We start from the raw sequence: 251,755 nt of genomic DNA, 5'->3' as shown, positions 1-251,755 counted from the left end.
TAATTCAAGTCGGTATCAGATGTTTATATAGTAATTTTAACATGCAGAGAAACTGGTGGACCTAAAACTTTCAAAAGGAAGAGCACAGTTTCAGATCATCAAACAAATTGAAATATTAGACAAAGATAACACAAGTAAACACAAAATGCAGTTTTTAAATAAAGGTTTTTATTATTAAGGGAAAAAAAAATCCAAACCTACATGGCCCTGTATGAAAAAGTGATTGCCCCCCCTGTTAAAACATAAATCAACTGTGGTTTATCACATCTTTGGAAAGCTGAGTTCAATTTCTCTAGCCACACCCAGGGCTGATTACTGCCACACCTGAAATCAAGAAATCACTTAAATAGGACCTGCCTGACAAAGTGAAGTAGACCAAAAGATCCTCAAAAGTTAGACATCATGCTGTGATCCAAAGAAATTCAGGAACGAATGAGAAACAGAGTAATTGAGATTTATCAATCTGGAAAAGGTCATAAAGCCATTTCTAAAGCTTTGGGACTCCAGCGAACCACAGTGAGAGCCATTATCCACAAATGGCAAAAACATGGAACAGTAGAGAACCTTCCCAGGCATGGACGGCCGACCAAAATTACCCCAAGAGCACAGCGACGACTCATCCAAGAGGTCACAAAAAACCCCACAACAACATCCAAAGAACTGCAGGCTTTACTTGCCTCAGTTAAGGTCAGTGTTCATGACTCCACCATAAGAAAGAGACTGGGCAAAAATGGCCTGCATGGCAGAGTTCCAAGACGAAAACCACTGCTGAGCAAAAAGAACATAAAGGCTTGTCTCAGTTTTGCCAGAAAACATCTTGATGATCCCCAAGACTTTTGGGAAAATACTCTGTGGACTGATGAGACAAAAGTTGAACTTTTTGGAAGGTGTGTGTCCCATTACATCTGGCGTAAAAGTAACACAGCATTTCAGAAAAGGAACATCATACCAACAGTAAAATATGGTGGTGGTAGTGTGATGGTCTGGGGCTGTTTTGCTGCTTCAGGACCTGGAAGACTTGCTGTGGTAAATGAAACCATGAATTCTGCTGTCTACCAAAAAATCCTGAAGGAGAACGTCCGGCCATCTGTTCCTGACCTCAAGCTGAAGCACACTTGGGTTCTGCAGCAGGACAATGATCCAAAATACACCAGCAAGTCCACCTCTGAATGACTTAAGAAAAACAAAATCAAGACTTTGGAGTGGCATAGTTAAATTCCTGACCTGAATCCAATTGAGATGTTGTGGCATGACCTTAAAAAAGCGGTTAAAGCTCAAACACCCTCCAATGTGGCTGAATTACAACAATTCTGCAAAGGTGAGTGGGCCAAAATTCCTCCACAGCGCTGTAAAAGACTCATTGCCAGTTATTGCAAACGCTTGATTGCAGTTGTTGCTGCTAAGGGTGGCCCAACCAATTATTAGGTTTAGGGGCAATCACTTTTTCACAAAGGGCCATGTAGGTTTGGATTTTTTTTCCCTTAATAATAAAAACCTTCATTAAAAAACTGCATTTTGTGTTTACTTTTGTTATCTTTGTCTTATATTTCAATTTGTTTGATGATCTGAAACATTTCAGTGTGACAAACATGCAAAAGAATAAGAAATCAGGAAGGGGGCAAACACTTTTTTACACCACTGTAGATTTACTTTAGATCCTATTAAAAAAAATGGAGAAGGAAAGTTAATCCAAAATATAGTATTTTTGTGATTATTGACATTTGTAATTATTACTTAGTGTGCACATTAATAATGCATAATGGGTCCTCAGCATGATTAATGTATGCATTTTGAATGAGTTTGCCAAACTAATAAAGGCTCCACAAAAGCATTCTCATAAACTACAGAAATCATCCCCCCATCACTTACTATTGCTGAAATTACTACTATTGCTGAAAAGTCTTTATTCCAGGAAAAACCTGCAATGAAAAATCTCTGTAGATTTGTGAAAACATGTGTATTGAGTGTGAAAGAAATTGTTACCAAATTTGTGTATCCTGAAAAAAATATTTTGGGACAATAAACTGCTAGTAGTCTTATGTCTTTTGTCCGTCTAGTCTTATGTCTTAGTTTATCATTATAAAACATTCTCTACAAAAAAGCACAAATTCAGGGTTATGACATTTTGAATTTAAGAACCTCTCAAAGCTAGCACAAGCTTACAACAGCTAGAGCTAAGAAAATGATTCAGTAATTGTAGGCAACCCAAGATTTCACTAACATGCTTGGCAGATCTTAATAAAAACTCTGCATAAGGCAGTTCTCTGTAGCTGTCTAGCTCTTGACAGACCCTTATAAGACCCTTTTCATAACTGCAATAATAATAATCATCCAACAAATGTGCTGATACTAAGACCTGCCCAGTACTTCAGTCCTTTTCATGTATACTGTGTGTATACTTCATGTATTGTATAACAAGTGCAATAAAACTTAGATGTGCTTTATTGCTTATTTATTTCTAATCTCACATTGTAATTTTAAATCACACCAGTTGGCAAATAAAAGAGGAGGAAATGGTTGATACATAGTGGCTTTAAAAATGAATATATTTACACATTAAAAAGACAAATTTACACATTTGTGATAACTTCAATTGTGATTTCTGTTTAAGGGCATCTTTAAATTCCCTTACTATCTGGTGGTCCAATGCCTGGCATAACTATTTTAAATTCAATTATTGGAATGCTATGTGCATGGAGTTTGCATATTCTCTCTGTGTTTGTGTGGGTAGTTCCACAGTCCAAAGACATACAGTACTGATAGGTAAATTGGCTCCTTGGAAAATTGGCCCTAGTGTGAGTGTCTCTGTGCCCAGTGGAGTACTAGAGTCCCATCCAGGGTGTACCCTACCTTGCACTTGTTGCTTGCTGGGATACGCTTCAGCTTCCCTACAACCCTGTACTGGATAAAGCAGTTAGAACATGTATGGGTGGATGTATAATTGTAAAAAAAAAGTTGCAGTTCAAATACAATATGGAAGACATTCTCTATAAAATTTCAGATGGGTAGCTGCGTCAGCATACGTAGGCTGCAACATAACAAGTAATAGGTTTATTTTATGGTGAAAAAAAGAAGAAAGAAAACACGTTTTGGCCGTGGAGCCCTGCAGCCTTCTTCTTCAATCACACCTGAAGAAGGCCCCACTTTTTTTCCGCATGGAATAAACCTATTACTTGTTCCTCTATAAAATTTGTTTAGTTAACAAATATAAATATTTTCAAACATTACTGAAGTCTGTATATGTGATACGATACCTTTTCAAATTTTGTTTTGCGGATTTGTTATTTACTACTTAGGTCAACTAACATAGTACATAGTCTTATACAACCTATATGTCTTATTATGTCTGTAACAAAACATACTGTATAATTCAATTTGAAAGGAACAAGTAAAGGTCTATTCCATGATGAAAAGAGAGGAACAGAAACACAACATTCCTGCTGTAGAGCCTTTGGGTGTGCACTTTTCAATATTTATGTATTTGCTTTGCATAAGATAGTCAGTCATAACAGTAGTCAGTAGGAAGTTTGACAGTCTAACCTTTATACATATTCTTACAGTCTGAGGTAGATAACAATCAAGTTATCAAGGAATCTAGATAAAGTATGTAACATATGGCAGTGTAAACAGTTTTCAGCTTCAAAGCAGAGGATGTTTGCTAGTAAAGTTAAACTTAATTAATCAATCAACAGTCCAGAATCACAGTATATAAGAAGGGGAAGCACACTATGTTAAAGGGGGGAAAAAAGGTCAGATAATAATAATAATAATAATAATAATAATAATAACAATAATAACAATAATAGTAAGAATAAACTTTATTTTCTAGAGCGCCTTTAAAGGTGGCTTCTTAAAGCACTTTACAGAATGACAACAACAATAAATAAAAAGAATACACAAGATAAAACATAATTACAATATACAGAGAAGAAGAAATGAAAAACTGGTGAGAGGAGTGGCAAGCAAACACGCCAGCGTTCCCTCTTGGCTGGAACTGGAAAAACATGACAACAAGAAAGGGGGACAAGAGCAGATAGAACTTGAAGCTTGTGTCAGGCAAGGATCCCTAATTCATGATCATCTGAAAAAAGTATTTTGAATCTTGCTATTCTGTAGATTTTAGAGAACATGGAGTTCCTGATTGAAGAATCCCTCTGTTTAAAATTGCCTCTCCTGCTTAGTATGTGCTGTATGTAATAGTATGTAAAAGGGAAATAGCCTCACATTTATTTTGTGGCAGACCACACAAGAGAGTGATTTAATCATAGGTTGTATTTATTGTATGTCTTCCTTGATCTCTGTAGGCATTATTTAAGAGTCAAATACTTGGTAGCTCCATGGGGTTTTCTGGGTGGACTAGATATAGGACTGTGAAACGCCTTGTCTGTATATGTGTAAATAATCTAACTTGTGTGTTGTATGTTAATGTTATGTGTAGTGTTTGTCACTCTCATTGTTAGAACATATTTGTTAAATCAAGTGTGCCTGGATCACTCTTTTCACCTAAGCTGTGCCAGAGAACAAAAAATTAATGTGTCTCTAACTGTACTAGCTGCTCAGGTATATTCATAGCAGAAATCTTTACAAGTTGGGGATTACAAACATTAATTTTATTATTGATTAATCAATTTAGTTAATTCCTGATTTTCATTATTTTCATAAAACCCATTTGTAACAATATGTAGCTTGAAAGATGGGTTGAATCTTTAAACATCCTTTGAATTGCCCGTTTATTTAAAAAGAATGCAACTCAATTTTAAGGAAACTTCTTTGATTAATTCTTCAGTTTTAAAACTTATTGACACAGTTATAAAGTATTATGACATGCTAGTTAAAACTTATTTTAAGAAAATTCAGCTTTTTGTAATGCTCCCTTTCAAAGGCCAAAAGACAACTCTTGTGGTTACATTAAGATTTAAAAACATTAAATTTTCGCACATATACACATAAAATACTGGTATTAAAATGCAAAATATTCACTACGTCCCTCCGGACAGGCTGAGATAGCAAATTGTAGGTGCTGATATCCTTAATTAAAAGTACATGATCTATTAGAGTGCTATCAACTGTAAACTTCCTTATGTATACATTCACATGATTACCGAAAATAGAAAGTACTGTATCTTGGAAATAAAGGCAGCTGGAAAATTACTGTCAACAGCCCCAGTCAGCACAAAAGTAACACTAACAGATGAAGTCAGTTTGGTTTGCCTATGCTATTGTAGGGTGGACTGAGTGACTTGGGAACAAAAGCAGCACAAACACTACTTTTAATGGTACAAACCAGCACAAATGGAACACTAATAAATGGGATGGGTTTCATTCTTTGTGCTGTTTGTAGGAGAAGGCAACTTCAATGAGCTCCATTCACAGGAGACTCAAACTCTGTTTTATTTTTCTACTGTACATGTTTATTTGCTTTTAAATACTGTGTGATCTCTATGATTTTAAGGTCACTACAGTATGTGTGTAATGTATTTTTGTTACTTAAATTAGCATTAAGACAAAATATAGATTATTTTAATGTATATGCAAACCTGAAATAACACATCACATCCACAACAGGCATTCAAAATAAACTATTTTATATATCCACATATCCAACTAAATAATTTTGCTAAGCCTTCTTTTTATTTCTAATATAAACGTAATATTTAACATACTGTGATACATAAAATTAATAGAAATGTCAAAATCGCATATAACGAAATGTTATTTTTGGAAGAAGATTATCCGCAAGGAGTTGAGCATTGGCCAGGAATCAAACCCAGGTATTTCACATGTCAGCCAAGAATTTGTCCACTGAACAACCAGTGCCTCACACTGAAGTGGTTACTGTAGAGGACCATATGTCATTCTTTGAGTCATTCAAAACTATTGACCTCTTTTTTGTTTGTTTCTTTATGTATTTATTTGCTTTTACACATGATATGTTTTTAAAGCTAGTACAGTATGTATATTTTACAATCAAAACCTAAAATTAAAGTTTTCTAATTACTATTTATATACAGTTACTATTAATTAAGTATACTGTATTTAATAAATAAATATTATTTGTGATACTGTACAGGAAAGCACTAACGGGTAATACATATTTAATTTTTATTATTAAAATAAGATTTTAATAATATTTTTGAAGGATTCACTGCTTCACCTGGGCATTTTACAGAGTACAGTCTTGCATTAGATTGTTTGAAAAAAATGAAAAGGAATTGAGTGGTAACTTTTGGTGTACCGTGGTATGTTCTTTGCTGTATCCTGTACAGCACCCTGAGCATTCTGAGCTGCTGCATCTGTACCTTTTTCTCAGGGTGTGTATGTAATCATCCATGTCACAAAAACTAGAACTCTGATCTCTATGATCATGTAAGTAAACCCAAGCACTAAAGCCAGAAATACCTGTCCCATTGTTAACTATCTATCTGTAACACCTCTAAAAATTATTGTGCCCATGACTTCTTTCTAATGCTAGCTAAGAATGATATTCTGTATTTTCTTTGTACAGTGGGAGGTTCACAGTGATTTTTAATATACAAAGTTATCCCATGAATCCAAATTGTTGCATTAAAGTGGAACTCCTAATGAATTTCAGTAAAGCACAAACCTTTTTGCTTGCAGTTTTACGACTATTGCAAAATCTCTGAAACAACATTATGTAAGGGACCCTCAATATGCAAACCTCACCAGGAAAAAAATAAGTAAAATGAATGGATGGCCTTTAAAGGAAAATAAAGATTGTAAGGTGTGTTAAAAAAATTCACATATACATTTATCCTCTTTTTATTATTATTAATTTTTGTAATTCCAATTTGGAATCATCAATTGTATGTCTTGGCTCGTAGGGAACCTACTCACATGGGTAGATTTAACTAATTCAGACAAGCTTCTCTGTACTATCCACCCACTAGCCATCCAAACATTCATGCTATAAGCATTACAGTGACTTAAAATAGGTTCAGGTTAATTGAAAGTAAGAAATGTCCTTAACAGACAACCCTGTAAGACAACAAAGGAACAAGTAATAGGTTTATAAGAAAGAAAACACGTTTTGGCCCCTGTAAGATAGCAGATAGTCTTTGTAATTGTCAACCCACTGAGGCTAAGCATGTGTTAGCCTGGCCAGTACCAGGAGAGGAGACCTCCTGGGAAAGCTAAGGATGTTGCTGGAAGAGGTTTTAGTGGGACCAATAAGGAATGCTCACCCTGCAGTCTGTGTGTGTTCCAATGCTCCTTTTTTATACTTTTTTTATACGTGGTCATTAAAATCACTGGGAGTTTCTTAAAAAAAGTAGGGGTTTAGACCCAGTGTCTTGGCCAAATTTTCCCTTGGCCTTTACCAATCATGGCCTCTTAATAATGCCCATCTATGAAATGGCATCATAACTTCATTCTTATTTCAAATGATAGCTGATGTGTGGTGACCATACTGACACACTATAGTTGCCATTGCATCATCCAGGTAGGTGCCACACATTGGTAGTGATGGAAGGGAGTCTCCATTACCTGTTAAGCACTTTTGCTGGAGTGTCCAGAAAGTGCAATATAAGTGTAAGGAATTAATATAATCTTCACTTACTGTAAAATAACTGCATTCATGTCAGTATTAGATGGTTTTTAGCTGGTGCCATAGTTTGGAATCAAACCCAGAGCACAAGAGGCAATAGCTAATCTCCATGTCACTGTCACCTTACACTAGCAATGTTCCAACTATTCATATACTGTAGTGCCATAATAACCCATTAAATCATTAGGTTCAAGTTCTCGCATACAATTTAGCACTGAAGTATAAGCACTTAAGAATAATATGTTATTGATTTTAAGTAATTACGTTTACCCTGAGCTTTCTCTCAGGGTCTTGTTTTTTTCTGGTTAGTGACTTGACCCAGGATTGAACATGTGCCATTTGGGTCACAGAGTTCCACTTCCCCTGGAAAGGTATATCTTTACTAGTTGACCTATTCAGAAGCCCTGACACTTTGATCTCAAAAACAGCTGAACTGTAAGCAGCTAATCATTAGCAGATTTCTATTCACAGAAACTTTCTTGTAATATCCATTAATAGTGATTATTTGAAATAACAAATAGCTTTCTGACATTTCATGCTTCAGAATGTAGCTTTGGCACTTGGTTACTTTAACTATAAAGTTTCAAAAAAGCATCTGAACCTCTTTGTAAAATTACCTTCCAAATTGTATTTCTTACAAAAATGCAGGTACCACAAATTCAGTGCCTACTTTTCATCTTTTCATGTACATATCTCATACAGAGATACTGTAAAGTGTCCCAAAGAAACATTCAGGTAGCTTTAATGAAGTCAGTGTCAAAGTATGGTAAACAACTTTTAACCATTTCCTACTTATTATTTTATATCTCTCTTTTTTAGAGTCAGATGTGGCAGACTTTGATGGCAGAAGTTCCCTCCTATATCGATTCAGTCAGAAATCCATGAGCACAGTGAAGGATGTCATCTCTTTGAAATTCAAAAGTCTTCATGGTGATGGGGTGTTGGTGCATGGAGAAGGGCAAAGGGGAGACTACATAACACTTGAGCTGCATAGGGGAAAACTTGCTCTTCATCTAAATCTGGGTAAAAATGCATGCATTCTCTATTTGAAGTGTGTATGTGAGTGCATAAAGAGATGTGTCTGGTGATAACAGCAAAGTAAAAAAATATATAGAACAGTTTGCGTGTGGCATGGGCTAACCTTATCATATGGACATGATGTATTTGAAGAAGCTGTAGATAAATTAATTTTGATTATATGAGTGAACAAATAAATACATGACAAGTGGGATTTGGTTGTAACTAGCCTCTAACCTGTGTTTCTCCTCCCTCTGCAGATGATGCCAAGCTGCATTCAAGTAGTGGCCACATGTCTGTTACTTTGGGTAGCCTGCTAGATGACCAGCACTGGCATTCTGTCCTGATTGAGCGCTTTAACAAGCAGGTTAACTTCACTGTTGACAAACACACCCAGCACTTCCGCACCAAGGGGGATAGTGACTCACTGGATGTTGATTATGAGGTGTGTTGCCCCATTATCCAGGATCACAGCTGGTTTACTCCCCTCATGTGTCTTCAGTAAGAGAACCTGCTGTGGAGCAGCAGATTGTGCACAGGGGGAGGCCAGTGGCAGCAGCAGGTGGATAAGCTATTAGTGGTTATTTAAAAGATTGACTCAGGATCAACTGTTAACTTTTCAGTCTTCATTTCTTGGAGAGGAAAGCTTAGAGCGTGAATCAGAGAAAAATCATTAATTGTAGTTCAGAGCCCAACATCAGCAGTAAAATATCTGTTTTTTAAAAATATAAATAAACATTTGTCTTTCTCAGACTTTATGTGATTCAAGATGCATTGTGAGAGAAAGGTTTGTAAACATTGTAGAAGCTGCAAAAGATTTTCAAAAACACAAAATTTAGGACTGGGCAAACACCTGGCTGACACTATAGCATTTAAAGTAAATACGTGCAGAGTAGTGCATGCATGTAGTAAATGCATGAACCTCATGAGATGGAAAAACCTTGAAGAAGATAGCTATGAAAAAGATTTAGGTAGTTACTGTATGTTGACACATCATTCTGCAGATAATGTTGGGAAGCAATAATATGTTGAATAAAATGTTATGATATAATTTCAAATGTTTTCCATCCATCATCAGAAATCTACTTATCCTTGTAAGGGCCACAGCAAACAGATCTTACCTCAAAGACATACAGAACATGGCGGACTGAGATTACATCCACTGTGGTACTATGCACCTCAATGGAATGCTATTTCATATCAGAGCCTTTGAAATGGACAATTTAAAATATCAATCAAATCTAGTTTAATCAATCAATCTTCAGTAGGCAAAAAGAAACTAGGGTGTCCAGCATAAACAACGAGAGGAAGAAAACTCCACCCAGGCCATATAAGATCTGAATTCCCATCAAGGGATGTTATAAAACACATTAGTGAGGCTGCATTTAGAATAATGTGTATTGCTTTTGTCAGCACATCCAAAAATATAACTGCTCTGGAATTTGTCTATATAGGAGAGACTACTGTAGATCTATTCCTGGATTTAATGGAATGTTCTACACAAACTAGTTACATGAATTCAATTATTTTATTGTTACAAGAATTGCAAGAGGACACGGTTAAACTATTTAGAATTTTTGTGGGTATTTACAAATTCAAATTTCTTCAAGAAACCAACTTATACTAGGGGAAAATAAAGGGAAATTTATGTTTTCACTGTAAGATGGAAAACAAGAGGCATTTCATTATACAAAGCACTGTATAATAAAACTTTTATAATAACTTTTCTCATGAGCTTATTACCATAGCATGTCTCTGGAAATGGTACCTAAGGCATGTCAAATATGATTTCAACATTGATAGTGATATCATATGTTTGTGTTATCTGGGTAGCCAATCTTGTAATTGTAAAGGCATTATGTAGGATTCAGTAGTTTAGTGAAACTCTAATAAGATGTAATAAAAAGTGTAATTTGTAATCTCCAAGAAAAAACCTCCTAAGAGAGAGTGTGAGCTTGCTTTATAACCCTAATTGAGTTTCTAAATGATCTTACACCTGAACAATGTCTGTATGTGGTCACCATTATAAGCATTGTTTTTTTAAACAAATTAAACTATTCTTTAACAGCACAGTTAGCTGTTTCCCAAATTGACCAGAGAAAATCACAAGAACAATAAAGAGCTAGCAGTGCATAAATATAACCATTCCCATAGCTGCCAGAATCCCATGTAGGTGCATAAAAAGGCAATAAATTTTGCCAAACTAGAAGCAAAAAAGGGGTCAGTCATTGTCTGTATGGACTCTGGTAATTTCCCAGAGGCATGTATGACTTTTATAGAGATTTACTTACAAATATACAATTGACCAAAATATATTCAATTAAAAATGTGAAATGAGTTTTAATGAGACAGAAGACCAACTGTAGATGTAAACTAAGATAAATATAATCTAATGTAAGTTGTACATGTGCATATCAAAAATAGCACTGTCACAACAGTTGGGATATTTATTTTTAAAACAATATTCTGCACATTTTCAATGTTATAATCATTAATAAATTATGCTGACAAAAAAGGGACCTTGCTTAGATATGCAGTTATTAAACAAGTGTAAAATGGGCAATGATGTAATGAATTAGATTGTTTTTGTTTAAGATAGTGTTTAATTTAGGGCAGCACAGTGGAGCAGTTGTTAGCATTGCTGCCTTGCAGCACTTGGATACTGGATTAAATTCTGGACCTTGGGTGCTATTTGTGTGATGTTTGTATGTCTTTCCTGTGTTTGCATAGTTGGTGTTCTGGTTTTCTCCTTTTTCTATAAAAAGACATACTGGTAGGTTAATAGGTTTCTGGGAAAACTGGTCTGGTGTGAGTGTGTGTACCTGTGCGTGCCCTGTGATGGACTGGCATTCCATCCAGGGTGTACAGATGCAGCCACAACCCCGTACCGCACGCATCTATGCACGAACCGCCGCGCCGTACCGCGTGATTATGTATGTGATTGGCTGGCCAAAATGATTGACAGGGGTACTCGTGGTGCATTGGTCGGTAGTGAAAAGATTTAATCATTTAATCTGATTTAATCATTTAATCGCCAGCAGCCACATCACCCTGCAACTCACAGCTGGTAACCCACTGAAGCTAAACATGTGTGAGCCTGGTCAGTATCTGGATGGGAGACCTCTTGGGAAAAACTCAGGTTGCTGCTGGAAGAGGTGTTAGTGGGGCCAGCAGGGGGCGCTTATCCTATGGTCTGTGTGGGTCCTAATGCCCCAGTATAGTGACAGGGACACTATACTGTAAACAGGTGCTGTCCTTTGGATGAGATGTAGAACTAAAGCCCTGACTCACCGTGGTCATTAAAAATCCCAGGGCGTTTCTCAAAAGGGTAGGGGTGTAACCCTGGCGTCCAGGCCAAATTTCCCATTGGTCCTTACCAATCATGGCCATAAAAAGAATAGGAGCACAACACATCTGAAGGTCAAAAAATGATATTAATTTAGGAACATAAACATATTATGTAAACTGTATATTGCTGGTATTGGTATTTTAAAGAATAAATACACACCAGTATTCCATTTCTCCCTAAACATTTTTAGCATCAAAGTCTTACATGTGGTTATTTTCGGAAACGTTTTTACCTGCTCCTTCTGACCATGTTACTGTACGTTTATATTGAAAGAAGTGATAGTTTTAAGCTTTTCTGCGAATACGCTAGATATCGGAGTAAACAAAAGCATACTTTTAGATTTAGATTAATAGGGAATATAATATGGAATCACATATCTAAAGAAATTAATAACGATATAATTATACAGATGTAGCCATTCAAAACAAGCAGGGTACACTGCAGTATAACGCTGCGGTATTTGTCATACCGCAAATTACCATATGCAAATTAGATAATGTTTCCATATGAAAGGATTCATATGAAAGGCAGTGGACTCACCGTCCTGAGGCGTATGTGTGTGGCAGATCTGTGATGTGGTTGAGTGTGAATTGTGGTAAGCCTCTGATTGGGGAAAAAAGACCTGCTGATCTGTTCTAAATACCAGAAAGAAAACAGAATATGATTTTTTCTATTCGAAACATGTATTTTAAACATTTAATTAAGAAGTAAAAACCTTACAGCATACAATTCATACATTTCTAAGCTGATCAGGAGGAAGAAAAATCACTGTGTTTTGCACATAAAAAGTGGTTATTAACTATTGAAACCTGTTTTTATAGCTTTTAAAGTAGTGCAATGTCTAAGCAAGAACACATCATTATATCTTATATATGAAAAATATATAATATATTTTATATATGAAAAAGTGTGTGTGTGTGTCTCTCTGTACTCAGCTGTACTGAAAAATAAAGCATCGGTTTTCATTCAACGAGTGCCTGAGTCACTGTTTCCATCCTATATAATAATGCCACAATATTATAAATGCCCCAGTTAGGCTGGGCAATCGCATTTTTTAATTTTAAAAAAATGAGATGTAATGATGTGTTCCAGCTTAACTTAGAAATTGCATGACTTTAAAAGTGATAAAAACAGGTTTCGATAGTGAATTACTTTTTGTGCACGAAAAACAGGTGATTATTCTTCCTCATCATCAGATCTTTCTTGGAAAACTATCTTACCCACTGCAATCCGGGAACAGAAGGGTTAAAAAGAAAGTCAGACGGGCAGGGGGGAGGGTGAGTTGTGTACCTGTCCTGTATAAAGAGGTGCATTTACACCTGTGGAAAGTGTTCCAATTTTAATGCGATACGGAAGACATTATTAATAAAAAATGATCTTGTATGGTCTGTAAACTGAATATTAATAAAGGAGACACGTTGTGTATTGTCTCTTTTTACACTTGGAAAAACATTCCAATGTCAATACGACACTGAAGATATTATTAATAACCATTAAATCCGAAGGTAGAACTAAAGGGATCCACAAGGTACAGGTTCCTGCTACTGTAGCTATTCAGAGGGAAAGACGGTGACATCACAGTGCAGGTGAGCAGACACACCCTCTAAAGTCAGGCATATGTGTTAAATATATTTAGATCTTTGAATTAATATCGTTATTGATTTATCTAGCCTCACAACATTGTCCAATAATACTCTTCTTGTGTCTAATGTTCAGTTAAGCAGGATTTCAGCTACAGACCATAAAAAACAGGATTTACTTTTTTCACATATTGATGATAATGATATCAGTAGCAGTTTGAAACTATTCATTGTTATTAATAAAAGCCTTAGATTATAACATGTTGTGATATCTAGAAATATAAAAAAGAGTGTCCATAATATTGCTATTTTGCTATTGCTATTTTAATTTTTCAAAGAAATGTTTGTTTGTTAAAAGAAAACTCATGGCAATAGCTGGATTTGAACACCTGTTTGTGTTACAGTAAATAAATATAATTATATCATTCTTAATTTCTTTATATATGCGATTCCATATTATATTCCCTATAAATCAAATTCTAAAAGTACGCTTTGTTTACTCCGATAACGAGCGTATTCGCAGAAACAATTAAAACGATCCCCTTTCACAAAGTATATAAACATACAGTAATATGGTCAGAACGAGCACGTAAAAATGTTTCCGAAATAACCACATGTAAGACTTTGATGCTTAAAATGTTTAGGGAGAAATTACATACTATGTGTATTTTTTTCTTTAAACTACCAATACCAGCAATATACAGTTTACATAATATGTTTATGTTCCTAAATTAATGGACCATTAATACTTTGAGTTTACAGCTTGTCAAGGTCCATTCATTATTAATACTATTGTATCTTCGGTGAAAGACTATGATGCAAAAGTTATTACTCTGCATAGTTCAATCTTGCTTTCAGACAATATACCAACTTTTTAATGTATGATGATTAACATGCTGTAATACACAGTTTAAATTTAAAACTCAAATGCTGTACATGACAGGTTAAGCTTTATTAGCTCCTCCTGGCGGTTTTAGAAGGTGATTCCGGATACTATTAACATGATCTAATTTGCATACAGTAAATTGCCGTATGACGCAAATTGACGCGTTTGGATTGGACACGCCCACTGCATTGTAGCACAGCGTACCCCGCTCATTTTGGCTGCATCTTTACCTTGCCTTGTGCCCATTGCTGTCCAAAATAGGCACCATCCCCTACAACCATGAATTGGATGAATTGGTTAGAAAACGGATGGATGGAAGACTGTCTAAAATGTTCTATTTCTTGTATGAATTTAAGCTTAATATTGTAACGCATATGGCCACCATTGCAGGTTGTGAGAGCCACCTTACCAGCGCGGTGACGTCACCGCCCTTCCCTGTGAATAGCAGGGACCGCAGCTGCCGGGCTAAGGGAGATTTCTCTTTGGCTCAAGTGGCTGGGTCCCTGTTGAGGGACGCTGGGGGCCTGGGTTCGAGTCCCTGATGGTGGGGGGCCGACCTGAGGCGGCCGTGGCAGGGGCTTCCATGTGAACCCTGCAGCGTTACAATATGATAATATTACCTCAGATTCTCAGATGAGGTCTCTCATAATCCCTCAGATTCATTCTTCACTTACCTATTTCATCATTGTCTTTAGTCCAGTATGTGAAAAAGAAGGTAAATTTAATTTGCTTATTCTATGTATTCACTCTCATTATTTTAAATATCAACATTTTTATTTGTGCATTGGTTATTTGGATTTGTTTTGCATCTTCACCAGATTGTTGTCTCTTTCACTACATTATGTTGGATTATAGCCCATGACTCACCTCTGATTTAAATGGAGGATTACCTGTCCATCAGGGGGACTTTGGAATAGAATTTATGAGTTTCAAATTGGCATTAATTGCACAGGAATTAATGTAACAATTGCATTGTTTCTCAGTCTTTTTCATCCCACAGCCCACTGTCCCTACCTCCCGGCCCCCATCCTCCTTTCCCCTATGCATATATGATGATGATGTTATCCGTGGCCATCTCTCACCACGCTTTCCGGTCTTGGACCTTCCCTTTCAGCTGTTCTAATGCATATATAACAAATATTAAAAATAATATAAGCAAATTGTATTTCAGTGTTTAAGCTCAGTTTGACTCATGATGCATAGTCTTCTTGTCCTGGCAGAAAGACAGTGAAACATATAGTTCTTGTTCTTCTCATGTTCCAAACCTCTCTTGGATTGGTCTCTTTTTTTTTCTTCACAACATGTGATTCCAATATTTAGAAGCCTTAGAATTTGGCCTTTGTTTCATGAATTCATTGAACATGCAATTTGATGCTTTAGTTTCTCCACATAATATACATACACTATTATTTTTTAGGAACAAGTAAAGGTTTATTCCATGCTGAAAAGAGAAGAAAAGAAACACAATGTTATGGAGCCTTCTTCGGCATGGAATAAACTTTTACTTGTTCCTTTGCAGCCTATGCAGGCTGACGCAGCTACCTACTTGAATTATTATTTTTATTGTTACATTCCACATCCCTTCTCTAGAGAGCACTCCTACTCCTTTCTGTTATGATTAGTTTTTATTATTTTCTGGTGCCTAACGTCTCTGCAGTTCCTGGCTCAATATTGGAAGATGGACGCCACAGGGCTTGCCTATTCCCCAGACTCGCGGGTAGCCCAAGGGCAGGCCTTCCTTATTCCTGACCATCTGGGTCCGGGGCTCAGAGCACCTGGTCTTTTAGTTCTAGTTCCTGTTTTGGATCCCATTCCGGATTTTAATCCTGTTTTCATCATCTCAGAGTAAATCACTGGTTTGCACATTTATGTATTGCTTGTTTTCCTAACTTTTTGACCTCCGTGGACTTTTTGTCAAGTGTTTTAATCACAATTAAACATCAGTTTTATTTTACTTTGAAACTACACATTTCTGAAAAAATATATACATATGAAAAATATTGGTATTCTCAAACACTTTGTGATATGTTAATGTTAACAGATCTGGACATCTATTAAAGACAATATATTTGCTATGGAATATGTGTTACACTAGTAATATTACCTCTGTACTGTAATGAAAACCCTCATCACATTGCAGTTTTGTTGCAACTTAAAAAGGTGTAGAGGTACCATCTAAGATTTTTAGAAAACCTTGAAGTTATGGTCAATGATTCTTGTGATTATATTCTCTCTTTGTGGCAAACACTTATTTTAAAATGACTCTACTGTATATTATATTGTAAAACACCATTTAAATTACAGGTATTTATATAGAGTATTTTACTGCATTATAGATGCACCATCATTTTAAATTACATGATTTGTGTGGATATGCAATTTGAGCAACAAAAGGGATTTTATTTTATGCCTTTAATAAATATCCTGAGCACATTCTGAATAAAACAAATTTGGTACCTTGAATCAGTTAAGACAATAATGCAATGCATCATATATACATACATTTTGCACAAATGTATTTTGATACAATGTGTAACCACAAACCTGATTCTGCATAGAAATAAGAGTGTACTTACTTTTTTATACAAATATATTGAATGTTGGCTGATTTTTAAATAAATATTGACAGTGCCTAATTATTGTGTTATTTGTAAAATAAGATTAATTATATCAACTATTAAGGCTCAGGGAGGACTAGGTGAAGGTCAAATATATAGAAATATGTTAAACCATAAAATCATAAGGGAGTGTACTTACTTTTTCACCACACTCTGTATACAAACGCAAGTAATTAAACGTTTGATTATTAGCTGGTATCTCAAAATGGCGAATCTCATTTAGCTGTTCACATATAGAATTAAATATTTCTCAAAAATGATTCAAGTGACTGAAAACTGAAAAGTGACATTTTATGTTTTAATTTTAACTATTTTCATTTACTTTTTGTCTTCAAAGTAGTCTTTTTGATATTAACATTTGAAAGCTTATGATGTAGAGATTTAATTTAATCTTTAATACCGAAGTGAAAGCAAATACAAAACATACATTTCTCTACTGCAACTGCTACAGCTACAAAACTGAAAATGGTAGCAATTTGACAGTTTAAAGGTTACTTTTTTATTTTTAATCTAAATTTGGTACAAAAGGCTAATAGTGTGGGTGTCAAATGCAGGAAAAAAAGCATTATATTTTGCCTAATTCTAGTATCTGAAACCTTGTTCCATCCATTTCAGGAATATGTTTGTGAAGAAATGTTTCAGTCTTTAACTGCTGTAATGTTAAGTGAAAGTACACTTTCAAACAGCATTACCTTGCTTTTCCTTGGAATATACAAAATAATGTTAAATTTTTGCATCTCTGGCCAGCTGATCCCTCTCAGAGAATTTGTTAGAAAATACAGGTTATCAAAGTCATACGGATTTTATATAAAAGTAATATCATCATCTTCTAATTAGGTTTCATTTGTTTGTTTGTTTGTTTGTTTTTTCCCACAAAGCTCAGTTTTGGAGGAATCCCACTTCCTGGCAAACCAGGGACTTTCCTGAGGAAGAATTTCCATGGTTGTATCGAAAACCTATACTATAATGGAGTGAACATAATCGACCTAGCCAAGAGGCGAAAACCTCAGATCTATACTGTGGTATGTATTTTAATCACACTGCTTGTTTTGGAAACAGAAAACAAAACAAAAGAAAGATATGAAAAGAATAAAAAATGTGTTATGAGTTGTTGAGATAGATAGCTGTGTCAGCATGCATAGGCTGCAAAAGAAGTACAGTAATAGGTTTATTCCATGCTGAAAAGAGAAGAAAGACCTTCTTTGGTTGTGGAGGCTCCACAGCTGAAACATTGTGTTTTCTTTCTTCTCTTTTCAGCATGAAATAAACCTATTACTTGTTCCAACAATGTGCTATGTCTTATTGTTGTTTACATAAATGTTTTGTGTTTAGTTCATCCCCCCAATTTAGTCTCTACCCCTGAATTGGCATTGACAACTTCATATCTTATCAGACCCTCACCTGGCTCAAATATCCAAGTGCATATTTTCATATGAAGAAATATATAATGTAGAAATTTCTATAATGTAGCATTGAGAAGAAAACAAGATAATTTTGTTTATCTATAATAGTGTTTATGGCCCAAGAGGAAGGGCAAGATTGATCAAATTATTAGTTGATAATTCCAGGGACAGAATTGGAATCTACCCTTTTCTTCAATTAGAAACATCAGTCTAAAAAAATCATTTTTTGTACTGCTGCCTTCCATAAAAGTATAATACAATTCGTAAGAATTCAAAGTACATTGTAATAGGTGAGTTATACTACCAAAGTGTCTGTCCAGGCTATTATTATGCTATGTATTAGCGTTGAATGCCAATGTTTAAAAGTATTCTTTAGGATCTTTGATTACTAACTGAATATGGTTTATTTTTCTAAACAAACAAAAATAATAGAGATCCTTAAGGGTGTCAAAGGAAATATATCAGAGTTATATAGAGAGAAAGAGTATAACAGTACAGTAAGCCATGGATGTATACTGTGTATGGAAAGGTTTTAATTACACTAGTAGTAATATTGTTACAAAAACAGAAAGTCAGAAATAGACTAAGTGGATAAGTCAATAATTAGATAATAATAATAACCCCCAACTTATAAAGATGTTGCCAAGAATATACCCAAGTGGTTGCTATAATTAGAGGCACATAGGTTTTTTGGTCATTGGCAGAGCTTTGGTGAAAAAAAGTTATAATTCAGGCACAGTGGGTTAAACAAATGCTTATTGACAATGACAGTACACACATGATACAACACACAGCATAAACATACAACACACAAGCTACTCTTTTTAAAAATTTACACACAAGGAGGCCCAGAGGCCTTTGTTCTAACCACCCAGAAAAACCACTGACTGCGACCAAGCATACCACCTACAAAGGCCAAATAAAGAGAGTTACCTTCTAAACTGAAAATATGTTCTACAGTTAAATCTATCACTCTGTAAACCTGGGTGCCACAAAATGAATGGGGATCTATCTCTCTATTCTAAAAAACGCACTAACCAGGATAGGGTGTTTTTAACCCCTACACAGGAAATCAGAGTTCCAAACAACAACAGAACAGAAGTTTCTCCTAACAATGTTCAAATACTTTGCTCCAATTTAGTCTCTCTGGATAATCTGGACAAGGAGCTCTCCTGCCCTCCTCTGTCTCTTTCTTCTTCCTACCTGCCTGTTTTATGCTCTGTTCCTGGAGTGTTGATTGATATTTAATCATTTACCCAGAACTTAATTAACAAAGGTAAACCAAGGTCAACTTTACAATTGCTTTTATCACTGAATCTCTCACACAAGTCAGGTGTTACTGGTTGTATTTAGATTCTTGATAACAATCTATTACTTAAACCATTACTTTATGACACTTACAAAAAACATGTGAGTAATAGCATTAAAAAAAAATTTAAACAAAACATCAAACAGCCAGACATGGAACAGTACAGTATGAAAGAATTTAACATCTTATATTTTTTTCTCGTTTAATAGTAGAATTTAAAATCTTCTGCTGTCCTCAGTAAAATTGCCAAACTAGTAAATAGTATCTAATGATTTGTTTATAGTAATTGTGTTCTAAATTGTGAATGCCAAAAAGGACCACAAAACAAAGAAAAGCTCTTTTCTCAAATTAAAACTGTCTGTTCATGGGCTCTGTTAAATTGTAGCAACTAAATGTTCCATATGAGGATAGATAATAAATATTTCTTTACAGATTCAGCCATTCAAAATGTGCAGGGGATACTGCATTAGTTTGCACTTCAGGGGCTGCGGGGTACTGCAGTTTTTTTAAATAGGGTTGCACTACTTTGTAAAACCCCCAGGTGGAGCAGTGAAAGCTGGATATATAAAAAAGAGCTTATTATTATACGTGATGTGCCTCTTTCAGGTTTACATTCACATACAGAAAATCCAAAGGTAAATTTTGGTATCTGAAAATAAAAACAGTAGTATAACGTAATATATACCTAATGGACACACAGAAGTTGGTAGTGGTAGCTAAATGTAAACAACAGTATTCAACCTTCTTCATAAATATTTTATGCATCAAAGTCTTCACCTGGAGAATTACTTTTGTTTTGTTTCTTAAATAGCTGAAGATATAAAAATAGTCCACTATTATAGCTTGTTGTGAAAACGATGTGCCTCTTTCAGGTTTGCATCCGCATTAATAACATCTATATTTTGTCTTAATTCAAATTTCCGCACTGTAAAATTTAACTTTAAATTTGGATTAAGAAAAAATATTTCACACATACTGTACTATAGTGGCTTTTAAACCATATGGTCTAATACTGTATATACAGTATATTTATACAGTATACAAACTCACTGCTGCACATTGCAATGTGCGCTACTGTTTCCGTATATCTGTGGACCTGACTTCATGGAATTCACATGTGTGGAACAGCGGAAGGTGAGACCCAGCGCGGGTGGGGGGAAGGTATTTTGATTATACTATGAATGAGTCCCTGAGGCATGTTGTCCAAGTTTCAGAATTATAAACCTTTGATGAGTTTGCACGAGACAAAGAGGTTACTTTTCAGAAGTCATGTATTGGGCAAATTAGGTGAATTTGACAAACAGCTAATGTTGCTTAAAGAATTTAAAATCTATCTGATTGTACTGTAGCTCTCACATAATTTAGCAGAAAGTCATCTTGCTCATACAAGCAACCCTGTTAGCGTTTGTGTTAGCACACTGCACACTTTTGAATGGATTTTTATCACCTTTATCACCTTTGTCTTTCTGGGGCATGGGAGTTGAATGCCTTCCTCAGTTTAAAATCTGATAGATTCCCAGTAAACCGAGAGACTAAGACCGGCTATTGATAAAACATCTGCCTTGTGACATTTCTCAAACTGCTCCAAAGTTGGATGCAGAGTAAAATGCTTTAAACCAAATGCCACGATGATCACTGCAATTACCCATAAAAAATATCTAACAACAATAATAATAAGTAATATGATTGACAACCCCAAGTGCAGCATGTGTGAACCAAGGAAAAAATATTGGCTCCACAAAACAAATCAAAGAACCTGAACAAGCTCCCAAATATGCTACATCCCCACTATAGTTATAGCAAGGTGAAAGTGTGAAGCTGATTATTAAAACATTTTTTAAAGAAAATCAAGAAAAAGAAACAATGACATGTTGCTGCCTAATTTAGACATTACATGACTTTAAAATATTAAAATGTAAATAGTACAACCTCAAATGTATTCACCATTGTATTAACAGTTACAACATTTCAAACTCATGTAAAACACGAACCCACAGTACCTGATCTAAATTTAAGGTCTGCTTCTTTCATGGTTATGTTATGCGAAATGTTTTTGTTAAACTTCGAGATCCTGATTGATTTGACTTTATATTTGTCCCATTAAGCTGAAAGAAAAAAAAGAAGACATTCTGTAGTTAATCTTTTTGAAATTCAATTCATTATATTATTTCTTAATTATTATTATTGTTAATAATTAATATTATATTATTTATTATAAAACCACCAACATCGACAAAGGTGCAGCTGCTGTTCATAACCTCTCATTAATTTAAAATACGCTGAACTCTGCCACAGGTACTCCTTTGAGTTTTTAACACCTTCATCACTTTTGTCTGTCTGGGGGAATGGGGACCCAAGTACCCTGCTATAAGAACACAAATGTGAATTGAACATTTAAATTCTGTGATATATACAGTTAATACCCTGATACAACCAGCTAAATACATATATCTATATCAATAAAATAATATTGGTATTTTGTCGCTCATAAACTTATTGGTAGCCAATTATTCAAAAATTAAGAAGCTTCATATTTCGGAAACATCATGATTGGTAAACAAGGAAGTGAATTGTGTTACAGTTATAATCAGGAGAAAAAAGGTTTATTTGTTATTTATTTGTGGCTGCTGCAGTTGAACCCTTCGCAATGGCTGGATAGTTAATGTATTTAGGTATTTCTCTGCAAGCTAATTGAAAACAACACACAGCTCGAAGCCCAGTGGGTGCAGCAGCAGCATTGTCTATTTTGCAATAGACAATGAAACGATCATAGTTTGTAATGTAGGGCACTGTGACTGAGGTACACTTTGATACAGTACAAATAAATGTATTTCCCACAACCTGGACTGTAGTGACAATATTCTGCTGTATGCATGTGGCACGTCTTTGTTCAAGATTTAAAACTACAGTATGGAAAAAAGAGTCCATAACAGGACATTTGATTGCTGATTGCCTTATGTTAAAGCATGACAAATAAGGACATGAGGGCATGCTTCTGAAAATTCCATCATCATCCCCGAGGCAAAACTGTTTATTCTACATAACAAACACAGAGGGGTGTAACACTCCTAGCCTTTGTGACAAATAAAATGTTTGTTAAAGAAGTGCGGAGCTGCATTACATAAATTGGCTGAAATGGAATATCTAAAAGTTATTTCCAAGCTGATAAGAAAAGACTCAATGCGTCTCTTCTATAACACTTCAGCTTTATCAAAGTTCATTTATTATTAATATTATTAATAATATCTTCCGTTTCAACATTAAAATTGGAATGTTTTTACAAGTGTAAATCCACCAGTCTATTTTCTAACTGCTTTATCCAGGACAGGTAGCAGGCTCACCTTTACTATTTGGTTACATTTTCTACAATTTTGACAGACTTCAGAATGCTTCAACTGATGCTTAAAAATGTAACAATGTGTACTGTGGTGAAAGAGCTATTGAGCACAAAACATCTTTCCGCCTATGAAAACATTTGCATATGTACTTTATTCTTATCTGTGAAATACAGAGAGAGTTTCAAAAATTAAAGAGAGTCTTTAATTGTCCCACTTGAATGAATAAGGTATTTTGAATTGACTTGATTTAAACTGGTTGAACTGGTTTTTACACCCACTGTTGACAGTATCCACGTTTGCCATTCATGTTGTTAATATAACTTTGAACATGTTGTGATATTTAGAAATACCCCAAAAAAATTCAATATAGTGTGTCCATAATATTTACTATTTTATTTTTTAAAAGCAATGTTTATCTGTTAAAGGAAAACTTGTGCCCCAAGCAGGAATGGAACTAGGGCTTCCAGAATGCGAGGCAGGCACCAAAGCCATTGTACCAAAGTGCCTCTCAGAAACTTAAGCTATAGCTGAAAAGGACAGGCAAAATGTTTCCAAAACTAATCACTAGTGAATGAGTCAAATCGATGCAGATATTTACAAAGAAAGTGGACTTCGGTAATACTTTGAGCTATATACTGGTAAATATTTAATATTTAGATCCTTAAACTAATATCGCTATTAATTTCTTACTTAATAGGGAATATAATATGGATTCCATATTATATTCCCTATTAAGCGTATTCTAAAAAAGGTGTTTTTTACTGCGATATCAAGCGCAAGTATTCATAGAAAAGGTTAAAACAGTGTAGCTTTTTATAAAAAAGTATCTTGTAAAAAAGTATATTGTAAGTGCAGTTCAGTCTATTGTTCAGGTCAGTTCAGTTCAGTTTATTGTCATATGCACAGGTGCAATGAAATGCATATTTGCATGTATGCTCCAATACAAAGACATTAGGGAAACATAAACAAAGAACAGCGGCATCAACAACAAAAAGTTAAATAACATACATCTTAGAAAAAAAACATCAGTGTGAACCAGTGGTAGGGGTAGAGTTCAGTAATCCGACAGCTTGTGGGAAGAAACTCTCTCTTTAATCTGGATGTACGTGCCTTTATGCTTCTATATCGCTTACCAGAGGGAAGGGGGAAGGAAAATGTGAAACCAGGATGACTGATATCCTTAGCAATACTTTCAGCCTTCCTGAGACAGTATCACGGATGTTGGAAGGGACAAACCATGGAGAGGCAGGAGAGCGAAAAAAGACCCTATGCGAGGCAGCAGAACGGGGAGTTAGCCCAGGCTCGACAGTGCAAAGAGTTCTGGAGTGCCGTAAAGAATCCTATGCCCTCAGGCCACGGACGGAGCGGCAACCTGTTGTTAAGCGGGTCTCAGGACATCCCAACGTCAATGCCAAGCGAGGCAGAATAAGTGACCCGGAAATATATAGCCCAAGGAAAGAGGGAAACTGGAAGGACAGTAAAGCAGGAAACTAGGGACAGGACAGAGTAGGAGCGCCCTCTGGCTGCAGAGGGCATGACAGACAGTGAGTTGTAAAAATGTCAGAAATAGAGGGAAGCTGTACTCCAATGATGGACTGGGCCGACCTAATCATTCCCTATAACGCCTTTGGTTGGACAATAAGCTGCTGCCAAACCACACTGTAATAGCACATGTGAGCAGACTCTCAATAGCACACCTTTAAAATGTGGTACAGACAGTTGAAGATAGACTAATTTTTTTCAACTGTCTGAGGAAGGACAGGTGCTGTTGTGCCTTATTTGTATCTCCAGTTCCATGCTGGGACTACGTTAAATCATTAGCAATGAAGGTACCCAGGAACTTGAAGCTGCTAACCATCTCAACAGCCACCATGTTGATGTGAAGAGGGGTGTGTTCCCCACCCTGCTCTCTAAAATCAATGACCAGCTCTTTGATTTTGTTGACATTGAGGGAGAGATTATTGTCAAAGCACCACTCTACCAGGTTCCTAACCTCATCCCTGTAGGCTCTCTCCTCATTAGCAGTGATTTGGCCAGTGATGGTAGTGTCATCAACATATTTGTAGATGGGGTTGGAGTTGTGTCTGGCCACACAATCGTGGGTAAACAAGCAGAACAGCAGGGGGCTAAGCACATAGCTCTGAGGGGCACCTATAATGATGGTCAGCGTGGAAGAAATTTTTCCATCTACCCTCATAGTCTGTGGTCTCCAAATCCATAATCCACCTGCATAGAGTGGTGTTGATGCCCTGGTCATTAAGCTTCCTGACTAGTCTGGAAGGAACTATTTTGTTAAATGTGGAGCTTTAATCAATGAATAGCATTCTGACGTATGCGTCTTTATCATCCAAATGAGCCAGGGCAGTGTGAAGAGGTAGGGAAACAGCATTGTCAGTGGACCTGTTGTATGTAAACTGCAGGGGGTCTAAGTACTCAAGTACCATTGTGGTGTAAACTACCACTATCATACAGTTTGTATAATATATTTAGATTCCCAAATTAATATCAATCATGACGTTCACTCCTGTTATTTTTATGCTCAGCTACCACTACCACCCTTTAGTCATAAAATTCCATATTAAGCAGATGTAAACATGCACAGTACAAAGATTAAATGAAGAAATAGTTCACCACAAACAACTAATTCACCACAAAGTGCCACCTGACAATCTTTTTGGCAAACGAATCATGCACTGCAGTAGCCTGTAACTCAATTCCCACGGTATGGGGTTTTACTGTGCATTTTGAATGGCTACATATGTACATCTCTATATATTGTATAACTATATAATCTATTGAGAACAAATTCTGATTTACAATGACAACTTGCCCAATATGCATATGCCAATGCTATACAGAAAGATTAAAGTAAATTCAGCAAGAGAAAAAGAAAGAATTGCAGGAGAACAATAAAACATAAAAAAGCAATAACAAAAGAGAAGTTTTATTCAAATAACTGTAAACAACATCAGAAAACCTGGATAGTTTAATCTTATTATTTAGATTCCAAACATTGTTAGTGACAAATAAAATGAGTGGCACCCAAAGTTCATATTTGTTCTTCAAAGGTTCAGTTTAATTAATGTATTACATTTTAAATTGTAGTATGATACCAAGACCTGCAATACATTATTTAATTATTAGGACAGGTGTTTTTCCAAATAAAGAGCTAATAGTTGATACCAGAAATCCTGCTGAATTGTTTTATAACCAATCTGCAAACTGGCCTTTATAGATGATTGATGGATTCTGAGTATAAAATAGTGTCAGTGACATAGGAATGTTTTCTAATATCTACAATATTATTAATACAGATTGAGGAAAATATGGGGGGCAAGATGGAAAAGATTAGGTTAGAAAGTTTGTGAAAAGTGAAATAAATCTCACAGATGTTACCCACTGTTCACAGTTTTGTAAATAATTATGAATTAATATAAGGGGTTTCATATCGAGATAAATACGTTTCAACTTTTTCAGAAGGACTGAATGGTATGGTATCAAAGCCTTAGATAAGTCTATAAAGATATTTGCACAAGTCTCATTTTTATTGAGCCATTATAATGTTATTAAGAACTTTCAAGTCTTATTAATAACCAAAATGAAAAAAACAGATACATATTTGATAAAATATAGTTATTGCTGGGCATCCAGAGTGGCTAAATTAAAGAATCTTGCCTGAGTGCAGGCTGATTCAGATGTCATGGTTCAAGACTAGGTCATGTCACTAGCGAGCTTAAGTATCATTCAAGCTTAACGATCATTAAGTTTGCAGACGATACAACAGTCATCAGCCTGATCACAGATGGTGAAGAGTCTGCATACAGGGAGGAAGTTGAAACACTTGCAGCATGGTGCCAGGAGAACAACCTCTTTCTGAACATCAGTAAGACTAAGGAGATGATTGTGGATTATCGGAAACACCAGGGAAGAGATCACACACCTATCTATATCAATGGGACATCAGTGGAGAGGGTCAGCAGTTTTAAGTTCCTGGGAGCTAACATCACAGAGGACTTAACCAAGTCTCACCACACCAACATCGTGGTCAAAAAAGCATGGCAGCGCCTATTCTTTGTCTGCAGGCTAAAGACGTTTGGCATGCCATCACATATCGAGGCCAACTTCTGTAAGTGCACTATTGAGAGTATCTTGACTGGTTGCATCACTGCCTGGTATTGAAACTGCTCCGCCTGGGATCGCAAAGTACTGCAGAGGGTGGTGAAGTCAGCGCAGCTCACTTCCGGCTGTGAGCAAACAAACATTCAGGATATCTACTCAGATCTTAAGAAGTCTAGGTTCATTCTCAAGGACCCCAGTCATCCCAGTCACAAATTTTTTTCTCTCCTACTGTCCTGTAAACGGTACCGAAGCATTTGTTCAAAGTCCAACAGATTATGGAACACCTTCTACCTCCAAGCAATAAGACTGCTAAATAGCCAACCTCCAGCTCCAGCGGGAAATCACCTGGCTTCATGGACATACTGTTTTCACTGTACTGTGCATACTGCACTACTTGAACATAATATATTGTATACACCATGGACACATAGCAGCTCTATTTATATTGAGTTTTGTCTGTCTGTGTTTATTTAATTTCTATTACATTATTATCTATTATTATGTAACCTAATTTTTTGTAACCTTAATTTTGAGATTCCCACCCCCCGGTGAGCTCATAGAAAAGACATTTCATTGCCAGCAACTACTGCTGCATGCTGTATTGTTGTGCATTTGATAATAAACTTTGATTGATTTGATTGATTGAGCTGTGACCAGGTGAGTCAAGTGACAGTGCATAGTTAGCTCTACTTAGTGTTTGGGAACAGTTGATCAGCACAGACTCTCAGGTTGCCGTGTTGTTGGTGAGGGATGAGTCTTTCCTCCAATCGTAATTGAACCACCAATAGTAGTTTTACTGCCTGTGACATGTTAAAATATGTTGCTCAAAGGTGGTCATGCTGGAAGAGTCTAGCTATCATTAGTTTGATTTGATTGATTGAGCTGTGACCAGGTGAGTCAAGTGACAGTGCATAGTTAGCTCTACTTAGTGTTTGGGAACAGTTGATCAGCACAGACTCTCAGGTTGCCGTGTTGTTGGTGAGGGATGAGTCTTTCCTCCAATCGTAATTGAACCACCAATAGTAGTTTTACTGCCTGTGACATGTTAAAATATGTTGCTCAAAGGTGGTCATGCTGGAAGAGTCTAGCCACATCTCCTGTGTCAGATGTGGGTTTCATAACAATGAGCTGAGACATTAAAAACCTAACTGGCAATTCCAAACCTGGATCAGAGATGCCAACAGTTTAATCTTACAATTACAGATTGCCTCTATCTGTGGATATAACAAAAATAATTGAAGTGTTTACATTTCTGTATTTAAATATATTATATTTAAAAAGTGGTAAACTGAATCAGTAAAACTGAATTTTCCATTATCTTAAAAAAGCAAGATCCTTTTTTCCACAGGGTAAGTGAAAGGGGACCAATTATTTATAGCTCTCCTTTCATCTCTACTAGCAAGACAATGGCAGTACTTTGCTCTTGAATACAGATTTTATTCACCATATGTGAGAAATTATTTTTTAAGGTTTGTCAAAATTGACACAAATAATGAAATGTTTCAGAATCTCAGCAACAAAAAAAACATAGACTTTGTCATAAGGGATACCATTGCTTCCATGTCTGTAAGATTACAAAGAACTGTTGAGAGGTAAAGAACAGGAGTATCATCGGTGTGCTAAGGATAGAGGAGACAATAGGAGACTATTGTTTTATTTTGTTGTTTGGAAAGTACAGTCACAATATGCAAGAGAAATAAAATACAACCTGCATGGGAAACCAGGATATATAGTAGGTTTGTACCTATTACATTGCTGTACAGTATGTGAAGCAGGAAAGCTTAGAAGTCATGAAGGTCAAAGTTCTGAAATGAAATAAATAATTTGATAAATAATCCTCACACCTGAAGAAGGCTCCACTGCCGAAACGTTGTGTTTTCTTCTTTCTTTTTTCCAGGATGGAATAAACCTATTGTTCCTTTGCAGCCTACGCATGCTAACGCAGCTAGCCACCTGAACTACTACATAAATAATTTGTGCTCCCTTCCTAGTTTTCAAAGCCTGGATTTAATGGATAAATAGGGCCACACTTGGTTTAATACCTAAATGGAAGGGATAAAGACAAGAACTCATTTTAAGTTAAGGCAAAATCTCTTTTCCTACCACTTCAGTCTTTAGAGAATTTTAACCGAGTTGCCACCAGATTCATTTTACAATTACAGATTGCCTCTGTCTGTTTTTATGGATGGGTTCTCAAGAGCCTTTTTGTGCTCAATTAGTGGAAGCTAGTGAAGTAGAAAGTCTCTCACCAGAATCATTTCTCTCTGTGCTGAAAACAAGAATATCTCTTATAGACAGGAACATGCTGTAACAAAAACCTAAGAGGATATTGGGGTTAGATACTGCTAAGTGAGATTATGTTGTCTGCTAACTCCCTCTTAGTTTAGGACCCTATAGTTAGATGATTAAAAAATCTAGACTTTATGGTGTACATTTATTTTACTGTAGTGATTTAAAAATATTTTTCTAAATAATGTGATGTATAAAACTCCAGGGATAATTTATATGTATTAAGATTATTTTAATGTTTTGTTTGATTCTTCATATTTGGCAAGAATGGTTGATAATTTTGTGGTCCATAAATAGGGGAAAAGACATAATTGTAGTCTCCAAATACTTTAACGTATCTATAATTAAATGGGACTATATAATGCAATACAATAATATATAAGTCTTGTAAAATAAATTAATTACTCTCAAAGTAATTTAAAATATTTAGCAAGGTTTCATGTTGAAATAAGTTGAACATAATAAGAATCTAAAAGTAAGAATAAGAATTTTCTCTTGCCACTTTAAAGTCCTTTTCTTTGAGAAATTTTGTTTATGACAGCAATACAATTTGTATGCTTCAGAACGACCAGTTCTAGCACAGGAAGGAAATATTGCAGAGATAACAGATTCTCTGGGCATATGTTGTATATAGGAGTCACATGCAGCTTTAATCTTTCTTATAAGCCACCATGTGAAAGGCATATGGTATCTCCTGGAAAGAGGCTACACATAATATTTTAATGTTTCTTTGCCTGTTAGATTACCTGACCCACAGCACACTAAATAGATTGGATAATGGCTATTGGCAGAAGACTTCATTATTGAGCTTATCAGGCATGATATGGGCTCTGAGCAGGCTCTTAACTCAAGATTACCCCATCATAATGTACCCTGTGAAATATGACAGAAGAAGCTGGAAAGAGAAAATGATGGCTGTGTAGCGTACACAGAGGCTTATTTAAGACAGAATGATTTATTTTTGATATTTACAGATCTGCCAATTTTGAATTTTGTTGTCATGCTTGCTTTCATGTTGTACTGTATGTTTCCAGTTGTAGACACTAGCAGGATATAGTAGTGGCAGCATATATTTTTTTCTTTCCAGACCCCCCCACATATCAGCAACTACCCAATCTTGTTCACAGCTCCCTAAACTGCCCACAGCAACCATCCATACCAGACATTTTCCCCTGTAACAGAGTCTGCTGTATCACGTTCAAATATATATCCATTACAAACTGTCCAAACTGATTGTTCCCCATTACACCTCTAATGGCCACAATCTTTCTGATTGTGGAGTGTTGTATAGAATGCTTGAATCATTCTTGATGACTGTGAAGCAAGGACATGTACAAGTCATTCTCACATCCTTTCTGATTGTAGTAAAATATGAAAAACAGTGACCATTTTGTAGCTACCATAGTGTATTGCATCTAAGTCATGTCTATAATTGTACAGATGGCCTTTATGAATACAGTTGACATTCTGTGCTTGTCTGCTGTCTTCCAATTGTACTCTAAGCAATGTAGAGCTTGACACTTCCTAGCTTCTCTTTTGTAAAAGTGTAAATGCCAGGAGGGAGCCTTGTAGATCTGGCATACTGATTTCAGGCTGACTTTTACAGTATAGGTTCAGACGTACACAATTCAGACCAATATACATGCAGATTCTTAGTGGTCAAATAAAGTCTTTTTCAGAGTAGAATGGGCAAAGTTGCATGTCTATAAGATGGCACATTGTTTAAAAAATACTTTCAGAACAATACTGTAGTAGTTGGTTCCTTTTTAAAATTCATGCTTTGGTCTCCAAAGTACATTGTAGGGTTTTTGTACTTTTTAACAAGTTCACTTTAAATGATTTATAATTGCATATGTAAAGCACTCAAGCCTTCTATCACAGCTATAACCATATCATATCTATAATAATTTACTGTACTCTCAAAACATGCCTTTTGTTCCTGACTAGATGGCAGTACAGCATTAACTTCTTTGTATACTATGTCATGATTCAGTGCAATAATGGGCTAAACCCAAATGAAAGAAAAGAAGAAAAACCTGGTATTTGTTTATTCTTATCTGCTACCCTTCCTGTTTGTTGGACCTTGGGTAACAATTTAGACAAATGTGTCTGCTCAATTCAGAAAACAAGCAACAGCATAGCATTGTATTGCATAAATAGGTTGTTGTATTGTGATGAAGATTTTAAGTGTGTTAAATCTGAAACAAGTTAGATTTGCCTACTTTCCTGCAATCTGTTTCATAATTATTTTTTCTCTTTTTTTCATGATTAATAATTAATAATTTTTTTCACTCCCTTTTTGGTTTCCCAATTTTTCTTTTCTTGGAATTTTATTTTTTACTTTTTCCTTAGACAGTCTTTTAAAAACTGACCAGATTCCAGCCTGCATCATTTCTTACTGAATCTCCTGATCCTGAAATCTATCATCTTAAACTGTGCACTGAAAATTGCACTTGGGCTTTGATCAACCATCATGCTGCTGCACAGTTTATGACCAACTGCAGCATAACAAATACAACATAAGCCCAGAGAATCTGTTACCTTTATACTATTTTTCTTCACTGTGCATTAATTATTTTGATAATGAAAATAGAGTTTAGCACACAGTTAAAATGTCACTGGAATTACATCCAAAAGGTAAAAATGATCATGAGTAATGTAACATTATCGAATGCTACTATATGTACTGGGAGAAGGGAAAGATAACCATTTAAAAGGGGGGAGTGCCAGGTGTAGTTCATTTAGTGCTACAACAGTAAAAAAAAACACCATGGATTATCCATAACAAAAAAGTAAATGGGTAGACAATAAAAGGGAAAAGGCTGACATACTGTACTAAACAAGTATTTCCCTGAAGTATTCACTAAGAAAAAAAGTCAACATCAGGCAGTTAAGGACAAAGTTCTATATATAATATTAGTTTAGAATAAGGAGAAGTATTTTGGGTACTAGAAGCACTCAGTAATAATAAATATCCAGGGCCTGATAGTAGCTTATCAATCGTACTCAAGGAAATGTTGAAATCTGGAGACAGAGCCCCAGATTAAGGGCAATGCATTGCTTTAGCAACCACAGCTGTCTTGGCTACGTAAGGACAAGTTGCTGCTGTAAGGGCTTTAAAGGGCCTGTTAGGGCCCTGGAGGGACAAGCAGACCCCCGCAAGGGGAGAACCATCCAGTGACAGTCCTGGAGGGGTTGTGAAGAGTATGTTTGAGGCTGCGTTTTTCTTTCATTTATTTTTTTTTTTCTCCTGTCCCACCATGTATCTCCCACTGGCACAGGTTGAGTTCTTTTTCTTTTTGGCCTTAATTTCTTCAGACTGGACCCCATTAGATAGGGTAAAGTCCAGTTGATACCACTGTCCCAAGCTGTTCTTTTTCCCCAGGCAGGACCCTGCAAAATTGGGACAGTCCAGCCTGGATGCTAATGTGCAAAGTGGGCATTTTTTCCTTTTGGTTATTCCCATTTTGTATATATAATATTAGTTTAGAATAAGGAGAAGTATTTTGGGTACTAGAAGCACTCAGTAATAATAAATATCCAGGGCCTGATAGTAGCTTATCAATTGTACTCAAGGAAATGTTGAAATCTGGAGACAGAGCCCCAGATTAAGGGCAATGCATTGCTTTAGCAACCACAGCTGTCTTGGCTAAGTAAGGACAAGTTGCTGCTGTAAGGGCTTTAAAGGGCCTGTTAGGGCCCTGGAGGGACAAGCAGACCCCCGCAAGGGGAAAACCATCCAGTGACAGTCCTGGAGGGGTTGTGAAGAGTATGTTTGAGGCTGCGTTTTTCTTTCATTTATTATTTTTTTTCTCCTGTCCCACCATGTATCTCCCACTGGGACAGGTTGAGTTCTTTTTCTTTTTGGCCTTAATTTCTTCAGACTGGACCCCATTAGATAGGGTAAAGTCCAGTTGATACCACTGTCCCAAGCTGTTCTTTTTCCCCAGGCAGGACCCTGCAAAATTGGGACAGTCCAGCCTGGATGCTAATGTGCAAAGTGGGCATTTTTTCCTTTTGGTTATTCCCATTTTGTCTTTTGGGGGGGGGGTTCACTAGCCTCACACCGGTGCCTCCGCCCTCTTAGATGGGGTGTCGACTCATACCAGTGTTAACCATGGCTCCTACCACTCCCACATTGTTACACCAGGGATTAGAGAATTGGTAATGTGGTACCCATTTATAAAAAATATGTGAAAACTGAACATTTACATTTAAGGTAATGGTAAATATGATAAGAACTAGAGGATCACCTATATAGTAAAAAACATTCTAGGAAATAGTCGTTGTCAATGTTTATATACATTAACAAAGATGTGTTTTAAAAAATGACTTTCACAACAACTTCAGTATATAAACATCTTACATGAATAAAGGTCAATCTTTTGATCTGGGACTTTAACCCACTAGTGAGAAGGGAACTTGGGACACATTCCCCCATTTACATCAATTCTTATGAGGAATTTGTTTTTTATTTAGTTGTTTTGGAATTACACAGGATTTTTCACGAAAGCATTCTGTCTGTTAATTGAGAAACTGTTGTGTCAAAATCTCATTCTCTTATTCTCATTTTCATAGGATGATAACAACAAAATGTTCAGCTTTTAGCCTCAGGTACCAGGGTTTAATTTTAATTTGTATATTAATTGTAAAATAACTTGTAGTTTCTGTGTCCTAAATGTTAATGTTGTTATGTGCTGGTATAGTGTTTATGCTAGATTAACAGAGATAGAGAAGGCCAGAAAATAGTAAAACAGTAGAAAATGTAAGATATATTGTGTAAACAGAACATAACTCAAAGAGATTTTTTTACTTTGTTGTTCCCAGGGTAATGTGACTTTCTCCTGCTCGGACCCTCATTTGATTGCTACAACATTCCTTAGTTCTACAAACAGTTACTTGTTGCTACCAGCTGATTCATTAGGTGATGGCCTTTCTGTGCGCTTCCAGTTCCGCACCTGGAACAAAGATGGTCTCCTTTTGTACACAAAGCTTTCACAGGAGACAGAAAGCTTACTGCTCTTCCTCATTAATGGCAAACTGAGGCTCACTTATCAGAAATCCATGCTTCACAAGGCAGAAATCTCCACTGGTAAATAAAAAAACTAGTAATATAATCTTTTACTCTGCAGTATAATAAGATTATTTTAGTGTATTAAATAAAACCCCGTAAAATTAATGTTTAATTTTGTGACTTAACTACAAAAGTCGTTTACATGATTGTGTCGCATAGCTCTTAAGATCTAATTTTCATTCCATGCTGTTTTTTTGTGTAATTTGCATACTCCCCCTTTTTCTCCAGGTGCCCTAGTTTATTTCCACCTCATAAAGGCATACAAGATAGGTTAATTGGTGTCTTCAAATTGTTTCTTTGTTCTTATGTATATCTGCGTTGCCCTGCATTGTATTCGCTTCATGTACTACTGAGAGTTTAGCCTTTTACTCTGTGTAGAAAAAGTGGCTTTCTATTAAATGATGGATGGAAACACTTTAATGTTTAAGTTTAGTAATATCACAGTTATCTTAGATCTGCTTAATTCTCTAGTGTTCTCAAACTAGAATTTCAGAGATATGAAATTCATATTTATAATATGGGCAAATTTATAATTTAAACCTAGTGATGAGGTTTTGTTTAAGTTTAAAATCTCCAATGTTTGAAGACAGAAAATGAACATTTTCCTACTTGCATCATGACAGAACTAATGTCTTTGTTATTGGACCTGTCATAGATATACCCCACCTTTAATCCAAGCTTTTACTGTAGCTTTTTCATGTTACTGTACAAAGCATAATAAATGTTTCTAAATGATCTCTTTCCTGAAATGTATAATGACCCAGATTCTGTTTTGTTTTGTAGGTCATAGTCTTAATGATGGGCTCTGGCACACAGTGAGTCTCAGCACTAGGGGACTTCAAATATCTTTGGCTCTTGACAATGAGCCCTCGTCTATGATGGAAGTCAATGCCCAGATTGACTCTGGAGACAACTACTTCTTTGGAGGTAAGAATTCTTTAAGTACCATCCATATCTGTAATCGTAATTCCCCCCTGGCTTTTCACGGAACATTTTTTGACTGTCAGTTTTGAAATACAGGATCTATAAATGGTGTACTTAGACTTGTTTATATTAAATCTTGAGAATTTAAATCTTGAGCCAGAATTCTTAAATATACTAAATAATGAAATTCCAATTTTACCTCTCTTAAAAGTGATTGATTGCTATATGAATGGATGTCATTACAGAATTTATAGAGGAGCAATAAAGATGTATTAATATAGTTGTTTTGATTCCCTTTTGAGGATATTTATCGGTGTAAGGAATATACTGGATAGAGTGGCTGTGGGTGTAAGTAGAGAAATGCTACCATGGATATTTTATGACAAAGTATATGTGAAAAAAGCATAAAAATTGAGCACTTGAGTGGAAATGCAGAATCTGGCAAATAACTAATCTAATCTTTAAAATGACATATTTTTTGTAAAAAGCAAACAAACAAAATGAAATTTAAAATGGCTAAGAAAATGGGGAAATAAACATTTTTTTAAATGTGCTTTTGTTAATCTTATCTTTGGGCATACTTTTAAAAATATCTTAGAAAAATGTTTCACATTTTGATACTTGTACATTAATACAAACATACACTTTTCATATAGTTTATAGCATTGAACATAACAAAAAGATCCTATTTGTTGTAGATTTGTTGTTCTTTTGCTGTTATCACTATACCAATATTCTGTCCATATGAAACCCAATGAGCAGGACAATCAGAAAGTATCTTACATGTCGTAGAAAATGGATGGAATTTATAAAAGTCTTTAAAACTAGTTTTGCATTTCAAATCAGGAAAATTACCCAAGTATATGAAGAGTGCCAGGGCATTTTGCCTGATAGATGTCATATAAACATTGCCCTCTGGGAGAGTTCTAAATTAATCCACTTAATTTTTTACTTCATGGACATGGTGTTAAATCTGGTGTCTATATAAATTATCTTTGATTAGTAAAATATTTAAGTTTATATGTAATTCCAAGTAGGTTTACTGGTCTCTAAATTAAGCATGGCTCCTGTGTCCTGTCCAGCCTGCAGTTCTGCTGTGCTCCATGTTTCTGTTTTACTAAATTTTTTATAATGGATGATGGAATGGAAAGTCTGGACTACTTGCATTCAATTGCCAACATAGAAATAGTGAATCCTTCACCTTTAATTGTGATTTTAATACCTCTTAAATTTAAACTTTGTAGAATGGTGACCCATCAGTCTTTGTAAGTTTCAGTTTGATTTAAAATGTAAATTTGTTGTTAATGGAAACAACATTTTTTCAGAGAATATTGTTTCTTTCTTCACAGGTTGCCCTAATACCCTGAATGAACTTGGCTGTAAAAACCCAACACAGGTGTTTCAGGGCTGTATGCGTCTGATTTTCATCAACAACCAGCCAATGAATTTGCTCCACGTGCAGCAAGGACTATTGGGAAATTATAGTGACTTACGGATCGACCTCTGTGGCATCAAAGACAGGTAAAACAAGCACTTTATAGAATCAGAACTAATTCACCCCATGTTTAGTTATATGTGTGATATGGTACATGACTTATGGATACTGCCCACTTCTAAAGTCTTGACCCATACTTAGTATGTTTCTAAAGAGTAATTTTATAATGTATGGTTCCATATTGTGGTATTATTGATTTTTAAAGAAAATCAAAAACATATGTCTTTAAAATGGAATATTGAACTGAGTATTTGTGTGTAGTTTGTGTTTTTGTTCCAGTGAAATTATTTTATTAATGTAGCTTATTACTTGTCTATTTTTGAAAAAATACTTATGAATAGTAGCGTGTGGTTGTTTCAAGGTATAGTAAATTTCAGGTTTACATCCGAATTGAGAAAATCTATATTTTGTCTTAATCCAAATGTCAGCAGACAACAATTTAATGTGGAACCAAAAAAAAAAGTTTAAACTGTACTATAGAGTACACCGCCTGGAATTGAACCCGGTCTGTCAGCGTCATTCAACAGGGAACAAGCTAGATGAATTATTATACGCAATGGTTTTGTGCTTAAGGATTTCTTCATGGAAATCTTTAAATTAAATGAGGGAGGGGTGAATGATTATTTTTTACAATTTTCAGTAATTGGGGAACAGCTTATCAACATGATGGCCAAACATTTTTTTTTATTTTGAAAAACCAAATAAAAAATAAGATACAATGATGTGTTCCTGCCTAACTCAAACATTGTATGACTTTAAAAGCTGTAAAAAACAGCTTTAGATAGTTAAAAACTACTTTAAGATTTTAACTTTTTAATTTAATGCTAAAAATACTTGAATTTCATAAAAGTTGTACTGATTTAATATCTCTTCATAGTAATATTAATATGGAGTCATGTAACTAGCAGCTAAAATATCTGGGGGGGGGGCATTTTGGAAACATTTGACATTGGAATATATTTGGAAATATTATTGTCCTTATAGCGGTAATAGGCAGTGGACTGTCATGTAGTGCGCTGCACCCGGGCGGTTCAAAGCCCGATCAGGCAATTACTTTGTTTCTTACATAGAAGGATATATAAAAATAGTCCACTATTACAGCTTTTTGGCTACGGTGTGAGTGTGTGTATCTGGATGAATTAATATAAGTGATGGTTTCATGATTTAGGGAAAAGGGTTATATTTACACGTTGTGTATTGTTTCTTCTTATATTTGTAAAAACATTCCAATTTAAATGCAATACGGAATATAATATTTATAATATTGTAACAAATTCGGGTTCTTGGGCTTGTGCTCTCGCTACTCCTGTTCCGGTATTTTGATTTTCCTGCGCAAACTGTATTCGCTACAATACTATAATGAGTCCCTGAGGCATATTATTCTAATTTCAGAATTATAAAAAATAAATCTTTGTTGAGTTTGCATGAAAGATAAAAGGTACCTTGTGAGAAGTCATGTACTGCTTGCAAAGTAGCAGATTTTGACAAACAGCTAATTTTGCGTGTAGAATTTAAAATCTGTCTGTATTTTAATTTATTTAATTGAGCAGAAAATTACCTTGTTCATACATGCGGCTCTGCTAACCAGAGTTTGTGTTTAAACACCACACCCTTTTGAATGAGTTTTAATCAACTTTGTCTATTCAGAGGTGTTGGGCAGAGTGATGGAGAGTGATGGAGAATAAATGACCGCGGGGACTTTTCCTTTCCCCCTGGTGCGAGGTGATAATGCGGAAAATTGTTTTTTATTTTACTGGGAGTGTGAACATTGAGTGAGCACCATGGCACACAGTGAGATTAATACAGTGAGATTACTGAGATGGATAGGTTTAGTTAATATGTTGACAAACATCTGAATTTTTTCTTTCACGAGGCAAGATAAAATTTTATCCAGCTGTGAATCAGCTACACGACCTTACTCCCATGAAATTTGTGGGAAAGAAGTTTAGTGGGTAGCGTTACTCACAGTGTAGTGCCCATGGAGTGTTAGTTTTAATACACTGTACAGTATAACAGTATAAACCAAGTTTTTTATGTTTGTAATCGTTATTCTTGCAAGTACATTTTGTATTTAGTTTGCTTCTTTGTGTTAGCTGGTGGTCAAAAGTTTGATGTGAAAATTCTTCCACAAGGAGTGTACCCTTAAAGCGGAGGAAAAGGCACCAAACGTTTTTGGCTCAGTATGTCACTGAAGCCATTTCTCTTTGGCATTTTAGTCAGAGAGGTGGGAAGATGACACCCCTCCCTCTTCTATCTGCCTGCCTGATCTGTTCCCATTTTTAACCATTCTGTGTCCAAATATCAGTGTGTGAGAGAGAGTAGGGAGAGACAAAACAAAGTTAACCCTGGTTTAATTTTAAATTATATTTTACCTTCAATTTTTATTTTAGAAGTTTGTATTTTACTTATTTTTTGATAGTCAGATTTAACGTATGTTTGAACACAGTCTTGCTAATTAATGTTTTTACAAGTTGTGGAAGTGCAACAATTTATCACAGTGTGAATTTTAATACTAATTGTTGATTACTTATAGTTTATGCACCTGACACTTTAATTTAGATGTATATAAAAACATATTGAACTGTGACAGAACATTCTGAAATACAATCGAAAATATTCTGTGATATTTGTGTAGATTAAACTTTTCTAAAATTTATTTTTTTAATTAAAAACAATTAAAATGTATAATCTTTCCATGTTTAATGTCATAAGAAAGTACAATAAGTCCCTGCTTTGTTTAACAATGGTTTCAAATTTAAAACTAACTGGCGAGAAAGCTATGTTTAATGATAATTAAAAGATTTCAAGTTGAAAGACATGATTTCCATTCCATTCCAGTTTTAAAGGCACACACGTTCAGTGCCATAAACACTGCAAGCTGCAGAATGGTCTCCTTATCTCTGAGCTCAATGGGTGGTGCACTATTTTCTCAGCTACCTACTAATTTGTTTCACATCACAGGAAGACAGGAGAATGTGATTGTACTGTATCAGTACGAAATGTGTGTTGCCTTTACAAATTTAAAGTATTTAAAAGGTTTAATTAAAAAGTTTAAAAAAACTTACAGCTTACACTAAGATTCTAAGCTGATCGATCACAAGGAAAATCCCATTTTTCATGGATTTTATGTTTTTAATTAAACCCGTTTTTATGGGTTTTAAAATCTTGCAATGTCTGTTTTAGGCAGACACATTACTGTTTCTCATTTTTGATTTTCTTTAAAATTAAAAGAATCAGTTGCCCACCATGCCACACAATATTATGTTACATCTTTATGTTTTTGAGAGACTTCAGAAGGCTTCAACTGATGCATAAAAAATATAGCATAATGCCTTCCGGCATTATGAAGTCCCTTGCACTGGGATCCGCTTTATTCAAAATAAGGTTTCTAAAAATGCAACCAGGTACTAGATGTTGTTTAAGTAAAAGCTGTGAAATGTTTCACAATTTGCTAACTTTAAACCTGTAGGTTGCAGGCTCTGTGTCATTTGTTCACAAAGTTATTGACATCTGAAACATTGTGTCTCATAAATAGACATTTTAATAAACGAAGCTGATGAAAACTGAAAATAATATAATAAAAATAATATAAAATAATGACCAGGCACATATTTATAAGTTACCGCCCTTCCCTGTGATAGCAGGACCACAGCTACTGGGCTGTGGAGAGATCTCTCTTTAGCTCACGGGGCTGGGTCGCTGCAGAGAGACACGGAAGTCCTGGGTTCGACCCTCCAGTCGGGATGGGGCCTACCAGATGCGGCAAGGGCGCCCACCTGAGCCCCCGTTGCGTTACGATAGTTTGAATAAACCGGGTCCCACAAAAACCTAAAAATGTAACAAAATATTGTATGGAACAATGGGCAACTGATTCTTTCAATTCAAAAACAAGAAACAATAACAGTGCCTGCCTAACGTAGACATTGCGGGTCAATTGCAACGAACTGAAAGTAGCGTACTAACAGGAGTTCAACCCGTGCTTAGTACACAGCTGTGGTTTAAACTAATTTTGCCGCTGTGCTTTGTCCGCAGCACCGTACTAAACCTGTTCTCAATTGCAACGATTCAAAGTAACAGCTCCTACTCTCTACAGGTGACTAAAGTAGCAGACTAATTTAAACCACCTCTTCATATTGTTTAAGCAGCTCAGTACCGTACTTGGTGTAATGCTAGATCACATTAGAAGGCTCCTGAATGTAGTGGAAAAACAGATGCAGCCATTCAAAACGAGCGGGGTACGCTGCGGTACAACGCGGTGGGCGTGTCGCATCACAACGTGTCATAACGCATCATTTACCGTCATAACGCGTTTTGCCATATGCAAATTAGATTATGTTAATAGTATCAGGAATCACCTTATAAAACTACCAGGTGGAGCTAATAAAGCTTAACCTCTCATGTACAGCATTTAAGCTATCACCAGAAAACACCCCGTTTCGAATCCCAATCACTGCTGAGGGACAATCTTTATTCAATTAAGAATTTTAGTTGTATACTCTTAACACTTTTAAACTTAAACTGTGTATTAAAGCATTTTAATCATTATACATTAAAAAGTTGGTATATTTTATGAAAGCAAGATTGCTCAGTTGGACAAAAGTACCTTTATCATAAAAATTTAATTATGCAGAAATATACAAAAAGAGAAGAGAAGAGAGGACGTCATCTTCAAAAGGTGTTGGTTAATAGTACAATGTCTAAAACAAACTTAAAGTTCTGGCCAGTCCTGCCAACAACATGTGTAAGTTATGTAATTATAGGCATCTCACCAAAACAAAGGTGATGAGTGATCACCATACATACAGATGCAGCCATTCAAAACAAGTGGGGTATGCTGCGGTACAATAATTAATATTTTAATACTGCAGAAATATTTTATGCATCAAAGTCTTTGCCAAAGATATTACTAATAGTATTAATAATGAATGACCTTGGACAAGCTGTAAACTCAAAGTATTACCCTGGTCCACATTCTTTGTAACCAAAAAGAATGGTCCACATTCTTTTTGTAAACGTAAAGACTTTATTTTGTTATTGACAAAAAGTAACACCAAAGCATTTAGTTGATCCGATCACACATTCATTTCCAATCATACAAAGTAAGTGTTGACAATCTCCGATTCACCATGCCTTTCACATGCTCATAAAAGATATTAATTCAGGAAAATAAACATATTACTGTATGTAAACTGTACTGTATATGGCTGGTCTTGGTAGTTTAAAGAAAAAATACACAACAGTATTCAATTTCTCCCTAAACATTTTAAGCATCAAAGTCTTACATGTGGTTATTTCGGAAACGTTTTTACCTGCTCCTTCTGACCATATTACTGCACATTTATATACTTTGTGAAAATTGATTGTTTTAACCTGTTCTGAGAATATGGTCGTCATCGGCGTAAACAAAAGCATTCTTTTAGAATTTGATTAATAGGAAATATAATATGGAGTGGCGTATATAAAGAAATTAATAATGATATAATTATATTCAGGTACTGTTGCACAAACAGTAGTATAAGAGTTTCCATTGATATGTGTACTTCTGTTTCATTATTTAGCACGTGTCTGTGACGTGATAGCTATAAGTGACTGACTTATAAGGTCGGGTGTTCAAATCCAGCTATCGCCATGAGTTTTCTTTTAACAAATAAACATTTATTTGAAAAACTAAAATAGCAAATATTATGGACACTACTGTACATTGACATTTTTTATATTTCTAAATGTCACAACATGTTCGAAACAAAGTCATTTATTAATAACAACGAATAATTTCAAACTGCTACTGATATCATTACTAAATATTATCGATACTATATTGAATTTGTTGGCCTTTCTAAATATCACAAAACGTTCAAAGTGAGTTAAGTGATTACCATTTTCCATGAATACTTGCACTCATTATCGCAGTAAAAGAAAGTCATACTTTTCAGAATCTAATTATTTAAGAAATAAGGCACGAGAGGCCGTGCTACTGTATATCGTGGATATAGCCACAGTTAAAAGGTGTTGTTAGGCCTGACACGATGCAGAGGGCCGGCAACCCTTTTAACTGTGACTATATCCACGATATATCACAAGCCTCGAGTGATTTATTGCTTTTATAAAATGGTCCCCAAATATGCGATTGCTGTATAGAATTAATTTTAATTTTAAAAATGTATTTAACACGAAAATTAAACTGTTTATGGTCCTCCACCTGAGAATATAGTCCCTCATTGCTACGCAACACAGAAACACAGCCACAAGTAACTAACTAACAAGGAGAGGCTAGTCAGTATGATATGACATTAGCTAGTCAGTATGATAAAGGAATAAATTACTTGTTTTTTGTTTATTTCTTTAGCACATTTATTTGAACATTTCCATCGATCGTACAAGCACTGAAAAACTGTCCAATCGCTAGTTCGTCATGCATTTTCTTTTTAGCTGCGGGAGCGCTCCTACTGGTCCTGGTCTCAGTGCCTTCTAGGATAAAACACCAGCAATTTGTTGTCAAAATTGGGTTTCCAATAATGTCGTAGCGAACTCTCATTTTTATGTCCACTATAACAGACATAATCTCCCTTGCTTTTAACCGAGCGTTTCATAATTTCTAAGAATGAAAATTATTTAAACTATGTGACACTTATCATTCAACGAGAGCTCAAAATATCAAAAGCGCAACAAAGACAGCAGAAAAAGATACGTGTATCAGATACATGAGAATCCAAGCTTTTTTAACTACACTTTCGTATCTACGCTAAGAAGTAGTCTTTAAAATTTCTTTATTACACAGTAAAATGTCAAAATTCTGCGGTGTGCGTAAATAAGTACAACCCTTGGTATTCTGTTTTTAAAAGTCAATTCATAAATTCCCTATTGGGTTGATTAAATTAGTTAATAATGTTTAACCTTTTTATTTTAAAGAGCACAAAATTGGGAAAATTGGCTGACAGATTACTCTTATTTTTCAGATTGGATAACTTAATAAATGAGATGTGAGCATCCTATCAATTTGTTTAAGTTTGACATTGGTGTTAGGGTCCATAATTAAAAAATCTAAGTCAAAATAATAACCAAAGATCATTGTTAATGAAAAGTTACCAATATGTTGAACCATATAGTACTTATTCATAAAAATGCCACAGTGGGAATAAAAAAGAAAACATAGGTTTCTTTCTTATGACTGGCTGCACTAATATATTTGTAAATGTTGCGTATATGTTTTAATTATAAAGTTTGTAATTTATAAATGGGTAACTGGAAAGTATTGGAATGTACAATAATAGAAAGCCAATGAAAAGCATTTGCATTTGATGTTAGAAAAAGATCTCAGAGAGATCAATGAAATAACTAACAACTTTGAGAGGGAAAGGATCCATGTATCAAAATCCACAGTTAATAAAAAAGGCAGAACTACAAGGGCTACACTACAACCTCTCAAAAGCACCAAGAAAAGCTTGGAGACATTTGGAACACAGTTTCATGGAAAAATTGTAAAGATAAATTTGATCATAGTGATTAAAGTTTAATGTCTGAAGAGAGTTAGGAACTTCAGGTGTTCCAAAGTACACTACCTCATTTGTGAAGCAGGGTGTAAGTAATGTTATAATAAAAAAATATTTTATAACCTTTTACTCCGGTTCACTGTTGTCTATTGTTGTTAATGATGACAGCAGCAGAATACATTCTGAATTTTAGCAGGATGATTTTGTCTGCTTATACAGAACAAAAGACTCCCATTCTTATTTGACTCTGCTTTACCATTCAATTTTAGAGTGATGTAAATACACCCAATGTAACCAAGGATCTCATTAGGAGACAAAAGTGAAAAATCATGGACTGCCCATGTCAGTCTACTGATTTAAATCCAACTGAATATGTATTTTACAACAAGGAGTCACAGTGGCAGCAGCAAAGCATCTCAAATGATCACAGAGTTTATTGCATTGCATTGCATTGTTTGGCAACAGGATACTAACTTTCACACTCTGAAATTTGATTAATGTGAATGTATCCTATTAGTTACAGTTACTAGAAGTCACTGAGCTGAACACAAAGTATGCTTTTTGTTTTGATATGATCATTTGATTAAATTACCTAAAATAAAACATGTATTGTATGTTTTAATCTTATTGATCTAGAAAACCTAGTTGTGTTTTTTTTTTAACAGTAAAAGCAATTATAGCATGTTGTACATGCCATATGTATGATGTATTACTTGGCACTCCTGGGTGTTTCCAGCTCTAACGTTCCTCTAAGTTTAGAATATTATTTAATATTTCTTGCCACATTTTTTTCTGATGTTGCTGGTTGAATTAAATTGAATATCAATATTACTGTACGTGATCAGACAGTAAATTTGTTCAAGAATAAATGATACCTTAAGGTTGAGAGTGATTTGATATGATATAATTGACCTTGATCTACCAAGTGAATTTCACTTTTTCAAACAGTATTTTGTTTTTAGTACAATAAACCATTTATCTTAACAAAAGCATAAAGTATAAAAAAGAAAAGAACTTGAGATTCTCCGAAGAACATCATTTCACTTATGAAGCATGATCAAATCTATGTCATAACATGATCATGTATGATCACCTTTTGAAATGAAAAAGAAAATTATATATAATAGTGCATGGTTCATAAAAAGAATTGAGGACACCAGTGCATGAAGAATTGAACTCTAATGCTCTTAAATATTTATATGGGGGACTAACTACAAACAAATGTACTGAAACTGTTAAGAGATCTACACTACTATAACTCTAAGATACCCTGGAACAAATGCTTTCTTATTCACTTTTCAAAGCTCACAGGGAAATCTAGTGTCCTTGTGTTCTTTCACCAGTTGCATTTGTCTCACTTCTAGAGCAGCCAGCAACATCTAGTGCTAGAGAAATACTCTTTTAAATTATTATTAATCATTATTATTATTTTAATCACCATCTTGAAAAGTTGTTGGCTGGTCTTGCCAATGATGTTAGAATGAACACTATCCTAAATCCTCTTGATAACTGAATAAAAGAGGCCCAGGCTGACACGGTGGGGCAGTGGCTAGTATCACTGGAGCCATGGGTTCAATTCTGGACCTGAAGTTCTCTACGTTCACATGTGTATCCACTGGGTGTTCTTCTTTCCTCCAAAAGTTCTAAGACATACTGGTGATTTAGTTTGTTTCTGGGAAAATTTGCCAGATGTGAGTGTGTGTTTGACTGTGTCTGTCTGTGTGTGGCCATCAATGGCCTGGCATTCCACCTTGTGTCCTTTGCTTGCTGGGATAGTCTCTGTCTCCCCCACAACCCTGTTTAATATAAAGAGATTAGAAAGCAATTAGAAAATGGATGTCTGTACATTTGTCCTGCAGAGATGTGATCTTCTAGGAGATTTAATGTAGCTGTCACCCACCTGGGGGTGATTTGCAACAACAAAGATCTTTAAATTGAAAGTTTGCAGTAAAATGCACACACAAAATTAACCATAAGATAAAACAAACAAATACTCTTTATTTAAACAGTATTTAAAGAAATACAGTAACACTAGCCTACAAAAACACAAAAAAGGACAAAGCTGCTCTTTTGACCACTAACTAGACTTCAATCCCTTTCAGCAACCGGGCACATAAGATGCATACTGATTTAATAGAATTCAAGTCCCTTTCAAAGACTCTACTCAAGACAAGCTCTTTCTCCCAAAAGCCTATCTCTCTCTGAGAATCTCTTAAGAACTCTCCCATGTCCCTGGATTCTTCCACTGCTCATTCTTCTTCCACTGCTGCCATGCACTGCAGTGTATCTAACATCACTACACAGCCAATGGAGAAAGATGTGGAATCCTGAACTTCCTAGTTTTAATCTATCACCTCAAAAAGTGTCTTTCCACAATAGGTCAGAGTGCACAGACCTTGCCCTTAGCTCCTTGTGAAATGTAATTTAGTTTGAACAGAAACCTTCTATATTTCAACATGCCAGATGATCTCAACAAAATATTCCAACTTAATTAAAAGTACATTCCTAAATTCACATTTGCATTGATATATTCAGTATCCCACCACATCAGTAATATACTGGTTGAATTCTTCCTTCAGGAACTGTATTTAATTTAGATGTCATTTTAGAATGTTCTAAATGTATGCAAACTAATTTCCAACTAATTTCTTTTTCAGACAAGGCCTTCAATATTTGGCATTTTCATGTACTAGATACATCAGACCCTTATACATGTAGATGCATTACAGTAATGCATCTCTTGACCAGCTCTCTTGAAATTTGTGCATTCCTCTAACTCTAAAATATTTTTTCATTATGCAATAACATTGGATTTTATATTTCATGTATAATTGTCCCACATTACTTCCACAGCTGAAACTGTGTTTCTTTTCATCTCTTTTTTTAGCATTGAATAAATCTTTAATTGTTCCTTTGCATACTAATTGAGTGTTAGTGTAGCATTTTGATCATGTGGTGATTATGAGGAGTAATGGTGTTTGGAATGGATGAGATAATGCAATCTTGTGAAATCAGAATACAGGACATGCAACTCTGATGGAAGACGAGTCGGAGGGGCTGCCTGTGCCACTCCTGACTTTGTTGGTCATGAATAGAAGGATGGTGTCTTTACAATGAAGGGCCAGAGAGCCTCTGTACTGGTTGAATGAACAGAAATTTGAGTGTTTCAATAAGATAGTAATGTGGTCAATAGTGATGAGTGTGATAGTGTGAAAGGAGTAAAACTATTAACAGTGTTGTTAGAGAATAAGCTACATACAAATTACGTAATTATCAGCAGAATCAATACTCATGATAGAGGTTAGGCATGGCTATCACAGTCATACTCAGCCATCCTTTTTGTGGCTTTATCTTTAAGAGTCTGTCTGTTAATTTGTTTAAGGAGTGCAGTTATTGTTTTTGTTTCATACTTCTACTAAATTGCCACTAAAACAACAAAAAGTGCATGCTTACTCATCGGTGATTTCTAGATTAATATAATGTGAGTGTGCATGCATTTGAAAGAGAGAGGACAGAAAGCAAATTAAAACATGTATCTATTTTCCTTTTAAACTATAAGAAGAAACAGGCTATTAAATATACATTTTCAACATAGATGGATTTTCAGCAAAAAGAATAAGAATTAAAATTCCAGTCCGCTGTCCCTTCCAATAAGCATTCAACTTGGGGACAGGGTAAAATAAATGATGAAACAAAATGCCCATAGACTATAATGGAGAAGGAGTGCCCATAGTCTCTCTAGAACACAAAGAAAAATAGCTCAAATACTATAATGCCTAAATCAAATCTTGAAGCCAGAAATACCCATTTTAGAATATTTTCTAATATCCAAAATAAATGCGGCTTTACAATGAATGACAGGTATTTTTTCTGGAGTAACAGGCCACAAATACTGAAATATAGGAAAAAAACAAGTCCCAACAATTTTTTTTAAAGTCTGATCATAATATTTCTTAATCAAATCTTAAAACCAAATTATTGTTTCTAGTAAATTCCCTAATCTATAAAATAAAAGTGGAATAATAAGGAATGATATGTCTTTTTGATGGAATAGTAGACCAGGAATACTGAAATATGTGAAAAACAAACAAACTATATCATTGTGAATTAAGCTATTAAGCTTATATCTAGATACGCGAATCCATATTATATTCCCTATTAATCCAATTCTAAAAGTATGCTTTTGTTTACTCCGATAACGAGCGTATTCACAGTACAGTACAGTAATATTGTCACGCCCTCTGCAACTAGAGGGCGCTCCTTCTCTGTCCTGTCCCTAGTTTCCGGTCTGCTGTCCTTCCTGTCCATCTCTTTCCCTTGGGCTATATATTTCCGGGTCTTGCACTCTGTCCTGGCTCAGCATTGTTGTTCGGATGTCCTGAGACCCGCCTAGCACCAGGGCGCCCCACGTCCGCTCCCTGAGGGCATAGGTTTCTATACGGCATTCCTGAACTCTTTGCACTATGAGCCCGGGCCTTTTTCCCGTCTCGCCGCTACGCATATGGGTCTTTTCCGCTCTCCTGCTCCCCACGGTTGGTCCCTTTGGACGTCCGTGACAAATATAGTCAGAAGGAGCACGTAAAAACGTTCCCGAAATAACCACATGTAAGACTTTGATGCTTAAAATGTTTAGAGAAATGAAATACTGGTGTGTATTAGCAATATACAGTACAGTTTACGTAATATGTTTATGTTCCTAAATTAATATTATTTATGAGCATGTGAGGCATGGTGAATCTGAGATTTTCAAGACTTACTTTGTATGATTGGAAACTAATACGTGATCGGATCAACTAAATGCTGTGGTGTTACTTTTTGTCAATGAAAAAATAAAGTATTTTCCTTTACAAAGAATGTGGACCAGGGTAATACTTTGAGTTTACAGCTTGTCCAAGGTCATTTGTTATTAATACTATTAATGATATCTTCGGTAAAGACTTTGATGCAAAAATATTTCTGCAGAATTAAAATATTAATTATTGTACCGCAGCATACCACACTTATTTTGAATGGCTGCATCTGTATGTATGGTGATCACTCATCACCTTTGCTTTGGTGTGATGCCTATAATTATATAACTTACATATGTTGTTGGCAGGACTGGCCAGAACTTTAAGTTTGTTTAGACATTGTACTATTAACCAACTCCTTTTGACGATAACGTCCTCTCTTCTCTTCTTTTTGTACTGATTACTGCAGTTCAATCTTATTGCTATATAAATCGTTTTCTTGTTTTTTTTACACATTTTTTCAATTTCCTTGTTGAACAGTTTAAGAAAAGCTTATTTAATATAAAATAAAGTTTCCTTTTATTGTATTGATATTGTATTTGATACACCGGATTTCATTTTTTAATATTATTTTTATCTATCGTAATGCTGAAAAATACTTTAATTGTATCCTCAAAATATTCTTATCTGTCTTTGCCTTTTTGTTATAATTTTCCTTGTGCGTGGAGTTCATTCAACTCCTTTATTTTAATTGGATTCCTTTTCTTTTAAATAATTTTCTGAAATATTTTCTTTCTTCTTCTATTATCTATGTAAGAATAATAGAATAATTAAACAATGTTTTTAAAAACTGTGCACAGTGTCTGTCTTGGATCTAGCTACAAGTGAGAAGGAAGGAGAGAACCCGGATCATCCCAGTATTATTACTGAATATGCTCTGATATTCAGGATGTCAACAAAAAGATACAACTATACTAATTTAATTGATACAGTAACAATAAGATCACTAGACATGAGGTTTCCTCTGTTGCAGAGAGAAACGTGCAGATTTCTGTTATGTTTGGACTCTTTCAGCCTGGCATTTTGATTTAAATTCAAGGTCTGACTCAGACTGCAATGACTGTTATCACATGGTTGGTATTGTTCTCATATTATTAAAGATTGATTGAGAGAGGAGAGGAGTGAATGAGCAAGACATAAGCACTGTTGTGCCTTTTAATCCATGCAATCACAATTGGTTATTACATCATTAGGTGTAGTTTATCTATTCCCCTTGCAGGTTTCTCATCTGTTGATCATTCTTTGGGCAATTGACAAAGACCCCTGAGCCATGGTATTAATAAGGAGGGTGATCCTTAGTGGGAACCAGACATAGAGGAGCCATGCTTAACTGTTCTTCATTAGGGAGGTAGTGAATGGACCAGTTTATAATGTCCTGGTCTATGTTATTACTTGGGACATGCTGATTGAGGCACATTTCAGTGCATTCCTTGTGTTTTACACAGAGGCCTAAGGTCCCAGAATATTAACTGGTTAAACAAACAGAAAGATTATTAGAAATCTATAATAAATTTTAATTCTTACTGAAATAATATCCCTTATCCTTTCTCCATAAAACAAAGAATGTTATACCATAATTATAGCTATTTAGTGATGGTTCCTAGCAATTGATTTAACTTTCAATGTAAATCCTACAATTACCACCACTACTACTACTACTATTCTTCTTCATCTTCTTCAAAAACAGTAGGCTACACAGAAGGTCACAGTTTCAGGTAAAAAGAACAAAGATTTAATTCTTCATTTTATATCATAGTCTCATTTACTTTATTTACTCCACATTTCCTTATGCTTAATTTAATGTGACAACATCATACTAATTTTTCCAACAACAATGGGAAAATCATCTTTACTGTTCTTGTCACTACTTTTTCCATACTGCAGCATATACACACTGGGATATAATAAATATTGAAAATAATAGATTGACATTTATGCAAGGAAGTGATGCTGTTATTATTTGTAATTACCACTTTATGTCATTATAATCTTGTTTAACAATTAAAGATAGCCCTACCTAAATATTTAAAGATATATGAAATGCATTCATTTTAGTGGTTTAGTGGAGCAACCGTTTTTCCAATGATATTTATCCACCCTTTGTTGTATAATTTAAGGTATTAGGTCAGATTATAATTAAGCATGTATATCCTGCACAATTTAGTTTTAGTTAAGATGTCTTTGACCTGTTCTATCCAATTGATATTACACCTTACGATTTTACCTCATACTAGGTACCACAGACATAGTTAAATCCATGCACCATTTGCCTGTGCTTCATACAGTATATAATCCCAAAAGTATCCAGTTTCCATAACAACCTTCACAAATGAGGTATACAGAGCTTCATCATGTAGCATAATCATGTCCAAGTGGGTGTTTTAGTGTGTTTTTTTTACAATTAGCTGTCTGTGCTCAAATCAATGGCAAAGATAATTAGTTTAGTATCTGGCAAGTTGTCTTTTCAAATACTCTGTATAGAATTACATATGTTCTTAACTGACTTCTGTTCAAACATTAATAGAACATTTATTGTAATAATTCAGACACACGCTACACAAAACATAAACATAAAACACACAAGTTTAACTATTAATACAGTATGTACAGGCCTATGTCTAGAACGACCAGAAAAGCCCAGACTGCTACCAAATATGTGACTCTTAAATAATGTCTGCAAAGGCCAAAATAAGAGATAAGCTACCTTCTAAAGTAAGTGCAATACAACCTGCAGTTAAATCTCTCTATCTGCAAACCCCCATGCCAAAAAATAAATGGGGGCCTATTCAATCTCCCTTTTCTAAAAATGCACCAATCAAGCAGGAAAGACTGTGTTTAACTGAGGTATTCTTTACTCAGGAAATTCAGGTTTCATAAAACACAAAATAGATAGCTCTCTTTTGGAAGGTGCAAATACTTAGTTAAAATCGGGTCTTTTCATGATCTCGAACTAGGAACCCACACCTGGCATTAGGTTCAATATCCCTCTTGTCTCCTCCCTCTCTTGTGATCTGACCTTTTTTTCTTTCCTCTTTCCCCTCTCCTTGCTCTGTCTTGATCTGATTTAATATGGTGTCTTTCTGAACTGCTCATAGACACTTAATCATTTACCCAGAATTTAATTAAGGTGAGCCAAAATATTCTTTTTATGTTTTATTTACACCCAGGACAAAAATCCCTTGGTTTTAAACTCTAGGAAGTGGACATATTACCATTAGTTAATACTCATTGGGACTTGATTTTTAAGAGACACCTCCATTGTCATCTACCTCAGCCTGTAATAATAAATTGAACAAAAAAATTGAATAAACCATGAAATCTAAAATGCCAAACAGGTAAACACTGAAGCAGAAAAGACAGACAACTGTACTGATCCTGGTTTCAAGCATTCTGATTAAATATAATATAATCTAAGGACATTTGCTTACTTTGATTTTGTTTTTTTTTTGTTGGGAACATACCTTGGAGCACCCTAGAATCTGTTCTAAATTTCATATTTCCACAGATAACTGTGAAAATGGTATTACTCAGGGCCTGTTCTCAGTGCACAACAAAAATATAAACAAATATGGTTACACTTAATGATAAGACAATGAATAAACACTTTCAGTATTTTCATTGAATGTGTAATTCAACTAATATGCAATTTGATAAGAATTTGGTATTGATCTGAAGGAATCCTAGCCATAACAACAGTGCAATCAGAGAAGTGATGGGAATCAAGCAGGCCTAAAAAACAATGATTCCAGGGAAAAATGCCATTGGTTGTCAATCTTTTTTTTTCTTTGGACTGGGGCAAAAGGTTTGTCCTTTCAACTAATTTTAGTAACCCCCATCTCCAACTAACAAAGCATATGTGATAGGGACATTAGTCATACTTTACATAACCTTATGAAAACCAATGACTTTCCTAATGGTACTAATTTTTGGACCTGAGTCCAAAACACTCACCATTTTAGTCAAAACTTTTCTTCAGATTATGTTTCGTGCTTTAGTGTTAAAAATAGTGTATTAGGTTTTCTGTTTTTTTTTTCTGTTTTTGATTCTTCATACCATTATTTTTAGATGTTTACCAAATTACTGTGAGCATGGAGGCCAGTGTTCTCAATCCTGGAATACTTTCTACTGTGACTGTTCTGGAACGGGATACACAGGAGCCACCTGCCATAACTGTGAGTAGGAAAATATCTTCATATCTCTGTCTCGTCCACAGCTCCCTGTAACTATCCAACTGTAAAAAAACACACATTATAAGCATAACTTTGACACTCTTTATACTGTGGTTTGCAATAGTAAAATGAGTGACCTAAAATGTATTGGAAACACAGAACATTTAGTGTACTCACACATGCATTTTTTCACAGTCAGAGACATTATGCATTGGCCCTATAGCCTGGAACATATTTTTCCATCAGAATTACCCAAATGAGTTGTTTTCATGATCAGCAGATTGTATAAACCCAAATGTCCTAATGTGTTACCTGTAATGTGGTGCATTGTGTTATGTAATTCACCGGCCAAAACGATAGGTGGCACTTGTAATGTATTAGATATTAGTGAAATGATTACTTCATTTAATCTGTTTCTCTACTGTGCATGTTTAAATCTGCTTAATATGGAATATTAATATGGGATGTTACAACTAAAGGGACATTTTGGTAGATGAAAATAATGTACCTAATGTAATGCAAATTTCAGCATTTTCAGCAATCAGGAAATAATTTAAATTATGATTCGGAAAAATATATTTATCACTGTTCTGTAGTGGCTTTAAAGCCCAGACAGACAAAAGTGATAAAGGTGATATAAATTCAAACAAGAGGGTGCAATATAGCAGAGTTCATCACATTTGTAAATTAATGAGAGGCTATATGAACTGAAGCAGCTCCTGTATTGATGTGAATCATTTTCTGGCAACATCCCAAATGTTTCCACATGCCACATTTAGCATTCATTGCTCTACCTGTAGGTTGTACAGAGTAGTGCAGTCTTACAACAGAATACTACTGTGGTTAAGGTGTGCTTGTCATAATGTGCTGCATTATCTGGTGTGTATTCTGGATCTGTATAAAAATACAGTATATAAAAAGGTTATGGGAAACACTTTACTTTGAATGAACCATAAACATTCTAAAGCCGCAATTCCAGTATGGTGAAAAAAATGAGGTGATAAACATGAGTTCTGCCATTGTACAGTAAGTAATAGAAAAAAAACATTTTGCAAGGAATGTCAAAATTTGTTGAGTAGCCACAATCATCAGTCAGAGAAAATATGAAACGTGCCTAGTAAAAGTACTTACTCCCTTCCAATGAAGTCCTACATTGTTGAATTGGTGCAAATATTTTTTATGAAAATTAGAATTATCAAAGTGAACACTTATAGGTAAAAGAAATTAGTTTTATAGTAAGTAGAAACTGTAAATAAAAATCTAAAAAGACAAAATGTGTTAAGTACAGTGTATATAAAAAGTCTATACACCCTTATTGAAATTGCAGGTTTTTGTGATGTTAAGCCAGAAATCAAGATAAATCATGTCAGACATTTTTTCCATCTTTAATGTGACCTTGCAACCAGCAACATTCAAGAGAAAAACAAATAGATAATTATTAGGAAAAATAAATTAAATTAAAAAGCCTACAACACCGTGGTTGCATAAGTGTGCACACACCCCCAACTAAAAGTGGAAGCACTTTTTGCATTTATTACAACAGTATGTCTTTGTGAATAAGTCTTTGCAATTTTATCCCACTCTTCCTTGCAAAAAAGTTCAAGCTCCTTCAAATTAGGTCATTCCTCAGGTTTTCTATTGGATTGAGGTCTGGGCTCTTACTGGGCCATTCCAAGACTTTGATCTTCCTTTTCTGAAGCCATTCCTTGGTTGACTTGGATGTGTCCTTTGGGTTGTTATCATGTTGAAAGGTGAAATTCCTCTTCATTTTCAGCTTTCTGACAGAGGCCAGCAGGTTTTGTGCCAAAATATCTTGATATTCGGAGCTAGTCATTATCCCATCTATTTTGACTAGAGCCTCTGTCCCAGCTGAAGAGAAGCAGCCCCAAAGCATGATGCTACCACCACCATGCTTCTCAGTAGGTGTGGTGTTGAATGATGGGCTGTGTTGTCTTTGCGCCAAACATATTTTTTAGAATTAAGGCCAAAAAGTTCAAACTTTGTCTCATCAGACCATACAACATTTTCCCACTTGGTTTGGTGTGATTACACACTAAGGACATTAAGGACACCATTCCAAACACAGTGTACCCATACCAGTTCAGTTTGCCTACCGGTCCAACAGATCCACAGATAACACAATCTCCATTGCCATACACACTGCCCTATCCCATCTGGACAAAAAGAACACATACACAAGACTACTATTCATCGACTTCAGCTCAGTTTTTAACACTATCATCCCAGAGAAACTGTCAAGAAACTCAGTGCACTGGGTCTCAACACCACCCTCTGCAACTGGATTCGGGACTTTCTGACAGGCAGACCTCAGGCTGTCAGGCTTGGAAACCACACCTCCGGCACACTAACTCTGAACACTGGGGTCCTCCAGGGGTGTGTGCTTAGTCCATTGCTCTACTCCTTCTATACCCACGACTGTAAGGCCAAACACAACACCAACTCCATCATCAAGTTTGCCAATGACACCACAGTTGTAGGTCTGATCACAGACAATGATGAGAGGGTGTACAGGGAGGAGGTCAACGTGGTGTGATGACAACAACCTCACCCTCAACGTCAGCAAAACCAAGGAGCTGATCGTTGATTTCAGGAAACTGCAAACCAGACATGCCCTTATCCACATCAATGGGACTGAAGTGGAAAGGGTCAGTAACCTTAAATTCCATGGCGTCCATATCACCGAGGACCTCACATGGTCTCTCAACACCACCTGTCTGATCAAGAAAGCGCAACAGCGCCTGTACTTCCTAAGACGGTTGAAGAAGGCTAAGATATGTCCCCAGATCCTCACTAACTTTTACAAATGCACTACAGAAAGCACACTGACAGGCTGCATAACAGTGTGGTATTGCAACTGCAGTGTTGCTGACCGCAAAGCCCTACAGCGGGTGGTGAAAACTGCCCAGTCCATCACTGGGGTTGCCCTCCCATCTATCCAGGACATTTATGACAGACGGTGCTTGAGGAAAGCTCTAAGCATTATCAAAGACCCCACATACCCCAGCTACAGACTTTATGATCTGCTACCATCTGGAAAACGGGACCGGAGCATTCGGGCCCGGACTACCAGACTCAAACACAGTTTTTACCCCCGCACTATTAAACTATTAAACTCACAGCCTCTCTCACTCTCACCCATGATCTGAACCTCACAGTGCCTTCTTTCTTTCTCTCTTTCTTACCAAAAATCCAAACACACATTGAAAATCTACCTCTACCATACATGTCAAAAGCTCACTCCCCATAATTTCTATCCCTTTATTTCATTCTGTTGATGCGTATTTTTGCATATAACCTGTTACCTTTTGTTGTTTTGCACATTGTCTGTTGTTGTTTTTTGCACATTGCCTGTTGTCTCTGTCTTTCTTTTGTTATACAATTGTATTGTTGTTGTTGTTGTTGTTTTTCTTGTACTACTTATGTCTGAGAGCTAGCTAAATAGAATTTCGTTATACCATATACCTGTATATGAGTATAATGACAATAAACTTGAACTTGAACTTGAACTTGAACTTGATTAGACGGACTTGGATGTTCTTTTTTTTTCAAAAATGGCCTCCGTCTTGCCACCCTACCCCATAGCCCAGACATGTGCATAATACATGAGATTGTTGTCACATGCAAAGAATGACTATTACCTGCCAGAAATTCCTGCAGCTCCTTTAATGTTGCTGTTAGCCTCTTGGTAGCTTCCATGATATGTTTTCTCCTTGTCCTGTCATCAATTTTGGAAGGTCGTCCTGATCTTGGCAATGTCCCTGTGTTTCCACTTATCGATGACAGTCTTCACAGTGCTGCATGGTACATCCAATGCCTTTGATGTTCTTTTATACCCCTCTCCTGATCGGTACCTTTCAACAATAAGATCCTGTAAAGGAACAAGTAATAGGTTTATTCTATGCTGAAAAAAAGAATAGAGAAAACACGTTTCGGCCGTGGATCCATGGCTGAAACGTTGTGTTTTCTCTCTTCTTTTCCTTTGCAGCCTACACATGCTTACGCAGCTACCCACCTGAATAAGATCCTGTAGATGTTTGGTCACTGCCTTGCGGACCATGGCTATCCCAGTAGGATGCAACCCGAAACTTTCAAGGAAATTCTACAGAACAGCTGATTTTTATTTGGGGTTAATCAGAATCCCTTTCATTTTTGGCAGGTGTATGCTACTTACCTTTGAACATGATTTTGAATGTGATTGGTTAACTATGAACACAGCTACAGCCCCCATTATAAAAGGGTTTGCACACGTATGCAACCAGGGTGTTGTAAATTTTGTAATTTAAATTATTTTACCTAATAATTATCTATTTGTTTTTCTCTTGAATTTTGTTGGTTGTAAGGTCACAAAGATGGAAAAATGTCTGACATGATTTATTTTGATTTCTGGCTTTACATTACAAAAACCTGGAATTTCAATAAGGGTGTGTAGACTTTTCATATCCACTGTATCTATCTTGAGTGACTATTGAAAGATTTGTGTTAGTGGTCTATGAAAAACATCTCTTGTTCCAATAAGTACAATTGGTTGAACAACACTGCCCTGAAGATTTGTTTGGCATAAGGGCTAGTAATATCTGTTATACTTTTCTATGGTATTATCATTTACTTATTGATGTAAAGCTTCAGGTAACATGGACTATTAGAGCATGATTTGTGCAAGGTACTGTATTCTTAACAGAAGATTCTACCAAATGTTAATATATTTAAAAAATAAAATAAGGCACTAGTATAATCTGTTTGAAAGCACATGGAACTATCTTCCAATTCTAAAATAATTTAGAAAAATATTAATAAATAAAAAATAAGGACAAAATCAATTTCAGAATTCTTATATAAGAAATATACAGTTTGGAGTGGATGTTTTAGTCACCAGACAAGAATCCTATTAAGATACTATGGAGTAATCTGCAAACTGCAAAATACTGCATCCATCTTATTACATCTTAAGGATGCCTGCTAACAAGAATGGTTGAACATCAGCTGATAGATGGGATGAACAAAGTAGTGAAGCTACATCAGACAAGGACTGCCAGTTCTTATATACTGTATGACAACATTGGAGGTTTAAAGAATGCATAACTCAATAATTGATTTTAATACTAAATAATTTGTATTTCCATAATTGCATATATTTCTTAACAAATACATAATAGAAACATCCTAAATCCTGGCAATATTTATTTTGTAAATTGTACAATCGTTCATGTGCTGACGTGTGAATTGTTTGAATATCGAATGGAACAGTTCCTTTAAATAATTGCCTGTGCTGTCTGCTCTTTTACAGAACATACAAGCTGTAATCCATTTATAAAATTAATTATACTTTGGGAATAAAACTTTTTGGCCAATTTTTAAATTACAATTCAATGCATTTTTTTAGTGTATGCTGTAAGTATTAGCTTTAACTGGTGGTTTACAGGCAACCTAATTCATACACAAAATAATTATTTTGCATTAAAAGTATATTTGAATAAACACTAATTGTAATTTATGCCCATTTATTATTTGGTTTGTACTATTTAGAATAACCAGTGTAAACTAAAAGCAAATTATGTTTAATAGGGTTAAATTTGGTGGTTAAAATTGTTTCAGATATATGATGGAGAACAAAATCAGGAAAGGTTGTTTAATGTTAATATATAATGGTTTTCCACATTTACATTGAAGTCTACATTATGTTGTTTAGTCTTTATTGTATAAATATTTTCCCTTATGTTTTCTTCATGTAAAAATGATTATACAATAATTAATCAAATAATATTCATTGTTGTATTTTTTTATCTATTTTTTTTATTTACTCAGCCATCTATGAGCCATCATGTGAAGCCTACAGGCAAATTGGTAGCACTTCAGGCTACTTTTCCATTGACTCTGATGGAAGTGGTCCACTAGGTCCTACACTGGTGTACTGCAATATTACAGGTAAGCACTTTAATTGTTGTTAGAGATTGAAATTGCTAATGCAAGTACTAAAACTAACGTATGAAATGTTTTCATATCTTTGTATTAGCCTAAATAATATGATTGCTGTGTTTTTCTTCCAGAAATAATACACTCCTTAAAAATTAAGACTATAAGGCCAATATAAGTGACTAAATATAACAAGTTTTCTGTTTCTATGCTTTTCCGGCATTTAAACAGTTTTCAATTTGAAGTGGAAACATTAGTGTGTTTCTTCAGTTTACATTACCCTTTACTCCAAAATTGTCTATACCTGTGTTCCTAGGAACGTTCAAATTTTCAATCTTCAAATTTGTCCTCAACAACGGTGTTCTTTTTACACAGTGATAGGCTGTAATGTATGTTCATGCATTTATTTTCAAATTTAGATATAAGTGACTTTGACACAGTACATATTTTCACTCAACTACTTACAAATTCCTAAACAGATCGTTTTAACTGGACATTTAAATCAGGACTGCTTTGTTATTGTTTATTGGTGGTACAGTGGAAGAAAATAAATTTAAACCATTAATAAAATATAAAATGATGAAAAATAATAAAGTGTAGCAATTAAGTATGCTTGAGGAGAATAGATAGATGAAATCTTTTAATTTGTCACTTATTTATAATTGCTTACCTCTCAGTTTTGGGAACAGGATACAGCATGATAAAAGGAACCTCCCTCTTTGACTCACCAAACTTCACTCCACTCACAGTGTTTTTCCACTCATTCTATCCCTCAAGTACATGCGGGCCGAGGGAACACCTCAAAGTACTCACTGTAACGCAAAAGACTAAGTAAGCATGCTCATAGCAATTCCCAGAACAGAACATAACAGCAGGAGCAGTGATAATCAAGGACTCAAGAACATTTAGAACAGTTTAATAACAGCTTGAGTTGTGTCTGTATACTAACCAAGTACACTGGAGCACAAGGTGTAGCTTTATCTACTACTCCTCAGCACCCCATGGTTTTTACAATAAACTCACCTTTGTTTGGAGGTGAGATTCTCTACAGCAAATACAATCTTGAAAAAGAACAAGAGGAGGGGTTGGGAAACACTGGTGTAAAAGCACAGTAGAGCAGGATTAATGATTAAGTACAGACATTCAATAAACTGGTAGCTTCCCTTACTTAAAGTGGTAGATGAAAATAGCTAGAGAATGTATTTTTAATCGCCTTCCATTTAAGACATGGAATTGTAAAGAAATTATAAAATAAGAACTAAGGGGAAAGAGACTGAAAACTTTGCATTCAGCAGCTTCATGCTAGGTACGCTGTTATACCATAACATTATTATGTTATATCATGTGTACAATTTGTTATACAATTTTAATCATATAAGGCAAACTTGAATTAAATCCCCACATTGTAGCAAGGTTTCAGATCTCCCACTGTCATTCACTTCATGACGTGGTTGTTGTGTATCCCTTACACTCTGTGATGCAACTGCCAATGCAGAACGCACACCCAGCAGCTGTATTGACTCTTGATAACATTGGGCAGATTTCACCTCCACCAAGGACATTCATTTGAATGTTTGTCCAATCAACTTTTGATGGTAATATCTGTTTCTAATGTGGTTACCATGGGTAACGGGGAATCTGGGTTTAGTTCTTGCAGTTCTAACTGCAATGAGTACACTTTGTATACATCAACAAGGATCCAATGAAGACCAAGTATGGTTCCAGTAGCAGCAGTAATTCCAATCCAATACCATGTATTCGGATTGCTGCATTTAAAAAGAGAGTTGAACCCTGGGATAGATCTGGTGGCAATTAAATTTGCAGAACACTTTGAAGGCACCTTGTGTCTGTCTGAGGATCACTTTCCTATTATTTGGTATCATTTACTTCTTCTATCTAGTGCTACTAACCCATAATTAAAATAACGTATATTAGTTTTATTGTTTTTAAATTTGTTATGTCCTAAATGGAGAAAATGGTATTTGGCCAAATTTACATATGCATAATACACAGAATGATGGTTAAATTTAAGGGAGTTTTTATTTGAGATATGTGGTTATTGTCTTTGGGTGAGTTTTGACCAAAGAAGCATTATGACCCATAGGAGCTACCTGCAGTAAGACTGGTAGATCTCTGTCCTACACTATAGAGAAAGCATTAAGTACTCATTAAGTATGAGTTTTAGAAAAAGGATTAAGTTATCTCTTATGTTTCTCATGCATTTTTTTCCATTAACATTTTTTGCTAAGAAGACCTTTTTCTCTTACCATTTGTTCTTGTTAGTTCCTATTTTACATTTTTTTCACTCAAGTTCACCACTCGGCAGGACAGTGGCACAGTGGTTAACATTGCTGCATCACAGCACTGGGGCCTTGACATCAATTCCAAACTTGGTGCTCTCTCTGCGTTGACTTTGATGTTCTCCCCTTGTTTGCATGGTTTTCCTCAGGTTTGCTCAGGATATATGGAACATTCCACTTTCCTGTTGAAGTACATTTCTTTGTTTATTCTTTCCATGCAGTTATCCACCTAAGGCATTGGTCGCTCACAGTACTGTACTAATAATAGGCCTCAGGCTGACTACAAACTATGCTTATAAGGCCATTATACAGATGCAGCCACTCACAATGCACGGTACAACCCTGTACCGCGCAAAATTATCTACAGTTTGCCGCGTTGTACTGCAGTATATGATTGGCTGGCCAAAATGACTGACAGGGGCACTAGTGGTGCATTGGTTGCTAGTGAAATGATTTAATCATTTAATCTCTAAACAACAAATAATTTCAAACTGCTACTGTACTGCCACTGCAGTATAGCTTGTGGGAAATACAATTATTTGTCCTGCATCAAAGTTTAACTCATTCAGAGCGCCCTACATTACAAACTCCAAGCATTTCATTTTGTCTGTTGCTACCATATCAACAGCAATGTAGTTAGAAGGAACATGTAAAAATGTTTCCAAAATAACCACAAGTGAACGAGTTGAGGGATATGATAATAATAGAGAAATCATAACAATGACCCCATGTTGCTAATCATGCATACCCAACTGTACTGTGGTCCACTTTCTTTGTAAACATATTTTTTTTTTATTTGACTCATTCATGCATGATAAATTGTGAGAGAGTGATGGATGGAGACAAGATGGAGGTTCTTGTCAAAACTACATTCCCCAGAATGCAGTGGGAAACAATGTCAGTCACTGTCAGCTGATGTACTGCATTAGTAGCTTTTTCGGAGTCATTTTTTTATTCAGTTTTCATTAGATTCGCTTATTTAAATATCTATTTATGAGACACGGATGTTTCAGATGTCAATAACTTTTTGAACGTCCTGGTTCGTTCCTGATGAAGTGCTAGTTCTGAATAGTGATTCAGCTGTCCACAGTTCTGACCTGTTATGAGGCTTGCTGCTGATGCTAACTTCGGGTGGATCCTCTGGTTACTCTCTGGCAACCTCCGGTCTAGACTCTCAGAACAGAGGAAAGTTCTGGCACTCGGACACACTGGCCGTTCCATGGTTGTCCGGGCTGAGTCTCAGGATGGTCATGAGGCATGCTGGGAGAATGTCCTGCCCTTGGGAGCCTTTCTGCTCCTGGGCTGTCCTGGCCTGGAATTGTCTTGCACCCCTGGAATTCTCCTTAGAATTCTCCTAAGAAAAAGTCCTTCGGAGCTCTGTGTTGCCTGTTTTTACCTGGAGGAACTTCAGCTTGTTCATTGGCTGAAAGTTTCGTGGGCATCAGAGATCCACGTGGGTTACTCGGCCCTACCAGTCCCTGATTGGTTGATCAAGGTGAGATATGAGTGACTTACTCCTGACACTTAGGAATGTAGTCCAGATGTCCATCTGGCATCCCCTAGACAGATAGGCGCCAATGGATGACCATTGATCATGATAGCCAGGCTTAGCTAAGTGCATCTCCATTGGGGAGCTGTCCCTTATCAAAAGAAAACATCTTTAAATCAGCCTGCATGAATAGCTTCTCTGTGGCTGCACCACAGAGATGAAGAGAGAGATGGGGCCTCATTTGGGAAAGCACAGCAACACTTAATTCTGTCTTATTAACAAACATTGCCGCTACACCAGCAATCAAATGGGTGCAGTACTTTGTCCATTACCACTACAAGGACAATAAAAGTTTTTTAAAAAGAAACAGATGTCAAAATGTGTCCAAAATGTCCACTTGTGATACTTTAGCTGCTTAGTTTCATGATTTCATATTAATATAACTATCAAGTGATGCTAAATCACTACCACATTTATATTTTTACAATAAAAGCAAGTGGTGTTCTTACTATGTATTCTAAGAAAAGGATAAAACATTATAACTTTTTATGAAGTACACAATATAAGCTTGATAATGTTAAAACAAACATTTTAGAACCAGAACCCACTAAGTTACCAAGTTAAAGACTTTGATGTGTAAAATATTTATGAATAATTTAATTATTTATGATGAAGGTGGAAGGTTGTGTACTTTTGTCCAACTGAGCAATCTTGCTTTTATAAAATATACCGACTTTTTAATGTTTAATGATTAACACACTGTAATACACAGTTTAAAATTATTAAAAGTCTAAAGAGTATACAACTTAAATTCTTAATTGGAAAAAGATTGTTCCTCTGCAGTGACCAGGATGCAAAACCAGGCATTTTCTGGCAACAGCTCAAATACTTTCATGAGACATTAAGCTTTATTAGCTCCACCTTGCAGTTTTACAAGGTTTTACAAGGTGCTTCCGTATACTATTATCTTAATTCAATTAAAATGCAGTATAATGCTATATGATCCGCCACGCCTACCGAGTTTTAACGCAGCATACTCCATGCATTTTGAATGGCTGGATATGTATATGGTGCATATAAACAAACTAATGACTTATTAATTAAGACAACTTCAAATATTCACAAAATATCAGAAATATCAGGAAAATAACAAATGGCATTTGTGAGATAGAAGCACTGATATTTTATTGAGAAAACAAGACAAAATTAAATTGGTTAAGATGATTAACATTTGTCATCATCAGTGTTGATTAACAGGGGTTCTATAGTGAAAGTCAAAGGTAGTAGTATGTGGGAGCAATTGTTTGCAAGTACTGTATGTGTCACCCTTTTCCTCTCTCTCTTCCTAATATCACCTACTCTGTTCTCCTCCCCCTCCTCTTATCTCACCATTCCCGATCAAGTGTCTAATCCACCGCACCTATAGCCCAGTATACATATATATATAATTTTGTCTCTCTCTTCTTCCAAGTCTTTCTTTTTACATTTTTGCCTTCCTTGCAGGAGCTCACAGTCATTGACTTCCACTGCACCATGTGTGAGTGCATGGTATCAATCCAGGTCTACTCATTCATCCCTGCATTGTCCCTATTAATCAGGCTTAGGCTGCTACAGCGATGGGTTGCCTTCCCCTCCGTGCCTCCCACTGTCAATAGGTGTCAGTTTCAACCCTCTTAAATAGCTGATCTTGCTTCTCTTTTTTGTTTCAACCTTGAACACATTCTCACCCATTTCATGTAGTAAACTTCAGCAAATGGTAGATATCTTTGGTTTTCTGTGCTAGGCTGCCCTTCTGAGCCAATACAGCAACACTGCACACCACCATGTTCCAGTCTCAAAATAGCCAGAACTGCTAACTGCTAACCAGTAGCTCATAGATTCTGCTACTCTTACACTCACTGTTGCATTGTCACTTCTACTGCCCACCACAGTATTCTAATCTTAAATCTTGGTGTAATGATTTTTTTTTTCCTTAAAACTATATGAAACAATCAAAATACCGGTTTGTATGTTTTGCTTTATTTTATAGAGGATAAAGTGTGGACAATCATTCACCACAACAACTCAGAGCCAGCAAGAGTTCAGGGCTCCAGCCTACAGAAGCCTTACTTCATGCAGTTCAACTATAGCATGAGTGAAGAGCAGCTGGAGGCCATGGTGAGTGGGGCAGAGGAATGTCAGCAGGAAATCATCTACCGCTGTAAAACATCCCGATTACTCAACACTCGGGGTGAGTAAGGTTAACTTGGCCGATCTTGTGACTTTTCCAACCTAATAACTTCTTTACAGAATAAGTAAACATGGAAATTAATCTTTTGCTTTCCTTTTAGAATGTAACCATGTTATTTTGCTTCTGTCACTAAATGTATATCAGTAGACATTACCAGCAAAAGCTACAAGAGCAAACACTGTTGTTGTTTGATATTAAAACAAATTAAAACATTTGTGTGACAAAGGCAAGTTAAAACATTTTTCTCTGTGTTTTCCTTTCCTTTACTTTTGGGCTGTTGTTGATTTTTAATTCCTATATGAATTGATCAACGTTTTTTGGAAAAAGTTATTTTCTCCAATCTTTCTCAAACAATGCATTGTCTAGAGCGGTATGACGTGGTGGGGTGTTATTATTATTATTATTATTATTATTATTATTATTATTATTAGTGGTATTATTTCTTATCTTGACATAAGAGATTTTCAAACATATTTATTAAAATTCTGATTTATCAAATATGTATGGGGTAGGCACAGATGCAGCCATTCAAAATGCGCGGTACAAACCCGCGGTAAGGTAAACTACCCACAAGCTACTGCGGGGCACCGCGGTAAGTGATTGGCTGGCCAAAATGACCGACAGGGGCACTCGTGGTGCATTGGTTGGTAGTGAAAATATTTAATCATTTAATGTCTTTACTGTGCACATTTTAATCCGCTTAGTTTTGAATATTTATATGGAATTTTACCACTAAAGGGAAATCTTAGTAGCTGAGCATAAAAAGAAGAGGAGCATAATGCATCTGAAGGTCATAAACGATATTAATTTAGGAACATAAACATTACTGTATGTACGTAAACTGTACTGTGTATGGCTGGTCTTGGTAGTTTAAAGAAAAAATCCACACCAGTCTTCCATTTCTCCCTAAACATTTTAAGCATGAAAGTTTTATGAAATGGTACCCAAATATGCGATTGCTGTATAGAATGAATTTTAATTTTAAAAAAGTATTTAACACGAAAATTAAGCTGTTTACATCTTCCGCCTGAGAACAGTCACCTGTTTCTACCCAACGCAGAAACACAGCCACTAACTAGCAAAGAGAGGACATTAGCTAGCCAATATGATAAAGAATTAAATGATTTTTTGTTTATTTCTTTTGCACATTTATTTGAACATTTCCATCGATTGTACAAGCACTTGGAAACTGTCCAATCCCTAGTTCATCAGGCATTTTCTTTTACGCTGCAGGTCAGGTCTGTATTCTCCCGGTCTGGCGCCGGTCTGTGTCTTCTATGATATAATGCCAGCAAACTCTTGTTTTTATGTCCACTATAACAGACAATCTCCTTTGCTTTTAACCGAGCGTTTAATAATTTCCTAAAATGAAAATGATTTACTTTATTTCCCTCTCGAAATCAATAAAAGTATCTATCATCTATCTAAACTATGGGACAGAATTCTGGGGTCTCCCCATACCAGAGATTATGGTAGGGCTTCGGAATGGTGATTGGCTGACACCATCTGACACCCCTCTGATTGGAGAAAAAAAGACATGATAGTTTGCTATACATACTGTACCAGGAAGAGGATTTTTTTCTATTTGAAACGTGTATTTTAAACGTTTAGGAAGTAAAAACCTTACAGCGTACACAGATTTCTAAACTGATCAGGATTGTTATCTTTGTCTTATGCATAATAATATTCACCGCTCTGTCCAGCAAATTAATAATAAACTTTATTTTATATAGCTTTTTAAACGAATAAGTAATTAGATTGCTCATAAACCTAATCACTTATTCTACATAAACACAGCGTAATTGTTCTCTGAAAATGCTTTTCTTTTTATTTAGGCTCAGATTTCAACTATAGATCGTATTATTATAAACTTTCTTGGAAAAATGTCTTTTATGTAAACCATGTTTGCTATTAATTCATTTAGGGCTAGAATATGTTCATTGTCTTCCAATGAAAGAAGTAATCGAGTTGACATTAGAAGCTTGCCACGCTCGGACTGTTACACCAACGCATTAGCATGTTAAAGAGATTTCATTGAGGAGCCTAGCTTTCCTAACTATTAAGTACTGTTCTTCCTTGGTTTTGGAGGGGGGAGGTGTCTTTCCCTGGAAATCTCGCCCCCTTCTACTTTGAAAATACCTGTGAAACCGGTTTAATTCGTCACAGCCAGCACTCCCACAGAGAGGGGGGTTGTACTCGTTAAATTCTTAGCCGGAACACATCATTATATCTCATTTTGTATTTCTATAAAAAAATCGTTTGCCCAGCCTAACACTATTGTTGTTATTGTTTTTATCCTGTAAAGCGCTTTGAGGAGCACAGCTTTCTCACCACTTAGATTATTTTTTGTTACCATCCGTACAAAAAGCAGAAACTTCTTGTATTTTCCATACAAGTGGAAAGATTACAGATTTTAATTCTCTTTTTTCTAAACCAGGGAAAATCTGATCATGTTTCTCTATAACAATAATAAAAAAACTTTATTTTACATATCACCTTTAAAAGTGGCATCTCAAAGCAATACAGTAGATGTAAACCACAGATTACAAAGTAAATACCCAGACAAACGCAAATGTGTTTTTAATAAAATGCTTTTATTCATTTAGCAGAGAGAGAGCGTAAAACCTGGCCGTAACAGCTGTTCCTTTTTCTGATCACTCGCTCTCTGGATAAACGTCTCACCTGTCCTGTTCTTTGTTTTCCTAATTTGCTGATTATGCCTTCTGCGATCCACTCCTGCCCTCACACCTAAAGAAGACTATTTTAAATTTCTTTGCGCGGTCCATTGTGCAATTAACCCTTGTATGTGCTGTCCTTAAGGTGATATCACATAAAGGTGATATGTAAAATAATGTTTTTTTTATTATTGTTATAGAGAAACATGATCAGATTTTCCCCAGTTCAGAAAAAAAGATCTAAAGTATAGTAGTTTGTCACTAGTATACTTTTAATACAGTCTTTGCTTTGCTCTTGAGGATCCTTGTGATATTTCGAGCTCTGGTTGAATGATAAGTGTCGCAGTTTAAATCTCTCTCTCTCAATTCAATTCAAGGTGCTTTATTAGCATGACAGATGGGTACAATCAGTGTTGGGTATTTACTTTGCTTTGGGATGTCACTTTTAAAGGTGATATATAAAATCAAGGCTTTAACTTGCTTTAACTCCGCAAGTCTGAGTTCTTGTGTCTGTCCTATCCGAACCCGAAAGTTTTACAATATTTATCTTTATAGCAGGTGGTGTACAGCTTTTTAGTATAGATTACACCTTTCTAAAATGTATTTAAAAAATAAAAACGATTACAATCTAATCTTTCCACGTTTGATCCCAAGATCCCAAGAAAAATAAATCTAAACGGGGAGAAAGCTATGCTGAAAGTTTATTAAGATACTTAGAAGACAAAAATATCGATTTATGTTGCATTTGTCTGACAAAACTTGATTTAAATCAATATAAATGTTTATATTGTAACGCCTAGGTTACTATTCATTGTTATTAAAATGACTTAAAATTCCGCGACAGGGGTACCTTTAAAGCGCAGACGATGTTTGCCCAGCCTAACAGTATTGTTGTTATTGTTTTTATTCAGTAAAGCACTTTGAGGAGCCACCTTTAAAGGCGCTATATACAATAAATTATTAAATTATCATTATTATTACTATTGTTAATTTGCTGGACAGAGAGGTGAACATTATTACGCAGAAGACAAAGGTAGCGATTTACGTTGCATTGTGCATTGTGCTGCTGTAATATAGTTTAAAATAATTAAAAGTCTAAACAGTATCAGCTTTATTTATGGGTTGTAATTTAAAAAAAGTCAAAAACTGCACTCAAAATGCAATTTAGAGCTTTCTGGCAAGAGGAAACACCCAAATTAATAATGTAACATGCTACTGTTTGTGCATGAACATAGTTATACTGTTATAACTAGTTATACTGTTTAGATACACAATTCCATGTTTTTTTTTTTAATCCCTGGCGGGACCGGGCGTCCATAAGAATCAAGTAATAGGTTTCATTGCGCTTTGACAGATCGTCTTTAAATCAATTGTTGATTTAAAGTTTGACAGTAAACGTTTATATTGTAACGCATACTGTACAGCCTCCTTTTCTCTATAAACATCTAAAAGATTGTTTGCGTAGCCTAAGAGGGGGGGGTCTGCTCTCAGTGACAGCTGACAATCCTCTAAATACTGAAGTGAAAAATTAATAACGCCAATGTAAATGTCGTATTTACAATTTGTTGATAATAGAAATGATCTGTAAAGCGCTTTGAGGAGCCACCTTTAAAAGCGCTATATACACTAAAGTTCATTATTATTACTGCTGTTAATTTGCTGGACAGAGAGGTAAACATTATTACGCAGAAGACAAAGGTAGCGATTTACGTTGCATTGTGCATTGTGCTGCTGTAATATAGTCTAAAATAATTAAAAGTCTAAACAGTATTGGCTTTATTTAAGGGTTGTCATTTAAAAAAAAGTCAAAAACCGCACTCAAAATGCAATTTAGAGCTTTCTGGCAAGAGGAAACACCCAAATTAATAATGAAACATGATACTGTTTGTGCATGAACATAGTTATACTGTTATTTCTTTAGATACCCAATTCCATGGTTTTTTTTAACCCTGGCAGGTCCAGGCATCCATAAGAATCAAGTAATAGGTTTCATTGCGCTTTGACAGATCGTCTTTAAATCAATTGTTGATTTAAAATTTGACAGTAAACGTTTATATTGTAACGCATACTGTACAGCCTCCGTTTCTCTATAAAAATCTAAAAGATCGTTTGCGCAGCCTAAGAGGGGGGGGTCTGCTCTCAGTGACAGCTGACAATCCTCCAAATACTCAAGTGAAAAATTAATAACGCCAATGTAAATGCCGTATTTACAATTTGTTGATAATAGAAATGATAAGTTCTATAAAGCTTTGTGATAGTTTATCGAGGCAGCAAAAGATCAGCTACACTGGGAAGATGCGACACGGAAGATATATTATCAATAACCTTTAAAATCTGAAGGGAGATCTAAGGAAGCAGGAAGCAGAAGCAGGAACCGTTGTCAGAAGGAAAAAAGGTGACTATTCATTGTTATTAAAAAATGACTTAGATTCGAACATGTTGTGATATTTAGAAATATAAAAAGTCAATTAATTATCCATAATATTGCTATTTTATTTTTTCAAAGACATGTTTGTCTTGCGCAAGGTCGCATGATGAGTGGTGAAAAAGCCCTACTCAAACAGTATCAACGTACATTGTACAGCGTGTACTATTGTGTTTTAGTACATTAATATAATTATATAGTTATTAATTTCTTTAGATACGCGATTCCTTATTATATTCCCTATTAATCAAATTCTAAAAGTATGCTTGTTTGCTCCAGTATCGAGCATATTCGCAGAAAAGCTTAAAACTACCACTTTTTATACACACGTTATTTCACATGTTAAAGACTTCAATGCTTAAAATGTTTAGGGAGAAATGAAATACTGGTGTGTATTTTTTCTTTAAATTAAAGAGACCAGTCATTTACAATTTTTATACTGTAATACTATATGTTTATGTTCCAAAATTAATATCGTTTATGATCTTCACACACGTAATGCTCCTGTTCTTTTTATGCTCAGCTACTAAGATTTCCCTTCAGTGGTAAAATTCCATATAAATATTCAATACTTAAATGGGCACAGTAAAGACATTATATATACATATACATACTGTATACAGTACAGTTTTGCATACAGTAATATGTTTATGTTCCTAAATCAATATCTTTTATGAGCATGTTAAAGGCATGGTGAATCAGAGATTTTCAAAAATTACTGTACTTTGCATGATTGGAAACAAATGCGTGATTGGATCAACGAAATGCTGTGGTGTTACTTTAACAACGACGGTCAATGAAAAAAAAGAATGTGGACCAGGGCAATACTTTGAGTTTGCAGCTTGTCCAAGGTCATTCATTATAAACACTATTAGTAATATCTTCAGTAAAGACTTTGATGTCGACAGCTCAAACATGAGAGGTTGAGCTTTATTAGCTCCACCTTGCGGAAATTCCGGATACTATTATTTTACTTGCGGTATCATGTGGTATGATGCGGTACTATGCAAGAATTTATGGTATTAATACAGTAACTTGCGGTACACCCCGTCAAGCGCACCGCAAAATAATGCAGTATAACCCTCTTGTTTTGAATGGCAGCATCTGTATGGTTGTAAGTGAAACTGCACATTAAGCCAAGAATAGGTTCTGAGTTCTACTTTTCATCTGAAACGTAATTTGCCTTTTCTGTAAGGTGAAAATAAAAATGAGTTCTGACTCCCACATAGCTCAAGCAGAAAAAAAAATGTTTTTGTCTGAGCACAGATTGAGCTCTATCAGCCAGCTTTTGCAGAGTTAAGCCAGAATCATGTCACCATCCTGTGATGGGGATTCCCCACATGGCAACACACAAGATGGAAAAACTGACTACACACTGTACATGTGATGTTTCATTTCTTTTTTATAAAGTTTTCTTTTTTGTAAATCAATTTTTACACCACAATCCCTTCCATCAAAGAAGTTCCATCATTCCCTCATAGACAAAGTGTCACGCCCTCTGCAACCAGAGGGCGCTCCTTCTCTGTCCTGTCCCTAGTTTCCGGTCTACTGTCCTTCCTGTCCCTCTCTTTCCCTTGGGCTATATATTTCCGGGTCTTGCACTCCGTCCTCGCTCAGCATTGATGTTCGGATGTCCTGAGACCCGCCTAGCACCAGGGTGCCCCACGTCCGCTCCCCGAGGGCATAGGTTTCTATACGGCATTCCTGAACTCTTTGCACTAATGAGCCTGGGCCTTTTTCCCGTCTCGCCGCTACGCATATGGGTCTTTTTACGCTCTCCTACTCCCCATGGTTAGTCCCTTTGGACGTCCGTGACAGAATGCTGAGCCACCTTCTGACCCCGCGAGCGGCGCTTTTTTTTGTCTTGCTGCAGTTTTTTTTTCTTGTTCTCTGGGCTGTTTTTTTTTCAGTTCCTCTATTCTAATCACTGGATATCACTCCGATCTTCCGTGCCTGTGAGCGGGTCCTGTACCTGGCTTTCCTCGGGTAGATCACTCCGATATCAGTGATTGAATGTTGAGCTGGATTGCCTATTCTTATTACTGGATATCACTCCAAGCTTCTGTGTCTGGTTCTCTTGCCTGGCTCTTCCTGGTCTTGCTCTCTCCGATATCAGTGATAGAATGGTAAGCTTTCTGCCATTCCTCCATTCCTTTCGCTGGATATCACTCCGGGCATCTGTGTCTGTGAGCGGACTTCGGTCTGGCTTTCCTCAGGTTGTCCACTCCGATATCAGTGTTAGAATGTGAACATGCCCATTGCCCAGTCTGCGGTATTTTTCCCCGGGGTTTTTGTGTTTTTTTTGCCTTTTGTTTTGATTTTTTTTCTTCCTGGTTTCCCCTCCATTTTGGTCCCCCCTGCTCCCTGTGTCTCGGAACTTTGTTTTTGGTTCCTATGTTTTGTGTGGTTTGTCTCCCTGGTCTTTCCCAGGTTTTTGTCTGTTGTGTTTGTGCTTGTGTACTTTTTTTGTTTTAAGTCTCCGGAGCTCTACTCGACCCCCCCTTCTTCCACCCAATAAAGGTTTATACCCCGGAAGAGGGGGTAGCTCTCAGCCGTGGACTCCCGGAGGTTTCCTTTCAATTAAATGAGGTTTTTCCTCCCCCCAGTGCTGGGCAGCTCATTTATTTGTATGGGCGTCAGGAGCCGCCCATGAAGGGGGGGATACTGTCACGACACAAAGAGCAATAAGAAATGGAAAAAAGGCCGGAAGTACACAAATTCTGGAGATTGCAAAGAAGCAGTGAATGTTTTTAATGGTAGAAATAGTCAGCTAGGACTGTCTCTAATCTTTGCAAACAAAGCAACCCCTGCAGTCTCCCTGGCACCTGCAGGCTTTTGGTGCTCTCAATTAGGGACGTGCTAAATGTGTTAAAAAACATATATATTTTTTTAAAACAGGTGATTTTACAATTGGGTGACTATAACAAAAAATAGGTGATTCTATATCTAGAGGAAAAATAGATTTTGAGTTGAACTTTTGATAGTTTATCATAACACTTCATCAGTACTATTTACTAAATAATGAAGAAGTGCTTAGTTTTCTTAATTTACATAGGTGTTTAATATTAGTTGTAACAGGGTTCTTATAATCATAGTGTGTAGGACACCATGGAAAATTATATATTCAGTTTTCACTTTTTTTTTCTATTACACCCAGTCACAGGGTTAAATTGGTGGGTAAAATGAAAAAAAAAGCGTTCAGTTTTACAAGTCTTTATGTATAATACATTGTACAAAAATTGGAAGTAACCCTTTCATAGGCATTGTATGAACACATACTAAGTATTAACAAGTAAAGGTTTATTCCATGCTGAAAAGAGAAAAAAGGTAACAGTGTTTCGGCTGTGGAACCTTCTTCGGGGGAAAAAAAAGAATACTGCAGTAAGCATAAAAAAACGTATCACTTTATTTTGTATATGTATGTTTCGTCAATGTATAAACCTGAAATTAGGATATTGAATATATATCTTGGGTCTCATTTTGATTAATCTGTCATTTACAACTCATCTCAATACACTCAAGTGACTTAAGCACAAAACACAAAAATGATCCAATATTTCCTGTTTATGAAGAAAATGATGGCTTTCTTATTAGTCTGGACTAAGTACAGTCACTCATCCCTCTTGGGTATTCATATCAAACAGTTTCAAACCCAGCAAAACATTATATCCCTACACAATCTGTCAATAGTAGTGTGCAATCTAGGAGATCACAAGTCATAACACTTCACTAAGATTGATGAAGGCCAAGTGTGATGGTACCACCAGGAATGAGTGCTGTAATGATTGATGACAACTTGATTGTGTGGCACCAGTATTAATCAAGTCCTGGAACTTCATTTGCTACCCTTCCTGCGACTCCTTCAATAATAACATTGCAACAGGACAAAGCATGTCTTAATGCTTTTTATGTTAACAAATTTCTTAAAATATAAAAATGCCCCCTACTCACCAAACTTCAGCCAAATTAGGCATTTGTGGATGAACTGGGATTACGTGTTGCATCTAAGACTCTAAGACTAGTGAACAGCCACATCCTGTTGAATGAATTCCACAAGACAGGATCTGCAACCTGCAACAAAGCATTCATGCATCATAGATGTACTGCTTGCATTGCTTTCACTGGTGGCCACATGCACTCAGCCTTCATTGATCAACCCTGTAGGTTACAAATGTTGAAAAATACCTATTTCTGTTCAATAAAAGGTTTTTACTTCTTCTTCAAAATATGTTTCCATTTCCCTAATACCTTTATGAAATTCATGCTTTCTCCTATATATGATGAGCTACATTTTTGCTCAGTATACCATGCATTCATAACAGCTACACCTCCAGTTTTCCCAGTTTTTTTTAGGGTTCAGATTTTAATGGGCAAAAGCATCTGCCTAAATCTGAAAACATCTGCCAAAACCAAAATAATTGTATTTCAAGCTTAAGTCCTCCCGATGCCCAAAGAAAAGTTTAGTTTCTACATAATCGTATTTCAAATTATAACTAGGGAAAAATATTACATGGTCTGCCAGGTGGCCAGCAGTGTTTCAATTTTACTTTGATAGATAATGCACGCATCACATTGGGACTCTGAGGATGTGCATGTCATTGTTGCATGCATATTTTTAGGCCTTATGTTTCACCTCCTTACATGTTACCAATGTCACACAATCCCTTAATCATTCAACATGATAAATCTTGACTGTATATAGAAAAACCCACTCTGCTTTAGTCTTGGATTACCTTCATACACCTGTCTACTGCACTACTATATCAATTGTGTATTTTGGTGTGTAAATGAATAATGTGGTCACACACACAAACATCTGTGTACTGTACGTAAGTATATATTCGTGCCTGACTTGAATATCCCATGTGTCCCATAGCCTTCATGTCGATCTTTCTTTTTCAAGCTTTTATTGTTCCAGGTATGGTAAATACTTTTATTGTTCAGATTATTAATAAGTACCCAATTTTAAAGACACTTCTTAAATGTTTTATATTACTCAGAATTTTCCACAGTAATTTTCAAGGGACACCTCCACAAAAATCCAAGGAATAGATCAAAATTCTGTCATATGGTTTGTCACAAAATTATTTAAAATATTTGGTATTCAAGATATGCATATGTTGACAATACATTGAAACTGCTAAAAAAACATTTGAACAGCTTCCCTGAAACTAATTAGCCTATTTTAATAAAATTTAGTGAGTATAACAAACAGTTACTACTTTAAAAAGAAACAAACATAGCCAACATGTGACAATCAAATATTGCAGCACCTACAGTCAAATTGTGTGTTGTATAAAGTGTTGAAGTCATCATAGAGAAATAGTAGCCTGTTGTATTTGTAGATGACATCTTACAGAAGATGATTGGTTTGGCACCCATATAAGATCACAACACTGGAAACCTCATACAGTATTATTTCATATTTTATATGTTTTTCTTAAGGGCAGCAGGCCATTCCCTACAATGTTTTAAAGGAATGTAGAGAAGAGCAAACATTTTGGCTGAATCTGCTGTCCTATTACAGGAATCTTTATGTATTCTGGAAAAAAATGTGTACAGTATATGTGGCTCTTTTTTAAATTATGATAATGAGTTACTATGACTATTAACTGACTACAGGAACATTGTGTTTCAGATGGTACCCCGTTCTCGTGGTGGGTAGGCCGGACTGGTGAGAAGCACACCTACTGGGGTGGTTCGATGCCTGGTGTCCAGCAGTGCTCCTGCAGTCTTTTAGAAAACTGTATAGACATGAACTATTTCTGCAATTGTGATGCTGACAGAGAAGAATGGTAACAATGTGTCTTTTTAATTTAATTATTGCTATATATAATGTTTACTTTTTGTTCTCTATTTTGAGTGAAATGCAATTCACTGTTTAATCCAACTGAATGTGTGACATATACATCCTCCAAGAATTGTGTTAATACATCATCCTGTATAGCTATCTGATTCTGAAATAGATCCATTTGACAATCATCTATTTGACAAACAACTTCAGATACAGAATGTACCTGGACAGAGACACAGGAAAAAGACTTTAGTAATTAGATATTTTATTTTTATTATATCCATGCAGTGAGAAAAAAGACTGAAGACATTAGTGATCTATGGGATCCATATTCATAAAATGTTCTACTGTTCTTGGATGTTTTAAATCAATTTTTACTCCCCTGCCTTTAGTTGTCTGAAGTAGAATAAAGACAGAGTGTTTCATTTTAGATACTGTAACTGATCATAATAATTTTCCATAATGTCCATAACCTGAATTGTATGTAAGTTGTAAGTGACACTTTCTTATCTTTTGATTTAATATATATTGAGATGATACACCTGGACTTCCATTAGCTATGTCTGTGAGTGAGGAAAGATTAACAGGAGAGCAGAGCAGATGGGGAAGAGAGCAAGGCAGAGAATGTAGCAGCACCTAGCAGTCCATGAGGGAGAAAAAGCAAGGAATCTTTCCCTTTTTTAATAGGGTTAAAGAAATAAAAGAACAATAACAAATACTTTAAAAGTATATCATTAGAATAATTAAACAGGAAATATTTAATAAATTAAATAAACTTAAATTTATACAACACAGTAAATTTATTAGAATTGACTTTTAATTAAATTCATTTACCCTACACTGTACTTTTGAGTAATTAAACACAAATTAAAATACTCAGTAAATAATAAATAATAAAAATAACTTGTGTGCTTCCCTGACCAGATTGCAATATGAGTTCTTCATAATGTTCAGCAAACCTCATATTTCACCTTATGTGAGCAAAGCTAAGTGAGACTGGAGTGTAAAATAAAGCCAAGATGGAGATCACATTAGGCTTACTCCAAACTATACTTCCACAGAAGCAACTTCTCTGCATGATCTTTACACATGTAATTTAAACTCTCCTTAGAAAAGATTATTATGGGACCCATGGAAGGTTTTAATGTAAAGCCAATGCTAGTGCAAAGCAAGTCTTGTCCAGGGAAGAGGATGTATTAGATATTAACATTGTCAAGAAAGCTTTTTGCTTGTCAGGGAGCTCCAATCAATTTTTCTTATGTTTTTTTGCATCAAGAACTTAAGATAATTCAGTGTCATAAACTGGAAATATTATAGTTATGTTTCCTCTTATAAACCTCACCGTAGGGGACTTATTGACAGAAACTATAGCAAAATATCAAAGTCAGGTATCACAAGATTTCCTTGATGTTTTTTTTTTCAGGATTGGTGTACTCATATTAAAGATATGTTTACTGTATATCTTTATCACAAAATAATAAAGATTATTATTACAAAAATTATAAAATGTTGAAATAACATTAGAGAAAGTCACATGTATTTTGGGTAATGCATTATGTATTTTCTTAATCTAAGTGCATCCTAATCTTAGATAACTAACATCCAGGGATGGTAGTTCAGGGCTATTACTCTATTTTTCTGATTTTGCCATACTAGGTTGGCAGTGATATTATCAACACTCCAATGTCAACTATTTAGCAACTGTATTTAAAACACAGGTTTCTGATCTGTGTTTTAAAGATCCACTTACAGATGCAGCCATTCAAAATGCGCGGGCAATACAGCATTATTTTCCGGTGCGCTTTATGCAGTCTACCGCGAGTTACTGGTAAATACCGCTTGTTACCGTAAATTCTCCTATAATACTGTAAGTAAAATAATAGTATCCGAAATTTCTTCGTTAAGAAAAGCTCAACCTCTCATGTTTGAGCTGTCGCCATCAAAGTCTTTAACGAAGATATTACTAATAGTATTAATAATGAATGACCTTGGACAAGCTGTAAACTCAAAGTATTGCCCTGGTCCACATTCTTTTTTTCATTGACCGTCTTTGTAAAAGTAACACCACAGCATTTCGCAATCACGCATTTGTTTCCAATCATGCAAAGTACAGTCATTTTTGAGAATCGATTCACCATGCCTTTCACATGCTCATAAAAGAGATTGATTTAGGAACATAAACATATTACCGTATGCAAACTGTACTGTATACAGTATGCATATGTATATTTAATGTCTTAACTGTGCCCGTTTAAGTATTGAATATTTATATGGAATTTTACCACTGAAGGGAAATCTTAGTACCTGAGCATAAAAAGAATAGGAGCATACTGTAACGCGTGTGAAGGCCATAAACGATATTAATTTTGGAACTTAAACATACAGTATATGGCTGGTCTCAGTACTTTAAAGGAAACATACACACCAGTATTCCATTTCTCCCTAAACATGTTAAGCATCGAAGTCTTTAACTAACGTGATACCGGAGTCAAAAAGCATACTTTTAGAATTTGATTAAAAGGGAATATAATATGAAATCGCGTATCTAAAGATATATTTATATATATATTATATATCGATATAATTATATTCACATGCAGAGTGCTGAAAAAGCACTACAGAAACATTATCAACAGACAATGTACAGCGTGTACTATTCTTGTGTTGCGGTACATGACTATAATTATATCGTTATTAATTTCTTTAGATATGCGATTTCATATTATATTCCCTTTTAATCAAATTCTAAAAGTATGCTTGTTGACTCCGGTATCTCTTTACTTAAAGATTTCGATGCTTAAAATGTTTAGGGAGATATGGAAAACTGGTGTGTATGTTTTCTTTAAAGTACCGAGACCAGCCAAATTCTGTATGTTTAAGTTCCAAAATTAATATCGTTTATGGCCTTCACATGCGTTACAGTATGCTCCTTTTCTTTTTATGCTCAGGTACTAAGATTTCCCTTCAGTGGTAAAATTCCATATAAATATTCAATACAACAACGGGCACAGTAAAGACGTTTACTGTAAATCTTTCTACGACAGACCTACGGACCACGAGTGCCCCTGTCGGTCAACCAATCATGTACCGTGCGTCATCGTGCGTCACAATGCGCGCCGACGTAGCCAATTACCTCCGGTACGTGTGTGTACCGTGCACTTTGAATGGCTGCATATGTATGTTTTAGCATCATTCACATAATTAGTTTTCAAAATGGAATGGAGCAGTTCCCAGTTCATATTATTGGACCAAATAGTTTAAAGCTTTGGTACAACAGGAATGAGTTGTAGAAAGGTCAAGAATGTTTGTTTTCAAGTTCATAATACATAATTGCTTCTGAAAGAAAACAAGCAGTCTGCCTCTGTTTGCTGAGCACACACACTGTCAGGCGTTGGGTCTTGTTCTTTCTGTTGCTTGATTTACTTGTTTTGTCTGTAAATGTTATACTGTAGCTTACTTGGTACCGTCTCAGAACTTGCCAACTATATTCTTGTCGTTAATGACAAATTCAGTTAAAGAGCAAGTTGCATCTACTTAGAAATCCATGACCAGATATGGTCCCATTTAACTCTTTCTGTTCTTGTTTTTATTGTTGGGGTTTAGATCTCCAGAAAGCATGAGGGTCACATTTACTCACATTCCTATAGTTAGAATTATACTATACTAGGCATTAGGACACACACAGACCTCAGGGTGAGCACCCCCTATCCTTTCCTGTCCAACCTCTGTTTACTTCTCTTCCCTCTGGCTTCCCTCTGGTAGATGCAGTAGATGTGGTAGATGCCAGACAGGATGCTGTCTGGCATGCCCAACTAGACACTTTACACATACTACGCCATCTCCTTCTGGAGATGACTGGTGCCAGCCGCCCCAAAAGATTTCTGGGGGGACTGATTGCTACTGCTTCTGCTGTACGATCATTATTTTCAGCAGGTCTCTTTGGTGTGAACACTGTCACACCGATCACATTGAAGAAATATGAATCAGGGTTACAGAAAGAGATGCTTGAAATTAGTAACAAGTTATTCCAGCAGCAGCGTCTGGAAAGCGTATGGATAACATTAACCTCCATACAACACTGTTAAATCATACTTTCCACACTGTGGGCAGGATTGTTGATGTCATCAAGTGGAATTATGTTAATGTAATACAGGTCAGGATGTTGATTCTTGATCTGCTTAGGGATCTTAGTGCTGCCATTACCAGATTCCCACCTGCTTGGTCCGACTCACCTTAGTGGAAAATCTATTGAGGTCAGTTACTTTAGAGTCTGTTCAGCTACTACAGGCCACTTTGCATACAGTATAGGAAGTGCTATTCCCATATATATCAACCCCAAAGCCAAGGAAATAGGTTTTCTCTTAAAACTCCCTATCATTAGTAGCAAAGGTGTCTACAGACTTAAATCCATATTAAGTGTTGGCTTCGAGAGAGTGGACACGTATGTCACATTAACCACCCCTCCACTAATAGTTTACCTAGACAACAACCCAAGTCTGCATTTGGTTCTAAACTTTGACATTCTAAACTTTGACAGGATATTCACTAGTGGTGTCCCAGTGCGACAGGCATGAAACAGTTACCAAATTACAACCACCAGATCAAATGATTTTCTTAGTTCCTGAGGGGTCTATAGTGCACCTCAGTGGTCTGGCACTGTTTCATTTGGAATCAGATTGATATGAGACCGAGACTGAGATTGAGATTGTGGATGTCTTTCGGGATACACTGTTGAGCTGGATAACATAGTCCAAGAAACAATGAGAAGTTGATAACTTTTAGGAACCAACCAAATAAAATAATTTACAATCACACAGACTGATTCTAAATATACAACATGCATTTTGTTGATAAAACCAAAACATGCATAACAAGCAACAACATAATATAATATATATCTGTGAAATGATCTCCTGTGAACATGAATGCTGATCTTTCACTCAGGGATTACTAAAATAGGAGTTAATGACTTCAAAGTGAAAATAGGCATTGATTAATACATATTACAGTCTAGACTTTAAGTTTTGTTAGTCTCATATAATTAAAGCACATTAAAATTCTCTGACATAAGTAAATATCCATTTACTATAATGATCTAAACTATGCGTTTGTAATAGTTCTCTCGAGAATGATATGAAAAATAAAATTTAATATTCAAAGATTTGTTGTCCAGATGTCCTTGATGAGTTTAAACTTTGCATTGGTAAAAGCTGGCTAGGTTTCTGTAGCAGTTTCTATGTGCTAGGATTATATTGACGCAGGAGAGAGAAAGAGCTTTTGTTTTGCTTTGCTTAGCAGCTTATATTGGCCTCAGGCATCTCTGCCAAAGGTGCATCCTGTTGGCTTTGGTCTTTAGAACAGCCTGGACACGGTTTGTCTTCTTGAGGATCACAAGGTAGACAAAAGGGTCATTCAGTTTGTTCCTTGATCTTTTTGTTCAGAATATTCTGGATCTTGACAAAAAGAATTAGTCCAACTGTCTAATTTCTTTGATCAGGTGAAAATAACAGTGGGTTCATGAACACAAGATTTCTTCTGTTTCAGGAAGAATATCTTGGACAGAATTATGCACTTTACTGATTCATTCTCTTGGTCTGGCTTCTTGGAGAAAAGTTTAAGTCCTGACTTGATCTGTTTGCAGGCATGTGGTCATAAACATCATTTGGCCAGTTTAGAGAGAGATTTTCAAGTCAGTGAGTTAACTGGAGAAAAATTATTTGTGTTCTAGATTATATGGGGCAACATCACCAGTTGGTGATTGGCCACGATGCTATCAGGTTTGGTTCTGGTACCCACTCTACAGATCCACAATTGGTGGATCTTTCTTTTGTGTGATGGATAGTGATCTTTGACCTGAAACAGGCTGAAGCATGGCTGGTGTCCATTTGCGATATATAACATTATATTTATAGCTTGTATCTCTTTACAGTATCTTTTATCAGAAGGGCCTATTAGCCACATTCCTATGCATTTAGATAGATGTACCAGGCTGCTTGGTCAAAGCACAGAAGTCTTTAACAACACTTAATTCTACATGAAGCAATAGGCCTTGTCCCTTTAGTATTATCCTTGTTTTTATGTATCAGTTCTTCATACTCGCTATAGCTTGATAATTAATGTATTGAGCTGCCGTCTGTATCCACGCAGACTCTCATGTATTTATCCTGAATGCCTTTATGTACACATTGATTTATGCATCAATAAAAGCATTCTGTCTGTTGTGAATCCTTGTCAAGACTCCTTGTTCTGCCAATTGATTCCTAATAATCAAACAAACTCATGCAGTTTACTGTTAAAACTAACCATCGTGTCAGTAAGATCACAAAACCCCTACAGTACCAGAGATGCTTATCTCTTTATGCATTTTTACAGTTAATAATTCTCTTCTAGATTATCTTCATAATAAAGCTGAATGTACTTCCTTGCTTTATTTTCTAGGTCTATAACATTTAACTCTCTCATATTAGGATATTTTGGACTTTCTAAATGTATACTGTAGGTTGTGTAATAATTGGCTTGGAGGGCATAACGGATTGGCTTCTATACATTTCTGTTAGATGCTTATAGCAAAACGTAATGTTTGAGAGAGGCATTTTGAAGGTTACAGATGAGAATATTTCTTGGGACAGTATTAAGGACCAAATATTTAACTTCTATTCATTGAATGTGTCACTTACATTTTGTTCACAGAGTGCATTCTATTATCACGTGAAACATGTCTGCAGCTTATTATGTATGCTTTGTTCATGTGGCACTATGAGCAACATTTGACATGTTTTGGGACTTTTCCTTTACCACTTTTCTTAACATGAATATTTCCTTCTGTCACCTTGTTGTCTTGCTAGATGTTGGCTTTAATCTTGGTATGTCACAGCAGCAGAAACAGATGTTGGTACTGCCCTGGAAGGCTCTGCTTTCTTTCGTCATCATTGGATGCTATACTATCTTGACGTTATTTATATAAATTTCTCCATTGCTCAGAACCCGATGACTTGCATTACTGCTGCCAAAATCTGAGAAATACGTATTGCATTTTACTTCTGTTGTAGCTGACGTATTTTAAGGAATAGTCATTTGGAATACAGCACTTCTGATGGGTTGTACTGTAAATGACAGGGTCAAATAAGAAATACAACTATTTTTTGCTAAGTCTTTGTCACTTTTTTATTAAATCAGGGTCAGAAAGTGAAATCATGAAGAATATGAAATGTGTCAAAGCATAAATGAGACCCAAAGAAAAGTCAACATCTACAGTGTATTGTCCAAACCTGTCTAAACTTGTCTCCTCCAGTTTTGAGAAAATTACCTAAATCTTTGATTTATTTGCAGGGCCAATGACACAGGCATCCTCTCCTATAAAGATCACTTGCCTGTGAATAAAATTGTGATTGGCGACACGAGCAGAACTGGTTCAGAAGCAACTTACAGAGTTGGACCTCTCTGCTGCTATGGTGATAGTGAGTGGATTGCTGTTTTAATAGACACAAAAGAAGCATGAACAAACAATTTATTCAACATTTTTCATAATGAATACAGTTATTTTCTTTATTTATACATAGTTATTTTATTTTAGTTATTTTTAGTTATTTTCTTTATTCATTCTGCGGTTTTTTTGTACGTTCTAATTTAAAATCTCTTATTAAACCTGACATTTTAAGATCTTTCTGCTATTTTGATTCTTGTCAATAATACTTCAAAAATAATGCATTGCTGCCTTACAGCGCTAGGGCCCTAGGTTCAATAACTGTCCTGAGGTGTTATCTGTGTGTTATCTGTGTGAAGTTTCTTCTCCCTGTGTTTGCATGGGTTTCTTCCAGCTGCTCCAGTCTAAAACATACTGGTAGGTTAATTCGTTTCTGGGAAAACTGGCACATTTGTGAGATTGTGTGTTTGTGTGCCCTCTGATGGACAGGCATTGTGTCCAGGGTGTAACTTCCTAGCACATGTTGCTTGAAAGGCTGTGCCTCCCACACAACTCTGTATTGGACAAGAGTTTATTAATCCTCTCTAAATGCTAACAATAAAAAAATAAACTACTAAATATCTTCTATATATATAGCTTTCATTTGCTTTACAGCCATTCCACTCTATCACTGTTGTGAACATATAAAGATTTCTAATAAATATAATATCATTTTATTCATATTCTAAAACAGATACTTAGTTCCTTATCTTGTATATGTATATTATATATTTACAATATGTACATATAGATATTATATTTAATAGCATTGTTAAATATAATTCTATTGCAAGTTTACAGGAAATTTCTTCATTGTATTTGTTTTGTTCATTGTCAGTGACAATAAATTGGTTCATAAGTATTGACCTACAGTAAAAACTAAGTGTTTTTTATCCTTCATTCTTCCAGGAAATTTTTGGAATGCAGCCTCCTTTTATCAGGAGTCTTCTTATCTTCATTTTCCCACGTTCCATGCAGATCTCAGTGCAGACATTTCTTTCTACTTCAAAACTACAGCTGAAAATGGGGTGTTCCTCGAAAACCTAGGAATCAAAGATTTCATAAGGATTGAGCTGAGATGTAAGTTAAACAAGCTGACCACAATCTGGTTAATATGTAATAAGTTGTTATTTACACTTGTTTTTCTTGGCAACTAAATACATCTTACACTGTGTAAATATTTGTTGCTTTATGTAATTCATAAAGATTGTGCAGGGTCTTAACAACAGATGTTTCTTTAAATAAAATAATAAGAACATTCCTATACTGTGAGATTAAAAATACTAGGTATTGTATTTTTCTTGATAGGTGTTTTTTCTCATGAAACAAGGAAAGCAGAAGAGGTGAATGGAATGCATTGGCATTTATTTGTAAAATATATTGTTCACTGCTATGATTTGTAATGTTATAATGTCAGCGAGGTGAAAAACAGCCGCGTCTGACCGAGAGCTCACAGACAGGTCTCAGGCAGTGGTAAGGTGTGAAACACTGCAACAAAAAAGTGGAGCCAAAAAGAAAAAAATACACAGAAATAAACTTAACACACAGGGCTGCAGAGTGGTAGTGGCAAGGAAAAGAGAAAGTGCTGAAACACGTTAGCAAGTGCAAAAAGATTGAAAAAAGAAAACTGGCATAAAAAAACTATGAGGTAGCCAGTGCACAGTAGCTTAACGACAGAACTCTGAGTGAAGGGCGAGGGAAGTATTTAAGGAAACTGGAAGTAATAATGAAATAATAATTAAATAATAAATTAATTAGTCACCTGCTGTGAAAGTCTGCACAAGGGTGTTCTAAGAGTGCCTGGAGGTGTGCTGTCATGCGTATGTATACAGGACCAATGACCAACATTCGGGCATGACAGCTTCTAAATTACAACAGTAGTTTTCTTGAAAAACAACTTCTATTCAAAAAGAGTGAAAAAATAATTATTGCTTTTGAATTAATATATAGACATTATACAGATGTAGCCATCTAGAATGTGCATCAAAATTCACATTAGCAGTATGCCAGCTGCAGTATACAGCACTCTCTTCCGGCATACTGAATTTGGTTCTTCACTGCCCAAAGAAGACTGACAGGTGGCCCTTATAGTGTTTAGTTGTTATTGAAATGTTAGCTTCATTTAATCTTTTTTCTAAGTTTAATAATCGTGTATCATGAAAATATAACATTTTATATTTTATATAACACATAAAATGCATATAACATTTATATAACATATAAAAGAATAGCTTTGGCTGTCATTTTTTCTGAAAAGGGATTTACATGCAAAGGATGGAGCCTGGATTGAAACTATACCACTAAAGGATGTACGGTAATTTGAAGTATAGCACTGTAACATTCACGTATTGGAAGCCTACTTTTTTAAATCCACTTAATATGGAATCATGTAACTAAAGGGAAATACTAGAAGGGGAAAACAAAAATAACTGACGTATAATACCTTTTCTGAATGTTATTAATGGTATTAATTAGTGAATATAAATATATAATATTAATATAGCTGGTAGTGGTAGCTGAAAAAAAATAAGGTACAAAATAGCAATAGTAATAGTAGTATTACACTTAAACTTCAATTGCTGCGGTTATTTTGGTAAAGTTTTGACTTGCATGTTTTAACTACATTTCCCATGAGCTCTTGCTGTCTTTATTTTTGTAAATCTGTATCATGCTTATTTTAAACTAAATTTTCTATGAACACTTAGTAAGGTTCAAATTAAAAACAATAAACAACATACTGTATACTTGAACAAACATACTTTATGTACGTAATTATAAACCACCAGGGCTAGGTAGGACCTGCAGGACACAAGGAGGCAGAACCATGCATTTTTGTGTAGTTTTTTTTTACCAATCAGCCTTCTTCTCCCATGTTATTTTGGAATTATCTGTTCCTTTTTAAACTGATTATCTTCTTAATTACATATCCTCTCAGATATTAAATGATTTGTTTTCCTCACGTTTTTTGCACATTTTAGAACCCAATGATATTAATTTGAATTAATTTGAAATAATTACTGTTGTCAACTATATAATTGTCATGTCAACTGTGTTATACTCTTGCCAAATATGTCAATAATTAATGTATTTATACAATAATTAAAATTGTATTTTAATTACATTTTGTTTAGTTTGTATTACCCAAAAAGAGGAATATTATTTAATTTGCTCAAATTGATTAAAAAGTTCTTGTTAAATGCTACTTTTGTGAGAAAGATGTAGTACCAGCGTTTTTTTGTGATTTCATATTTAATAGATGTTCCTCTTTAGATAAAACACTTCAAATATAAATGGGTCAAAAGAACATCCATGATTTTGTCCCTGCTCCAAAACATTGCCAGCAGTTAAAAGCTGTTAAGGTGCATGAGATGTGTATTTATCATGCAAATCAGCCCATTGTTACGTTATGTCAATTGACAGCAGGTTAGAGAGATGCAGATACAGTCTCCTGCTTCTCTTTGTACACTGCTGACTCTGCAAGGGGAATTAAGTAGAATCTCGATGATATAGTGAACAATGTGTTGGTTTCATTTCCTTAGAGGTTTTGTTATTGTTTTTAAGTAAATGGTGCAGAAATGCAAAACAGAATTGTATAAAAATATACCAGCTTAAGAATAAGTAATAGGTTTATTCCATGCTGAAAAAAGAAGAAAGAAAACACAACATTTCAGCCATGGAGAACAATATTTACATATTTCTTTAATAAACAATATGCTGTTTTTTATATGTTTATATGTTTTCACTTTTGTGAAAGTTTTTGTTCAGTAATTTTATTAATCTAGTTTATTTTTTATGTATTTTGGACCTTTTTGTTTCAGTTCTTCTACAATCAGTTATAACATAGGTAATTTAAATTATTTGTAGTTTATATAATGTTTATATATATATATGGAGCATTGCAAAAACAGAGAAAAAACAGGAATTGACTGAGCAGATTAGTCAATCATAAAATAAATATTCTTAACCCCTAACTTGTAAGTGATTTCTCCAGAATATACCTGAGTGGTTGGTATAATTAGAAGCACATGAATTCTTTTTTCTCTGGCACAGCTTTGTTGAAAAGAATAATAACCCAGGCACATTTGGTTAAACAACATGTATGAACAATGACAATAATAATAAATTAGATTTAATATTAAATATTAATCAATTCAATACAACCTGCAGTTAAATCTCTCTTTCTGAAAACCCATAAACCAAAAAATAAATGGCAGCCTATTGTAAAAATTCAACCAAAGCAGGAAAGGCTGCCTTTTACATAAGTATTCTTGACTCAAGAAAACAAAGAATAGTAAACTTTCTCTAGAAAATTCCAAATATTATCGGGTATTGATCATGAAGTAGGAGCTCTCAACTGGTACAAGCTTCATGTTCTCTTCTTCTCCTCTGCCTCTTGTGGTCTGACCTTCTTTCTTTTCCCCTCTTTGCTTTCTCTATCTCACTTCCCTTTTTATATCTTAATCTAATTTTATATGGTGTCTTTCAGGACTGCTGATTGACACTTAATCATTTATGCAGAGGTTAATTAACTAAGGTAAACCAGAAAATTGTTTTGCCAGTTTCTCATACCCTGAAAGATTAAGTAAACATCCCATGGTATGAAACACTAGGAAGTGGGAATTTTGACTATGGTGATGCATTTCCCAATGTGTCTAGATTTAGAGACACATCCATTGTCTTACACCCCATCCTGTAACTAAAAACATTACATGTTTCTTTGCGCTTATATAAAATGAAACTCCCTACCATCAATAAGCAGCATTTGTAGTTTTTGATTTGTCTCTTGACATTAAATACATGAAGGAAGAAATTGCATTGGCAGTTCAATGGTCAAATTATCGCCTGTCATGCAGGAGGCCAAGGTTTGATTCTCAGCCAGTGCACAAGCTGCACTTTTTTAAGTGCCTTGGAGATAATAAAGACTATTTTTCATAATAATAAAAATAAAATAAATAATTAAAATCGTAATATTAAAATATTAGTATTAATATAAATAATAAATGTAGTAATAATTACACTATTAATAAAGGGAATCACCTTTAAATCCAAAATTGAAATTAGTTTGAATAATATAATAAAATGTTAAATCTAATTAAATATTAAATTAATTAAAAAAGAAAGTACGGCTATTTTACTTAAACAAAATTACCGTTTGATATATAAAAATAGTTTATTATTACTATTGTGGCTTGTTGTGAATGTGATGTGCTTATTTCAGATTTATATCCGCATTCAGATAATTTATATTTTGTCTTAATGTTAATTTCAGCAATAAGTAGTCAGCAAACAATTTGACTTTAAATTTTGATTATGAAAAATATATTTCACAAAGACCACATTCCCGATGTGCCCACACTTAAATCTCATTAATTCATATCCACAGATATGCCGAACTGATAGCATACAATTAACTGAAGGATTGCTATAAATATACTGTATATACAGTAAATACAGCATGATGACATATGTTTTTAAAGACAATAAAAAAACGTATTGGCAGCAAGAACGTCAAAAACTAAGATGCTTCATATTTCGTGTCATAATTGTTACACAAGACAGTGAAACTTGACAATATGGTACAGTTACAATTTTTATTCAATATAATTTCTCTAGTGTCCTGATTTTTATAAGCAGGACATATTTTTATAATCAAAATTTAAAGTAAAATTGTTTCCTGATTACTTAAACTGCTTAAATTTTGATTATAAAAATATGTTTCACACATTTTATACTGTAGTGGATTTAAAACCATCATACTGGTTACACTATTATTAATACTATTAGTATTTGTATATGGTATTTGATCACACTGCAGTTCATTGACATGTACGCTGCTGTTTCGGTATACTGTATCTGTGGATATGACTTGTGATTAATGTGTGTGGCAAATCAAGAGCATTAAGCATTGCCTAAAAAATCCTGACTGGGAGAAAAAAGCCCTGTGTATGTTTTTTTTTTCTTACATATTGCAGTATATTGCCTAACAGTATGTTTTAACAATATGTAAAACATACAAATAAATAAAAAAATGGATAAATGTATTGTAACCCCAAAAAACACATCAAACAGCACACATGTATAATAATCGCCAAATTAGGCGATAAATAGTAGAACCACAATTATATTCACCATTATATTAACAGTTACAACAGATACTTAACACAACTTAACTCATCTTAACACAAATCTAAAACATTTTAAAACAGAAGCTATAAACCTTCTTCACACCTGCATGTCAAGATCACAGTGTGCCCAGTGGGTGTTTTGTGGATACATACTATGGTCCCTGAGGCATACCGTCCAAGGTTTTTTTAAAAAAATCAATCCTTTGTGGAGTTTGGACGAGAGAAAGGAGTAGCTTTTGAGAAATCATGTACTGCTTGCAAAGTAACTGATTTTGACAAAATTAAAGAGGTAATTTTGCTTTAAGAATTTAAAACATGTCTGCCTGACTGTATTGCAGTTTAATTTATTGAGCTCTTCTGACATCTAATGGAGATATCTAATCTAAAGTTAAGGTCTGCTTTTTTCACGGTTTCATTATGCAAATTGTTTTTGACCCTTGTTAAACTCCGAGATCCTGACTGATTTGACTTTCTATTTGTCTCATTTAGCTGAAACAGAAAAAGATGTTCTGTAGTTAATATTTTTGGAATTCGATTAACTATAAAACCACTAACATTGACATACGTGCTGCTGCTGTTCAAAGCCTCTCATTAATTTACTAAAGCAATGAACTCTTCGACCCTGCACCTCTTTCAATTTTTAACAACTTTATCACCTTTGTCTGTCTGGGGGTTTGGATTTTGGCAGATGTCATTGTCCCTTCTTCCTCAGTAAAACCCCAGTAGCGCTATGAGAACATGAATGTGAATTGAACATTTAAATATAATGTGCTATATAAAATAATTAAAAAAATAAAATACAGCTCAATACATATATCTATATCCAAAAATTAATATTGTTAATGATTCTCAGAAACTTATTGGCACCAAATTCATCAACAATTAAGAAACTTCATATTTCTGAAACATCATGATTTTTACACAAGAGTGACAATTTTTTTACAGTTATGATTTTTAATCAATACACTTTCTCCAGTGTCCTAATCAGGAGAAAAAAAAGTTTATTTTGTTATTTATTTGTGGATTCTGCAGTTGAACCCTGTGCAATGGCTAGATAGTTAACCCTTTCAAATTGCTTTGTCAGTCTGTTCGCGGGGTGGTGGGCCCATCTCTTTGACCTCTGATATACTCCTCAGTACACCTTTAGTGATCATGAATGTTAAGTTAATTTTTAATATACTTTGATCTATAAAATTAATAACAATGTAAATGTAGATGTCATAATATTTACAATTGACAGAGTAATTTTATTTACAATTGGTTTCATTTTTCCATTCCACTTCAAATGTGGATCACAAAGAAAATAAAAATGGTTATAAACTGCTCCAAAGCCTTTTCAGACAAGAGAGTTAAATTCAGTAAAATAAGCTCCAACACCTTGCAGTATTACCCTTTTTTTTACTATTCTAAGTATGCCACAAATTAAGTGAAAAACAACAGTTGCAAGCAATGTTGCAAGGTAGATATTTTATCGATAGCAGGTTTATTTAGTTTCTTGGTTTACTGGGGACATATCGTTTGTTAAATTTAGGAAGGGAGACAATAACTTCAGCCCCAACTCTCACCCCCCTTTATCAAAGGTGATAAAGGTGATAGAAATTCAGTCAAAAGGGTGCATTGTGTTAACAAAATCCCTTCTGCTAACATAGCCGCTTGAAAGAGCAAGGTGGTTTTCTGCTCAATGAAATGAAAGCAACCGTAAAGTCAGGCAGACAGATTTTAAATTCTTCAAGCAAAAATAACTTTATTTCTTGTCAAAATCAGCTACTTTGCAAGCAATACACAACTTCTCAAAAGTTACACCTGAAGAAGGCTCCACGGCTGAAATATTGTGTTCATTTTCTCTTCTTTGCTTTTACTAGTTACTTTGCAGCCTACTTATACCGACTCAGATACAGTGGATATAAAAAGTGAACACACCCTTATTGAAATAGCAGGTTTTTGTAATGTAAAGCCAGAAATCAAGATAAATCATGTCCGTCATTTTTCCATCTTTAATGTGACCTTGCAACCAACAAAATTCAAGAGAAAAACAAATAGATAAATATTAGGAAAAATAATTGAAATGAAAAAACCTACAACACTGTGGTTGCATAAGTGAGCACACCCTTTTATAATAGGGGCTGTAGCTGTTTTCAGAGTTAACCACATTCAGAGTTCACATTCAAATCATGTCCAAAGGTAATTCGCATACACCTGCCATCAGGGAGGCTACCAAGAGGCCTACAGCAAAACTTAAGGAGCTGCAGGAATTTTTGGCAGGTATTGGTCACACCTTGCATGTGACAACAATCTCCCGTATTCTGCACATGTCTGGGTTATGGCTTAGGGTGGCAAGACGGAGGCATTTCTCACAAAAAAGAACATGCAAACTCATCTAAATTTGGCCAAAAAATACATTCAATCACCCTAAAACATGTGGGAAAATGTCTTATGGTCTGATGATACAAAGTCTGAACTTTTTGGCCTTGATTCTAAAAGATATGTTTGGTGCAAAGACAATACAGCCAAACATCCAAAGAACACCATACCTACTGTGAAGCATGGTGATGGAAGCATCATGCTATGGGGCTGCTTCTCTTCAGCTGGGACAGGGGCTTTAGTCAAGATAGATGGGATAATGACTAGCTCCAAATATCAAGATATTTTGACACAAAACATGCTTCCCTCTGTCAGAAAGCTGAAGATGAAGAGGAATTTCACCTTCTAACATGATAATGACCCAAAGCACACATCTCTTGAATGTTGTTGGTTGCAAGGTCACACACAAAAACCTGTGTTTTTAGACTTTTTAGACTTTTTATATACACTGTACCTACTTGAACGTCTCAAAAGCTACCCCTTTCTGTGGTGTGAAATCAATTTTTTTTTATAATTTTGAAATGCCTCAGGGACTAATTCACAGTATAATCAGAACAAAACAGGTCTCCTGACGTTTCATAGACACAAATCACTAGAAAGTAATATTTCAAAATTTAAAGTTAGATTGTTTGCTGAATTACTCATTGCTGAAATTTGCTTTAAGACAAAATATGGATTTTCTCAATGTGGTTGTAAATCTAAAAGAAACACATCATGTTTACAATAAGCTATAATAATAATCTATTTTTTATTTATCCATGAATTTAAAAAACAAACCAACAAACCAGAAACAATCAGTGTGAGATTTGAGCAGCTCACATTCACAGTAGTAAGCAGCCATCTAAAACACTTTGTTAAACTATTGCTTGGGTACAGCATGCTATATTACAGTCTATGAGTGTTTCATTTTCCATTACTACTACAAGGACAATAAAATGAACATCAAAATGTTTCCAATAACCACAAGTGATATTATTAGGTGCCAAAATTTTATAGCGTTTTATGAAGTATATAAACTTTAGTTAGAAAAAGCACGTCAAAACGTTTCCAAAATAACCCCATAAGTTACTAAGTTAAAGACTTTAATGCATAAAATGTTTATGAAGATGGTGGAATACTGTTGTGTACTTTGTTTATTATATTTGGCTACCACTACCATTTACTGTATGTACTACAAGTATATATCATCTATGAGTGGCTTTAATGCCACTACAGTACAGAATGTGTTAAATATGTTTTACTTAATTGAATTTCAAAATTAAATAGTTTCATGATTACTTGTTGCGGAAATTTGCATGACATTAGCTACATTAGGTATATATTACGTTATACTTCCATTTTTAATCTCAGATAACAATTTCTCTTTAGTTGTAAAATTCCGTATTCATACTCTGTATTAAGTGGACATAGTGGAGAAACAGATTAAATGAAGCAATCGTTTCACTAACATCTAATGCACCACAAGAGCCACCTCTCAATCATCTTTGGCCAGTGAATTACATAACGTAACATGCCACTTTACTTGTATCTGTAAAACATACAGGTATTGAGGGTAGTGAAACTAGAAGTAATACTGTACAATACAGTGTAGTGCATGTGGCCTTGTTTGGCCCTGTTGGGGGTTTAAAGGGGATGTCTGTGCAATACAGAACAATAACTATATTAGGAAATTTTGTATGACATGCTTAGATTGTGCTACAGAAAACAGCAGCTACAATTACAGGGCATATAATTATATATGAGAATAATACCAGCTATTTCATGAACCCCTGTTTGATGGTATTCACTAATTTAAGGCTGGGAAACATAAGGAATGCATACAAAAACTGTTTTAGTGCAAACACCACTTTCCTTATTGCAGGGACCACCATTGTATTACTGAGTTGCAAGTCACAAAAACAGCAAAATACTGAACCAGTCACAAAGACTCTGAGCACTGTGAACAGAGTTTCTTTTAATGCTAAGCTCTGATGAGCAAAATTAACAATATTTGTGATTAAGAGATTGTGAATGTAAATTATATCCTGCCTGCTGACAGTTTCTTCCAGATAGAATAATATCAGCAAAGTATAAAGTGTTCTGTAGATCTCTAAACCTCCTGTTCTCTCTAGAAAGCTCTCATGTGAACATAAGAGATAATGTTTTGTAGGGGAACAATTATTCTGTTGTTTGTGGTCTCTTAAATTTGACGTAACCTGCCCCAGAGCAAGTTAAGAATAGAGGTTATGTTATGTTCCTTTGCATTGTAGATATCTGATGAATTTTAATAAAACATATTCTTCTCAGTTTAATATCTCATAGATCCCCATTTTGAATGATTAAAGATGGTCTAGGTAATTGTTTATTAATTTAAATTAACAAAAAGTGTCTTCACAGCATGCAGTTTTTAATTTGGTGATGAAAGTTGATACAGGTACATGGAAAAATAATACATATCCGAATCCGCCACACATGTTAAAAAAAATATTTTAAATGAAATCCACAGATATTCATACTGTATATCATCCATGATATACAGTAGTATTAGCATCATTCTTGCAAACTGCCTTCATCAAGATGCTATTACTTACACCACTGTTTTGCTAGTGATCATTAAAATTATATTAAATAAATGGTTAGAGCATGGCATACTGTACCTCAATGGCAAATTACAATATTACCCATTTAAATATATTGATCAGTGCAGACTTTTATCATCTACAATGCAATTTATAGTATGCAACTGACAAAGTAATTTAAATAACTACTCAAAACATATTTTAATCTGGCCCCGCTTGTGTTTTTGTGTATGAAATCCATTATGTATAATATATTTAATAATCAGAATTAAAAAAACAGTTTTCTAAATACTATGTACAGTAAATAAAATTACTAATATGTGTATACTGCATGCAATTAAAAAAAATAGTTATTCTATTAAATGGAGTGCCCTGGACGAGTGTGATGATATTAGTGTTACACGGTATTGTGACATACTGTACAGTACATTATGGCAACATTGTGGCAATGTTGTCACAAGATCTTCTTTAAAAAATGTAATCATTGTATTTCATGAAATTGTTTTTCACTATTCACTACAATTTCATTTGATTATTTTTTTTCACATGCAGTATGCACACAGTATATCCATGAAAGCACTATTGGATTAATTAACATTTAAGACAGTACTGATTTATCTAACAATCATATGCAGCTGTGGTACTTTAAGGATGCAATATGCCACCTGGAAGTTTTACAGAATTGCATTTCTGCATCAAAGTATTTGAAAAAAATAAAAATGCTGTCCGTGATACTGTGGTTCTTCAGTGGTATACTAACTAATACCTGGCACATTCAAGATTGCTGAATGTGTATGGGCAGTATATTAATCAAATATCCAACTTGCTTAAAAGGAAAATTACATGTTTAATTTTGCAAGGGCATTTGACTCAGAATTTCATCAGTTTTAAAGATATTGATAAAATTCATCCTCTACATTTAGGTTCAACAATGATCCAAGTACATGGGGTCTTAAATTAACACTGAGAGATGTACTGTATTTAGTACCGAAAACAGGAAGCACTGCTTCTCACGAAGAATCACTGGGGTCTGGAATAAAGTACCCAATTGATTCATTGAAACTGACACTTTAAGAAGTTTCCTCAAGAGACAGTTTGACTGTTTTGAAAATTCTAAGGCTTCTTGCAATCAAACAAGCAAAACACAAATAAAATAACTTCTAATTTGTAACCGTCTTATCTTCCTAAAATATTTATCATTCATTTATCTGAGATCTTTTTTAATAATCTATTGTCTATAAATAATCATATTATATTTTAATTATATTTTGTAATTTGAAAAGATCTACTATATACACCAAAATAAATTACAAACAGTACCTTATATATCTACTGAAACTGTAACTGTGGTTTGCTGGGACATGAATTCTTTTTTTGGTTCAATTAACAGCACCTTCAACAGTGGTGTTCTCTTTTGATGTGGGAAATGGCCCTGTTGACCTTGTTGTGACATCATCTGTCCCTTTAAATGACAAGCAGTGGCACTATGTAAGAGTTGAGCGCAACATTAAAGAGGCCTTGCTACAGGTCAACCAGTTGCCCATCCGATTTCATGAGGCTGCATCTGAAGGACATTTCCGCCTACAACTCAGCAGCCAGTTGTTCGTAGGTAAGCACTCACAAAATGGTTTGTCTCCAGAGGAGGCAGTTATAATGTCAGACTTTTAAGGTTAAATAAGCACAAATCCCTATTTAGTTGAAGAGGTATTGTAGTAAGAGGTTGAATGTATATATTCTGATATCTGATTTAATTTATAGACTTCTGTTTCAGCTCTGTAGTGGCTTTTTCACAGAAAGGATATTTGTCAACATTTGTTTCACTGTTTCAATTTCACTGTATTTTTGTTATCCTTATAATTTCTTTCAATTTATTTACATCAAGCACAAGTTGAAACCTTTTTGTTAGTAAATTATACACATGTGTGCATTTTCTTGCAGGAGAATTTACCTACTGCTAATAGTATCACATTTTATAACAGTATGCTCTTTTGCAAAGTTTTGAACTGTGCTCAAAGTAAAGTGAACACTGTTATTTGTGTAGGAAACTGCTATTCTGCAAAACTAAGAAGATGTGCCAAGTAAAACAAAATACTGTTTGCATACGGTATATATTTGGCCAACCAAATCAGTACTTGGTCGAAGCTCCTTTTGTTGAAATTACAGCTGTCGATATTTTTTACAGGTTTCTACCATCTTTGGGCATTTTTTGGGAGCAATTGTGTCTGACACTTGCTCAACTTATGACAAGGTGTTAGTTGCACTGCAGTTTGTCATGACTCACCGCCTATATTCTACTTGATTTAAATTAGGACTTTGACTGCAACATGAGACTCTTCTTGTATGCCCTGTCTGTGAGGCCTTTACCTTGGGTTTCAGCTCACAGATCTACTGATCTGTAAATATTCTAACAGTTTAAGATTCTTGGGTGGCTCGAGCAGGTTTTCCATTAGGATTTCCCTTTATTTTACACAATCAATTTTCCCCACAATCATGACAATTATCCCAGTCTCTGCTTGAGAGAAACAGCTTTATAATAAGGTGCTTGGCATTTATGATGTTGCCGATTGGATAATGTACCAGAGTTTGCATTCAGAATAAAAAATATTATTTTCTTGATTGACAATAAAATTCTTCTGTAGTAGAATGTCTGTAGTAAATTTCATATGAGACTTAAGACTTAATTAGCAGAGGCTTCTTTCTTCTATGTCAACTTTTTGTAGAGACTTGACTTAGATATTGTCAACGTGTAAAAAGTGACTCCCATCTCAGATTTACAACTTGACAAATCTTTCAAAGTCACTGTGCTTAACAGTGGAATCCTAAACACTTTCCTAAATGCTTGTGCTCAGTTTCAAAATGTGGCTTGATCTAGATAGTGTCTGAGTGGTGTAATACAGTATATCTTATACTTCTTAACGATGGACTTAATTGTACTCAGTAGAAAAAATATGTTATCTTTGAAGTGTTTTACTAGCTTCTTGGACTTCATGGTCATTTTTTTCATATCCATATGTAAGTTGTGGCTTGAAATTCAATTTACAGAGATAGATGCATTTATTTTGAAGTCAAATTAAAACTTTGATTATACACAAAGAGAACTGCAAGAATTTTGTGAACTTTAAAATGTTCTTTTGCACCTGAACAAATTTAGCGCAACATTTGCAAATATATTCGCTTGAATATTTATTTAGATATGTATATTAAATAAATTCTATATAATTTACATTGTACATAGAAACTATATATATATTACTGCAATCATTAGATTCACTCATTATCTTTGCATACCTGCAAGTTTTATGCTATATATAACCTCAGATCTTAGGTTTGGCATACTCCTCCTTCAATTTTATATTTTATCATTTGTTTTAAATATTCATTCATCCATTTTAGATTTTTCTGGATATGAGAAGTATATTCCATTTCTTTCTTACAGGAGGAACACCATCAAGACAAAAGGGATTTTTAGGATGCATTCGTGCCTTGACTCTGAATGGTTTAACCCTAGATCTTGAGGAGAGGGCAAGAATGATTCCAGGGGTCAGTTCAGGTTGCCCTGGCTATTGCAGTAGCTATGGCAGCCGTTGCCACAACAGAGGAAAGTGCATTGAGAAAAAAAATGGCTACTCCTGTGACTGCACCCAGTCTGCTTATGAAGGACCTTTCTGCAAAAAAGGTAGATAACTGAAAAAGATCAGTTAACAGAATCTTTTTTCATTGTCTTTTTATCTATAGAAATATTCCCTGCTGTCAGGGAATTCTGATATTTGTAGAATCAGCCAACAGGTGTGAATAAATAAAGATTCAAAATCAAGAATCAAGATATTCCAATCTACTATATGAAATCATAGTCAACAACCACATTAGAAATAAACATTTCTCTGTCTGGGTTTGCACATGAATGTAATGAAATGAGCCTAAGTCAACACAGCAGCTGCATATTTTTTTAATCGTAGAAATGTTAAGACTGCACCTGTTTAGTAATAGTATACACCCAGCTACATCACTGGTACAACACACATTTACGACTCACAATATTTGTTGACAAACAGAATAAATGTAGATTTTAAATTACAGTGTATTTTCCATTGTCTTAACAGTTTCATTTGATTCCAATTCTAAAACAAAGGTAAAATATTTTAAACCAAAAGGTATTAAACCTTTTAATCTCACACCTGCTGGGCACACCCTTATATCAGAGGTGGTTGAAAGATAAAAGGGTTAATTACTTCCGTGTTTAGGTAACTTACAGTAGGGTGTAAAGATTCACCAGAGATGCTTTTTCAGAAGAAAAAAAAAAGTGATTTGTAATATGCTGTTTTTGGTATGTTTCTCAGTATTTTTGTGTAAAGTTTATATTAACCTTTTTTATTAATATCATATAAGATTTCTGGTTTGTTTGGTTTCACTTTCTCCACAAACAATCATAATATCAGTAATTAAAGTAGGCTGCAAATACCCTCACACCTGAAGAAGGCTCCATAGCTGAAACGTGTTTCCTTTTTTTTCTTTTCAGCGTGGAATAAACCCGTTACCTGTTCCTTAATATCAGTGATATCAGTTTTCATTGTTTGTGCGGTTTGTAGAGGGGCAAGCTTCATGTAGCTAATTCCCAACTGGATACAAATTGATCTTGCCTAGTGAAACCAAAACTTTTGTCAGCAGATTTACTAAAGCTATCCGGCTGAGTAATCATACCATGTTAAATAGTTCCCTGGTGCTCACTGAATCTTCATACCCTCAGTATAATAAAAAGAAATAAGATCTCATATGCAGGTGTGAAATACAGTAGGGTTAATAACTTCTTTTTAAAGAGATTTTAGATTTTTTTAAAATTTGTATCTGTTGTAACTGGGAATGCAATGGCAAATATAATTGTGATTCTACTGTTTATCGCCTAATATTCCGAGTCATGCATGTGTGTTGTTGTTTGAGCATAGTATTACTCACAGGTTAAGCCATAGTGTTTTCACATCTAAAGTAAACTATTTTCCTAATTGCTTGTTGCTGAAATCAGCATTAAGACGTACATTATTTTAAGCCTGAAAAAAGCACATCCTGTTCACAACAAGCTATAATAACAAACTATTATTTTATATATCCAGCAGAGTAATTTTGTTTGTAAATCAACCCTGCTTTCTTTTTTAATACAACATACTGCAATATACAATATACAATTAATAAAAGTCATTAATAGTTTATAAACTAAATTCTATAATTGGAAAAAAAAATGTCCCTAGGGGGCTATGCATTGACCAGGATTAAAAAACAGACCTTCTAGGTGTCTGGTTTTTCACTGTGCCACCTGGAGGTTTCACAAAGTAGTGCAGTCCTGCAACAGAATATTTATAATAATAATAATAATAATAATAATAATAATAATAATAATAATAATTGCTTACACTTTGAGTGGCACTTCTCTGGACACGCCACTCAAAGCGCTTTACATGTAATGGGGACTCCCCTCCACCTTCACCAATGTGCAGCATCCACCTGGATGATGCGACGGCAGCCATAGTGTGCCAGAACGCTCACCACACATCAGCTATCAGTGGGGAGGAGAGCAGAGTAATGAAGCCAATTCATAGACGGGGATTATTAGGAGGCCATAATTGGTAAGGACCAATGGGAAATTTGGCCAGGATGCCGGGGTTACACCCTTACTCTTTTCGAGAAACGCATTGGGATGTTTAATGACCACAAAGAGTCAGGACCTCGGTTTTACGTTTCACCTGAAGGACGGCGCCTGTTTACAGTATAGTGTCCCCATCGCTATACTGGGGCATTAGGACCCACATGGACCACAGGGTGAGTGCCCCCTGACACCTCTTCCACATCCAATAAACACATTGGAGCGTGCCATGTATACTGCATTAAGGAACATTTTTTGTCATCCATTCTGAATAGTTAGATCTGTATATCATTAGAAAAAAGACAACCTCTCTGTTATTATTTCATATCCTAATTCAGCAACATAATCATCTTATTCAAGACCATTTTTCAGATGACATTGAATAAATTATGTTCTAATCCACATATCACTAATTTGTCATTTTTATAGAAATAAATGTTCAATGAATTGTAACCCCCCAAAAATCTTGCTGGAAATCAAAACAGAAGAATGAGAAAACAGGGGTCCTTATACTAAATTTAAACTGTGCACATTTAGCTTTTTGCTGTCCAGATAGGTGAAACTAGCTGTCAATCAGTGAAATCTGACATTTTAAGAATTGGGGGAGGTTTAAAGGTGTCTACAGTGAATGCTATTTTTACATTTGCTTTAATTCTTTAATTTGTCAGCCTGTCAATCAAGTGAAGATCAACTATCATAATCACTGTATTATCTTTTTCACAGCCTAACCATGATAGTCTCTCTAGCATTGACTCTATCTAAATAATAATGGAACTTTGATTCTTTTCAATCTTTTTTAATTTAAATTTATTTTTAGATGGCTATTACATCCCAGTCTGTGGTCCATTTGTGTTTTTGTTGCTATGTTTCACACTTCCTGACTTTGATTGTTTTCCCTCCCCCAGTGGTCCATCATTAGACCATTGTTTCTATATGACATCTTCATCATCAGCTTCTCGGCCAATCAGAACTCTTATTTAGTATATAACTTGAAGGTTATCTGAATGAAGGGGCCTTTCGTTTGACTTTGGTCCCGCTTGGCTTTGGTTTTGTTTCGCTTTTGGTTTTAGCTTCTGCTTTGCTTTGTTAATGTGTGTTCTTGTGTAGCTTCGGCTTTTGTTGGTTCGTGTTTGTCTCTGTGTATTTTAGTTTGTTTCTGTGTTTATCCTTGTTTTGCCATTACCTTGCCCTAACGTATTATATGTTCAACCTCTGTGTTCTTTTGTACCTGGTTACTTGTCTACTCTCTTTCATAGTTCACTTGTGTATTTGTGTAAACTTTTCTGTATAGGGTTAGTTTAGGTTGTTGGGTACATTCTACACACTTAGTTGGTTTTGTATTAGTAACACTAGTTAGTACGGGTGAGTGCCATTTGTATGGTTTGGGGTAGTCAGTGAAGGTTAGCTAGGGCATTTGAACACGCAGAATACCGTGTGTTTCAGGTTTTATTTTGTAGTTAGGTCAACTTCCCTCACTTTCTTAGCCAGTCTCATTTTTTTTGTTGTTTTCTTTACTTTGGCACCACTCTACTTCTCTACCCCTGTGTGTTATTGTGTCTTATTACGTGCCAGTCACTTATTCACCTTAAAATAATCACTTTTTGCACCAACCCTTGTTATCATGCTTCCTAAGTCCCTCACCAGAACCCACCTGCATCCAAAAATTATCCTAAACGTTACACCCCTTTACCCCGAGACCCTTCGGGCCGTAAAAATGGCTAAGAAAACCATGTCAGGACCTGTCTTTATAAAAGCTCACACAGAATTTTTCCAGTCTCAGATCTTTATCCAAAGTAGTAAATAAAAGGAGAAGGCCTTAAAAACAGTGGGATCCTACAAGTTCTACAACTTGAAAAAATGACTTTGGAAGCAAGAAAATTAAATGAGTTTGTTGGTTTTTTTTTGTATATTATTAATAATTAATAACTCCTTACACTTACATACAGTAGTATACTGGACATTGTACTCAAAGCACTTTACAGGTGATGGGGACTCCTCTCCATCTCCGCTGATGTGCAGAATGCACCTGGATGATGCAACAGCAACCAGAGTGCGCCAGCATGCTCACCACATATCAGTTATCAATGGGGAGTAGAAACAGAGTGATGAAGCCAATTCATAGATGGGGATTATTAGGAGGCCATGATTGGTAAAGACAAATAGGACATTTGGCCAGTACACTGGGTAACACCCCCACTCTTTTCAAGAAACGCTCTGGGATTTTTAATGACCACAGGGAGTCAGGACCTCAGTTTTATGTCTCATCAGAAGGATGGTGCTTTTTTCACAGTATACTGTCCCTGTCACTATACTAAGGCATTAGAACCCTCACAGACCACAGCATGAGCATCCCCTACTGGCCCCTCTAATACCTCTTCCAGCAGCAACCTTTTTTTCCCAGGTTTTTCCCCAGGAGGTCTCTTATCCAGGTACTGGCCAGGCTCACACCTGCTTAGTTTCAGTAAGTTGCCAGTTGTGCACTGCAGGGTGATATGTCTTTTGGCAAATACTAAGTATACTGAGTAAGACATCTAAAAAATATTGAGATGAAGAAGGCTCAACGGCTGAAACGTTGTGCTTTCTTCTCTTTTCAGCATGGAATAAACCTATTACTTGTTCCTTTGCAGCCTACACATGCTGACGCAGCTACCCACCTGAACTATCTCAAAAATAAGACTTGATACGCATGTGATTACCTTGAATTCAAGCCCTGAACCAGTCCTGTGCTAACTTTATTTTGCAAGATAATTCAAGACATTAAGATGTTCCTACTATATTACTTAGAGGCTCTGCCTAAGGACAGAACAACAACAAGAAACACATCCATGTATTTTCACATACATTACCTATTTTGGAATGTTCAACTATGTGATTATAGTATCTAAATCTACTTTGATACTACAAACTGCAGTATGTCCAAAATTCAGCAGCCAGAATCCTGACCAGGCCTAGTGCAAGTGATCACATTACTCCTATCTTGGAGTCCTTACACTGGCTTCCTGTCAAATTCCGTGTTGACTTTAAAATCCTCATGCTCACTTATAAGGCTCTGCATGGCTTGGCACCTCAGTACCTTTCTGAACTATTATCGCCCTACTCCCCGCCTCTCAACCTTCGCTCTTTTAATTCTGGTCTCCTAACTGAAAAGCTCTCCCCAAAGCCCATCTACATTGTATAGGTGACAGGGCCTTCTCCTGTCCCCAAGCTCCGGAACTCTCTGTCCAAGGATATCAGAGAGTCACCTTCTCTAAACTCCTTCAAATCCAGACTCAAAACCTTCTTTTTTAGAAGAGAATTTACTTAACTGGTTCCATTCTTCACTCTTCTGCTTTTCTTAGTACCACCATCCACAGTCTCCTCTGTATATTGTAATTATGTATTCTATTCATTTATTGTTGTTTTCATTCTGTAAAGCGCTTTGAGAAGCCACCTTTAAAGGCGCTTTATAAAATAACGTTTATTATTATTATGGATGCATTTTCTAATATGAGTGTGTTTGTCATAATTTTATTTCACTAGGGACAACAACACTCAAGGATTGAATGCTTTCTGAATGCTTGTATACTTGGTGAGAAAAGTTTGGAGACTCTGTGAACCATGGCATAGGTACAAGGCGGAAATGTAGCGGAGGAGGAATGCTTGAGACAAATGCAAAGGGAGGTGTTTGAGTTCAAGTAGTAAAGCTAATTTGGTGACGATGGTGATTAGAGACTGACATGTCATTGTTAGACCTGATATATTTAAATCAAGCTATCCTCAAGGGAGTGCTTTATAATAGCTTTAAAAAAATCACCATCTGGAAATAAATTATGTCCAAACAAAATTATTGAACCAAAGAAAGAGAAATGATCGTCTCAAAAGCCTACTCCATTTTTTTAATTGCCTAAACGAGTTCATTATCAGCTTAATGGTACACATTAAACAACTATTCTTCAGGTGCCTGTGGTTTAAAGAAACACAAGAAAACAATCTTTGACCTAGTTGAATTGATGTCATAACTTAATAAAGTTATGAATTAATAGGTCAGAAAAGTAAAGAAAAAACAAATAGTAGACATCAAGGTGTTTACCAAGCTGAATAAAAAAGTAGAGGATTGAAGTCTTCTGGTGAATTATTCTGGTTAGTCATAATAAAGAATAATCATTAAATAGAAAGACAACATAAGAAAACACAGGAGAGAGGGACAGAGGACATTGAAAGGAAATGAAAAAGAGAAGAAGGAAGAAGCACTAGGCAAGACGACGTTGCTCTGACCAGTCTTGGAGATCAGATTCTAGCTAAAAAATGTAAACCTTGATTAAAAAAACCCTGGCCCTCAAAGGTCATTTCCACCTGGAAATTGCACTTGGTGAGGTATTATCTTTAAGTATTAAAGTATTATCGAGGAATCACTGGGAAATTTACATTATTGCTACATACTGTAGCAAAGTATTTCTCTTACACTGATATCTATGAACCTGTACTACTTGCTCTACAATCTTCCCATGGGGAACAGATGCAAAATGAACATGAACATAGGAATTTATTTCTGAAGCTCTTACTTCCAAAATGAGTGCACGTTTATGCATTATGTTTGACAAAGTCCACAATCTTGTTATATATAAATTTCAAATCTACGTATATGGCCATGTTCTTAGATTTAGTTATTCCTTTGTAATTATTGTATAATGAACTGATAAAATGAATTTGTATATTAGTCATGTACCATTTTCCTTATTCAGTATATTCTTACATAATAATTGAATTGGCTTAAAGTTTATATTTCCCCTTTCCCCTTCATTTATATATTTTGGTAGCTAATACTATGGGCCTGAAAACATAGTTTTAATTGCACAACTCTGTTTTGGAAACCCCTAAGAATTATTTTATCTCTAAAACCCATTTTTAAAGTGTAAAGCAAACTTCAGAAATATTTGCCATAATTTCCTAAAATGAGAAATTCCTGTATCTAAAAAAATTACATTAACTTTAAAAAATCTTAAAAATATAACATGCATAGAACAACATCAACAAAGGAGATTTGTTTCTTTCAACAAATGACTGCATCCTTAAGTACTGTAAACATTCCACTAAAGATGATAAAATCAGCAAAATGTTGTCAGGAACTGCATATGGCAATTACTGTATGTATTATATAGAATATATAGAACAGCACATTCTGGCAAAAATTATGTACAGTATCTCAGAGGTAATTAATTTTATTTTTATATTTAGAAATTATTTCTTGTAGTGTTTTTAGGGATTTTGTCATCTTAATGCTAAAGTATTTCTTTGTTGTTTGCATTCTATCAAACTAGAAGTGAAGGTCTTCAAATAAGTTGCTTTAAAGTGCTAGGTGTATTTCTTTTACGGAAATAGTAATAGCAAATGGTTATAAGATGACATAAAATATTATATTCATTTCTTAGCTTAATACTTGATGAGTTATTCCAAAAGGGTTGTCATGAAGACTCTCAAGTTAAACAATTATCATGCTAACGAGCTGTTTACAACATGCTATTTAGTTTAGCAACATTCAAATTTCAGCATCAATATTGTTGCATCTGTTTGTACCCTGGGAGGATTTTCTATTTAAAGCACAGTACAATAGCTTAACAGAAATCATTAAGAAAAAGTCAAGTTACAAGGAGATTCTTTAGACTATGTGCATTACAACACTACTACTACTACTAATAATAATGTAACGCAACGGGGGCTCAGGCAGGCGCCCTTGCCGCATCTTGTCGGCCCCATCCCGACTGGAGGCTCGAACCCGGGACTTCCGCGTCTCTCTGCAGCAACCTAGCCCCGTGAGCTAAAGAGAGATCTCTCCACAGCCCAGTAGCTGTGGTCCTGCTATCACAGGGAAGGGCGGTGACGTCACCTGCTCTGGTACGCCGGCTCTTACACACAGTGCTTGTCGGCCGTAAGCGTTACACTCTCCCCCGCTTAAATCGCCGTCCCCGGCGAAGGACTTTCCCATCCCACTTCTAACACCAATGTAACGCAACGGGGGCTCCGGCGGGCGCCCTTGCCGCATCTGGTCGGCCCCATCCCGACAGGAGGCTCGAACCCTCTTTAGCTCACGGGGCAAGGTCGCTGCAGAGAGACGCGGAAGTCCCGGGTTCGAGCCTCCAGTCGGGATGGGGCCGACCAGATGCGGCAAAGGCGCCCGCCTGAGCCCCCGTTGCATTACAATAATAAGTAGTAGTAGTTCAAGTAGGTAGCTGTGTCAGCATGCATAGGCTGCAAAGAAACAGGCAACGGGTTTATTCCATGCTGAAAAGAATATAAATGAGAAGGGAATAATATCCATTTTGTGGTAAAATGTGATTGTGTGTGATTTTATGTAAATCAGATGGTTAAGATTTCATCTATAAAAGGAAGATATTTAGAGTGGGGTTTGCTCTGGTTTTTAAAATATTTTTATTAGGAAACAGATCTTTGGATAGGATAGAGTATTGCAGGGGTTATCTGCTTGTATTTTATGAAAAAACTATAATCAGGATAAAAGAACTTTACTGGAGGAGGTTATTGTGATGCGAAATAAATCAAAGACAACACTGTTGGAAGGATGAATGTTGGAAAAGGGATAATTAAAGGTAAATTATTCCAAACTTTTCTAGGAATGCCAGTTGTAGTTGTAGTTGGTGTGTGATACTCTGTAGAATAGCATCCCATTAAAGATCTAGAAAGGGATTCAAGAGAAGGTTTATGGAAATTACAAGCATCTTGTTATCTCCAGGTGTGTTGAACCATGATTAATTTCTGTAATCACTTTAGTTTGTTATGGTATTTTATTATTTTATTTCTGTGAACTTCCCAAAAATTAGTTCAGTTTTTTTATGTATATAGTTCAGGTGGGTAGCTGCGTCAGCATGCGTAGTCTGCAAAGGAACAAGTAATAGGTTTATTCCATGCTAAAAAGAGAAGAGAGAAAACACAATGTTTCAGCTGTGAAGCCTTCTTCAGGTCTGAGAAAGACAGGGGATACAGCAAAGATGATTAAATAGCACAGAAGAACAAAAGCTGGGAGACGGGAGGAGGCGGGAGGGGCAGAGAGGCAGAGAGGCAACTAAGAAAGTGCAAAGTAGAGGGGGGTGAAGAAAGGTGTGAAGTCAAAACCTGTATGAGAACAGAGAAGATTTACACAAAAAAAGTCGGTCATTGACAGAAGGGGGGTGGTGTGAACCTAGTTTCAGGATGAGTTTCGTTCCTGTTGTTTTTCTGCAATGGGACTTGTGAAACCCTTCTTTGAGAAAAGAGACAGAGAGATCAGTGTGATCATGGCTGTCTTAGGTGAAATGAGAAACTATGGGCTTGAAGAATTCTGTAATCTTTTAATCTTTAAATCACATATACAGTATATTACATATAATCTGCATTTAATTACTCTTCTCTGTTTTCTGTAAGCTAACATATGTGTTAATTATTTCCTTTGAAACACTGTTTTTTAGCATTACCCCATGTTTAAAACAGAATCATCAGAAGACTCTGACTTGTACTGTATGTGACTTAAGTAATATAAAATTCTCTAACAAGCATTTGTTTTCTTGCAGAAGTATCTGTCTTCTTTGAAGCTGGCTCCTCAGTGACCTATATGTTCCAGGAACCTTTCTCTGTTGTACAAAACAAAAGTGGCCAGTCTTCTGCTGTCTACGCTGAGATAAGCAAATCGAGGGAGAATATTGCCTTCAGCTTCCTGACGACACGTACCCCAGCTATGCTGTTCACTATCAGCACTTATTATCAACAGTACATGGCTATCATTTTAGCCCAGAATGGTAAACTTTTTTCTAACAGGATAGATGTTTGTTAGCAAATTATCAGAGTTACTACATGATAATTAAATAGGATTTAAAACTGGTGTAAGTAATACCACTTATATTAAGCTTCCACTGTTAGCAACAGATAATTCTAGAATTCTACTGACACTAAAATGTAAACCATGGTAAACAGGTGAAATAACAGTGGCATAAAGTATTTGTTTTAACATGACTGAGCAGTATCTTATTTGACTTATGCTGTATTTCAGTAAATCTAAACTTGGTACAGATTTAAAATTCCTGTTTTTAGACTGCTGAATGCTTAAACCTAATGTGGTTTGTAAAAGGTGGTACAGACATATTTTTAAATTTTTATATTGCATTTTTATATGGCAGCACACAATGGAGTGCATTGTTGGGTTGGGTGGTCTTGAAAAAGGCCTAGGTATTTTTGGCTTCCTATACAATATATTTAATAATATAATTAGCTTTTAATTATTTTATTTATAATGTTCCAAGAGTCAGAAATTGAGGGTAACAGTATTTAAAGTGCAATGTTTTTTTTTCAAATATATCTGTGTACATAAATTCACAAGCATATAAGGCAATGAAAAAATATTTAAAATGTTAGAATAATATTTATGATAGAGTGTAACTAAACACATGAACAAGCAACAAATACATTATGATCTGTAATATGATTGTCCTCTTTCCTCCTTTTCTTTGAGCAATGTAACAAACATACACAGGTTAAAAATAGAGTGTGTTGGCTATAAATAGTTAGAAGCATTTAATTAATACACTACCTGGATTCAAATATGTTTTTGTACTATGAAAAAAGCTAATATTGCCATAATTGTCACAGTATCTAGGAAATGTTTTTCTTGATGCTCAATTTTCAGATGCTCATGAAAATAGGTTATTTTTTTTTTTGCCAGGGACAGGTATTTAACCTGCAATACTTATGACCCTAACACACTGTCAGTATACAGATAAATTATTTTAAGCTTCGACAAAACTTGTTAGTTTGCAATCGGAAGTAAACAGTTTATACAGATCATGTTTAAGCTTTGAAGAAACTTGTTAGTTTCATCAAAGTAGTTTACACTGCTCAAGGACTCACCATGAGACTGTACTGATCTAGCCCTTCATTTAGATTAGACATGTTTCTTTGTGAGCTACCATCTTTTAAATTTCTAAATCAGCTCAGCGACAACTGAAGCCAATACACTCCTGAAGAATATGAACCCTGAATTATTTCTCTCTGTCTGTGACTGGAGTGTTTGTTGTATACTGGAGTGTTTCTGGCATTCTAACCCTATATATACAGTACACTTCAGATCCCTTTGCTCCATTACCAGTACCCCAATCACCAACATTTGGTTTGGTGCTGAATAATTGGCATAGGGTATGTTGTATGATGACATGAAGAGATTCCAACAGAAACTGGACAAGTGTAAATTGGCTCAATACTATGTTTAATGCCAAGTCACAGTTCTATCTGTTCTGACAAGTTTCTAGACAAAGTTTTCCACAGATATGAGGAGTGGTGCCATTCACGTTGTGTTGCAGAAATGGCCTGAATCAGAGCTGGAGTTTTGATGGTACAGGCCACAATACCGTATAAGGGCCACATTAATTGAATGAAGGAACTGAACCTATTTAGCCCTGCACGGAGAAGATTTTACAAGAGGGTGTGATCCCGGAGATATAATATCTCTTGATGGGAATACCATGTTATGTGCCAACAATGCAGTGTGTGGAAGTCACATAATATTTTGAATTTATTTGTTGGTAATTATCCACCTTTGATTGATAGTGCATCTTGATTGAATAATGTCATAAGCTATGTTTTGGAAAGTTACTTTTAAAAAGAATGTTTTATTGTGTTGTGAATTGCTTTTTAAATGAATCAGAAATCAGGGTCATCCAGGGTAATATGCTGTCAATTGGAAGAAAAATATGTTTTGTTTAAAATCATAACTATACATATCATACATAGATTGTTTAAACTGATGACATTTTATTTTACCCAACTTCTAGTTAATTTTTAAAGTAATTCCTCATTCAAAAAACATGTAACTGTAATGGATTAGTTTTTAAAAATAGCTTCACCTAACAATGGACATAAGAGCATTACATATGCCTAATGCATAATAAGATGTATTTTAGTCTTGTAGAGTACATTACAATGCTAAACTAGTTTTGTGAGTTCCAAGGATGTCTTTAGGCAACTACAATTAGCATTTCAAGTTGCATTTTACCTGAAGAAGGCCCCACAGCTGAAATGTTGTGTTTTTCTTCTCTTTTCAGCATGGAATAAATCTTTACTTGGTCCCAAGATTAGTATTGCTCTTTTTATCTAGACATAATGAATAACTACAGTAAACATAAATAAAATTTGTATGACAGATGTTTGAACAGGGATGAACTATGAAAGATATTTATTGAAGATACTGACTGGTGAGAGCTGCATACCAAAATTGCTGCCACCTGACCAAAATTGCCATTACCTCATCCCATACTTTGATTTTCCAAAAACATATATGAACCTTTTCATATTTTTGTTACAATCTAGCAATTATAAATACCCACACAAACTTGTGTGTCCCCAGTGTCTAAGCCTGCACACACTACAAGTACAAAATTATATAACTATGTTAAGTGACAAGTCTATGTACAAAGAAACATATACATTTCAAGTTTGAGAAACTAAGAGTCAATATGAAATATTCATGTGGTATAACAGTTTTTCTGTGCAACAAAAAGCAAAGATGTCCAGATTCTTGAGGCTGTGTTCTAAGTGGGACAGCTAGTTGAGCAGAGCTTTCAAACTGCACAGTATGTTGAGACTAGCTGTTAGTATTGCTTCTGATCTCTCCAATGTTCTGCATGATGAATATCAACTCATACTTTTAAGACGGTGTTTTAGAATTCATAAGCTTATTAGTAGGAATCTGTTTATTCCAAACTCAAATTACTCAATATATGAGCTCACAAAAAAGGAGTAATGGTTTATGGGCAAGTGCAATCAGTGGATTATGTAAAAATGAAGAGGGAATGTGCAAATATGTGGGATTAGTATAATTATGGGGGTGTAAATATACAGAGTTTTGATGTAGTTGTGTGGATCCCCATAGGAGTACTGTGAAATGAATATGTATGAGTTGATATATTTTATCTAATGTTATATTTCAATATAATGTTTACATGTATTGTTTGTATGGTTTTATAAGTTTCTGTGCTTGTAAAACAGATGTTTGGATGCCCGACAAATTTCTGAAAAATCAGTATATAAAGAACATTGTATCATATGTGAAAATGGGTATGGCATGAGGGAAAGTGTCTAAGGAAATGGATATCTGGAAGATAGCTTCCAGGAAAAATATTAAAAACTGAAAACAGTAAAGAGCTGTTGAAAACAAATTAGTCTATAACTGACAGCTTTTTACTGATGTGATTCTACTTTGATGATAATCTTGACTTTTGATGAATTTCTGGAACAAGAGTCCTCGATTCTCTGTAAGACGGCACAAACAAAATGGTCAGTGTAATTGATAAAATAAGGAAGTATAAGATTGGAGAGATCTTTACTACACATTACACTGCCATATTCACTAAAAACCATTATTCTTACTACTTTGCTAATGCTAATGGCCAAAGAACTTATTGCAAAAGATGCAATAAATGTGATTAATTATAGCTTCCCACTCGACCATCCTCCTAATTATGTATGCATTTGTATATGTAATCACAGAAAGATCACATTGGGGTCATTTTGTTACTGTATGTAAATGCTGGGTTGCACCACAAGCCTTCTGATTTTATGATGACATGCCACTGTCAAAACAATACAATCCATCAAGTTTCTATTAATATACTAAAATTATACTGCTGACCTGAAACAAAAAATTCAAGGAACAATGACCAGAATAATTTATGTTTCCAAGGATTGTTATAGGACCAAATCTCATTCATTTTCATTAAAAGAGACTTGTAAGATTCCAAATAATTATTTCACATAAGTTCAAGTTTTAGAAAAATGATCACAATTAGAAAAACGATAACATGAATTAAAGTGAAGTGCATATATAAAAACAAAAAATCTGCTTGTCATATCACAGGCTATCCAGTCTCATGAAGAATAGTAAATCCAGGTCAAAGGCGTTCAGATGCAGAGCTATCCAACTGAAAAAATAGTCGTGGGAACACACTAAAACAACATGGAAGCCACAGGAACATGCAAAACTATTTGGACCCCTACTCTATGACATTCATGCTCTTCTGTGTATTTGTGCATTTACAGCATAAATCACATTTTTTACATGTCAGAAGATTCTCTTTGAGAATAAATAACACTCTTTTCTAATAAATCAATAACCGTATCTGTTTCTATCAGACTACCGTTTAGCTTGTTAAAACAGTTTTCCAAAAATCTTGGTAATGTATCTGCTTGTATTTTTTCTTCCAGGAAGCCTACAAATCTGGTATCAACTGAACAAAGAAAAGAAGACAGATATATTTTTCCCCCAAATCACCAACTTTGCAGATGGACAGCTTCACTGGGTTCGAATCCACCGTGAAGGGAAAGATGTAAACATCCAAGTAAGAAGACACACGTTGAAAGTTTTGTAGTTGTAGGGAAAACCGGATCAGGGACGCCAAATATGTAATCATAGTGGCTCTCTGAAGGCACCAGTTCTGTAGGGTTTGGGCATTTACTGAGACAATTATTAATTGTAGCAGTAAATCACAAAGTTGATTCTTTTGATGGCTTTAGAATCCAACCATGCGACATAACTCAAACAATGCGCACACACAGGTACTAATACACGAGGATACATTTATTAATACATAGAATATGCATGTAAACCTAACAGATCTTATCGAGAGGGTTATCAGAATACAAAAGATATATATATTCAATCAGTTACAAAGTGTTACACATCTCAAGAGGACATACGTTCAGTATATCATTCATTTAGACCGTTTCGTAAAGTGAACTTGGTTACAACTTCTACATTAGATACTCAAAACAAGTACATAACTCTTAGGAATTAAATTGATATCAACTGGTTGGGATAACAATTGAATTCTCGAGCTGTCATGCATTGAAGTTGAATACTCAATCAATCTTTGGGGATTCAGATCTCCTGCGGGCACAAAGAAACAGTTGCAGGCTGTTGCTGTCCAATCCGCGCTCTCTGGCTCGGTGCCAGGCTGTGCTGTGCGGCTTGTGATGGTGCGCTGCTGATGCTCACTGTTGGCTTTAACTAGCAAAGTTTGTGCACAGGAGAAAAGATGACTGTGGGTCCCAGCAAGTCAGGAAGAGGACCGGTTCATTCCTGGTGAAGAGCTAGTTCTGAATAGTAATTCAGCTGTCCACAGTTCCGACCTGTTCACGAGGCCTGCTGCTGGTTACTCTCTGGCAACCTCCACTCTAGACTCTTAGAACAAAGGAAAGTTCTGGCACTCGGACACACTGGCCGTTCTGTGGTTGTCCGGGCTGAGTCTCAGGATGGTCAGGAGGCGCGCTGCGAGAATGTCCTGCTCTTGGGAGCCTTCTGCTCCTGGGCCATCCTGCCCTGGAATTCTCACAGAATCTTGTTGAATCTGAATCTGAATCTGAATCTGAATCTGAATCTCCCAGGCTCTCTGCGTTGCCTGTTTTTACCTGGAGGAACTTCAGCTCATTGATTGGCTGAAAGTTCCATGGGCATCAGAGTCCCACGTGGGTTACTCGGCCCTACCAGTCCCTGATTGGTTGATCAAGGTGAGATATGAGTCACTTACTCCTGACACTTAGTAATGCAGTCCAGATGTCCAACTGGCACTCCCTAAACAGATAGGCGCCAATGGATGACCATTGATCATGATAGCCAGGCTTAGCTAAGTGCATCCCCCTGTGGGAGCTGTCCTTATCAAAAGAAAACATCTTGCATGAATAGTTTCTCTGTGGCTGCACCACAGAGATGAACAGAGAAATGGGGCCTCATTTGGGAAGCTCAGAAACACTTAATTCTGCCTTATTATTAAGCCTCGCCGCTACATAGTACTTCATAAAAGTATAGAATACACTAAAATATTCTTTAGAGGGTGACTGGTTCTTAAAAATGTATTTTGAATCAACTTATGGTTTTCAATAGCATTATCTGTATTTAATGCACAAAAATGTGCATTTAATATCAGAAATGTGAGTAATACAGCAAACATTTATTTCTGTATCTTGATGGCCAATGACCATTTTCAAATTGAGGGGTGAGGATGGAATTTATATCTGGTACCTACAGTGGTTAGAACCATTTTATGTATGTGATTTCTACATATCTCTGATATATGACAAATATTTTAGTATTTGTTTCACAGATGAGAAACTACAGATTGGATAAAATTATAAGTTTTCATTTTTCATGTTTTTCAATGTTTATTGGTTTATAATGATATAGTCATAGTCATAATCACATTTCACACTAGATGAATATACATTGCCTTGCACTATTCAGTATTCAGACCCTTGACAAGTATAGCAAATATCCCTTAGTTTGATAAGCTGGTGTGCAGAATATTTGCACATCAGCCCCCTGTTACAGGGCTCCTGCACCCTATGTACCCTTGTTGCAATGTGAATTTTGTAGAAGAAAATGTTCGGCAATGACCTCTTTTTCATTTTAGTTAACAATGACAAAACACCCATGAAAATAATCTACAATGATGATGATGAAGACTAAATTGCTTTGCATTTTTGTTTAAGTGAATTAAGTTGAGACAAAATTGCCCATTTGACTAAAACTCATACTAAAATGAATTTTGTCACATGAAGTTTGTGCATTAACTTTATGTCTGGCAAATAGGAGGCTGTCTGAAATTGTTATAATCCTAGGTCTGTGATTGTATGTAGACTGCACAATGCCTCAGAGCTACTAATGTGTGAGAATTTAAAGTACTAGGGCGTGCTGTTTCCTCTTACTCTTTTGTTTTAACTCACCCTTGTTGCAACCTCAGCTTCACGCAATCCCTCTGCAGTCCCCTTAAGATGGTGTACACCTTGTCAAGACAGTTAACCAATTACCTCACCTGCTTAGCACCACACCTCCTGATTTTTCATATTTTAGAAACTTCCAGCTCTACACTCACTGCTCAGTATTACGTTTTACTTTCCCAGAGCTACTTGTGCGATTCTTTTGTCTTATTATTCATTTTTCTGGCTTCTGACTTACCTTCTCCTGACTATGATTTGTGGAGTTTGTCTCCTGCTTTTGGCGTTTGGTTTTCTCTTCTGCTTTTGACACCTGAACTCCTTGGCTCGGATTTTCGACTACATTTTGTGAATTTTGGCATTTGGTTTTCACTCCTGTTTTGCTGCCTGAACACCCTGACTTGGTTTGTGGATCCCGACTTTCTGTCTCTGTTTTGGTCAATACTCTCACCTTTACCAATAATATATTTTTGTAACTCTGCCTAGGATCTTCTTAAATCTAAATACACACTCCCATAACAGAATTTAACAGAATACTGAGCCACAAAAATATGGATCCAGAGGAGTTAGACTCTATGCGTGTACTCCTTAATCAACACTCTCAAGCCCTGATGCAACTACGAGTATCATTATACCAGATTGACAGTTGTGAGACGTACTATCTGCTTCAACCCCGCAGGACCCTCCTGCTCCTCCCGCTGCTTTCCCCCACCCCACTACTTCTCCTCCAACAGCCCTGCCCCTTGACCTACATCTCCTGTCACACTGGAAAGATCTGATGGAGACTCATCCAAATGCTGTGGGTTTTTAACCCATACACATTCATTTTCCTACTCCACTCTGAAAGCTTTCCAGCCTCGGGTGAAAAGGTCACATTTATTGTTTACCGGTGAGGCATTGGATTGGGCTACTGCCTTAATAGAGCAAGATACACCCATAGTTTATGACTTTGACCTCTTTCAAGAACACCTTAGATCTGTCTTCAATCGACTACTCAACTACTCGTCTTTTTTCTCTCTGGCAAGGCAGACGCACTGTTCAAAGATTATTACATCGAATTTAGCATTCTAGCAGCAAAGACATCTTGGAATCAGGAAGCTCTTATTTTTCAATACTGACAAGGTCTCTCAGAGGAATTGAATTGAAAGACCATTTGTCACGCCCTCTGCAGCCAGAGGGCGCTCCTTCTCTGTCCTGTCTCTCATTTCCGGTTCTTTGCTGTCCTTCTGATGTTTCTCTTTCTCTGGGACTATATATTTCTGGGTCTTTCAGTCTGCCTTCGCTCAGCATTGACGTTCGGATGTCCTGAGACCCGCCTAGCACCAGGTCTCCCCACGTCCGCTACCTGAGGGCAAAGGTTTCTATACAGCATTCCCTGAACAGCTGAGCCCGGGCTAACCCCCATCTCGCCGCTATGCTTAGGGTCTTTTCACTCTCCTGTGATTCCACGGTTTGCCCCTTCCGACATCCGTGACACCATTTGACTGTCTTGCTTCTAACCAGTGTTGTGCCAGAAAAAAACGGCATCAGCTGAGTGTTTTTGTGTTGAAAGTCATCTTTATTCATATGAATATGGAAGTCTTGCGTCGTGTGGCACACGACTTAAAAGACAATGCTTACAGCGCTCTTTTATACAGTGAAACAAACAATACAAGATACACTCCCACTCTACTTGCATTGTGGCTATATATGGCCATTCTAAAAATCTGAGCAGTACATATATATTCTTTACTGAAGGCTTGTTTGACAAGCAGCTACTTCTGCTGAATAGACAATTTGTTCCAGGAGAGGTCACTCGGTCATTATCCTGAGAACTATGTCAGCAGTGCGTAAAGACACCATGTGGCTATGTTATCTTTTGAGATCAGATATCCTGAGATGGATTTAGTAAAATATAAGCAAAAAGATATATAGTTAACAAGATATAATACAAACTTTTAGTAAGAACTTTTAGTTAATTCCCTAACTGGTAATACCCTTGAATAAGTAATTCCTCAAATCATTGACTTGGATAACAGGCTTTGTGAAAGATGACTGGAAAGATCACAGTCACAGAATTTTACATCACCACAAACGTTTTCTGCTACTTATGCGCTCCCTGAACAACCAATGGAAATAGCCCATTCCAGACTCACACCTCTATTGCGGTAAACTCAGTCACTTCTAGGCTTCATGTCCTGAGACCACAAAGAAGACAACATTCCCAGCCTACCTCTCAATCAGGGGTGACTATATCTCCATGTATTACAAGAACCATAACCGCCCTTTATCTTCTGCCCGCTCACTCCTGGAATAATAATGATCTGCCCCTTTCATCTTTTATAGATTCTGGAGTGGCCAGGAACATCTTAGACTCATCCCTCGCTAAGTCCTGGAATATCCCTTTACTCCCAGTGAATCCACACCTCCATGTCCAAACTATGGACGGCTCCTCTATTGCTTCAGGCCCAATTTCATGGCAGACCATCCTGCTCACTCTATAGATAGGTGCCACCCATCTCAAGCAAATACAATTTTTCCTTCTGGAGACCCCTTCACACCCCTTCCTTTTAAGGTACCCTTGGCTACACCAACATGATCCCCACATCCCCTGGTAACATAATGAACTATTAACCTGGGATTCTCATTGTCACTCTTGTTGCTGCCTTCTGCCTATAAAGCTAGGCTTTACTAACTTCTCTCAATCTGAAGTCTCAAGTTCCTGTTCAATACAGAGATTTATTGGAGGCCTTCAATAAACAAAAAGTCCTAACCCTCCCCCCCATCATCCTTATGACTGTCCTGTTGACCTCCTACCCAACAGTCTTCCTTCAAAGGGGAAAATCTATCTACTGTCAAATACGGAATCACGTGCCTTGGATGAGTACATTGAGGAATCACTCAGAGCTTGCATTATTTGCCCCTCTCCAACATCTGCACTAGCTTCTTTTTTATAGAGAAAAAGGACGGAGAACTCAGACCCTGCATCGATTACCATGGTCTCAATGAAATTACAGTCAAGAACCGATACCCATTGTTGTTAATTACTGTAGCTCTGGAATCTATAAACGGCAACACTATCTTCTCTAAATTAGACTTACGTGGAGCTTAAAAACTAATTTGCATCAGGAAGGGTGATTAATGGAAAACCGCTTTCATCACAACCTATAGACACTATGAATATCTGGTTATGCCTTTTGGCTTGGTTAACATTCCTGCTGTTTTTCAAAATTTTATGAACAATGTTTATCTTGATGTCATATGAAGGTTTGTGTTAATTGTCCCCACGATTCATTTCCTAGGAAATGTTCTTTCTCCTCAGGGAATCAAAATGGATCCAAGCAAGATAGCCACGATCAAAGAATGGCCACCACCGAAGAATCTGAAACAAGTCCAGAATTTTCTGCGGTTTGCCAGTTTTTATAGACGTTTTATTAGGGATTTCAGCTCGGTCGTCGCTTCCATAGCTGCACCTACCCGAGACCCGAAAGGGCCTGACACAAGGCAAATGGTCTCCTCAGGCGGAAACAGCATTTACCCATCTGAAACATCTTTTTACATCAGCCCCACTACTACGGCACTCTGATCCTTCTTTACCCTTTGTTTTTGAGGTAGATGCATCAGCCTATGGAGTGGGGGCAGTTCTTTCTCAATGCCACGATCAGAAAACAATTCTTCATCCCTGTGCTTTTTTTCTAGAAAGCTTTTGCCCACTGAGATTAATTGTGATGTACAGAATCGTGAACTTCCTGCCATTAAACTAGCTTGCGAAGAGTGGAAACACTGGCTGGAGGGTGCAGAACACCCTTTTGTTATATACTCTTACCATAAAAACCTGGAATATTTGCAATCTGCGAAATGACTGAATTCTCGCCAAGCCAGATGTTAATTCTTTTTTTCCTGTTTTCATTTTTTTTAATTACATATCTCCCTGGTTCCAAGAATGTCAAGGCTGATGCTCTTTCTCAGCTATATGGCCCTCCTGAAATTGAAAAAGATCCAGAACCTATTATCCCATCTGGTAGGTTTATAGCGATTATTAAATGGAAAATTGGAGAATAGGTCAGGCGTGCTTTGTCTGGCCACCTGATTCCTCCACAATGTCCCCCCAACAAACTTTGTTGTCAATCCAGTCTGATCCACAGTCCTCCTTTGGGGCCATGATTCCCGCTCTGCTGGAGACCCTGGAATCCTGAGAACCCTTGAAATAATTTCAGAAGACTTCTGGTGGCCTACCCTAAAAAGAATACTACAGATTATTTTCAAGCATGCCCCGTATGTGCCCAAATTAAATCTCCCTGCCAGAAGACTGCTGGACTTTTCCAACTTTGACCCATTCCTGAATGTACATGGTCCCATATCTTGGTGGATTTTATTACAGATCTCCTGAAGAGTCAACGACATACTACCATTTTAGTCATCGTGGATTGGTTTTCTAAATCAGCACATTTCACCCCTCTTCCCTCTCTTCCTTCGGCTCAAGAACTGGCAGACCTTTCTATCCAACATGTTTTTAGACTTCATGGAATCCCTTCCTTCCCCACCTCACATCATAGAGGGAATGGAATTCCTGCTTACACTGTTAATACAAGTCTGGACTCTCGCTGGCATCGTGGCTCCCTACAATACCTGGTTGACTGACTGGGAGGGTAATGGCCCTGAAGAACACTCTGGGGTACCCAAAAGTGACATCCTTGACCCAGTCCTAATTCTGAACTTTCATTGAGCCCTCATTCTTGTGGGGGGGGTGGTAGTAATTCTCATGTTTTTGACACCTGAACTTCTTGGCTCGGCTTTTCGACTACGTTTTGTGGGTTTCGGCATTTGGTTTTTGGCATGTTTTTAAGTAATTCATGCAGTAAGTTCGCTTCAATTATTGCAAAATCAGTATTGGCAGGAGACTTAACTGAATAAATGTATAATAATATTGCTTTGAAAAAAAGAACTTTTAAAAACCTTATATAATGGTATGGAATTATTATTAATAGTACCAACATATATTTTCATATTAGGTAAGATTAATACAATGTCTCCACATAAGATTATTTTATATTTACCCTTTATTGCATAATTATTTGTTGTATTTAATATTTGACCTCTGGGAATTAATACACTTTGTTGCAAGTCTAAAGATTTGTGGTTTTTAGGTTCCTAAATTGTTTTATGCACTTCTTTCTTGCTTAACATGGTAAGTAAAAGGTTGCCCCACAAAATTATTAGGTATTATCTAATTAGAGCAATTAAATTACATTTAATGTACATTAAAAAGGACTAAAATTAATATTGCAATATTAAAAAAAACGAATTATTTCATTTTAGACTTATTACATTTTAAAAATGAATACAACTAAGACCTTTTATTGTAGAAATAAATTAAACTTAATTACTAAAATGTGACTATTCTGTTTTAGTCGACTAAAAGTTAGACTAATTATAGTCAGAATGTAGATGACTAGACTAAATTAAAAGTGGGTGACTAGAAAGTGACTATGAAACATAACCTTGATTATCCTGACACCACCACTTCCTGATTAGACCTTTAGACCTGTGTAGAACTTGTCTTAACCTGTTTAAAGAAACAAAAAACTGTATTATTTAAAACTTTTATTAATTAAAAAAATTGGTATAAAATGCTGCTCCGTATTTTTGTGTTTTTGAAACTGTCCTTCATTAGTTTGTTGCAATGCAACAACATCAACAACAGAATTAGAATTTATTATTCCCACCATCTTTACCTATATATAAAGAATACACTTTTACACTTGAACTTTGTTCCTTAGGTGTTTTTAAGTTTATCAAATTAGCCAAATTATCATATCTTGTAATTAAAAAAGCCATTAATAATCACAAATATTTTATCACAAATTGTGCTGAAGATATTGCATCACATTGTGTAAATATTCAAATCCAAGTTAGCTTTAGAAGTATGTTCTTAATGTGTGAATATACCTCTCAGAGTAAAACAGATGGTTTATTTTAATATAACACATATTCCATGGGAGTCTTCATTTTTTTTTAATTAACCAAATTACCTCACCTTGTTATTAAAATACAAAAAGCCATAAATGCTCACAAATATTTATATAACATATTGTGGTGAAGTTGTTGCATTGCATTTTGAAAATATTTATTTAAATTCTAGCTAGATTTGGAAACTTTATGATAGTGTGTGTAAATACCTCTAGGGATGAAACAGATGTTTTAATTATTTTAATATAAAGCAGTTTTAAGGTGGGAAGTACTTTCTCATGTGTGAAAATGAGAAATACCAGAAATTAATAAAGCTTTATCTGAACATAAATTATTTTTTCCTGGTTTCCTTGTCAATTATGACCATACAAGTAAAAGAGACAATAAAAAAAATGAAGCCTATAAAGATTTTTCAATAAAAATGATATACTTTAAATGATCCACAATTACATGATCACTTGAATGATACTTAATGACATTTGCTATAAGATGTTATCTTTTTTGGCATAAATTGTGTTGTGAATGACAGTGGTCATATTCATTTTTTTGTAATATATTAGTTACAAATTGAAATAAACACAATCTCCAGGATTGTGTTATTTCTGAGGTGGACAGATAAGATCAGCGCTCTTCAGGAGACTGGGAAAAAGAAAGAGAGTCCAGGCTACAGAGCTGAAGTGATCATCAGGCCTTTATTTCAGTTCTGAAGTCAATGCACAGTAGTGGCAGCACATGAAAGCAACACAGCTCTGTCAGTTTCTCTAACAGGTCTTTTTTATAGCCTGTAACAAACATTTGTTCCAAAAACTGCAACTTAGTAACCAATTCCTCCTGCTTGCTAAGCTGACAAATTACCTCATCCTATGGTTAGCAGCAAACCTTCTTACCTGTCTGTGACTTAAAGTTGATAAGGCTGTTTATAACAATCTACAGTCTGCTCCTTTGTTTTTATCAAATGATACATAGCTTGTTGATCAGACAGTTTGTCCCTGTCAGCTGTCTGCATTTTATTTTATCAAATGTCACAAAAACCATGTTTTTACTGAAACTTGCTAAATGTAAGCATTTTTTTGTAGGCTATTGTTAACAGTGCTCTGGTTACAGTTATGTTATACAAAATATAAAATCCAATCTTTCATCTCTGAATCTTGTTTGATCATCCTTGTGAATATAGACGCTTATATAGACAAATACATTTTGAGTCGTACTTTAACAAGGTATTTTTTTGCTTTTGTTTTTTAGATTGACCAGGATGTAAACACAAAATATAGTTTGTCCTCAGAAGCAGAGCTGAATGCAATCAAATCTCTGACTTTGGGCAAAGTCACAAGTAAGCTCTTTTTTGTTACAATATAAATAATAATTTTGTCATTATATTGTGTGGTTTTTCTTTAGATATACAATATTTTTTAAGGAGTAAATTCCTTTCAAGTACTTCTGATGACATACTTCAAAACAGCCTGTTTTGAAGGCTTTTGTGTTTATTCAGGCTTTTGTTTTGAAGAAATGTAATTTGAGAAGTATTCTGTTATATGATATAAAAATCTTTATGTTCAGAGCTTTCTCAACACAAATAAAATATCACTCTAGCAGTTTATGATGTATCACATATCATTAACTCATGTTCAGTCTTAATTATTGCTCGAATAGTGATCTTAGTAGTTCATAAGACAGTCCCTACAGAATCAACAGTTTCACTTGTTAAAATCAGCTACTTTAAATTTCCTTTCTAAGGTTATGTTATTGCTTTAAAAGCTTAATAATGATGGAGCATTTGATCAAAGAAAATGACTATGTGGTTCATCCAGAGTAACAGCACAATTATATGTTGTGGGAAGGTCATTTGTGATGAATAGGGTGTGTGAATCCAATAGGTACAGTAATTTGAAATTGGTGGTGAAATATATCATGGTTTTGATTGTGGTTATACACCATTTTGTATTGTGCTTAATGAAATTGTTTATAGGTGAAAAACCGTGGATAACTTAATTTTGTAGTTGATAAAACTACAGTTGGCAAGGGATTACTCTATGGTCAACAGCTACAATCGAAGTCTCATGCAACAGGCAATCACCCTCTACTAGCCCCAAGAATCCAAGCAGTCTATTTAAAAAAATATCAAGGCAGCCATTATTCCAGCAGAGAGAATGTAAAGGCTCCCGACACAGTGTCAGTAACACTAAGTAAATCTGGTTAGTTAACTGACTCTTGAAATTCTGCCATTGCGAGAGGTCACATTTACAGAAATCAAACTGTAACAGTACAGGAGAAAACAAGGAATATCTCTGTTTAGAATAAGGTCCAGTTGGCAAAACCTAACCACCTCTGCACACTCTTAAAATATCTGTAAATGCTATTCAGAGTGTCTACCAGACAAAGCACAGCCATTCACATTAAAATATTATATCCTATTGTCATTTAAATGTGGAAAGGAGAAATAATTCAATTGAATTCATTTAATAAATGTCAAATCTTTATAGCATGATTGGGGTCCCCTATAAAATTTGCCCCCTTACCGATTTCCTCTATTATTGCAATTTTTTTACACTGAAGGTTTAAAGGTTTCAGGTCTTTAATCAAAATCTAAAATTTGATTATCCCATAGATAAAGGGAACCTGAGTGAACAAATAACAACTTTTTTTGCGTATTTCATTTATTTAATTAACAAAGTTATCCAACATCTCTAAATGGAGAACACTTGGAACAGTAGTTAATCTTCCCAGGTGTGATAGCCCTGCCAAAATTTCTCCAAGGGCGCAGCGTGAAATAATCCAGGAAGTCACAAAGGATCGTAAAAAAACATCAAAAGAACTGCCTCAGCTAAGTTCAGTGTCAGTGTTCAAGACTCCACTATCAGAAAGAGACTGGGCAAGAATGGGCTTCACGGGAAAGTAGCAAGGCGGAACTACTGCTAACCAAGAAGAACATAAATGCTTGCCAAGTAGCCCAATCCCAAGCCTTTTGGGAGAATGTTGTATGGACAGATGAATCAAAATTTGAACTTTTTGGCCGACATGGGTCCCCATTATGTCTGGCGTAGAGCAAACACAGCATTCCACAGTATGAACATCATACCGACAGTCAAACATGGTGGTGGTAGTGTGATGGTGTGGGGATGCTTTGCTGCCTCAGGACCTGGACGACTTGCCATAATTAAAGGAACCATGAATTCTGTATCAGAAAATTCTTAAGCAGATTGTCCAGTCATCCGTCCGTGAGCTGAAGCATGAGCTGAAGCATAGTTGGGTCATGCACCAAGACAATGATCCAAAACACAAAAGCAAGTCCATATGAGAATGGCTGAAAAGAAGCAAAAGTAAAGTTTTGAAGTGGCCTAGTCAAAGTCCAGACCTAAACCCAATAGAGATTGCTGTGGCAGGGCCTGAAACAAGCAGTTCATGCTCGAAAACCTGCCAATGTTTCTGAATTAAAGCAGTTCTGTGAGGAAGAGTGGGCTAAAATTCCTAACAGCAATATGGCACAATCATTGATTAAGCATTTTATTTTTATTTATGTATTAAAACACAACGTTTCGGCTGTGAAGCCTTCTTCAGATGTGAAGAGCAAAACTTCACACTAGAGCAAAACTTAAGTGTAAATGCAATTGTTGAGTTTAGAAAAAAATTATATTGGATGCAACACAAGCCAAAAAATTAAAAAAAATTAAAACCAGATCTCTTACTGACTTGCACTATAAAAGAGAACATTTAATACATTGTCACTTCCCTTTCCATATGAATTTCAATATTCTAGAAGGAAATCCCTCACAATAACCTAAGGGGAGAGAAAGAGGTATCACAATGATTTTTTTACAGAAATGAGTTGATTAGAGTAAAAAAATAAGTTAAACTGATAATTTCACCATCTATGTGTTCATAAATGTTACTAAAGTTCTTTATTGTGATGGCATACAACAAGAGTAAAACTTATAAAATATCTGAAGTATTGGATCAGTAAGGCATTCAGAAAAAGTCAGATGTCTCTAATCACTTGTATATCCCAATACATCGAAAACATCAAAAATACAAGTTAAGGCATGGATTGTGAGACATTATGTACATATATCAATACTCTATGTCATCAGCATAGCACAGTATACAATGTTGAGTGTTATTGATGGCACAATGGTTTGGAATAATAGACTGACAAACAGTCAGAGCTACAGTTTCCAAACACACCACTGAATAGTACCACTAGAAACAGAAAACTAGGATAAACACTTGTTACCTGTACATAATATGGTTACAAACATCAAAGTTTCTCAGCTTTTAGAAAGTGCCATAAGGGAAACAATGTCTAGTCAGAATAATGTGGACAAGTTGGCATACATCTGAAGCTCTGTGCTTTTTGATAAAGCCAACCTGATTATGGTGAACTATATTTTTTGTATGGTCACATTTTTTGCCAGTGCAGTAGTGCAGGTGCAGGAACTTGTCTTTATTAATATTCATCGTACTGTGATGTCAAGCAAAAGAGGAGTTAACTGGGGCCAAAATGTTACATGAAACTCAGAAGAAATCATTATACCATTATCATTACCACTATACTATTGTTTGATCAAATCTGGTCTTTTCTAAAATAACAAACAGAACAATGCATTCAGTGTTTATTGAGATGCAAATACATTATAGAAAAAATAAGAATCAGTGTATGTGACATATAAGTCAACCCTCAATTCACCAAGCACAAATAAAGGGGTAATTAGAATTAATTAATTGGAAAACAAGTAAACATCAGCTTAGAGAGGATCTGTCTACTGTCTATCCACTGTCAGTCTACAGCAGGAAAATATCACAGTGACTGTACCCCAGGAAATGTGATCCTGCCAAGATCAACCCTGAAAATTATACAGAAAGTCACAAAGAACTCCACAATAGTCTCTAAATAGTCTAGTCTATAGTCTAGAGTGTTCATGTTTCAACCAATAGGAAAATGGGCATGATTTTCAAGAGAGGATAACTAGGAAGAAACCATTAAGTTCTAAAAATGACATTACCATCCATATCATGTTCATCAAAGAACATCTAGAAGGCTACTGGAAGGATGTTCTATGTATGGATGAGTCAAATATTGTGCTTTTTGGACACAGTAAAGACCATTATGTGTGGTGAAAAGGTCAATTTCTAGTGCAAATACACACAGGAAAAACATCAGTTGTTGGGCATGCTCTAGAAAAGCAAACTCATTCAGTAATTTTCCTAAGATATATAGATAAGATCACTTTATTGGCCATATACAATTTCTTGTATTAGGAATTTGTCTTTTCACATACCCCAACCTGCTCTCCATAAGACACACAGACAGGGAGAGAAGCTTGGAGTCAGAGCGCAGTGTCAGCAATTTATATAGCGCCTCTGGAGCAGTTGGGGTTAAGGGCTTTGCTCAGGGGCCCAACGGAGTAAGATTCCTCTGCCGTCAGCGGGATACAAACCAGCAACTTTCCAGCCACAGGCGCAGATTCTTAGCCACAGACCACTGCATACAGCTGGGTGCAAAATGTAGTAAAATTGTAACGAAGCGTTCTTTCAGGGCCCTATGCAGACAACACAATCCGGGAGGGGGGGAAGTGACGAAAACACCGGGAAAAAGGCATGCTGGAAGGGGCAGGCTGGAAGGAAAACAGGGGGCGTGTCCATGGTGCGCTGGTGTTCGGGGGAGGTGTGGCCAAGGCAAATGGTCTTATTGAATCTGTGACACAAGTGCCATTATTCTTGACGGCAAAACACCAGTCTCTTACCCTCACAAACAAATCAGCCAACATGAAATTTCGTTCCACAAAATAAAATGTTCATGCATGCAATAATTAATAAACATTTAACCAGTAACAGAAAAATGTAAGTGGTTGATGAACTGTACATGAGAAAAAATGTATGTACTGTCAATAGGATTACAAATATTTCCTGAAATATATGAGCACCAGGCTTCCCCCTGGCAACCAAGAAGTCAATTCCTCAGGCATATTAGCCACTAGTAAGAGAAAAGAAGCAAAAACAATAAACGTTCTACTCGTTTTTACTTCACCTTAGCTATAAGGGCATCTCCTCTGATCTGTTTAACTTCCCCTCTACCTCCAGACTCAATGTAAACAGATGCTACCTGCTAGCATAAAGGAATGTAAGGTATGCAAGAAAGACTGGAAAAACTGGACCTCAGCCTCTCTCAGTGATTTGCTCACTCATGCAAGGGCACATCTGTGCCTGACTGTCACTGGACTTTAACCCAGGTAGAAGTGCAGCACAACTCCCACTGATGAGTGAACATAGGAAGATTAATAAAAAAGAAGAGGCCATTGCACTCATCTACTTTTTTAATAGTATTGTGAGGTTTTAAGAACTATTAGAAACTGGGGCTGCCCAACTGCTTTCTCTCTGGAGAAAACCTAAAATAAAGCCATGAGGCTTGTTGCAGCATCCAAAAGAGTGATTTCTGTACATTATGTACAGCTACTCCACAAAAAAGTCTAATTGTGCCAGATAGGGAGTGCCTTGCTCAAGAATCTCAAGGATCATCCCATTCATATTCATCTGTCCAAATGTTGTTTAATCTTAAATTATCCTCTAGCTCAACAACCTTGCACTCCAGATTCTATAGTTTTGCATAATGTGTATAGGTAGACTACAAGCCAGGAAACATAAAACACAGACTGACATTTTTGCCATTGCCTTTGTAAAAGCATATAAAGAAATCTAAAAAAACAATGATAATGTAAATATTGAAGTATAAAATAAATATATGAAAACAGAAAACAAATCTCAAAATATTATGTTCTTTTTTGGTAAATCAAATACAGATGTAGCCATTCAAAGTGCACAGTAAAACCCCGTACCACAGGATTTGAGCTACAGGCAGCCACAGCACGTGGTTTGCTGGCCAAAGATGATCAACAGATGGCACTTGTAGTGCATTAACTGTTAGTGAAACGATTGCTTCATTTAATCTCTCTACTGTGCATGTTTAAATCCGCTAAATATGGAATAATAATATGGAATTTCAACTAAAGGGAAATTCTGGTAACTGAGCATAAACATAACAGGTGCATAATGTCCCTGAACATCATATCCTCATAAACAATATTAATTTAGGAATATAAATGTATTATACATACTGTATATGGCTGGTAGTGGTAGCTAAATAAAAAGTACACAGCAGTATTCCACTTTCTTCATAAACATTTTATGCATCAAAGTCTTTAACTCAGTCACTTACTGTGGTTAGTTTGGAAACGTTTTGATGTGCTTGTTCTGACTATTAAATTCATATACTTTATAAAAACCTAGAATGTTTTAACGTTTTCTATGTATACTTCCTGTTGTTAATACAGTAACAAACTGTGTACTTCTTAGAATCTGCTTAATAGGAAATAATATGGAATCGTGTAATAATAATGAAAATAATAATTATATTAATTTAAGGATCTAAATATAATATATTTATATAGCTGGTGGTATTACCGTAGTCCACTTTCTTTGTAAACGTTTTATTTTTTCTTTGACTCGTATACTCATGATTACTTTCAAAACATTTTAAGCTGTTTGTTTCAGCCATGGCCCCAAGCAGCCAGCTGGTTCAGCGGGTTTGTCAATAGGGCCCTGTCTATGAGATTCTAGTTGAATACCTGCTTAGGGCACAAGTTGTTCTTCTAACAAAGATTTATCTTTAAAAAATAAAATAGTAAATATTATAAACTATATTAACAATTATTTAGTTTTTTATATATCACGACATATTCTGTGTTACAGTAGATATTAATAATGAAATAAAAACGTGAATAATATTGTCAACAATGGAAGTAAAAACCAGTTGAAAAAGTTTAGTTAAATTAAATTCAAGATACTTTATTCAGTGGGGCAATTTAACACAAGCTTTTACAATGAGCTTTAAAATAAAATTGTATGTATTATAATTATAATAATAATAATTTCAAAAAAAAACAAAATAATAACAAAGTGGTATTAAAAAGACCACTGAAACTATAATAATGTATCTGATCATTATTAACAATATGAATTTATTAATAATAAATAATAATTTCAACTTCTTGTTTTTTCAGATTCATTTGTTTTATCCGCTTTTCAAAACCTTTCACAGGTTTTAATTAAACAATATCTAGTATTTAGTTGCATTTTTAGAAACCTTAGTTTGAATAAAGCGGATCCCAGCTGTATGCGAGTTAACGCGAGAATGCATTATGCTACATTTTTTGGCATCAGTTGAAGCGTTCTGAAACCTCTCAAAAACATTAAAAATGTAACATCATAATGTATGGAACGATGGGCCACTGATTCTTTTAATATTTAAAGAAAATAAAAAATAAGAAACAATAACTTGTCCCTGCCTAAATTAGAAATTGCATGACTTTCTCTCTCTCATCCTAACGTTAATCTCGCATCAGCAGGGTCCGCTTGTCGGCACACCCGTCTCCATTTGGTGGTTTGAACCAAATCTTTGAGCTGACGTTGCCATTAAATGCGAGCGAGAATACTCCAACCGGCGTGTCACTCCGCCTGCCGTCAGAGGGGAGGGGAGGAGAACAAAGTAATGTAGCCAATTCATAGAGGGGGATTATTAGGAGCCATGGGAAATTTGGCCAGGATGCCGGGGTTACACCCCTACTCTTTTCGAGAAACACCCTGGGATTTTTAATGACCAAAGAGAGTCAGGACCACAGTTCTATGTCTCATACGAAAGATGGCGCTCGTTTTTCAGTATAGTGTCCCTGTCACTATACTGGGGCATTAGGACCCATATGGACCGCAGGGTGAGTGCCCTCTGCTGGCCTCACTAACACCTCTTCCAGCAGCAACCTTAGTTTTCCCAGGAGGTCTCTCATCCAGGTACTGACCAGACTCACACATGCTTAGCTTCAGTGGGTTGCCAATTGTAAATAAATTGTGACATAAAAAAACAGGTTTAGACAATTAAAAACACTTTTTATGTGTGAAAAATGGGTGATTTTTCTTCCTCATGATCAGCTTAGAATCTTTGTGTAAACTGTAAGTGTTTTGTTTACTTTTTAATTAAAGATTTAAAACACTTTTAATTTGTAAACACAACATGTGCTTTGTACACAAAAAATCACATTCTCCCCTCTCTCTGAGTTGTGAAGCAGATCAGCAGGTCTGTAAGTAATAAGATGAATGAATGAACTTCCAGACCACCTTCAGGACAGTTGGACAGTTGGGAATGTTTCATGCCAGCCAGCTAGCGCATTATCACCTCACACTAGGGAAAGGGAATTGGGCTGTAATTTCACTCTCCATCAAAACACAGTCCCAACAGTCACTGATGCAGCTTTAGCCAAGTAATTCCTGGTTTAAATTCCTGGTTTTAAGAGAAGAATGTGACTTTTTGTTTACCTTTGATTTGTTTTGTGGAGGCGATATTTTTTCTTGGCTCACGCGTGCTGCAGTTGGGTTTTCTTTAGTTTGTAGTGGTCCTTTGTTCACAGTTTATACAGTATAATGGATAATTGTGGTGTCCATTGTGGCTTTCAGTTTAGAGGATTTTACTCAGGGCCCGACTTTAAAGCAGTCTGAGAAATGTCACAAAGCAAATGTTTTATTGATAATGGGTTTTAGTCTTTCAGTTTACTGGGGATGTATCAGATGTTAAATGTAGGAAGGGATACAACTCACACACTCCAGACAGACAAAGGTGATAAAAATCCATTCAGAAGGGTGCAGTGTTGTAGCAGAAGCTACAGGTGAATAAAAGGCACAAAAAGTGTTTTATTGGAAGATTTAACTGTTCTTCAAGGATTGAAGCCTGAAGGATTAACTTGATTAATTTGTTTAATTGGGTAATTGATCCTATCATTTGTAACACTTGTGCAAGCCTAGGGGAGAAGCTTAAGTTTTAAAAGGAAGTTCCTCTTAAACTGAGAACTGAGAACTGAGAAAGAGAAGAGAGTGAAAGGAAGATATCAGAAGGAGAAGTCAACTAGTCAGAGATAACTGGAAGACTGCCTGAGCCACATCTACATCTGCCCATGGACAAAAAACAGTATTCCAGTTTGTGTCATAGCAGGACAACCCTGCCTGTCTTCTATAATTACACTTTTTCAAATGAGAAGACCTTCTTCAGTCCTTTATAAAGATAGTATCTTTTTACGTGACCATGGCAAAAGAAGTATGGACATTTCACAAAGGAGGGAGGAATCTTTGAAGCTTATATGAGAACTGAGGTACCGCCATTTAGGACCCAGGATTCATGGCCCCTTCCAGGATAGTCTAAGTATTATCATACAAAGGAACAAGTAATAGGTTTATTCCATGCTGAAAAGAGAAGTAGAAAACACAATGTTTCGGCCATGGAGCCTTCTTCAGGTGTGAGAAGACTCCTACTGCCTTACTTGTTTCATGGTTGTTTTGAATATTGGATAATACTGTGTTTCTTTGTAATATAATCTGTTTTGCCTTTCGAATTCATCCTGCCAAAATTTCTAAACATAAAGAGATACTTTTCATAAACCAGTTTACCCCGAAATCCTTATTAGCTGTATGCCGATTTGGGCAGTAGTTATCAAGTCAGATTGTTACAGTGTGTTAACAAAAACTCTAACAGAGAAGTTTGTAAGAGGAAGCTGACTTTCTTCTCAATTATAGATGTATCCATTCAAAATACACAGTAAAACTCCATAGCCCGGCAAATCATCTGTGGACTACTGCAGTACATGATTTGCTGGACAAAATGACCGACAGGTGGCACTTGTGGTGCATTAGTTGTTAGTGAAATGATTGCTTCTTTTAAACTCTCTATGTTGCATGTTAGAATCTACTTAATGTGATGTATTAATATGGAAATTTACAATTAGAGTAAAATACAAAGTAAAATAATTGTAATTGAGAATAACAAAGCAATATTTAAAACACCACAGAAACCGAGCTATAATAACGTATCTGATCACTGTTAAGAATATTAAATTATTAATAATAATATGTGACTGACTCAGAACCTTCAAACCACAGACATTTTAAAGATTGCAATTTGTGAAAGGTTTCACAACATTTATATACACAACATCTAGTGCCTGGTTCCATTTTCAAAACCTTATTTTGAATAAAGTGAAACCCAGGTGTAAGCAAGTTCATAAAGCCATAATTACTATTCCCATGTCCATGAAACACTTGACCATATATCCCGATCACAGGGGGTGGAGTGTGTGTAGGGAAAGGTTTAGGTTGCAATTGAATTGAGGGTCTGTATTCTTCACACCTGAAACATTGTTTTCTCTGAAAAACAACCATTTTTATTTTCTTTGTGATTCAAGTTTGAAGTGTGATGACATATTAAACCAATTGTAAATATGGCATTTACATTGGCGTTTTCATTAATTTTATGTATCACAGTATATTTACTTGACATTCACGATCACTTAAGCGTATGGAGGAGTGCCAGAGTCAAGGAGATGCCCCTTCCCTCCACGGGTGTAAAGGGTGCAACTGCAGCAGCCACAAATAAATGAAAAATAAACTTTTTTCTCCTGATCATAATTGTAACAAATTATCACGTTTAACTTTTGCGTAACAATCATGATGTTCTCATTCAAACGTTTGATTTAAAAAAAAAATTCCAAACCTTGGCTGGTATGTCTCACGGACTCATGCATAGAATAATGCAAACGAAAGAGCTGCTAGAGTTAACAGCTTCAGTTTTAAAATGTTATTAATAATATCTTCTGTATCGCATTAACATTGAATTTTTTAACAATGGAAAAAGAGGCAATACACGACGTGTCTCCTCTATAACTCTTCAGTTTACAGAATAATTTCCCCAGAGCCACACAACATTGTCCAACCTTGCCCTTCTTGAGTCTAATTTTCAGGGAATATCCCTGTTACAAAAGGGAACACCGGATTGGTCCTTGACTATGGTTAAACAGTACATATGATGTCTGGTGGAGTTTCAGCATTCGGTTTTCTGTAATCTGTACAGAAACTCGACGGACTTCCTTCTTTGAACTAAACTACACTCCATGTAAATCAATGTTCATGTGACTTCCCCAGTAGCCCACTGGTCTACGTACCTGATTACTGACCTACAGGTTGGGTGTTCAAATCCAGCCGGCACCGTGACTTTTCTTTCAACAAACATTTCTTTGAAAATATAGAATAGCAATATTATGGAAAATTAATTGACTTTTAGATTTCTAAATATCACAACATGATTGAATTTAAGTCATTTTTGATAACAATGAATAGTCACCTTCTTCATTAGGGCAAGCGAGAGGGGGGGGTGGGCGAGCGGCTATCCCACAGTGAAGTGGGTGTACAGTCTGGGGAGGTATCCCTTTTCCTTGTAAATAGTTCCCTGCTTCTGCACCCCTGGGTCTTAATCTCTCTCTCTTTTCTCTCTCTCTCGGGCGCGCGGGCTGTTGGCTGTCGGGGTCGCGGGAGAGTCGGGCTAGCAGGTGGTGACGGAGAAGAAAAACAAAGGCTTTAACTTTCTTTAACTCCACAAGTCTGAGTTCTTGTGTCCGTCCTATCCGAACCCGAAAGTATTATAATATGTATCTGTATAGCAGGTGGTGTACAGCTTTTTAGTATAGATTACACTTTTCTAAAATGTATTTAAAAAATAAAAACAATTACAATCTAATCTTTCCACGTTTGATCCCAAGATCCCAAGAAAAATAAATCTATACGGGGAGAAAGCTATGCTGAAAGTTTATTAAGATACATAGAAGACAAAGATATCAATTTATGTTGCATTTGTCTGATTGTGAATCAAAAAACACATATATTCAAACCCGTGTTTGCAATTTAAACCAATATAAATGATTTATATTGACTATTCATTGTTATTAAAATGACTTAAATTCGATCATGTTGTGATATTTAGAAATATAAATTTGTTTGGTGCGAGTGAAGTTTTATTTAATCTCTGACCCAGGGAAAAGTTTTATTTTTTTCAAAGAAATCAGTCTGGATTCAAACACCCAACGTGTGATGTGTGAGTCAGGAACCTAACCCACAGCGCCACTGGCAAGGTCACATGAGGAGTGTTGAAAAAGCCCTACAGAAACATTATCAACAGACAATGTACAGCATGTACTATTCTTGTGTTGCGGTACATAAATATAATTATATCGTTATTAATTTCTTTAGATACGCAATTCCATATTATATTCCCTTTTAATCAAATTCTAAAAGTATGCTTGTTGACTCCGGTATTACGTTAGTTAAAGACTTCGATGCTTAAAATGTTTAGGGAGAAATGGAATACTGGTGTGTATTTTTTCTTTAAAGTACCGAGACCAGCCATATACTTTATGTTTATGTTCCAAAATTAATATAGTTTATGGCCTTCACACGCGTTACAGTATGCTCCTATTCTTTTTATGCTCAGCTAGTAAGATTTCCCTTCAGTGGTAAAATTCCATATAAATATTCAATACTAAAATGGGCACAGTAAAGACATTTAAATCTTTCTATGACCGACCAACGCACCACGAGTGCCCCTGTCGGTCAACCAATCACATACCACAGTATTTTGCGTCACGATGCGCGAGGCCATACAGATGCAGCCATTCAAAATGCACGGGCGATACCGCATTATTTTCCGGTACGCTGTACGCAGTCTACCGCAAATTACCGGTAAATACCGCGAGTTACCGTAAATTCTCCTATAATACGACAAGCAAAATAATAGTATCCGGAAATTCCGCAAGGTGGAGCTAATAAAGCTCAACCTCTCATGTTTGAGCTGTGGCCATCAAAGTCTTTAACAAAGATATTACTAATAGTATTAAAAATGAATGACCTTGGACAAGCTATAAGTGTAAACTCAAAGTATTGCCCTGGTCAACATTCTTTTTTTCATTGACCGTCTTTGTAAAAGTAACACCACAGCATTTCGCAATCACGCATTTGTTTCCAATCATGCAAAGTACAGTAATTTCTGAGAATCGATTCACCATGGCTTTCACATGCTCATACAAGAGATTGATTTAGGAACATATTACCATATGAAAACTGTACTGTATACAGTATGTATATGTATATTTAATGTCTTAACTGTTTAAGTATTGAATATTCATATCTAATTTTACCACTGAAGGGAAATCTTAGTAGCTGAGCATAAAAAGAATAGGAGCATACTGCAACGCATGTGAAGGCCATAAACGATATTAATTTTGGAACATAAACATACAGTATATGGCTGGTCTCGGTACTTTAAAGAAAACATACACGAAACATGGTTTCATTATGACCAGAATCGGTCTTGAGATATTTTTAACTTGATTTACAGTATTTGAGAGGTATGTCTTAACACCGATACTACAGTGCGTAAATACTGCTCACGTATATGTTTCTAGGTTTATATTATGCATTTCATACGGTCAAATTACTTTTGAGCAACTAATAAGAACCGCGAAACGGTATGCGATTTAGTTTCGTTTTGTGCTGGGACTCTGCTTTTAACAATGTCGCCGTGGATTGATTAGAGATATCAAGTACATACAAGTCATTTTTTAAATGTTGTAGTTCGTCTTGTTAAAATGTTACGAGTACATCATCTATCAACAATTACACAGGTTCTGTTTCCATATTGCGGATTTTGGTTACGTAGTATTATTTTCTAGATTTCACGTTGTGAATATATGATTTGGGCAAACAGAGCCGCAAAGAAGTACATTATGGGTTGTTGTTTTTTTTTTGGCAGTTTTATCTAGAACAAGTGATGCTTAAACCTTTGTCTGATTCTTGTGAAACTATCCACATGACAGTTACAGTACCTAGGAGTTGACTTCAGTGATGTCACTGATGGGATGTTTCTAAAAATCCATCCTCTGTAAAACGTCTTCTCTAGTTGTCCTGCATATGTATTCGCTAATGAAGCTGTGTGTTCTGAGCCTGGATCTCTACATGTCTGTATGAACCAGCTTAGAGGGCTAAAGACAGCTTGTGTTTAAATTGAGTGTAAGGCAATTTATGCTTCAAAAGTCATGGTCAGCATTTATTATTGTACTGTGCTGTAAACTTGTTCTGTGCCTAGTCACATTATTTTATAGCGTTTTTATAGCGTTATTAAATCCGGTGGCGCTGTGTGTTAGTTTCCTGACTCCCATGTCACATGGTCTGTGATTGAACCCCATGGAACTAGGACTTTATTTTTTAACAAACATTTCTTTGAAAAAATGAAGCGTTTCCCTTTGTCAGAGATTAAATAAAACCTCACTCGCACCAAACAAATTTATATTTCTAAATATCACAACATGATCGAATTTAAGTCTTTTTAATAACAATGAATAGTCACCTATGCGTTACAAAATAAACATTTATATTGATTTGAATTGCGTTTTGAACCAGCTACCAGTTAACACTGTACTTCCTACTTTGAAAATACCTGTGAAACCGGTTTAATTCGTCACAGCCAGCACTCCGGCAGAGAGGGGGTTGTACTCGTAAAGTAGAAGCAGGCGAGATTTCCAGCGAAAGACACCTCCCCCCCCCCCCATACTATTCAAATTGTATTACAGCATTGTAATTACACATTGTAATTGTATTACACATTGTACACATGCTTAAAAGAGAAGAGAGAAAACGCAAGCCTTCTTCAGATGTGAGGGTCTTCTGCTCAGAATGAAACGCTAAAATGTAATGAAGGCTCTGAATGGGTTCAATTATGATTTGGGCTTGATTAAGGTCGCTGCCTTTCATCTAAAACCATACTTGAATCCTTCTAAACTAAAAATCAGTGTTAGTGAGTTCTAAATAAAGAGGTATCCAGGTAACAGTGAAACGGGCAGACAGTCTGGGGAGATCGCCCGTTTTCCATGTAAATAGTTCCCTGGTTCCACACCCCTTGGTGTTTCTCTTGCTCTCTCTCGGGTCACCTGATCATTAGCTCGAAAGATTTGAGCGCTTTGTGTATATTCTAATGGTAGTGGGGGCAGGGTGTTTCGGAACATGTTTGGTTGAAATTGCATTGGAGATCTATGTTCTTCACACCTGAAACGTTTTCTCTGAAAGCATTTTCTTCGCAGTTTAGCCGATCTTGTTACAGCATGTTACAGTTTACTATTATTAACCATATTCATTTTAAGTGCTTAATGCCATTTTTTGACCAGGCACGAATATTCTTAAGTCCATATCTTCGCAAGGGAATCAGTGCGAATTGCAATACTAATTAAATGACTGCAGGCACTTTCCACCCCCTCTGCCAGCAGGAACATTCCTATTCTTAGCTCTGCAGCTCATTACAAACATGTTTTTTTTACACAGCGATACAGCTTTGCGTTGTGAATCTGATTTTCCGTGTTTACAAAGAAAGTGGAATACAGTGATACTACCTGCTATACAGATACATATGTTTAGATATTTAGACCCTTAAATTAATATCATTATTAATAATAATGATTATAATGATAATCGGCCAGTGAAAGCTCTGTTGTCCTTCACATCAATGCCTGAAACATTTTACCGATCCCAGGATTTTACAGAGAGGGAGGAGGCGCGGAGCTCAGCAGTACAGAACGAACATTCTGCTGCCTGGAGTGCTTATGGCAGCAATCGCGTCTGCATTTATAACTTAGTTTTTAAAATTAATCAAGCAATATGAAGCATCTCTTTTTACTTGTAAGTCCCTTAATTATCATTAAGCACAGCTTTCTCACCACTTAGACTACTTTTTGATACCATCCTTGGTCAAACCAGAAACGTGTTGTTCTGTCTAATGACATTACAAGTGGAAAGATTACAGATTTTAATCGTCTTTAATTTTGTTACGTTATACATTTTAGAAACGTTTCATCCATACAAACACCACAAAACTATTTTCAATTGTATTTCTGAATAGTATGTTACACTTAGTTCACTGTTTTAAATACATCTAATTAAGAAAGTTAGGTGTTAGCATAAACTATTAGCAATCAATAATATTAAATTTAGCACTGTAATATGTTGTTGCACTTTCCCCCGCATCTTGTAAAAATATATTTTAATTGTTCAAATATACATTAAGTCTGACTATCATATAATAAGTTAAATACAAAACTAAAGAAAAAATAGGGTTAGATATAATTCAAAATATTTTGCTAACAATGTTAACTGTTTAGCAATAATAAAATGTATAAACTAAGGAGTAGCATGGCACAGTTGTTAGCATGTTTTTTGTTTTGTTTCTTTTTCATAAATACAACAGTAGTACCTGATGTCTCAGTGGCTTTCAAAATTAAATTATGCATGCAAACCTGTGAACTAGAAACATAACTAAGATATCCATCCATTTATAATGGTAGCAAAGTGGTTAGCATTGCTATCTTGCAGCACTGGGGTCCTAGGTTCAATTCTTGCCATCCTGTGTGTGTGGGGTTTACATGTTCTCTCTGGGTTACATGGTTTTTTTCCATATGTGTGATATGACTCCCTCTCACACTCCAAAACATACTGTTAATTGGTTTATGGGAAAACTGGCCCTGGTGTGTGTGTGTTTGTGTCTGTCTGTCCTGTGATGGACTGGCGCTATGTCCAGGGTGTATTCTGCCTTGTGTCCGTTGCTTACTGGGATAGGCTCCAAATCCTCTGTACTGGATAAAGAGATTAGAAATGGATGGAAGTAAAGGCACTGTGTGGATGGAACTATACACAGTGTTAGAAACCCACTATGAAATGGCAGCATCTCACTGAGAATAAAATATTTTATAGTGCTGGCTTAAGGAAACAGCCTTTCCACCTCTCTTGCACATCAGTATCCATACCTAGTTATTTAAACAAATTGCCTCTAATTATAAACATCTTAATATGCTGGCTCTGTGGATCTGCATCAGCTATGTTTGCCCATTCCTTCAATTCATGTGCATCCAACACACAGTTCAATGCCAGCAACTACACATAATCTAAAATACAATCCTTATTTCAGTATCTATGTAAACATATAGTCTGTTAACTTCATCATCTTCATCAAAAGTATGCCTAACCCCATTAGGAAGTGTTCTTGTTATAAGTGTATTCCTCAGCTTTCCCCAAATTATCTTCTTCTTACCAACATCTCTAGTCTTTTATCCTGCAATAACTCAGCCAACACTTAAATCTCCAAAAGCTGCTTGTGTTAATTTCTTTTAATCACAAATATCATGTGTAAATGCTGGCCATGTAATACTCTGCATTGTGGAATAATAGTTTATTTTAAAGGGAACTAGAGAAACTAAGAACTAGAGAAATCAAGAAAGGATTTTTTCTAGAATTAATAAATGCACATCCTGTTCACTGGGGAAATTAAATCCACACTGAGCAATCTTCAATATGTTCAGAATATGACAGCAAGAAGAGACCTTGATCGAAACTGATTTTAGATGTCAGAAAGGATTTATTTTCTCTGTATTTCCTATATTGCTGTGTCGAGATTCTAACTTTATATCTAACTTTAAATCTAGGCTCAGATTTCAACTAAAATCGTACAGTAATTAATAGCAGTAAATACTGATGTTTTGCGCCCTCTTACGACAAAAATATATGTTTTGTAGTTGGGATTAACTTTATTTTGTACGCGTAGCTACTCCGATTCAGACACCGAACAGTGGCGGCAAATCAGACACCCAGAGAGGGGGGGGGGGGTGTCTTCTCGCCTCCATAACTAAAATGCCAAATAGGAGTGGCTTAAGCGACATACACAGTCGTGTAACTGACAGTTTGAGGTAGCCTATTGTGTAAATTTCGCTTTGTTGCTGATAGGTTAAGCTTTCGAAACTGCCCCAAAGTCATGTGACTGATTTTTCGCCCTGTTTCGTTGGTTAAACACAATGATCACAAGCACCACCATGGTAACTGGGATGTGTAGTTTTTAATTCCGTTTGAATTATAACTGTACGTACTGTCTTCATATTTGGCCAGGGCTTTAAAGAGAAGGCGCGCCAAAAAATTTCGGTGCCGTCGTCTCCGCTTTAAAGGTACCCCGTGCTGGAAGAATTTGACCTTGGAACGTTTGCCCAGCGTAGTTATAGTGGACATAAAAACAAGAGTTCGCTGGCAGTATATCCTAGAAGACACAGACCGGCGCCAGACCGGTAAATGCCTGATGAACTAGGGATTGGACAGTTTCCAAGTGCTAGTACAATTGATGGAAATGTTCAAATAAATGTGCAAAAGAAATAAACAAAATAATAATTTATTTCTTTATCATATTGGCTAGCTAATGTACTCTTTGCTAGTTAGTGGCTGTGTTTCTGTGTTGGGTAGCAACGGGTGACTTTTCTCAGCCGGAAGATGTAAACAGCTTAATTTTCGTGTTAAATAATTTTTAAAAATTAAAATTCATTCTATACAGCAATCGCATATTTGGGTACCGTTTCATAAAACTTTCATGCTTAAAATGTTTAGGGAGAAATGGAAGACTGGTTTGTATTTTTTCTTTAAACTATCAAGACCAGCCATACACAGTACAGTTTATGTACATACAGTAATGTTTATGTTCCTAAATTAATATCGTTTATGCTTAATATCGTTTAATATCTTTTTTTTTATGCTCAGCTACTAAAATTTCCCTTTAGTGGTAAAATTCCATATAAATATTCAAAACTAAGCAAATTAAAATGTGCACAGCAAAGAGATTAAATGATTAAATCTTTTCACTACCAACCAATGCACCACGAGTGCCCCGGTCGGTCATTTTGGCCAGCCAATCACTTACCGCGGTGCCCTCCGGTGCCCTGCGGGTAGATTACTGTACCGCAGGTTTTTACCGCTCATTTTGAATGGCTGCATCTGTAGCCAATTACCCACGGTACGTGTCTGTGCCACGTACTTTGAATGGCTGCATCCGTATGGATAAGTTGTTCTCTGGTTACTGGCAATTGTAAAAATAAGCCTCCTTCCTTCCTTTGTTTAACTTAAATAATTCCATTAAAAATCCTTAATCACAAAACCATCACATATAATAATTTATCCAAATACACACACTAATGCCTGAGCCAACAACAAGCTATAATAGTGGACTATTGTTATGTATTCGCTATATAAGAAACAAACCTGAAAGTAATGCTCAGATCTCGCTTTGAACTGCCTGGGTAAAATGTGCTACATTACAGAGCTTTGCCCATTACAACTACAAGGGCAATAAAAGTTTTTTTAAATTAAACGGATAACAAAATGCTTCCAAAATGTCCACTTGTGACATTTTTGTTGCTTAGTTACATGATTCCATATATTATCCATATATATATATGGATAATATAACTATCAAGTGGTATTAAATCAGTACAACTTGTTTTTTCAATAACAGCAAGTGGTGTTACTATGTATACTACATTTTGTTAGAAAAGGATAAAACATTATAACTTTTTATGAAGTACCATATATAAACTTTAGAATGTTAGAACAAACATGTTAAAACCATAACCCAGTCTAAGTTACCTTTTTACTAAGTTTACATTCTCCCCATAGGCTCCATTCAGTTTAGGCCACTCCTCTACTCACTGTACCCAGGACTAAATGACAGACATTTGGTGACTGTGCCTTTTCTGCTGCTGTTCCATTGCTGTGGAATGTCCTATCTCTGACTTTATGAGAGACAACATCTTTAACAAATCTAATCTTAAAACATACCTTTTTACTAAGGTTTATGTCGGATTGCCCAGATCTGTAAGCCTGTGTGCTCTTTTTTCCTTCATTTAATTGTACTTTTTTGTCTTTTTTTATTCATGATGTACAGCGTCCTTGGGTTTGTAAAGGTGATTAATAAATCAAAAGTTATTATTATTACAGAATACACTATTAATATTAATGCTCACCAATTAGTCCAGACACTGAAAATTTTAATGGAACTTAAACATTTCTACTACACTGAGAAAGTAAACTCTGAGGACCTTTTTCTTATAATGAAGCAGAGGACACAAGTGAAAACTGAGAACCACTGCAGGGGGTTTTATACAAAAGGTTTTGGGTGTATGCAGCAATCTGCCTAGTCATGTTGTTGAAGCTGATGACATCTCTTGTAAAAACAAAATGAGATCCTTGGATTAATTAGTTACCAACTACCAAAAAGGCTAGATATTTGCTGTCTTCTCATTTTTCATTATTTACTATATTCTTCTGTTATTATTAGCACTCAAGGGGTAACTTCGAATACCAAGAGGTGTTATAATCAGCACTCAAGAGGTAGCTCAGAAAACCTTTGGAAAATTATGAAAGCAAACTACTCTACTACCACACACAGTTGCTTAGGATTCTTTTAGCTTCATTGGACTTTCTGTCAGATTTGAACAGGGATTGTCTGAAGTGAATTGCTTCAGTCCTGCTGCCTGGTCCTGTCCCTTCACCCATTTTCTCCTCAATACTTCTCTTTCCCATCACATTTCATTTCAATCAAAAGCTCAATAGTTGATATTTTGACTCTGACTCAAAATGTTAAAGTGTAACACCACTTCGTGGGTGATACATCTATTTCCTTGTAGGCTCTGGTGTCTTGCCTTTCTTTGCCTCTTGAAAACTTAATAATCCTGTATGAAATGATAAGAGGCCACTTTCAGACTGTTCACTGTGTGTTTTTTTATATTTCATAATAACCAAAAAACTTTTTCAATAGTGTTTAATCAATCTGCTTTACAATCTTATAGAGAATTATACAATTCTATAAACTTTATTAAACTAATTTACCAATGATCATTGTCGTGGAAATTTAACTATCAAGGAAGCCACAAGAGAGAGTTCTCACCTGAGTAAGGTCTTTATTTCAATATTGCAATATTGGGAGCCCTGCTGCCACTTCGCAAAGTGCAACCAGAGACTCAATTTGTTACAAGCAGTACAGGGTTTTTATAAGACGTTGCGCTGTAAAAAAGTTCAGCACTTGGTCCCTTCTAAAACTTCCCCTTTCTCTAAAAGAAAACAAATTACCTCATAGAGCGAGAGAAAAACACTAGATTTGTTATTCAAAGTTTATCAGTTACTTTCAGCTAATTCTAATGACCCAGACAGCATATATTGTTTTGGTACATTGTCTTCTAAACTAACCTAAACAGTGTACTTTGTTGACGAACTGTTTTCTAAAATTCTGCACGTACTGTAGCATAGCAGTTATATCCTTGAAATATTACCTAAAAGCACCAATATATTTTTTTGCAAAGCTCTCTACATTTTTAAGAATCAATTAACTCATTAGATTTCCACTACATCATCATTGCAGCTGATGAAACAAATCACAAGGTTCAGAAGATTTTATTGAAATTCAGGAATAATATGACAATTCACATTTATTTTAATATACATTTCATATATAAATACATGTATTGATAAATGGAGCTTTGTGATTTACTCATGAGAAATAAGGAAACCATATAAGTAGACCATGAAGTTCCAATATTCATATCTGCATTACATTTAAAATATAGAAACACTGTAATGTGTGTCTTATGATCAAGTGTATTTTTTGCACTTTTCTATTCTATGTATACTATTCTCCACTTATTACCTCATAAACTAGGAACATGTTGTAAATTACACAGCTTTTAAGTGCTAAGACATTAATACAAATATTTTAAAATAGGCTAAAATAAGATATTTCCTGTGGCACATGGACTGCAGTTCTGAAACCATAGAAAATGAAGTGGTTGATTATGTTTTATATTTCTTACATGGTTATTGCTTAACCACCTTGAAAGCTAACATATAACTTTCTTTGTGTTCACAGGCAGTGCTATAGAAGATGAAGATGTGGCACTGGCTGGAGTAAAGGGTTTCGTTGGATGTCTCTCCTCAGTTCAGTTCAATCAAGTAGCTCCTCTAAAGGCAGCTTTACATCGTCATGACAGCTCACTGGTTTCAGTGAAAGGGCGTCTGATAGAGTCCAACTGTGGTGCCAAAAGCATGGCTGACTTAAACACTTTCACCACAACACACTCTCTGTCAGGTATGTTCTTTTGCAGTAACTCAACTTTATTCAGAAAAATCAGATACACTAGCAGAAATAGTAAATTCTGTGGGTTTGTTCTAAATTCATTTGTACTGTTGTGCGAATGTGGGATACGTTATGTCTTTATGTGCACAGAAATTCAGTAATTTTAATTGGCTTAGTAACAATTGAGAAAGTGACCCTTAGTATAGATCAATAATATTTCAATTAACAGGTTTTATTCATGAGAATGTTTTTAACATTCTGGGCTGTCTGGGGTGTCTGTTTAAGATCCAGGGACAATTGGTTTGAATTAAAATATGCAAACACTAATTCTTAAACATTCTGTAATGAATAAAAAATTCATTACAGAATTTTTAAGAATTAGTGTTTGCATATTTTATGTGGGTTCAACTTTAAGTACAGAATTGTTTTAATGTAATGTTTTAGAAAACAAATGAGTAAAATTATACCTTCTAATTGTATTATAGACATTCATGAGGAAACTCTTAAGGGCAATGGCAAAAATTGTCCTTCTTTTAATGTGAAAATTGGAAGATTTCACATTACAATCGGAGATGTGGCATGTGTTGCCTGATAAATCGTGATTAAGTTGCATAAGTGATTCCTGCACTTCACTGCTACCGATAACAGCAAATGACAAATAATAATAGGCTCCCACTGGTCTCTGTAATTATCAATCAATTTCAGTTCAGATTTCAAAGCTTAACATCAAAGTAAAGATAAACCATTCCAGTATAACTGTTTGTTATTATCCAGTCATATTTATACAAACATTCCTTTCAAACTTATACATTTTAATGATAATTAAGAAAAATCCTTCATCTTGGTCTTCTTAGAGAGCATTTCTGGACTTGAGAAATTATCCCTAATAATTCTCTAATAATATCCCTAGTTCTTAATGATCTAAATTGAATAATTCCTAAAAATGTCTCTAATCTCTTGTCTGTTTTATAGGTGTGTGTATATCTCATTTTTCTTCAATACCCTTTTGATTGATCTTGATGGTTAGCCACAAATTCTAGTTGGTTTAGATGTTTTCCTTGTCACTGCAAAGTCTATCAAACTTAATATAAACCTTAATATTATAATCTGCTCTAAAATGTGACTGTAGAGCTGTTTATATATAGTATATTCCAACTTCAACCCAATAAAACACCAAGGGATAAGCCTGGCAGAAGAGTGAAAGAAACTGTGATGCAACCATAATACATTTTCTTTTGAACTTGATTTGATCTGTATATTGTTATGTGTTTATGACAATATAAAGATACAGCCATTCAGAATGCCTGACAAACAATGCAGCATAATGCACTGGCCAATGCAATGCACAGGCCAATGCAATAATTACCCGATGCTGGACTGCACTATTTTGTAAAACCACCAGGTGGCACAGTGAATGTTTAACATGGTATGTGCAAGTATTCTGGATTATTATGTGAAATGCTCAACCCCTCTGGGACGTTTTGTTTCCAATAATGTAATTGTTGTGAATAGAATTTGTATACTGTTTCGACTTTTACTAATTTTATGCTGCAAAAAATTAAAGTAGGGCTGTTTCACAATGCAAAATTACTCAGCCAGATATATAAAACTTGTTTATTATTATACCCTGTTGTGATGTGGATGTACACCTTTTTCAGGTATACATGTGATCTATGTGAGTGTCATTTTGGGAATTGTGTTTTTTCTCATATTCAATTTTAAAACTACATTACACCCTGTTATATTACAGCCCCACTGTGAGTTGTGAGAAAAAAAAATCATAATTGGGAGAAAGGTCCTGTGCATGATTTTTTTTCTTTATTGCAGTGTATAGTCTAACAGTTTGACTTAACAATATGTTAGACAAAGTATTCCATGAATAAATAAAAATGTGTATTCGATTAATTGTAAACCTAGTAGCATCAACACAGCACATGCATGTATTTCTTCAATGTGAAAAGGCTAATAATGAACTTGTAAGTAATAATACACTCAACAAACAACACATGTGTATGAAAAATAAGATTGTATCGCTTTTCAGTTCACATGGGTGTGCACCCGTGCCACTGCCGCCTCAGGTTGGCTCTCCAACCACCGGGGGTTCAAACCCGAGCCTTCGGCGTCACTCACCAGGGAACCAGCCAGCTGAGCTAAATGGAGATCTCCCGTCAGCCCAGCGGCTGAGGTGCCTGCTATTCCTAGGGAAAGGCGGTGACGTAACCACACTGGCAAGCCGGCTCGCACAACCTGTAATGTCGGCTGTATGCGTTACACTCTCCCCTGCTTAATTTGCCATCCTTGGCGAAGGGCTATCCCATCCCACAGCTAACACCAATGTAGCACTTTTGGGTTTACGTGGGTATGCGCCCTCGCTGCTGCCACCTCTGATCGGCCCCCCACCGTTGGGGACTTGAACCCATGATCCCTGGTGTCCCTGGATTAATTTTGCATAAAGAATTTCAAATCTGTCTGCCTGACCATATTGTAACCTGTGTCACTGAATGGAAACTTGCTCTTACAAGCTGAAATGTCAGCAGATTAGTTTGTGTTAAAACATAAGACCATTTACTAATTCTGTTTGACCCTCCTCTCAGGGAAATTATAAAATTCAACAGTTCCAAAACCTACTGTGACATCCAATCTAAACGTAAGGTCTGGTTCTTTGATGGACTTGCTTTGTGAAATGTTTTAGACCCATGTGATTGCTTACTCAACTCTGAGATCCTGACTGATTTGACTTTCTATTTGTCTGATTTAACTGAAACAGAAAAAAATGTAGTTTCTGTAGTTAATCTTATTAGAATTCGATTTATTGTAAAACATCTAACAACGACAGAGGAGCAGGACTTGAGGTGCTTGAGTTCATAGCCTCTTGTTAACTTGAACATGTGCTGCACCCTTTAGACTGGATATAACACCATTCTCAACAGGGGGTGGCTGTTGGGACTGAAGTTATTGTCTCCCTTCCTCAATTGAGTTTGATGGCATCATTAAAGGGTATCATTAAAATCTGTGATGTGCAGTGTAACTGAGCATTCGTTTTTCCTCCCCTTTCCCAGGGAATGTGGGGGGTTTAAGTTATATAGTTCCAAGGGGAGTAGTTTTTCTTAATTTTCTATAAGCCATTCATTAGGAAGCTATGCAGTTCAATAAAGTTAGCATTCAGTGAGTGTCTTGAGTGCTTTATGTTTGAGTTAGATATAAAATCCTTTACTCTTTCCAAGCATCCTGGAGATTGCTGGTCTCTGATTTGGAGTTTCATCTGTAATATCTAAAATGATCAGAAACATTAATATATGTATATACTGTATCTGGCTGGGTAAAAAACAAATACATGCTTTGGTTTGACTGGGAATCAAACCTTGGCCCTTCTGAAAGTAGGTAAACATTTAACTACTATTTGTAAAATGTTAAAATGTTTCCAAAACAACTACAAGTGATATTTTCAGCTACACAAATTTCTTTAGTTACACGATTCTTTATTAATAATTCCTATTAAGTTGTATTAGATAGATAATACTTTATTAATCCCGTAGGTATTAATAGTACAATAGTACTACAACTGTTTTTACAACAATAATGACAGCAAGTACAGTATTCGTATAAAAGGGTTAAAATATTATAGCTTTTCATAAAGTATATAAACTTTATATTTATAACAAGCACATCAAAACTTTTCCAAAATAACCACAATAAGTGATTGAGTTAAAGGCTTTGATGCAGACAATGTTTATGAAAAGGTAGAATACTGTTGTCTATTTTTTATGTTTGGCTACCACTACAAGCTTCAGTATGCACATTAGGTAGATTTTGACAAAAAGAAAGGTGTGAAGTCAAAACCTGCATGAGAATAGAGAAGATTACATGAAAATAAGTCGGTCATTGAGAGAAGGTGGATGGTGTGAACCTAGTTTCAGGATTAGTTTTATTTCTGTTGTTTTTCTACTATGGGAGTTGAGAAACCCTTCTTTGAAAACAGAGACAGAGCGATCAGGGTGATCATGACCACTGAGGTGAAATAAGAAACTATGGGCTTGGAGAAATCTTAAATCTTCACAGCCCGAACATGTTTTCTGAAGCAGTCTCCTAGTCTCTTTCTGGTTTCTCCAATGTAGATAGCTGGGCATTTTTTGCAGGAGATACAGTAAATGAGGTTACTGGAGGTACAGGATGTCGTATAGGTGATCGGGAACTGACCTGCAGGGACGTGAATGAGCTATTTAAAAAAATTAAAAACGATTAAATTGTATAATCTTTCCATGTGTAATATCATTAGAAAGTACAATAAGCCCCTGCTTTGTTTAATGATGGTTTCAAATGTTTAACTAATTGGAGAGAAAGCTATGTTTAATGATAATTAAAAGATTACAAGTTAAAAGAAATTATTTATATTCCATTATTAAGTTTTAAAGATAGACGCTCAGTGCCATAAACACTGCAAGCTGTAGAACAGTCTCCTTACAGCGCCGTCTCTTCTCTGACTGAGCTCAGTGGGCGGTGCGCTATTTTCTCAGCTACCTGCTAATTTGCTTCACACCACAATAAAAAGAATGATTATGAGAATCAATTGTCCATCGTGCCACACAATATTATGTTAGATTTGTATGTCTTTGAGAGACTTCAGAAGGCTACAACTGATGCATAAAAAATATAGCATATGGCCTTCTCGCATTATGAAGTCATCTAAAAGTGCAACCAGGTACTAGATATTGATTAAATAAAAGCTGTTCAATTTTTTACAAATTGTGATCTTTAAACCTGTAGGTTGCAGGCTCTGTGTCATTTGTTCACAAAGTTATTGACATCTGAAACATCGTGTCTCATAAATAGGTATTTCAATAAGCAAAGTTTACAATAACCCAAGAAAGAAATAACTCTGAAAAAGATACAAGAAGTTTGAAATTATTATTATTACTGTTAATAATGACCAGACACATTATCATACTTTCAGTGGTATTTTTATTGCCGCTTTTGTATTCTCGATCCTAATTACAATATATACGATTTCATTTTAAGGCTTGAGGTGTTTGTGAAATTGGCCCACTGAATAAAGTTTTGAAATAAACCAGTTGAACAGTTGACAGTATTCACTTTTGCTAATTCATGTTTTTTTCCCATTATTAATATCACTTTACATTGAATATGTTATAATACATAAAAAACGTTAATATAGTGTACATAATATTTACCATTATATATTTTTTAAGTGTTTGTTAGAAGAAAAACTCATGCCCTAAGCAGGCATTGAATTCCGTTCACCTAGATAGAACCCCTATTGACAAACCCATGTACCATAAGGCTGCTCAGAAACACTGCTGAGATGAACAGCTTAGAAATGTTTCGAAAGTAATTATGCTTAAATGAGTCAAATTAAAAATAAAACATCTGTACCAAGAAAGTGGATTACAGGAATACTTCCAGCTATATAAATGCATATATTTAAATCCTTAAATTAATATCATTTTAATTTCTTTAGATAAGCGATTCCATATTATATTCCCTATTTAGCTAAATTCATAGAAAAGGAATACAGAGTGAGTTTCAGAAATTTAACAGAGGTCTGGAACACCCTGTCTCAAAAACAGCCATATAATAAATTGAAGTTTGTGATAACAGTGACAAATCACCCTGAACAAAATACAATTTTAAAATACAAGCAGTTTGAAATTAGTAGTTGTTATTAATAAACCATTTCACTTTGATTGTGTTGTGATATTTAGAAATACCAACAAATTCAATATAGTGTTGATAATATTTACTATTTTTGTTTTTCAAAGAAATGTTTATTTATTAAAAGAAAACTCATGGCTAAAGCTGGGTTTAACCCCCGACTTCAAAGCTCTTACACTAATGCGCCTCCTCACAACTTAAGCTATAGCTGAAGAGGTCAGCCAAAAAGTTACTTTCTTTGATGTATATAAACTTAATATCATCAGAAGGAGCATGTAAAATGTTTTCCAAAATAACCACAGTATGTAAACAATGCTTAAAAATGTTTATGAAGAAAGTGGAATACTGTTGTGTATTTTTTATTTAAACTACCAAATACCAGTCATATTAAGTTTACATAATATGTTTATTTTCCTAAATTAATATCATTTATTACCTTTTGACACGTAATGCTCCTCTTCTTTTTGTGCTCAGCTACTAAAATTTCCCTTTAGTTGTAAAATTCCATATTAATATTTAATATTAATCAGATTTAAACATGCACAGTAAAGAGATTAAATGAACCAATCCTTTCACTAACAAGCATTGCACCACGATTGCCACCTGTCAGTCATTTTAACCAGCCAATCCTGTACTGCAGTATAACGCACTAAACTGCAGGTCATTTTACGCAGTACAGGGTTTTACCATGTATTTTGAATGGCTACATCTGTATGTTCAGAAATGAATGTCTTTTATGACTTTATGCTTCTGTTGTTTTTATTTTCAGCTCCCAGAAATTTTCTTATGTTACATCATTCCATATTAATATTCCATATTTTCTGGATTTAAAGATGCACAGTAGAGAAACATTCATGAAGCAATCATTTCACTAACATCTAGCGCACCACAAGTGCCACCTATTGATTGTCTTTGGTAAGTGAATCACACAATGTACTGTGCCACAATATTGCAAATGTGGCTCAGAATTGACATGCATTCTGAATGACTGCATCTGAACATACTAATAACAATTTGTCATAGAATAACCAAATTTTGGTTTGATACCTAACAAAGCATAATATTGTGATGAGGAACATTTACAAAAAGCAGAACAAGTCTCGTGATGCATTTTAATTGAAAACAATTTATAAATATTTTGAATAATCAATATATACTGTCATGTGAAAAAGAAAGTACACCCTCTTTCAATTCTATGGTTTTATATATTAGGACATAAAAAATTATCTGGTCCTGACCAGGTCCTAAAATTAGATAATCTAACCTTCCACTATGTCATTATTTATTTAACAAAAAATCAACCACCATGCTGAAACCATGTATGAAAAACTAAGTATGCCCCATGATTCAGTAGCTTGTAGAACCACCTTGAGCAGCAATAGAAGTAATCATTTTCTGTGTGAGTTTATCAGTCTCTCACATCATTTTGGAAGAATTTTGACCCACTTTTCTTTACAACATTGCTTCAGTTCATTGATGTTTGAGGGTATTCGTTTATGCATAGCTCTCTTAAGGTCCAGCCACAGCATCTCAATGAGGTTGAGGTCTGGACTTTGACTTGGCCATTCCAACACCTTGATTCTTTTCTTTTTCAGCCATTCAGTTGTACATTAGCTGGTGTGCTTGGGATCATTGTCCTATTGCATGACCCAATTTCATCTAAGCTTTATCTGTCAGACAGATGGCCTCACATTTATCTCAATACTTTGGTATAAAGAGGAGTTCATGGTCAACTTGATGACTGCAAGGTGCCCAGGTTCTGTGGCTGCAAACCAAGCCCAAAGCATCACCCCTCTACCATCATGGTTGGTATGAGGTGTTTGTAGTAATATGGTGTGTTTGGTTTTTGCCAAACATGGCGTTGTGCATAATGACCAAACATCTCCACATTGGTCTCGTCTGTCCAAAGGACATTGTTCCAGACATCTTGTGGTTTGTACAGATGCAACTTTGCAAATCTAAGCCACACTGGCATGTTCTTTTTGGAGAGAATGGGTTTTCTCCTGGCTACCCTTCCATGAAAGCCATACTTGTTCTGTCTTTTTCTGATCATACTGTCATAAACTTTAACATTTAACATGTTAACCGAGGCCTGTAGATCCCTAGATGTAGCTCTTGGGTTGTTTGTGGTTTCTCTGAGCATTAAACAGTCTGACCTTGGGGTAATTTGCTGGGACGCCCACTCCTGGGAAGATTGGCAACTGTCTTGAATGTTCTCCATTGTAAATAATCCTCACTGTTGAATGATGGATTTCAAATTGTTTGGAAATGGCCTTATAACCCTTCCAAGACTGATAAGCAGCAACAACTGCTTGTCTTTTCTCCTTGCCATGGTGTTAACACACACCTGAATGCTCCAGATCACCAAACTGCTATAAGTTCTGCTTTTATGGAGGTGATCACACTTCCTGATGATCAACTAATCAAGTGCATTTGATTAGCAGCACCTGGCCGCTAATTACCTTCTTAATTCCTATAGAAGCAGCAAGGGTGTACTTAATTTTTCACACATGGTTTCTGCATTTTGGCTTACTTTTTGTTGAATAAATAATGACATAGTAAAATGTGTTATGTGTTGTCTGTTATCTGAGGCTAGATTTGTCTAATTATACAAGTTGGTGGGGACCAGATGATTGTTATTTATGCCCTGATATGTAAAACCATTGAATTGAAAGAAGGTGTACTTTCTTTTTCACATGTCTGTATATACAGTATATATCCCTGCAAATAAAATCAATATGTAGCCCATTATTTTGATCATCAATGTGTATTGACCAGGGTTTAATATTTTACTATATATAGAACATTTACCTCATTGCTATGTCTGATCCCTTTCAGTATGTTATAGTTTGTTGCTAATGAATACAGTTCTTCTCTCGATAACTTAAAACATTCTTCTTTATATGAAAAAAACAGATACTTCTTTGAACTGCTGTCATTTCCTGATGTGATTGTATAAATCCATTGTTAGTAAACTAAACATATAGCTACAGTATAAGCTATATGTGGTCCATATGAATGACACACTTATTCATTTGCTGTAGTTCCTTCTCTAGTTGCATTTTTATTTTAACTTTTTTATCCCTCCTCACACACTTCTTGCATTCTGTATTTGAAATTCATCTGAAGGAATGAGGTTTGATGAGATCAGACTCCTGTATTGCACAAGTGTCTATATAAACTTATTTTTCTTTGAATTAAGGTACAGAGATTCAATACATTTCACTAAGGTTTTGAGAATTGTTTTAGGTTATTACAGACAATCAAATGTACAGTATCTGTCATTTTAGATGCTGTATCTTTCACAACTGCTGTCTGATTCTTGTTACTTGTATTGTTTCTCTATTTGTCAAAACGTTACAAAAACTGTTACAAACGACAAAAACACACCTTCCCCCTTAATGAAATGTCACGGAACAAATGTTAACATTGGTGACAGTCTATAAACCACTTCTGAGTCAAAGCATAAACTCTGACAGCATACTGCAGGTTTGCCTTTAAATTAAAATGTCTTTACAACAATGGAAATTATCACAAGATAGGATAAGGAAATAGTACTACAGGCACTGGGATGATCACTGTTGATAACATGGGAAGTAAACTGCATAATGAAGTAAGTTTTGGATAATTAGACATGTAATAGTATGACAAACCATTGTCATGTGGCACTGTCCTTATAAAAAATAATTTTGCTCTAGAATAAGCAACAGTATTTCCAGAATGTGTGTGTTGCTCTGTACATTTTTACAAATAATAATAATAATAATAATAATAATAATAATAATAATAATAATAATAATAATAATAATAATAATAGTTACAATAACTCCCAGCAGATCAGGTAGAAAGAAAAGAATAACGGGGAGAAATTTGGGAAGACCAGGATTTTCAAGTCCAGAGTGGAATTTAGCATGACAACACCAGGGTTGTAACAATCCTTCTCATTGTAAAAGTCAAAGTCCTATGGCACTTGGATACACAGATAAGAAAGAGATTCCACAAACACACAAACACCACTTGAAGCAGCAACCTGAATTTCTTTGGAGATGTCCCATCCCAACTTTTACAAGGTCATGCCTTGCTTAGTTGCAATCTGACAATATCTGGGTGTAATTTTAGAACTCTGTTAATGTCAATCATACTAGAAGGACATGCTCGTGTAAGAATGAATAGGATCAGAAAGTTCAGATTGGGGTCAAGTACTGAATTTCTATATAGTTTACATTCAGAGTTTCATTTTTAACTATTTTACTCATTCCCTCCCCATTTATAGAAGGGACAGTGATAGAAAAATAGATAAAAGAACATCACATGAGAAACCAGCCATCACCTCGGTATGATTCAAATAATTAAGGAAATCTTTCCACTGTTGAAACTCCCTGGAATCTTTGCAAGAAAGTTTTCTTCCTCATGCATGAATTTAAAAAGTAGCTTAAATTAATACATTCAGAATGCTCCAGCCTTGATCAAAGTAATTTATACGGAAGGTGTCTATTCTAAAAGTTTAATCAAAGTGAAAATTTTGCTTCTGCACAATATACTCCAATCACTTTGCATGTGACTCTGAAGAAACTTGTTGATTTCCAAGCTGTATGCAAACAAACCTAACTGTGCCCTCCAAAAGTATTGGTACACTTGTGTCTAAACTGGAATTTTCACTAGGAACTTTTCATAATCATTTCTCAATTAAAAATGCAACTTTTAATAACATTTATTTAGTACTTCCCTCTTGTATAATTTAAATATATTGATATCGATAAACCTCAATTTTAAAGGAGCAAATATACTGGGAAAATATGCTGACTGATTTACCTTTTTGGATCCATATTTAACTGTTAAATTGAAAACAAAAGACCTTTCTATGGAAGAAAAGCAATCAATATGAAAGCTGAAAACACAATTAGAATTATACCATGGAAAATGGGCATAGCAAAAAACACAATTTGGAATATACTAAAAAATGATACATATTATTTTCAATTAGCCAAAAATTTATTGATCACTGAAAACTTATCAATGTATATCTGAAAACAACTGTCAATGAAATCATCAGCAACCTTCAGAGCGCATGGATGAAGCTAATGGGATCTCGTTTGAAAAATATGAAACCATAATTACAAAGGCTACATTGCAAGATGTCAAACCTCTCATTAGCACAACGAATAGAAAAGTCAGATAAGAATTACCTCAGAAGTACAAAGTTGATGTACTTCTGCCATATCCGTTTTGGAAAAAAAAGTTTTATGGACAGTGTTAAATAAATAAATAATGATGAAATATATGGAAAGGTTAAAGGATGGAGAAATAAACTGCAGATGCTTCAAAGAACAAGAACACCATCTCATCTATGAAGTTTAGTAGAAGTAATGAAATGGCCTATGTATGAAAAACCATGTCTGGGACTGGTTCACCCATTTTTACTGATAATGTAAATGTAATGAGAATGGATTGAATTCTAAAGTTTACAGAAACATTTGGCCTACTTAAGTTAAAGAAAATGCTTATACTGTATATAGAAAAGCAGCATGGCAATGACCCCCAAAAAACTTATATTCTACTTCACATTAATCTCATGATCACAAATAAATATTGTTTCACTGTAAAGTAAAAAAAATAATTCCTTTACTGTCCCTATTCTTTTGGTTTGCACCACATATTTTTAAAAAGGTGTTTATCAAAATGTATTTAAATTAAAATCTCATTCATCTTTGTTTGGATTTTTAAAGCAGAACATAAACTGAAAAATAGTTTCTGCACAAGTAAGAGGCTAGCATACTCAATTAATTCTCAATTGTGTGCGTTGACAATCATTTTTAAAAACGTATATTAAACATTTGGTACAAATGTGATCTAATATTCTTAATCTAGCATTTAATTTTTCATACTTTGAACTAGAATGTAGAACAATCAGGACACACAGGCTTGGAAAATAGCTTGTATGCATTGATTTGCATCACATGCCAGATGCCAGTTGTTTCTTGATTATATTTCTTAAACAGCATGGTTCTCATTTTGTGCAAGGTAATACTTTATGCATGGACTCTGTCACTGTATGGGTTTATAGTACAAAAGCGTGCATTACTTTTATTTTTGTATAATTGTGTTTTTTTAATTTTTTTAGATGGAAATGGAATGATAAGTATTTACCCATTCCATGTTTTTTTTTTCTTTCAAAATCTATAGATCATTCTGAGAAATCAGACAGAGGAAAAGAGCCACTATCAAATGTAATGCAAACTGATTTGGCGGTTATTGGAGGCAAGTATCACTTCTTTCTTAAATTATCGTGCAGATTTTAAATAATAATTGTCATATACTGTAGATATGATTCATCTGATCCTTTTTTTACATCTTTATAAACATGAGATTTTATAGAACCACTTAATGCACAGATTTTGAGGCTATAAAAAGGAAAAGTTTCTTCACGGAAGTGGCAGTTTTGGGAACTGTTATACATTCTTTTAGATGCAGCCACTCAGAATGGTTGCCTTGGAGAGTACTGCAAAGAACATGCTGCAGTATGTCAAAAGGTACCGCCCAACACATTTTTTTTGTCACAGTGAATCTTTAATGTATCACAGCTGTGTACTGCTGTCACACAATACATATTTTTATAATAAAAATTAAATGTTTTTTAACCCATTAGTGCATTCCTGCACTAGTTATACTAAAACACAGTATAACTAGTTTTTTTCTCTTTTTTTAATTAAATATAGTATCTAGAATTAAGAATATTTAGTAATAAATAGTAGTAAGCCAACATGTTATTTTAGGATTTGATTGTAAAATATAAGTTAAACAACGGGGGAAGAAGGCTTACTTTTAAAATTGGCACTCAAAGATTCTGACTGATTAATTTCCCTCATTTAGCTGAAATGGATAAAGAAATCATGCAGTAGTTATATGTATTGGAAGGCACTCTGTTTTATTAACAGACACTCTGCCTCAAACCTGTGTTGAAAAGTGAGATAGACGTAGGTAATGTCATCCCTATTAAACATTGTGCTGATTGTGCAAATCCTGCTAAACTAGAAATTAGACAGAAGAAGAGTATTTTTGGACAATATAGTGTGATGGAATTTCTCTGTAAACTGAAGAGTTATAGAGGAGACATGCTGTGTATCGCCTCTTTTTACACTTGTAAGAACATTCCAATGATAATGCGATATGGAAGATATTATTAATAACCTATTTAAATCTGAAGCTGTTAACTCTACATAACACCTGCATGTCAAGATCATGGTTTCAAAATAAAAAAAACACATCAAATATATATTGTTGTTTGGCAAGGATGTGAAACGTGACAATTAGTTACAATTACCATCAGGAGAAAAAAAACTTTTTTATTTAATTTATTTGTGGCTGCTGCAGTTGAACCCTTTGCAACAGCTGGATAGTTAACACATCCCAATTGCTTTATCAGTCTGTCCGTGAGGGGAAGGATGGGGGAGCTCTCCTTGACAGCTGACAGTCCTCCATTCGTTTAAGTGAAAAATTTATAAAAACCCCAATGTAAACTTTATATAACTTTATAACATAAAACGGTTGTAAAGTTCTCTAAAGCTTTTTCAGTCAAGAAGGAGAATTCACGCAGTGAGCTACGTAAGCATGCGTAGGCTGCAAAAGATAAGTAAAAGAGGGAAGAAAACGCTTTCAGAGAACACAATGTTTCTGGTATGAACTATACAGAGCCCCAATTCAATTGGAGTTTAAATGTTTATACATACACCCTGCCCCCACTGAGATTGGAATATACACAAAGCACAGAAACTTTACAGTAGATGGTTTGTACGTAATTCTGGCTTTATGAACTCACACATGGGATTCAAGTAATTCAAAATAAGTTTGTTTTTTTTATTGAACCAGGTACTAGATCTTGTTTATATAAAAGTTATATCATGGGGCAGAGTGATGGCAGAGTGATAAATGACAAGAACTACCAGATGCGAGTAATAATACGTTGACTGGCACGAAACATTCCCTCCCATTTTTAACCATTCTGTGTCTGAATCAAAGCGGGTGAGAAAGAATAGGAAGAGACACAGAAAAAAGTGCATCTTGTCTTAATTTCAAATGATATTTTACTTTTTTATTTAAGTTCGTATTTTACTTATTTTCTGATTTCAGTTTCAACATATATTTTAACAAATTCTTGTAAATTAATGATTTTACAAGATGTGGAAGAAGAGCAACAAATTATTACATTGCGAATTTTAATATTATTGATTACTAATACTTTATGCTAACACCTCACTTTCTTATTTAGATGTAATTTAAATATTGAACTAAGACATTCTGAAAAAACAATAGAGAATAGTCTGTGGTATTTGTATGGATGAAACTTTTCTAAATCTTTAAAAAATATAGAAGCTGTGGAACGGACTTTACGGTTAGTGGATGGTGCACTGTTTTGTGAGCAACATGCTAAACTGCTTAACACAGTTACTGCTGTAGAAAACATTATTTTATTTCTGTAAGGAATGCGTGTTGGGTTTACAAAATTAAAGTATTTAAAATGTTTAATTAAGAAGTAAAAAGAACTTACAGCTTACACAAAGACTAAGCTTATCGCGCAGAAGAACAAAAAAAACGTTTTTTGAGCATAAAAAGTGTTTTAACTGATTTATATATATAAAGTGTTTTCGTGTTAATTTAAGTGTCCTTCTTTCAGTTGTATTGCGTTATCATTAAACAACTCGGGGTTATTTTTATGATTTCTCTATTATTATCGAATCCCTCAACTCATTCACTTGTGATTATTTTGAAAATATTTTGACATGTTCCTTTTAAATCTGAATTTGAAATATCAGGTGCTCTAAATGAGTTAAACTTTGATGCAGTATAAATTAATACATCAGGTGGGTAGCTGCGTCAGCATGCGTAGGCTGCAAAGGAACAAGTAATAGGTTTATTCCATGCTGAAAAAAAGAAGAAAGAGAACACAACGTTTCGGCCGTGGAGCCTTCTTCACCTGAAGAAGGCTCCACGGCCGAAACGTTGTGTTCTCTTTCTTCTTTTTTTCAGCATGGAATAAACCTATTACTTGTTCCTAAATTAATACATTTCCCACACGCTATACTGTAGTGGCTTTGAAACTATACAGATGCAGCATTTAAAACAAGCGGGGTACGCTGCGGTACAACACGGTGGGCGTGTCACATCTAAGCGCATCATATTATGTCACACCGCATTATACCACATGCAAATTAGATTATGTATGTAATAGTATCCGAAATCACCTCGTAAAACCGCCAGGTGGGGCTAATAACGTTTTTTATGTATTTGACACCCAGTTTCGAATCCCGATCACTGCTGAGGGACAGTCTTTATCCAATTAAGAATTTCAGTTGTATACTCTTTAGACTTTTAATTTTAAACTGTGTATTACAGTATGTTAATCATTAAACATTAAAAAGTTCTTATATTTTATAAAAGCAAGATTGATCAGTTGGACAAAAGTACACAACTTACCACCTTTATCATAAATATTTTAATTATGCAGACATATTTTATGCATCAATGTATTTCCTGAAGATATTACTAATAGTATTAATAATGAATGACCTTGGACAAGCTGTAAGCTCAAAGTATTACCCTGGTCCACTTACTTTGTGACTGTCGTTGTAAACGAAAAGAATATTTTTTCATTGACAAAAAGTAACACCACAGCATTTCGTTGATCCTATCACGTATTCGTTTCCAATCATACAGAGTAAGAAAATCTCGGATTCACCATTCCTTTCACATGCTCATAAACAATATTAATTTCGGAACATAAACATATAATGTTAACTGTATATTGCTGGTCTTGGTATTTTAAAGAAAAAATACACACCAGTATTCCACTTTCTCCTTTAATATTTTAAGCATAAAAGTCTTAAATGTAGTTATTTTGGAAATGTTTTTACTTGCTCCTTTTGACCATATTAAGATTATATGCTTTGTGAAAAGTGATAGTCTTTTAACCTTTTCTGTGAATTTGCTTGTAATCAGCGTAAACAAAAGCATACTTTTAGAATTTGATAAACAGGGAATATAATATGGAATCGCGTATCTAAACAAATTAATAACTATATAATTATATTTATGTACTGTCTGGCAGAATAAACTGAAGAGTTAGTTAATGCGACACGGAATTATAACGAATTATCACCTCTTTTTACACTTGAGAACAAATGAGAACATTTCACTCAGTGGGGATGCATTGTTATCTCAATCACCTGCTAATTCGTTTTACGCCACGGGAAGACAGGAGAATGTGATTGTACTGTATCTGTATGGAATGTGTGTTGCTTTTACAAAATTAAAGTGTTTAAAGTGTATAATTAAAAAGTAAAAAAAAACCTTAAAGCTATTCTAAGATGATCAAGAGGAAGTGTATTGCATGTCTAATGGTCTAACCCCATTTTGATTAAAATCGCAAATGCGTGTTTAATTAAATGTCTTTTTTGATTAACAATCTGACAATGCAAACCGTTAGCTTGAAGTTCAAAAACGATTTTGGCGGGCCTGTAGCATTTTTACAAAACCTCCTAGAGCTGTGAGAACACTTGCTTTGTGTCTAAAGTACATTGTGAATGTCTTCACAGCATTCACTTTGTTGTTTTTATGCCATTTTTTTTGACCACGCACGAATATTCTATGTCCGTATCTTCGCAAGGGAATCAGTGTGAATTTTAACACTAATTAAATGACCGCGGGCACTTTCCACCCCCTCTACATTTTAGTAGAATAGGCTAACCTTCTAATGAAAGACAGTCCTCCCTTCCCCCCACGGACAGGAAAAGCACCCGCAGGCACTTAAACTTATTTAAATTTAATATGATCAGAAGACCCATGTAAAACATTTCCAAAATAACCACATGTAAGACGTTGATGCTTAAAATGTTTACGGAGAAAGTGGAATACTGGTGTGTATTTTTTCTTTAAAATACCAATACTGGCCATATACAGTTTGTAACGTAGGGATTTCTATATTTATGTCTTTATTTAGTGGTTACGTTAGTGACAAAGGCTAAACTTTTAGCTTCAGTAACGCGTACGTCATATAGCATACATGTTTGTAATGACAATATAGTGTCGATGATATTTATTGTCAGTAATAATATCAGCGAACATGGTTTCATGGAGGGCTTCTCAGAAAGTTGGGCATTCAGTTAGATTGCTAGGCGAAAGGATTTTTAAATATATTTTGTTAAAGCAAGTCGGTTTTTTGCAACACATAAAATATATTTTTCCAAGAAAGATCTGATGACGAGGAAGAAAAATCGCCCATGTTTAGAGCATAAAAAGTGGTTATTAACTATTGAAAGCTGCTTTTATAGTTTTTAAAATCATGCAATATCTAAGTTAAGCTGATTGTACCCATTGGTCACGCTAATAAAGCACCTTGAATTGAATTGAATTTAATTGAGAGACAGAGTGAGAGTGAGAACAAGAGAGAGCAACACACAGGGGTCTATTAGGATAGCTACACAGGGATAGGGTGGCAATTGGGTATAACAGGGGTTCAAGTACGATCACACCAAACTGTACAACCATTTTGCAGTGGGTCAGCGGCTCTCCTAGTCCCCGCCCTGACCACTACTACTCCCGTCCTGCCCCTCGGCGTGTTCCCTAGCCGGGCGTTATTCAGCCGCAGCCCAAGGTGAATGTGCTACAATATAAGTCCTCATTTACCCCATCTTGATTAAAATTGCTAATGTGTTTTTAATAAAATGCTTTTATTTATTCACTTCACAATCTGACTTACAGAACTCACATTCCCGAATGCCCCCCCCCCGCTCAACAATCTTAGGAAGAACACCAAACAGCCTGTTAATAAAATTGTTGCAATTTTGTTCTGTCAGTTCTTCCTCCCAGAACTTTAAATCGCATTGATCAGTTCTTGCTTTGTGTTAGATTTAGCTGTTTTCCAAATATAGTCTTTCAGGGAATGCCATACCATCTCTAATGGATTTAAATCTGGGGATTCAGCTGGAGTTTTCACCCAGTTTACTTCCTCTGCTTTAAGCATCACCTTTGCTTCTGTGTGTTTTGGATCGTTGTCCTGAAAGAAACGGTGCCTTGATCCAAAGTGCTCTCTGACGTATGGGGTGGCATGCTGTTTGACCACAACTTCCTCGAAGAATTCACGATCCATTATTCCTTTGAAAATAAGAAGTGGTCCCCTACCTCTTCTAGATATACACCCAGACGTGAACCTTCAGTGGATGTTTTGGCTTTTGGTTGTTCACATATCTCTCCTTTTTATAAAACAACATGGTTGAAAACTGTTCCAGAGCCACTGCTGTTTCATCAATGAAAAGTACATCATAAAATGCCTCTCCCTGTTCAATCCATTGAAAAAAGAAAAGGAGCATAAGGCGTCTGATGGTCATAAACAATATCAATTTAGGAAAAGCATCAGAGATATTTTTTTAACTGCACTGCATCAGAGAGAATCAGTATAGCTTCTGGGAAATACATTTTTCCTGCATTAAAGTTTAACTCGTTCAGAGCGCCTATATAACAAACTCCAAACATTTCAGTTTTGAGCTGAAGACCCTCACACCTGAAGAAGGATTTACAGATGAAACATTGCATTTTTTCTCTTCTCTTTTCAGCATGGAATAAACCTATTACTTGTTCCTTTGCAGACTATGCAGGTTGACATGGTTACCCACCAAAGTAAATGTATTGCAGTAAATGTTTATATCATTATATCTAATTTTTATTTTATTTTTTAAAAATAAAAAAAAATCATTTGCCCAGAGGGTGGGTCTGCTCTCATTGACAGCTTACACTCCTCCATACACTCAAGTGAAAAATTAATAACGCCATTGTAAACGTCATATTTATAATTTGTTGATAATAAAAATGTTAAGTTCTCTAAAGCTTTCTCAGTCAAGTATGATAATTTACCTAGAGAGCTGTGTAAGCATGCATAGGCAGCAAAAGATCAGCTATACTGGGAAGATGCGACACCGAAGATATTATTAATAACCTTTTAGATCTGAAGGGAGCTCTAAAGGGATCCACACGATAGAGGGTCCTGCTACTGGAGTGATTCAGAGGGAAAGACGGTGACAATTCATTGTTATTAAAAAATGACTTAGATTCAAACATGTTGTGATATTTAGAAATATAAAAAAGTAAATTAATTGCCCATAATATTGCTATTTTAGTTTTTCAAAGAAATGTCTCTTAAAAGAAAACTCATGGTGCTAGCTCGATTTGAACAGCCGACCTCTCGCTTATAAGTCAGGCACTTAAACCATCACACCACTAACACAATCACATGACAAGTTGTGAAACAGCCGTACACATATCAATAGATACTGTATGTGTACAGTATATACTACTGTTTGTGCTACATTTCCTTTTAGTGGTAAAATTCCATATTAATATTCAATACTAATTGGATTAAAATGTGCACAGTAAAGAGATTAAATGATTCAATCTTTTCACTACCGACCCATGCACCACAAGTGCCCCTGTCGGTCATTTTGGCCAGCCAATCACGTACTGCATTAGGGCGCGGTGGCGCACGCGATATGGGTTTGTACCGTGCATTTTGAATGGCTGCATCTGTAATTCAGGCTTTATGAACTCACACCTGGGATTCGATTAATTAGGGTTATTATTAGAGTTCATAAAGCCTGAATTACATACTATGCCTACGTCTGCGAAACACCTTTGCTAGTTAATGCTACTTCACTTTCTCGGGCGTGATTTTTTTAGGCAAAAACCAGGCTAACAGGCTTGTTTTGTGATCTTACTAAGATTGTTAAGCGCGGTGTCAAAATATTTCCATATGAAAAGCAGTGACGTCACCGTCCTAAGGTGTGTGTGTGTGTGGCAGGCAGGTTGGTTTAGCCTTTGTCACTAATGAAACCACTAGATAAAGAAGTATAGAAATCCCTACATTACAAACTCCAAACGTTTCATTTTGTCTACTGCTACAATATTGACAGCAGCGTAGTTACAAGGAACATGTCAAATTGCATTTGAACAAGCCAAAGCAAAAAAATCCACTGGTTGACGTCTGGGGGGATATATCTAGAAAAGGCCCAGGACCACTTCTTATTTTTGAAGGAATTATGGATCGTGAATTCTTTGAGGAAGTCGTGGTCAAACAGCATGCCGCCCCATATATCAGGGAGCACTTTGGATCAAGGCACCGTTTCTTTCAGTACAATGATCCAAAACACACAGCAGCAAGGCGAGGCTTATAGCAGAGGGAGTGAAGTGGGTGTAAACTCCATCGGAATCCCCAGATTTAAATCCAATACAGATGGTATGGCATTCCCTGAAAGACTATATTCAGAAAATGGCTAAACCCAGCACAAAGCAAGAACTGATCAATGCAATTTACAAGTTCTGGGAGGAAGAACTGACAGAACAAAATTGCAACAATTTTATTAACAGGCTGTTTGGTGTTCTTCCTAAGATTGTTGAGCCGGGGGGGTCATTCGGGAATGTGAGTTATGTGAGTCAGATTATGAATGAATAAAAGCACTTTATTAAAAACGCGTTTGCATTTGTTTGGGTGCTGTGCCAGCTGTATAATAATATGTCTTTTATGTATTGCAAAAAACTGACTTGCTTTAACAAAGTATATTTAGTTATCCTTTCACCTGGCAATCTACCTGAATGCCCAACTATCTGAGTAGCCCCCCGTGAAACCAAAAGAACCACAATTGAATGCGTTTTGACAATAAGAGAGAAGAGAGAAATAATAAGATAGTCCCCATTAGCCTCATTTTTAATTAAAACATAAATCCATGTTTAATTAAATGCCTTTATTGATTCACAATCTGACAATGCAATGTAAGTCGTTATCTTTGTCTTCTAAGTACCTTAATCAACTTTCAGCATAGCTTTCTCCCCATTTAGATTTATTTTTCATACCATCACTAAACAAAGCAGGAGTGTATTGTACTTCATCTCAAGATCAAACATGGAAAGATTAGATTGTAATAGTTTTTATTTTTAAAATACATTTTAGAAAAGTGCAATCTATGATAAAAAGCTGTATTTATTTATTAATTTATTTTATTAATAAAGATAAGAATTCAATTTGATACTGTTTAGACTTTTATTTTAAACTGTTGTAGGGAAAACCGGTTCAGGGACGCCAAATATGTAATCATAGTGGCTCTCTGAAGGTACCAGTTCTGTAGGGTTTGGGCATTTACTGAGACAATTATTAATTGTAGCAGTAAATCACAAAGTTGATTCTTTTGGTGGCTTTAGAATCCAACCATGCGACATAACTCAAACAACTCGCACACACAGGTACTAATACACGAGGATACATTTATTAATACATAGAATATGCATGTAAACCTAACAGATCTTATCGAGAGGGTTATCAGAATACAAAAGGTATATATTCAATCAATTACAAAGAGTTACACATATCAAGAGGACATACGTTCAGTATATCATTCATTAAGACCGTTTCGTAAAGTGAACTTGGTTACAACTTCTACATTAGATACTCAAACAAGTACATAACTCTTAGGAATTAAATTGATATCAACTGGTTGGGATAACAATTGAATTCTCGAGCTGTAATGCATTGAAGTTGAATACTCATCCAATCTTTGGGGATTCAGATCTCCTGCGGGCACAAAGAAACAGTTGCAGGCTGTTGCTGTCCAATCCGCGCTCTCTGGCTCGGTGCCAGGCTGTGCTGTGCGGCTTGCGACGGTGCGCTGCTGATGCTCACTGACCAGCTAGTTGGTGTTGTTTAACTAGCACAGTTTGTGCACAGGAGAAAAGATGACTGTGGGTCCCAGCAAGTCAGGAAGAGGACCGGTTCGTTCCTGATGAAGAGCTAGTTCTGAATAGTGATTCAGCTTTCCACAGTTCCGACCTGTTTACGAGGCCTGCTGCTGGTTACTCTCTGGCAACCTCCACTCTAGACTCTTAGAACAAAGGAAAGTTCTGGCACTCGGACACACTGGCCGTTCCGTGGTTGTCCGGGCTGAGTCTCAGGATGGTCAGGAGGCACGCTGCGAGAATGTCCTGCCCTTGGGATTCTCCTTTGAATTCCCTTTAGAATTGTTGAATCTCCCTTTCTGAATCTGAATCTTCAGGTTCTCTGTGCTGCCTGTTTTTACCTGGAGGAACTTCAGCTCATTGATTGGCTGAAAGTTCCATGGGCATCAGAGTCCCACGTGGGTTACTCGGCCCTACCAGTCCCTGATTGGTTGATCAAGGTGAGATATGAGTCACTTAGTCCTGACACTTAGTAATGCAGTCCAGATGTCCAACTGGCACTCCCTAGACAGATAGGCGCCAATGGATGACCATTGATCATGATAGCCAGGCTTAGCTAAGTGCATCCCCCTTTGGGAGCTGTCCTTATCAAAAGAAAACATCTTGCATGAATGGTTTCTCTGTGGCTGCACCACAGAGATGAACAGAGAAATGAGGCCTAATTTGGGAAAGCTCAGAACACTTAATTCTTTCTTATTAATAAGCCTCGCCGCTACATATCCCCCCTTTTTGAAGGTCACGAGGTCCCGAGGCATTGTTGCCTTCAAAATCAAAACAGAGTTAAGTGATGTCCCTTGCCATCAGAACATTAACCTTAAATGTCCACATTACTCCTCGAGAATTCATACCGGAACCAGCATTGGATACAAACAGGATGAATAACATTTGGAGTATGTATAAACACGGTAGGAGACATTATCTCAGTCTAGGAATTACACATCAGGAAGTTCACTGTCAATATCTGATACCTCTGTAATAGATATTTGGGGAGAAGTCACTTCCTTTCTTTTGACATGCTACCTTTGACTCATTCATGCTACCCAGAGTACATTTTGATGCAAGAGTACAGCATTCAGAGTACACTGTCAGTCATGATCCAGCTACTCGGCAGTAGTGCTACAATAACAACAGTTCCTGTTCCCAGCCCCCGATAAACCACAACACCTGTGTTGGGTATCTGCTAGGGTCGTTTGGAGGTTTGTTCCATTAAAGCAAACTCAACTACCTGTACCTCCTCAGGGCTTACTGTTTCTTGGATTTCTATCCAATTCAATAGTGTGGCACCTGAAGGCATCCAAGACCTCAAGTTTGGTCTTATATTGTCTGGTTCCAGACCGTACAGTATTAAGTCACCATGCTGTACTATGGCCTCCTCGGGAACTTACAGGAAAACTATTGGTTAGGTAGCTGCATTGTGGTAGCTGTATCATGCCTGTCACAAGTCACAGTGTCTGTTAAATGTGGTGTGCTGACCAGCCATTTACTTCCCACCTGCTCTTCGTGGGGTTCATTAACCTCCCTCTGCTCGTTAGTAGCTTTACACCCTTCATTGGTGAATCGTTTAGACACAGCCAATGGATAGCTTTGGTAGCCATACACATCTCAAGATTTGGAACCGAATTCAATCTTGGATTGCCTTCTGGGTGACCTATGAGCGATGGGGTTAATGTCACATACTCCTCTACTGAGAAGAGTGGAATCAAGTGGGTTGGGATTTGTGCCGTGGTTAGACTGGCTACCGTGGCACTAAACTCCCTTAACAAGGTCCTGTGTCAACATTCTGGCCTGTTGCACACAAGCATAAACCCACTGTATAACACCAACAATCATGTCCACTGGATGGGGAATAAGGTTTAACCCTGTTGCATAGGAAGTTGCCTTTAGGGTTTTCCCTAAGCTTTCCAACTTTTGCTGCTGTTGATACAGTCTGTCACTACCCTCTGGCATCTCTGACCCCTGCCTTCTTGGGGCAGTCAGGGTGGGAGTGCCAGTAGCACACAAACCTACCAGAAAAAGCAAATGTGCAACAGTGGCGGCAGCAATCAGTCCTCCCAAAAGTCTTTTCGGGTGGCTGATCCCAGTCATCTCCTTCTGAGTGACTGTTGCCTTTCTAAGCTGGCGCAGCATGTACATGGTGTCTTCCTCAGTATGCCCTGTGGCATCTTGGGCACCAACATCCTGGAAATCTGGGGAGATCTGACGCAGCGGCTGATGCTGCTCCTCCTTTTCCAGGGCATCTGCTTTTTCGATTTGTTCATGCCTGTGCTCTAGGAACCCTGCAGGGGGCGGTGCAGCGGTGGAGCATGCCTGACCCTCGGCTGAGTGGTCATCTGGAGCACCTGAGTGATCTGGGATTGTTACCCTATTCTCACTGTTCAGGTCCACCCTGCACACTTCCTGATTGAGGAATTCCTCTATCGGCATGTTTACAATCGTTTGCTGGGGGTAGGTGTAGGACACCTGCTCGCTCCCCCCTTCCCTCGCTAGGGGTTCAGGGAGCTGCCCCAGCACTGGGATAGCTAGTTCACTGTCTTTGAACTCACTATCACTCACCAGGCCCATGTCAGTGCAGGCTGGGATTCTGACACCTCTCTTTGAGATTTCCTGCACTGGCAGGCGGGTGACTTTACCATCCAGCTCCAGTCTGGCTGAACCACTGTTGGTCAGACTCAGACTGACAGACTGAGCTGGTGGCTGTAAGAAAACCGGCTCGGCTTTCATTCCCTGTCCCTTCTGGGGGACTAGGTGTGTTGGCAACCCTGCCGTTGAGGCAGGAACAATCAGGTCAGTCTCACTCAGTACCTGGTAGTTGTGAAAAATAATGTTACCTGACTGCAGGTTCCCTGGGTCACAGCAGAGGGAATCAGCATCTGGGATCAGGTGTGTCCACAGCGCAGTAGTCTCAGCGTCCAGCTGGACCTCCTGTCTAACCTGTGAATGTTGCACCAGGGGCACCTGGCGGTGGCCCTGCGACAGCTGCTCAAGCAGATCCTCACTAATAGAGGACCTGTCAGGGCTAAGGGTGAGGGCTACATCACCAACCTGCTCTCCTGCCATCTGGATCCCTTCCACTGCGGGGTGGTGGTCCTGACCCCTCTTGGGTGCCAGGGTGCACAGGGAAAGCTCCTTCTCAAAGAAACACTTTCTCCTGTTCTGTGGCATTTGGCAGGTACTGCAGGGTATACCTGAGGTCCTGAATATAACTCTCGATATTATTCTCTGACACTGCGGGGTCAAATCTCTCTATGTCCTTCGCTAGCTCTCTCAGAGAATGGAGATTTCTTCTAGCGTCTCCACTGACGGAGATATGGAAGAGATCGTGGTCAGACCTGTCGCTGCTAGAGAGAGTGCTTAATAGCGACTCGAATTCAGACCTTTTAGCAACCATCGTTAAACTTAAAAAGTATTACTTTTAAGTACGAAATCACAGTTTTACCACAGAAAACCACAAGATCAAGTATGCAATCAACCCGGTAGATCGCAAAAGATCACAAAACAATCAAACACTGCTTAAAGAGCAAGGGGAACTTTTTTTCTTTCGGCTTTCAGCACACTGTATTGTCGTGTATGAAACCCGCGGCGTTTTATATTGAATTATTCCGCTTGGTTGACTCATTTCAGTCTTGCCACGCCCGTGCCAGGGACGCCAAATAATGTAGGGAAAACCGGTTCAGGGACGCCAAATATGTAATCATAGTGGCTCTCTGAAGGCACCAGTTCTGTAGGGTTTGAGCATTTACTGAGACAATTATTAATTGTAGCAGTAAATCACAAAGTTGATTCTTTTGGTGGCTTTAGAATCCAACCATGCGACATAACTCAAACAACTCGCACACACAGGTACTAATACACGAGGATACATTTATTAATACATAGAATATGCATGTAAACCTAACAGATCTTATCGAGAGGGTTATCAGAATACAAAAGGTATATATTCAATCAATTACAAAGAGTTACACATATCAAGAGGACATACGTTCAGTATATCATTCATTAAGACCGTTTCGTAAAGTGAACTTGGTTACAACTTCTACATTAGATACTCAAACAAGTACATAACTCTTAGGAATTAAATTGATATCAACTGGTTGGGATAACAATTGAATTCTCGAGCTGTAATGCATTGAAGTTGAATACTCATCCAATCTTTGGGGATTCAGATCTCCTGCGGGCACAAAGAAACAGTTGCAGGCTGTTGCTGTCCAATCCGCGCTCTCTGGCTCGGTGCCAGGCTGTGCTGTGCGGCTTGCGACGGTGCGCTGCTGATGCTCACTGACCGGCTAGTTGGTGTTGTTTAACTAGCACAGTTTGTGCACAGGAGAAAAGATGACTGTGGGTCCCAGCAAGTCAGGAAGAGGACCGGTTCGTTCCTGATGAAGAGCTAGTTCTGAATAGTGATTCAGCTTTCCACAGTTCCGACCTGTTTACGAGGCCTGCTGCTGGTTACTCTCTGGCAACCTCCACTCTAGACTCTTAGAACAAAGGAAAGTTCTGGCACTCGGACACACTGGCCGTTCCGTGGTTGTCCGGGCTGAGTCTCAGGATGGTCAGGAGGCGCGCTGCGAGAATGTCCTGCCCTTGGGATTCTCCTTTGAATTCCCTTTAGAATTGTTGAATCTCCCTTTCTGAATCTGAATCTTCAGGCTCTCTGTGCTGCCTGTTTTTACCTGGAGGAACTTCAGCTCATTGATTGGCTGAAAGTTCCATGGGCATCAGAGTCCCACGTGGGTTACTCGGCCCTACCAGTCCCTGATTGGTTGATCAAGGTGAGATATGAGTCACTTAGTCCTGACACTTAGTAATGCAGTCCAGATGTCCAACTGGCACTCCCTAGACAGATAGGCGCCAATGGATGACCATTGATCATGATAGCCAGGCTTAGCTAAGTGCATCCCCCTTTGGGAGCTGTCCTTATCAAAAGAAAACATCTTGCATGAATGGTTTCTCTGTGGCTGCACCACAGAGATGAACGGAGAAATGAGGCCTAATTTGGGAAAGCTCAGAACACTTAATTCTTTCTTATTAATAAGCCTTGCCGCTACACTGTATTACAGCATCGTATATATTTAACATGAAAAAGTTGGTAAATTTTATAAAAGCAAGATTGCTCAGTTGGACAGTATAAAGCAAGTATGATTTTAATGTTTGTAATTGCTATTCTTGCAAGTTCAAACACAACATAAACTGGAATGTTACAGAACCCTATACAGAAATAGACACTTTTAGTTTAGCAGGATTTGCACGATAAGCACATTGTTAAATGGGGATGACATTACCCACGTCTATTATCACTGTACAACACTACTTCAGCCTGCGTAGTCTGCAAAGGAACAAGTAATAGGTTTATTCCATGCTGAAAATAAAAGAGAGAAAACACAATGTTTCGGCTCTGAAGCCTTCTTCAGATGTGAGGGTCTTCAGCTCAAAATGAAACGCTAAAAATGTAATGTAGGCTCTGAACGGGTTAAACTTTGATTTGGGCTGGCCAGTGCGGTGACGTCACTGCTTTTCATATGAAATCCTGCTTGAAATCTGCTTAACCAAAAATTAGACACAAGAAGAGTATTATAAGACAATGTTGTCAGGCTCTGGTGAAATTTCTCTGTGAACTGAAGAGTTAAAGTGTAAAGTGTCTCCTCCTTTTAAACTTATTAATGCAACATGGAAGACATTACTGTATTAATGATGTAGCGCTTCAGGCTCATGTGGGTTTGCGCCCTACACCCTGTGGTACCGCTGTGTACATACAGTACGAACATGTTTTGATATTTAGAAACATAAAAAATGTCAGTATAGTGTCCATTATATTTGCTATTTTAATTTTTCAAAGAAATTATTATTTGTTAAAAGAAAACTCATAGCGATTACTGGATTTGAACACACAACCTCACTCTTATAAATCAGTCACTTAAGGTATCACACTACAGACGTAGTGACATAGCATAGTGGTGAAACAGCCATACACATATCAATAGAAAGTCTTATACTACTGTTTGTGCTACAGTACCTGAATATAATTATATCGTTATAAATTTCTTTAGATACGCTATTCCATATTATATTCCCTATTAATCAAATTCTAAAAGTATGCTTTTGTTTACTCCAATAATGACCGTATTCACAGAAAAGGTTAAAATGATCACTTTTCACAGTATATAAACGTACAGTAACATGCTCAGAAGGAGTGTGAAAAAAATGTTTTGGAAATAACCACATGTAAGACATGTAAGACTTGTGATGCTTAAAATGTTTAGGGAGAAATGGAATACTCATGTGTATTTTTTTGTATTGTGTATTTTTTTCTTTAAACTACCAATACCAGCAATATACAGTTTACATACAGATGCAGCCATTCAAAGTGAGCGGTACAGACACGTACCGCAGGTAAGATGACACGGGGTACCGCGGTGCGTGATTGGTTGACCGACAGGGGCACTCGTGGTCCGTTGGTCTGTCGTAAAAAGACTTACTGTAAACATCTTTACTGTGCCCGTTGTAGATATTGAATTTTTCCACTGAAGGGAAATCTTAGTAGCTGAGCATAAAAAGAATAGGAGCATACTGTAACGCGTGTGAAGGCCATAAACGATATTAATTTTGGAACGTAAACATACAGTATATAGCTGGTCTTGGTACTTTAAAGAAAAAAATACACACCAGTATTCCATTTCTCCCTAAACATTGTAAGCTTCGAAGTCTTTAACTAACGTGATACCGGAGTCAACAAGCATACTTTTAGAATTTGATTAAAAGGGAATATAATATGGAATCGCGTATATATATATATGCATAATATAAACCTAGAAACATATACGTGAGCAGTACTTAAGCACTGTAGTATCGGTGTTAAGACATACCTCTCAAATACTGTAAATCAAGTTAAAAATATCTCAAGACCGATTCTGGTCGTAATGAAACCATGTTTCGTTTATGTTTTCTTTTTCATCTTGAAATAACTCATTTCTAAATACCTTTTTCACTGTTAACATCTTGCAGCAACTTTGCGACAAAATATACACTCTGACAGTTCATCCTGCTACCAACATTAAATAAAACAAATCTTAAGATTTCTATATTTATGTCTTTATTTAGTGGTTTCATTAGTGACAAAGGCTAAACTTTCTTGAAAAAATGTATTTTATGTGTTGCAGAAAAAACTGACTTGCTTTAACAAAATATGTTTACAAATCCTTTCACCTGGCATTTTCGTAGTTAGAAATTATGGAACGCTCTGTTAAAAGCAAGGGAGTTTTTATGTCCGTTGCAGTTCTTTTGCAACATGAATATAATTATATCGTTATTAATTTCTTGAGATACGCGATTCTATATTATATTCCCTTTTAATCAAATTCTAAAAGTATGCTTGTTGACTCCGGTATCACGTTAGTTAAAGACTTCGAAGCTTACAATGTTTAGGGAGAAATGGAATACCGGTGTGTATTTTTCCTTGTGATATTTTAAGCTCTAGTTGAATGATAGGTGTCGCATTTTAAATCATTTTCGTAGTTAGAAATTATGAAACGCCCTGTTAAAAGCAAGGAAGTTTTTATGCCCGTTGAAGTAAAACAAAATGCCTGACAAAGTATGGCTTGGACAGATTCCAAGTGCTTGTACAAATGTGCTAAAGAAATTATACTTTGAGTATACAGCTTATCCAAAGTCATCCATTATTAATACTATTAGTAATATCTTCAGTAAAGGCTTTGATGCATAAATATTTCTGATAAAGGTAGGATGTGTACTTTTGTCCAACTGAGCAATCTTGCTTTCATAAAATATACCAACATTTTAATGACTGATGATTAACATGCTGTAATACACAGTTCAAAATTAAAGGCTCAAATGCTGTACATGAGAGGTTAAGCGCCCCCTGGCGGTTTTACAAGGCGACGCCGGATAGTTAGTCACGTGACACACGTGAACCGCGTGATACCCCGGTGGGCGTGTCGCGGTATGCCGCGAAATACCTCACCCATTTTGAATGGCTGCATCTGTAATATGTGTCACTCATAATATGAGCGCCCTCTTCAGCCAGAGGGCGCTCCTACTCTGTCCTGTTCCTAGTTTCCTGTTTTGCTGTCCTTTCGGTTTCCCTCTTTCCTTGGGCTATACTGTATATTTCCGGGTCACTTATTCTGCCTCGCTCGGCATTGATGTTCGGATGTCCTGAGACTCACCTAGCACCAGATCGCACCACATCCGCTACCTGAGGGTATAGGTTTCTATACGGCACTCCAGAAATCTTTGCACTGATGAGCCCGGGCTAACTCCCCATTCCGCCACCTCGCATGGGGTCTTTTTTGCTCTCCTGCCTCTCCACAGTTTGTCCCTTCCGACATCTGTGACAATATGTTTATGTTCCTAAATTAATATCGTTTATGACGTTCGGAGACATTATGCTCCCGTTATTTTTGTGCTCAGCTACCAAGATTTCCCTTCAGTTGTTAAATTCCATATAAATACTCAATACTAAACGGATTAAAATGTGCATAGTAAAGAGATTAAATGATAAAATCTTTTCACTACAGACCAATGCACCACGAGTGCCCGTCAGTCATTTTGGCCAGCCAATCATGTACTGCAGTATAATGCACTACACTGCAGATAATTTCTCACAGTACAAGGTTTTTCCAGGCATTTTGAATGGCTGCATCTGTATATGAAGGCAGCCTGTTGTAATAGTAATGCTGGGATATCTGTAGGTAATACTTCATGGAATTCTAAAACTTCATAACTTTTGTTACTCATTTGATCATTTAATGATCATAAAATCATTTTAGATTATAATTATAAAAATATACTTAGCTTAATTATAAATATTTAAAAACATAAATACATGTAAAATCCTCAATCATGGTTTGTCAGTATTCACGTTTTCTAACCCATTCATATTTATTCATGTTATTCATTTATTTTTAACAGTATTTAATATTAGTATTTAACAGGCTGTGATACAGTAGCTATCAAAAGTATTCACCCTTCTTAGACTTCTCAGAATTAAGAATTAATTCTGTTACAATATGGAATCATAATGTATTTAACTGCAAGTTTTTGCTATTGATTTGATTCTAAATAATGTAGATTGTATTTAATAATGTAATAATGTATTCAAATTGTAGAATAAGTGATTGCATAAATATTCCCCCTCTTTGAGACAATATTTGGTAGAGGCATGTTTAACAGAATTTACAGCCACCAGGCTTCTTGAATAAGAGGCTTTGACTGGGCCATTTCAGAAAATTGACTTTTTTTCTTTCTAAACCACTTCAGCATGGCTTTGGCTGTATTTGTTGGGTCATGGTCCTACTGGATGATAAATATTCCCCCAAGCTCCATGTCTCTTGCAAACTGCAGCAGGTTTTCCTCCAGGATTTCTCTGTACTTTGCTGCATCCATTTTTCCTTCTATCTTCACAAGTCTTCACGGACCTGATGTAGTAAGGTTTCCCATAGAATGTTCCTGCCACCACCATGCTTCACATTAGAGATGGTGTTCTTGGGATGATGTCCACTGTTCCGTTTGTGTCAAACATAGTACTTACCATTGAGGCCAAAAAGGTCAATGTTGGTTTCATCAGACCATAGAACGTTCCTCCACTTAGTTTCAGGGTTTCCTACATGTCTTCTGGAAAATTTGAGATTTGATGTTTAGATGGAGCAAAACTTTTTTTTTTTACCTTCTCAGCTTTCAAAGACTGTTATTCCTTTAGAGTCGTCAAAGAGCTCTTGGTCGCCTCCCTGACTAGTGCAGTTCATGTCTGGAAACTCAGTTTTTGAAGACTCCATTCCTCACAGTTTCACGGTTGTGCCATATTTCTACTATTTTTCTAATGGACTTTACTGTTCTTTGGGGGATATGTAATGCCTTTTTCTTATACCCTTGCCCTGGTTGGTCTTTTTCAATAACCCTATCACAGATTAACTTTGAAAGTTCCTTTGGTTCAGGATGTAGTTTTTGTTGGAAGCTGTAGTAATCAATTGTGGGACCTCCCAAAGATAGGTACATTTATTTGGAACTTATGTGAAACACCTAATTGCATACATGTGGACTACATTCAACAAATTATGTGACTTCTAAATACATTTTGTTGAACCAGAGACTATTTCGGTGTGTCATAGTAATGGGGGTGAATGCCATCAGCTATTTTCTGTCTTATGTATAAATGTAATTTAAGAGGATCTGTAACATTTTCAGTTTTTTCACTTTAACATTCTAGAGTGTTTTGTGTCAATCAATTGCAAAAATCCCATAGAAATACATTGTGATTCTATATTGTAACACAGTAAAATGTGAAAAGGGGCTAATATTATTGTGAGACAGTATATATAAAAATAATAAAAATGTCAATATAGTATACATATTATTTATTAAATTGTACTATAAGTATAGTAAAATCATAAAGGGAATAAAACCATCTAGCTGGCAGGCAAAAATTCTACCAGTGAACCTAAACATTGCTCGATTTATACAAACTAAATTAAAAACAGCAACAGTAACCTTTTCAATTTTCTACGAGGGTTTCAATGAAGCGACAAGCATTACATTTTCCATTACAACAATAACATCAAAATATACTTAACACAAGTATGTCAAAAGTTTTCCAAAATAACCACAAGTGACCGAGTTACATAATTTGATTTTTATGAAGAAACTTGTGTACACTACCACCTATATTAATATAAAATATTTAAATTAATAAATCCATATGAATGATATGAATGAAGATCAGAAACGTATTTTTATTTTCAGCTATCACAATTTTCCATAAGTTACAGGATTCCATATTAAGTGGATTTAAAGAAGTAGGGCAACAGATTAAATTAAGCTAATTTCTTCATTAACATCTAACACTCACAAGTGCCACGTTTTCTTCTCTGGCCTGTGAAGATTTATTCATTGTCATTATGCCACTGCAATGAGTTTTGTATGTATAGAGTATGTACAACAGATACACTAGCTACAGGAACCATTCATCAAAGTTTAGTCTGCCCAACGGTTACTTTTCTCTCCTCTGTGAGTGCTACATGCCCACAGCACCAGAACTCACGCACTGAGAGCACACCACAGTGATCACATCCTTTTGCCATATACAGTATCTTCACAGACCCAAGTAACACAAAAAAGGGAAACTGAGGAAACAAAGTGTGAACTGTAAACTGTCTATAATAACTTGAAAATAGTTTGAAATACAACTGGTAGTCATTTTTCTTTACTATATCCAATGTTTGCAATGTTATGTTATGTTGCCTTCTGAGTATATTTTTAGCATCATTATTAAATATAATATAAAACATTATAGTGATTATTATCATTTAACTGCAGGAATTAATTCTAAGTTATACAAGATCTGGGAATAGAAATAAGTGCCATCTGTGTTAAGTATTCATTTTGTGGGGAAAAGCCACAAAACAACTAAAGGCAGGCCTAAATTTATCTCATGTAAAAAAATAAATAAATACTGAAATAAGTACTAATCATACATAATAAAAGCTCATGTTAGAGAAATAAAGACTGACATTTCTTTTGTTAGAAAATAGGAACATAAGAAAGGTTGCAAAGAAGACCAGGCTGTTCCATTTTTCTTCCACTCATTACATAAAAGGTATCCAGAGTTTGGGTGTCAATAACCTTGTTGGGCAGTGTTAGATAGATACTTTATTGATCCCGTGAGGGAAATTGCAGTGCAACAGCAGCTTAACACAGACAACACAGCCACAGTGTAACGAATGATACAATAATTATAATAATAATACAATACATACAATACAATCAGTACAGTGAGGGGTGCACTAAAAGAGTCCAGGACACACAAGGAACACACTAGAACAGAACAGTATGCAGAAAAATCGTATTGTACATATGAATATAAATATAGATGTAAATATAGATATAAATATAAATGTATTGCACGGGTCCCTGACATATATTGCATAAAAACGGTTGTAAACGGGAAAAGAAAAAGAAAAGATGTAGCAGTTTACTGTTCAGTCCAGAAACAGGTCACTGTCAATGTTGCCTCTGCCCAGAAGCAAGGTGGATACATTGTACAGTCTTATTGCAGAAGGTAAGAATGACCTCCTGTAGCGCTCCCTGTCGCACCGTGGATGAATCATTCTATTGCTGAACGTGCTCTTCATTTCTACAAGCCTGTCATAGAGGGGATGGGAGACGTTGTCCATGATGGCCTCTAGTTTGGACACCATTCTCCTCTCAGCCACTCACCCAAGGGGTCCAGGTCAGATCCAATGACAGAGCTTGCTCTCCTGATGAGCTTGTTCAGCCTTTTAGAATCCTCTGCTCTAATCCCAGGGCCCCAGCATACCACTGCGTAGAAAATGGTGCTCGCTACCACCGACTGATAGAACATATGTAGCATCTTGCTACATACATTGAAGGGCCTGAGCCTCCTCAAGAAGTAAAGTCGGCTCTGTCCCTTCTTATAGATGGCCATGATGTTCTTAGACTATTCCAGTCTATCGTCAAAGTGTTCTCCCAGGTACTTGTACGAGTCCACTATCTCCATGCCACTCCCATGGATATAGATAGGAGTAGGTTTGACCTTTTTCCTCCTGAAATCTACCACCAGTTCCTTTATCTTTGTTACATTCAGTTCCAAGTAGTTCTCCCCACACCACTCCACAAAGCTGCTGACCAGTCCTTTGTACTCCTCCTCCTGCCCACCCTTGATACATCCCACAATTGCAGAGTCATCTGAGAACTTCTGCAGGTGGCATGACTTTGAGTTGTACTTAAAGTCTGAAGTATAGAGGGTGAAGAGGAATGGAGAAAGAACCATCCCCTGAGGAGCCCCTGTGTTACTCAATACCTGCTCAGACACACAGTTCTGAAGTCTCACAGACTGTGGTCTGCCTGTCAGGTAGTCAGTGATCCACGAGGTCATAGAGGCATCGACTTGCATCTCCTCCAGCTTCCTCCTTAGAAGTAAGGGCTGGATGGTATTGAAGGCACTGGAGAAGTCGAAAAACATGATCCTTACGGTGTTTCCAGCCCTGTCCAGGTGTGAGTAGGCCCTTTGCAGCATGTAGATGATCGCATCCTCCACACCAACATTGGGCTGGTAGGCAAACTGTAGGGTTTCTAGTGATGAACTGACCAGGGGTCTCAGGTGGGACAAGACCAGCCTCTCCAGTGTCTTCATGACGTGTGAAGTCAGTGCAACTGGTCTGTAGTCATTGAGGATAGAGGGGTGCCCTTTCTTTGGTACTGGGACCAGGCATGATGTCTTCTAGAGCACAGGAACTTTCTCGAAGCGCAGGCTCAGGTTGAACAGTTGCTGGAGCACTCCGCTCAGCTGATCAGCACAGGCCCTCAGAACTCTGGGACAGAAGTTGTCTGGTCCTGTGGCCTTACACTGGTGCAGCCTCTTCAGCTCCTTCTTCACCTGGTCAGCTGTGATGGTCAGTCTGGCCTGGGGGATGGTGCTCATAGCGCTGTCAATGCTGCAGGTGTTAATGGTGGAGGTGTTGGAGAATGGCAGCTGTGGGGGATGGGGGGATGAGTAGCTGTTGGGGGTCGTAGCTGTAGTTGGCCATGATTGTGGGGGGATGGAGGAGGTGTTGGGCAGTCGCAGCTGTGAAGGGTTAGGGAACGTGTGGCTGTGGGGGGATGGGTGTTGAACCACAGAGGGCCCTGAATCAAACCTGTTAAAAAACTTGTTCAACTTGTTGGCCATCTCCAGGTTCCCCTCCGTTGCACCCCCAGCCTGTTTGAAACTAGTGATCTCTCTCATTCTGCTCCATACATCTCTCACCCTATTTCTTTGCAGCTTGTCCTCTATCTTCCTCCTGTAGGCGTCCTTGCTCTCTCTTAACTTCTGCTTTAGTTCCCTCTGTACACGCTTGACCTCTTCCTTATCCCCCCTCCTAAAGGCTCTCTTCTTGTCATTCAGAAGAGCCTTCAGGTCGCTGGTGATCCAGGGTTTGCTTTTATTGAAAAAGCCAATAACAAACTGTAATTCTTTGTCTAAAGAATCTTTCTATACTGCATCCTACATTAATACATTTTAAGTTTCCAAATGTGTTGGAAACAATGTGTTCTTGTTTCATTACTAATTGGGAAAAACTTTTCTGGGTTTACCTATCTTCCTTAGGACCTCATATACTGTACTTGAAACAAATGTCTTCACATTTGCCTTAGTTCCAGGCTGAATAGATTTCCTTTGTTTCCCTTAATGGTGTCACACAGCATATAAAACCTCTGAGATCAGTAATAGTTCTTGTTGCTCTTACTTGGATTCTTACTTGAACAATAATTTTGATTATGGAATAGATAATCCCAAATGAATCCCTGTTGCAAACCACTGCTCTATCATTCTATAACTCTATAACTCACCATAGGAGCACACAATAAAGTCTATTCCTAAACTGTCTAAAAATTGAATACTCCACTATCACTGGCTGTATTTTAATGGGGGGAAGCAGGTCCTGAGTTCCCTGTGGCTTGTCACTCCTTCAGGTGGTAGTGTCCAGATTTGTCTACATTAAAGCCTGGAAGAAGTTGGACACAACAAGTTCTGGGGATGCTGCCCCTGTGCAGTGTGCACTTCTCTGCATATATGGTTTATTGTTAATCAGTCACCTCACTTTTTCTAGTCTAAAGCATGCTGGTTCCATGCTTGTGTCTTGTGCTGCAGAGGATATCACCAAGCTAGATCACTAAGTCCATGAATGTTCAATCAGCTAACACCATTCACAGATGAACTTCCCCCAGACATTTAAAAAACTGATCCTTCTAAAAAATGTACAGTGGCCTAATAATATTGTTTTTTGTTTGATTGAATGCTTAAAATTGTTTCAATTATTAAATATATGTTAATTAAATGAATAATTATTATTCTAGCAACTAAACATAAATGAAAAGTTAGACTTACTTTTTTAATAAGTTATTTAGTAAGTTAGTAAGTTTTAGTAAGTTAAAGTGAGGCACAGTGGCACAGTAGTTAGCATTGCTACCTTGCAGCTCTGGGACCCTGGGTTCATTTACAAGGAGTATCTTGTCTTATACCGGTTTAATGCTGGGATGGGCTCCAGTTTCCCACTGACCCTGAATTTGATGAAGCAGTAAGAAAATGGATGGCTGTACAAGAAACATTGATGGAAAATCTATGGTCCTGTGAATTGTATTTCTTAATGTTTCATGTTCACTTGATGGTGCAGTGAAGATCTTTTAACTAGACACTTGACTAGCCTTAAGTACACTGCTTTCATTGGTGCTGCCATCCCCAGGTACTAAACAAGCAATTAACCTAGACAAATATCCATCAGGAGGTATCAGATCTGTTACTGCCCATTGTGGTTTATGCTTTGTAGCATTAAAACATTTAAACAAACATGAAATTGTGTGTTTTATGTATTGAGCAACATTGGGTACAGTATCTATATTGTGTTACTTTAATTTAATTAACATAGAAATAACTACAAATCCAGTTATATTTTTTCCATTCATATAACGTCAATTATACGTAAGGTTAATGTCTCTAAAACCACTCCTTTTCACCCTGGAACAGGTGTCATTGCTCTGGTGATATTCATCACACTCTGCATTGTGGCAATAATGACTCGTGTCCTCTATCAACATAGAAGAGGTGAGCAAACTGCTGTTGTGAAGGAAAAGGGGCACCATCATAGTTTGGAACCTACTTTTCGAAATGATCTGGACCTCCACAATTCAGTCCATGACAGTAGGAAAGAATACTTCATCTGACCACTGCTATATTTTTAGTACACATTTGTATTTTCCAGTTTACATACCTGTCCAAGATTAAACAAATGGCCCTGTGAAATATATACAGATGTGTGTATATAAATATACATACACATATATGGACTCTTTATATACATTAACTTTTCACCACAGCATTCACCAATTGGACATGCAGAATGTGCACCCCCATTCATTTACAATTAGAATTCTGCTTATAGCTTAAGGGGAGAAAGAAACATAGGGTGTGTATGTAAGGTTTGAGTGGGGATGGACAGCTGGCGAAAGTTGAAGAAATTTCAAAGATTTAATAGACTGTGGAGCTATTATGAAACATTTTGAAGTTAAAGTGCAATCATCTGCTATAGGGATATGACAGCACACAACAGTAAAGCTTTCTATATCTTGTTTGTGAGTGAAAATTGCAGGACTGAAATCAAAGCATTGAGCAAAAATTTAATCAACTTTTTTCTGCTCAAAGGAAAAATGTATTAAAGTACACCTAGATGCAATACATACAATGACAGAGAATTATTTTAAATCTCATGAATCCATATTACTTTGAGGTTTCACATCGGTTGTGGGGTTTAAAGATATTTGTGTTTCCTCATGCAGAAAAAAAACAGAACTATTTTCACGGGCAATTCATAAAATTTGTATAAAGGCTTAAAAAAATATAATTCTGGACTGTGTTTAAGTAATGAAAGTTATATCTGAATTTAATCCAAGCTGACACTGCCTTATTTACCACCACATACATTCCATACAAACACAACACATTCAAAGCATTTGGTCAAAATCAGGAGACAATCTGTAAAACAGTAAGCACTATCAGGAAGAAACTTTCAATTTTAAAAAGGTACAATTAAGTGTGTAGGTGTTTTACTTATTTTCACACACTAAGCAAAAAAGGATATTGGTTTAATGAATAGATGCTAGCTACTGTATTGCAGGTATGCCTTGACCTGTTAAAACACTATGATATATAATGGGGGAATGTCATGATGTTTAATAATTACCACCCTTTTCCCTAAACCAATAAAATGTATAATTAACATGATCTAAAAACATCAAGAACACCATTAACGTAAGAAATATATACATATATTCCTCCAGAATAACCTACATAAAACAACTTAATTTTATCTCCTTTAATTTGTGCAGTGTGCTTGAAATTCTGCTTTTTATGATTATGTAATGTTCTGTTTAACATAATTTGTCAATTATTCTGTTACCAAGTCTATGCTTATAAAAGGGCATCATAGATTTCCATATGTGAAAAAATAAGACCCATATCCTAGACTATACAGTACAGTTACTTACAACTTGTTGCTTTGTGACATAATTTTTAAAATACATAATAATTTTAAATACTTTTCCTCTACAATCTCTAAACCTTCTTATGGATGCATAATGCTGTAATATCTGTCAAAACATATCTGAGTTTATGATGGAGTATGTACATCTAAGGCATATCTGTTTCTGTAATATAGCAGAAAAAGGCCTCAAATATTAATCTATCAGGTGTTTAGTGGGACCTTCAAAGAAACCCCATCGAATTTGCAGAACACATTAGTATTTTCTATGGTCGTAATTAATGTCTTAACTATTTACTTTAATTTTACAACCAGTTTTTATTCAAATTTGAAGTTTAATCATTTATCATGTACTGATGTCAATTATGAATATAAGCCTTCAATGTGAGGTTAAATGCAAATATTTCTTATTTTTAATTCTTATTTATTGAATATCTATATAGTCACTTACTGTTAATTTTAAATTATTGTTTAGCTTGCAAAAACATTTTTTAACATTCACTCCTGATATTGTACTGTGTTTGAATAGCCAAACCATTTAGATTGAAGGGATGAGCATATTCCATTTCTAAAGTACACATTTTACAGGTTCTTTACAAATGGAAAAAGCTCAAGACAAAATCTACATTTGATGTGACAGATTTTTCAAATACTTAGTTATATAAAGGAGCTATATAACTCCAGCTGACAGCTAACAGTAAATAACTGCAAACAGCACAAACAGTGAAACCAACCACATTAGTTTGTGCTCCATTTGTGCTGGTTTATGTTGAAAGTAACATTTGTGTTGCTTTTGTTCCTGTGATGTAGCGTCTTATTCTTTCAGGAATATGACATCACTCAGCTCATCCATTAAGTAGAAGGAGAATCAGACCAGTGTCTTTCATTGGTGATATGTTTTTTGTGTGTATGCTATTGAAAGTAGCATATTATTTTTTTGTGGGTGTGATATCACTTACCTCCTATAATCCTACAGTAGAACCAAATCTGTCTTATTTGTTTGCCAGGCGTTTTTGCTTGTTTGTACCATTGAAAGTAGAGTCTGTGTTGCTTACATTTTTTAGATCAAGCACATTCTTTTTTGGAGATATGACATCACTCAGCCCCCTCCAACAGCACAGGATAACTGAATCGGTCTCATTTGCTTGTGTTACACTTGCGCCACTCTGTACATTAAAAGAAACATCTGTCCTGCTTTCATCCCAGAGAAATAATTAATTTGATTCATTTAAAAAAATAAATCAAAAATGAATCCTAAAATGAAACATTTAACATTTCATTATTTTGTTTTAGTCACCAAATTACAGAATCAAAATAGTTAGTCTGCAATGCACCCAATAAACTCAGCACATTTGGTGTCGTTATCATATGTCTTTTGTGAACGGTAATTCCTCACGTGCGATCATATAGGCTGAATTAAATTTTATTTTCAGCTTTTAAGTCTTTCTCAGCTTTTTTTCCACAGACGTGAGACACAGCCAGGGCTAAAGGTGTCTGACTTGGGGCAAACTTTGCAATTACACAATCACGAGCTTCAGTCAATATGCTCAGAGTCAGAAGTTTGTTTTTTTACCATTTCCTTTTTTAAATTATTTGTCCCATTGAAAAACTCAATTTTCCATGCAATGTCCTACCGGCTTTAGAACTCAAGTCACAGTGCATCCTTTGTTTAACTTTATCATCCCTAAGCCAAGCAAATTCCTGAAGCCACAAAGTTCTGAAATGCCATTTAGACCTGTTGAAGGATGTTAAAAAGTCTGTAATTTTAGACTTTGCCATTCTTAGCAGATCAGCTAGCCTGTGGAACGTTTTCAGTAGCATGTGTTCTAGTGTGAAGCTTCTTAGCTTCATTCCTCATAACCAACAGTCACTGCCGTGTGCTGTGATGAATGACTGTAAAAGCGAGCACTCTAAAGATATAATTAAGTAACATCAGATGAAATTTGACCACATATCGGCACAAAATAACAAAGATTTGGTGTCTGTCGATAATGGTGACTACATTTTAAATTATTGTTGTAAATTCCTATTTTTTGTCGCATTTGACTCCATTTCAGTCGCAGTCTGGAGCCCTGAAGTGGATTTCATTGTGACACCACTTTTGATCTTTACATTGAATATTTCAACAGCCCCACAATTTCATTTTAAATCTAAAGCATTTGGACAAAAAGTTTGTATTTAGTGTTGCAATAGGTGGTTATTGGAAATGTATATATCATTGTATTGTTTCAGTTTTGATCTACATACTGTATAACTACTTTATAATCCATTCATCCATTTTCTAGGTGCTTCATATTATTCAGATTCATGGGGATGACATATCCTATGTCATCAAGCAACGGGAACAAGGCAGCATTCACCTTGGACAGTAAACCAGTCCATCATGGGGCACATGCAGGCATAGACATAGAGCACACACCACACACACACACACACACACACACACACACACACACACACACACACACACACACACACACACACACACACACACACACACACACACCAGGGCCAATTTTCCATTGTACCTAGAGGAAACACACACAAACATGAGGAAAACATATCAACTCCACACAGATTAGCACCTCAGGTCGGGAATGTAACTCATGGCCCCAGTTATAAGAGCTGCATTGCTAACCACTGCGCCAATGTGTCACCCCAGCTACTTTCTAATGTGCACTTCAAATGCAGCACTTAGGAACAAATGCTAAAAAATAGTTATTATGATTTACAGGTAAATCATATGAAATATTCAAAAAATGTCATGTAGTTTGTTGTTGTTTTTTTTTTGCATTTAGATTTTTTGCCATTACTTTACCACACTTTACAGTGCCTACTGTGGTAGGAAAGCATGTTAATTACCAATCATCCTTGTCATTTATTTGCGACACGGTAGTGTCTGCAATGTTGTTCTGCTGATTTAAGATTAAGCATAGTCAATTCAGTGCATAGTTCCACAAACAAAACATTTAATCCAATATCCTGGTACTTTTCCGTGTTTATGTATTAGCATTGCATAGAAATATAGTAAAACACAGATTTTTTAGATAGATACTTTATTGATCCCGTGAGGGAAATTGCAGTGCAACAGCAGCTTAACACAGACAACACAGACACAGTGTAACGAATGATACAATATTAATAATACAATACATAGAATACAATCAGAAGAAGAGTTTTTAATCTAAGAAATTGCTCATTCTAACCCTTTTGAATACACAGTTCTTTCTAAAAGTATTGACAGAGCTACAAAATACTATGACATGCTAGTTAAATCTTTTTTTAAGAAACTGCAATTGCTTCCTAATGTTCCTTTTTCAAGTGTAAAATGGCAAGAGATTTAATTTTACTGTTCACACAAGCACACACAGGCAATATATATATATAAAATCTACTTTTATTCAAATAGAAAAGATCGCCCTCCTCTCTTCGGCCTGCCTAGCTCATTTGGTAGAGCATACGAATAATAATCTGAGGGTAATGGGTTTGTGTCCCATGTCAGACACCAGATCCTATGTTGGAGGTTGGGCACAAGTCTAACAGCCCTGTCCCATAAAAAAAGAATGTTATAGAAACAACAACAGGATGTTGCTGCCCTATATGCCGGAAGACATAATGGGCAAACATCCATCCATCTCTCCTCCTTAACAGATTGAGAAAGTAATTTACAGGAATTGTCATCAGTTAAAATAAAGCTATTCCCTTTCAATGTCAATCTTTTGTTATAATAATTTGTGAGCAGCAAAACAGTACTAAGCTTCCACATATTAATTATTTAGTTTATTATATTAAGTACCTTAATTATTCAGTGTGTATTATTAATGTTAAGCTAAACTGTGGGAAGTGAATTCCCAGAATCAGATCCTTGTCCTCTTTTTTTAATTATTTATAAAGTTCCTTCGAGACAGTATTGTAGAAAAAGAATGCTCTATCTGTTGGGACCAAAATCAGACAAATTCCTAATACAAGAAATTGTATATGGCCAATTAAATGATCTTATCTTTTAATGTTACAAACCAGCACATACATACAGTACCACAAGCACCATTGTAGGGGAACTCAGTGATGTCATAAACTGAAAAAAAGAATGTTATATATCTCATTAACAAAATCAGCACTGATGCTACTTTCAATGGCACAAACCAGCACAAATGTATCACAAAAAAAATTTGATTCTCTTGGGCCATTGTAGTGACACCCCAAAAGAGTATGTGCTATATCTCGAAAATGAAAGCAGCACTGATGCTAATTTCAAACCAGAACAAACATAGCACAAAGAAAGTGCTTTGATTTTCCTATCATTGTAGGGGGGCTGAGTGATGTCACATCCTCAAAAAAACATAGTCACAATATCTCAGGAACACAAGCACCACAATCATGACTTTCAATGGCACAAACAGAGCAAAAGCAAATGTGGTGGGTTTCATTGTCTGTGCTTGTTAACACAAACTTCACAGAGCTCAATTTAAGAGGTGCAGTCAGAAGTGGAATGGAAACCATATGAAACCAAGATCTGAACTCATTAAATTAAAATTAAGGATTATAAATAAGTTAGATACATTTTTAAATGAAGTAATAAATAAAAGTAAGGATTAAATAATTCTCTGTTTAATAAATGGATCATCTATAATGGAACTTCTATAATAAAAAAAAACTAGAAATGCTAAACAATTCCGTTGTAATATAGAATATCTTTCTATCCTTGGTATTTTGTTTATAAAGGACTATACAATTATTTTGGGCAAAAACTGAAAAGAAACACTGTGTTGAGATGATACCAGACATTTAGGGATTTTATTAGATAACTTTGTTTTCTTTGTAAGGTTGTAAAATTAAACAAAAAGCAAAACATTTGATGTTGTTAATCTGTTAAAAAAAAAACAATGTAATCAATGTTCTGTGTAGTAACCTTAAACATATTTAACATGAGAAGCTCTACCAAGCCACTATATGCCACTAAATATATTCCTTTGATGTATATATTACTCTATATCAAAACCTTGACAAAGCTGGGGGAAAACATGTTCATTCATTACTTCTGATAAAATTAGTATGTATTTGATTACTTAATTTCTATATTTATTTACAAGAAAGAAGTTGCATAGCAGGATATTTGACCAAATGTTTTGGATGCTAACTGAATCAAGACAAGATTCCTCAAGAATAATTATTCTTAAAATACATGGGCCTGGAGTATTCACACACAGAATGGCAGGGTAAAGGGTAAATTATGTTGTCGCAGGGGAAGAGTATGAAAGCATCTGTATTTCCTTATCATTTTTGTTCTAATAATAAAGACACTTTTCTGCTGAGCTGAACAACAGTGGGAATATTATTTCTCTTGCAATTGCACTGCCAGCAGAAATCTAAAAGGTGTTTGTGTGTTGATGGAAGAAAAAAAGAGGTGTAAGGGCATTCTTTGTTTTCTCCCATTTACTTAACTGAGATAGTTGTACCTATGAACTTCTGGGATTTAAGCTAATGAGAAATGAAATAATAGTAGTACTTTCTATAGTAAGTTTAGAGCTTTATCTTGCAGCATTGTCATAGTGGCAAAACTAATTGATGGACTCTTTTTGTCCTGCAACTTGTTTTTACACAGTTTAATAGTTTTACCATATTGATTTGCAGCAGTTCAAAAATACAGATGTGTTCAAAGTAAAGTTGCTTCTCAGAAAAAAATAAGAAAATGAAATTTCAGCAGGATCTTCAAGGGTCTGATCTATACTCACTTGAAGTCATAATTACATATTATAATTTATTAAGCAAGGTTTTTCAAAAATGAGAAAGTTGAATAAAGTTTGCACTGGTCCAAAAACCTTGAAACATATAAATGAATAAGAAGGGTAATTTAATTTGCTGCCGAAAGTAGGATGTGCATAAGATAAGCAAATTCAGATTTATGTCATTGAAAACTATGTGTATGCATTAAAGTCCTAACAGTTCACATAACTACTGTATTTAGACATAACAATCAATAATGTGCAGATTGTATTGCAATTTGTTCACAGATGTGTTTATTTACTACATGTTTTCTTCCCTTCTCTCAACAAGAAAAAGCACACTTTTGTATTGTATATTATGTCTGGTCATAATCTATGTTACTGTCTTTCTATGCTGTGTATAAATCAATGGGCATTCAGATTGCAAAGATTCAGGCAATAGGTTGTTTTAGAGCTGAAAAATTCAAAGATGTTAATGAATTTGTTAGAGAATATTGCATCATAATAGAGTGAAGCAAATCTGCCTTTAGAATATGATTGAAATTTATCCAGCTTATGCTATTATTTTCATTTGCTTATTTTTTATACCCTAAACTGGATTTACACAGCACCCTTAACTAAAATGGGAGAAATAATTATAAGGTTCTAAATTGTCATTTCACTGCAGCTTTACTGTCATTTTTGGGGTTTTTTTGTGGTCATCTTAGATAATAAATATTTTATGAATTATGAAGTTTTTGCTGTGTTTTCATCAACAATACCATTATCTTCAAAAACATACATACAATTAAAATCATATGAACCTTATTTTTTAATAAATGATTCAAATTATTTCCCATAAGGATGTTTCTTTTTCTTTTAAAACATAATTAAATAGGAATACTGTATATTTATTTATAAGAATGTGGTTGTTTTCACTCTTTCCAGCAAAACAAACACTTTCAATCAGTATGATGATCTAGGGAATTACAGTATTTAGAAGTTAAGAATATAAAAACACAGAAGAGCTAGCCTGAACTTTTATTTAAATACACTACATTTGTTTTACAATACTATTATAATTTCAGATTAACTGAGAAAATGATCAGCAACCTGTTGCCTGAACACATTATTTAAGTGCATTGAGTCCCTTAAAGATTATCAAATTTGAAGCCTCTTATTTTTATTATGACTATCTTTTCATTGGTTTGTTTTTTTATGGCTGTTAATGTACAGACATTAACTTGTAAATATATGTATATTGAATAAAGAAAAGCCATTTTTACAGCATTGTGTGTAGAAATTGTGAGTGATGTGTTCTCTTTTTAGGTCAGTGTTATTTATAATAAAAACAAAAAAGCAAGGATGAAACTGCTTTTCAGGTATCATTGGTATGTAGATCTAAGGATATATCCTAAACATTTTTGAAAGGTTTCTTTGTTTCAAAGACATGTCTAGGTAGCTACCTCCAAATGTTAAAAGCTTTTATCAAAAGAAATTGTTCCTGCCTGCAGTCCAAAGAGCACACAGTCGTCATTAACACTTGTACTACAGATTTTTGTATCCCTGCTGATCATGAATAACTTTAGTTCCTCAAGTGGCTGTTCGTAAAGTTTGCCTACTGTACATTTCATTCATCTGTGATAGGCAGACCTAGCTGACTTATTTATCTTAAGAGGGGGCATTGAAATTAAATTTTAAGGACATCGGGAGGCTCTCTCTCACTGCTGTGGAATCACATAACATAATGAACACATTTTCACTTTGAGGAATTGAGAGTTTAAGTTCTGTTACAGAGCAAAATAGCTTCCATGATGTTAAAAAAAAACTTGTATATGTACTCCAATGTAAGTAAAACAAATTGCAATCTGCCATCCAATCACACAGCTGTGACTCAAGGACAAAAACAGTCCTTAAAAAACACCAATGTGTTGGTCAAATCAACACATTAAAAGCAAAAATATACAAAAGATCCCCTGTCTGTGGCACTTTTGTATATGTAATTATAACAGGACAGCCAGGTTCAGGAGGAAAAAAATAGTGGAACTACAAGGGAGCAGCAAAGAGACATTCTAGGTGCTATATTTGCATGACTATATTAAGGATTTAGTTGCACTTGTGCATAGCTTTTCCTATAAAATCCCTACAGAAGAGCAGGGGGGTGTCTGATTAGACCCTCAGAATTTGTTTTGGAGAATGAGTCAAATAGACCTCAGGGTGAGACTCCACACATGTAGTCCAGGTTATTAATAAATAATCATTTACATTCCTAGTAACAGCCTAAAATAAGACAAATAGATATTAAAACTGTTCACATTGATATGAAGTAAGTCCTACACTGTTTGAGTACAAATACAAAGTTTTATTAAAATCACTTTTATTTACATATCTATCTTGTTCTCAGATTGTTTTTTTACTACTGCTTTCTTTACTCTTCTAAGATCTACATATCTACTACACTGAACGCCATAGGTTAAAACTGAACTTAATTTATAAATCACAAATTAACCAAGGGGTTAATGGAGCTCTTAGCTGTATCATGCATAAAACATCAATGCAATGCACCTTCAATGCATTTTTAAGCCACCACTGTTGATAACATGCTCACAAGGTAACATTAAAAGAGATGCCTACTCTATTTAAAAAAAAAAATCCACTCTGATGGAACTGTCTTTTGTTCTGTATGTTTTCAATATCTGACTGTATGATCTCCCATTAAACTTTAATGTATATGTAACAGAACTCAACAACGAAATAATAAAGAATGTCATCAGTTGAGACCTTTTTCATGCAGCAGAGTTCTCTGCTGTCCATGGTACAGTGATATACTGTATGGCTCTGAGCCCACATACAATCGGAATCTAATCCCAGCAGGGGTAGCGCAGACCATTACCTGGTTACCAGCAGTGATTGTACCAGCAGTGTGCACAATTACTTTCAGATAATTACTTTTGTTTAGTTTTTTATATAGTGAATACATATAAATAGTCCACTATTATAGCTTGTTGTTGACTGTAGTTGAATTTGTGTATCTGGAAAAATTAAGTGATGGTTTTGTGATTTAAAGATTTCTTTGTGAAACTTTTTATGGTAAACAAAGGTTTTACAAAGGGTTATTTTTACAATTGGCGCTCTGAGATTCTGACTGATTTAATTCCCCTAATTTAGTTAAAACTGATAAACAAATCATGCAATAGTTGTATGTATTGGAAGGTGCACTGTTTTATTAACAGACACTCCGACTCAAACCTGTGTCGTACACTGATATTGACGTGGGTAATTTCATCCCCATCAAACAATCTGCTTATCGCGCAAATCCTGCTAAAAAAGAAGCATTGCAGAAGGTGATAAACTGTACATTATTTACTGGAGCACAATTGAGTTCAAAGAAGGAAGTCTGTGAAGCCTCCATGTTTATTGGTAGCAAACATTGATGAGACATCATGGTTATGTACAGATTACAGAAAAGTGATGAGACATCATGGTTATGTACAGATTACAGAAAATATTCTAGAGGAGACACGTTGTGTATCACATCTTTTTACACTTACAATTTGGTGGAACATTCCAATATTAATGTGACACGGAAGATATTATTAATAACTTTTCAAAACTGAAGATGTTAACTCTACTTCACAACTGCATGTCAAGATCATGGTTTCAAAATAAAAAAAAACATCAAACCTTAGACTGGATGAGAACGTCATGATTGTTTCTCAAGGATGTGAAACATGACAATTTGTTACAGTTACTATCGGGAGAAAAAAAGGTTTATTGTTTATTTATTTTTTGGCAGCTGCAGTGGCTTGCAATGGCTGGATAGTTAACACTTCAAAATTGCTTTATCAGTCTGTCTGTGGGGTGAAGGGGGGAGCTCTCCTAGATAGCTGACACTCCTCTATATGCTTAAGTGATAAATTAATAAAAACGCCAATTTTAACGTCATATTTACAATTTGTTGAAAATAAAAATGGTTGTAAAGTTATCTAAAGCTTTCTCAGTCAAGAACGAGAATTCTTGTTGGGAGCTATGTAAGCATGAGCAGGGCTGCAAAAGATCAGCTAAAGAGGGAAGAAAATGTTTTCAGAGAAAACAATGTTTCAGGTGTGAGGAATACAGAGCCCCAATTCAATTGTAGCCTAAATGTTTCCCCACACACCCTGCCCCCGCTGTGATTGGAATATACACAAACAAAGCACTGAAAACTTTACAGTAGATGGTCAGGTGTTATGTAGGGATAGTGTGTAATTCTGGCTTTATGAACTCACACCTGGGATTTGATTAATTCAAATTCAAAATAAGGTGGTTTTTTTATTTATGAAATAAATGACAAACACTACCAGCTTTTTCCCTTCCCTCTGGTGGAAGATGATAATGCACTTACTGGCACGAAACATTCCCTCCCATTTTTAATCATTCTGTGTCCAAATCAAAGTGGGTGAGAGAGGATTTAAGTTGATTTAAGTGTCCTTCTTTCAGTTGGATTGCATTAGCATGAAACAACTAGGGGTTATTGTTATGATTTCTCTATTATTATATACTACTGAAAATTCCTTTCCATCCCCCAGAACTGGCAGAACTGTCTATTCTACATAACATTACACAGTGGGGTGTTAACAGTCCTGGTCTCTGTGAGAAGTACGGAGCTATGTTACATAAAGGGGCTGCAATAGTATATACAAGTAGGTAAAAGTTAATTCCAAGCTGGAAAGAAAAGAGACAACATGTCTCCTCTATAATTCTACAGTTTACAGACCATCCAAGGTCATTTATTATTAATAATATTGTAGCGTTTACAGGTTCTTTTCAGAACAAAGGACCAGCGGAGACAAGATGAACAAACCAAGCACTAGCTTTATTCATTAACAACCACACAAAACCAAACACAGGATATACACGCACATGACGAGACTGAAGGAACACGTACACATCTTTAGGGTGGTAATTACTGAACAACACGCTATGCTCTTATAAGACTACACAGGGCACTAGAACTACTAGGACATTATTTACACAGGTAGGGTCAGCCGCTGGTCATCGTGCTGACCCTCAGACTCTCCCTGGCTACCACTCCCAGCATGCCCAGTGGTACTACGAGCGCCTAGGGGCGCTTCCTCCTCACCACCAGGCGAGGGCGTTACAATATCTTCTGTATCGCATTAAAATTGGAACATTTTTTACAAATAAAAATTGACCTATTTTCTAACTGCTTTATCCAGGACAGATAACAGTTTCACCAATACTATTTGGTAACATTTTTTACGATTTTGACAAACTTCAGAATGCTTCGACTGATGCTTAATGTATTAATGCGTACTGTGGTAAGAGCATAGAACATCTTCCTGCCTTTGCTTTATAGTCAGAAGGAACATGTAAAAACTTTTCCAAAATAACCACAGTATGCAATCGAATGAAAGACTTTGATGCTTAAAATGTTTATGAAGAAAGTAGAATACTGTAGTGTATTTTTATTTAATTTACCAATACCAGCCCTATACAGTTTACATAATATATATATTCCTAAATTAATATCGTTTATGACCTTCAGACACGTTATGCTCCTCTTCTTTTTATGCTCAGCTACTAAAATTTCCCTATTAACATTCAATATTAAACAGATTTAAACATCCGCGGTAAGGAGATGAAGCAATCATTTCACTAACAACCAATCAAACACAGATCTCCAGGTTGATAGGCACGCACCAAATGCATCGTACCAAAACACGACGCAGAAACACTGCAGAAACAGACAGGCTAAAATGTTTCCAAAGTAATCCCAAGTGAATGAAAGAAAGTGGAATATGGTAATACTTTCAGCTATTTAAATATATTATATTTTGATCCTTAAATTAATATCGTTATTCATTTCTTTAGATACACGATTCCAAATTATATTCCCCATGTTATATATTCCCCATATTATATGCATCCACCTGCTTAATCTCTATCCATGCCTTTTAGCACAAGGCTGAAGGACCATCCTGCATCAGTGCCAACCTAAAAAGTTTACTATCTCTGCCATGCCTGGAACCCACTCCCGCGTCCCCCTGGTTCTCAGAGACTGGCCAGAACAGTACTACCTGTTCCATGAACAATACATAGCTTTATTACAGAAAAACAACTTGACTTTCTGTCCCTAACCGAAACCTGGCAAAGACAGACCTGCCGTTCAACCAACTAGTCCCTCCAGGGTAGTGGTTGTTTGACCTCCCTCGTCTTTTAGGCAGAAGTGGGGGCATAATTGTTATTTATAATCTTCTTTACTGTTCAAGTCCTGTTACTGTACCTCATCCCTCTTTTGAAAGCCTTGCTTTAAATGTCTCTGTTCCCCACTCCACTGCCATTGACACAGTTTATAGACCACCCAAACCTAATGAAGCCTTTTTAGGTGAGTTTGCTGATTTACTTTCATTTTTATGCTTCAGATTTAAGAGGATCCTTATGCTTGCGGAATTAAATATACATATTGATTCACAGTCTTCCAGTTTAGTTAAAGATTTTTTAGCTCCATTGGGATGCTTTGATCTAACCCAGTTTGTTCATAGCCCAACACATAACAAAGTACACACCCTTGATTTAATCAATTCAAATGACTTTTTATTTCTCTTCCCTTGAACTAGGCTATCACTTAGCTATTCTTTTCAATCTGGAATTACTTGTTTTAACACTTCCCCCTCATGGTCTGTGAGTTTTCGCAACTGACGATCAGTTGATCAACCCAGGTTCACGTATTCTGTTCTATTGTAGCGGGTTGTAACGGATGCTGTTATTTCATATCATTTTCACTGGGGTGTTATTTTGTTCTATTTGTTTATCTACCCATAGAGTGTACATTCAGTTCAATAGGTAATTTATTACTTATGTCTGTGAAACACAGTGAGAGGGAGCTCCCATTGCCTTTCCTCATTTGCACTAAAAGACACTGCTGAGGAAACAATGAGTTGAGAGACTGATAATTTAATAATTTCCCTCTTCAGGTAAAACATGTTTAAAACACAATTGTTATTTGTGGAAAATAGTTATCCATTATTTGTTATTATGACAAAATTATTTTCTGGTCTTATTTGAGTGTATTTGTTAAGTTATATTGAGTTATTAAAACAAAGTTAGTAGCGCAAATTCTCGAGGTTAGCATAAAGGCCATGTGTTTGGTACATTAAATATGAATGTTTTTGTGATTAGAGAGTTAGTTCATGTTCAGTAATAGCCTTAGTTTTATCTAAAGGTTTTCTATATTTATGAGTGCTTTTTTATATTAATAAGCAAAGTACTAATGCATTTGTATTGCCAGCAAACATTATGTTTTTAAAGAAATACTGACATGGTCTCACGATATCACCAATTTGACTATTTTAGTGTTTATTTTTTGTTTACTGAAATGTGTAATATACTAAGGAGAATAATAATAATTATTATTATAATTGCTTACGCTTATATAGTGCTTTTCTGGACACTCCACTCAAAGCGCTTTACAGGTAATGGGGACTCCCCACCGACACCACCAATGTGCAGCATCCACCTAGATGATGAGATGGCAGCCATAGTGCGCCAGAACACTCACCGCACATCAGCGTCTCATCCGAAGGACGGTGCCTGTTTACAGTATAGTGTCCCCGTCTCTATACTTGGGGAATTAGGACCCACATGGACTGCAGGATGAGCGCCCCCTGCTGGCCCCACTAACACCTCTTCCAACAGCAACCTTAGTTTTTCCCAGGAGGTCTCACATCCAGGTACTGACCAGGTTCACTCTTGCTTAGCTTCAGTGGGTTGCAAAGTGATATGGCTGCTGAGAAGAATAAATAAGGCATAATGCAGAATATTTTTTTAATATGTAATTGAAAACATTAAGAACATTTTTGTAACTTTCAACTTATTTTCTTTGTGTATAATTTATTACTGTAAACTGTTAATTCTGTATAGATTCGCACTAAAAGTCACTGATGAGGAAACAATGAGTTGAGTGACTGATTATTTAATCATTTGCCTTTTCAAGGGCACTACACTATCCTACTTAACATATGTTAACAGGCTTGAAAAGATTACTTATATAAGGATGTAACAGAGTCTGCTAGATCCACCTACTTCTCTCACATCACTGAAAATAAACATAGCAACCCTAGACACCTTTTCTCCACAATCAACAGACTTCTAAAGCCAAACTGCCCCACCACATTACCTGCCTCATTGCAACTTTGCAACATATTTTTAGATTTCTTTAACTCCAAGATCGACAAGATCGATCTTTTTGAAGAAGTTTTTGATTTTTTTATGTTTTTGAAGAAAGTGGAATACTGTTGTGTATTCTTTTTTTAATTTTAGCTACCACTACCAGCCAACAGTATGCATAATATATTTATATTCCTAAATTAATATTGTTCATGAGGACATGATGTTCAGGGACATTATGCTCCTGTTATTTTTATGCTCAGCTACCAAAAGTTCCCTTTAGTTGTAAAATTCCATATTATTATTCCATATTAAGTGGATTTAAACATGAACAATAGAGAAATTAAATTAAGCATTTCACTAACATCTAATGCACCACAAGCCAAATGCATAGTGCTGGATCCACGCACCCACACTCTAGTGCGTCTTGTGGACTTGGTTCTTGCACTCAATGCCTTCTCATTTAATACACCTAATGACCAGCTAGAGCACTTCCTGCATCAATTCACTAACTGTCACCCGTCCCTCAAATATACAGTTAACGTATCTTCCACCACTCTTCCGTTTCTAGACATAAATTTATCTGTAACCATCCACGACTCTCATCCTCTATTACAAACCCACAGATTCACACAGCTATCTCCTATACAACTCTTTTCATCCCACTCACACCAAAAATGCTCTCCCTTTTTCACAGTTCCTCAGGCTACACCGACTCTGCAGTGACGACATGGATTTCAAGAACAAAGCACTCAAAATGTATTCTTTTCTCACCAACTGAGGATACCCCACCTATGCCAAAAACAGCCCTCGGATCATCAACTCAACCAGGAACTCCCGGTGTCACAACTGCATTCGTTTGGTGCTTCCCTACCACTCTTACACACTTTCTATCCCAGGGAACATTATTAACAACTACTCCATATTACATATTACATGCAATCCATCCATCAGTACCCTTTTTTCTAACCGCCCTATCATCTCATACCGCCAACACCCAATCTATGTAAACATTTGGTTCACAACTCCCTTGACCACACTCAGCAATCATCCCTACCAGGCACCCTCCCCTGCAACAGAACTCACTGCATCAGTTGCAAATACATATCTAACAACACACTCATTCAGGGCCCCTCAGGTCTATTCTGGGCCACCCAGATGACATCCTGTACTTCCAGCAACCTCATTCACTGTATCTCCTGCAAAAAATGCCCAGTTATCTACGTTGGGGAAACCGGAAGGAGACTTCCCCAACGCTTCACAGAACATGTTAGGGCTCTGAAGATTAAAGATTTCTCTAAGTAAGCCCATAGGTTCTCATTTCACCTCAGACGGCCATGATCACACTGATCTCTCTGTCTCTGTTCTCAAAAAAGGGTTTCTCAAGTCCCATGGCAGAAAAAACAACAAAAACGAAACTCATCCTGAAAGTATGTTTACACCATCCCCCTTCTGTTGTAGCGGTGAGGCTTATTAATAAGGCAGAATTAAGTGTTTCTGAGCTTCCCAAATGAGGCCCCATTTCTCTGTTCATCTCTGTGGTGCAGCCACAGAGAAACCATTCATGCAAGATGTTTTCTTTTGATAAGGACAGCTCCCAAAGGGGGATGCACTTAGCTAAGCCTGGCTATCATGATCAATGGTCATCCATTGGCGCCTATCTGTCTAGGGAGTGCCAGTTGGACATCTGGACTGCATTACTAAGTGTCAGGACTAAGTGACTCATATCTCACCTTGATCAACCAATCAGGGACTGGTAGGGCCGAGTAACCCACGTGGGACTCTGATGCCCATGGAACTTTCAGCCAATCAATGAGCTGAAGTTCCTCCAGGTAAAAACAGGCAACACAGAGAGCCTGCGAGATTCAGATTCAGATTCAGATTCAGATTCAGATTCAGATTCAGATTCAGATTCAACAAGATTCAGTAAGATTCTAAAGGGAATTCAAAGGAGAATTCCAGGGCAGGACGGCCCAGGAGCAGAAGGCTCCCAAGGGCAGGACATTCTCGCAGCAAGCCTCCTGACCATCCTGAGACTCAGCCCGGACAACCACGGAACGGCCAGTGTGTCCGAGTGCCAGAACTTTCCTTTGTTCTAAGAGTCTAGAGTGGAGGTTGCCAGAGAGTAACCAGCAGCAGGCCTCGTGAACCGGTCAGAACTGTGGACAGCTGAATTACTATTCAGAACTAGCTCTTCATCAGGAACGAACCGGTCCTCTTCCTGACTTGCTGGGATCCACAGTCATCTTTTCTCCTGTGCAAACTTTGCTAGTTAAAGCCAACACTAACTAGCCGGTCAGTGAGCATCAGCAGCGCACCATCGCAAGCCGCACAGCACAGCCTGGCACCGAGCCAGAGAGCGCGGATTGGACAGCAACAGCCTGCAACTGTTTCTTTGTGCCCGCAGGAGATCTGAATCCCCAGAGATTGGATGAGTATTCAACTTCACTGCATTACAGCTTGAGAATTCAATTGTTATCCCAACCAGTTGATATCAATTTAATTCCTAAGAGTTATGTACTTGTTTTGAGTATTTAATGAAGAAGTTATAACCAAGTTCATTTACGAAACGGTCTAAATGAATGATATACTGAACGTATGTCCTCTTGATGTGTAACACTTTGTAACTGACTGAATATATATCTTTTGTATTCTGATAACCCTCTCGATAAGATCTGTTAGTTTATATGCATATTCTATGTATTAATAAATGTATCCTCGTATATTAGTACTTGTGTGTGCGCGTTGTTTGAGTTATGTCGCATGGTTGGATTCTAAAGCCATCAAAAGAATCAACTTTGTGATTTACTGCTACAATTAATAATTGTCTCAGTAAATGCCCAAACCCTACAGAACTGGTGCCTTCAGAGAGCCACTATGATTAAATATTTGGCGTGCCTGAACCGGTTTTCCCTACATTATTTGGTGTCCCTGGGTGGGCGTGGCAAGACTGAAATGAGTCAACCAAGCGGAATAATTCAATATAAAACGCCGCAGGTTTCATACACGACAATACAGTGTGCTGAAAGCCGAAAGGAAAAAAGTTCCCCTTGCTCTTTAAGCAGTGTTTGATTGTTTTGTGATCTTTTGTGATCTACTGGGTTGATTGCATACTTGATCTTGTGGTTTTCTGTGGCAAAACTGTGATTTCGTACTTAAAAGTAATACTCTTTAAGTTTAACGATGGTTGCTAAAAGGTCTGAATTCGAGTCGCTATTAAGCACTCTTTTTAGCAGCGACAGGTCTGACCACGATCTCTTCCATATCTCCGTCAGCGGAGAAGCTAGGAGAAGAAATCTCCATTCTCTGAGAGAGCTAGCGAAGGACATAGAGAGATTTGACCCCGCAGTGTCAGAGAATAATATCGAGAGTTATATTCAGGACATCAGGTATTATCTGCAGTACCTGCCAAACGCCACAGAACAGGAGAAAGTGTTTCTGGTCAGGAAAACTACCAGCAGAGCTGTACATGAGTGGATGGCTAGGCAGATGAAAGAAGTCTGCAATGACTTTGAGCAGCTGTGTCAAGCACTTGTCGAAGAATACAGTGCGTTTATTGACCCGACTGCTGCGATTGCATTAACATTAAGCACGAGAGAGCAGAGTCCCCTCGCGAATATTACGAGAGACTTAGACGAACTTATTTAAGAGGGCGAAATGATGAGGGTTGCGAAGAGAACATACATTTCAAGGGTTTATTCATTGCGAATCTCCACACATCAGTCAGAAAGATGATCTTAATGCATACAGATGCACAGACCATGAAAATGACTGATATTAAGAGATTCGTGCAGAAAGCCTGGGAGTATGATGTCCAAAGTCGCTCTGAGCAAAAAGCTGTTAAAGCGACTGTGTTCGCCGTCAGAGCCAGCAGGGTTAATTCCCTCCTGCTCGAAGGAGCACAGGCTCCTGAGCTGGCTAAGCCCCGTTCCAAAGCAGGCACACAGGACCGCACCCAGCGTCCTAAGTGCCATGAGAACACCGGGGGAGGGAAAGGGCTAGAAAAAGCTGAACAAAAGGATTCAGTAGCCGCCCGCCTGGCCAGGCTTGAACAAGCTTTATTAGGACAGGGACAACCGCTCCCCAAGGCTGCCGGAAGCGTGAATGAGCTGATACTCTCCACTGGAGGAGGCGGAGACCCGCCCCCTCTCCCTCCCTCAGTCTATCTGATTGAGCGGAAGGGTTCCTGCCTGGATGAATTCAGCCACTCCCAAGTGAGTGCTGACTCCACCCCTGAAGTCACAGAGCAGGCAGTAAAACACAGAGGAAAAGCAGGAAGCTTTTACCTCAAGGCTGCCATGGGAGATGTCTTACACAGTGAGACACTGATTGACACTGAGGTTGAAAGGTGTTTGATGTCACACGGCAAGCTCAAACGGGTAGAAAAAGAAAAGGGCATGCGACTCAGAGTGGAACCTTTGGTGGATCACCAGAAAGGCAAAGTGTGGAAAAAGGTCAAGGCTCCTAAGCCTTCTGTACAGAAGGAAAGGGGGGCCAAGAGGCAGACTGTGCTCACACAGTGCCCACCGAACACAGAAGCCTATGTGGAGATTCCTTCTGTTCCCTCTGGACAAGAAATACAAATATTTCCTTGTTCCCCAGATATACAGGGAAGTCGTGTCCCGGCTGAGGTTCCAACAGCCTCCATGCCACAGGAGCAGTGCTCCAAGCAGCCGCCTGATCCACCAGGTAAAGCACACACCTTTTACGTCCCTAAAGAGGAGCAGATCTCCCCACCTGGCGATGAAAAGGAGTTTTCCCTGTGCACCCTGGCACCCAAGAGGGGTCAGGACCACCACCCTGCAGTGGTGGAAGGGATCCAGATGGCAGGAGAGCAGGTTGGTGATGTAGCCCTCACCCTTAGGCCTGACAGGTCCTCTATTAGTGAGGATCTGCTTGAGCAGCTGTCACAGGAACACCGCCAAGTGCCCCTGGTGCAACATTCACAGGTTAGACAGGAGGTCCAGCTGGACGCTGAGACTACTGCGCTGTGGATACACCTGATCCCAGATGCCGATGCCCTCTGCTGTGACCCAGGGAACCTGCAGTCAGGTAACATTATTTCTCACAACTACCAGGTAGTGAGTGAGACTGACCTGATTGTTCCTGCCTCAATGGCAGGGTTGCCAACACACCCAGTCCCCCAGAAGGGACAGGGAATGAAAGCCGAGCCGGTTTTCTTACAGCCACCAGCTCAGTCTGTCAGTCTGAGTCTGACCAACAGTGGTTCAGCCAGACTGGAGCTGGATGGTCAAGCCACCCGCCTGCCAGTGCAGGACATCGCAAAGAGGGGTGTCAGAATCCCCGCCTGCACTGACATGGGCCTGGTGAGTGATAGTGAGTTCAAAGATAGTGAACTAGCTATCCCACCGCTGGGGCAGCTCCCTGAACCCCTAGCGAGGGAAGGGGGGAGCGAGCAGGTGTCCTACACCTACCCCCAGCGAATGATTGTAAACATGCCGATAGAGGGATTCCTCAGTCAGGAAGTGTGCAGGGTGGAACTGAACAGTGAGAATGGGGTAACAATCCCAGATCACTCAGGTGCTCCAGATGACCACTCAACCGAGGGTCAGGCATGCTCCACCGCTGCACCGCCCCCTGCAGGGTTCCTAGAGCATAGGCATGAACAAATTGAAAAAGCAGATGCCCTGGAAAAGGAGGAGCAGCATCAGCAGCTGCGTCAGATCTCCCCAGATTTCCAGGATGTTGGTGCCCAAGATGCCACATGGCATACTCAGAAAGACACCATGTACACGCTGCGCCAGCTTAGAAAGGCAACAGTCACTCAGAAGGAGATGACTGGAATCAGCCACCCGAAAAGACTTTTGGGAGGACTGATTGCTGCCGCCACTGTTGCACGTTTGCTTTTTCTGGTAGGTTTGTGTGCTACTGGCACTCTCACCCTGACTGCCCCAAGAAGGCAGGTGTCAGAGATGCCAGAGGGTAGTGACAGACTGTATCAACAGCAGCAAAAGTTGGAAAGCTTAGGGGAAACCCTACAGGCAATTTCATATGCAACAGGGTTAAACCTTATTTCCCAACCAGTGGACATGATTGTTGGTTTTATACAGTGGGTTTATGCTTGTGTGCAACAGGCCAGAATGTTGACACAAGACCTGTTAAGGGAGTTTAGTGCCACGGTAGCCAGTCTAACCACGGCACAAATTCCAACCCACTTGATTCCACTCTTCTCAGTAGAGGAGTGTGTGACATTAACCCCATCGCTCATAGCTCACCCAGAAGGCAATCCAAGATTGAATTTGGTTCCAAATCTTGAGATGGGTATGGCTACCAAAGCTATCCATTGGCTGTGTCTAAACGATTCACCAATGAAGGGTGTAAAGCTACTAACGAGCAGAGGGAGGTTAATGAACCCCACGAAGAGCAGGTGGGAAGTAAATGGCTGGTCAGCACACCACATTTAACAGACACTGTGACTTGTGACAGGCATGATACAGCTACCACAATGCAGCTACCTAACCAATAGTTTTCCTGTAAGTTCCCGAGGAGGCCATAGTACAGCATGGTAACTTAACACTGTACGGTCTGGAACCAGACAATATAAGACCAAACTTGAGGTCTTGGATGCCATCAGGTGCCACACTATTGAATTGGATAGAAATCCAAGAAACAGTAAGCCCTGAAGAGGTACAGGTAGTTAGTTTGCTTTAATGGAACAAACCTCCAAATCACCCTAGCAGATACCCAACACAAGTGTTGTGGTTTATCGGGGGGCTGGGAACAGGAACTGTTGTTGTTGTAACACTACTGCTGGGTAGCTGGATCATGACTGACAGTGTACTCTGAATGCTGTACTCTCACATCAAGATGTACTCTGGGTAGCATGAATGAGTCAAAGGTAGCATGTCAAAAGAAAGGAAGTGATTTCTCCCCAAATATCTACTACAGAGGTATCAGATATTGACAGTGAACTTCCTGATGTGTAATTCCTAGACTGAGATAATGTCTCCTACCGTGTTTATACATACTCCAGATGTTATTCATCCTGTTTGTATCCGATGCTGGTTCCGGTATGAATTCTCGAGGAGTAATGTGGACATTTAAGGTTAATGTTCTAATGGCAAGGGACATCACTTAACTCTGTTTTGATTTTGAAGGCAACAATGCCTCGGGACCTCGTGGCCATCAAAAGGGGGGGATATGTAGCGGTGAGGCTTATTAATAAGGCAGAATTAAGTGTTTCTGAGCTTCCCAAATGAGGCCCCATTTCTCTGTTCATCTCTGTGGTGCAGCCACAGAGAAACCATTCATGCAAGATGTTTTCTTTTGATAAGGACAGCTCCCAAAGGGGGATGCACTTAGCTAAGCCTGGCTATCATGATCAATGGTCATCCATTGGCGCCTATCTGTTTAGGGAGTGCCAGTTGGACATCTGGACTGCATTACTAAGTGTCAGGACTAAGTGACTCATATCTCACCTTGATCAACCAATCAGGGACTGGTAGGGCCGAGTAACCCACGTGGGACTCTGATGCCCATGGAACTTTCAGCCAGTCAATTAGCTGAAGTTCCTCCAGGTAAAAACAGGCAACACAGAGAGCCTGCGAGATTCAGATTCAGATTCAGATTCAGATTCAGATTCAGATTCAGATTCAACAAGATTCAGTAAGATTCTAAAGGGAATTCAAAGGAGAATTCCAGGGCAGGACGGCCCAGGAGCAGAAGGCTCCCAAGGGCAGGACATTCTCGCAGGGCGCCTCCTGACCATCCTGAGACTCAGCCCGGACAACCACGGAACGGCCAGTGTGTCCGAGTGCCAGAACTTTCCTTTGTTCTAAGAGTGGAGGTTGCCAGAGAGTAACCAGCAGCAGGCCTCGTGAACAGGTCGGAACTGTGGACAGCTGAATCACTATTCAGAACTAGCTCTTCATAAGGAACGAACCGGTCCTCTTCCTGACTTGCTGGGACCCACAGTCACCTTTTCTCCTGTGCACAAACTGTGCTAGTTAAAGCCAACAGTGAGCATCAGCAGTGCATCGTCGCAAGCCGCACAGCACAGCCTGGCACCGAGCCAGAGAGCGCGGATTGGACAGCAACAAGCCTGCAACTGTTTCTTTGTGCCCGCAGGAGATCTGAATCCCCAAAGATTGGATGAGTATTCAACTTCAATGCATTACAGCTCGAGAATTCAATTGTTATCCCAACCAGTTGATATCAATTTAATTCCTAAGAGTTATGTACTTGTTTGAGTATCTAATGTAGAAGTTGTAACCAAGTTCACTTTTCGAAACGGTCTTAATGAATGATATACTGAAAGTATGTCCTCTTGATGTGTAACACTTTGTAACTGACTGAATATATATCTTTTGTATTCTGATAACCCTCTCGATAAGATCTGTTAGTTTATATGCATATTCTATGTATTAATAAATGTATCCTCGTGTATTAGTACCTGTGTGTGCGCGTTGTTTGAGTTATGTCGCATGGTTGGATTCTAAAGCCATCAAAAGAATCAACTTTGTGATTCACTGCTACAATTAATAATTGTCTCAGTAAATGCCCAAACCCAACAGAAATGGTGCCTTCAGAGAGCCACTATGATTACATATTTGGCGTCCCTGAACCGGTTTTCCCTACACTGTCAATGTCCAACTTGTTTTCAGGCAATCTTCTCTATTAGTTCAGGTGGGTAGCTACTTTGGCATGCGTAGACTGCAAAGGAACAAGTAATAGGTTCATTCCATGCTGAAAAAAAGCAGAAAGAGAACACAACGTTTCGGCAGTGGAGCCTTCTTCAGGTGTGACAATCTTCTCTATTGTCATGCAGGTTTTGACCTTACACCTTTCTTCATCCCCCTCCGCTTTGCACTTTCTAAGTTGCCTCTCTGCCCCTCCTGCCTCCTCCCCTCTCCCTGCTATTTAATCTTTGCTGTATGCCCTGTCTTTCTCATACCTGAAGAAGGCTTCACGTTAGCTGAAACATTGTGTTTTCTCTCTTCTCTTTTCAGCATGGAATAAACCTATTGCTTGTTCCTTTCCAGACTACACATGCTGATGCAGCTACCCACCTGAACTATATACATAAAAACTGAACTAATTTTGGGGAAGTTCACAGGACAAAAAATAAAAAATAATAAAATACCATATCAAACTAAAATAATTACATACAGTACATGTAACAGTTACAGTAATCATGGCTCAACACACCTGGTGACAACAAGATGTATGTCATTTCCATAAACCTTCTCTTGAATCCCTTTTTAGATCATTAATGGGATGCTATTCTCCAGAGTATCACACACCACACGTTCTACCAACACTGGTATTCCTGGAAAATTTTGGAATAATTTACCTTTAATTATCCCTTTTCCCACATTCATCCTTCCAACGGTTTTGTCTTTGATTTCTTTCAGATCACAATAACCTCCTCCAGTTAAGTTCTTTTATCCGATCACAGTTCTTTCATAAAATACAAACGGGTAACCCCTGCACTACTCTATCCCATCCAAAGATGTGTCTCCTAATAAAAATATTTTAAAAAGCAGAGCAGACCCCACACTAAATGTCTTCCCATTACAGATTAAATCTTAACCCTCTGATTTACATATAATCACATACAATCACATTTTCACACTAAATGAATATTATTCCCCTCTCATTTTTATGACTCTGGAAACATTATTGCTTCTTGCTTTCTCCACTTTCCTACAACATTTCTGTCTTCACCACAACCAGCAGCAGTACTTTTCATCCTCACCTACATCCCTGCCACTCCGACTTTTCCATTTGCTCTCAAGATACAATCACCTATCAACTAAAAAGAAGCAAGATCAATCAGTCAAGTGAAGACCTTTTCATTTATCATTTCAAGCTCAACTCCATCATCATACCCATATTCTCAGGCAAGTGTAGTACACCCAATACACTCTACATATCTCTTCTCTATAACATATTCATTGATATCTAATCAAAGTACTGGAACTTTACAAGTAATTGCATTTTACTTGTAAATATTCCTAATTTTGGAAAGCTTGCCCATTATTGTACAAAATGATCATTTCATTAAAATAAATTTGTTTGTTTCAGTTATTCAAGTGACTTACTGTTACTCAAGCATAATAGTAGGCTTCAGCTTGCTTGAACTCTGTTGTTGCAGTGGAAGATGCTGGGTGACCAGAAGAATAGCTTAGTGCAGAAAGATGGAAGAGGGCTACTGGTTAGCAGGTAGCTACTAACAGGTACTAACTAGTTTGAGAACTCTGTTGTAGCAGTGAAAATGGAAGACGTTTGTGCCTACAGGACAGAGTTGGAGTCAGCGAACAGGGGGCTTCTGAGACAGTGAATGGGATTATGGAGGAAGTCCATATATAAACTAGAGCTATAGGGGTAGTAGGTTGGAACTTCAACCACAAATGGAAAGAAAAATGGAGCAGGAAAGTGAAAGAAGAGAGAGAAGAGGAAGAAAAATTACCATAGGGACAGCTGCCACAGCAGCTTTGAGATTCTGGTGGCCTGCTGACATTTCAGGAGACCTGGAAGGAAAGAAAAATGCTTATGGTATGGCGTGCCCTCGAGCGACCACACCAGAACTGGAAAGACACATCAGACTGGTCTATTTGAGAGATCGTTTCAGATCTGCCACCTGTACTGCAGCTGAAACAGCCAGTTGACACAATCCCTGCATTAGTGAAAGGACAGTGAAGCTCCATGCTGCTGGCCTTAGAGCAAGGCAACCTGTCAGAGGCCCTCTGCTCACACCTCATAGATGCCACAGACAGGAGGGCCAGAGTGTGGAGTAGGAGGTGTTGCATTTCGTTTTTTCATCATTATATACTGTATATAATATATTGCATTATACATCTTTGCAGTGTAATGAAAAAGGTAACACTTGTAGGTTTTAATTTAGCTTGTCCAAGTATGCTGTATTAGTGGTTCAGCTGTAAAATTCTCATCTACCACTCAGAAAGGTCTATCTTCAATCCCATCTAATACACAAGTTGTACATTTAGCAAATTGCCTCTCTGAGATAATATAGATTTTTCACCAAGAATAAAATATAATAAATAAAATATACTATATTGACATTTTATTAATTTTATATATCACCATTTTTTTAATATTCAACTAATATTAACAATAACATGCAGAGTTACTGTAGCAACATGACTACTTGGGGCTGTTTTACAGAGTGAGATAGCTAAGCTGGATATATAAAAAGAAATTAATTGTATAGTCTGTTATGAACGCAATGTGTTCTTTTCTGGTTTAGATACACATTAAAATAATTTATATTTTGTCTTAGTGCAAATTTAAGTAACAGCATTACTTAAAAATATGTATGAAAAAATATGTCAAATTACACACATAAAACCAATTATTCTAATGGTCCGTTGAAGCACCTGTTAGCAGGTTTTTATATTTGGGGTGACAGGGAAGGTTGATGCATGCAAAAAATGCATAACATTTTATGAAAGCTGGGAATGTCGCTATTTAATAAAACAACCTGAACACAAACATAAGTTACCAGCCAATAATTTTGCATTTCCCCTACTAAACTATTGTAGTGTGCTCTCTGAAGGCACCAGTTCTGTAGGGTTTGGGCATTTACTGGGACAATTATTAATTGTAGCAGTAAATCACAAAATTGATTCTTTTGATGGCTTTAGAATCCAACCTTGCGATATAACTCAAACAACGCACACACACAGGTACTAATACACGAGGATACATTTATTAATACATAGAATATGCATATAAACCTAACAGATCTTATCGAGAGGGTTACCAGAATACAAAAGATATATATTCAATCAGTTACAAAAGAGTTACATATATCAAGAGGACATACGTTCAGTATATCATTCATTTAGACCATTTCGTAAATGAACTTGGTTATAACTTCTTCATTAGATACTCAAAACAAGTACATAACTCTTAGGAATTAAATTGATATCAACTGGTTGGGATAACAATTGAATTCTCAAGCTGTAATGCAGTGAAGTTGAAGCTGAGGGCACAAAGAAACAGTTGCAGGCTGTTGCTGTCCAATCCGCGCTCTCTGGCTCGGTGCCAGGCTGTGCTGTGCGGCTTGCGACGGTGCGCTGCTGATGCTCACTGACCGGCTAGTTAGTGTTGGCTTTAACTAGCAAAGTTTGCACAGGAGAAAAGATGACTGTGGATCCCAGCAAGTCAGGAAGAGGACCGGTTCGTTCCTGATGAAGAGCTAGTTCAGAATAGTAATTCAGCTGTCCACAGTTCCGACCGGTTCACGAGGCCTGCTGCTGGTTACTCTCTGGCAACCTCCACTCTAGACTCTTAGAACAAAGGAAAGTTCTGGCACTCGGACACACTGGCCGTTCCGTGGTTGTCCGGGCTGAGTCTCAGGATGGTCAGGAGGCGCGCTGCGAGAATGTCCTGCCCTTGGGAGCCTTCTGCTCCTGGGCCGTCCTGCCCTGGAATTCTCCTTTGAATTCCCTTTAGAAAAGTCCACAGAATTCTCCACAGAATTCTCCAGACCATCCTGAGACTCAGCCCGGACAACCACGGAATGGCCAGTGTGTCCGAGTGCCAGAACTTTCCTTTGTTCTAAGAGTCTAGAGCGGAGGTTGCCAGAGAGTAACCAGAGGATCCACCCGAGGTTAGCACCATGGATGCCCATGGAACTTTCTGCCAATCAACGAGCTGAAGTTCCTCCACGTAAAAACTGGCAACACAGAGAATTCTGTGGAGAATTCTGTGGACTTTTCTAAACAACTGGTGCCTTCAGAGAGCCACTATGATTACATATTTGGCGTCCCTGAACCGGTTTTCCCTACAGCTGACTTTCTTAATAAATGCAATACAACCTGCAGTTAAATATCTCTGCAAACCTTTATACCACAAAATAAATGGGAGCTTACCCCCCTATTCTACAAATGCACCCACTAGCAGGAAAGTTCACTTTTACTCAGGAAGTTCCCTAAAAACACTGAATGGAAAGCTCTTTCTAGCAAGGTTCAAACACTTAGCTCCAATCAGGTTTTGGATAATTATGAAGTAGGAGCTGTCGCCTGGCACAAGTTTTAAGTTCCAAATATTTCTGAATCCTTTCTCTTCTTTCCCTTCTTCTCCCTTTTTCCTCCTTTTTTTGTGTTGATAATCTTATACAGATGCAGCCATTCAAACAGGGGCACTCGTGGTGCATTGGTTGGTAGTGAAAAGATTTCATCATTTAATCTCTTTACTGTGCACATTTTAATCCACTTAGTTTTGAATATTTATATGGAATTCGACCACTAAAGGGAAATTTTAGTAGCTGAGCATAAAAAGAAGAGGAGCATAACGCATCTGAAGGTCATAAACGATATTATTAATTTAGGAACATAAACATTATTGTATGTATGTAAACTGTACTGTGTATGGCTGGTCTTGGGAGTTTAAAGAAAAAATACACACCAGTCTTCCATTTCTCCCTAAACATTTTAAGCATGAAAGTTTTATGAAACGGTACCCAAATATGCGATTGCTGTATAGAATGAATTTTAATTTAAAAAAATTAACACGAAAATTAAGCTGTTTACATTTTCCGCCTGAGAACAGTCACCCGTTGCTACCCAACGCAGAAACACAGCCACTAACTAGCAAAGAGAGGACATTAGCTAGCCAATATGATAAAGAAATAAATGATTTTTTTGTTTATTTATTTTGCACATTTATTTGAACATTCCCATCGATTGTACAAGCACTTGGAAACTGTTCAATCCGTAGTTCATCAGGCATTTTCTTTTACGCTGTGGGCATTCTCCCGGTCTGGCGCCGGTCTGTGTCTTCTAGGATATAATGCCAGCGAACTCTTGTTTTTATGTCCACTATAACAGACAATCTTCTTTGCTTTTAACCGAGTGTTTAATAATTTCCTAAAATGAAAATGATTTACTTTATTTCCCTCACGGGATCAATAAAAATATCTATCATCTATCTAAACTATGGGACAGAATTCTGAGGTCTCTCCATACCAGAGATTATGGTAGGGCTTCAGAATGGTGATTGGCTGACAATCTCTGATTGGAGAAAAAAGACGTGCTGGTTTGCTATACTGTACCAGGAAGAGGATTTCTTTCTATTCGAAACGTGTACACAGATTTCTAAACTGATCAGGATCGTTATCTTTTTCTTATGCATAATAATGTTCACCACTCTGTCCAGCAAATTAATAATAAACTTTATTTTATATAGCATTTTAAATGAATAAGTAATTAGATTGCTCATAAACCTAATCACTTATTCTACATAAACACAGCGTAATTGCTCTCTGAAAATGCTTTTTCTTTTTATTTAGACTCAGATTTCAACTTTAGATCGTATTATTATAAACTTTCTTGGAAAAATGTATTTTATGTAAACCATGTTTGCTATTAATTCATTTAGGGCTAGAATATGTTCATTGTCTTCCAATGAAAGAAGGGTTCCTTTCGCCGTAGTCGAGAGACATTAAAAGCTTTCCACGCCCGGACTGTTACACCAACGCATTAGTATGTTAGAGCGATTTCATTGAGGAGCCTAGCTTTTTTAACTAGTAAGTACTGTACTTACTGGGTTTTGGAAGGGGGGAGGTGTCTTTCGCTGGAAATCTTCTACTTTGAAAATACCTGTGAAACCGGTTTAATTAGTCACAGCCAGCACTCCCGCAGAGAGGGGGGTTGTACTTCCAGTGCATCGGTATAGATGGGAAAGCCAGAGCCGACCGCTACGCCGCCCACATGTTATGCTCTTCGTTAATGTCTAAGCCGGAACACATCATTATATCTCATTTTGTATTTCTTAAAAAAAAAAAATTGTTTGTCCAGCCTAACAGTATTGTTGTTATTGTTTTTAACCTGTAAAGCGCTTTGAGGAGCCAGCTTTAAAGGCGCCATATACAATAAAGTTCATTATTATTACTATTGTTAATTTGCTGGACAAAGAGGTGAACATTATTACACAGAAGACAAAGATGGCGATTTACGTTGCATTGTGCATTGTGCTGCTGTAATACAGTTTTAAATAATTAAAAGTCTAAACAGTATCAGCTTTATTTATGGGTTTAAAATAAAGGCAATTTAAACGCGATTTAAATCAATATAAATGTTTATATTGTAACACATATGTCACGACCACCAGGCAGTCAAGACCAAAGCGTAAGCGAGCTAATCAGCCCCAGCAGCGGGTGATTATTAACAAACGCCGCCGCACGAGTTAAACCACCTGCGCACACTCATTGCGGTGCGCACTGCTATTTAAACCATCTTCACCTGCTTCCCACTGCTCGGTATTGAGTCTACTCCTTGAGAGCTCTACCTGGCGTTTTTCCCCGTACCTCGTTTATTCTGGATTTTGGATTCCCCTTCTGCCTTTTCGACTTTGCACCTCGCCTCTCGCCTCGGACTGTCTGCTACCGGAGAACTTCCTGGATTACGACTTGCCTTTCGCCTTTTGACTACGACCTTGCCTCTCGTTTTGGTTTGTTCGCCTGCCTCATCTATCACCCGTGCCTGCGTCTGCACAGGATCCGTGTATCTTCTCACCAGGGATTCCTAACAACATAGGTGACTATTAATTGTTATTAAAATTACTTAAATTTGATCATGTTGTGATATTTAGAAATATAAATTTGTTTGGTGCGAGTGAAGTTTTATTTAATCTATGAGCCATACTGATTCTTATGGAACCCAGTTTCCGCCAGGGAGTAAAAAAAAACACACTATGGTATTCTCTCCAATGCAGTGCAGTTAAAAAATATCTCTGATGCTGTTCCTAAATGAATATTGTTTATGACCATCAGACGCTTTATGCTCCTTTTCTTTTTTCCAGTGGATTGAACAGGGAGAGGCATTTCATGATGTACTTTTCACTGATGAAACAACAGTGGCTCTGGAACAGTTTTCAACCATGTCGTTTTATAAAAAGGAGAGATATGTGAACAAGCAAAACCCAAAACAAACGTATGCCATACGATGTACGCATTACTGAAGCTAAAAGTTTAGCCTTTGTCACTAATGTAACCACTAAATAAAGACATATAGAAATCCCTACGTTACAGACTGTATATGGCTGGTATTGATAGTTAAAGAAAAAATACATACCAGTATTCCACTTTCTCCCTAAACATTTTAAGCATCAGAGTCTTACAAGTTGTTATTTCGGAAACGTTTGTACGTGCTCCTTCTGACCATGTTACTTTTTACTGTTACTGACCATATTAAGTTTAAGTGCCTGTGGGCACTTTTCCTGTCCGTGGGGGGGGAGGGGGTGGACCGTCTTTCATTAGAAGGTTAGTCTGTTCTACTCTGAGAATGTAGAGGGTGTGGAAAGTGCCAGTGGTCATTTAATTAGTATTAAAATTTGCACTGATTCCCTTGCGAAGATACGGACATAGAATATTAGTGCGTGGTCAAAAAAATGGCATAAAAACGACAAAGTGAAGGCTGTGAAAACAAAAGCAAGTGTTCTCACAACTCTAGGAGGTTTCGTGAAAATGCTACAGGCGTGCCAAAATCATTTTTTTTTTAATTCAAGGTGACTTTACCGCGGTTTTCATTTTCAGATTGTGAATCAAAAAATTTAATTAAACACGCGATTCCGATTTTAATCAATTACTGTATTGATTGAAACATGCATTCTGTACAGATACAGTACAGTCACATTCTCCTGTCATCCAGTGGTGTAAAACGAATTAGCAGGTAACAATGCACCCCCCACTGAGTGGAATATTCTCATTTGTTCTCAAGTGTAAAAAGAGGTGATAATTCTTAATAATTCCATGTCGCATTAACTAACCTCTTCAGTTTATTCCGCCAGACAGTACATGAATATAATTATATCGTTATTAATTTGTTTAGATATGCAATTCCATATTATATTCCCTGTTAATCAAATTCTAAAAGTATGCATTTGTTAGATAACAAGCGAATTCACAGAAAAGGTTAAAAGACTATCACTTTTCACAAAGTATATAATCCTAATATGGTCAGAAGGAGCATGTAAAAACATTTCCCAAATAACAACATGTAAGACTTTGATGCTTAAAATGTTTAGGGAGAAATGGAATACTGGTGTGTATTTTTTCTTTAAACTACCAAGACCAGAAATATACAGTACAGTTTACATACAGTACAATATGTTTATGTTCCTAAATGAATATAGTTTATGAGCATGTGAAAGGCATGGTGAATCAGAGATTCTCAAGAATTACTTTGTATGATTGGAAACGAATGCGTGATTGGATCAACTAAATGCTGTGGTGTTACTTTTTGTCAATGAAAAAATAAATTATTTGCGTTTACAAAGACGGTTACAAAGAATGTGGACCAGGGTAATACTTTGAGCTTTCAGCTTGTCCAAGGTCATTCATTATTAATACTATAAGTAATATCTTCGGTAAAGACTTTGATGCATAAAATATTCCTGCATAATTAAAATATTTATGATAAAGGTGGTAGTGTACTTTTGTCCAACAGAACAATCTTGCTTTTAGAAAATATACCGCCTTTTTAATGTTTAATGATTAACATGCTGTAATACACTGTTTAAATTTAAAAGTCTAAAGAGTATACAATTTAAATTCTTAATTGAATAAAGATTGTCCCTCAGCAGTGATCGGGATTCGAAACCGATGTTTTCTGGTGATAGCTCAAATGCTGTACAGGAGAGGTTAACCTTTATTAGCTCCACCTGGCGGTTTTACAAGGTGATTCCAGATACTATGATCATAATCTTATTTGCATACGGTATGATGCGGTGTACTGCGACACGCCCACCGTGTTATACTGCAGCATACCCCACTTGTTTTGAATGGCTGCATCTGTATGGTGTGTTTCTCAACTCCACTGAGAATCATTTACCCACACCTTAATTAACTAGGAAAACCGAAGTAAACTTTCCAATCGTTTTTGATCAGGAGACTCTTTACATCTCAGCAAACATCAAATCTGCTTTGAAGCTGGTAATGTTCATATACATATATGAATATTCCATGTTTAGTGGATTTAAAAAAGTACAGTTGTAAAGCAAATAATAATAATAATTACCTCTGACACAGGTCTGACATGAAGGAATAATAAATTAGTGAAAAAGTCCTATAAACAAATATTTATTAACAATAACAATAACACAAACTAAACAACACACAACACAAATCCAAAGTGAGTGGGAATCGATCTCCGTACTGTAAAAATGTATCACCAACTGGGAAAGAAAGTCTTTAGCCTAAAGATTTTACCCATAATAGAATTAAAATTTCCTAAAATAAAGGACATCAAGCAGTCTCAAACATAGTCAGATACTAAGCTAAGATTTGGTCCTTAAGGCTGATCCGTACAACATCCTTTCAACTGACATGTTTATTTCTCTACCTTTTTACTTATTTCTTCCATTCTTTCTCTCTGTATGTTTGGTTTTCTCTCCTCTGTCTTCTTATCCTTCATTTCGGGGTGATGAATATTCTTACTATAACAACTATAGTAATCCCAAAACCCCAGAAGATTCCCTTTGATCTTTGTTTTTAAGACTGCCTAAAGTACAGTAACAGTTTGGCACCTACCAATTGTTTCACACTCTATCAGGGGAGCTACAAACATTAGATTTTATGACCATTGTAACAATATTAATACATATGAATAAAATTACATAACTGCATATGATATAACCAAACTCAAAGAGAAATTTGTTTTTCAATGTACTGTATACACACTTTTACTTTGTTCCGTGTGCTTAACATGTTAAATAATTATATAGATATGTACTAGTGTAGTGTGCTCTCACGAGGCACCAGTTCTGTAGGGGTTTGGGCATTTACTGGGACAATTATTAATTGTAGCAGTAAATCACAAAATTATTCTTTTAATGGCTTTAGAATCCAACCTTGCGGTATAACTCAAACAACGCACACACACAGGTACTAATACACAGGAATACATTTATTAACACATAAAATATGCATATAAACCTAATAGATCTTATCATGAGGGTTATCAGAATACAAGAGATATATATTCAGTCAGTTACGAAGAGTTACATATATCAAGAGGACATACGTTCAGTATATCATTCATTTAGACCGTTTCGTAAATGAAATTGGTTATAACTTCTACATTAGATACTCAAAACAAGTACATAACTCTTAGGAATTAAAGTGATATCAACTGGTTGGGATAACAATTGAATTCTTGAGCTGTAATGTAGTGAAGTTGAATACAAATCCAATCTCTGGGGATTCAGATCTCCTGCCGGCACAAAGAAACAGCTAGAGGCTAGTTGCTGTCCAATCCGCGCTCTCTGGCTCGGTGCCAAGCAGTGGCCTTACTGTTGTGGCTTGCAACGTGGTGGAGATCCTGCAATGCTCTGTGTCTCTGGCTGCACCACAGAGATGAAGAGAGAGATGGGGCCTCAATTGGGAAAGCACAGCATCACTTAATTCTGTCTTATTAATAAGCCCCGCTGCTACACTAGTAACAAAGAGACAACAATTGTTGGTGTAATGTTGATTATACTAACTTTCTAATCAGTCTCTTTAACTGATTAGTCAGACGTGGTGGGAGAGATTCCAGCTGCGCTGCGCTGCTGATGCTCCCTGAAGACCGGCTAGTTAGTGTTGGCTGAAACTAGCAAAGTTTGTGCACAGAAGAAAAGTGACTGCGGGTCCCAGCAGGTCAGGAAGAAGACCAGTTCATTCCTGATGAAGTGCTAGTCCTGAATACTGATTCAGCTGTCCACAGTTCCAACATGTTCACGAAGCTTTCTTCTGGGCTAACCTCAGGTGGATCCTTTGGTTATGCGCTGGCAACCTCCGTTCTCGACTCTTAGAACAAAAGGAAGTTCTGCACTCAGACACACTGGCCGTTACGTGGTGGTCCGAGCTGAGTCAGAGATAGTGCAGGAGGCGCCCAGAGTCTGAGAAATGTCCAGCAGGTGCACAGAGTCTCTGTGTTGCCTGTTTTGCCTGGAGGGCCTACCCGTCGTTCATTGGTTGAAAGTTTCATGGTCATCAGAGAACCACGTGGGGTTAACCTGCCCTACCAGTTCCTGATTGGCTGATGATGAGTAACCATGCCCTCTTAGAGTTGTAAACAAACTTTGAATAAGACTCTCCTTTGGAATCCCAGACTTTAAGGCTTCAGAGATGACCATTTGTTAGGGTGGTTGATGTGTCTCAGCCTTGGGAGTTGTTCCTTATCAGGACACTCTATCAGCTAGAAAAACACCTTAATTATGAACCAAATGGAATGGCCTCTCTGTATCAAGCACCACTGAGATGAAGGAGAGAGGGACTGGCAAGGGAGCAAAAAACATAATTCCTGTACTTTATTAAGCCTTTCTGCTACAGCCCGAAAGCTCTACATTAATGTTGTGCATCGCCTGGCTTTCACATCTCTCTCTCTCTGGGAGTGCTGGCTGTGCCTATGAGTCTGAGTCTCTGTGTCTACATTGTTTGTAAACAAACCGGTTTCACAGGTATTTTCAAAGTAGAATAGGGCGAGTCTTCCATGAAAGACACTCCACCTTCCCCCATGGACACATGTTTTCTTAGAAAAACAGATTCACAACGCGAAGCTGCATCAGTCTTCCGTGTAAAAAAAAATGCTGCTGAGTAAAGTATAGGAATTTTCCTGCTGTCAGCAGTATTGTGTATATAGTTGCCCCTTACCTGAATGAAAACAGGACATAAGGAAAGGGTTTCAGAAATCAAACAAAGCTTTATTTTTTTTGTTTTGTGATCTGGGTAATTGGAGGCTACGCTGTTATGCTTCCTATTGTCACGACCACCAGGCAGTCAAGACCAACTCTTAAGCGAGCTAATCAGCACCAGCAGCGGGTGATTATTAACAAACGTCGCCGCACGAGTTAAACCACCTGCACACACTCCACCGTGCGGTGCGCAGTGCTATTTATACCATCTTCACCTGCTTCCCGCTGCTCAGTATTGAGTCTGCTCCTTGAGAGCTCTACCTGGCGTTTTTTTTTTCCTGTACCTCGTTTATTCTGGTTATTGGACTCCCTTTTGCCTTTTCGACTTTGCACCTCGCCTCTCGCCTCGGACTGTTTGCTACCGGAGTTCTCCCTGGATTACTATTTGCCTTACGCCTTTTGACCACGACCTTGCCTCTCGTTTTGGATTGTTCGCCTGCCTCATCTTTTACCCGTGCCTGCTTCTGCACAGGATCCTTGTATCTTCCCACCAGGGATTCCTAACACCTATGGTCATATACAGTTTTTTTGCACGAAGCCATATTGAGCAGTATTTCTCGCGTTGTACACGTGTGTACACACTGGTCCCCCCGGGTTCCAGTTAGTGCGTAATTACCATGAGAATTAGCTCACTGATAGTTTTATGTGGAGGCTGTGAACATTTTCACAAGTCATGGTCTTTAAAATGCATTTGGTTTGAAGGTTTTCTGTGTTTCCCTTGCGAAGATATGAACAAAAGAATATCCGAGCGTGTTCAAAAAATGGCTTAAAAACGAAGCAGTGTCACTCTTCTGTGCTTAGTGCTTAGTGCTTAGTGCTTAGTCTGCTTAGTGTGTAAAACACTTGCAGCACTGTGGGTGTTGTGGTTTAATTGCTATTGGCTTGTGAACAGCATTGCCCTTTTCATAGGGGTGCACAGTGCCACATTAAATAAAAGCACGAGAAAAAGAGCTTCAGAACGCAGTCTTTTGTGTAAAAAAATCGGTTTGCACATCATGGGAGCTGTTTTTAATAAGCTGCTGAGTAAAGAATATTTTAATTTTCCTGCTGTCAGTAGTATTGTATATATAGTTGACCCTTACCTGAATGAAAACAGGACATAAAGAAAGGGTTTCAGAAATCAAACAAAGCTTTATTCCCGTGCTTACAGTCTGGGTAATTGGAGGCTGCGCTGTTATGATTTTTATGCTCGAAAAACAGGTGATTCTTCTTCCTAGTGATCAGCTTAAAATCTTTGTGTATGCTGTAAGGTTTTTACTTCTTAATTAAAAGTTTAAAATACACGAATTTCATAAAAACACACGATTTTTACAGAAAAATTATATTCTGTTGTCTTCCTGGTATGTAGAACAGATAAGCAGGTTTTTTTTTTCCCAATCAGAGGCTCACCACAATTCACAGTCAATCATATCACAGATCTGCCACACACATACGCCTCAGGACGGTGACGTCACTGCCTTTCATATGAATCCTTTCATATGGAAACATTTTGACACTGCGCTTAACAATTTTAGGAAGATCAGAAAACATTAGCATTAACTAGCAAAGGTGTTTCCCAGACATATGCATAGTACGTACTTCAGGCTGCATTGGGGATCTGTGTTCTTCACACCTGAAACATTTTCTCTGAAAGCGTTTAGCTGATCTTTTGCTGCCTACACATGGTTACACAGCTCCCTAGGTAAATTATCATACTTGACTGAGATAGCTTTAGAGAACTTAACATTTGTATTATCAACAAATTGTAAATACGACGTTTACATTGGCGTTATTCATTTTTCATTTGAGTGTATGGAGGAGTGTCAGCTGTCAATTAGAGCAGACCCCCCTCTTAGGCTGGACAAATTATTTTTTTAATTTTTAAAAAAAAATATATAAAATTAGATTTAATGATATAAACATTTACTGCAATACATTTACTTTGGTGTGTATCCGCGTCAGCCTGCAACGTTTCAGCTGTGAATCCTTCTTCAGGTGTGAGGGTCTTCAGCTCAAAATGAAATGCTTGGAGTTTGTAATGTAGGGCGCTCTGAACGAGTTAAATTTTAATGCAGGAAAAATGTATTTCCCAGAAGCTATACTGATTCTCATGGAAGCCCATTTTCACCGGGGAGTAAAAATAAATGCTCTATGGTATTCTCTCTGATGCAGTGCAGTTAAAAAATATCTCTGATGCTGTTCCTAAATTAATATAGTTTATGACCATCAGACGCTTCATGCTCCTTTTCTTTTTTCCAATGGATTGAACAGGGAGAGGCATTTCATGTTGTACTTTTCACTGATGAAACAACAGTGGCTCTGGAACTGTTTTCAACCATGTCATTTTATAAAAAGGGGAGATATGTGAACAAGCAAAACCCAAAACAAACATGTATACCATACGGCATACGCGTTACTGAAGCTAAAAGTTTAGCCTTTGTCACTAATGTAACTACTAAATAAAGACATAAACATAGAAATCCCTATGTTTCCCTACAGTGGAATACTGGTGTGTATTTATTCTTTAAAATACCAATACCAGCCATATACAGTACAGTTTACATAATATGTTTAGGTTCTTAAATTATTATTTTTTTACTTACTTTGTATGATTGGAAATTAATACATGATCGGATCAACTAAATGCTGTGGTTTTTGTTAATGAAAAAATAAAGTATTTTCGTTTACAAAAACGATTACAAAGAATGTGGACCAGGGTAATACTTTGAGTTTACAGCTTGTCCAAGGTCATTAATTATTAATACTATTAGTGATATCTTCGGTTAAGACTGACAGCAGGAACATTCCTATTTTTTACTCAGCAGCTTATTAAAAACAGCAGTCATGGTGTTCAAACTGTTTTTGACACAGCTTCACGTTGGGAATCTGTTTTTCTGTGTTTACAATGAAAGTGGAATACAGTTATACTACCTGCTATACAGATACATATTTTTTGTATGTATCTAAAAATACATAAATTAAATTAATATCATTATTAATTTCTTTAGATTTGTGATTCCATATTATATTCCCTATTATAAAATGAATAGTTTTGGTCCTGAAATCTGAAATCTGATCGTCTGACACACTTTCAAAGCTGTGCTATATTCTCTAATATATGCACACCCTGGAATTTTGACTTCACTGTGTGATAAAGAAATGTTAAAGACTACTTCTAAGCGTAGATAAAACAGCTTGGATCCTCATGTATCTGATATCTTTTTCTGCTGTCTTTGTTGCGCTCTTGAGGATCCTTGTGATATTTTGAGCTCTCGTTCAATGATAAGTGTCGCATAGTTTAAATCATTTTCATTCTTCGAATTTATGAAACACTTGGTTAAAAGCAAAGGGAGTTTATGTCTGTTTTAGATCGCTTTGGCATTATAGGTAACCCAATTTTAACAACAAATCGCTGGCGTTATATCCTAGAAGGCACCGAGACCAGGACCAGTAGGAGCGCTCCTGCAGCGAAAAAGAAAATGCCTGAGGAACTAGGGATTGGACACAGTTTTTCAGTGCTTGTACGATTGATTGAAATGTTCAAATAAATGTGCTAAAGAAATAAACAGAAACAAGTCATTTATTCCTTTATCATATTGGCTAGCTAATGTCCTGTCCTTGTTAGTTACTTGTGGCTGTGACTTACTTTGTATGATTGGAAACAAATGTGTGAACGGATCAACAAAATGCTGTGGTGTTACTTTTTGTCAATAAAAAAATAAAGTATTTTAATTTACAAAGATGGTTACAAAGAATGTGGACCAGGGTAATACTTTGAGTTTACAGCTTGTCCAAGGTAATTCATTATTAATACTATTAGTAATATCTTCGGTAAAGACTTTGATCCATAAAATATTTCTGCATAATTAAAATGTTTATGATAAAGGTAGGTTGTGTACTTTTGCCCATCTGAGCAATCTAACTAAATACAATGCAATGTCCAGTTATATCTCTCTATCTGTACCATGGATACCACAAAATAAATGGGAGCCTAAATCCCTATACATAAAAAATGCACCCTAAGTAGGAAAGACGTTTCTAACTGAGATGTCTTTTACTCAGGAAACCCAAGTTCCCAAAAAACACAAAATAACATGCTCTCCCTAACAGGGTTCAAATACTTAGGTCCAGTCAGCTTTGATTTGGATAATCATGAAGTAGGGGCTTACGACTAGCATAAGCTTCAAATCCCAACTCCTCTGCTTCTCCTTGTTTCTTCCTCCTCGCCTTCTGTGTTCTTAATGTGATCATATATTTTTTGTCTGTACTGCTCTTTGACAATCATTAATCCACAACTTACCTAGGTATACCTAAGGCAAACTTTACAATTGTTCTGCTCAAGGTACCTCAGAAAACATCCTCTCTGCTTTGAAGTTAGAAGTGTTTACTCTTCCGGGTGTCAAAAACTTTATTTAAAATCTAAGAGACACTTCTCAGTTGCCTAAAGCTGTAACAATATTATTAATAATATATTCTATATTGAATTTAAATTGGAATATTTTCAAAAATATAAAAAGAGATGATACACAATGTTGATGTTACTATCAAGTGGTATTAAATTAGTACAACTTTTTTACGCAAGGCATAATAACAGCAAGGGGTGTTCTTACTACGTATTCTTAGAAGAGGATAAAACATGATAATAACTTTATACAGTATATAAAGTTTATAATGTTATTATAGGAACAAGTAATAGGTTTATTCCATGCTGAAAAAAGGAAGAAAGAGAACACAATGTTTCGGTCGTGGAGCCTTCTTCAGGTGTGAGAGAGACAGGGCAGTAGGCAAAGGTAAAGTAGCTTGAGAACAAAGGTTGGGAGGGAGAAGGAGTGAGAGGCGGGAACAGGGGACAGAAAGAGAGGCCAATCAAGAGGTGTGAAGTCAGAATGGCTGCAGAGAGGTGTGAAATGAAACTTCCAATGAATGGAGAAAATATAAAAGAACAGTAGTCTGTCGTTAAGGGAAGGGAGAATGTGTGATCCTAGCTGCAGAATAATTTTAGTTTCAGTGGTCTTTCTGATGTATGAGTTCGGAAAACCATCTTTGAGAACACAGACGGAGAGATTAGAGTGGTCGTGGCCGTCAGAGGTGAAATGAGAAACGATGGGCTTGGAGAGATATTTAATCTTCACAGCCCTGACGTGTTCTCTGAAGCGGTCTCCGAGTCTCCTTCCTGTTTCTCCAATGTAGATGGTTGGGCATTTTTTGTTTTCCTTAACTAAAATTTACCTTTGGATTTTCTCTATGTTGATGTAAACCTGAAAGAGGCATATCATGTTCACAAGCTACAATCTAATAATAAACTCTTTTTTATATATATCCAACTGAGCAATCTTGCTTTTACAAAATATACCTACTTTTTAAATAGTTTAATATTTAACATGCTGTAATACACAGTTAAAAATTAATAAAATTCTTAACAGTATAAATTCTATAATTGGAAAATGACTGTTTCTCAGCATTGACCCCGCAGACACTGAACTGGAAACTATTGCAGTTTCTCCCATGCATTCTGAATGCCTGGATCTGTATTCGATTTTGTTTTAAGGCTTGTTGTACAGGCTTGTGTTAAATTGCCCCACTGTGATGAATAAAGTATTTTGAATTGAATTGAATTAAACCGGTTGAACTGTTTTTTTCTCCCACAGTTTACAGTATTCACATTTGCTCATTCATGTTTTATTGAAATATTAAATGTATTTCATATTGAACATCTTGAGATATATAAAACAATAAATAATTGTTAATATAGTGTCATAATATTTGCTATTTTATTTAAAAAAAACAGTCTTTGTTTCAAGAAAAACTTGTGCCCTAAGTGGGAATTGAACTCAGAGATCTATCCACCAAACCCACTGCACCAATGGGCCACTTGGAAGCATAGCTGAAAGGAACAGCTTAAAATGTTTTAAAAGTAATCATAGTGAATGAATCAAAGAAAAAATAAAACATGTTTACAAAGAAAGTGGACTATGGTAATACTACCACTTATATAAATATATTATATTTAGATCCTTTAATTAATGACGTTATTAATTTCTTTAGTTACACAATTGCATATTATTTTCCCTATTAAGTGGATTCTAAAACATACTCACTTTTTTACTGCAATAACTACAGCAAGTATTCAGAGAAAATGTTAAAATATTATAGCTTTTAACAAAGTATATACACTTAATATAGTCAGAACAAGCATGTCAAAACTTTTGCAAAACAGCCACAGTAAGTGGCTGAGTTAAAGACTTTGATGCATAAAATGTTTATGAAGAAAGTGGAATACTGTTATGTAATTTTTATTTAAGCTACCACTACCAGCCATATACAGTCTGTTTAATATATTTATATTCCTAAAGTAATATTGTTCATGACAGTATGACATTCAGAGATGTTATGTTTCTGTTAATATTATGCTCAGCTACCAAAATTTCCCTTTAGTTGTGAAATTCCATATTAATATTCCATATTAAGCGCATTAAAACATGCACAGTAGGTAGATTAAATGAAGTAATCGTTTCACTAACGACTAATCCAACAACAAGTGTCACCTGTCGATCATCTTTGGCCAGAGAATTCCAGTACGGTGGCAACCTGCAGCCCGAAACCCTTGATATGGGGTTTTATCATGCATTTCGAATTGCTGCATCTGTATTTTTGAAAAGAATAATGTTAAAAATTAAAATAAAATAGTTATAGGTTAAATAATTTGCTCCCTAAGTAGTGTATCCATTCCTTAATACATAACAAAACTCTTAATTTTGAATGAACATACGGTTTGTTACATACACAGTCACAATGGAAAAACAAACAAGGTAGTTTAAGACTAAATAAATAGAACAGTTGGTTAAATACATTTAAAACCGCAATGCAAATCTTATCTTCAGCAACACAATCTTCAGTCTATGTGCTTACAGGTGTAGTTACAACGACATCGTTTCTAAAAAAGAAATAGTGCTGTTACATGTTAAACAACACATTTAATATAGATGCAGCCATTTAAAAACATTGCACCAGGCAAGAGCTCCTACTTCATAATCATCCAAACAAAACCTGATTGAACTAAGTATTTGAACGTTACTAGAAATAGCTTGAGATTCTGTGTTTTTAGGGAACTTGGGTTTCCTAAGTAAAAAATGCTTCAGTTAAAGACAGCCTTTCCTGCTTGTGGGTGCATTTTTAGAATAGGGAGATAGGTTCCCATTTATTTTGTGGCATCCGAATTTGCAGAGAGAAATATTTAACTGTGGGTTGTATTGCAGTTATTTCGAAGGCAGTGCATCTCTTATTTTGGCCTCTGTAGGCATTATTTTATATTTTAATAGTAGCAATCTGGGGTTTTCTTGGTGATTAGCATGTTAGGCCTCTGAAATGCATGAACTGTACATATAGTAACTTGTGTATTGTATGTTTATGTTATGTGAAGTGTTTGTATTGTCATTGTTAATAAAACATTTGTTTAATCAAGTGTGTCTGGATTACTACTCTTTACACCAAAGCTGGGCCAGAGAACAAACAATTCATGTGCCTCTGATTATATCAACTGCTCAGGTGTATTCTGGAGAAAGCACTTACAAGTTGAGGGTTATGAATAATCATTTTATTTATTGACTAAACTGCAACAGTAGAGAGTAGAGTAGTTTGTTATATGCACAAGTGCAATGAAATGCTTATTTGCATGTATGCTCCTATACAAAGACAACAAGGAAACACCAAAAACACAGAACAGCGGCAACAACAACAAGTTAAATAACATACATGTTAGAGAAAGAAAGAAAATAGTGTGAATCAGTGGCAGGGGTAGAGTTCAGGAATCTGACAACTTGAGGGAAGAAGCTGTTTCTGAGTCCAGACGTTCATGCCTTTATGCTCCTATAATGCTTATCAGAGGGTAGGGGGAGAAAAGTGAGGAACCAGGATGACTGGTGTCTATAACAATACTTCCAGCCTTCCTGAGGCAGCGAGTAGTAAAAATGTCTGAAATAGATCGGAGCTGCACTCCAATGATGGACTGGGCTGACCGGACCATTCCCTGTAATGCCTTCCAGTCAGACAATGAGCTGCTGCCAAACCACACTCTAATTCCACGTTAGCACACTCTCAACAGTGCCCCTGTAAAATGTGGTAAGGACGTTGAAGGTAGTCTAAATTTATTCAAATAATCAAATTTTTTTCAATGTATATCAAATTTTTTAAGTATATAGGCTAAATGATTTCCTTTGATACCAATGGCTGATCATCCAAATTAATAACATTGAGGTTATACAAACATCGAGTATAATATTTATGTCCTTCTTTGTAAATTAAATCAGTCTCATAATGAAATGAATGACATTCCAATGCTTTTAGAAAAGAATATACCTATACTGCCAGAACTAAACTGTGAAAAATACACTTAAGTAAACTTAAAAAATGTGTTTAGAGTAATAGTTTAACTCTCGAGATTAAAATGATGTTGTACTTTTCTAATTTACATATTGTCTTTTTGGTCTTATGAAGAGCCGTTTGAAAACACCATTGGAAACCATGGCTGGGCTGGTCACAGCTGTTCAGGTATCCTTGGCATCTAGAAAAAGAGAGAGACTTGCTTAACAGCAGCTTATTAGAGAACTAAGCTTTACACCTAACTTGGTTTGTAAAATAGTCTGTGCTGCATGTAAGATGGCTAGGTAGAACACAGTTGATGAACAGTGTCATATTCTAATAAAATATAAATTGGTTTCAACCAAAACAATGCAATACCAATTAAAACCCCAAGTGTTCAGTTGCACTTCTTTATCAACAGTTTAATACTGCAGTTTATTTCTATAGCATAAAAGAATTTAAATTCAATGAACTTCAACAATATTAAAAAAGCTCTTTTGATCTGTGTAGAAGAAGATTCAATACTCAGTTCTGTTCTGTATGTCATCAAAGATTTTTTTTAACCACCTCCCTTGCAACAAAAGAGCCCAAGTTCTACTTGATTAAAAGACAGTAAAACTTTGTCCAGATTTGTGTGTCTATAAGAACTCAGTCATGACATTTGACAATATAATGTTTATTTGCTCAGAAAATGCTGTGATTTGGAAGTGCATCCATCCATTTTCTAACCTTTTTGTCCAATACAGGGTCTTGGGGGAGCCAGAGCTTCTCCTGGCAAGCAACGGGTGCAATATAGAATACACCCTGGATGGGATGCCAGTCCATCACAAGGCAACAGTTTTCCCACAAGCCAAGCAGCCAGTATGTTTTTGGACTATGGGTGGAAAACAGCACTCCACCTCCACTTGAAGAAAACCTCCTTGAACATGGGAAGTACAACAAACTACAAATACATATTACCCCATGTCCAAAACTGAACCCAGGACCCCAGCGCTGCATGGCAGCAATGTTAACTACTGAAAAACTGTTCAGATCAGTATGTGTTATAAATGAAAAAGATGGACAACATGTATAGAAGACAGAGTATGATACAGATGAACACAATCTATTTAAGTGTCTCAGTGATGGATACTTGTGACCCTGGAGAGTCAATAGCAGTAGAACTAGGCATTTTAGAATCAATGATTTATTCATATAATATGTTATATATGAGCACTGGTGGAATTGAATCACCCAATACCTGTGGCTTTTCAAGATCATGAATAACTGTTAATAATCTATTTTATAATACAGTGGACTTTATATATTCTCTAGTTTATGGAATTCTTGCAAAATGTAGTTACTTACAATGTTGACCAGATACATAGTAGATCAAAATGTAGTATTATGCTTGAAGTACATTTCTACTAAAAAGTGCACTTCTACTAAAAGATTCAACAAGTAATTAAACAATCAGCATAGAATGTATAGGCTTTCTTTTTTTCAGAATGTACATTACAGTATGTTTTCTTCTTTGTGGAAGGTTGACTTCTTGTCAGAGAATCATTTTCCTGGAAACTCATTTTACAACTTATCTTGGTCACCTAAGCCCAAAGAAAGAATTTACACTGCCTCTTTTCAACTCAGGAAGTTGCTTCATTTTTAAGTTTTCAAATGTGCTAATTGCCTGTCTTAAGCCTCTGTAGTGGTTTGATGGTTTTACTGAGACAATTATTAATTGTAGCAGTAATCACGAGGTGGTTCATTGTGGCTTTTAGAAAATCAATCGTCAGAACAACTAACAATGCACACACATGGGTTCAATACATGAGATACATTTATTAACATAAACTGTGCACCAAACATATACTAGTCTGTCTGGATACAAGCGGCAGACCTTACTGTGAGGGTTATCAATATATAAGGTATATAATCTCGTGTATAAAAAGAGATGCAAACACAAAGAGATACACAACAGAGAATATATGTCAATATATATTGTTCGGTTACACCAAATCTCTAATCAGTGGTATTTACCCACTGTTACTCATAATCTCGGAAGTAAATACATTACTCATGAATTAAATTGATAACAACTTGTGTTGAGGTACAATTGAATTCTCGAGACGCAATGTAGAACATTGTATGGATTTAGAAATTCCCGGCACGAACACCAAACCAGCTGACAGGCTCTGTTGCAGCCTCTGTTCCAGCGGTTGTCCAATGGGTGTTATCCAGGCGTCCTCTGGCTACCGGCCAACCAGTCGAGGTGCAGCTCGGGTGGAGGAATCTAACTGCGGCATGCGGGGCAGTCGTTGCTCCGAGGGGATCTACCAGCAGTCTGGCTGGCTAATAGAAAGTCTCTAAGCACAGAGTGTGACCACGAGTCCTCACAAGTCAGTCTTTTGCCTGGGAAGAAGCTGGTTTGTTCCCGGTCCAGTGCTGCTTCTAAATAAGCTATTCAGGTTCTTGACGAGGGTCCAACTGTAGGCTGCCATTGATCAAGCGGAGCATTCACATTGGTAGAATTCTGAGTACATACGGGATCCTCGGCCTCGCGCCTAAAACAAAGTCCAAGTCCCAGTGCAGACAACAGCGGTTGTCATGTGATTGTCTCTGAGGATGCGCCAAAAATGGCCAACGAGAGCCCCGACTGGAGCTTGCGCTCCCTTTTTGACCAAGACACAGATGTGTGCTGATTGGTTGAGTTTGGTGGGCATTGGAGACCCACGTGGTGTTACCACGCCCTGCCAGTCCCTGATTGGTTGATCAAGGTGAGATATGAGTCACTTACTCCTGACACCTAGGAAGGCAATCCAGATGTCCATTTGGCAGTCCCTAGACAGATAGGCACCAGTGAATGACCATTGATCATGATAGCTAGGCTTAGCTAAGTGCATCCCCATTTGGGAGCTCTCCCTTAACAAAAGAAAACATCTTGAATCAGCCTGCATGAATACCTTCTCTGTGTCTGCACCACAGAGATGAAGAGTGAGATGGGGCCTCATTTAGGAAAGCACAGCAACGCTTAATTCTGTCTTATTAACAAGCATTGCCGCTACACCTCTATGATTTTTTTTGTGCACTTTCTCTCATACTTATTTCTATGATTCTGTGCTCTTTTCCTCACTCTGGTCCCTCAAAAATGTACAATGTATGGACTATCGAATTTAGTCTAACTGTTGCCTAGCAACCAGAGTCATTCACTATTTAGACCAGGGGTTAGAACCTACCTCATGTCGCCATGGGATTTTAATGCTACATGCAATAAAAGCCTAATAAGCCACAAAGAACTTTATATTTAGCACCCTTTCTTACTGACAAGACCCAAGCAACTGACAGGGCCCCTTTATGGCCATTGTCATTAAAGACATTAATTATTATGAACTATAACAATAATAATGTTACAGGCTGAGGTAGGTGACAATGGAAATGTCTAAGACTAGATAAAGTGTGTAACACCCAGCACTGTAAACATTCTAGCTTCAAAGCAGTGAGGATGTTTGCTGAGATGTAAAGGGTCCAGAGTCTCTGATCAAAATAATCAAGTTTAACTTAATTACGTTGTGGGTAAATGATGAAGTGTCAATCAACAGTGCAGAAAAAATACCATGTAAGATCAGATCAGGACAGACATTAGAAGAGGAGAGGGAACTTGAAGCTCGCATCAGGTGAGAGTCCCTACTTCATGACTATCTGAACAAAACCCTGTTGGAGTTAAGTATCTGAGCTGAGTATTTTTCCAGGTCTAGCTGCATAAACCAGATCCCCTTCAGGTGATCTGCCTTTAATTACCAATTATCCATGCCTTACCAATTAATTACTCAATTTCTCTATTTAAAGCTAGAGCCCCACTTCAATGGCACTCTGTCATTGTTCTTTTCACCCCCTTTCAGTTTTACATCTGCACTCTTTTTCTCTGTTCCATTTTTATTTTTATCACGTGCTGTCTTCTCATTTGGTCTTCGGTTCCCTTGGTTCCCTTTGTCTCCCTTAGGGCTCACCAGCTGGATCCCATTCTGAGACTGAGATAGACAATCATGCTCCTTTTTCTTCCTGGAAGCTCGCACAGGATTGTGCTCCATAACCAAGGCTGCACAATGGTGAGCTGATTCCCCAGGGCAGAGATTCCCCGCTTGGTGAGACCCTCCTCTTAGTAGGCCACTGGGGCAAAGCACAGCTGCACCCTGAGGAGACTCCTTTTTCCGTTGTAAGCATTAGCCCATGGCTGTTACAGTGCAGAAGAAGGACCCTAAGTAGAATCCTCTGAACTCAAAAGTACCAGCAGGAATTTATCTTAAGAAGTGGGTCAGGAGGTCAGGCCAGAGTCAAAAACCAGTAAATCCACAATAACCAAGTCGAGATTTAGAAGACGAAGTCAGAGACAAAGCCAGGGGTCAGATCCAAAAACATAGAAATCTTTTAAAACAGGAAACAATGCAGCTCTAGCTGGGTGAAACCCAATACTGAGCAAGGAGTAGTGTGTCAGGTTGGTTTTAGTAGGCAGGTGGAAGAAGATGTGTCTGATTAGTTAATTGGAAACTGCACTGGAATGTGAAGGAGTTGATTAAGGGCGGTGAGTACTCCAGAGGCGTGACATAGCAATGGGTTTGTCAGCCTGCATTCTTGGCTCTGTGCAGCCTCCTTTCCTTCTGGGGGCTCGGTAGCCGGTTCCATCCTAGACCCGAGGATTCCATATTCTGGTTTGTGTGTTGGGGTGAGTGTCAGCATCTCTCTTTGGTTTCCTGGGATGCAGACAGCTGGCATCTCCCAGGCCTTTGCACTTCACTTGATTTCTTTTCTTACTGACCGGCTGGAGCCTTCCCTGCTCCTTCGGCCAGTCCTGTTTTTTTCCTTTTATTCCTTATTGTTGTCCAGCCTGGGCTGATTAAGTTCCACTGACCAGTAATTAATAATTTGTTCATCACCTTTCTGTTTTCATTTTCCTTTTCTCCCAGAGAATCCTAGGCCTCAATAGGTCAGGTCACCTTCGGTGTTCCAATATTCTCCCATCTTGTGTTTAGGTTCTAACACATTACCACCATCATGGCTGTAACTGGGGTACTGCTGCTGTACAGTTTGCCTGTAAAGTCACATGTGCGATATAAGATTCACACAACTATCTCCTGTACAGCTCCTTTCACCCCACACATACTAAAAACTCTCTCCCTTTTTCACAGTTCCTCAGACTCTGATGACTTTTCAGTGATGACACAAACTTCCATAAACAAGCCCTCAAAATGCACTCTTTTTTCATTAACAGAGGATACCCCACCCATGTTATTGACAGGGTCCGCTCCTGAGCCAAAAATAGCCCTCAGATCACAACCCAATTAAGAGCTCCCAATTTCACAACTACATTCCATTAGTGCTTCCCTATCCCCAGGACCATAAATGAAACTTCCCCATCTTACAGAATGAACCCTCCATTGGTATTCTTTTTTCTAACCGCCCATCATGACATATTGACGACTACCTAATCTGTTTAACCTTATTGTTCACAACTCCCTTGACAGCCCACAGCAATCATCTACACCAGGCCTTTCCCCTGCAACAGAACTCGCTGAATCACCTGTAAATATATATATCCAATACTATGCAAATTCAAGGCTACTCTGGACAATTAAGGATTACTCAGATGACATAAATTTTCCAGCAACCTCATATACTGCAACTCTTGCAGAAAACACCCAAGTATTTACATTGGTAAGATAGGAAGAAGACTGAGAGAGCAATTCAGGGAACATGTCAGGGCTGTGAGGATCAAAGATTGTAAATACCATTAGCCATGGAAGAAGAATAAGAATAACATCACTTTATTAACCCTATATAATTTCTTGTATTAGGGATTTGTCTTTTTGCATACCCCAGCTTTCTCTCCATGAGTCACACAGACAGGGAGAGAGCCTGGGGTCAGAGTACAAGTACAGCACCCCTGGAGTAGTTGGGGTTAAGGGACTTGCTCATGGGCCCAACAGAGTAGGATTTCTCTGCCGACTGCAGGATTTGAACTGGTAACCTTCCAGCCACAGGCACAGATCCTTAGCCACAGAGCCACCGCTCTGCCCCGATAGGAAATCAGCTGTCAGGATGCTAGTTTTCTCTTAAATATGGATTTTAAAATTAAAAGTGAACTGAAATATTCTTCAGGTAAAAGCAGAAATCTGTTACCTTTCCTCCACCCCTTTAAATATCACTCTACTTGATAAGGCCACATGATGAGAGCAATTATTGGGGACAATAACTTTTTTTTAAAAGGGGGGTTATGTTACAGTTTTAGGTGACTGAGAAATGTCTCTTAGATTGTAAATAAAGATGTGACACTTAGAAGAGTAAACACTTCTAGCTTCAAAGCAGAGAGGATGTTTGCTGAGGTTTTTTTTGGGGGGGACCTTGAGCAGAAACAATTGTAAAGTTTACCTTAGTATACCTAGATTGTTAAGGAGCAGTAGAGACACAAGATATAAGATCACATTAAGAGCACAGAAAAAGAAAGAGAGAAGAAGCAAGGAACAAGAAGAGAGAGGAGTCCGGAGGAGTTGGAACTTGAAGCTTGCACCTGGCGAGTGGTTCATGATCATCCAAACTAAACCTGACTGACCTAAGTATTTGAACTTTGCTAGAAAGGATGCCATTCTGTGTTTTGAGGAAACTTGGTTTTCCTAGGTAAAAGATACCTCAGTTAGAAATGTCTTTCCTGCTAAAGATGCATTTTTATGAATAGGGATATACTGTATACAAGTTAACTCTTATGCAGTCAAGACATTGAACAGAAGACCTATTTATTTTGTGGCATCTGAATTTGCAGACAGAGAGATTTAACTGCAGGTTGAATTGTAATTAGAAGGCAGCTTATCTCTTATCTGGCCTCTGTAGACATTAAGAAATTAAAATAGATTTGTTACAAGTTAGGATGTGTGTTGTTTGCCATTCCCATCTCATACAAAGTTAGCAGTTGACATCTTATTACACTATACAAGGCCTTACTCAGAAAGTGTGTGAACAATAGGGATTACTTGAGGTTTTTGCCTAGCTGCAGGTGGGCTGAGATACAGGTAAACACAGATGACCAAAGGGGTTTCTGATGGGGGGGTTATGAATAATTATTTCACTGATTGACTAAACCACTCGGTCAATTACTTATTTTCACCAGTTTCGTAACCCCCCATTTGTAACAATATATATTTTTTTAAATTTAGCTCATCCAAACAGAGTGATGCTTTAGTTCAATGGTAGAATTCTCACCTGCCACCCAAAAGGTCTGGAATTGATTCCTGCCCAATAAACAAGTTGTATTTCTAGTAAATGAAGACTCTTTTTCTTATAATAAAATATAATAAATATATCACGGTGTTTTAAATAATAAATGAATATGATGAATGAACATGAATGAGTTTGCAAACGCAAGTAATGTCAATGGTGGGAGTGAAAACCAGTGCTACAGGTCAGACCAACAATCTTCAGGATGTTTGGAGAAGGTAAGAGAATTCAAAGATGCCCTTAAACAGAAATGGCAATTGAGGTTTTGTTTATATTTGTTTTTAAGTACTAATCATTGGATCCACTATGTATAATATATGTATATTATAATTACAATCTAAAATTACAAAGTGACATTGTTAAAGACAATGACAATATAATACAAACGTTTAGGATAAGTGATTAGTGACTAGTGACATTGAGAAGTGTGAAAAGTGGGGGAGGAGTGCAACAAACAAAATGTGAATAAAGAGGGATTTGATATCATGAGACATTCAGTGAGACCAGTCATGTTGAGTTATACAATACCTGACTATGATTTTCATCATTTATACAGTTTAAATTGAATTTTACAAAACCTGTGAGTGTTATGCCTGTGACTGTGAGAGTTACACTTGGGCTAGGAGCAGCTCACATCACGGTTGACAACCACTGCACTTGCTTGGGCTCCCTCTGCCCCATGCAAACTTGCTCAGGATGCATCTCCCAAAGTCCACTAACTTTTCAATCTGGTGGACCCTCCCAATCTCAATCAGGCAGTTGAGCAGACTATTTATGACTACAGTTCCCCAGCCTCCTCCACTGTCGTTTCCAGTTTAATTCTGCTGGGAGCCTTCACGTTAGTTCAGGCAGCTTTATTGAAGTCAGTCTCTCCACTGCATCAAGGCAGCCTTTTTCTGCTCAGTGTTACGACCCCAAGCGTCTAGGGGAAAAGGGGTGTAACATTTAGGATAATTCTTTTGGAAGCAGGGGGGGTTTTGGTGAGGGACTAGGAAGCGTGTTAAGGGTAAGGAACTAGAGTGGTGCCAAAGGAAAGAAAATAACAAACAAAAATGGAGCTTGCTAGGACAGTGAGGGAAAGCTAATCTGACTACAAAAGAAAGCCCGAAACACACGGTCTTCGGCGTCTTCAACACCCTAGCTAACCTGCACTGACTACCCAAAACCATACAAGACAAATGGCACTCATCCGTACTAAACTAGTGTACTAATACAAAAATCAACTAAGTGTGTAAGTGTACCCAACAACCTAAACTAACCTTATATACAAAAGTTCACACAAAAACACAAGTGAACCAGGAAGACAAATAAGGGAAAACAAGAGTAATAAATAGGAGCTGGGTACAAAAAGAACACAAAAGTTGAACATGTAACACTGGGGCAAGGTAATGACAAAACAAGGATGAACACACAAACAAACGAAAGTACAAAGAAACTAACATAAATCCAACAAAACAACAAAGCCAAAGCTATACGAAAATACACACACACAAAGCAAAACAAACCAACAAACAAAGCCGAAGCAATAACAAGAAGCGAAGCGATAACCAAAACCAAACAGGACCGAAGTGAAACAAAAGGCCTCTCCTTGCTGAAAACCTCCAGGTTATATACTGAATAAGATGTGTTCTGATTGGCTGAGGGCTGTTTGATGATGACATCATATTGAAACAGTGGTGTGATGGTTGGCCAATGGGGAAGGGAGAACAATCAAGGGTCAGCAGTGTGGAACATAGAAAAAACACACACAGAACACACACTGGGACGTAACATCAGTAACAATTCAGATAGCTCCATTTTCAATCCAATTTCAGCCTGCATTACTACTTCATCATCTCTGATTGATCCCTTACTCCTGTAGCTGGGAATGGGAACAGACTGATCACTAAAAGTAACACTTTATAAGCTTAAGAAATGTGATTCCTACAAAATCCAATGGGCATCTTCCTGGTGTCTACATCACAAGTTCCTGTGCTGACTGGTGTGGTGACATCCAGCAGGTCCCATCTAGTGTTATTGCTTTGCTAGCTCTCTGTTGTCACCAGCACATGCGCAGAAGGATTTCAGAGACTCCTTTTTCAATCTGTAGGGTTTCCAGAGGTATTTACAGGTCAGGAGTACTGCAAGATGCTAGCAGGGATCCAACTACAGTATCAGCCTATGCTACTTCAGACTCAGAACTGCATAACCTCATTACAAATACACCTTTCAGTATGGGACAAATGCAAAATATCCTCCTTTTCTCTCCAGACAGATTGAGATAGCAAATATTTTGTGATATTCTCACAAAAGTACATGATCTATTAGAGTGTTATTAACTGTGTACTAAATGACATAGACTGTCATGTGATTATCCAAAACCGAAAGTGCTATATTTCGTTAATGAAAGCAACTGGAAAGATACTTTCAACAGCAAAAACCATCACAAACACAGCACTAACAATTTAGACCAGTTTGGTTCTCCTACGCCATTGTAGGTGGAGCAAGTGACATCACACCCTGAAAATTAAGGCACTATATCTTGAGAATGAAAGCAGCTGGAAAGCTACTCTCAAGGGCAGAAACTAGAGCAAATGCAGCATAAGCAAATGAGACCACTCCAGTTCTCCTGCATGGTTCTGGGTAGGGGGGGTGACTTCACACCCCAGAAAAAAGGTGCAATATCTTGGGAATGAAAGCAGCACAAACTCCAATTTCAACTAGAACAAACTGACCACTAATGACTGTGGTGGTTTTTGTTGTTTGTGCTGTTTGAAGAGGGGGTAACTTCACAGGGCTCAGCAGCACAGGAGAACTGAACTCTATTTTGTTTATTAATGTACATGTTTATTCGCTTTTAATACAGTATGATACTGTATGGTTTCAAAGGCACAGTAGTATATGTGTAATATATATATATAATCAACAAGTAATGTTAATTACTTTTTAACATTAAAAAAGATTTTTTGAATGCTTCTGTAAACCTTAAATAACCACATCACATCCACAGCAGGCTATAACAATAAACTATGTTGTTATGTCTGAATGAGTAATCTAGCTTTTCCTTATTTTAATATTATTTGGCTATTTAAGAATTAAAAATGCCAATATAATATACAAATAAAATTTTATTATTTAAGTTTTTCATGTGCCAGCCAAGAATTATTCTGCTGAACCACAAATACCTCACACTGCAATGATTACAGTATGCGACCATAAAAAATATCTATTAATAATGACAGTGCACCTACTAAACGACACACAACATAAATATACAATACACAAGTTATCCAATTTACAGATACAGATGCAGCCATTCAAAGTGCGCGGCACAGACACGTCCCGGAGGTAATTGGCTACAATTACCTCGCGGGTCATGATGCAAAATACCACGGTACATGATTGGTTGACTGACAGGGGCACTAGTGGTGCGTTGGTCGGTCGTAGAAAGATTTAAATGTCTTTACTTAGCCCGTTTCAGTATTGAATATTTATATGGAATTTTACCACTGAAGGGAAATCTTAGTAGCTGAGCATAAAAAGAATAGGAGCATACAGTAACGCGTGTTAAGATCATAAACTATATTAATTTTGGAACATAAACATACAGTATATGGCTGGTCTTGGTACTTTAAAGAAAACACACACCAGTATTCCATTTCTCCTTAAACATTTTAAGCATCGAAGTCTTTAACTAACTTGATACCGGAGTCAACAAGCATACTTTTAGTATTTGATTAAAAGGGAATATAATATGGAATCGCGTATCTAAAGAAATTAATAACGATATAATTATATTCATGTACCGCAACACAAGAATTGTACACGCTGTACGATGTCTGTTGATAATGTTTGTAGTGTCACGATCGTTACTCCTCCTCTTAAGGGCGCTCCAGCCCTTCCTCGTTCTGTCCCATTCCCCATACCTGTTCCTTATTCCAGCCCCTCTTTAGTTCTACCTTTAAAGCCAGATGCAGGCATTTGCCTGGCGTTTCTCATTGAATCCCGTTTCGTGAGAGCCTGGGGTCCTGCTGAGTCTGGCTCCGTTATGGTTTTAGTTTCCTGTTCCTGATTCCCAGTCCTGCCGGTCCCGACCCGGTTCTGGTTTTTTAAATTACTTTGGATGGATCCCCTGGTCTTGGACTTTGCCTCCTATTTTGGATTTCCCTTTTGGATTTATGCTGGGATTGTATGCTCCGGACTCACTTCCCCTGGACACCTGCTCACCTCGGATACGCCCCCCTGTCTCCTGACCCACTCCTGCATGATATTTTTCCCTATTGTTTCTTCACCTTCCGGATCGTGTCGTCTGCATAGGGCCCGGAAAGAACTGTTCCTGACAGAATGAGAAGCCAACACTCGGGCCCCGCGGACAGCACATTGGCAACATGGACTCCATCCTATTTATTTTTTGTTTTGTTTAGGGCTTCGAAGCCAACCTGGAAAGGAGGGGGTTACTGTCACGATCGTTAGTCCTCCTCTTAAGGGCTCTCCAGCCCTTCTTCGTTCTGTTCCATTCCCCACACCTGTTCCTTATTCCAGCCCCTCTTTAGTTCCACCTTCCGGATCATGTCGTCCGCATAGGGCCTGGAAAGAACTGTTCCTGACATGTAGGGCTTTTTCAACACTCCTCATGCGACCTTGCAGGTGGTGCTGTGGGTTAGGTTCCTGACTCCCACATTGCATGTTGCGTGTTCAAATCCAGCTGGAGCCATGACTTTTTTTTTAACAAACATTTCTTTGAAAAAATAAAACGTTTCCCTGGGTCAGAGATTAAATGAAACTTCACTCGCACCAAACAAATTTATATTTCTAAATATCACAACATGATCGAATTTAAGTCATTTTAATAACAATGAATAGTCACCTATGCGTTAAAATATAAACATTTATATTGATTTAAATCGCGTTTAAATCGCCTTTATTTAAAACCCATAAATAAAGCTGATACTGTTTAGACTTTTAATTATTTAAAACTGTATTACAGCAGCACAATGCAACATAAATCGCTTCTTCTACGTAATAATGTTCACCTCTCATTCCAGCAAATTAACAATAGAATTGTTACAATAGAATAGAACAATAGAATTAATAATAAACTTTATTGTATATGACGCCTTTAAAGGTGGCTCCTCAAAGCGTTTTACAGGATAAAAACAATAACAACAATACTGTTAGGCTGGGCAAACAATTTTTTTTAAGAAATACAAAATGAGATATAATGATGTGTTCCGGCTTAGACATTAACGAAGAGCATAACATGTGGGCGGCGTAGCGGTCGGCTCTGGCTTTCCCATCTATACCGATGCACTGGAAGTACAACCCCCCTCTCTGCGGGAGTGCTGGCTGTGACTAATTAAACCGGTTTCACAGGTATTTTCAAAGTAGAAGATTTCCAGCGAAAGACACCTCCCCCCTTCCAAAACCCAGTAAGTACAGTACTTACTAGTTAAAAAAGCTAGGCTCCTCAATGAAATCGCTCTAACATACTAATGCGTTGGTGTAACAGCCCGGGCGTGGAAAGCTTTTAATGTCTCTCGACTACGGCGAAAGGAACCCTTCTTTCATTGGAAGACAATGAACATATTCTAGCCCTAAATGAATTAATAGCAAACATGGTTTAAATAAAAGACATTTTTCCAAGAAAGTTTAGCCTTTGTCACTAATGAAACCACTAAATAAAGACTTAAATAGAGAAATCTTAAGATTTTTAAAATACATGACTTTGTTAAAATTTATTTAAACATAAAAACGATTATAAACGCCAGCGGAGAGAGAGAGTGCTTACTTTGTCAGCACCCAGACAAAACTACAATGCTTTTATTCATTCTTAATCAGATGGTGAGAGTGAAGGGGGACCGATAAGGTTGAAGGTGAGGAAAAAGTGAAAGAGGGGGAAGTTTAACTGACTAGAACAGGGGAGGGATGTTGGTTTTGCATAAGGGGCAGGGCTATGGAAATGAGGTCTATTTGGGAATGTGGAGTTACAAGTTCTGGCTGAATTATCGTTGTTGAGTATGGAGTGTTGAGGTATTGATTTTGTGTAATGCTTTATGTTGAAAATTGAGATGGATTTTGTTTATTATAAAGAGGATAAACTGGGATGGGAGGAGGGTTTGGTTTTGCATAAGGGGCGGGGTTATGATAATTGAAAGAATCTGAGAGAGTTTGCGGGTTGTTTTTGGTTTGTATTTCGAATAATTTCTACAAGACACTGAGATTTGTTGATAATTGGAGGACGGTTTTGCTTTAATGGTTCGATATATTTGATTTTGTATTGTGGTTTTTATCTATTTTTTTATTGGTAGTATTATGTTTATATGGTTGTTTTTGTCGGTTGGTCGTTATTATGGTTATTATGTTTAATGTGTCATTTTTGATTATTGGATGTAATAATCAAAAGAGAGAGAGAGCGCGCCTTCTTTTTACTTTTGTAGCCAAAGGGTCTTGCAGATTAGATTTCCATCCCCCTACTGAAAGACAGACATGTTTTCACAGTTTAGAAGTCGCTTTTCAGAAGCGACCGAGTAGCCCCTAGATAAAACATCAACTTTATTCAAACTCCAACTAAAGTATTTATGGTTTTTAATTACCGTACTCTTATGGAACATGCAACCAGCCATCTGCACTGGAACGATTAAAAATATAAGATTACGATTGGCACTCCTGTAGCTTTTTCACGAAACCTCCTTTTTCACGAAACTTTCAACAGAGCTGTTCAACCGGTTTTTATTGGGCACCTCTTATGTCAGGCGTAAGCGATAAACATACAGTATTTAGCTGAAAAGCTGTACAACGCAAGACATTTCGTTACTCTAGGAGGTTTCGTGAAAAAGCACATTGTGCTGCTGTAATACAGTTTCAAATAATTAAAAGTCTAAACAGTATCAGCTTTTGTATGGGTTTTAATTTAAAACCGCACTCAAAATGCAATTTAGAGCTTTCTGGCAAGAGGAGACACCCAAATTAATAATGTAACATGCTACTGTTTGTGCATGAACATAGTTACTGTATACTGTTAATTCTTTAGATACGCGATTCCATGTTATTTTTTAATCCTCGGCAGAACCGGGAGTCCATAAGAATCGAGTAATAGGTTTCACTGCGCTTTGACAAATCGTCTTTAAAAATCAATTGTTGATTTAAAGGTTGACAGTAAATGTTTATATTGTAACGCATACTGTACAGCCTCTATTTCTCTATAAAAATCTTGAAGATCTTGAAGATCATTTGCGCATCCTAAGAGGGGGGCGAATGCACTACAATAGATTAGCATACTGTAGAGGAAAACAGTACAGGCATCGTTGATATGAGGACTTTTGAAACCAAATTTCCCAAATTTAATATGTGCTTTTCTGTATTTATTGTCAATTGATTGTCCATAATATTGCTATTCTAAGCAAGGAGCGCTTTACCCTGCCTGCTGTGGGAAGAGTTAGCGTATTCCTTCCCTGCCTCACCGAGTGCAGACCCTGCCAGGCCCTCGTCAATACCGTTTCAACCATCACTCTCCTGGTGTCCTGCCAGGGACGGGTCCTCCCCAGGGCACTCACCATGCACTTTGGGGCTGCGAGGATGAAACACCCCTTCTACCTTGCCCCAGTCCATGAGGACTGTATCCTGGGATTGGACTGGTTGCAGCAGGTGGGTGGCTGCCTTGACTTGGGTGTGACGGACGGGGTGCTGCGCCGGGGGTGGTGGGTACCCTCCAGCAGCGAGGTCAGGTGGCAGTTTGTGGTGTTGCGGTCGCTCTGTGGGGCAGTTCTCCAAGCGGTACACGGCCAGCCGGAGGGTACCTGCCACCCCTGGCGCAGCACCCCGTCACTCACCTCTAAGGCCTCCCACAGTGCAAAGAGTGCCTTACAGACTCCGGGTAGGGGCAAGCTTATCTCACCATACTGGGAGTCAGCTCTGGCACCCTCGCCCCGACACCTGCGGCTCCGGTAGGCCCAGGCGACGCCCGCCGCTGACACCTCCGCTTCTTGCTCCGGTCATCCCACACACCCTGGACACCTCCCGCCCCACCCACCGCGAAACTGATTCGTTCACCGCTCAAGGGTGGCCTTCCCCTCTTTAGGCCACCCTGCTCCCGTTTCCCGACGGCCTTCGGAGTCCCCGGGGCTCCAGCGCCCGGTACTCCCATGCGATGTGTCCCCTCTCCCAACAGCGGTGGCAGATGACCAGCTGTCGTCGCTCCCCCAGCATCGCCGCACTGGGCGTCTCCTTGGTGCCCACCGGTCTCCTCGAATACAGCATCAGCCTGCTCAGCCAGAGCCAGGGCCTGCTCCAAGAGGACCGGCACAGCCAGCATCACGTGGCACTGCACATCAGTCGGTGCCAGGGCCCAGAGGAAGACCTGGAGTGCTATCTCCCTGTGGGCCTCCTCTGGGAGAGTAGGGTAACCCTGGCAGGCTAAGTAGGCCACATCTGTGGCTGTTACCTTCACTGTTACCTGGATATCTCTTTATTTAGAACTCACCCTTCCCCCTGCCTGTTTGGCTTCTTTTAATCCTTCTGTGCCCCGATTGCAGCGGGTAAGATATTGTTCCAAGAAAAAAAGAGAAATTAAAAAAAGAGAAATTTCACCAGAGCCACTTCCCGTGTCTAATTTTTAGTTTAGAAGGATTCAAGCAGGATTTTGGATGTAAGGCAGCAACCTTAATCAAGCCCAAATCATAATTGAACCCATTCAGAGCCTACATTACATTTTAGCGTTTCATTCTGAGCAGAAGACCCTCACACCTGAAGAAGGCTTGCGTTTTCTCTCTTCTCTTTTAAGCATGTGTACAATGATGTAATACAATTTAAAATAATTAAAAGTTTAAACAGTAGCAACTAAACTCCATTAATATAAGTATCGAGTGGTATTAAATAAATACAGCTTTTCAGTATAGATTACACTTTTCTAAAATGTTTTAAAAAATAAAAACGATTACTACTCTAATCTTTCCACGTTTGATCCCAAAATCCCAAGAAAAATAAATCTAAACGGGGAGAAAGCTATGCTGAAAGTTAATTAATATACTTAGAAGACAAAGATAACAATTGATGCTGCATTTGTCTGATTGTGAATAAAAAAATACATTTAATTAACTGCTCTCAGTGACAGCTGAAAATCTTCCATACACTCAAGTGAAAAATTAGTAATGCCAATGTAAACGTCGTATTTACAATTTGTTGATAATAGAAATATTAAGTTCTCTAAAGCTTTGTGAGGCAGCAAAAGATTCGAATACCCTATATTTTAATGAGCTTCGGAGCTGAGAATGCATTATGTTCCTTCTGTCAGAGGGGGTGGAAAGTGCCCGCGGTTATTTAATTAGTATTACAATTCGCACTGATTCCCTTGCGAAGATATGGACATTAGAATATTTGTGCGTGGTCAAAAAATAGGATTAAGCACCATTAATATGGTTAATAAGAATAAATTGTAACATGCTGTAACAAGATCAGCTAAACTGGGATCTATCGCTTACGCCTGAAATTGGAGCTGCTCGCCGCACAGTGAATAGCGACTAATAAGTCTGTCGTTCTGTGGGGGGAAGGGAATCTGATCTGATCTGCAAACCTCCAACAGAGCTGGTCAACCGGTTTTTGTCAGACACCTCAAGTGTCAGGTGTAAGCGATAAATATATTTAGCTGAAAAGCTGTACAACGCAAGACATTCGTTACTCTAGGTTTCATGAAAAAGCACATTGTGCTGCTGTAATACAGTTTAAAATAATTAAAAGTCTAAACAGTATCAGCTTATGTATGGGTTGTAATTTAAAAAAAGTCAAAAACCACACTCAAAATGCAATTTAGCGCTTTCTGGCAAGAGGAGACCAAATTAATAATGTAGCATGCTACTGTTTGTGCATGGATATAGTTATACTGCTATTTCCTTAGACACGTGATTACATGTTTTATTTTGAATCCCCGGCGGAACCGGCCATCCATAAGAATCAAGTACTGTAATAGGTTTATTCCTTGCTGAAAAAAAAGAAGAAAGAAAACACATTCCATAAGAATCAGCGCCTTTATATGGCGCCTTTAAAGGTGGCTTCTCAAAACGCTTTATAGGATAAAAACAACAATAACAACAATATTGTGTTTCATTGCACTTTGACAGATCGTCTTTAATTCAACTGTTGATTTAAAGTTTGACAGTAAATGTTTATATTGTAATGCATACAGCCTCCATTTCTTAATAAAAATGTAGCCTAAGAGGGGGGGTCTGCTCTCACAATCCTCCATATACTCAAGTGAAAAATTAATAATGCCAATGTAAACGTCGTATTTACAATTTGTTGATAATAAAAATGTTACGTTCTCTAAAGCTTTGTGATAGTTTACCCAGTTTACCCATTGTTATTAAAAATGACTTGGATTCGAACATGTTGTGATATTTAGAAATATAAAAGTCTATATTTATGTCTTTATTTAGTGGTTTCATTTGTGACAAAGGCTAAACTTTCTTGGAAAAATGTCTTTGTTGTCTTGCTGATAGGTAAAGCTTTCGAAACTCAGCCCCAAAGTCATGTGACTGATTTTTGGCCCTGTTTCGTTGGTTAAACGTAATGATCACAAGCACAAGCATGGTAACTGGGATGTGTAGTTTTTAATTCATGAACTTTTGAATCATAACTGTACGTACTGTCTTCATATTTGGCCAGGGCTTTAAAGAGAGGGCGTACCAAAAATATTCAGTGCCGTCGTCTCCGCTTTAAAAATACCCCCTTGCTGGAAGAATTTCACCTCGGAATGTTTGCCCAGTGTACATATAGGCACATCCCGGAATTTTGACTTCACTGTGTAATGAAGAAATATTAAAGACTACTTAGCGTGGATAAAAAAGCTTGGATTCCTATGGATAGTATCTTATACAGTACACATATCTTTTTCTATTGTCTTTGTTGATCTCTTGAGGATCCTTGTGATACTTTGAGCTCTCATTGAATGATAAAAGTGTCGCAATATAAATAATTTTCATTGTTAGAAATTATGAAACGCTCTGTTAAAAGCAAGGGAGTTTTTCTATCTGTTATAGTAAAAGAAAATACCCTGACCACTTTCACTCCTGTCCTGCTCTTCCCCGCGCACCCCAGCCGGGCGCTCGTCGGCCTCTGCCCGGGATATGTATAAATGTATATTTAAATATTTACACCCGGCACAGCACTGAGGGAGCGTCTGCATTTATAACTTAGTTTTTAAAATTAGTCAATATGAAGCATCTCCTTTTACTTTTAAGTCCCTTAAATACATTGAGCACAGCTTTCTCACCACTTAGATTACTTTTTGATACCATCCTTACACAAAGCAGAAACTTCTTTCCGATGACATACAGTACAAGTGGAAAGATTACAGATTTTAATCGTCTTTAATTTTGTTACGTTATACGTTTTAGGAACCTTTCATCTATACAAACACCACAAAACTATTCTCGATTGTATTTCTGAATGTTATGTTGCACCTAAAGTAGTTCACTGCTTTAAATGCATCGCATTAAGAAAGTTAGGTGTAGCACTTTATTTTACATATCACCTTTAAAAGTGGTATCTCAAAGCAATACAGTAGATGTAAACCACAGATTACAAAGTAAATACCCAGACAAACACAAACGCGTTTTTAATAAAATGCTTTTATTCATTCAGCAGAGAGAGAGAGAGACATCCACAACACACACAAACACAACATAAACTGGAATGCTACAGAGCCTTAAACAGACAATACACACTAGCTGAATATTTGACCAAAATAAAAAATAACAAACAGAAACAGACCCTGACGAAGTACAGGCTCAGTGACCACAACCTGGCCATAGAAACTGGGCGACACAGGCAGACCTGGCTGCCCAGAGAGGACAGGCTGTGCTCCCACTGCACTTCCTACTGCACTGTGACAGATACTCTGGGATTAGAGAAACATTCTTCCCGAAATTCAGAAATCTAATCCCAGAGTTCCCACACCTGCCAAAACCACAACAGGTCCCAATCCTACTCGGAGAGGGAGGAGGGAACTCAGTTGATCTGGCAGCCCAGTATGTGATCTCCTGTCACAGCCTGAGGAACAGTGAGTCCGTCTCCCAATAATGCTCCAGCCGCCTACAGTAGATGTCAATATTATATAATATGTCTTTGTTGTAAATGTCTGTAGATTTTATTTTACTTCTATTTTTTGTTTTGTTCTATGTTAATTTTATTATTTTTATTTGCTTTGGCAACACTGATTGTACCCATCGGTCATGCTAATAAAGCACCTTGAATTGAATTGAACTGAATTGAGAGACATCCTGCAGAGAGAGACACACACACAGGTTTTCATTGACAAAAAGTAATTGTTTTTTTTACATTCCTCTTGTGTAACGGGAATGTTTTGTTTGTGGACAGAGTGTGGACAGAGTGTCCACAAACATGAGACTGTCTTTCTCAGACTCACATTCCTGAATGTCCTCGCCCCGGTCAACAGTCCTAGGAAGAACACGAAACAGCCTGTTAATAAAATTGTTACAATTTTGTTCTGTCAGTTCTTCCTCCCAGAATTTATAGATTCTATCGATCAGTTCCTGCTTTGTGACGGGCTTAGCAGTTTTCCGAACGTAGTCTTTCAGCGAATGCCAAACCATCTCTATAGGATTTAGATCTGGGGATTCGACTATAGTTTTCACCCAGTTCACTCCTTCTGCTACAAGCCTCGCCCTTGCTGCTGTGTGTTTCGGATCGTTGTTTGAAAGAGATGGTGCTGTCACGGACGTCCAAAGGGACTAACCGTGGGGAGCAGGAGAGCGGAAAAAGACCCATATGCGTAGCGGCGAGACGGGGAAAAGGCCCGGGCTCATAGTGCAAAGAGTTCAGGAATGCCGTATAGAAACCTATGCCCTCAGGGAGCGGACGTGGGGCGCCCTGGTGCTAGGAGGGTCTCAGGACATCCGAACGTCAATGCTGAGCGAGGACAGAGTGCAAGACCCGGAAATATATAGACCAAGGGAAAGAGAGGGGCAGGAAGGACAGCAGACCGGAAACTAGGGACAGGACAGAGAAGGAGCGCCCTCTGGCTGCAGAGGGTGTGACAGGTGCCTTGATCCAAAGTGCTCCCTGATATATGGGGCGGCATGCTGTGTGACCATGACTTCCTCGAAGAATTCACGGTCCATAATTCCTTCGAAAATAAGAAGTGGTCCCGGGCCTCTTCTAGATATACCCCCCCCAGACGTGAACCTTCAGTGGATGTTTGGGCTTTGGCTTGTCCACATATCTCCCCTTTTTGCAAAATGACATTGTTGAAAACTGTTCCAGAGCCACTGTTGTTTCGTCAGTAAAAAGTACATCCTGAAATGCCTCCCCCTGTACAATCCATTGGCAAACAATCCAGCGCTTGTTTGAGTCTTTCCTCTTTGTTTTTGCCCCTTATCATGGAGCATGTGTTGTTTTTTCTGTATCTCCATCAAAGCCTCCTGCACACTCTTCTTATCGATGTCGGACCAACGGTCGCACCAAGGTCAACCCATAGCTGTCTTTGGACTTGCATCACCGGTAGCTCATCATTTTCATCAGTCAGCTTGTCGATAGCTCGCACAATAGGACTTGAAAAAAAAGAGATCAACAGTTAGTTTTAAAAATAATGTGCGTAGTTGTATTTACATGCAAGAAAATAATTTTTAGAAAGTTATTTACCTTTGAATCGTCTTCGGTTTAGATTCTCTTTGTCTCCTCTCCCCTTTATAATGTCGTCTCACTGTGCTTTCAGAAACGAAGATGTCCATTGAAGCCAAATGCTGTACAATGTCCCATGTTGACTTCCCGTTTCTTTTCATCTTCATTATTTGGTGTGAGAGAGTCTTTGTGATTTTGGCCATTGTCCGTCTCCTTACCAAAGCGATACAGTGGTGCAGCTTGAATTCTGTACCTATATACTGTATGGTATGGTACAGATAAAACTTACACCATACCGATGAGCTAATACCAGGACACCAGGAAATGTGTCTGATGCATTAGCAAGTTAAAACAATTGCGTCGAAAACCTGGGCGTAACAGCTGTCCCTGTTTCTGATCACTCGCTCTCTGGATACACGTCTCACCTGTCCTGTTCTTTGTTTTCCTAATTTGCTAATTATGCCTGCTGAGATGCACTCCTACCCTCACACCTAAAGAAGACTTTCTTAAATTTCTTGGCGCGTTTCATTGTGCAATTAACCCTTGTATGTGCTGTCCTAAAGGTGATATCACATAAAGGTTATACTGCTATTTAATTGGATACGCGATTAAAAAAAAATAAAAAAAATTTTGAATCCCCGGCTGAACACATTCCATAAGAATCAGCGCTTTTATATATCAGGTGGGTAGCTGCGTCAGCATGCGTAGGCTGCAAAGGAACAAGTAATAGGTTTATTCCATGCTGAAAAAAAGAAGAAAAAGAACACAACGTTTGGGCCGTGGAGCCTTCTTCATGGAGCCTGCTTTTATATATCGCCTTTAAAGGTGGCTTCTCAAAACGCTTTACAGGATAAAAACAACAATAACAGCAACAACAACAATATTGTATTTCATTGCACTTTGACAGAGCTTCCTAAAAACAATTGTTGACTCTTCTCTCTTTACTACTTGTTTGGAGTGACTGAGCTCCGCTCTGTACCACACAATGATTACCTCAGAGTCTCTGCCCCGAGTGATTTGGGTTTTTTTGACAGAGGGCAAAAAACTCTCTCTCGCTTGCCCTCCCCCACCGTGTATTGTCTGTTTTTTTGTGCTGTCCTTTGACAAAACAAGGCTCGCCAGATAATGTGAATCGAAACCTGTTTTTCTAGCTTTTAAAGTGGTGCGATGTGTAAGCGGGAACACATCATTATATTTTACATATGAAAAATACATAATATAGCTCCCAAACAAATGCAAACGTGTTTTTAATGAGATGCTTTTATTCACTCATAATCCGACAATTTCAGGAAGACTAAGGAAGGACTAAGGGAATTGTCATCTGTTGTTGAAGCTCTGTGAGCTTGGTGACTTTGAGACCACTTGTTATCCCAGGTTGTTTGAATCGCCACAATTCAAATAGAGAAAAAAGAGCTGACTGACAAGATTTAAGATGTGGCTGTCAATGTTGGATTAAAAAAAAACACATTGCCCAACATTTGTTCCATTGCTTGAAAAATAACTTTATTTCGAGAGACTGGATAAGTAATTCAAGTGTTTTTTTAACTTCCTGAAAAACAACTAATAATTTAACTATATGTGCAAACGTTTTATGATATGTCGCTGTTATGAATGTCTGTGGACATGTGCTGGATGGACAAAAGCCTCTACTGTACACAGACAGGGGCGGGAGGTGGGGACAAGCCGATACATGCTCTTAGAGTTTGATTAATAGGGAATGTAATATAAAAATATAGTACTAAAAATAAGATCTACAGCGACTTTAATGTTCTGTATGGCTTATACTAAAACCAATACTTTAATATTCTTTTCTGTGTGTTTAACAATAGTGGGTACTGGCCTAATTCACTCCTGCTCCCGTTGCTAGGTGTTAATGTGTTGATGTTAATTGTGAATTTGTACCTGTTTCCCTGAGGTCTGTCTTTTTTTCTGGAAAACCATAACTCTAGGCTTGTCCAGATTGACTGTCAGTGCCCAGGTCTAACAGTGCTGCTCCAGCAGTGACAGGTTCTGCCGCAGCCTCTGTTCTGTGGGCGACAGCAGGACCAGGTTTTCTGCAAAGAGCAGGAACTCGATTTCTGTAATTAATGCAGATCAGTAAATCAAGGGACAAAACAATTGTTGCACCCGGCTCCTCAATGGGCTTTGACGTGCTAATGTGTTGGTTAAACAGTCCGGGTGCGGCAAGCCTCTGATGTCTCCAGACTTCAGCAAAAGGAACCTACCTTTCATTGGATCGGAAAGCAAGAGCTGACCGCTACGCCACCCTCGTGTTTCGAAATCTTGTGACTTTTGAAATTTACTGGGGGTGGACTACATCTGTAAATTTCGATGGGTTCAGAGATAAAAGTGCCTTGCCTTGCAATCTCTGGGAAACCATTAGTAGCATGGTGAATCGGAGATTCTCAACCCTTACTTCGTGCGACTGGAAAAGATTTCGTGATTGGATCAACGGAATGCTTCGTAGAAGGAGGCGCTCTTTTCCTCTAGTCTAACAGTCTGTCCACAAACAAAACATTCCTGTTAGACAAGAGGAATGTAAAAAAAACAATTACTTTTTGTCAATGAAAACCGGTGTGTGTCTCTCTCTCTGCTGGATGTCCCTCTCACTCTCTGCTGAATGAAAAAAAGCATTTTATTAAAAACGTGTTTGCGTTTGTCTGGTATTTACTTTGGTCCTTTTAACTGTTTTTCCATCTACTGTATTGCTTTGAGATGCCATTTTTAAAGGTGATATGTAAAATAATGTTTTTTATTATTGTTATAGAGAAACATGATCAGATTTTTCCCAGTTCAGAAAAAAAGATCTAAAGTATACTAGTTTGTCACTCTTCTCATCCCCTCTCTGCTAAATGGCTTTTGAATAGAGTCACATGAAGAGAGAGGTGAAACAGCCCTACACAGCACAGTACACGAATATAATTATATCTTATTAATTTCTTTAGATACAGCCATTCAAAATGCACGGGCGAAACCGCATTATTTTCCAGTACGCTGTACGTAGTCTACCGCAAGCTACCGGTAAATACCGCGAGTTACCGTAAATTCTCCTATAATACGACAAGCAAAATAATAGTATCCGGAATTTCCGCAAGGTGGAGCTAATAAAGCTCAACCTCTCATGTTTGAGCTGTGGCCATCAAAATCTTTAACGAAGATATTACTAATAGTATTAATTTTTGAGAATCGATTCACCATGCCTTTCACATGCTCACAAAAGAGATTGATTTAGGAACATAAACATATTACCGTATGAAAACTGTACTGTATACAGTATGTATATGTATATTTAATGTCTTAACTGTGCCCGTTTAAGTATTGAATATTCATATCTAATTTTACCACTGAAGGGAAATCTTAGTAGCCGAGCATAAAATGAATAGGAGCATACTGCAACGCGTGTGAAGGCCATAAACGATATTAATTTTGGAACATAAACATACAGTATATGGCTGGTCTCGGTACTTTAAAGAAAGCATACACGAAACATGGTTTCATTATGACCAGAATCGGTCTTGAGATATTTTTAACTTGATTTACAGTATTTGAGAGGTATGTCTTAACACCGATACTACAGTGCGTAAATACTGCTCACGTATATGTTTCTAGGTTTATATTATGCATTTCATACGGTCAAATTACTTTTGAGCAACTAATAAGAAGCACGAAACGGTATGCGTTTTAGTTTCGTTTTGTGCTGGGACTCTGCTTTTAACAATGTCGCCGTGGATTGATTAGAGATATCAAGTACATACAAGTCATTTTTTAAATGTTGTAGTTTGTCTTGTAAAAATGTTACGAGTACGTCATCTATCAACAATTACACAGGTTCTGTTTCCATATTGCGGATTTTGGTTACGTAATATTATTTTCTAGATTTCACGTTGTGAATATATGATTTGGGCAAACAGAGCCGCAAAGAAGTACATTATGGGTTGTTGTTTTTTTTTTTGCAGTTTTATCTAGAACAAGCGATGCTTAAACCTTTGTCTGATTCTTGTGAAACTATCCACACGACAGTTACAGTACCTAGGAGTTGACTTCAGTGATGTCACTGATGGGATGTTTCTAAAAATCCATCCTCTGTAAAACGTCTTCTCTAGTTGTCCTGCATATGTATTCGCTAATGAAGCTGTGTGTTCTGAGCCTGGATCTCTACATTTCTGTATGAACCAGCTTAGAGGGCTAAAGACAGCTTTTGTTTAAATTGAGTGTAAGGCAATTTATGCTTCTTAAGTCATGGTCAGCATTTATTATTGTACTGTGCTGTAAACTTGTTCTGTGCCTAGTCACATTATTTCATATCGTTTTTATAGCGTTATCAAATCCGGTGGCGCTGTGTGTTAGTTTCCTGACTCCCATGTCACATGGTCTGTGATTGAATCCCATGGAACTATGACTTTATTTTTTAACAAACATTTCTTTGAAAAAATGAAACGTTTCCCTTGGTCAGAGATTAAATAAAACCTCACTCGCACCAAACAAATTTATATTTCTAAATATCACAACATGAACGAATTTAAGTCTTTTTAATAACAATGAATAGTCACCTATGTGTTACAAAATAAGCATTTATATTGATTTGAATCGCGTTTTGAACCAGCTACCAGTTAACACTGTACTTCCTACTTTGAAAATACCTGTGAAACTGGTTTAATTCGTCACAGCCAGCACTCTGGCAGAGAGGGGGTTGTACTCGTAAAGTAGAAGCAGGCGAGATTTCCAGCGAAAGACACCTCCCCCCCCCTTCCTATTCAAATTGTATTACAGCATTGTAATTACACATTGTAATTGTATTTCACATTGTACAGATGCTTAAAAGAGAAGAGAGAAAACGCAAGCCTTCTTCAGGTGTGAGGGTCTTCTGCTCAGAATGAAACTCTAAAATGTAATGTAGGCTCTGAATGGGTTCAATTATGATTTGGGCTTGATTAAGGTCACTGCTTTCATCTAAAACCTTACTTGAATCCTTCTGAACTAAAAATCAGTGTTAGTGAGTTCTAAATAAAGAGGTATCCAGGTAACAGTGAAACGGGCAGACAGTCTGAGGAGATCGCCCGTTTTCCATGTAAATACTTCCCTGGTTCCGCACCCCTTGGTGTTTCTCTCGCTCTCTCTCGGGTCACCTGATCATTAGCTCGAAAGATTTCAGTGCTTTGTGTATATTCTAATGACCGCAGGCACTTTCCACCCCCTCTGCCAGCAGGAACATTCGTATTCTTAGCTCAGCAGCTCGTTACAAACCGGGTTTTTTTACACAGCGAGACAGCTTTGCGTTCACTGTATTTACAAAGAAAGTGGAATACAGTGATACTACCTGCTATACAGATACATATGTTTAGATATTTAGACCCTTAAATTAATATCATTATTAATAATAATGATTATAATGATAATAATGATAATCGGCCAGTGAAAGCTCTGTTGTCCTTCACATCAATACCTGAAACATTTTACCGAACCTAGGATTTTACAAAGAGGGAGGAGGCGCGGAGCTCAGCAGTACAGAACGAACATTCTGCTGCCTGGAGCGCTTATGGCAGCAATCGCGTCTGCATTTATAACTTAGTTTTTAAAATTAATCAAGCAATATGAAGCATCTCTTTTTACTTTTAAGTCCCTTAATTATCATTAAGCACAGCTTTCTCACCACTTAGAC

At 36.8% G+C, this 251,755-nt stretch overlaps 1 protein-coding gene across 2 annotated transcripts; it reads left to right on the top strand.

The window, feature by feature from the left end:
- The first annotated feature begins 8,389 nt into the window (after positions 1 to 8,389).
- LOC102692151 (contactin-associated protein-like 5) lies at positions 8,390 to 187,808 on the top strand. 2 transcript variants are annotated; one of them, XM_069196417.1, is made up of 20 exons: positions 8,390 to 8,587; positions 8,842 to 9,026; positions 17,893 to 18,036; positions 34,300 to 34,564; positions 35,330 to 35,473; positions 36,820 to 36,991; positions 53,311 to 53,417; positions 59,238 to 59,357; positions 65,164 to 65,364; positions 76,103 to 76,259; positions 83,588 to 83,715; positions 84,630 to 84,800; positions 96,155 to 96,373; positions 98,201 to 98,440; positions 107,935 to 108,159; positions 112,613 to 112,746; positions 122,309 to 122,396; positions 143,694 to 143,912; positions 155,754 to 155,828; positions 180,868 to 187,808. In XM_069196417.1, exons 1-20 carry the CDS (start codon positions 8,446 to 8,448, stop codon positions 181,062 to 181,064), a joined length of 3,333 nt encoding a protein of 1,110 aa, XP_069052518.1. In that variant the 5' UTR covers positions 8,390 to 8,445; the 3' UTR covers positions 181,065 to 187,808. The 2 variants fall into 2 exon arrangements, with proteins under 2 accessions (XP_069052518.1, XP_069052519.1); XM_069196418.1 differs by lacking the exons at positions 122,309 to 122,396; positions 143,694 to 143,912; positions 155,754 to 155,828; positions 180,868 to 187,808 and adding an exon at positions 118,419 to 120,841.
- Positions 187,809 to 251,755: the final 63,947 nt, after the last annotated feature.

Source organism: Lepisosteus oculatus, chromosome 12, assembly GCF_040954835.1.
Source record: "Lepisosteus oculatus isolate fLepOcu1 chromosome 12, fLepOcu1.hap2, whole genome shotgun sequence".
Taxonomy (NCBI): domain Eukaryota; kingdom Metazoa; phylum Chordata; class Actinopteri; order Semionotiformes; family Lepisosteidae; genus Lepisosteus; species Lepisosteus oculatus.
This window is presented reverse-complemented; position numbering and strand designations above follow the sequence as displayed.

Excerpts from the sequence above, each read along its gene's own strand:
- LOC102692151 (XM_069196417.1), top strand. The coding sequence starts at position 8,446 with ATGAGCACAGTGAAGGATGTCATCTCTTTGAAATTCAAAAGTCTTCAT. Across the intron at positions 83,716-84,629 it reads TCTCTGCTGCTATGGTGATA|GAAATTTTTGGAATGCAGCC; the intron begins GTGAGTGGATTG and ends TCATTCTTCCAG. Across the intron at positions 84,801-96,154 it reads CATAAGGATTGAGCTGAGAT|CACCTTCAACAGTGGTGTTC; the intron begins GTAAGTTAAACA and ends TTCAATTAACAG.